Source organism: Vigna unguiculata, chromosome 3, assembly GCF_004118075.2.
Source record: "Vigna unguiculata cultivar IT97K-499-35 chromosome 3, ASM411807v1, whole genome shotgun sequence".
NCBI classification, from domain to species: Eukaryota; Viridiplantae; Streptophyta; class Magnoliopsida; order Fabales; family Fabaceae; genus Vigna; species Vigna unguiculata.
The window spans coordinates 40,491,605-40,743,239 of NC_040281.1; the positions used below are offsets into that span (position 1 = coordinate 40,491,605).

The 251,635-nt window shown below is 31.2% G+C and overlaps 20 protein-coding genes and 1 long non-coding RNA gene across 39 annotated transcripts; 11 read left to right on the forward strand and 10 right to left on the reverse strand.

Annotated features, from left to right (window-relative positions):
* The first annotated feature begins 10,044 nt into the window (after positions 1–10,044).
* On the forward strand, positions 10,045–12,068 carry LOC114178638. Its single transcript, XM_028064653.1, has 2 exons — positions 10,045–10,251; positions 10,366–12,068. Exons 1-2 carry the CDS (start codon positions 10,146–10,148, stop codon positions 11,907–11,909), a joined length of 1,650 nt encoding a protein of 549 aa, XP_027920454.1. The 5' UTR covers positions 10,045–10,145; the 3' UTR covers positions 11,910–12,068.
* A 29-nt stretch (positions 12,069–12,097) lies between these two features.
* LOC114178639 (60S ribosomal protein L13-1-like) lies at positions 12,098–14,179 on the reverse strand. Its single transcript, XM_028064655.1, has 5 exons — positions 14,054–14,179; positions 13,614–13,729; positions 13,320–13,453; positions 12,738–12,896; positions 12,098–12,604 (listed from the first exon to the last, which is right to left on the reverse strand). Exons 2-5 carry the CDS (start codon positions 13,720–13,722, stop codon positions 12,383–12,385), a joined length of 624 nt encoding a protein of 207 aa, XP_027920456.1. The 5' UTR covers positions 13,723–13,729; positions 14,054–14,179; the 3' UTR covers positions 12,098–12,382.
* Positions 14,180–22,424: 8,245 nt separating this feature from the next.
* LOC114176449 (probable polyamine transporter At1g31830) lies at positions 22,425–24,391 on the forward strand. Its single transcript, XM_028061495.1, has one exon. The coding sequence runs from the start codon at positions 22,724–22,726 to the stop codon at positions 24,152–24,154; it is 1,431 nt and encodes a 476-aa protein (XP_027917296.1). The 5' UTR covers positions 22,425–22,723; the 3' UTR covers positions 24,155–24,391.
* A 2,571-nt stretch (positions 24,392–26,962) lies between these two features.
* On the forward strand, positions 26,963–28,873 carry LOC114176294 (inactive protein RESTRICTED TEV MOVEMENT 2-like). The gene is made up of 2 exons (XM_028061280.1): positions 26,963–27,168; positions 27,505–28,873. Exons 1-2 carry the CDS (start codon positions 27,039–27,041, stop codon positions 28,752–28,754), a joined length of 1,380 nt encoding a protein of 459 aa, XP_027917081.1. The 5' UTR covers positions 26,963–27,038; the 3' UTR covers positions 28,755–28,873.
* A 2,206-nt stretch (positions 28,874–31,079) lies between these two features.
* Positions 31,080–39,475, reverse strand: LOC114177100 (FAD-linked sulfhydryl oxidase ERV1). 5 transcript variants are annotated; one of them, XM_028062344.1, is made up of 7 exons: positions 39,412–39,475; positions 38,464–38,675; positions 34,421–34,498; positions 33,897–33,944; positions 33,033–33,097; positions 32,122–32,199; positions 31,080–31,388 (listed from the first exon to the last, which is right to left on the reverse strand). In XM_028062344.1, exons 2-7 carry the CDS (start codon positions 38,668–38,670, stop codon positions 31,271–31,273), a joined length of 594 nt encoding a protein of 197 aa, XP_027918145.1. In that variant the 5' UTR covers positions 38,671–38,675; positions 39,412–39,475; the 3' UTR covers positions 31,080–31,270. The 5 variants fall into 5 exon arrangements, with proteins under 5 accessions (XP_027918145.1, XP_027918144.1, XP_027918146.1 ...); XM_028062343.1 differs by having other exon boundaries at positions 39,374–39,459; XM_028062345.1 differs by lacking the exon at positions 39,412–39,475 and adding an exon at positions 39,287–39,375.
* On the reverse strand, positions 35,222–37,871 carry LOC114177099. The gene is made up of 2 exons (XM_028062339.1): positions 36,350–37,871; positions 35,222–36,065 (listed from the first exon to the last, which is right to left on the reverse strand). Exons 1-2 carry the CDS (start codon positions 36,993–36,995, stop codon positions 36,028–36,030), a joined length of 684 nt encoding a protein of 227 aa, XP_027918140.1. The 5' UTR covers positions 36,996–37,871; the 3' UTR covers positions 35,222–36,027.
* Positions 39,476–42,604: 3,129 nt separating the features above from the next.
* LOC114179178 (protein RBL-like) lies at positions 42,605–46,261 on the reverse strand. Its single transcript, XM_028065417.1, has 5 exons — positions 46,075–46,261; positions 45,747–45,845; positions 43,706–44,796; positions 43,365–43,626; positions 42,605–42,891 (listed from the first exon to the last, which is right to left on the reverse strand). The coding sequence occupies exons 1-5, from the start codon at positions 46,091–46,093 to the stop codon at positions 42,710–42,712; spliced, it is 1,653 nt and encodes a 550-aa protein (XP_027921218.1). The 5' UTR covers positions 46,094–46,261; the 3' UTR covers positions 42,605–42,709.
* A 3,410-nt stretch (positions 46,262–49,671) lies between these two features.
* On the reverse strand, positions 49,672–52,674 carry LOC114177215 (cyclic dof factor 1-like). Its single transcript, XM_028062481.1, has 2 exons — positions 52,378–52,674; positions 49,672–51,309 (listed from the first exon to the last, which is right to left on the reverse strand). Exons 1-2 carry the CDS (start codon positions 52,519–52,521, stop codon positions 50,098–50,100), a joined length of 1,356 nt encoding a protein of 451 aa, XP_027918282.1. The 5' UTR covers positions 52,522–52,674; the 3' UTR covers positions 49,672–50,097.
* Positions 52,675–53,345: 671 nt separating this feature from the next.
* Positions 53,346–54,983, forward strand: LOC114176379. The gene is made up of 3 exons (XR_003602995.1): positions 53,346–53,447; positions 53,566–53,636; positions 54,773–54,983. It is a non-coding gene; the product is annotated as an uncharacterized LOC114176379 (long non-coding RNA).
* Positions 54,984–62,531: 7,548 nt separating this feature from the next.
* On the reverse strand, positions 62,532–68,524 carry LOC114176888 (phospholipid-transporting ATPase 1-like). Its single transcript, XM_028062077.1, has 7 exons — positions 66,301–68,524; positions 65,887–66,193; positions 64,898–65,603; positions 64,691–64,814; positions 64,307–64,526; positions 63,692–64,150; positions 62,532–62,996 (listed from the first exon to the last, which is right to left on the reverse strand). The coding sequence occupies exons 1-7, from the start codon at positions 67,814–67,816 to the stop codon at positions 62,777–62,779; spliced, it is 3,552 nt and encodes a 1,183-aa protein (XP_027917878.1). The 5' UTR covers positions 67,817–68,524; the 3' UTR covers positions 62,532–62,776.
* A 15,839-nt stretch (positions 68,525–84,363) lies between these two features.
* On the forward strand, positions 84,364–109,946 carry LOC114178204 (dual specificity protein kinase YAK1 homolog). Its single transcript, XM_028063970.1, has 18 exons — positions 84,364–85,089; positions 89,962–90,161; positions 90,316–90,469; positions 90,571–90,680; positions 90,872–90,941; positions 91,031–91,113; positions 91,460–91,541; positions 91,632–91,672; positions 92,332–92,454; positions 98,010–98,160; positions 98,308–98,422; positions 98,552–98,634; positions 98,750–98,824; positions 100,917–100,991; positions 106,610–107,406; positions 108,476–108,628; positions 109,040–109,329; positions 109,484–109,946. Exons 1-18 carry the CDS (start codon positions 84,928–84,930, stop codon positions 109,558–109,560), a joined length of 2,841 nt encoding a protein of 946 aa, XP_027919771.1. The 5' UTR covers positions 84,364–84,927; the 3' UTR covers positions 109,561–109,946.
* A 5,689-nt stretch (positions 109,947–115,635) lies between these two features.
* On the forward strand, positions 115,636–121,388 carry LOC114178206 (ycf3-interacting protein 1, chloroplastic). The gene is made up of 6 exons (XM_028063974.1): positions 115,636–116,029; positions 116,114–116,158; positions 116,674–116,787; positions 117,641–117,721; positions 119,763–119,930; positions 121,179–121,388. Exons 1-6 carry the CDS (start codon positions 115,763–115,765, stop codon positions 121,266–121,268), a joined length of 765 nt encoding a protein of 254 aa, XP_027919775.1. The 5' UTR covers positions 115,636–115,762; the 3' UTR covers positions 121,269–121,388.
* Positions 121,389–121,524: 136 nt separating this feature from the next.
* LOC114178205 lies at positions 121,525–123,105 on the forward strand. Its single transcript, XM_028063971.1, has one exon. The coding sequence runs from the start codon at positions 121,828–121,830 to the stop codon at positions 122,683–122,685; it is 858 nt and encodes a 285-aa protein (XP_027919772.1). The 5' UTR covers positions 121,525–121,827; the 3' UTR covers positions 122,686–123,105.
* A 4,058-nt stretch (positions 123,106–127,163) lies between these two features.
* Positions 127,164–129,590, reverse strand: LOC114178719 (galactan beta-1,4-galactosyltransferase GALS2-like). The gene is made up of 2 exons (XM_028064776.1): positions 128,437–129,590; positions 127,164–127,827 (listed from the first exon to the last, which is right to left on the reverse strand). Exons 1-2 carry the CDS (start codon positions 129,588–129,590, stop codon positions 127,479–127,481), a joined length of 1,503 nt encoding a protein of 500 aa, XP_027920577.1. The 3' UTR covers positions 127,164–127,478.
* A 2,527-nt stretch (positions 129,591–132,117) lies between these two features.
* Positions 132,118–151,278, reverse strand: LOC114176495 (protein RRC1). 11 transcript variants are annotated; one of them, XM_028061550.1, is made up of 19 exons: positions 151,141–151,278; positions 150,895–150,957; positions 150,311–150,397; positions 150,084–150,219; positions 149,855–149,900; positions 139,862–139,922; positions 139,619–139,771; positions 139,417–139,536; positions 139,163–139,328; positions 138,932–139,044; positions 137,981–138,052; positions 136,918–137,139; positions 136,677–136,735; positions 136,425–136,509; positions 136,188–136,325; positions 135,051–135,275; positions 134,162–134,964; positions 133,739–133,905; positions 132,118–132,812 (listed from the first exon to the last, which is right to left on the reverse strand). In XM_028061550.1, exons 3-19 carry the CDS (start codon positions 150,383–150,385, stop codon positions 132,532–132,534), a joined length of 2,922 nt encoding a protein of 973 aa, XP_027917351.1. In that variant the 5' UTR covers positions 150,386–150,397; positions 150,895–150,957; positions 151,141–151,278; the 3' UTR covers positions 132,118–132,531. The 11 variants fall into 11 exon arrangements, with proteins under 11 accessions (XP_027917351.1, XP_027917354.1, XP_027917355.1 ...); XM_028061553.1 differs by having other exon boundaries at positions 139,417–139,533; positions 150,852–150,957; XM_028061554.1 differs by having other exon boundaries at positions 133,745–133,905; positions 150,852–150,957.
* A 12,529-nt stretch (positions 151,279–163,807) lies between these two features.
* On the reverse strand, positions 163,808–167,127 carry LOC114179570 (probable calcium-binding protein CML21). Of its 3 annotated transcripts, none has more exons than XM_028065961.1 (5): positions 166,851–167,127; positions 165,887–166,113; positions 165,270–165,472; positions 164,701–164,875; positions 163,808–164,140 (listed from the first exon to the last, which is right to left on the reverse strand). In XM_028065961.1, the coding sequence occupies exons 2-5, from the start codon at positions 166,083–166,085 to the stop codon at positions 164,037–164,039; spliced, it is 681 nt and encodes a 226-aa protein (XP_027921762.1). In that variant the 5' UTR covers positions 166,086–166,113; positions 166,851–167,127; the 3' UTR covers positions 163,808–164,036. The 3 variants fall into 3 exon arrangements, with proteins under 3 accessions (XP_027921762.1, XP_027921761.1, XP_027921760.1); XM_028065960.1 differs by having other exon boundaries at positions 165,887–166,120; positions 166,827–167,126; XM_028065959.1 differs by having other exon boundaries at positions 165,887–166,120; positions 166,851–167,125.
* Positions 167,128–172,915: 5,788 nt separating this feature from the next.
* LOC114174932 (actin-related protein 8-like) lies at positions 172,916–179,889 on the forward strand. The gene is made up of 12 exons (XM_028059665.1): positions 172,916–173,365; positions 173,455–173,543; positions 173,650–173,720; positions 173,826–173,893; positions 174,362–174,423; positions 175,139–175,236; positions 176,655–176,736; positions 176,962–177,104; positions 178,131–178,276; positions 178,930–179,063; positions 179,187–179,305; positions 179,518–179,889. Exons 1-12 carry the CDS (start codon positions 173,052–173,054, stop codon positions 179,593–179,595), a joined length of 1,404 nt encoding a protein of 467 aa, XP_027915466.1. The 5' UTR covers positions 172,916–173,051; the 3' UTR covers positions 179,596–179,889.
* Positions 179,890–184,598: 4,709 nt separating this feature from the next.
* Positions 184,599–195,241, forward strand: LOC114175475 (phototropin-2). Of its 3 annotated transcripts, none has more exons than XM_028060230.1 (23): positions 184,599–184,775; positions 185,270–185,989; positions 186,180–186,362; positions 187,270–187,361; positions 187,436–187,706; positions 187,894–188,110; positions 188,301–188,371; positions 188,847–188,953; positions 189,151–189,200; positions 189,327–189,431; positions 189,595–189,654; positions 189,825–189,914; positions 190,438–190,514; positions 190,741–190,825; positions 191,219–191,299; positions 191,505–191,608; positions 191,788–191,837; positions 192,556–192,662; positions 193,031–193,153; positions 193,323–193,374; positions 193,551–193,663; positions 193,979–194,119; positions 194,837–195,241. In XM_028060230.1, exons 2-23 carry the CDS (start codon positions 185,331–185,333, stop codon positions 194,951–194,953), a joined length of 2,955 nt encoding a protein of 984 aa, XP_027916031.1. In that variant the 5' UTR covers positions 184,599–184,775; positions 185,270–185,330; the 3' UTR covers positions 194,954–195,241. The 3 variants fall into 3 exon arrangements, with proteins under 3 accessions (XP_027916031.1, XP_027916029.1, XP_027916030.1); XM_028060228.1 differs by lacking the exon at positions 184,599–184,775 and adding an exon at positions 184,906–185,174; XM_028060229.1 differs by lacking the exon at positions 184,599–184,775 and adding an exon at positions 184,918–185,029.
* Positions 195,242–199,983: 4,742 nt separating this feature from the next.
* On the forward strand, positions 199,984–200,933 carry LOC114175453. The gene is made up of 4 exons (XM_028060211.1): positions 199,984–200,142; positions 200,274–200,425; positions 200,609–200,662; positions 200,804–200,933. The coding sequence occupies exons 1-4, from the start codon at positions 199,984–199,986 to the stop codon at positions 200,931–200,933; spliced, it is 495 nt and encodes a 164-aa protein (XP_027916012.1).
* Positions 200,934–202,857: 1,924 nt separating this feature from the next.
* LOC114175454 lies at positions 202,858–211,659 on the forward strand. The gene is made up of 13 exons (XM_028060212.1): positions 202,858–202,932; positions 203,559–203,672; positions 203,996–204,122; positions 205,863–205,991; positions 206,189–206,263; positions 206,365–206,436; positions 206,872–206,967; positions 207,062–207,115; positions 207,198–207,636; positions 207,707–208,200; positions 208,318–208,635; positions 208,712–209,929; positions 209,999–211,659. Exons 1-13 carry the CDS (start codon positions 202,858–202,860, stop codon positions 211,657–211,659), a joined length of 4,872 nt encoding a protein of 1,623 aa, XP_027916013.1.
* A 4,760-nt stretch (positions 211,660–216,419) lies between these two features.
* On the reverse strand, positions 216,420–221,675 carry LOC114175002 (CTP synthase-like). Its single transcript, XM_028059753.1, has 21 exons — positions 221,315–221,675; positions 220,829–220,908; positions 220,550–220,636; positions 220,411–220,461; positions 220,148–220,265; positions 219,983–220,039; positions 219,816–219,880; positions 219,636–219,719; positions 219,282–219,332; positions 219,111–219,173; positions 218,975–219,021; positions 218,797–218,866; positions 218,654–218,716; positions 218,193–218,282; positions 218,058–218,096; positions 217,747–217,974; positions 217,562–217,647; positions 217,345–217,393; positions 217,188–217,268; positions 217,017–217,110; positions 216,420–216,935 (listed from the first exon to the last, which is right to left on the reverse strand). Exons 1-21 carry the CDS (start codon positions 221,430–221,432, stop codon positions 216,745–216,747), a joined length of 1,812 nt encoding a protein of 603 aa, XP_027915554.1. The 5' UTR covers positions 221,433–221,675; the 3' UTR covers positions 216,420–216,744.
* Between the last annotated feature and the right edge of the window lie 29,960 nt (positions 221,676–251,635).

Consider the following 251,635-nt stretch of genomic DNA (forward strand, 5'->3'; position numbering starts at 1 on the left):
TGTTGTGATGTCTATAGCTAATGTTTATGTTGTTATATTAATTTATGCTTTAATATTGTCTATTCTTACCATTGATAAAGATGTTCTATATCATGTATATATTTTAAGTGTTTGTATGAAAATAATTATAAAATAATTTGTGTTACTAAAACTACTATTGTGTTATGGAAAACACTTGAACTAAACTTTGCATTTGCAAAGAGAAAAAAAAAAGTAGCTTGATATTTATATGAAAAAAAAAAAGTGACTGATAATGAATATAATCTTTATCAAATTTATGAATTCAAAATTATTGTTTATGACATGAAATTAAAATGAATTGTTTTAATTGATATCATGTTTAAGATCATGTAAATGCTGATAAAAGAAGAAATCTTCATATCAAAAATTGAAGGGATAGTCAAGTAAAAAATAAACTTGTCTTCTAGATTTCTTTAAAGAGTTTTTCATGTTTCTGAATTTAGAAACTTTCTTGTGCTCAACAAGGTTATGAAGTGGTTTCCAAGTGCAATAAGATTATTATTTCTAGACATGTGTTTTGGTTGGTAAATGATATATTTGTGATGATTTGTTTGAATTAAGTACATTTATAATAAAATATTTAGTAGTTATTCTTTGATTATCACATATGTTGAAAGTATTGATATATCACATGCTATTATTATAATTGTTGAGAAGTTCGGTTAGAGACCATTCAAATTATAAAATTTTGACGTGCAAAATTAATTAATTAGAGAAAGAAAAAAAATGATTTTGTTTGATATGGTAAATGTTATGCTTCAAGTTCTAGCTTACCTAACATCATATAAGGTGAAACTTTATATTCAGCTTACCATATTTTGAACACAAAAGATTATGATAAAACTTGTTATGAGTTATGAAAGAAAAAAGAACCACATTTAAAATATTTCAAAGCGTGGGGGTGTCTTGTAAAGGTTAATATACCTTTTAATAAAAAAAAATTGGTTATTTATATTTATAAATATCTAGAGATGTTTCCTTCAAATGATAAATTATCTAAATTTGTTTGTGATACCTCGGGAACTATTTTTGCCATCTAGTGTAATATTATTTGTGTTTCTTCTAGTTATGGCAATATGCCCAATTTCTTGAGATGATTGAAGGTTAATGTAATTTTGGATATTGATTTTTGTGACACAAAATCACCTATTGGCTATGGTTATGTTTTAACCTTGGATGAAGGTGTCCTATCATGGAAATATGTTAAAAAGTTGTTGTTATGTCATGATCTACTGTGCAAGCATAAATTATTCTTTTTTCCAATGCATCCTGACAATCAAATTATTATATTTAAAGTTTTTAGTAAAAATGTCAACGAAATTGAAAAATTGACATATGAGAATGAGAGACAAATATATTAGAAACTTAATTACTCATGATATTATCTCTCTTGACTTTGTCAGGTTAGAACAAAATGTTGCATATCTGCTTATCAAAGGGTTGATGCATCAACAATAAGAATTTAAGTCGTCGAGGGGAATGAGACTCTAGCCCATAAATTAGTTGCAACAATTGACACTCATCTCCACATGAATGGCGATCCCATGGAATGGAGTTTAATGGGTAACAACGAAGTTGTTGTTGACTAAAGTACACCAAATAATTTGATTAAATTTTATATCGCATTCCTATAGTGAGGTGTATTATAAATTGTGGCAATAATTAGGTTGAGGTATGTGCATTATTATGCTTATTTTATAAAATACCTCTTAATAAACCTAATGGTTGAGGTATGTGCATTATTTTATAAAATACCTCTTAATAAACTCAGTGACAATTATTGTAGGGGTGTGAGTCACAAATCACCATTTGAGGGTTTACCTAGTGAGTGTGATAGTGGGGCCGCCATTGTGAGACATGGGCAAGTCTCTAAGTGACACTCATGAAACAAGATACATGCCACAAGGTCGTAACGTGCACCCACTGATTAGAACCTATAATGAACACCGATATTGTATGTGTTATTTACTAAAACCTGGTCATAGGGGATGTAGTTCAAGACAATCAAGTCTCTGCATTTTCTCGGGTGGAAGTTTATAAGCACTAGGTGTAAGGGTCAGACGCGGAAGGTTCCTTACACTGAACTACAATATTTTGTTTAAAAAGATAATATATTTTTTGTTTTATTTTATTTTATTTTTTAAATTATGTGGGGATTGTTAGAAATATTTTAATATAATTTAAAAAATAAATAATAAAAATAAAAATTCTACTGTTACTGAAGTTTTTATAAACCTTTAATTTATGGGTTAATGGTTTTTATGGCTAACGGCTATATTCTTATTACTATTTACTTTTTTGTCTTCTTTTTCTACCTATAAATACCACCTAGGTGCATTGGGAAAGATAGAACAACAGAAACAATAAACATTATAGTTCTCTAAAAAGTGTTCTTCTTTTCTATATTATCTTTAAGACAGTGGTGTGTTCATAAGGTTCGGAGATCTTTCGCTGCACTCGATCAATCTGACGGGGTTGTTGTATCTTGGGAGAGAAACGCATATGATAAGAAACATATATGATTGTGTATTGATATATTTGTTTAGTCCTGTGCAGTAGGGACATTTTCTCTCTAAGGATAACGGTATGCATGTCTCAACCTAGGATATTTCTACTTCTTACATTTTATCTATTATTTATTATTGTTAAAATAATTGTTGATCTCTGATTAATATTCATTGTTTTATATATTGTCTTAGTATTATTATTGATGTAATAATTATTATTATATCATTTTATATTTGTTATTATTATTAGTATTATTTGAGTAATCATTTTCTAACAAAAACTCCATTCATCTTAAAGGGTTTATGAGGAAGAGAAAACGAGAAATAGAGTGTAAAAAACCAGTGAGAAAATCTAGCAAAAACCCTTCAAACGCAAAAATAATTTCCAACTTCAATTATTTACTTTCATCTCCTATATTTTTGGATGTGAAAACTACCATTTGTGAACTACACAAAAAATAAGGAGATATACTAGAGCTTATCTAAGATATAGTGACAGATGGAAACAATTCAACTCCATTATTGGAAGACCTAACAATAGCTCAAATCAAAGTCATAATCATAAAGTGGCCAAAGAAGGCAAAAACACTTGTTAATATACCAAAAAAAAATTGTACTTATCAAGATTTTGATTCTAAAAACTACAAAAGATGCATGCATGTGATAAGATATAGAAGGACATCCAAGAAAAAAAAAAGAACAGGTTTTGAACTTGAAAATTGAGTTTAAAGATATAAACTGAAAAAAATGAATCAGCCAAATATTTTTGAAACACAGTCTATGGTGGTTACAGAAATTAAATTTCTTGGTGAACAATTTATAGTCCAATGAGTTGTAGAGATCATTTTTGTGTATCTTCCAGGTTTGACTAAAAAATTCCTTTGTAGAAGATTTTTTTTTTTCTAAAATATCATTGTAGGATTTGTTAATGCGTTACAAGGTTCTGAATGGATAGTGTCTCAAGAAATGAAAAAAAGAAATATATATATATATATATATATATATATATATATATATATATATATATATATATATATATATATATATATATATATATCGAATCAATATTACATTACTTGATTCAATGAGGTCTTAATCATTTTATTGGGAGTTTTTTTTCTTATTCTATAGAATGTTCTCAATATTTGTGAATTTTTTTGAATTAATTAGGTGTAAATGAACCATAACTATGTAGTCCTATTCCTAAAAGATTTATCCCTAAATAACATATCCAAATTATAAGAAAGTCCATGGAGGCCACTATTGAAGAATTTCTATATTCCATTTTTTTATTTTTTCTAGTATGTAAATATATATATATATATATATATATATATATCTCGAAGGGGCTCTTATGACACAAAACAAATGGAAAATTCAATGCTGGAACAATTCTTGAAAATAGCATTTGGAAGGAAAACTGGGTAATAAAGCAAAGGAGGAAGAAGATGCCAAAATAAGTTTCCACGGTTGTAATTAGGTAATGTATCAGTAATTACATTGCTATTTTAGTAAGAAAATTATTAAGCCCATCAATTAATTTAGGTTTAATTACTCGTAAGGTACCCAGTTTGGGTCAAGGGTGTCAATTTGGTACCCGGCGAAAAAAAGGTTTCAATTTAGTACCCAAGTTATTTTAAGTGCATCAATCAGGTACATCCCGTTAGATTGTCAGGAACGGCGTTAAAATCTTGGTGACGTGGCAATGGATAACGGATACGTGTCATTGAGAGGTGAAGACGTGTAAAAAAATAATTGTACAGTGTGCAGTGGTGGTTTAATGAAAGGTGAAGTCTAAATTTGCCCTAACTCTTAAATGTACCATATCATCTTCTTCTTCCTCTCCATTCAGTTGCAGGTTCAGAGTTGAAAAGGTGGCTTCTCGATTTGTGTCTTCTTCTTCCAATCAATTCGTCAATTCTCATCTTCTTCTTCCTCTCCATTCGGTTGTGTGTGTTCGTGGGCATCACAAAAAGGTGGGTTCGTGTTGTGTGTCTTCTTCTTCCAATCAATTGTTCAATGTCTCGCAGTGAGGGTTGTGCGTGTTCGTGGGCATCACAAAAAAATAGTGTCTCCTCCCCTACTGTTTCATATAGGAGTGCGGGTGGAACCCAAATGTGCTACTGTGGGGAGGTTGCAACATTGAGAGTTGCTAAAACAGTTAAGAATTTTGGAAAACAATTTCTTGGGTGCCCTAACTACAAGGTATGAATTATTGTTTAAATTTTTGCTTTCCATAATGTGACCAGCGAAGTGGTGGTAAGCATTTTTTTGGGTTTGATTTCATGTGACCAGCGAAGTGGTGCTAATGAAGAATCTAAAGGATGCAATTTTTTCAAGTGGTTCAACGAAGACAATGGGGATGAAAGAGATGCAACCATAGGAAGACAAAGGAGAAAAATATATGCTCTTGAAAAATCAGTTATGGTGTTCGAAAAAAGGATTAAGTTTTTAACATGGGTGATATGTTTTCTGGGGCTGGTTAACGTAATTTTGGTTTGTAAATTGAGCCAATTTTTTTGATTTTTTTGTAACCTGGATGGAGTACAGTAGGTGTGGATGTAGTTTTATGGGTTGGAATGTTTGTATTTACGTCATGTTATTGTAATGAATTATGATTATGGAATGAAATTAGCTTTGAAGTAAATTATCCTGTCACTTTATTTGAACTATATTTGATTATTGAGTGAAAGCACACAAACTGGAGCATCATATTCATCCAACAATCATATATAGCCTTGTAATAGTAAGCCACAACCTGTGCATAATAAGCCAAAAACATTGCCATCTAGTAATAAGCCATTGTGTGCATAATAACCCAATATCACATTCATTGAAACCAAAATAGAAACCAAAATACATAGCCACTGTGTTCAACATACATAATGCTTTTCAAAATAGAAACCAAAATACAGCACCACATTACAAAAGTTTCTTCCAATTTCATGTTCCAAAACACAACAGCAAATAAAATTTAAATTGGGCCCCTCCTGAAGGACAATTTTTCTCTGTAGGCTGCTATTGTAGTAGACTGCATCTGATGGACTGCAGTAGTCTGACTTGCTTGTGTTGGTAGAGTTTGACTTGCTTGTGTTGGAAGAGTATGATTCTGTGGCTGTGAGACTTCTGTAGTCTGACTTGGTTGAGTACACTGAGTTGGTGGAATAGGCTGACTTGGTTGAGTATGGTCAGTTTGTGGAGTGCTCTGGCTTGGTTGAGTAGGGTCTGCAGGTGTGTTTTGTTGTGTTCCAGATGGACCAGTTTCTGCTGGTGCAGGAGGAGCATGTGGGCAGCTTGTTCTTTTGTGGCCAATTTGTCTACACAACCCACATTTTTTACGGGTACCACCTTGTCTCAATTGAGTGTCATCTTTCCTCAATTCCCAAGCCTCCAATCTTCTTTTCTTTTTCGGTCTTCCTGGAAGGACCCTCTTTGTTGGAGGCAAAACATCATTTGCAGCAGTGATCTCCCACAGATGAGGCCCGTTGACAGGGTATATGAGTGACAAATAAGTCTCTTCATACGTAGATGCAAGAAACCAATGTGGAAGGAAGTCTTCAGCATTCAGATTTAAAAATCTAATAGCAGTCAGCGCATGGCAGCATGGGATTGCTGTTATGGTCCACTTTCTACAGCTGCATTCATGTTTGTCAATGTCAACCACAAATTGTTCTCCAATCATTGACCTATGACTGACCTCAAATAATCTTTGTCCTGACCAGCTGTTATGAATGCAAAAAGATAAAGTGAATTGACATTTGAAAATGAATTGTAACTTTATCAGAATAATGAATGAGTATTACCTTGGGAGCCAATATTTAGTCTTTTTTGCCTCCTCTTCCATCCTCTTCTTAATTCGTGGGCAGATTGTACCTTCAAATGTACTAATCCTCTTTCTATTGCTTGCCCATCTCTTCATGAGATAAATCCGAATTTCTTCCATCATACTTATAATTGGTTTGCTCCTTGCGTCCACAATTGTACTGTTGAACCCCTCAGACATATTATTCACCAGTGTATCACATGCAGGTGTGGCTGTAAATCTGGACCTAGACCAAAACCTAGGTTGCAAAAAAAAAAAACCTATCACATGCAGTTCACACTATATACAATACAGTGCAGGAATTATTTGAACATACCTTGGGGGATGGCTAACAAGTGTTTGAATGCGTCCAGATTAACTTCTTTAATTTTCCTCATGACTGCCTCCCATGCTTGAGGATGTGTGCAGTAGGCTGCTTTCCATAACAACAACTTCAGATTTTTCCCAGGAAATTTCTTCCTGAAATTAGAGTAGATGTGCCTCACGCAAAACCTTTGGTCCACACCAGGTAACAATTCTTGCAATGCTGGGAGCAGTCCCTGTCAAAGTAATGTGAAGTAATGCATTATTAAAAGAATAGCAGTTGAATGAGAATCTGAAAAGTGACTAAAAAAGGTTAAGAAACTTACTTTTTGTTGATCTGAAATAAATGTATAAGTGCAGCAAAGTTCAGGCCCACCAAGGTCTCCAATCAATAAATCCAAAAACCAATTCCATGTCTCCTTATTTTCAACCTCAACTACTGCGTATGCCAAAGGGAGCATCTGGTCATTTCCATCTCTTCCTACAGCTGTCAACAACTCACCACCATATTTGCCCTTCAAAAAACAGCCATCTACACCAATTATGGGCCTACAAGACACAAAACTGTCTTTGCAGGCCTTCAGACAAACATAAAGTCTTTTGAATATTGGGTTCCCCTCATTCTCTTCAACAGGAACTTTTACAGTTGACCCCGGATTTGACCTTAAAAGTTCATTTGCATAATCATAAATGCGTTTATATTGTTCCCTAAATGAGCCATCTATGTTTGTGTATGCCATTGTCCTTGCCCTGAAGGTCATAGACCTAGAAACACCTATATTCCATTTCCTTCCAATCTTATTTTTCAAGGCAGTTAATTTAACACCTGGATTCTCTCTTAATGTCTTCTCCAACCGTCCACTCAACCATTTAGAAGTCATTAGCCTCACATTGAATTCACGGCTACAAGTGTGCTTGTTTATTATTTTCCTCAATTGCCAAGTGCTTTGGGCAGCCTTGAAAGCACAGTAGGCATACCACTTGCACTTACCCTTCGCACCTAAACACTTAACACAAATTCTTCTTTTGTCATTTCTAAATATTTTCAGCTTCCTCCCACTGTGCACCCCATAAGTTCTAATTGCATCAGTGAAGTGTTCCTTTTCAGTGAAGTAAGTCCCAACCTCCCAGTTATAATCCTCCATATTTTTTGGTTGACAAAATATACTAAAACTCCCATATCTATCTCTATCTTCATCACTTGTATCACTATCTAATGTTTCAGATTCCCATTCTGTATCAGAGAATCCTCTTTGGTCCGCATGTTTAGGGGTGGGCTTTTGGGATGATGACCCTCTCACTCCACCAACATTACCTTCTTTAATTCTAACTTCAAAAAGTTCATCTTCAGATGCATCATCTCCTCCAACAGGTACATCAAACAGACCATCATCTCCCTCAGCAGCAGATAATTCCTCCTCAGATTCATTCCAACTATGAACTTCAAAATCTTCATCGCTCTCACTACTACCCTCAGATGATTCCTCCTCAGACACCTCTGCACCACCATCCAACCCAACTTCTCCAGCAGAATTATCCTCACCTTCTACCTCAACCTCTGCACCACCATCCAACCCAACTTCTACACCAGAATTATCCTCACCTTCTACCTCAACCTCTGCACCACCATCCAACCCAACTTCTACAGCAGAATTATCCTCACCTTCAACATCAACCTCTGCACCACCATCCAACCCAACTTCTACTGGAGCAGATCCAATCCCAACACCACCATCTACCTCTGCAGAAGGTACAACTCCAACAACTTCTCCTACCTCTGCAGCAGCTCCAACTCCACAATCTCCTACCACTGCAGCACCTCCAATTCCACAGTCTTCTCCTACCTCAACAGCATCTTCCACAGCAACTCCTTCATCAGCTGCAACCTCATTACCACCATACTCCAACATATGAACTATCTGAGGTTCAGATACCATGTGTACAACAAAAAGATGCACTTGGCCATTGAGTATGGCAATATTAACCATATGGCATGCCCCTTTATCATCACTTAGCAACTCTAACCTTCCATCCAACACCGAACCTCCGCCCACTGAATACCACATCTCTTTGACGTTCACATACCCCATTTCCTTCAGAATGGACATTATTTCGAAGTAACTCCACCTATCCGGGTCACATGTCAGGGTATTGCTCTCACCCACGTATTTTAGTGACCCATCATTTATAAACTTTTCCCCATGGTGGAAGACAACTTCAAAGTGATTGTCCATTTGTAATCTATAAAATTGCCCAAACAATAATACCAAATTTACATTCAATACCACATACACACCGACATAAAATTTAAAATGGGGGACCACATTACTGAAACACCGACAAACACCGTCACTTTCACACAAACGGTGGACCACAAAATGGAATAAACAAATACACACCCAACCGCATTACTGAAAAAGCACATTCAACCGACAAAAGCGTATAAAAACAACACACTAAAGCATACCAACACACCAATTTCAAAGCAAACACAATCGCATAAAAAACCCTAAATCCATGCCCTCATGAGAACGAAGAACAGGGGTCTCAAAAAAGCGTACCTTTGATCGCCTGCTCCGAACGATTTCAGCTTCTCCGAAGATTTCACCTTCTCCGATCAATTCGCCCTTCGATTTTGCAAAAACCCTGATCGCTTCTTCCTCCACTGCTTCTCACTTCTCACTCACATTTTCGTCTTTCCAAACGTAAATTCATTTATTAATGCTTTTCTTTTTTTAATTCAAACGTAAATTCATTTATTACTTTTTTTGAAAATACCACGTCAGAAATAAAAGTCATACCACGTGTCAAATATTTGTGTCAACAGACCCTGTTCACTCGTCAACGTTAATGACTCTAACGGCGTCAATGAAAATGTACTTGATTGATGCACTTAAAATAACTTGAGTACTAAATTGAAACTTTTTTTCGCCGGGTACCAAATTGACACCCTTGACCCAAACTGGGTACCTTACGAGTAATTAAACCATTAATTTAATTAGAAAACTGTTTGGCAGTTATAACTCGATTAACCATTTTTATATAAATTCAATATATCTTCATTTTTTTCCAGAATTATTGGACAAGTTTTGGTTACTTTACTAACTGTTACTTTAATCAAAATAACTATACACTTATATATCCATGACAAACACAGTACTCTGTTTTGCACAAGTTCCTCCCATCATAAATGATCACATCATTCACAAATGCAAATTGACATTGCCATTACGAAAAGGGATGTAAAGGTAAACAATAGAAGCAAGTCACTTGTTTAATGAACAACTTGGTGTGTAAGTGACGTTGAACAATGTTTAGACGGTTGTCTATGTAGCAATGTTATCTTCCTTGTACGACACATCCTACATAGTATTTTGCTATATATGAAAACCTCTACCTTCAAAATTATCCTCCAAGGAATATACCAACACCACTTGCTAAAATCGCTAGCTATATCATATAGTAGCCATATTCTCACTCATTCTTCGACAATGGATAATTGTTGTGCAGGGAATTTCTTCAAGAAAAAACAATCTCTTCCCATTGATACGACATTCAAGCTTCCTGTACCTGTTTCAAATTCTTCTTGGCCTCCAGGTATCCATTATGTGATTCACTGATTGGTCATTACTTAATATGTTATCTCCTTGTTGGATATATAGTCTAGTAAATGCATGTTGATCGTTGCAAGTGGGAAATTGTGACATGTAGGTGGTGATTTTGCCACTGGAATAATTGACCTGGGTGGACTACAAGTGTCTCAAATATCAGCATTCAACAAAGTTTGGACCACACATGACGGTGGACCTGACAATCAAGGTTTCACCGTGTTTGAACCATCAATACCACAAGGTTTCTTCATGTTGGGTTGCTACAGCCAACCCAACAACAAGCCACTTTTTGGATGGGTTCTTGTTGCAAAAGATGTGTGCTGCGAAAATACAAGGAACCCCGCTCTAAAACAACCAGTTGATTTCACACTTGTATGGAACAATGCATCTATGAAGATTAGCCAAGATGATCCTGTGTATGTTTGGCTTCCAACACCACCTGATGGGTATAAAGCTCTAGGCCATGTTGTCACCACCACACCAGAGAAGCCTTCCCTTGACAAAATCAGGTGTGTCAGATCAGACCTCACTGACCAATGTGAGACAAATTCATTGATTTGGGAATCAGGCAGCTTCAGTATTTATGATGTTAGACCAAGCAATAGGGGAATTGAAGCTCCTGGTGTTAGAGTAGGCACCTTTGTTGTTCAAAATGGGAGTGCCAACCCTCCATCTATTTCTTGTTTGAAAAACACCAACACCCTCCCAAAATACATGCCTAATCTACAACAAATCAATGCATTACTCAAAGTTTATTCTCCAAATATGTACTTGCATCCTAGTGAAGAATACATGCCGTCTTCAGTGGATTGGTTTTTCTCCAATGGAGCTCTACTATATAAGAAAGGGCAAGAGTCAAATCCTGTTCCAATAGCACCAAACGGCACAAACCTGCCTCAGGATCATAACAATGATGGTGCCTATTGGCTGGACCTGCCTGCTGGTGCAGCCAACAAAGAGAGGGTCAAGAAAGGAAACTTGCAAAGTGCCAAAAGTTATGTACATGTGAAACCAATGCTTGGAGGAACCTTCTCTGACATTGCAATATGGGTCTTCTACCCATTCAATGGCCCTTCAAGAGCAAAAGTTAAGTTAATTTCTTTTCAATTGGGGAAAATCGGTGAACATGTTGGGGACTGGGAGCATGTGACACTAAGGGTAAGCAATTTTAGTGGTGAACTATGGCAGGTCTATTTCTCACAACACAGCAAAGGTACATGGGTTGATTCCTCTCAGATTGAGTTCCAAAGTGGTGGCAACAAACCACTATTCTACTCTTCCTTGCATGGTCATGCATCATACCCACATGCTGGACTTAGTCTTCAAGGGGAAGATAACATAGGCTTAAGGAATGATACTGATAAAAGTAACAATGTTATGGATATGGGGGCATTTGAATTAGTTTCTGCTGAATATTTAGGTTCTGCAGTCATACAGCCTCCTTGGCTTAACTATTTCAGGGAATGGGGTCCTAAAATTGATTATAATATAGATGTTGAGCTGAAGAAGATTGAGAAATTCTTGCCTAAGAATCTAAAATCTGCACTGGAAAAGATTTTGAAGAGTTTGCCAAATGAGGTGCTTGGAGAGGAAGGACCGACAGGTCCAATGGTCAAGAATAATTGGAACGGAGATGAAGTTTGAAGATTGTAACCTTTAAATACGATTCTTACGATAATAGTGTGTATGCATAGTTAGATATTGGATTGTGTAATTGTAACCAGTTAGGAGTTGTTGCTCTGTTACAATTTAACTGTAATAGCTTTCGGTCACAATAATTTAAATAGGATTTTATTACTATTACCAAAAAATTTAAACAAAAAATAAAACCATGATCAAATTAAAATTTATAAAGGGTTAATATAGAGGGCACAAACACTATGCCATCCACAATGGATCAGGAATAATTGAATAATTGTAGCCTGCTGCAGAAAGACAAAATCAAATAAATAAACATAACAAACCAGAGTGTTAATTCGATTAACAAACTTGAGTTTACCAGAAAAAACTGACTGACGTTTTTAAAACTAACGATCTTCCAAAACCAAGCGTGCAGAATCTCAAACAAAAATTTCTCAAAACTATAATACGGATAACAAACTGGCTTCTCAAGGACCCTATTTTTTGTCTTCCTTTTCTGCTTCAGCAGCTTTCTTTAAACGGGCACCATGGTGACGTTGGTTGGTGCGTTCAAGACGAAGCTTATAGTAAGCTTTGAATGACTTCATTTCATCTGTTACCTTAACAAGTTCAACAGTAGGCTTCTCCCTTACAATGGGCAAGAATGGACCCTGAACTTGGGTAGCATTAGCTAGTTCCTCGGCACTAGAATCACCGGTCTGCAAAATATAAGGGTCGTAAGAATCCCAAACTTCTGGTAAGTTTCCTACTTCCATGGGAATGATGATGACCATAAAAACAAATAAAGAGTTCACATAATTACCAAATTAATCAAAGAATATTTAGTATTACCTTGACCTTTCGTGCCCGTCTTGGGAACACAACCAACTTGGCCTTGTATGTTTTGAGTCTCTGCACATTAGCCTGCAGACCCTCCAAAGAACGGTTCTTGCGCCGATGATCAACAGCAATCCCAATAGTTGGAGCAAGTTTTTTGGGAATTCCAGCACTCTAAGATATATAAATGAATATTGCTCTGTTAGAAAGAAAGAAAAGAGGCAGAATTTCTAATGCTCCACACAGTTTTTACGTAATTACATGCTTCCATTTTCTTTTCGTCCTTTCAACACTAATCATATAAACTTGAATGGAAACAGGGATAATTAAAAATTTTCCAAGGAATTAAAATTTCATACTTGCTGACTATCAATTAGCATGTTCAGTGGGATAGGTAGACCTTCTCCATTAAAAGAAGGGACAAAAGAAATAATGCATAGGGCTCCCTCTCTGTTACCTTTGGATACAGACAGCTCAAACAGCCATCAGTATTTGATAACATTAATACCACCCCACCAATCAAGGATCTATTGCAAGTCATAAATTACTCATAAAAAGGTGCTTTTGGGAGGATGGAGGAAGAATAATTCATTTTACCTTCAATTCCTCAAGAGAAAATCCTCTCCCAGCTCTGACTTTCATGTTGTACTTCAAAGTCTGACCATGAACAACAGGCCTGAGAGGTCCAGCAGTTGGCCTGGGGAAAATTTTGACAGCCTTCTTCTGACGAGCTGAAAAATTGCGTCACACACATGTCAAAATTAAAAGACAAACACGGCAATCATCATACTCAAACTAATTCTTGTTTATTGAATAATAAGTATTAAGCCAAACTGATTAATTAGGACAACAGTGTTCGAAAGAGCAAGTAAGAAATTAGGTAAAAATTACCTAATCGTCTTCTGGTCTTCCTCGCTGGTTGATTAAACCAAGTCTTCACATAGTTTTGCCAATGTTTCCGAAAGTGTCCACTTGGGATGACGTTGTTATGCTTAACCATTGCTTACCTTCAAACAACAAAGAAATAAAAGAACAACGAAAACAACAGGGTCAACAAAAAAGATCATATAAACATGGAAAATCAGCTCCAAACTGCAATCAACATACTATGCCATTACAACTAAAATGATTCACATTTGATATTCTTCATATGCATACCATGCTACAGTGATACCAAATAAAAATACCTAATTCTCTATTTCCCTGAAAAATGTAATCTCATAAACTCGTGTAGGTGGTATACACAACTACGAATCTCCGACACTCACATATTTCGAAACCAAAAGAAATTGAAAAGAGAGAGTGGAACACAGATATGAACATGTAAAAACCTGGTCTTCCGTTGAAACGCCGAAGGAGATTGTTGTGTGTAGCTGCGGCTGCACCTGTGGAGAGACGCTAGGCAAAGAGTAGAAGGATTAGTGTTATGTTTTAGAAGGGTTTCTCAGATGGGCCAGCCCAGCCCAATCCATTTAATAACGGACCCGATCAATTTGCTTCGCATTCAAATAGAGACATCATAAATCATGCAGTAACTGATCATTGTGTACTATTTTATAAATGATAAAGTAAAAAAATATCCACTTATTTTGAGATAAAATTTAAGAATTATCTTCTGAGAATTCTTAATTGTATATTTTAATCAGATTTAAATTTTTGTCTTATGTGATGAATACCGATTTTTAACACTAGTGTGTATCATGTGATTATTAAAGGGAAAGCTTCGTTTTAATTTTAAGCATATTTTACATAAATTTTTATTTTATATTTTTCAAAATGTGAAGCTTTTAATCAAATTAAAAAATGTATCCCTCCTTTTTCTTTAACTTTTAACTTTTCACAATTCCTTATACAGAAGTAAATATATATATATATATATATATATATATATACACGTTTTAATATTTTATTGGTTGAGAAATATTAAACTGATTGGTGTACAATTAAAGTGATACTTTTATTTAAAGATGTCAAAATGGATTAAAATTCGTGAACTAATTCGGCTCACATCACAGGTTCAAGTCGGGTTGAGTTGAAAAAAAATCAGTTTTTTTTTTTTAAAAGTGAGTTGAACTGAACCTAATTCACTTACCTCAAAGATTAAACGAGTTTGAGTCGGATTGAAGGTGGGTTGACCCACTTAACCCACCCACATTTTTTTACAATTTTTTTTATTTTATTTTTTTGTTTTGATTATTTTCTACTATATAGGTTCACCTAATTTCATATTGCTCAATACTATTTGAATAGTTTTTATGTTTAATTAATTTGTTTGTCAAGTAATATAAGTTGATACTTTATTCTTTAACTGTTATCTTTATAATAATATTTTGAGAATTAGGTGAACACTTTGATTCAATAATATTTGAATAGTTTATATGTTTAGTTAATTTGTTTGTCAAAATTATATAAGTTGATACTTTATTCTTTAATTGTTATCTTTATAATAATATTTCGATAATTAGGTGAACACTTTGATTCCTCTACTAACCCACCAACTCGATCAGGTTACAAAATTTTTTGTCCACAAATTAAACTGATAATTTTTTAGCTTAATTTGTGATGAGCCAACCTGTGAGTCGGTTTTGACTCACTTCTACCACGCTTATTTATTCTATACAAATATTTTATGCCTTACGACTAATGTGATTCACATTTAACAGTTGTCGTGACAAAACATGTTATAATGGTACTAAAAGAAAATACTTAAATCTCCATTGGTTTCAAAATCTAGACATTCAAATCAATTAGGGATGGCAAAGAGCACGAGACAGGTTTCATTACTTAATTTTGAGAAAAAATATATCAACATCCCCATACTCAAATGTAATACTCATTTTATTAAATCATTTTTAATAAAAAAAAATATTTGTATAACATTCATACAAATAATGAATTTGGTAAAAAATCAGAGAGAGATGATATTGTTCTATTTTGAAAGAAACAGTAATAATTAACAAAACATGAGTTAATAATATACAATAATGTAATATGTTAAAAAGTCATTTTTAATAAAAAAAAATATTAGTATAACATTTATATAAATAATAAATTTGGTCTAAAATTAAATAAAGACAATATTAATCTTTTAAAAAAGAAATTTTGGGTGACTATATTATTTTATTAGTATAGCATTTTTTTTATCACTATACTTAATTAGTTTTAATCTTATAAAAAACAGAGTAAAAAATATATATTTCAATTATTAAAAAAAATGGAACAAAATTAAATCAAAGAGAATAAGAAGAGATTACATTAAATCAAAGATATATATATAAATAAATAAATATATATATATATATATATATATATATATATATATATATATATATATATCACATGACATTGTTTTATCATATGATAGTGACGGTATCACATATGATATTAAGGACCACATATTAACACTTTGTTAACCACGTTAATATTTTTTTTTAAATGACCTAATTAAGATATTTTTTCACAAATTTAAATGTGAAACTTTTTCAAAGATGAGAACCAAATTGACAGACTTATGCCAAAATGGGAACTATCGAATAATTAAACCTAATATATAATATATATTTATATAATTCAATTACAAGAGTAAATGACAAAACGCATAATAACATTATAAAAATATTAGCAAACTATTTAAAAGAATAATGCATAATCCGATCATTAATAATAATAATTATATTATAATAATAGAATACAATAAAATTATTTAGAATGTGACAATGTTTATGTCAAACTCATTGAACAAATAAATTAGGTTACATATAGAGATGACAAATAAACTCGTCCCCATGAGTATTGTCTGAACCCGTCCCTATTTTGACGAGGAATCCCCGCATTGACTGGGTATGAATATGGGTATGGGGAATCCCCGACTTTTTCAGTTGGGTATGGGGATGAGTATGGGGATGTACATATCCCCGCCATAATACTCGTCCCCGCCATATCTCTTTAAATTATTAAAATATTCACAATTAATTAAGTAACCCTATATATATATATATATATATATATATATATATATATATATATATATATATATATATATAAAATTCTTTTTTCTATTTTTTATTTCTTTTAATTATTGGTTTGTCATGAAACTCATTCGCATCTCCAATATATTTTTTATCTTATCATAACCTTTATGTAATTATGTTAAAATGATGTATGTTAATTAAAAAAAAAATTATGTCTCACATTTGAATATTTTTATTATTTTTAATATTTTTATTTATTATATATTTTCCTTTCACATGAGAATGTTTATACTCTCAATTTAAGGTAATATAAAAAAATTCTTTACTTATTATTATTATTATTATTAAATTTTGTTTAATTTGAAGAACTCTTTTGTTTCATTAAAATAAGTTTCGCTATTTTTCAACCATTGAGTATATATGTTGATATTTGAAAAGTTTTCTTAGTTCTCTATTTTTCATCTTATCATACCTTAATTAGACATTTGATTTCCTTTGTGTGATTTCTTTCGATAGTCTCTCAAATTATTTCTAAAACACACATTTGTTAGTTTTTTAATATTTTTATTTATTATTTTTATTTTCATCATGTAGAATAATATTTCGATATATTTCATCTAATTATTTTTTATTTTATAACTCATTATTAATCATACTGTAATTTTTTCACTTTAAATTATGTTTGAAGTGGTTAAAATTATATATATATATATATATATATATATATATATAATGATATTTAGGAATAGTATATGATAATTCACTACAAGAAAAACATGAAATAGTGACTCATTTAGTCAATAACTCATATCAGTCACTATTTTTCGTCATTGGTGGTAATAGTTGATTTATTGTCTGAATCAATGATTAAATTAGTGATCGATTAAATGATCAAATCGGTACTTGATTTAGTAACCAATTTAATTACTAATTTATTGGTAATTTAATGACAAATTTTGTGGTCACTAATGATATTTCTATTTAATTTTAACCACTTCAAACATAATTTAATAATCAATTCTCTAAGGTATTTCTCATCCTATCATACATTAATTATACATTTGATTTCCTTTGTGCGATTTCTTCCAATAGTCTCTCAAATTATTTCTAAAACACACATTTAATTTTTTAATATTTTTATTTATTGTTTATTTTCATCATGTAGAATAATATTTCGATATATTCTATCTAATTATTTGTTATTTTATAACTCATTATTAATCATACTGTAATTTTTTTTTACTTTAATTGTATAAATAACTTTTATTTACTTCAATATAAAAATTTAATGTAATTGCTATGAATGTTTTTTTGTTACTATCCAACATATATTGAAGTTCAAAAGATACAAAATCTATATCAAAATTTTATTATTATGTTTATTATTTGTTCTTTGTGTCATTTTGATCAAGTGATGTATTATAACTTTTATTAGTGTATAAAAAAGAGATTCATTAGAATTTAAAAAATTGAAGTAAACAAACATTTAAAATATATTTTAATTTGAATATTTGTTTTCCTTTTATATTTTTTTGAAATATTTTTTAATTTTATCAACTAAGTTCATCAATGTTGTAGTTTGCAAATTTAATAAATGTTTTGGTTCTAATGAAATTTTATTTAGTATTCTAATCTAAAATGTAGATAATTATAATTTATTTCAAAGTATTTGATATGGAAGAAACCATCATCCTCCTAATATTGAATATTTGATAATATTATGTTTTTTTTACCGTAATTTTTTTTATTTTATAAAAATTAATATTGAAGTAGTTAGAACACGGGTACGGGTATAGGTACGAGATTATACCCGTTACCCGGTGGGGATGGGGATGAGACAAAAGTTTGATACCCGTTGGGTTTGAGTATGGGGATGATGATGAATTTTTTATGCGGGAATGAGTATGGGATAGCGAAACTCGTCCCCGCCCCACCCCGTTGCCATCCCTGGTTACACATCTGATCTGTCAAATTTATTATAGAAATAATTTCACATCTATTATATTGATAACAAGGGAATAGTTCTGTTAAATATAAACGAATCATATTCTTAAACTTGTTATATGGGCCTATAATTCAAAGGGTTAACCCAAACAAGCAAACTTATACTTTTACGTATTATTTTCTATATAATGGGATTTCCAACATAAAATATGCAAAATGGCGAGACTGACCTCATCATTCATTATACTAGTTGAACCAAATTTTCATATAAAATACACCACTTTAATTCATTGACATAAAGATTAACAATTAGATGTACGGATACTTCAACTTAGATTATGTATCTGTGTCTGACACGTATCCGTGTTCGATACTTTAGGATACTTTATCAATACTTATCAATGAAGTATATGATTTATAAGGTCGTAGTATAGTAAACAAAATATTTGAATAATGATTAATTTTAGAGACAAAAAATAATCAGTCATTATATAGTGACCAATTAAAGACCAATTTAAAAATTAAAATTTATTGGCAACTAAAACAATTACAAAACATTATAATTAGTCTCTAAATTGATAATTAAAATAATTTTTTTTATTAATTGGTTTCTAAATTGGTCACTAACATTAGTTACTAAGGTTTTGGTTACCAAAATAATTGGTCTCTAACATATTTTTTGTTACTAAAATTGGTCATTATTTGGGAGTTTTCTTATAATAAAATTTTACTATAATAATAATTTATATTTTTTTATGTTGATAACTTTAGTACATATATTATATATTTATTATATTTTTAAGAATTATTGTACACTTCTCAATATTCATATATCGTGTATCTATCACGTATCGTATCTTATTATTTTCAAAATAAACGTATCAACGTGTTGAATATGTATCGTATCTGATACACGTATCGTATTTATGCATCACAGCAAATACTAATGGATTATAAAATTGACATTTCAATACTACACATCCTTGTAAAATGTTATCTCATATAATCTATCCAAAGAGAATATACCCTTTTGTAACTTCATTTTAATGTAATAAAAATGTAAATACACATGCCTTTTTGCTAATAATTAATTATAGAGATTGGTATTGCTGATAATAAAAATAAGGCTTAAATACCTTTTTCGTCCTCATTTTCGTAGTGTTTGTTGCAGATGGTCCTCATTTTGACAAAATGTTTAAAATGGTCATCATTTTGACAGAATGTTTAAAATGGTTCTCATTTTCGCAATTCATGTTTTATTTGATCCTTTTCTGTGACACCGTTTAAATTAGTAACAGAGCATTGTACAAGTGTCACTGTTTGTATTATGTTACGTTGGGGTGTGTTACGTGTACTGTACATGTGTGGTAATTTAGAAACCATGCAGAACATCACAACAATCCAAGCACAAACAAACCCAAAATAGAATTATGAAAACCCTAACCCATTAGTAAACACAATCCAGAAAACCCTAAACTCACTTACCTCGTTGATGATGATTAATTGGAAAATTGAAATGAAGAGCGTGACTGCAATCCAACGATGAAATGACAAATATTAGCTGCTTCCTTTGCAAATCCGAGTTCAAGAAAGACGAAGATGAAGAAATTGCCTCCAACGATGAAGAGCGCAACTGCAATCCAACTCAAGCTCTAATTGCGAGATTTCCCCCAAATTGAAAAGTTAACATTAATTAGTCATTTGTATAGTACAATAACACACCCCGATGCGACGTAATACAAACAGTGCCACTTGTACAATACTCTGTTACTGATTTAAACGGCGTCACAGATAAGGACCAAATAAAACACGAATTACGAAAATGAGAATCATTTTAAACATTTGGTAAAAATGAGGATCATTCTAAACATTTTGTCAAAATGAAGACCATTCACAACATACACTATGAAAATGAGGACGAAAAAGTTAAGCCTAAAAATAAAATAAAATAAAGACTGGTTGTCATAATTGTTTCTGTGTATATTTTATCTCTTTTACCCTTCGACTTAAATTTGTTAATTAATTTTTTTTGTTTTCACGATAAAAAAAAAAACATAATAAAGAAGAGATGTGATGAAAAATTGAATATATACAAATTAAACAAATGTATAAGTATTTGTTATACACATTTTAATATAAAATTACTTATTATATTTTGATAATTAATTTTCATAACAATAATAATTATATAAAAAATTTACTATATTCACTATTTTTCATTATCATCAAAGAAATATGGACATATAAACATAATAACGTTTATGTTTCCTCTAACACACAATTATGAATATCATTTACTCGCATCTTTCAAACCCAAAAAAAGAAATAAAAGAAAAAAGTATGAAATTTTAAAAGCATAGTATCTAGATTAAATGTCAAAGGAACTTGCATGTGATTTTGATTGTAATTACGCTTGATAAAGAGAAAAAACAATTAAAGTTAAATTTTACAAGAGTTTCCAAAGTGAATTAACATAATCTAGTACATTTAAAGTTTAATACTCACTTTGTAATTAATGTTAATTACAATAATTTTTTTAAAGGAGAATCAGACGTAATTCAAGAATTATTGTTACCACCAAAAGTCAGATTAAAATCCAGAACAGAGAATTGTACAAAGCGAATTGGGAAAAAGAGCTAATGTAGATGGATAGATAATATAGAATAAGCACAAAGTTAGAAACAAATAAACATTGTCTTGTGCATGATGCAGGACAAATATTAAGTTGCATCACTAAAAAAAATCATTAAATTACAACATTTTTTTGAAAGAATATGGGGATTCATTAAGGTTTTTTGTGTTTCAGTGTAATATAAGCAATTGATTTTTTGGATTTCTCAAATTTTGAAGGGAGTGGTTGGACCTCAACTCAAGGTTGATGTTGTTCAATTCTTCATTTGAGAAGATAGGAATTGATTCAAATTCTTCTTCATCTGAAAATACTTTTAAGGAAAAAACAATTTCTTCATTCGCAAAACTCATTCTTTTAAAGTGCCACTCATTCGTCAACAAAATTCTTCAATCACTTTATACAAATCAATGTCTTTCATTAGTCTGCTATCTAACCAAGCTCAAAACTTCATGAGTCTTCTTCTTCTTCAAGGTGAATGAAGTTTTTGTTAGTGATGTAATCATGCTCATGTTTGAAAATAAGAATGGTGATTGATGTAAAAGTAAATATCTTCCTTTGAAAGATATTATAAGGACCAGTAAAACAAAATGAGTTTTTGAAATTTGAGCATTTTCAAGAACATAAAAATATTTTATTAGGTTTCTCTAAGAAAAAGTCTTTTGAAAAGTTCCCTAAAGGATAAGGATGAGAGTTGACAAGGAGCAATCAAGGATAATACTAATTTCATGAATTGAAATTCTCTCTTACCTATTTTTCATATCATTTATGTAATCTTTATTTCTCTTGCAAATCTCTTATTTTTATAATAAAAGGGAAATGTCATGTGATGGGTCTCATGCTATGTATGTAACATTTTAATTTTTAATTAGTAAAATTTCAAACAAACTTATTAGAAAAGTAAGATTAATTTTTTGAATGAACTTCAACAGAAAATAAGATAAATATAAAAATAATACTTTCTTTGTTTAATTAAGGAAGATGAAGGGGCAGACGGAAATAAATAAATAAATATAAAAAAAAGCTAAAATAAAAAATGATACAACACAAAGAATGAAAGAAAACTTTGATTTCGTCCGTTTCCGCATGCATTATCATGAACACAACCTTTATATTCTACGTTGTTTTACTTGGTAAGTTTATCTAGCTTCATCGTTGGATTCCAAATTCCCCAACGACAACTACGTCATCATCACAGTTTGCACCGTCTAAGGATTTAGATTCTTTCGTCTTTTCCTCTTTCATTCTCATCTTCTCATTTATTGCTTGGTATTATCTCTTTTGCTCTCTCTTACTTTATCTGCTGATTTTCTTTGACACCTATGCGTAGCAATACAAAATGACTAACTGATTCAAGTTTTCCCTTCACTTTCCGATTTTGTGAATGGAAACTTTGCTGGTAAATTTCTCCAAGCTATTGTGTTTTCTGGTTTTTTATTTGATTGCCTTCAAAGTTTATGACACATTCGAGTTTAATGGGGTGGTTCAATGGTGTTGAGTATTCGCGTATTGAGGAGTTATCTTCCCCAAGGGAAAATCACACAAGGAAAGTCTCTGTTCTTCCTCTAGTATTTCTCATCTTCTATGAGGTTTCTGGGGGACCCTTTGGGGTTGAGGACACTGTGCATGCTGCAGGTCCTCTATTAGCCCTTTTGGGGTTCTTGGTTTTTGCAGTCATATGGAGTGTTCCCGAGGCTCTAATCACTGCAGAGATGGGTACAATGTTCCCTGAGAACAGTGGTTATGTGGTTTGGGTCTCTTCTGCGCTGGGTCCCTTTTGGGGTTTTCAACAAGGTTGGATGAAATGGCTAAGTGGGGTGATTGATAATGCTCTGTACCCAGTTTTATTTCTTGACTATTTGAAATCTGGAATCCCTGCATTGGGTGGTGGGGTTCCCAGAACTATTTCAACTTGGGCCTTAACTGTGGTTCTCACTTGCTTGAACTATAGGGGTTTAACCATTGTGGGAAATGTTGCTGTTTTTTTAGGTGTTTTCTCACTCCTTCCTTTTGTGGTCATGGGATTCTTGTCAATTCCAGACTTGAAACCTTCAAGATGGTGTGTGGCAAATCTTGCTGATACTGATTGGAATCTGTATTTGAATACTTTGTTTTGGAATCTCAATTATTGGGACTCTATTAGTACTCTTGCTGGAGAAGTGGAAAATCCAAGGAGAACTCTTCCCAGGGCTTTATTTTATGCTTTGATCCTTGTAGTTGTGGGCTATTTCTTCCCTCTTTTGATTGGCACTGGTGCTGTTCCCCTCAACAGGGAGTTGTGGAGTGATGGGTACTTCTCAGAAATTGCTGAGATTGTTGGAGGAGTGTGGTTGAGGTGGTGGCTTCAGGCTGCTGCTGCAATGTCAAACATGGGAATGTTTGTTGCTGAAATGAGTAGTGACTCTTTCCAGCTTCTAGGAATGGCTGAGAGGGGCATGTTACCTGAGTTCTTTGGCAAGAGGTCTCGTTACGGAACTCCTATAGTAGGAATACTGTTTTCTGCGTCTGGTGTGATTTTACTCTCATGGCTGAGTTTTCAAGAGATTGTGGCTGCTGAAAATTTCTTGTACTGTTTTGGGATGATTTTGGAGTTTGTGGCATTCATATTGTTGAGGATGAAGCACCCCAATGCATCTAGACCTTACAAAATTCCTGGGGGAATTGGTGTAGCAGTTGCTATCTGCATTCCTCCCACAATTTTGATTTGTGTTGTGCTGGCTTTATCCACCAACAAAGTTCTGGTTATAAGCCTCATTGCAGTAGTGATTGGCCTTGTGATGCAACCTTGTCTCAAGATTCTGGAGGAAAGGGAATGGCTTAAATTCTCAGTTAGGTATGAACTCCAGGATCTTCACAATCAAGACAGCATGCCCTCCTTTGTAGGTTAGAGTTGTTCTGTTTAAAGAGAGTTGAGAAAAGAAAATTACACTTGATGAACAGAATCTGAACTTGAAATGCTTTTTGTATGGCTACATCCTAAGATGTTTATCAGTTTGTGAGTTTGGTGATAAATAGGATATATTTTAGTCATTACTCATTAGTCTTAGAATGTTCTATGAAGAATATTTATTTGCCTTCTATGTATCTATTTTCCTTAATAATATCATGCAGTGTTTTGAATAGAAGCTGTTCTGTCCTGTTCATGTTCCAAGACTTTTCTGGTTCTTGCTTACATCAATATAAGACTTTGCATTGGAGCTTATGTTTAAGTACACAAAGGTACTTTTGTCCATTTACACCTTTAATTAAGATTAAAGTTTAAAATAAGAATTTTAAAAATAAACTAGAAGTTGTTTGATGATTTTATTTTAAGTTTTTAGCTTTAAAGTTTTTTTTTAAACTAAAAGTTGTTTGGTAAAAGTTATTATTTATTTTAGAATAATTGCTTGGGAAATATTATATTGATATAATTAAACTTGTTTTGTTCAAAAATAATTTAAGTAACATAAAGTTATTTTAATAATGATGAAAATTTATAAAAATATTAAAATATACACATCTAAATATTTTAGTTTTGAGGATGTCAAAGTTAATTAAACATTTTTATTAAAATAAAAATTATTCAGAAATATTTTATTATATATAGCATTAACTAAATAAGAAATAATTACAACAAAAATAAAATATCTAAAAATTCAATAACGAAATGTTGTAATTGCGAATTTAAAAGCTAAGAAAAAAATTCAAAATTTAAAAAATGAAAAATTTACTTAATTGTATTATTTACTTGTTTAAGTAACATTTTTTTATTTCGGTAGTGAAAATTAAAAACTACTTAAAAAAATAAATTGACTACACAGGCAATAAAATAATTTAATATAAAATAAAGTACTATGAACTATTTCATCACAATAAAAAGTTTCATAATTACTTAATAGTAAATCCATTGATAGAATTCATTGATAGGATATGACAGTTAATTTCATCGATCATTTTCATTGAAAGTTTATAATTTTTATTATGGATGTATTCTTCGATTGATAAATTCATCAGTCAAATAAACAATAAGTTTATCGTCAAGTTTGATATAATTTTTTATAAAAAAGAGTAAGAAGAAGAGAAAAATTAAAGAACAAAAAAAAAAGAGAAGGAAGATGAGGAGAAACTGATGACAACAACACTACTGCAAAAAAAAAAAATTAAAATGGCCTCATATACCTCGTTTCATAAAAAAACGAAGTGTTTTAGAACGTGGTGACATATATAAAATTTTTCGTACAGGTCTCGGTATATATATATATATATATATATATATTCTTCGATTATTTAAAGAATCGAGACCTATAATTATGTAAAATATTTCAAAAATGTCACCGTTTTCGGTACTTTTTTTTACAATTATAAATCTTGATTATTAGTCTATTATTGTTAAAGTTTTACATTTCTACCAAAGCTTTTTTATTTGTGTCGCTTCATTGCAACTACACTTTTTCCACCATCCTCCCTTCCTCGTCGATGCCACTCCTCCACTCTCCTTCCTTCTCCTCCCTTCCTCCTCAGTAAAGTGAACTATTTCGTCATGTTGCCACTGTAATCTTCCTTTTCCTTCCTACTTCAAAAATTGTGAGAGGTTTGTCTCTTCTCTTGTGTTTTTTTTTTTTCTATTTCATAATTATTTCTTACTAATGCAAGTATTTTTTTTTTATTGTCTTTTATTCAATGTTGGTGGTTTTGCAGTGGTGCTGGGAAGTGGAGTGGTGTTGAAACAAGATTTAAAAATAAATAAATAAATAGGAATAAGCTTCGATTCAAAAAGAGCATAAGCATAAAATGAATAAAAGACCTCAGTTCTGAACCAACACATAAAGTCCTACCCTTTTTATCTCGTGTGAATATACTTTGATTAAAGAATCAAATTAGAATCCCTAATATAATCGGTGTCAAAGCTCTTACCTGCACTAGTGCGGAGGTGTGATGACAACAACAATGATGACCGAAGTTGGAAGAGGAAGTCAAAGAAGAAAAAGAAGAAGAGAGAGGAGAAAGAAGAAAAAGAAAATGAAAATGAAAATGAAAAGAAAGAATAAGACACAATCCCAATGTTTACTAACTACCCAAATCTATTAGTACATATGGATATTTCTAATAGATTTGCAACATCAGTAATTATTGACAAATTTACCAATCTAATTACAATCATTTTATTAAAAAATTTTGGATTGTCAGTGATTCGTCAAAATCACGATACAGATAAATTTTTACTATTATCGACAAATTTTATCTATCAATAATTACATATTTCATGTTTAAAATAATTAATGTTTTATGTAATGTTGTTATTATATAATTTAATTAAAAAATTCACTTAATATTAAATGATTATTTATCTAGGTGTGTATGTGATTGACACCAAAACTAAAGTCAATCCATCGCCATCAAAACCTATTGAAATGAAAATATAGGATAAGTAGAGAAACAAAATTGTGATTTGCCTATGCCTCTATTTCACATTACAATGACCCGTGAATAATATTGCATGGCCAGTACGTAGCATGGTAAGGTAAAGTGTGAGGGCAAAACAAAGAACAATTACATAAAGAAGTTATACCTTTTATATTATTCAAGTTCAGCAGAGCCAAAGGCAATACCCAACCCATTTACGTCAACAAACCAAACACATGCCCACATACAAACAAGGAATTGTTTCTTTGACAAGAAAACACTATCCACAAACACCTTGTATATAAACATGGATATACAACGAAAGTTTAAACAAAAAACATATACAATTCAAAGCATTTTGTGACAGAATTTGACTAACATTGTGCAGCTATGGCTTCCAGACAGAGAACAACATCTTTCCGTCCACAACTTTCTGTTCGACGCGTCTACGAGACTTTGCAGCCTCAATCAGAGACTAAAGAACTCCCAGAAGCTTATCTTCTTCGTGTTTATCTTCCTGGTTTGTTCATTTACTTTCTCTTAATCCATGCTTTTCTTTCGATACTTCTATGATACAGATTGAGTTTCGTTATAATTGTTTAATCGCTTCTGAATTTTCATATCTTCATCTTATCCAAACACACTATATGCACATCTCTATTTTAAATTTGTAACTTTAATAATCAGAAATATTCAATTAATACGAATACAGTTCACGTTTAAATCAACTTTACCTGAGTCTAAGCCAAAAGAAGCTTTATCTTAAACAGAGAAATCGAGTTTAGTTTAGTCTTTCAATTTGTTCTCTTCTGTCTTGACTCTTGAGTGTAACTATTTTTTTCACCTAATTTTACAGGTTTTCCGAGGGAAAGTGTAAAGATAACCTATGTAGCCTCTTCACGAACGGTGAGGATATCCGGAGAAAGACAAGTTCGAGGGACAATATGGCACCGAATTGACCAATCATATCCCATTCCTGATCACTGTGATGCAGAGGCACTTCAGGGTAAGTATGAAGCTCCAGTTCTCACCCTTACAATACCAAAGAAGTCCACGACCACCGAATCACAACCTGCTCCTAAACAACAAGAAGTGGGAACATCCCAAGACAAAGGTGCAGTGTCTGAATCAAAGCCTGATGAAAAGGTTCAGGATGCTACTCCGCCACAACCTACGACTACAACAACTAAAGTGGAAGAAGAACCACTAGAAGACAAGAAAAGTGTTTCACCACCAAGCCCTGACTTTGAGGCACAAAAAAGGGAAGACACACCATCTCAATCCCCTTCAGAACCAATTAGGGACCAAAAGGGTCAAGTGGAAGCTGTAGAAAGAGTTGGTTCTATTGGTGAGCCTCCAATGAGTGAAAAGGAGTTGGAACAAAAACCAGCACCACCAAGGTCAGCCACAATGCAAAGAGATGAAAAGCCACAAAAGGGTCAAGAGGAATTTGGACCAAGACCAACAACAACAACGTTAACCAAAGTCAAAACAGCTGAAAGGTACCAGCAGGGTCAAGAGGAATTTGAACCAAGAGCAACACCACCAATGCTAACCAAAGTAAAAACAGCTGAAAAAAGTCAAAAGGGTCAGGAGGAAATTGAACCTAAATCAACACCAACAATGGAACAGAAAATCAAAACAGATGAGCAACTTCCAGAGGTTCAAGAGGAAGGTGAGCCAAGATCTGCAATAACAACTATTTCCAGAAAGGCAACAGTTAAAGAGCAATTGGAGGAAAAGAGGATAGAAGAAACAAGTGCTGATGCTGCTAAGAAGGAAAGTGACTCAAAGAATGAAGTTAAAGAGGAAGCTTATGAGTCAAGACACGCGAAAGATGAGGATCAAGCTGATTTTAAAGAGAAAGAAAAATTTGTAGCCAAGGAAGCAGAAACTTGTGCTCCAAAAGTTCAGAAGAAAAAGGAGAAAAAAGGGAAGAGTGAAGAGAATGCAGTGGAAAGGGTTGGCGGTGTCTCCCATGTTTTTTCAAAAGTGGCTGAAGGGATATTGAATGAGGAAGAGAAAAAAATAGCAACAAATATTGGTGCTGCAGTTCTGGTCATTGCTGCATTGGGATATTATTTATCTTACAGGTTTACCTCTTGAGTTGAACTTAAAACATGTTCTAATCAATGTATGCTTTCTCACACTTGTACATGAATGATGAACTGTAACAAAAATCATTTGAATAAAGAGTGAATGCAATCTATGATTCTTCGTATTTCATGTTCTATACGAACGCAAAACCAAGTGTTAACTGTAATCGTATCAAATTTTATATAAATAAATTTGTATTGTATGGCTCATCGGCAAATCAGCCAAGTAGACCAAGGTCAAGCGGCCGCAGGCCGCCCGCTACGAGCAAACCTTACATTGGACGCTGAGGCGACCGGTCCATCGGAATCTCAGCACTGAACACACCAAATCGGCTACCCGTCGGTCAGACGGACTAAACACTCCCTCCGCCTTCATTTTCAATTGCACTTTGTCTCCACCTTCATGGAGACCCTCACCTATAAAGACACTCGTCAAACAGAACGACCCTCGGTCGGTCGGCCTAAACCAAGCCAGTAAAGCAAGTCAGTAATCAAAATTAAAAAGTAATTGGGCCATGATTAAGGAACCCTAATCATAGGTCCACACCGGAAACTATAAATAGGGGCCCAAAGTAGGTTGGTGAGGATCTTTAATTCGTATTTATTATAGCAGTTATAATTATCTACCGATCGGCTTGAACTGACTTAAGCATCGGAGCCTTCTACACAGGTGCACCGATCGCCCACCCGATCGATGAAGGAAGATTGCGTTTAACGGAGAATACGACAAGTTACTTGAGAAGAACACATAAAAAGGATAGAAGAGTAACTTAAGTGTTGATTGTAGGTATTTGGTCTCTACACCCGAAACTAAACTCTATATATATATATATATATATATATATATATATATATATATAATATTGAAGAAGAAAGGGTGGGACCACAGCCAACGTGATAATAATGCGAGACAAAATAATAATTTCTTATTTATTGCACTTACAAATCATACGAACTTCTAATTTAAATTAAAAATTTAAATGAAAATAATTTTAATCATATATTAACTTCTTAATATTTATACTACAATTATAGTTTCAGTTTGCTATTTTTGTAGTATGTTTTTTTTAATAATACTTTTATATTATATTATAACAGTGGTATTTTTAATCAATTTTGTAGTTATTTATATAATATTTATCTTTTACTTTGAAATAGAACTTATATTATAATATAAAGTTCAGGTTACTTTTGTTTTTGTTTTTTTTTTTTTTTTGACTATTTTATGTTACAATACATATGATCTTTTCTTTATTGAGCCTATTGTCATCGACGACTCTGCTTCATCATTCATCTTGGAATCTCATCGCTATTCAACTTCAAAAAAGTCTTCCTTCAATTTACTCTTTTCTTTGTTCTCATTCTGTCTTATTTTGTTCTTGTAATTCCACCATTTCCATGTCTTCCATTTGTGTGGTGTTCTTTTACACTCTTTGAAGAACACTTTCACACTTACATAACCCTCCACGGGTAAAACTTGTGTCCTGTGACAATCTTCATCGAGTTCCACCACTACATTGAATGCACCAATAATAAAAAAGAAATACTGAAATACAAGCATGTGTTTGGCAATGTCAACTCATATTCGTATGACTTGTATTTGATGTACAATCCTCGATAAATATTGTTGTAACATATGCTTTAATAGAAAAAGATTCAAATGCTAACACTGATGATTAACGGATTAGCGTTAATCGAAGATTTTAGAAGTTTTAATGTTGACGTAATGATATCATCTAATCACATCAGTTAATAACATGTTGGTTATAAAATTTTTAGTTTTTAGATGAAATTTTAAATTCTTTCTCATAAATTTCTAGAATTTATATTTTCAGAATGTCTTACTTAAATATCGTATTTTACCATAAAATATTTTATTTTCGATAAAAATAATTTATCCTCTAAATTTTTTTATCCAAACAAACTGTAACTGAGATCTTAGGCTTAATGCGAGTTGGATATGCTATAGCTATACAGGCACATGGCAGGGAACTGTTACGTACGCATGAATTAGGACTTCACGAATCTGAATTGAAGGAGACATCCCCATTGATATGAAGGAAGTTCATGGCTCTTCAGTAAGAACAAATGGAGCTTAAAAATAAATTGTAAAAGCTACGTACGAGGCTCATTGGTCAAAGTTAAAAGGTGTAGATGCTATATTGTGCCCACAACTATTTCGTTTGTTATACGATAATAGATGATTGAAGAACAATAAGAAAAAAGAACAGCAATGTATTTAAATTGTCGGTGTAGTTCAATTAAACTCTTAATTGGTAATTCAAGTAAAGTCACAGACATTGCACACTAAAAAAAATCAATAGTCAGGCTTAAATTTCAGTTATCAAATTAAATTGAACTGAGTTATGAACAAGACTCTTTAAATATGAACAAATCAGACTCTTGAATTACGAAAAATCAACCTATAAATGCCGTATAAAAAAATATTCATTGACAAACATGCTCCCAAAAGGCCAAATTTAGTACATACCTCGTATATATAAGTTATAATTTTCAAATAGATTCCTATTGTATCTTCCCAAAAAATGATGTACTTCCAATAATTTCACAGGCTTTCTGTTCGCATTCTAGTTTGCCCCACCTTGCATCAACTCGTTCACAGGGGAATACTGGTTTGCCAAGGCTGTTAAAAAGAACATAAAGTGTCATGCAAATCAGAAGTTATGGCACTTACACATGAAAGTCCTCTGTGCATAAATTTCATCATAAGACACTTAATTTATGTACAAATTAATTTAGATGAGAAACGTATTTCATTCAACTTCTTCAAAAGCTAATTTACATAAACCAATTTTAACTTGTACACAGTTTACTTCAATTTATTTTCTTTACTATAAATGTCTACAGAAAAGTTTATCCAATCATGACCTTAGCTTTGCGAAGGTTAAACACAGCCCTTTTGGGCTTAATGCATGGACAATGAACGAATCTATTTTTACCATGTCAATATTGAACTCTATATACAAGGTGCGGCAAGGATCAAACAACTTAAGCAGAACAGAAAATGAAGTCAAAATTGACTAAGCCTATCAGTTTTTTTAGCTATACTTAAAAGGGATTCTTTTTTTCCAGGTATGAACATAGCAAGGTCTTCTTAACTAAATAGCAAACTGTACTACATAAATTTTAAAGGAATAAAAATTTAGATAATCTCTTAACTCTAGACTTCCCACTTTTAAAGCATATTTGTCAACACAGCAGAAAATCAGGCCGAAAGTTTTAACAGGACATACCCATTAACATACCAATAGAGGCGTACACTGACAAAATCTATGAGACAAAAGATGGTTTGAGCCATTTGTTAAATGATATAGTGGCAATAATTACATCTTATAACCATAACGAACAGAACTCACCTTCTATTAACAACATTGTGAACATGACACAACCACTGAGAAAATTCAGCATGTGACCCAGTCTGTACAGGATTTGCTCTGCCAAACATGTGAATAAGCACTTAAGTAAAAGGTTAACTAAAATAGAACTTTTAGAATAATAACATGCTGATGCAATTAAGCAACATGTGAAAATTCGAGCAAATCAAATAATTCATCAACATGAATCTTTGATACAGGATATGAACATCCATAAGAGCAACGTTGGAGTGTTGAAGATGATTAAGATCAAAGCATAGTAGTAGAAAAGTTTGACCTTTATGTTGTCAGGTCAAATCATAGTAGGATAGTTAAAAAAAAAAATACTCTATAAGGATGCAGATAGAGACAACATTTGCGAATTTCAGATGAATGGGTATTATGGGCTGTACTTTTGCAGCAAATACGGCATGAGTTTGCGTATGCTAAATGAAAGTAACATTATATACTTAGTTTTGCTGCAAAAGAACCTTGTTAGAAAACACAAAATGTAATGACTAAATAGCTGTTTTGGAAAAAAAAATATGGAAAAGTAAGGATGAAATAAGAATAACTTTATGGCCTATGTAGTTCAATTTAAAAGGTAAAACACAGACTTGAAGTCTGCATTCATCATTGAGAGGCAAAAATGGCATTATACTTAAGAAAACCCTTTGATTAATGCCAATGGTCAAACTCTGGTAGATTATTTGGTATCCATCATGAATTTACAATTTTAACTAAATTCATTACTTTGTCGATCCATATCCATAATAAAAGGAAGTTATAAAAAGTACAACTATCTGAATAGAAAATAAAATTTAAATGAATAAAAGGGGGAGAGAGAAAAATTAAAATAAACAATTATAATCACATGTGATCAATTGTAGGATAAAGAGTGAGGATTGATGTACCTAAGAATTTCTTTAAAATGATCTGCACATTCTCTGCATGGATACATTCGAGATAAGATATGTACCTGTGCAATAATTACATCCGTTTACAAAATTTTATAGTTTAATAGCATAACTAAATTTTCCTACTAACATACAAAAGGAAATTTTGATGAAGTACATTGTTTGCCTTAAGGTTAATCCCTGGTTAGAATATGTGTTGGATCATAAGGTTAGAACAAGACTCCAACTTACTTTAAGGATAGGGAGAAAACACACAAACATTCCTCCCACACACTTATTCTCAGTATAATATACTGTCATATTCACATGATAAATCAAACGCTATGGTTTATGTAACACAATATTGTTAAAGATCCTACATCAACTAGAGAGATAAAATGAATTTATAGTATATAAATAGATGCAAACTTCACCTTACAAGTCTGTTTTGTAAGGTTGAGTTAGGTTTAAAGTTCACTTTTTAAGATGATATCAGAGTTATCCGAAGTATATCCTAACGAGATTTATTGTTTGTTTGGTCTATCATGCCATTGCTATCGAACCACCTATTAATGTTAGACACATACTCGAATTGTATATGAACTCGACGTGAGAAAGTATCTTGGAGATCCCACATTGACTAGAGACGATGCAAATTTACATTATATAATTGGTGGAAACTTCAGCTTACATATTAAAGATATGTAAGGTTATGTCAAACTTAAAATCTACTTCTTAAGACCACACGATAAATTTGGCTGCAAGAATTCCTTCTAACAATTACAGCAAAGGCTCAAATAGAACCACATCATGTTCTAACTACTGACTTCGGGATGAAAGTCTATCATTTATATCTACAAACAAAGGAAGCAAGGAAAATACCAATTCTTTTACATCCTTCTTTTGCTGTCTTGTAGGCTTATCTGGATACTGAAAAGAGAACAAAGTCATTCATTGGAAAAGATCAAAGTTATGCATTTTGTTTTTTCAGTTGGGTTGATAAGACAACAAAACTAAATCTGTTTACCGCATGTATAAGAAAATATTCATTATCTTTTTCTTTTTTAACATCCTCGGATACAAAAAATGTGAAACTATAAAACTAATGTTGTGCTGTGTGATTCAACTTAGTTATGAAAACGTTAACAGAAAACAATAAATTTGTTTGTAGATGAAAATAACAGCATTTGAAGAAGTGTTGAGAAGTTCAAAAGTAGCAACACATGAAACAGACTTTCAGAATGCAAAGAAACAAAAGGTTGAAGATAACCAAATTGAAATTTTAGTATGGCAGGTAGAACACCATGATAATGATAGAAATGGAACAGGGAACAACAATTCAATGCATAATACACGAGATAACTAGATAATATTAATAGTATCAGTACAAATTGCAGTGACAAAACCTGAGCTGCTAGAGTGTGAAGTAAAGTCCAAGTAGCCCTTCCAAGCTCTTCCTTAGGCGCTGGGGTTGTAGATTTTACCTATAGAAACAAAATGATGATTAAAAGTAAAGCAATTCACAAAATTTCATATACATAAAGATACCCGCTGAACATATGAATCCTTGATGAATATAGTATTCAACTCAATCAACGATCTAACAAGGTTACAAATAATTACGATGTTTAAATACATACATACATATATATATATATATATATATATATATATATATATATATATATATATATGTCACAATATCACGGTATATGAAAACATACTTCAATCCAATACTCAAAAGTGTATTTTAGATTGACTTGCTTTTATTCTGCAGCACCCTTCTCTTAAATAGGCACTGTAGAATATTTTTACATTAATATTCAATAAAGGAGGAGGGATTATAGGAGATTTACTATTTACATAAAGTAATTGAGAATCCCTAACAGTTAGGTATTACGTGTATAGAATAATCTATTAAAGACAGAATAAATTATATTTATACACACTAATAATATATATACACACATTTCAAGATGACGATTTTACCATTCACATTGCTGTTAGATCAGTCTTTCCCAGTTTGCGAAAGGAGATGACCAGATCTATTGCATATTGTACAGTCATCATATGACGATTATTCTAATTAAAAAAGTATACGACGATAATAACAAAAAAGCAAAGTGTAAACTTTAACGCAGTAAATCAAAGCATGAATTAAAGAAAAAAAAAACATTTTAAGAAAATAAAGTAAAAAGTATTCAAATTCAACTAGAACATAGAGAGAACAGCAGATCCAATTCAAAGTACGGAGATTAAAGTAAGAAGGAGAATACCCAAACAACTTATAGAAAGGAGAAACATTATGGAGAGTAGGAGAAGGTAACCGATTTATTAAATGAACAGCAGTGGAGAGAACTTCACACCAAAAACGAAGAGGAACAGAGGATTCTAGAAAAAGAGTGCGAACATCAAGAAGATGACGGTTCTTTCTCTCAGCAACACCATTTTGTTGTGGTGTGGAAGGACAAGAACGCTGAGATAGAATTCCCTCATTTTGAAGAAAATTTTGAAATGCGTTAAACATATATTCACCTCCAAAATCTGATCTTAAAATTTTTATGTGAGCAGAGAATTGAGTCTTAAGGAACGAAACAAAACGTTGAAAAACAGAGAAAACTTCTGCTTTAGACCGAAGAAAATATACCCAAGTAAATCGGCTGTAGTCATCTATGAACGTGACAAAATACTTATAACCTGCATGAGATACAATAGGAGAAATCCCCAAACATCACTATGAATAATGTCAAAACAATGATTTGCCCGAGATGCATTATGAGAAAATGGTAAAGTTTTACTTTTACCAAGTTTGCAGGTAGTACAATCAAATGAAACAGGGGAGTTTTTATTGCCCAAAGAACCATATTTAAACAAGGTACTAAGTACATGAGAATTTGGATGGCCTAAACGATTATGTCACATTTTATTTAGTTGTCTATCATCAACACAAACTAGAGAAAAAACAGGACAATATGTGGAAGGTGAGATGCATAGCGGAAAGAGTCGTCCTACTTTAGGTCCCTTCAAAATGATCTTCCCTGACACTTGATCCTGCACAACACAACCAGAACGAGAAAATTGAACATTATAATCATGATCAACTAATTGGCCAACGGATATGAGATTTGTAGAAAGATTAGGAGACACAAAGACATTAGGCAAAGAAGGAGAAATATCACCAATAGCACTAATAGGTAAGGAGGTTCCATTAGCTGTGTAAATTTGTTGATTGCCATCATAAGGTTTCACATTGGATAGGGACACAGCAGAATTTGTCATATGGTTAGACGCTCCAGAATCAAGATACCAAGGTTGAGAAGAAATAGGAGTATTACCTGAAAGACCAAGGGCAGAAAAGGCTGACACAATCATTTGTTGTACCATTTCTAGAGTAAGAGTGTTGGCAGGAGGTGTAGGAACAGAAGCTGGAGCAGGCAAAGCAGTAGAACTCAAAGTACCAACAGAGACATGATAAGCAGTGTCTTGTTTCTTTGCAGGGCGAATAGGACAAGCGGAGATAATATGCCCCCTTTTCTTGCAATAGTTACAAAATTTTTGTGAACAATCCTTTGCAAGATGACCAAATCCCTTACAACTGTAGCATTGGACAGAACGCATATCTCTAGGCTTATTCTTTCCTTGGGCAGCATAGGCCACACTAACTGGAGCAGAAGAATTCATATTTTGTTCCATAACTGTGTGCGTTTTGATTCGTTGTTCTTCTCGGAGAAGCTCACTCAAGCAAGCATCCAACGTAGGCACAGGGTCACGATTCATCAGATTGGATCGAGTAGCATCAAAATCAGATCGTAGCTTCATCAAAAATTGATCTCGCTTACTAGTCTCGTGCACCGTTTGGACAGCTGATAGGGCTTCACTAGAAATACCCGCGTAAATAATATTTGAGTATTCAGCCCAAAGATTTTGAAAACCAAAATAATATTCCTCAATCGATAGACTTCCTTGTGTGAAATTAGCCATCTCATACTCCAATTGAAACCTTCAAGCTGCATTGGCTTGATGATAAACCTTTTTCAAATAATCCCACGTATCTTTAACAGTGTTGTAAGGCCGAAGATTCAGGATAAAATGAGGCTCAACAGAGCTAAGAATCTAGGTCATGATTTGGGCATCTTTCGTTTCCCACTTCGCCAAATCTGCTTCAGTCGTTGGTGCAGGAATTTTGCCATCAATATGACCCCATAATTCTTTGCCTTTGACAAAGAGCTTAAATTGGAACTCCCAAGCAGCATAATTCTTTCCATTAAATCTAACCAGAAAAGTGTCGACTTTATCTGAGGCCATGATGAACAAGGATGCAGAGAATGGGTTTTCGAAATCAAAACCAGAGAAGATAGGGGTGTGACGAACGTCAAACCAGAATGAATCGAAGAGCGTAAGCGAGCAATAGCAAGAACAAACCGTGAATCGAAGCGAACACGATAATCACAGTGATACGAACGAGAACGAGATTCACGAACCACCACCGCCCGCGACCGAAACGACCAAGAAGCTCAAAATCACGAACAAGAATAGATTCACGAACCACCATTGCTCGCGAACCCAAACGACCAAGAAGCGAACAGGTTGAAGAACTCCCACCGATTGCGAACGTCAATCACAAGTTCGAAACCAGCGACTGCGAACAGCGTGCGGAAAATGGATTCCGAACAGCGTGACGAAGATGGAGGCAGCGGAGCTCGATAATAGCGTATCGAAGAAGAAGCGGGATGGAGAACAAGAGTGACCCACGGTTCAGAGCGGGATGGAGAACAAGAGTGACCCACGGTTCAGAGTTGTAGCTCTGATACCATGTCACAATATCACAGTATATAAAAACATACTTCAATCCAATATTCAAGAGTGTATTTTAGAATCACTTGCTTTTATTTTGCAGCACCCTTTTCTTAAATAGGCACTGTAGAATATTTTTACATTAATATTCAATAAAGGAGGAGGGATTATAGGAGATTTACTATTTACATAAAGTAATTGAGAATCCTTAACAATTAGGTATTACGTGTATAGAATAATCTATTAAAGACAGAATAAATTATATTTATACACACTAACAATATATATATACACACACATTCCAAGATGACGATTTTACCATTCACATTGCTGTTAGATCAGTCTTTCCCAGTTTGCGAAAGGAGATGACCAGATCTATTGCATATTGTACGGTCATCATATGACGATTATTCTAATTAAAAAAGTATACGACGATAATAACAAAAAAGCAAAGTGTAAACCTTAACGCAGTAAATCAAAGCATGAATTAAAGAAAAAAAAACATTTTAAGAAAATAAAGTAAAAAGTATTCAAATTCAACTAGAACATAGAGAGAACAGCAGATCCAATTCAAAAAACCACAAAGAGCCAATAACAAAACCACACTCACTGGTAAAATAGTCGCAATAAAGATTAACATTCATGATATCGATACCTTGACAGCGGTATCACCAAGCTGTACAGAAGATGTAGTTTTCGCAAGTGGAGCTTTAGTGGAGGAGGATACAGACAAGAGAAAGCCACTACCAGGGAGCCCTGATGACTGAAGATGAGGACCTATGAAATTAGAGATATGATGCTGAACAAAATTTGAGACTTGCTCAAAGTTTTGAAACAGGGCCAAGAGTGGATTCACAGGCATGTTACCTGAAATAAGAGCAGGAGACAGCATAAGAGAGAAAAAGACAACAATCACACCCAGCAAAGCTCAACATCAAAATAAAACTAAACCACACATATATAGATACATTCGTTAGGGGTGGCAGACACTTTAAAATCACATGGAAATAACAGCAGCTCATACACCTATAAGCTACAAGACTTGAAAACTAATCATGACATATAAAGAGCCGAGTTTGCATTTTCTCAAACATATTGAGTGCATTTAATTAAACTAGCACCCAAATCAGACTAAAGTCTTGATTCACAATGACGGACATCTTACACCATTCATAATTTCACACTCAATCTACTCATACAATTTGAATTGCAAGCAAAGGGTCAACAAATCTCAGGTTAAATGAGACTCTTTTCTTCCCAACAACACTCCATAAAATTCAACCAAGAAGTTAACATTGCCCATGCATAATACACACAAAAGAAAAAAGATAACCGCATCAGTCTCTTACTCACTTACGTGAGGCAAAACCTGTGAAAGAAAAAAAATCACGGCTTTCATGCATAATAGCAAAGCAACACTAGGAAAATCAGCAACAATTTTTATCAAACGAATGGTGAGCAAGCGTGAGAAAGCGCACTAGATAATCATGACAACACGCTTAATGTCACAGTATCATCGGAATGGTTAAATCAGATATTCAGAGAAAAACTCCATCATCACTTACTGCCACTGAATACAAATGAATGAAAGAAAATGAGTTACCGCCACAGAATACTGTCTCAAGAACGTAGTTCAAAGTCTTCTTGGTTTAACCTTGGGTTATGAGGGTCTCTCAAGAACACGGTTAATTTACTGTGTTACATGTAAAATGTAAATATTGTTAAAATATTTACAAATCAAATATTTTAAATAATAGTTATATTAAATAACAACGTTCATAATTTAAAATATAATTTCTGAATTGATCATGTTTTAATAATCTACTAAACATATTAATTTTTATAAAAAAATAGATTTGTTTAAATTTGAAATATCACGTAAAATTAAATATTTTTAATTGAGTTCTTCTTAAATTATTTTTGGGTATTAATTTTTTTTATATTTTTTCAACTAAATTTATCGATTAATTGTTCGTTAAGTGAATAATTTATTATGTTGTTGTCATAATTGTTTGTATACGTGAAAAGAAATGTAAAAAATATAAGATGATATTACACTCATTGTACATGCAGAAGTTATTTTCGTTCCTTTAAAATGTTAAATTATCTTTTTGATCTCCCATTTCGCACTAAAATATCGATTTTGTACTTCAATTTTTTTTTCTTTCAATTTGGTTTTTATTTTGGACAATTTGAAATTTGATGCAATCAAATCATTTTCGTTAATGGTGCAAAACATAGTTATAGGAGATGTAACGTGTTAATTCCTGAATTTTTGAATTTATTTATTGTTTAATATTATTTTTTTAAAAATTTAAAAAATTTGTCACATGTCAAACTGCGTATCACGTGACAGTATCAGTGTGATGTGGCAGTGACCATGCCACGTGTCACTATTATGTCATCTGTCACTCTCTATTCTCAATTTGGTTATGGTATTTTTTATTTTTGTCTCAATTTAGTTCTAATTTTTGTAAAAAGTAAGCAAATTTGTCCCTCTCCATATTAAAATCAAATTTAATTTTTATATAGATGAACATAAATATTTCTATCAAAATTGATATTTCTAGTAAATATTTTTAACAATATTAAGTTTATTTAAATTTATATTTTACATTGAACTTTATTTTAAAATGTTTTAAAGTTGTTAATACAAAATAATGCTAATATAAAAAATATTCATAAATTATATTGATATTTTATTACATCATATTTTAACATTTTTTTATTTGAATATATATTTCAAATAATTGTATATTTTTAAATAGTGTAAGGTTCAATCATTTCTATACAAATGTTTGAGTTGGTGTAAAAATAATAATTATATAAATTTTAAAAATAATTTTAACTAGTTTAAGTAACAATCCAAAACAAATAAATTTAAAATTTAAATTTAAAATTTGAAAACAATTTTAAGTAAAGTTGAATGTGAAACACAATTTTAAATAAACATAATTTTGTTAAAAATATATAATAAAAATATTTGTATAAAATTTATATAAGAATTAATTTTTGTTTTAATTTGGTGAGTGACGAAATTGCACCATTTTTACAAAAATTTGGACTAAATTGAGACATAAATAAAAATATAAGGAACAAATTTAGAATGAGGAAATAACACCTAACATAACAGTAACATGTGGCACTGTCCCACGTGGCACGACGTTAACTTAACATATGGTAATTTTTTAAATTTTAAAAAAAATTAAAATAAAAATTCAAAAATAAAAATTCAAAAAATCCGGAAACGGACACGTGTGTTACTTACTACACTACTAACAGAGAGGACTTGATTGCATCAAAATTTTCAAAATAAAAAACTAAATTGGGATAAAACAGAATAAAGGAATCAAATCAATATTTTGGTACGAAAACATGACCAAAATCATAATTTAACCTGTTAAATAACAAGATTAGTGTGATTTTCATGGCATGTTCACAATGATCTCATCTCACCATTACCATTTAGATGGAAATGATGATCTTTGACATTTCTTTAATGAAAAATAATAAAAATTATTTATTATTTTATATTAATTAAAAAATATTGTATCACCCATAAGTAATACAATTAGATAATAGACACTCAATTAAAAAATATAAAACTTGTATGTATTCAATAAATAAAACAATAGTACAGACATAAATAAAAATACTTAAATTTATAAGTGATTTAAACGCTTAAGCCTAAAAGATATAAATATTTCATTAATATACTACATAATAAATTAATCATATAAAAAGAACTAACATTTAAAAGTGGCCATACTTTTATATTTTATAAAAATATTTTTTCTCAATTATTTCTCAATCAACGGAACTCATACTCTTCATTTGTCTTTATGATTTTGTCTTTATCTTACTTTTAGTACCTTTAGAGAAAATAATCTTTTGAGATCTTCAAACAATCACCTTATAACTTCTCTCGGAACTTTCACATTTGTTGGAGTGTCAATATCATTGCTCTTTGTAGTAACTTGTGTTTTTTTAACCTACATTTTCATCTTTATTTCTAAATTAAATTTTATTCATTTATAGTTGAAATTATTATTATTATTATTAAAAAACAATTTTAGAACACAATAAAAATTATTTGTCATAATTAAAAAACATAATTATATATTTAATTATATTAATTTATTAATAAGAAGGATTAGATTTTGTAACCGTGTTATAATTATATTTTTAATATACACATTTTTTTATCTATTTTACTTTACTCATAAATCATTTTATTATTTTAGTCTTAAAAATTTATAATTATTTTTTGAAATCTAATTATCTTCTAATAATAAAATTGTAAAAGTTATATATTTTATATCTTACTTTTTAAGATAATTATGATAAAAATGATTTTTTTTCATTATAATAAAAAAATGGATATACATGCATCATATACACGAGCTTTTACTAGTTAATTTTAATTACAATACAATATATTTAAAAATATTTATTATGAATTTTAATTAAAAAAATCAGTCTTGACAAATTATATGAAATAAAGAAAAATACTAATTTACACATGATCATTTTAGTTTTTATTTCTTAAATAAACTCATCAATTCTCTAACTTACCATTCTTTTAAAAAATCTAAAAAAGAAAAGGAAAAGTTTTATATCTACTCTTGCCATTTGCCAAGGAATAAATCCATGCAGAACTTGAGAAAGGTTCAGTTCAGTTGGATTCAAAATGCTGCTTTTATAAGGTTTTAATTTTAACCTTCAGATACATCTAATCTAACGGAACATATAAAGTTTCAGTTCTCTCCATATCCTATCTACACTTCTTTTCTAGATGTTCAGCAGAAACAGGTGTCCAGGCATCATTTTTCATATCAAAAGTAAAATACAAGAAATTACAGTAAAATATGCTTTTACATGCATGAATTTGCAATAGGCCACTATTCATCAGAAAACTCATCACCATAAAAACCATTACTACCATCCTCATCAACCACAGGTTTAGTTTTGAATTTTGATGCTTTGCTAGATTTTGAGGGTTTCTTTAATTTTTCAGCCTGCAACTCCAACACCTTCTCTGAAGGTTTCCGCTTTCTTTTAGCTCGTGTTCCCCAAGCATCATCTGCAAAGCAATTTTAAAGACTATGTAACAATTGCACACACAACATAACCTTCTTTAGTAACAGACAATCAGAGTCTATGTGAATGTTTTGAACTAAAAGTTTGCACACAATTAAGGTTGAATTATCTTCATTTTGCAAAAGTAACTCTCATTTTAGTCCATTTCAAACTAACTTTCAATGCAAATTTGAGACAACTCAGTTTACAATAAAATGCAATTGAAAACCAAACAATTTTATAATGTACATTGAAAACCAATTATGCCCTACGTATTAGTTGACAGGTGAGAAACTCAGTAAATTTGCATGAAACACAAGGAAGAAACCAAAACTGAAAGGTTCCTTGATATAATTTTGCTGCATGAGTTACAAATTCGGGGTTCAATAGTTTATTTTCTTCACTTGAAAAACCAGATTTTTTAAGAACCCAACCAAATACTTAACTTCTAGAGTATAGGGTAAGGCTTGACATTACCTTCAAGTGGACTTGAGTTATGATTCGTGGTATGTTCATTTGGTCCAGCCTCTTCCGAAAGTGGGGATCCTGAGTTGTTGCTGTCCACCAACTTGGAAGAACTTTCTATGAACTTGTCCATTTGTTCAGGAACATCACAAGTGGGAGTTGCTGGCAGGAAACATAACTCTTCTTCAGACATATCAGAGTCACTGAAACCAGGATCTTTCTCCACGGTTACAATGTCAACTTCGTCATCTTCATTAACATCTGATTCTTTTACCTGAAAGAATGTGAAATTAAGACTAAAATTTTACAGGGAAGTAAAAAGAAGACCAGCATGACTATCTAACATAACTTACCTTCCCAGTTTCAGGAATCAAATCAAATTCATCTTCTCGCTCCACATACTCCTCATTTTCCTCAAGCTCTTTAAAATCGGGAGCAAAGGCACTCCAGTTCTCTGTATAATCTTTAGCCCAGATATAAACTATGCCATTCAAAGAAACAGATACAACAATAGGACGTACAGGATGCCATGCTAAATCAATAATGGCCTCCTTAGGTCCTTCAAGGATTTTGACAAGACGCCCAACTCTATCCCATATGTAAATCTTGTGCTCTCCTTTACTGGCAGAACCACCAACAACCCACTCACCATCGCCACTGAAGCAAGGTGCTTTCCAGTGAACCTTCGTGATTAAATCTTGAAGCTCGCGGAACAAAGTTAAGCATTTTGACCCTACACCCTTCAACTTCTCAACACCATCTAGATCATTGAGGTTCTCATTCAGATCATCAAGTGCTCTAACTTCATCTTTCAGAGGTAGAAGATTTTCATAGATCCTGATTATTCGATCATTTGAGTTTGTTAAAAGATATTTTCCATTCCTGCTGAACACAATGTTCTTCACTACAGAACCACCAGGAATAGGAACCATGGCACGCACCTCGTTATCTTTATAGTTAATTATAAGAATTTCTCCCTTTGAGTTTCCCACATAAACCAGGTTTCCGTTCTTACTAAAACATGCAGCAGTTGGTGAGAAGGAGGTAATTCCATCAGCACACTTATTACGTGAGGCAGGGGTTGTTCCATTATTAGATACTTCCAAGACAGAAACCTTAAGAGAAGTTGTATTTCCTGTGTTCAAGTCAACAATCATAGGAGCACATGAGAGAGGGCATGCCAGGCAAAGAGATGGTTTAGAAGAACCCGGATGAAGACGAGCATGCAGAGGCGTTTGTTGTAAAACTATTCTTGTTATTCTCTTACCACTCATAACATCCCACAGTAAAAGTGACTTGTCAGCAGCAGATATAAGAATCCGGTTACCACACTTTGACCAACAGACACTGGTTATTGGAGATGAACAATCATTATCTCGGAGCTCTTTAGCAATGCCCCGCGTTTCAAAATCCCAGATAACACAACTTCCATCATTGCACCCAACTGATTTAATTAGTCAAAGCAAGAGTGAGAAAGTTGATAATGTATAATAGCTTCAATTAATAATTCATAAAACTAATCTTTTTAATTAAATTTATATACAAAACATTCAAAATAAAAATTCGCACATGCTATGAGTTTATGCATCAAAACAAGAAACTACTGCATAGATCCGAAAGAGATACTCAGTATGAATGTGGTGATGATCTTATTGTGCAACCTTCCATGGTTCCACCAGACACCATTGGGTACCAATACTTATGAGACGATCTCCCCACACACTCAGCATATATGTACAGTCTAGTCCCAACCAACAACATTCTGCATGCCCACAGACTAAAATTCTTCAGATAATTAGCACTACCAAAAACAATATATCTTCCTTTCTAGACCATAATGGCCGGAGACATATGATAACTGCCACCATAATCCATAAATCATCAACTCACACAAGGCATATCTTTAAGTTTACAACAACACCATCCTGAACCTATTCTGCCTTGTTGTCAAAGGATTGACTGTTTGCACAAAGTAACTTTGCATTATACATGTTTTCCATTAACCAACAAGGCCAAACATTTGGCTTTACACAGGACAAGTTTCAATAACAAATTTGCAAGCCATTTTAGTACATTCACAAGGACTAATCCAACTCATGTGAATATATGATTCAAGATACTGGTTTTCAATAAAAAAAAAAAAACGACTATTCCCCCCACTCAACCAAATCACACACTGCTTAAAGCACATAACAACTTAACACATACGTATATATACAATGATCAAGACATTCTAAAAACAATAAACAAACCAGACCACACCATCCATATCATACCACGTATGGTGGGTGAAGAATATGTCTTAGGGCAAAGAATGATACCACAAAATTGAAATTAAAATTATTAAAACAACTGAAAAAAAAAAATTGTTAAAAGGGAGAGTGAGAGAATTACCAGCAAGAAGTGTACCACGACGATTGAAGGCAATACATTTCATACACCCATGTTCCAAATACTCCTCTATCACTTCAGGAAAATCTCCCTGCAAGGGGTCTTCAATATTGCAAAAAATAAGCACAATGTTAGTTGGTACCCATTAATGGAAGTAAAAAAAGTAACTTCTTTTTCGTTATTTCAGTGAGTATGCCTTTTAAACTCGTCAAAGGTTAACTAATTGAGTGTTACGGACATAAACAAAAAACAAAAGGTTTAAAATGATTATGTTGGGTTGCTGAAAGAAAGGAAAGGGGCGTAAGAGAAAGAAATTGGAAGAAGAAAAAACCTATTATTTGTGCGTTCATCGTTGCGAGAAGCTTCCAGTGCAGACTCAGAGAGAGATAGAGGATGAAGTTAACTGAGGGATGGGAAACAGAAGCAACAGAGCAAGAATCGCGAAAGACGAAAGAGGTAACACTGGCAACGGTCGGGTCGGGTACCGTACTGCTATCTTCTATCCGTCCGTCTAAAAACAAACAAATATCTTTTTATTTGTGGAAAAAAATATTTGTAGTATTTATATAAATATATATATATATATATATATATATTATTTTTTTATTGTTTTTCTCTTGTTTCTTATTAGTTGAGAAAAAAAAAAGATCAAACTAATTCATTCTTTGACTTAAATTTTGTTATATTGGTGACTTTTACTATATTTTTAAGAGTTTTATAAATCCTTTGTCTTTCTTAATTACTATTTTGAATGATGTGTAATTTGATTATGATAATGGATTACGATTAATAATGGATCGTTGAAATTTTACTTCGATATTTTTGAATTAAATTAGTGAATGTTGTATGTACAATAGTTTTGAATCTGAATATTAGACTTTAAATGTTTAAGTTCAGTTGGTAGCTATAATAAACGATTGTGCATTTAATTATAGAATATGTAAGTTTAGTTTTTAAAAATAACTAAATTATATCACTTAAAAATAACAAATACCCCCCAAATATCTAGTTGTCGTGGAAAAAAAAGTAAGATTGTCTGGAAGTTACTTTTTTTGTGGTTGGACCTTAACAATGTTCCTTTTTTTCAGTGTAAAAACTATATTTAGATTGTGTGGAATTAACGGTGTAACCTATAAATATTTGAATTTTGGTAATTGAAAAGCATATTCAACCGACTCGGTTCTCTCTTGAATATCATTTGACTAGCTTCTTCTGCAACCATTGTTTTGTAATGATAATGAGAAAACCGAAATCGTTGCCCTATTTTGGTGAAGTTGCACCAATCATTCTACACTCTCATTATCGAAGACGTTCATCAAGGTTTATGAAATTAGAAACTATTTTGGAAGAGGAAATGCAAGAATCTATTTCATTATGCAGAGCTGCTCATGTTTCTTTCCCTTTGCTTCTTTCTGGGTTGCTCTACATTTTGATGTGCAGAGGAGTGGTTTAATTTGATGTTCATTTGAACAGATGTAAGAGTTTTGCATATAATATCAAATAATAAAGGTCACAAGTACATTCAACAAATTTCCTTTTTAATCTTTTCGCCCATTATAAATTACACAACATCGTAAATATATAAATTCATCTTTAAATAACTGTATTAATCAATAATTACAGAAAAAAATAATAATTTTCGATTTTTTTATAGTTGTAATAGTTGAATTAATTGATACGAAGAAGACGATTAGGAAAAAAAAAAAAGAACCTCCGCTTCTCTGAGACGTTAGCATCAATGTTTTTTTTTTCCTATTACGTGATTTTAATACTGAACTTTTTCACCAAACTTAAATAATTTCAGTTTTATATGTATTATTTAAGCGTGGCTTATATATTATCTTTTATAACTCCTCGTGAAACACCACCTTTTTTATATAGACCATATAGGTAAATAGATAGATTTTTGAAAAACAGAAGAGAAGAAAAATTAAATTATATTTTGTAACTTTTACTGAATATTGTATTATCCATAAAATGTGGATTTCGTAAATTTAAGCTTAGATGATAATTTCACTTCAATATAATAATTTTTGTTAAATTTTGTTGAAATTAAATATTGATATAAGATTATCAAACAATTCATATTTAGTATATTTTATAGAATATATATTACATCGTTTAAATGAGAGATAAAATAATTTTAGATTAATATAAAAGTATATGATATGAATAAAAATAATTTGAAATTTATAATGAGTTTTGAAAAAAAAATCAATTTCAAGATATTAAATAATATTAACTTATTACTTAATTAAGTTTTACCTAATTCATTATATTAAAAATTGTTTGGTTATATATTATATATATATATATATATATATATATATATATATATATTTGAGTAATGTGTTGCTTGATTTTATGGTTTGGGATAATATGAAAATTAGTTGTATATTCATTTTTATCTTTTCAAATTCACGGGTTAATCTGCTCCTAAACCAAGTTAGAGACGGATAAATAAAAATAAGGATCATATTATCTATTTGTCAACAAAGTCATACAGAATTATACCCAAAAAAACTTCCAACATTCAATAAACTAAAAATATTGTGGATACAAATTGATTCATGAATAAACTTTTGAAAGATATTGAGATTAAGGTAGATTAATCTTAGTGCACTTCCTAGATTTCTTCTTACTTTAGGATAAATCATTATCCTAATTCATTTTGTTGTTTATTTATATGATATTGAATATGACAATTATTTTTTACATTTTGATTTTTTTTATTGACAAACGTTAATAGTTAGAATTATGTTAATAGAAAATCTGAACTCACTTGTTTTATCCTACATTCCATTTTTATCACCAAACTAATATTATGACTACAACATGATGTTGAAGTTTTGATATGTTGGATTGAAGGAAAGATTAAGGTTCAAATAAGTTATTTATGGAAGGTTGTTAGTTTTAATTTACATTTCAAACCCATATTATATAAAAGGTTTTGCTAAATGCAACTATTAATTAAAATTTTAAGTAAAATTATAAAGTATTTGATTTATGAGAAACTTACATATATTTCGTCATGAATATATGTGTTAGAAAAAACAGATTATCAATTAAGAATGTTACAACCGCAAAGAATAATTATTATGTATAGACTGCAGGAAAATAATCACTATGTATAAATCTGTATAACACATATTCTTAATCTTTGATCCCAAATACACTCACACTCTCGAGAACAAAAATTTAATTACACTCACACTCTACAACACCCTACTAAACACCACCTCAAAGTGTCTTTGAGCGTAAAAGTCAAACACTACTCAGTGTCTTTGACTTGAGACTCAAATTGTCTTTGACTTAATATAAGGAACATCATAAACTTAGAGTTTATTATATAACCACTAACATACACTTCGTAGTTTATCTGATGTGAAACTTTTAAAAATATATTATTTTCATCGGCCAAACATATATGTTACTAAACAGGAATAATCATTTTCAGAATGCGACGTTAAGAAGATTCGTAATTTCCAGAAAACACAATCCCCACATGAAAACTTGTCTTGAACCAAACATTCTTTTATATTAAACCATTAAGTTATTACAGTAAATGTCGAAAGAAAACCAAAATGTTTTTGAACATAGTCATCATCACAAACAATAAAGATGACAATAGCTACATTATTTATCAACGCAAACATGATGAATAAAAACATACAAATAAATAAACTTCTGTACAAAGACCAAGAATCAGAAGTAAAGTAAAAAATAAAAAGTACTTTGCTATAAAATATGCATTGTGTCTTGAAGCCACTGTCAGAGTTTTACCATGTGTAATCGATTTCATGAATTGCATGATTTTGACTTTATCTATATCTATATTTATATTTATAACATATAGATATAGATAAGCCTGAACATTTTTCTTTTTGGTAAAATCAACTCTGAAGATAGAATACAGGGCCAATCTGTTAGAAATAGGAAAGAAACAGTAAAATAAATTCCTCAAAAGTCTGAAAAACAGTACACAGATATCAATAACACCAAAATTTTCTAACCGAACATTGACTAGACAATGATAAAAAAGATTGTGAATCAATTCACAGAACTAATGTCTGGATTGCATCTATTTTGAAGCCTAAATATCATACCTCAGTCAGGTTTCATGTTCATGACTCGTATTTTGCCATGAAGTAAATGGTGACACAAGCTTGAGACAGACTCTTATTGACTAATTACTGCTGCTGAACACATAGCTTAAACTTTAAGGTTATTGCCATGGCTGTCTTCTTGAACATCAATAAATGGAACCATCCCATGTAGAGAAAAGGAATTTTAGAAACCTTCTATGGCATGGTTGAGCTGATCACCACATACAACTAGAACAAAATACATGACTTCACATGCTTTCCTGAAAAGATTCAGAGCGTGAGAAAGCAGCAGGGTTTGTCCTTCGAATTTGATTATCATCAGCACTTGTCTTGGACTCAAATGATTTAAAAACACTTCCTTTTATAATGATTTTGTTCTGTTCAGATTTTGTTCCTAAAGTTGTCCATATAGAACTGTTTGCAGCCTCTTCTGGACAGTTAATTCTAACAGTCTTAGGCACCCAAAGGTTCTGTTTCATTGCAGCTTCCTTCTGTGTGCTTCCGTCTCTAGAATGTTTTCCCAAAGTTGGAGATCTATTACCAGAACTAGTACTGTTACTGACAGAAGATGAAGACAATGAGATACCACTAAATGCAGATCCAATCATTGAAGACTCTGCCTCTTGGCCACCTAAGTTTGAGATGAAACCTGAATAAGAATAAGGTGCTGCAGGTGACATTACTGTTGGTATTGAGAAGCCAGAAACTGGTATCATGGTTGGAGAACCTGTGTAACTAGTGTTACTGGACCTAAACTCCTTGACATTCCAACATGGATTCCATTGATAAGACCATGAAGGGACATGATGATAATGAAATGAATGCAAGGGAATTAAACCATCAAAGTGTTGTGCCTCCATTTCATTAGATCTCATAGAGGAGCTTGAAGGGTCCTCACCATCATCTTTGACAGTGGAAAGGTCCACATCAAATTTTCTTTGGCCATTGAGACTCAGCACAGTTTCTAAGGATTCACTAAGAGGATTTTCCTCCCTTTCTCTGATAGATCTTGAAGTTACAGAAAGTTCATTAGATGAGAGAATCATATCATCACTAGAAGCACTGGAATGTGTTTGCATCGTAGATGCACCATCAGGAGTCACAGGTTTCTGATAATACTGCAGAGGTGTGTGCTTATTCTTACGCTTACCAGCCCCAACAGGAACATTTCTAATGGCCCCTCCAGCTGTCCAATACCTTTGGCAATTTTTACAGAAATGTCTAGGTTGGTTAACATTGTAATTGTTGAAGTAGCAAAACTTTGTTTCCAAACTATTGCAGCGAGGACATTGCAGGACCTTGTCTGGCTTCTTGAAAACTTTTTCTTGATCAATATTTCTTTTACCATTTTTGTGCTCATTAGTCCTATGAACTACTTTGCCCACCAGTTTCTGTTTGCTAGAAACTTCTTCATTCAAAGGAACATCCACTTCATCATTAGTTGATTCTTCAAGTCCATTCTGCAATTAGGAACATTTTGTGTCAATTAGGAATGCATGAAACAGGCAACTTGCATTAAGAGTTAAGACCAAAGTTGCTGCTACTAACTCTGTTACAGAATGTAAGGGCTGGCACAAAATGTGCATTCCAATACAGAAAATAATACAACAAACTGCCACACATTAATAACATCTCAGTATTTATTTCATGGTTAAGCTCCTGCAATGCGATAAACAGTAGATGAAAAATGGGACATTGGTCTATGAAAATGCCAGCAACCTTCAACTTCTTAAACAACACAAGAATGAGAGTTTCCTTTGCTACAGTTGTTATAACACAACCTACAAAGTTGGCCTCATTTAAACAGTATCATGTTAATTACAGTCCAAATTAAAATTGAATCCAATACAAAATTCAAATCAAATTCCACCGATTACATTTACTGTAGCACCAGAAAACCACAACCTGATTTTCTTTAATTTACCTTGTTGCTCCCTTTAACGAAATTTCAGCCTCATTCACCACTTTTATATAAACATCAAATGTCTTATTCCATTAGGTGGAGTCAGATTCACAGATCCCACAGTATTAGTAGACTCTAAAAAAACCAAAGTCTCAGGAATATTATTCACCATCCATCCCTTTCAGAAATCTCCTTAAGTGTCTCTCTTGGTTTCACTCTACCCTTTTTCACATGGCTAAAAACAATGCAATCCATTAATCTCACTAAATAACTTCTTTTTTAAAAAGAAAGAAAGCAAAAATCTGTCTCACAATATTTTGGGGGGTAATGGGCATGCTCACCACATCCAAATATTCATTATACAAATCTAAGCTTGCATTATGCAGAATACATCTAGGTGCAAGAAAAAGAGTTTTCTACCACTTAAACAAACAAAAACAAGTCATGTACAGCTTTCGTATACCCATTTCAGTAAGGCAAATAAAGCTCCAGCCTTTTTGTGAGTTTAAAAATGCAAACTTTAGCATGAACCTTACTGAAAATTTTCACAAGAAAAGAGCAGCACGTGAGAAGAATCAGGAGATGGAAAATGAAAGAGTATAGAAGAAGGGTTGAATGGCATGACCATGACGATGATGGGTTGAGGCAGAGGCTGAATCTGAGTCAATGAGTGTAAATCTGAGAAGGGTGTGGTTGGCTTAATGGGAGAATGTGTAGTATGAATATCTGCTCCAAAAAGCTTTATTGCAGAATCTCTAACTTGGGACATGCCTCCCTCGTATGGAACCCATTCCCTTAGGACCCAAAAAGTGTCTTAAGATGGCGCAACAAGCCGACAATATAATCCACAACCATAGGAACCAATCCCTTTTACTTGCCAAAACAAGAAAATAAGAACTAAATGGATATTGGAATTTAACCCTTTTAAGATTCTAGCCTATGGTTATGCCTTTATGCCATAGGGTAGTTTTTAAAGACACATCCTAACCTGCCTAAAGAACAAAAAGTGATTTTTTCTTATTCATGCTCAAAAGACACATCCTAACATATTTTCATATAATTCTTTTAAGAAAAAAATTTTCTTTTTTATTTCTTGATTAGAGTTAGTGTGCCCTGTTTTCTTGTGATATAAACTTCATAATTTTCATATTTTATATCAAGTCTTTTAGTAAATAGCACATCATTCATTGAAGTTTGACTATTTTTATAAATTGCTTTTACACCTAAAGGCACTAATAACTATCATTCCTTCGCTGTTTTACATTGGCAGAGCTTTACAAGACGCATATAAACTTCTTTTTTCAATTATAATGTTTACTGAAAAAATTTCCTCAACAAAGGAACAACTTTGCGACTGCCTCAAAAAAATTAACTACTTTCACATGTTTTTCATAAATTTGAGAGCATGATTTACTTTTTATCGATTATGTGCGATTAACTCTATATTTAAATAACAAAAATTTATTTTTTAACTGTAAACCCCTTTTTACAGTTATAATTCATTGGGCATGGCCTTTTCGTAGGCCCAAGGCCAGCCCAACTGTAGGACCCCATACCTTTTCTGCTTCCTCATTCCTCATTTGCCTGGTTTTTCAGAAAGAGAGCTCCCTCCTGTCTCCCTCTACGAAACAAAGCTCTGCTAGGACACGCATCATCTCTCACCTCCAAGCTAGCATAACCCATCTTGTACTCCTGGTAAGTCGAACTCTAGAGCTTTAGTTTATTTCTTCCCCTTTTCTTCGCTGTTGAGCGCATTGGGTATATTAGGGTTCGATCTCCTAACCCCGTTTTGGTCTGGATCTTCATGTTTCAGCTCTACTCTAGTCCTTGTAGCTGCGATACCTCATAGTTGGGGTTAGTTGCTTTTGGTACTCCAAAACAGAGGTAAGGGGAGCTAGGTTTTTTGTCTCTTTTTGCTGCATGTGCTTGTTTCCACTACTGTTATGCATGAAATGACTAGAGGATGCGTGTATTTGTGTGAGATGGAGTTAAAATGATTGATGTGATTTGTTTCTGGGGTTGCATGCGTGGAACAGTGGGGGAGATCTGGTATTCTCGCCCAAGCGAGCTCGTCTCGCCTAGGCGAGAATATCAGAGGCTCGCCTAAGGTTCTGCCTCGAGCACTCGCCTAGGCGGCCAGTTCGTGTTTTGAGCAACGCCCTGTCTCGCTCAGGTGAGAAGGCCTCGCCTGAGCGAGAGTTCGTGAAATCCCCACTGTTGCATGTCTCGCCTGGGCGAGAGCCCGCTGTTTGAGTGAGGCCAGCCCCTCGCCTGAGCGAGTTCGTGAGTGCGTGCACTGTTTTATTTAATGTTTGGATGATTTGTTGTATGTATCGTCTGGATTATTCTTTCTAAATATGATGTACGTGAATATGCTTGAGTATTTGGGTTTTATGAACGAAATCGGTATGTTTGGTATGAGTGATGGCATGGAATTGTACATGATGATTGGGTGAAAGGAGAGTTGGATGTATGAGATGAATGTGCTGGTTGTGGTATGAGAGAAATGAAATTTGTATGTGATAGGCGTAATTCCATGAGTCTCGTGGGGAGACCTCATGGTGGTGTGTAGTGTATATACTAAGATATGGATTCAAGTAAGGATCGCATCCCGAAACTCTAAAGGGTCAGTGAGTCTCAGGTAGAGCAAACTGACCCAAGTGGTGAGAGTAGCGGGAGGCCTTAGTCTTTGGCAGGATAATGGCCTTAGATGCTTGAAGGTTAACCTTGTGCGTGGTAGGGTGAAACCTATTGGCAATGGCTCTGCAGAGGCCACCACAAGTGCAAGCGTCCGATGAATCCGATCTTAGTATACTTATCCGGATAATTGAGTCATAGTGTTCTGCCCGCCTGTGATAACATGATTCTATGTGCTCACTGTGTTGACATGCTTGAACTATTTAAGTACTAGTCTGCTATGCCATGTAAATTTTAAATTACTCTAGCTTACCCTTTCTTTATTGTGTATGTTTTGCCGTGATTCTTTTCCTTTTGCAATGATCACCTTACGGTGGGAGCAGATGGAAAGAGCTCAGGAGGTGGATCTGCTGGTGGTAGCGGTGCTGTGTAGTTTGGACCAGCCATTAATAGCCCTATTAGTAGTTTTTATAGCTTTAATGCCCCTCTTTTATGATTTCCTGCTCTGAAAGTGACCCCTTTTGCAAGACAGTTAACGTTTAGTCTTTGTTTTGTTTTTGGCATGGTGGTATGCCTAAATTCCTTTTAAGTATTCTTATGGATAACTCTAATAGTAAATTCGTACGTGTTCTGTTTCCTCTGATTGTTTCTTATTATCATAATTATGTGATGCTTGTTTAGTAAATTTAATCTATTTAAATGGGATGTCACATTAACAACTAAATTTTGACAACTTTTTCTTATAATTTAAAATTATATTTTTTGATTAAATTTTTTATTTTTTTTTATATTTTAACACTATTTATAAGATAAACACTTTAAATTATAAAAAAAATTATCAAAATTTAACTGTCTAAATATGTTGTCAATAAAAAAAATAAGTAAAACAAGAAAAAATAGTCTCTACATAAATTCATCAAAAGTTTCGCAGTCGTATAGCTTGTGATATTAAATCATAACTTAGTTATAATCGTACACGAAATGAAATTCAAGCTAATAAGACTTTTTCTTCAATAGTTTGTTGCCTAACCTTACACGTGACAATGGCACAAGCTTAAGCTTCAGGTCCAAGCACATCTTCATAGAGAAAATCATCAAAATGAGGAAACACATGAGAAAGAATGGCATTGGACCATCATGGGGAGTTGGCTCAAACCAAAACTAAAAAGTGTAGGCAATGGGAAGGTGTGAAATATACACATTTCTCAACATGTTTGTTCTCAAAGAATATTTACCAAAATCTTAGATATAAGTATGAAAGTAATATAAAAATTTGAGAGTTCTCGCGACAACCTATTAAGTCTCTTGGATAAATTTATCCACAACACTTAAATAAATTTGTTGACAATCTGGTAAAGGTCTCTTTTGGAGTACAAAGAGCTTATGTTGAAATTTTGTTGTAGATGTTATTATATGATATTTTTACTGGTTAAACTTTCTCTAATTATGAGACTTTATCATCCAAATTCAATTTCAAAAAGTCATCAAGAAAAGTAAATGTTTCTTCATTCAACTCTCCCTATATTACAAGAAGAGAACGTCTCGTGTGATCGGGAAACTCTCCAAATTTTTTTTATTCTACTTATACATTCTTATTCTTTTTCGGTGTTTAAAAAATATGATAAGTTGACTGTTATCAGGTAGAATAACCTTTCTTAATTATTTTAAAAATGTATACGGTGTCTTTACGTAACATTTCAATTTTAGCAGCTTAAAACTAATAAAATAAGATATTCCACCTTAGTATTCAAAACAATTAAAAAAATTTATAAAGTATATTAATACAGTCTTACAAATTATCAGACTATATAAATATATCAATTATACATACCAAACCTTTCTAACCATAAACACAAGCTAACCACTTACAACAACTTCTCATTGAGACCTCCTTCAGACCTAAAAGATGGCTCCTCAACCTCCAGAGGTGCCTCTGAAACAACATCCACCACTGCTCCCACCGAATAGGTGATCATCGCAAAAGAAAAACATACAACACAAGACAAAAAACACAGAAAAAGGGTAAGCTAATGACTTTTAAAGAATTTTCGTAAATCATATAATATTGATATATCTAACAACTACAGACAAGCAGATATTCACATACATAAATTTATAAACTACGACTCAACTAATCTGGATACATGCATTGAGGTCGGATCCAGTCAGTTATGCACTTGTAGTGGCATCTCATGCTCTGCAGAGCGACAGATTAAGAGTCAAAACTCTACCACATAGAAGGTCAGTCCGTTAACACCTATGGTCAAGGAAAAACCCCTAGGCTAGGACCTCATGCTCCTCTCACCACATACCTCATTCATCTCTACTTGAGAATTTGAATAGTTATTAGAGCGTCAGGATAACTGCCAAGACAATCCCTACCTCAATGCATACACTACCACAATCACTGTTAATCCTCCTTAGGTTAACATTAATCAATCTCAACTCAGTCTCATATAAACAATCTCATATCATATACTCATCATTCATACAAATTACAAAGCTTCTATGATAACTAAAGTACCACCCAATTTAACTCAAAGATACAAGTTTCAAGTTCTGACTCACTCGCCCAGCTAGTAGCACTCGTCCAGCCAATGGCCCATGCTTGCCCAGCTAGTACCACTCGCCCAGTCACTGGTCCAGGTCTGGAAGTTCCTGACTTGAAAATTAGCCCAGCGAGTAGCACTAGCCCAGCCACTGGCCCATGCTAGTCCAACGAGTATGCGAATCTGCATAATTCTACATATCAGAGTTCTGCATAATTCTGCAGATCAACTTATTCGTCCAGCAAATAGGCTCGTCCAGCGGAAAACCCTAAACAGAATACAAAAAAAATAAAAAAGACATCGAAAAACTTAACTTACACGAACGGAGAAACCAATCGGTCCAAATAGAAGAGCTCACGAGAGGATCAATCCTACGATCTCGGTTCTTCAATCAGACGATCGAAAAAACAGAACTTTTAGAGAGAAGTCAGAGAACTCTAGAAAAGTGATTTCTAGAGAGATGATGTGTTTTAAAATAATGAAACTCGTTTATATCAATTCTATTTATATTAAAACCTTTTTAATATTAAAATAATCGAGTCTCACTATTTTTAAATCACTATCACTTCTAAAATACCATTCTCTAGGATCTTCCACTCTCTATAAAAAAGCTGTTGAAAAAATATAAAATAAAGAGTTTGTGAAATTTTATGAAACTTTTTGAGTTATTAGTATAATTCATTGAGAATTAATTTGAACATACAATTATTTGTAATAATTTAAGGTGAGTTTTATTTAAAAAAACACTACAGCTGCATCATAAATAATGATATTACGTTAAATTGTAATTATTTTAATTTCTTATAAGTGATTTTTAATTTTAGACATGTGAATAAAAAAACCGTAATTTGGATTAATTATCAATTTTTATATGTTTCTTTTATCAGATTGAGTTCTATATCTAACAATTTTATCTGGTATCATAAAAGACAATTTAATTTATTAGGCAAAAATCGTAAGGATTTAAAAAATAGTTGGAGAGTTTAAAGGTAATATTTGATTATTTTATTAAAATAAGTAAAATTATAAATAGAACTTTTATTAATCAAATTTTATTTTACAAAAATCATTATTATTCTAAAATATGTTCTAAATTTTTTTTACCTTCTTTTTAAGTTTTATGACTTAATCATTCATTTGTTCAACAATCATGAATTACAGGTAGAACCATGACTAATGTGAGGCCCAATTATTTGTTTTTGTTTCAGCCCTAATGTCAGTGGGCCGCCCTTGTAGTTGGGCCTAAGGCCGGCCCAACATAAATGCCCTTAGGTCTGCCCTAAACCTAGGGTACCCTACATTTCAGAGACACTTTGCCCTTGCCTTGAACCCAGCAGCCGCCACCCCTTTGCTAGGGTTTCGTTTCTTCCTCTCGAACCAGTCCATCACAAGAGCTCGACTTGTGATTTCTGCTCCACGTAAGTAACTCTAACCTACTGTACTTACCTTATGAGGTTTACATTCGTTTTCCACCGATTAAAGTACGAAAATAATCGTGTCCTCCGCTGTTTTCGCCAGTTTTGCAAGTACGCCTTTCAATTTGTTGTGCTCCGAGGTCCCGCGTCGAGGTTCTGTTAACCTTTTCCAGGTACGGAAAGCTAGGGTTCTAGTTTCGAGTCTTTTTAGAACTGTTTCTGCATTGGTTGTTGATTTCATGGTTGGATCTGTTGTTGTGATGTGTGAAAACAGCTTGCATGTGTTGTTTGGCCGGAAAACATGGCGGTACAGCGAAGAACAGTGGCGAGACCTGTTAATCTCGCCCAAGCGAGTCCATCTCGCCTAGGCGAGATGAAACAGGGAGCTCGCCTAAGGTTTTTGCGCGAAAAGTCGCCCGGGCGGCTCGCTCAATTTTTGAGCGAGCAGGCAACTCGCCCAAGCGAGAGGGATCTCGCTTAAGCGAGATCCCGTGTTGCCCATGCCCTAGTTTTTGGCGCTCTCGCCTAGGCGAGGGGGAGGCTCGCCTGAGCGAGCACGTCTCGCCTGAGCGAGACCCCTCAGCCTGAGCGAGGTGCTGGGCGAGACTGTGCTATGTATTGGATGTTTGATGTTTCCCGAGTGATCTATTTTGGTTGAGTATGATTGTATGATGGGTGATATGTATATAATGGAGCATGAGGTATGTTTGGCATGATGCATGAGTTGAGTATGACGGGTCGAGTATGATATTGGCATGTGAAATGAATGAATGGGTTGGAACCAAAGGAACACGTGATTAATATGAGATGAGACCCCAGACTCATTGGGGTGGTGATGATCAGAGGTATGGATTTGGGATGTGATTGATATGAGGATTAAACTTCAAGGGTTGATAAGGAATTGATAATATTATTTAATATTCTTTTATTGCTGATTTTACGAATGTTGGTCCGTGTCAGCGTGTAATTTCCTTGGGGTCTCTAGGTGAGACCTCCTGGGTTGCGCTTCAGTGGTCGGGACGTAATTCCATGGCCCCTGTTAGTGGGTGTTCATGGTGGTGCCCCATCTGTATAACTAGGTAAGGATTCAAGGTAAGGTTGCATCCTGACGCTCCGAGGAGTCAGTTAGTCTCACTTAGAGCGGACTGACTCTTGTGGTGGGAGTAGCAGGAGGCCTGAAACTCACTAAGGGCTAACCTTGTGGTGGGAGAGATTTGATTCATTATAACACTGGTATTACAAAGCTCAGGGATCGAGCAGCTCAGGTTCGAGCAGAGGTACCCACACAAGTGCAAGCATCCGCTGAATCCGACCAAGTTATACGTATCCGGATGAGTCGAGTCGAGTCGTAGTGTATTGAATGAAGAGTCATAACATGTTTGGTTGCTATGTGGATGAGATGATGGAAATATGCTTGATTGCATGATATATGTTGTTGGCTCTAGCTTACCCATTTTGTTGTATGCTTGTGTTGTATGTGGCCGTTTTTCCTTGCGATGATCATCAACTTGGTTGATGGGAGCAGTTGGGCGAGGTTCTCAGGGTCAACAAGCGAATGGTGATTCCGCTGCTTAGCCATCCGGGCTGGAGTCTTCCTTGTGTTTATTTAGGGCCAAGGCCCATGTATTTCTTTCCGTATTTCTACGCTACATTCTACGTTGTATTCGTATTCAGCTATCCTGTTTTTGTTGGCATCGTGGTGTGCCTAGTTTAGTAGGGGTTGTGTTAGGGACCCCAAGACTACTCTGCAGTACTATTATCGTGTGACGTTTCCTTTAATTTCGTTCAATAATTAAATGGGACGTTACAACTAAGAACTTTAATTGTTTATCTTATCAAAGTTGAAAATAGGATAGCTCACTTTTTCTCTATTTTAGAGTCATTTTAGTGTTTTATGGTGTACGTAGCTTTATGTTCTATCATATGTCTCAAAATAGTGAGTAACTATTTATTTATGATCGTAATGATAGTTTCGTTTGTATAGTTAGAGCATCTGGGAAGAGTAGAGCTTTAGGAGTCCATTTTTAATCCAAGGTTGTCTGCTATAGGTAGGAGAAGCTGGTAGCATTTTATACAATTTATGCTTTATCTATTTATTGACCAATTTAAACATTAAATTATTTGATAATCAAATTTTGATAATTAATGTCAGTGACTAATTTAAAATCTAATTTATAAATTAATTATAAATTTTTATTTATAATAAAAATTATTTTAAATATCAATAATTTTAAATTTATAAATTGATATGTAAATTAGTTATAATAACTAATTATTTTTTATTTTGATTTCTAAAATTAGTTAATATTTAAGATTTTTAATGAACCTCGTTATTAATTAATTATTTCTTTTATATTCAAGTTTAAAAAAAGTTGAAAGAAATACTTATTTTAAAATATTTTCAATAAAAAAGTTTTTATTCTAAAGTAAATTAACTTTTATTTTGATTTGAAAATCAAAATCAACTAAAAGTTTTCACACAAAATAACTCAAACATGATTCAAGCGAATTCCTTCTTGTAGCAGACACTATTTAACATAATAAAATAGATAAATTTATATGATTTACTACACAGTAATCTTATATTATTAGTGCACTGGTTCTTTTAATCTTTTCTATTTAAAAAATAATGAACATCTTCCATATGGTTTTAGTAAAACAAAATCAATCACGCTTTATTTTTAATAAAGAACGTTTATTTTCTGTATATTTTAATATAGGACAGTACACCTCTTTTGTTTTATTTAAAAATAATATATTCACTAAAATTTAAATGGAAATTTATGAGAATTAAAAATTTAAATTTAAATTTATAAATAGTAACATTTTTTATTAATAAAAAGTCAAATTATTTAATTATTTGGAAATTATTTCGTTGTTGAGATCTTTTTAAATGAACTTTAGACATTGTTGTGGCTATAATTCCTGTAACAAAAAAAAATCGTGTTCAACACTCATCAAGTGCAAAACCTTCTTTGACCAACAATAATTATGCTATGACAAGTGAGATTGTTTCATAACCTAGTAACCAGAAAACGAGTTCCAGTAAAAAAAGTGATATTACTCTCTAATTTTTAAAATAAATATTTACCCTCCTTATATTATTAATAGAATAACAATCATACTTTATATTATATTATATTATATTATAAATATATATATATATATATATATATATATATATATATATATATATTAAAATAATATAATAATAAGTTAATAAATTTAATTTTTATAGTTATTTTTTTATTCTTATATTAAAATATTTTTTGAGATAATCTATAGTTTAGTGACATTATAATTGAACCCATGCTTTCAATATAAAATAACTAAATCATTAAATTGCTATTAAAAAATTTTGTAATTTTAAAAATAGAAAAAAATAAAATTCATTTTATTAAAAGAACCTTATGAATTTTTCACTCTCACCTACAACCCATTCTATTAAATTTTATATCCAATAATTTAATTTATATTTTAATTAAATAATTTAGTATAATATATTATTATCATTATTTAGAGTTGTTATATGAATGTAAAACAAGTATGATATCAATACATCTTTTTCTCTTATTATACAGTGGTGTCAATACATCTTTCCTCTTATTAATTACAATACAAGCGGAGTAAAAGAGTCATTTATTCAAAAAGTATAAATATTATTTTATTAAAAATATAAAACAGATAAATATGTATGTTAAAAATATATGGGTGTGATAAATATTAATTAGAAATGAATGAAAGTTTGATCCAATTCCCCACTTTCTAACAATTGGTTATCCAGTTATTATATCTGGACAATGAAGATTGTTTAACTCATAAGAAAACTGGAAAAAGTCTGTTTCAAAAGGTCATTTAAATAACTGATAAGGTCCCCACAAAAAGTAGAAAAAAGACAATGCTTCTTTATGTCTCTATAAGAGAACTCTTTGCCCCATTTATTGGTATAACCATAGATTTGGACCTACTTGTGACTTTGGTTGTGTTTCTTGTTTTTTTCTTTTTTATCTTCTAGGTGGAGGACCAAATGTCAAACTAGTCCTTCTCAACACACATAAAAACAAGATAAGTGTCATAATATCTGTATAATAATTTAAGAGAACATGAAGCCTTGCATAAAAACAAAATTGAACCAAGCAAAAGCTTAAGGGGGAAAACAAACATCATGAAGCAGGAAATGAATAAAACTCTTGATGTATAAATTCAAACTGTAACATTTAATTAACCTTTGTACTTTATCTGCTATAATATTTTTAATTTACAACAAGCTAATATATCAACACAAAGGAATAGCAACAAAAACTCCATCCTTCGGATAGAAACAAGAAATCTGGCAACCAACTGAAACACTGTGACTTAGCCTAAAGAATATGTAACTTTACAAAAGAAAAGATATTATGTAAAGGGAACAAGCTACCATGTGCTATCTTACTGAAACATCTGAAACAGGAAGCATTTCTATTTGTCTTCCTCCATTGTCTCTTGGATTCCCAAACTTCTCAGTTTCTCTTGAAATCTGAATATCACTGGGAAAATAATACTGGTAAACATATTTTACAACTAATCTCGGAAGTAATGCGGCTATTATAATTCCAACCAAACATAACCAGAACAATGCAGTGCCTCCAACATCAAAGATAGCCCTGCACAAGTTTTTCAACACACCTAAATATCAGATTCTATATGTAGACACTCATTAAATAAGAAGACAGACCCACAAAATTTTGAGGTTTCTAATAAGTTCAATTAATGACAATCTGTGTTGCCTCTTAAAACAAACTCCCTTAATTATGAAATAATAGTCTTTCTGTTTAAGTTCCAAAATAGTTGTCATTTTAGTTTTTTAAGCTATTTTCCACAATACCCTTACATATAGATATAGCCAGAAATATAACCCACCCCAATTCCCAAACAGTACTTAAATATGTTCTTACCAAGGTAAAAGTGAAATTACGTTAAGGTACAACCTGTGGATTAAGTTACCTGTGACTTAAAAGTTAAAAAAAAAACTACTACTTGTCTAGAGTCAAACATGTTTTTGTTTCCATTTTTCATTCCACTCTGCAGTCATACAATAGTTTGGTTCTAAGATGGACTATAAGTCATGAAAAATGGAGATACAGTACAGAAACACCGAAGAAAAGCAAGTGACACCACAAATGAAAACAAAAAAAAAAACTAATAATGTATACAAAAGAATAAACACATTTTATTGAACATCTGACATTAGTAAATCTGTCTATCCTTTCCATGCATGTTGTGAAAATATGATGCTTCTTCAAAGGTTTATTTGTATAAAAATTCAAAGGGAGAGAGATCAGGAAAAGATAGCACATACCAGAAACCAGGAAAGGCTGGTATAGCGTCAATAACCATGACACTTATGAAAGTTGCAACAATAGAGCCCCAAATGGCTGCATGAATAATCCAATTCCACCTGATGACATCCATGGCCAGATGCAGATTAACCAAAATAACTACTGCGAGAGTCCAAAGATCACCTATGCTTGCTACATCTACAGTGGTTCCCCAATATGCGACAAGGGGAGCAAAGAAGACAGCAATGCTTTGCCACAAAGTATCGACCATTGTCAACCAAAACAGCTTTTTGTTGTAGGCCTCATTTCTCAGCCCGGCGCCATAAAGCTGAGGATTCTTTAGGAGAGTCCCTTTACCAAGATCCTTGTCGAGAACACCAACAACAATAGTTGGCAATGCAGTGTAGATTATTGAGTACAGCATGCTGCTCCATTCATTTATAGCAGTTGTCAATGTGAAGGCAGTAAAGAGCACATACCTGGAAAACGGACACAGCAAAATTAAGATGCCAAAATACTAAGAAATCATTTTATAGAGAGAAAAAAAATGGAAGTGACTGGTGGCATACACAAATATAAAGTTATTTGATGAAATCAAGTAATTAATTATATTCATTTTCTGTATTTTAACTTACCAAAATAGGACAAGAACAAAGATAGCGTTTCTGTAAAAGTTGTATATTATCATGTAACCCAGTCGCTGGTAATTCCAATGTCCATGTACCAACAAGAGAGGAACTAAAAACCTAAACTGCCCCATTGCAAAATCTGAAGCCATTACAGCTTGCCGACCTTCCTGTCCACTGATTCCAACTCCAATATCAGCCATTTGGATCATCGATACATCATTAGCACCTACAACAAATTCACATCATTTTACACAAACATGAAAAACACCCCAAGCAAAATTAATCTCCATTTCCAAAGTGTGTCTTTTCTTTTTCTTGGTTATCCTATTTAATTTTCTTTCTTTTGAAGGGAAATGACAATTTGAAACAAGTATATGGTAGATTTCATACCATCTCCAATGGCTAGCGTCATGTCATCTGTCCTCTTTTTCACAAGGGCAACAATCCCAGCTTTCTGTAGAGGAGCCACTCGACAACAGAGAACAACAGAACATCTAATTGCAAGTTGAAAGAACTGGAGTCAAGAGCATTGAGCTAAGTCAGCACCTATAAGCAAGGAATACATTCTAAACACATTACAAACTTAATGGCACTTACCTCTTCTTCAAGCTCACTGTCAAGAATATAAACAAGGCTGGTACCATCAATAATCAAGGCTAGAGTTAAAACAGATCCTGCACTTCCTCCTGAATTGTGAGTAACCCCAGGCACAGTCATGTGTTGTCTAGACATGACAAGGGCATCTTGTAAACGTCTTCTACATGACTCCTTACTGTTGCTATTAATTATAATTTGAATCATGTTGCTCGTTAGAAGCTTAGAGGAGTATCCAATAGATATGGCAGTTTCCTGTTTGTCCCCAGTCAAAACCCATACTTTAATACCTGCAGTTCTTAGAGACTCAATAGATTCCGGCACACCTTGCTGCAGTTTATCTTCAATGGCAGTTGCACCCAATATGCAGAGATTCTTCTCTATATTGATAGCAACCCTGCGAAGCAAAGCTGCCCTACCCATCAAAGCAGTACTTGCAACCTCAAAGGCAGTGTGCCATTGCTCAAATTCTGAAGCATCTAAGTCCCGCATCCCAATAACAAGTGTCCTCAAACCCACAGAGGAATAAGAACGAAGATGGTTTTCAGTTGCTTCTAGGATGTCTGTGTTCAATGATTTGTCAATCAATCTAAGCATGGATGTATCTGCCCCTTTAACAAAAAGTTTCACAGAATTGTCACTGTACCCCAGTATAACTGACATCCTTTTTCGATCACTATCAAATTCATGCAAACCTAAGACATTGAACCTGCATGACCAATAATAGAAATATTCACTAAAAGTAGATAGCTATGGAACCTAATTAAGGAAAACATCGTACACTAAATCACTACATATCCAGGGAGGAAGGAACACTAAGAAGACATGAAAGAAGACAACTATATAGATGATGACATAGTGACATACATAAGAGACTCCAATAATAGAAATGTTTCCAAATTATTTCAGATTGTCAATGTAAAACATGTTTGCCTGCAGAAGAGAAAGAATCAGATAGTAATTATTATAAAAGAAAAAGCAATTAAATCTACCTTTTCCTTTCCCCACGAATATCAAGGACTATGTGACCTGAGGTTCGTTCAATTAGCATAAAACCATACGCAGCGGCAGCATAAGTCAATGCCTGCTCATCTGGTGATTCCCCTTGGTAATCTACCAGCTTGACCATAGGATCAGATGTGTCAACAACAAGAGGCACAATGGTATTGCAGGCTGCCAATGCTAGAAAGAAATCATAAATCTGTTTCCCCTCTTCATTTGTAAATCCACTCTTTGATAATTGCAAAAGCTCTTGATTAACTTTCACCATCATCTTTGGCTTAAAGACGGTCCCATCCGCTGGAGTAAAAATGACATAAAATATCCTTTAAATTATTTAAAGAAAAATAAATGCACTAATGTATTATTGTACTTGAACAGACAAACATTTGAAGATGGAAATGCACCTTGAACAGAGAATTCAACTTGCTCATTCTCAAGACTGGCGGCCGTTGAACTGTAATCAAACCCCAAGATGCTTGCGCATTGAAACTCCATCTTGTTCTCAGTCAGTGTGCCAGTTTTATCAGAAAAGACATATTTTATTTGGCCTAAATCTTCGTTAATATTCAAAGCTCTGCACTGAAATCCTGACTCTGTTGCCTTATCATACATTTTTGAATCTCCGATCATGAAGTAGGCCTGACCAACACGGACAAGCTCCATCGAAATGTACAATGAAATGGGGATCATAACCTGGTACACTATGACTGACATGAGGAAAGTGAAAACAATTTCCAATCCCCATCCATAATATTTATAGTTGTCCTCTCCCCCCTTTGAAAAATCCAGCTTCCTATAATAGGGTGAGAGATTCAACTCATCCTTGTGGCGGTTTAACCAAACACCAGCACAAACTGAGGTCACCGTACACAAAGCTATAAGAAAGAAAGAAAGCATAATGATCTCAGAGTTCATGCGAGTCTCAAGAAGACTCCTTTTAGATGGAGCTCCTGAGCTGTTGAGCATGGCTTTGGTCTCAGGGCCGCAATACACGGCAACTCCCAGTGCCCATTTGGTATTCTTGAGCTCACAGCCTCTAAGGACAATGTTAGAGGATCCAAGAGACAACCTCTTTCCATCAACTTCTATATTACCCTGAAACCCATATATATTCCTATTGGGTTTCTCACACTTAATCAACAGATTTAACTTCTCCTTTTCTGGTAACTTAGATTGAGTCTCTTGCTTTGCATACCTAGTCTTCAAATTAGACTCTCCATCCAGATTAAGAGTCTGCACATAAGCAACCCCAGTGGGGTCACTAGTCGAGAGCAGCACAACATCACAAGGAAGGGTTTCATTTGCTCTGATTTTAATAACTTCCCCAACCCTAATATGCTTCCACTTCTTCTTCACAAACTGATCTTTAACCAAAACCAATCCAAACCTGTTGTTCTCAATTTTGTCTGACTTGTGCCTCCTCCAGTCCTCAAATGCATCCTTCACAGCAGTAACCAGAAGCACAATGGCCAATGGCATAATGGAAACACCCCTCCCAAAAACAGCTAATTGAGGGAGCTGATTAAGAACGGCAATTGCAAGGAAGTAAATATAAGCCACTCTATGAAACTGTTCAAACAAATTCCTTGGAAGAAAGGTGAGGATGGAGTACTTTCCGGTAAGAATCGAATTCCCTGCAAATTCAAGCTTTTCATTTGTCTTCTCAGGATCATCAACATAAACCACCCTTGCATCCTCATCACTTATTTCCTTCTGAGACATACTGAGAGACTCGGAATCAGCACCCTTTGACCCATATCTCGATGGCTTGGATCCCGAGTGGCCAAAACTCACTTCCCTGGTGGAGTTGTTAACACCAGAACTCCTGGACTGAATGGACACGGTACTTCTATGTGATGATGAATTGTACATTAAAGAGTCAAAATTGGAAGAACTCTCTAATGGGGTTCCCGGTTCCATCACAGTGCTTCTTGAAAGATAACACTTTCAACTCATTTAGATCTTGGGAAATTCCAAACTTCCAGAAACTCTAGTGTAAAGGGTTGGTATTGAAAAAGGGATCAGAAGGTGACAAACCTCAAAAACCCATGATCCAAAAACCACCGAGAAGAAGAAAACATGAGACCCAACAACACAATTCCCAAGACCTCGTGTAGTTGTTGACTCACGCATAAGAGATTAGTCCTTAGTCCTTACAACGTGACGAAAACACGGTTGAAATCTCCTGATCACATTTTACGTATGTCTGAGATTTCCCAGAACAGAATTGTCAGAGAACAAGAACCCCAAGAACCCCAACGAAAAAGGACCGCACGAGTTTGGAACAGAATATAAAGCGTTGTGAAAAAAAGGTGCCCAGAAAGATGGGAATGACGAGAAGTGTCTAGAGATGGTGGGAAATGTGAAGAGATAAGTGAAGGTGGTGGCAATTGATAGGTGAGTGGCGGTGTTTTTTTTGAGTTGGGTGGAAAAGGGTGTCAGGAGAAAAGGGTAACGTGGCGAAGGTGCAATTTTTGTGACGGTGGTTGTGGCTACAGAGGAAGAAGCGTGTTGGTGAGAGAAAGGGTGCGATATGGCAAAAGGTCAAAGGCATTGTAGAGAGAGAAAGGACGGCAAATTCAAGGAACAAAGAATGAACATGTCAGCCATGGTTGCCTCCAACACCTGCCTAATTAAATGTATTACGAACAATTTAACTTAGTACAAAACATTCAATCTTTTTTACTTCATCTTACAAATCTCTCATATAAATATCATGCTTTTTTTAGAGTTTAATATATATAGAAAATATAACCAATCCCATAATTCTAATTTTGATCATGTTACTTTAAATATAAAATTAAATATTCTATATAATGTTATTATATTACTTTATAATCTAATAAACAGGGAAAATTTGCGAAAAAAATAACTATTAATTTCCTTTATTCAACATAATTATTTACTTTTTCAAGTATATCAATATGGATGTAATTTTGTTTTTTTAATTCATATTTGTTTTGGTATTTAGAAAATCCGTGGAATTATGACTCATCCGTCTCAAATCAATGGTATTAAATTGTAGTTTTTTTTTCCGAGTCTGTCACAATATGCGAATGTGTCTTTTTCATGGTAAAATTTCATATTTAGTTACAGTTTTCAACCGTGACGAATCCAAATTCACTTACTTTTAAAACTTGTAGGATTAACTTTATACATTTAAAAAGTATAAAAATTAAAATCATGTTTGACTAAAATAATACAAATTTTTGGTTACCTTGAAGAACATAACATTTTGTGTTTTGTGTAAGGAGAGAAAATTCTTTTCCTTTTTTAACCAAGAAAGGTGAAGAATATAAGGAAAAAGATTTTTTTATTGATTGTGAAAATGGAATCAAATTTGAATGGGGCAATGCATTATTACAAGTGACAATCCCGCGTACTCTTCGATTTTGTATTTTAAATCTGATTCTTTTGCACCAATTATTGATGGACCCTTCTGCTCATTGATTTGTTTTATGTTCCTACCTTCTAATTTCATTTTATAATTATGTTAGACATATGATAATTTTAATTTAATAGATTCGAATAAACACATAAAAAGAGAAAGAAAAAATAAAAATCAACACCTATAACTATTCAAAAACCATAAATCTCGAGAAAAAAAAAATCATCCTTGCATAATAACGAAGATTTGCATATAACATAATATGCCTTTGTATATAATGTTCTTAATATAAATATTTTTTTTGTTAATTACATTATGTCTTCAACATACATTATTAATTTTTTTATTTTTTCTTTATTATGATAATAAATCATTAATACAATCTTACTAAGATAGAAGTGAAAAACAGTTTTTTTTTCAATCACATTTAGTATAAATTTTTATTGAAATCTTTTCATTTTTCTTTAATTTAAATGATTTAATTTTTTATTCCTTTTCTCTTTCTTTCTTCAGCCTAGTTCAAATAAAATAACTTATTTAGTGGAATAATTACAGATATATTATACGAATGCTAGCTTCATATTTTTGGTATTTTTTAATCTTTTATTGATTATAATTAATCGAAAGTTACCATTTTTTGTGAGTTTCTTTTCTAGATAAATAGAAACGCGTAAAACTAGTTAAGATGTACTTTTACGGAATAAAATATCTAATAAAGCATTAACAACTAGAACAAAATTAGAAAGCTGAAAATTGGGAGTGAATTTAAATAATTAAAAAAGCAATATAAATTTGTTTAAAAAATGCAGTAAAATAAAATAATGTTTAAAAAATTGAAAGCGTGACAAGTGGAGAATATTTATGCAGGTTTTGGGGCCTTCAATTATTATTGTTAGAATAATGACAGTTGCTTGATGTTGTTTGTTTTCTTGAACTCCGTACTTACTGTTTGGTCATCCATACCAAGTCCCACTACATTTATCTAACCTACCTTTATGTCTCTTTTCACTAAAAATAAAAATATTAAATTTATAAAATATATGATGTCATTAGAAGAAAAAAAAAATATATATATATATATATGACTAATATTTCTTCATGCTTTTCGAAAACTATTATTTCATAAAGTGGAAGTGAAAAGTGGAAGAATTAAAAAAGTCGATGTTCTTTGAATTTAGGAAAAAATAAAATAAAAGTAAAAAAATTGTGTTTGCCGTGATTAATTTAAAAAATTAAAACATAAACGGTAATCTTGATTATCAAAGTACCTTTGTTTCAAAAGTTAAAAAAGATTGAATATAAAAGAGAAAAATATATGGGATATTGAAATTGTTATTTGGTGTAAAAAAATATAATGGATTATGAATTCATTATGTCTTCCAAAAAATAGTAATGTGGTTGATTTTGATTTATATCATCTCTTATAGATTTCTATGAATTTGGATTCTTTCATCAATTTTTTTACTGTTTTTTTACTGTTTAACAAAAAATAACATCAAAAAATTAATAAAGAATTTGAACTCGAATTTATATATAATAATTTATATAATGTAATTAATAATTTAGTAATGAAAATGATGAATAAGATTTTTTTTAACGTCGGTTTATTTTTTCACACTCCTCTTTGCAAATATTCTCACTTAATAAAGGTGTAAATTAACTGATTTCTTCACATAAGAATAAAACAATAAAACATGTGAAAGTACATGCGTTTTTATTACCAGTTTTAGAAGAGATAAATTTGAATAATAAATTATTAAAATTTTAGTTATGTAAATTAGAATTTTAACTAATTAATCACTTACTTTTAAAAGTTACTATTCATCCAAAATATATTTTTTTAATTTCTTTTTTCTAAATATTTGAAGGAGATTTTATTCCTTCTTATGAAATTATTAAGTCTATATCATTTTCAACTCATATTTAATTTGGAGTAAGCTACTTTTACAAAACTTTTCAAAAGCCTTATACTTTTAGTCTGTGTTTTCGATTATCATTGTTTGCATGTGTTTTAGAGTTTGTAGGTTTAATCAACAAAGAAAGTTGTTATATCAATTAGTCAAAGTTCTTATTAGGGTTTTGGTTTGTTTGGTGGGGTTTTCTAGGTCTCTCTAAATGTTTTGGTGTTATTTCATCTATTTTTATATCTTGGATTATATTGCTAATTGAGCAAGTAACATGTAAGTGAAGCTTATTCTTTTAATTTTCAAAATTACAATATCTTAGTCTTAGTTTATTGAATTTGGACAATTTTCCTATTGAGAATGTGGTCTCATTATGATTTGTTCGATCTTAGTTAAGAAACTGTGTTATTTTGCATGTTTTTAAGTGTTGAAGGTGCATATTTTGAATAAGTAATAAGTATGCATAATTATTTGTTGTTTTTTCTTGGTTGCTCTAGTGATGTTTAAAGTATTGCATTTATCGTAGAACAAACATTATTGTATTTAATTGATTTCTCATGATAGGGATCATTCTTCTAATCTCTCTATGAAACTCTCATCCCTCAAGCAATAAGTAAAAATAACAATTTTATTTAATTTATTATATATTAACCTTGTCTAAGTTTGAATCATCTTATTTATTTTAATTTATTTAATTTTTGCAAACTAGTTTAATAATGTAGAGAGAAAAAAACACTAGTAATGATAATAGAAAAAAAAAATCGAGTGACACATAAATATACACGAAAATGAAGAAATAACACCATACTTTCCATAAATTTAAACCTCGTACCTCTATAATATATTGTCCTCGTCTATCCATTATTCTTTAAAATTATTAAAACACTCATCATTTTTTAAGCAACCTAACAAACTTATATAATTCTATATTTTTCTTAATTTTATTTGATTTCATTTGGAAAACCTTTATTTATTTTTGTCATACATTTTTTTTTCTCTCTTAACTATTGTTGTTCGACTTGTTCAACATTTATAAAGTTTAATAAAATCTCTAAGATAATTTTCATTTATTATAGTTTTAATTATGTATTTTTTTTTCTTTGCGTAATTTTATTTAAATGATGCATGCTATTAAATAAATACACACCTCATTTTCATTAAATAAAATAAATAAATAAAAACATTTAAATATTGATCGAAGAGATTAATTCAAATCGCTTGTCTCTTAACTTAGCGTGATAGTTATTCATGATATGTCAAAATGTTTTCATGGTATATTTGTCTATGCCTATGTCGTCTAAATTCACAATGTGGTGAGAACATTAATGTAAATTAATTTTCAACAATTGCATTAAATTTTATTCTAAAAACCTTATAACTTATTATTAGGTCCATGTATGATAACAGATTCTGGATTTTCTGCTAGTTTTTTTCTATATTACTTCTTTATATTCTTTATATTGTGTCTCTATAATACATTAATTATCATTAATTTTAACATTTTAAAATATATTAAAAAAGTATTTAAAAATATTAATACAGTGTATTTTTAATGCTCAGCAAAAAATAATATAAAGAAAACAATAAAAAATCTAGACTGATGAGAACAAAATATTATAATACGTCGTTCTAGATAAATACAAGTCAAATATGAAACTACAAAAGACAAACGCAAAAAAATATATATATATATATATATATATATATATATATATATATATATATATATATATATATATATATATATATATATATATATATATATATATATATATATATATATATATATATATATATATATAACACAAAGGTTTGGTTCGGCATTTGATCCAAAACTAATTTAGCTTAAATTTTCAGTTATGCCAACAAATTGCAAAAGCTCATATTAATTGATAGTGTGATTTGTTGTCACTATTTTAAGAGAATGATATCTCAAATATTATATAAAATTGAAAAAAGAAAATATAAATTGGTACTTGAAAATGATAATGGTGTTGCTTGATAGATGATTTAAAACAAGTTATTATCCTTAAATCATGACTGATACATTAATTTTTTTCTTTATGGAGAAACCGGTAGTTGTAGTTTTCAAACAGTTCAGTCTAACCTAACATTCAAAAATTTTATATAACATCAGCTCCACTTTTTTTTTTTTTAATTGTGCTGTAATTTCTTGACTTATTCCACCAATAGGTTATTTTAGTTCACATTAAAAAGATTAAACAAAAAAAAATGTGTGTATATATATATATATATTTAAAATTTCAGTATTTTAATTTTAATTTTAAGTATAATTATTTTATATATAAACAAATATAAATCATAATATATATTTAAAAACAATAATACTATTTTAAAAAAATATAATTATTATTTTATAAAAAATATCTTTTCGAAATTAACTAATCAATTAAATCTAAATTCATTTAAGTCACATGATAAACATATCAGCCAAAACTAGTTTGATTTAATTTAAGACATGATTTTTTATTGAATCTAATCCGAAATATTTTGAATAACTTGTTTGAATAAGTCTATTTTAAATTTTAACAACCCTAACAGTAGTATGTGTTAAATTATGATAACGTGGACGGCAACATGCTGGAACAAAGCATATTGTACACACACAAACAACCAAACATTAGTCAAAGTAAAATTCAACCACCAACTAAAGTATATCTGAAAAAACAAGGTTTTAGAAGATAGTGAAATTCGAAGCTACCGAAATCACTGCACGAAATCAGAAATAATAAAACCACAACAAAATTAGGTAAGTGGCCAAGATTTTCCACATTCAGAATATTCATAATTTATGCCCACAATTCTTTAAATATGATAAATTATAAGTCATCCGAAACAAGCATCAGTCTAAATTTAAAAAGTAGCTTTTATTTTACTTTTTAAAGTAAATTTACCTAAACAAATAAAACTGGGTATTGAGTGATTATTTTATTTAAGAATTTTTTTTCTTAAAAAAGGTTTAAATAAAATACCAATGTTAACTTAAAGGAGGCTAATAATTAAGCTTTACTAATCACTGTCAATTAAGAATGGACTGACACTATGAGATATCCGCCTAAGCGTGGATTTACAACACGTAAAGAAATTTTTAAATTATTTATTTATTTCATGCCATTAATTTAAAAATATTTAAAGCATGAATTCAACCATTTGTGATTCCTACATTCAAGGACTTCATATACCAGCCAAACTCAAATAAATACACCAACAAAACACCAAAAGCTTCACATTGTGTTTGGACGGATTTCGATCATTTAAAAAAATTGAAATATTTTGTAATTATTATTTTTTAAATAAATAATTTAATGAAGTAATCGAAATATTTTAAATTTTAATTTTTTTAGTCTAACTTAATTCAACTTTATTTTTGAGTCTAACTTAATTTACCTTCACCTTCAATTCATTACGTTGTCTTAACTTTTGGTTTGAATTGACCTTCGGTCGAGATCGACCTTTAACCCGAGTCAGTCCAACTCAATTATCGGTTCGGGTTGACCCGACTCAACCTTCGGTTCGGATAGACCCAACTTGACCTACGATCCAGCCTGATCCGACATAACCCAAATCAACTTTCGGCTCGACACGGGACAACTTGACTCAACCTTTGACCTGAGTCGACTCGGCTTGAGCTTCTTCCCGACTCGACTAGTGTTTTTGGACATGTAGACTTTTTTGTCCTCAACAACAAACAATTCTACAACTTGAGGAATTTCAATTTCCTTTTTTGTTTGAGTGACTTCTAAATTCTACTTTTTCTATATATTTGAAATATCCTCCTAAAATTTCTCAATTTCAAAATTTTTTTATCTTTTCAAAAAATTTTATCTCCTCATCCATTTTTTTTTAATTTCAAATTCTTCAAATAAATGAATTACTCTTTTAAATTACCTCATCCAAACATATTATGAAGGTTAAATTATACTTTTAGTCTCCATTTTCGTAGCAAAATTTGAATTTGGTCACTCAATTGTTTTTTATCTCAATCTGGTCCCTATTTTGGGAAATTTGATCCAATCAAATCCTTTTCGTTAGTGGTGTAGTAACGATGTTAAATAGGGTGCCACATGTCAGCTTCTGGATTTTTTGAATTTTTTTTTATTTTTGAATTATTTTTTTAAAATTTTTTTAAAAATTAAAATTTTGCCACATGTTAAGCTGACATCGTGCCACGTGTCACTATTATGGGATGTGTCATTTTCTCATTCTCAATTTAGTCCCTGTATTTTAATTTTTTTTTCAATATAGTCAAAATTTTTGTAAAAATTGTGCAATTTTGTCCCTCTCCAAATTGAAACCAAATTTAATTTTTATATAAATATGCACAAATATTTTTATCAAAATTGATATTTCAAGTAAATATTTTTAACAATATTGAATTTATTTTAATTTATATTTTACATTAAACTTTATTTAAAATTGTTTTAAAGTTGTTAATAGAAAATAATGCTAATAAAAAAATTCATAAATTATATTGATATTTTATTACATTATACGTTAATATTATTTTTTATTTGAATTTATATTTTAAATAATTACATATTTTTAAAATGTGTAAAATTCAATAATTTCTATACAAATGTTTTAGTTGGTATAAAAATAACAATTATATAATTTAAGAAAAATTAACTAGTTTATGTAACAATAAAAATCAAAAAAATTTGAAATTTGAAAACAATTTTAAGTAAAATTGAATGTGAAACAAATTTAAATAAACTTAGTTTTATTGAAAATATATAATAAAAATATCAATATGAATAAAAAAATCAAATTTAATAAAAATATTTGTATAACATTTTATAATTTTTGTTTCAATTTGGAGGGGAATGAAATTGTATAATTTTTACAAAAATTGGGACTAAATTAAGACAAAAATTAAAATACAGGGACCAAAATGAGAATGAGAAAATGACACCTCTCATAACAGTGACATGTGACACTGTCCTTGCCACGTGGCACGATGTCAACTTGACACATGGCAAATTTTTAATTTTTTTAAAAAAATTCAAAAAATATAAAAAAAAAATTCAAAAATAAAAAATTTCAAAAAATCCAGAAGCTGACACATGGCATCCCATTTAACACCGTTACTATACCACTAACGGAAAGGACTTGATTGGATCAAATTTCATCAAATTTCCCAAAATAGGGATCAGATTGAGATAAAAAATAATTGAGGAACCAAATTTAAATTTTGTTATGGAAATGGGGACTAAAAGTATAATTTAACCTATTATGAAATATCACATTCAAATGCAAATGAAAAAGCTTTTTTAATGATTCTTCTACGAAGATTTGGAAGCCATTGATGGTGGAAATGTTGTTTGCTTTGAACCGTTGCTAAATGTAAAAGATGTATATATATATATATATATATATATATATATATATATATATATATAATGACAACTGTAATTTAACCATTATCTATATGTAGACACACTTCTGACCATAATCTTTGTAAGTATATGGTTACATTTCTGACCATATTGATTGTAATATTTGTTATTTTATGTTAATATTGGTTATATTTTATGCTGTTTATCTCAATTAAATCAAATTGCATTATAATCAAAATTCAATTAACCATAGTAAAAAACATTCATCACTAAAACTGACACAATGTTATAAAATATATAAAAAAAAATCTTTTAAATAAGTATTTCCTTGGTGAAACTACTGTAAAACCTAAAAAAATTATACTAAAAAATAAAATTAATAATTATGATGTTTAATAACTGTTCAATTACCTTAACGTGTTATAAAATTTAATAGACAGACATGTTGTTCATGATGATATGCAGTTAAATATTTTAAAATTAAGTGATTGTCTATTTATAAGACATTATAAGATATAATAACTTTTTATTAGTTCATAATTTAGAAAACACTTATTTATTAAAAAATTGGTGAAAGATAATAATTTGGTCTCAACCTCTTTTAAATTTGAGCCGTACAATAGTCATTTATACTGTATAACAGTCACACTTATATATTTTTTTAATTACATTACAATTCAATAACTTACTTAACATATTTAATTCACAAACACACAATCAAAATTAACAAAAATTTATCTATTTAGTCTGGATCTCATAATAACTCATACAGGCAAATGGAAAAAAAAGGAGAAAACTAAAAATCTAAAGAAAAGATAACTTACTTTAAAATCAAGTCTGATCAATTTGACATATCTTGAACTCTAATGTCTTCTACATGACAAAAAAAGAAAAAGAAAAAAAGGTTTTTTGATACCATTTGAGAACTTATATAAAGGTAAAATAGTTTTAATAAAAATTAAATTTTATATTTTTAGAAAAAAGAGAAAGTAAATAGTCATGAGGAATAATATCAAATGATGATAAAAAAATGGTGTCAAAATACCTGTGTAAAAAAAAAAAACTTTTTCTTTCGAAAACTACTACTATATTGAAGGGAGTACAAATAATATTCTCTTAATTAACACTACTTTAAATTATCTGAATTCAACTAATCTACTTATCAGGTTATTAATTTAGAATTGATCTGCATCAAATTAGAAAGTCTTATTGAATTCTTTAAGATGAAATTCAGTTATAACGTTGAGCCCATATGATATGCATTTAATGCACCATGTGCATCACTTGCTTCTTGCATTGCCCACTTTGGATTTGCCAAAACTTTTGGAGTTGATTTGTGGGTGACTTGTTTTGGCTTTAGTGCATGTAATGAGATTTTGTGGTCCTAGGATGGTCAGAAATGGGAGACATGTGGGAGGGGAATATTTCTTTCTCTCCTTTCAATGATGTGATCAACAAATTCAAATTTGCAAATCCCTTTCTTCTTCAATCCATAATATTTCCTATTTCTTCTTACGTGGCCCTATACAAACTACTATTCTCGCTCTCTTTCTCTTCTTCTTCTCTAATTTGAAATGGAGTGTGAAAAGGTGACCGACGATGACAACACAGAGTGGAAGTTCTGGAATTGAGAGGTTGACAAGTTTGATCCATGGTTCTTCTAGCTAACGCTGTGTTTGGAGAAAAGAATATTGAAGGGCTTGATGAGGTTCTTCTCAGGATTATACAGAAACACGTTTTTTTTTTCTTCTTCATATCACTTTTCAATTGGGATTAAGTGGAATTCACATGCATATTCTTTTGATCCCCTAAGTGATATTATTTATGATTAATCACCATGCATTTGAGGTATTATCTGTTTTGGAGTGGGATTCTGTCATGATTGCTTTGTAGTGAGATTCTATCACGATTTTGTCTTTAAAAAACGTTTCTGAGATTAAAAGGAGGAAGAAATATTTAAATTGTCTTGAGTCTTGACTTCTAAACTATGTGAACCTATTGAGTTTCCAAATATTCTTGTTGAGTTTTCAAATCATTTACAATATAAGATGGAAAAAAAGATTGGAGGAAGAGTTGAAGTTTAAAGTTGGACCGGGAATTCATGTTACCGATTGAGTGTTGATGTTGGTTGTTGATGATTAATGTATTTTATTTGGAACAAGAGATTATAGAGCTTATAAGGGTGTTTATTTATAATCACTCAGTTATGGAGTGCACTGCTTTGTTTGACTGAGTTTTGATTCACCACGTTTATATAGAAATTTCTTGAAAATTTTAATGCTACTTTGGAGAAATCTCGTATGTGATTTTCCCAGGTAATCATAGTCTTTTGAATAAAAAATTTGTAAATGTATGAGAAAAAAAATGGTATGATTGCCTATACTTGAGTTGAAGTGGACACGACATTTGACCCAAAACTACATAATTTGAAAGCAAAGGAACAATTAGTTTTTATTCATGCGTACATGCCTGAGTCTAAACATGAATTTTTTTTATGCGAAATATATTATGACTATATCTTCTACTGCATGGTATAATTGTTAAGTCTAATTAGATTGAAACATGGGTGCCTTAGATTTAAATTTGGCACAGTTGGATAATGTGAGTTCATATGCAATGGTCATTGCTTTACTTCAAACAAGTGATTCACGTTTTTAAGGAACTTTTATATTGCTTTTTATGGTTTTATGTCACTTTTTATGTTTATACCTCTTCTTACTATTTCACATCCGCATCTTTCTACATACATCAAATCACATTTGTTAAGAGGTTATTTAAGTATAAGACTTATTTGATAACTTTTTTTTCTTAAATAAAATTTGATTATTATGTTAAGTATCGGATTTATTTGATAATTAAATATTTTATTTTTAATAAAATTTGATTATCGTGTTAAGTTTTGGACTTACTTGATAATTAAATATTTTCTTCTTAAATAAAATTAATTAAAATTAATTATCATGTTAAGTCTCAGACTTATTTGATAATTGTAACATTCCATATAATAGAGTAGATATACTAAAAAAAATATCACATATTTAATACTTCAAGCAGATAACCATACCTTAGGAGTTCCTATTACAGTTATCCAAGACATAAACACAAAATTTAAAATTGGTATACTGTCACAATCTAAAACTCTAGCAAAAAAAAAAAAAAAAGAGAGCAAAATATGAACCTTACAAGAGTTTTTCAAATATACAACTTAACAATGAAAGCAAAACTAAACAACTAAATAATTGCACTGTCATCACCGTTGCCACGAGAGCCAACATCTAAGTTCTCATCTGCTCACACAAAATATTGGTGATCATTGCAAAAGAAGAACAACAACACAAGCACACACACAAGAGATGGTAAGCTAATATAAGAACAAAAGTTCTATTAATCATAAATAAACTCATATTAGGGAGCTAAGTAATTCACACTATTACAAGCAATAAGGCACATCGTAAAAGACTCATTAGACTCAGTTATCCAGATACAAACATTGAGGTAGGTTTTGGCACTTGTGATGGATAACCTCCACCCACGAGGTTAATCCTATACAAGTTCCTAAAACTATAAATGGTTCTTCCAACCAGGACCTCCTGTTACTCTTAACTCCCAATTCATTCTCCTTTACATGAGTGTGAATTATTAGTACAATGACAGGATAAACTTTCAAATTCTGAGTTCCTACATCAATATGCACACCAAAGCACACATACTTTAAAAGGATTTTTCCATGAAAATCCATTTGTCATTCTCAATTAACATGTTGATACGTCATTGTATTTCAAAAGTTTACATAATCCCAAGTAATTTACACAATAACTTAATATCACATATGCAAATTGGTTGGCAGTTTCAAAAAATAAAACCGAAACATATAAAAAGCTCCAAAAATTATGTTCTAACATTCAAATGAAAGATAATTGAATCAATAACTCAATGAGAAAATAATCAATTCAATTGGGTACCTATAGAAAAATTTATACATTAAACAAGTGACAAAGGTCAAAGTTGTCAACAACCTAATCTACAGGAGCCTTACAACAAAAATTTCTCTCGTTATACACTTTCAAACAAAGATCACACCAGTCAAAACAAAGCATCATGTGTCTAGGATCTACTGTAAAAATTTCAGTTCCATTCGACAACTAACAAAGCGAGAATTCAAAATGTTTCAAGATGATTCAGAGTTGGAAAGCCCAACTCGTCCAACGAGTCTGTATAACACAAAAACTTGATTTCAACAATTTGACAGCGTTAAATGAACCTAAAACACATTTTAAGCCTCATATAAGTCAGAAACATTTCCAATTCCACGTTACAACCTCAATTTCCATTAAATTTATCTTAAATCACATGTATTCAACAAAACCCCAAACTTTTTCTAACTCATACACACCCAAACATGAAATTAGGGGTTTTTCATCTCACACCAAACAAAGAACAATATCAATAGATCAATTTGAGCTACCAAACACAACATAAACACACAACCAGACATTCAAGCAAAATCATCATGCAAAAGTAAGGTTTAGCTTCTTTCACCTTCGAAGATAAATTCGAACTCTAAGAACCCCCAAGGCACTTTCGACCTCGTGAAAGTTCAACCTCGATCCAAAAGAGGATTTCGTTCGGTGAGATTCAAAGAGGGCTTCGCGATGATAGCAATCCCGACCTTAGATCACAAAAATTATGGAATATGAGTGAGAAGCTTGATGAATAAGATGGAAGTTGTGGAGGGAATGCGTTTTATAAGAGATGCGAAGGTTATGTATTTGAAATTTTTGGAGTAACTAAGTTTGAGTTTTCTTTTTAATAAAAACATATTGAAAATTTTAGAATAATTAAATATTTCCCTTAAATAAATCTTGGTTTTCATGTTAAGTCTAAAATTTACTTGATAATTAAAAATATATAATTATCATGTCTAATTTTGAATTTGTTTGATGGTAATTTTTTATCACGTTGAATATCATGTTCTTTTGAGAAATAAAATATATATCAAAATTTCAAATTAAAAAAAAATCAAATCAAGGTTTTTCTAAATAGTTTGGGTTTAAAAAAACTACATAATAATGGTTTCTCATATTGAATAAGAATACGTAAGAGCAAGATCAAACACCTTGTCAGACCAATTAAAAAAAATTTAAAAATGTTTTCTTTATTGATATTTGCTTGTTTTATTTTATTTTTTTTTTTGGAAAAACAAACATTTGAAAATTGCATTAGTTATGCACACCTTTATTAAATGGAACCGTGGCAGGACGAACGTGTGAGGTGCTAATATCTTCCCCACACGTAACTTATTCCTGAACTCAAATTGATTTCACATACCATTTATTTTGTAGGCTTTCCATAGGTCTCCTTAATAAACTATTAACATATTCCTGAACTCAAACTGATCTCGCACACCATTCATTCTGTAGGCTTTCCATAGGTCTCCTTAATAAATTATGGTAGCGACCCATTATTTTAAAATTTATATATTTTTAAATGATTTTTGGTCGCCGACCATTTGCGATTTCGTAGTCGTGACAATCCTTATCTCAAACTTTAATCATATTATGTCCCATACTTACGAAATGCATTGATGCAGTCTTTCTCGCTCAACGACCTTAACTATTTTTTAATGTGACAAACAACAAATCATGTTGGATGCAGTCCACAAATTTTCCTCCTGTCAACATCTTAAAAGGTCAGCATATTCACAATTTGTCATGCCAAAAAGTAGTTAACACCTTTGACGATGAGAACTGAATACATGCATTTATTAAGTATAAAGACCTTATGTGATCCAAGTTTGAAATTTAGGCACAAAAAACATATATAAATTTTACTCTCTCTCTCTCTCTATATATATATATATATTAATTTTACCCTTATCAATATAAATGATTCAATAATACAAAATTTAAAACAATGACAAGTTATAATGTGATAGTAAATTGGACTTACTATGTCAAATATCCCTATGTTTTTTATACCAAGTTAGCTTATTATGTTAGGTCTAACAAAGCATGTCATAATAAGTCAGGTCTTTCGTGGTATCATAAAAAACGCACAGTTTTATATCACGATAACCGTCATAATAAGTTTTGTAAATCTGACGTAAAAGGTCTCTTATATATTAATGATTTTATTAATTATTTAACTCTATATTTTATAACTATTTTTTATAATTATCTTTTAAAAATATATTTTTTATAAAGTTAATAACATGTTTTATATTAATAGTAAGTACAATAACTAATTTTTCTTTTTAGTGGACACTCATGTACATATGATTACTTTTGTTAATTGCTTGATAAGTACAATAACTAATTTTTATTACTAAATTATATTTTAAAATTTGTAAATATGATTTATAATTTTTTTGGTAATTTATTTATTTTTTATAAATTTAACGATATATTTTTATTTTAATAATAATTAGAAGTATTAATTTTTATTTTTTATTATCATAGGTAAAAGTGGGTACACGTGTGCATAGATCACTTTTGAGAACTACTTGATAACTCTGTCTTAGGTATATATATTTAACTGTCGCTTTTATCCTTATCACTATAAATTATTTTACCTTTTATATTCTATAACTGTTTTTTCATAAATATTTTTAAGAATATATTTTTTACAAATTTAAATTTAATAATAATAAGAGTTAAATATATTTTTAGTTTATAAATTATGTGAAATTGAAATTTATTTTTATTTAAAATTTTCATATATTTTTGTTTTTAAATTTTAAAAATAAATAAATATAATATTTTAAATATATTACATTAAATTTTTTTACATGTTACCACGTTTTAGATTAGCAATTAAGTTGTCACATTTTAGATTAGTAATCAAGTTGGATTTACATCATATCATGCATTCCCAATTAAATATTACTTAAAATATATTTTATTTTAATTAATAATTAAATTGTTTATCTCATTTCACATGTCTCATTTTAATTATAGTTAAAAGTTCGACACATTAGAAAATAATTTAACTTGAATTAAAAGGTATGAATTAATTTTTATTTATTATCATAATGTTAAAATTGACAAACTTATTCGTAAGAAACGTGTTTCTACTATTATAAAGACTATTATTTTTAATAACTCTTTTTTAAGATTATACATTTTAATGTCCAATTTATCTTTATCGATATAAATTATTTTACTTTTCAGATTTTATAATGATTTTTAAAAAGAAATATACTTTTATAAATTTAATAATATTTTCTACTTTAATAATTATTTTTTATTTTTTCAATATTATAAAGTAAAAGTGGACACCTAGGTCTATATTTTCATTAATATTTATAATTATAATATATGTGATGTATTTTTATGCAGTCAACTGATTAAAATATATTTAATATATATATATATATATATATATATATATTTAAATCAACTACTATGGAATTAACAATTTTATTACACAAAAAAATTCAAATTAAATAACTATACACACACTTTACATTGTCAATATTTCACACACTTTACATTGTCAATATTTCTTAATTTATTCATTGCAATACTCCAATATTTTAAAATTTTCAAACCTCATATTTTTTCTGACCATACCTTTTACGATTATTAAAGTTTATAATTCCGAAAAATATTAACATTTAAACCCTAACAATTAGTAAAAAATCTCGGGAATATTTTAAACAGCATACTGAACACTACAGGTATAGTAATTAATTTACAATAATTAAAAGGTTAAAAAGCAAAGGAAGGCAGTGTTGGATGACCAAGTGGTGTGATTGATTGTGTCGCAGTGAACAAACAAACATTAAAAAGAGGATTTTTGTTCCAAAAAAAAAAAAAAAAGAAAAGAAAGAAAGAAAGAAAGAAGCAACACCAAATAATTCCTCATCACTGCTTCGACCGAACCAAGACGGCGTGTTGTGCCCTGCCCGCCCTGCCTCTCTCGGAGACCAACGAAACGCCCATTTCATTGCATCGCTCTGTTTCTTTCTTTCTCTTTCTTTCTCTCTCTCTTCGTGAAGCACGAAACTAAATTATAACCCAATCCCCTCTCAACGAAACAAAACCCCACTTCGATCGATCTGTTTTCTCCCTTCTCTGAATAATTTTCCCCTTTTGATTTATTGCCATTTGCCCCAATCGGATTCAATTCGAAGCAGAAGGGAAAATCCGGCAATCGATGGATCTCGGGTTCGATGTGATTGTAGGACGGTTCTGGAGGTTGGGCCCGTGATGGGATTGAAATCCGTTGGATTGGAGGGTAGCAAGCACTTGCGCAGTGGATAGAGGGTAATGAGAAGAAGGGAAGGGATACAATGGAAGTGAAATTGGGGAAACTGAATCTTTCTCTGACTTGAATTTGGGTCCTCTATTTCTCTTTTTCTATAAACTTTCTGTGTGGGTCATGGATGGGGTCGCACGTGCGGACAAGGCTCCGTCCACGGACTTGGCCTCGGAGTGGCGTCCCCGCGGCTCTGCGTTCGTCCCTTGTGTGCCAAAGGCTGGAGAAGAAGCTGCTGCTGCTGCTGAGAAGCCGCAACCGTCTCGCGTGGTTGTGAGGAAGCCCGTGAGTTTCTTGTGTTCTTTTGTGTGGTTTTGTGTGAAAACGAGTATGGGTTGAACTTGTTTGTGTATTTTTGTGATCAGAGCTGTGCAGTAAGAGTTTTGGACTGAAAAGTAGTATGGGGTGTTGGGATTTAGGGATGCCAGAGGCGGAAACTTTGGAAATAGTCAAGTTAAACCAAACCTCGATTGACATACTCGGTAGTTGTAGTTAGTCCACATTGTCGGTGGTATGTTAAGTATGATTTCTGGGTATTGTGGACTTTTTCCATAGGTATACTTTTGTTTTGTTCTGTGTAGATTGTCACCCTCTTAGTCTTCACCACTATTGATCGCAGCAACAGTTGAAAACATGAAAGGGAAGAAAGGGTTTTAGATTATCACTCGTATAGTGAATTGAATGATGGCATACCATGCTATCCATTTGTACCGGATCCATGGCGTACCATAGAGGTTCTTAGCTCCTTAAGTAACTATGCTATCCGCAATTTTGATGGTGTTGAAATTATATTTTTCTTGGAACTACGTGTTATTATTTTGTAAATGACAGCAAAATTCCTGAGTGGTACTAGGAACTAGATCTTGTTGATTATATTTAATTGTCTTCGGTTTTGGATTAATGATTTTGATTCCTTGTCTCATTTAGACTGTTTTTATCCAAATTCCTTTTCCAATTGATGACTTTTGTTGAATTGAGCTACTGATATATGTTCCAGGTCTGTGGTTACTTTTGTCTAATATGCATGTTATGTTATTTTATGTATGGTGAATGTTCAGAATCTGCTCATCATCTGTTCCTACCTCTTGCTACTGATTCTTAATTGAATATACCTGTTCGATTGATGCTTATTGTGCCATATATCCTTGGAATAATATCTATTGACTATCTTTACTGGTTTGGTATATGGAGGATAAATTCCTATTTGCATTGGTTTAAGGCTTTTAACATAGAAAATTTGTATGACAAAGTACAACTTATTCTACTATTGGTAGTGCATTTGGTTGGAGCCTATAGTTCCATTCAGCTTGGAAGTTGATTTCTGATACGATTAAGTGATTGCGTTCTATTTAATGTAAAGCATGGCCTTCATAAGGGCTGTCAAGAGGAAAAAAAATGACTTAACTAAATGTATGTGTCTATGTAGACAGCTAATGTATTATTGTACAACAGGGGTAATAATGATGGAGGAAATAATTGCCTAATTGGCATAACTATGTAAATCCTAGAATTTCCCTATTACCACAGTTAAGGATATCTATAATATCAAACACTCCCCCTCATGTTGAAGCATAAAAATCATGTGCACCAAGCTTGTTTCAAATATAATCACTTTTGGATTCCTTAAAGATGTAGTGAAGACATTTGCAAATTGTTTGTTAGAATTAACAGAACTAGTGATGATGTCATCCTACAAGATATTCTCCTTGAGGAAATGGTAATCTACCTCAATGTTATTGGTTTGAAGCAATGTGCAAGGTAACTTGATAATCATCAATGAGTTTCATCTAAGCAACAACCCAGACTTCATTCTTTGAGCAACTGCAAAAGTCCAATTACAAGTCATTGAAGCCTTGGCTCAATACTTCGCTTCTGCACTGGACTTGCTTTTTAATTTTCTAGGAAATTAAGTTACCGCCAATGAGAAGCAATATCTTGAGGTGAATCTTCTAAAAGTGGGAGAATCATACAAATACCCCACAATGTGAGTGTGATCTTTGTCTTCATGCAGAAGATCTTTTCCTGGAGCTCATTTGACGTATTTCAGATTATGAATGACAACATCTTGGTGTCATTCATGATGAGAGTTAAGAAATTGAATCACTATACCATTTGCAAAGGAAATATCTAGTTGGATGACAAAGTGACATATCAGCTTGCCAACCAATCTTTTCTACCCTTTTGGATCTGAAAGGGGACCCTAATCTGGTAGATTTTGTAATTTGAGATTCATAGGTGTGTCAAGAAGCATAGCATGTCCAGATTTGTTTGCTTGAAAATGTATATTGCATACTTCCTTTGCAAAATGACAATATCACTATATCACTCATAGCTTGTGCTTGCTTTATCCCCAATAAATCATGTAGTTTATGAAGATCTTGTGTTTGAAAATGGTGGCACAGGTGTTGCTATAATTGGGTGATGCCATGTTCATCACGTAATAACAAAGTTTTTAACATAAACAACCTAGTTGACACATCTTGCACTAGAATGGTGATGGAAGGCTTTTAGACAATGCAGTTGGATGTAATCCAACCCCTTAAAACTAGTCTGTGAGGTGAGGGTTGTTCCCCTCTTATATATTCTAGATTTTCAAAGAAACATGATGATGAGTTGCAAACCGACTATAATTCCTGTAGATCCTTGTAGAAAACTTCGAAGTGAATAGACACAACATGGTAAACATTAGTGGGATAATTGATTCATTTACCTCAAACCTGACCAGGCATAGCCGTTGTGGAAATTTAGTTAGCCAATTCATGCACTTAGCACCTAAAGAACAAGTTAAGGCAATGTTCAGGATTTTGAGGTATTTAAAAAGTGCTTTGGCAGAGGACTATTTGTTAGGAAAACTGAGCCAAAAGGCATGGAAGTGCTTACAATGTGGATTGGATTGGATCTATTATTGACAGGAAGTTAACATCTAGCTACTGTACTCGGAGAAGTAAAAAAGAATGTTATCTAGTAGTATATTAGATAAAATATAGGGCAATGATAAAAGGAATTTGTGGAATTCTATGATTTAAAAGAGTTCTTGAAAAGTTACATTACAACTTCCTCTGGCTCACTCCATGAAGTTCTACTGTAAAAACACAAATGTAATTAATATTTTACAGAATGCAGTTCTATGACTGCATGAAGCATGTAGAAATTAGTAGGCATAGTGAATGTGAATGGGACCTTATTTGTATGCCATTTATTCTGACATCACGGCACGTGACATTCTTATGAAAGGATTGTTTAAACCCAAATTGCGACTTCTTCCTATAGTTATAAACTAATTAAATAAGTAAATAAATTAAAATATAAAACAATAATAAATTCTCAGAGATCATGATACTAAGAATATTCTCGTATAGTAACCTCAGATATTTTTCATTTGTGACACTCCCCTCAAGTTGAAGATTACTAAGATTTATCCTGTTAAGAGAAAATAATCACTTCCTTGCAAGTAAAAATTAAAAAAATAAAATAAAATTTGAAGTACACTAAAGATAATAGTTGGAATAGCGACTCAGTGATACTGGAGAGAAAAATAGCTTAGCTAGATGATTGGAATGGTCATGAACACAGAAAATTCATAACAAGCAAAGCAGGTCCGTCCTTCTCAAAATCACATTTGAAAGATTTAAACTAATATTATTGGAGGCCCACAAATTTTTAAACTTGAAACTAGGTTTGATAATGGCTTTTGGGATTTAGAGATAAGGTCAGTACATATAGGGTGAAGACGACGCCAAATTAGTGCATCTAGGATATCAATGAGGCTAGTGCATCTAAAAGTTGCCAAACATAGGATTTGGTGGATGGTGAAGTTGGCGATGATGAATGATAACCATGAATCAGAGTGGAATACAAGTTAAGACATTGTGGAAAAGTGACACTCATAGATAACTGAATAGGTGACTGATTGTTCCACTTTTTGTTTTTGTTTTGGGGTACTTAGCTGCAAAATAGTGTCAAAATAGGTTATGAAGGATGGTACTGCTTTGATACCATGATGGGAAAGAGAGAAAGATAGATGAAAGAGATTCTAAAATTGTGCAACAGACAAAGTAGTCCATTTATATAAACTGATTACAATAAATACAAACAATTATAGGGTTTGTTGAAACTATTGACGATAAATACACTGTGTTCTTGAGATGAAACTAGATCTCCAACTGGAGTGAGAGCATTGACTTAAGCTTTGACTTAAAGAAGAAATATGGATATGGTTTTGTTGTCAAGGACTTTCTAGTGCGACTTAGTTCACATTTGATGAGTTTTAGCATGAGTCTGCTTATGGATTTAGTCATGGATCTTGTCCCAAACATGATATGTATGCACACTGCTAGGAACTCAAGGAAGATGATTGGAGCCAATATCGAAGCATTTGATCTTACTGATTGTAGACGGTAATAAGGATTGACTTTCCCTGCATCTCAGTCTGATTCAGTCAAGAATCAAAGTGGAGCTCTTGAACAAACAATGAAATGTTGAAGACAATGTGTCTTGATGATAGCTTTAACATGTTTGTGCTAGAGGAGGGAGTTCTTGTCATCTAATTTCTCATAATCAAGAGCCTGAAGGTGATGGGGGAAGAAGATGAGGGAAGCACACTAGTAGTTTTTTCCATTGTGGTGAAGTTATATGTATATGAGTTGGAAAACCTCATCTTAAAATTTAGTTTGTAGAGTTAAGGTAGGCTTAAAGTCTACTTTGTGAGACTCTTGATATCAGGCTAATGGTTAGAGATAATTATGGAGAAGAAAATATCAGATGTTATTGCTTAATGATCAAAGGATTACACTGAGGTATTTATAGGTACAGTTATTATGGTGACAACTAGCTAACTGCCTATAGTACTGTGTAACTGACTTAACCATTTGCAAACAACTAACTAACCAACAGACAATTGAGTAAATGCTCTTGTACAATACTCACCCATCTGCCTATATAATTCTCCCCTATAGATGTATCTATCTATTGTTGTCTGGGAATTGTTTTATAGGCTATTTCTTTTCTCTCTTATTCATTTCTAATTGCATATACTGCAGTAGCAGAAATTTATATAAGATGGAAATTTTGTACATTATTTTCTTGTCGTTTATATCTGGCTGTTTGGAGCTTGTGATACCTAAAATATTGAACTGATGCTCACCTTCAAATTTACAGTTGGTGGCTAGGTTGACCAAGGAAATAGTTCAAACATACCAAATATGCAATCCACAGTTTAAATATTCTGAAGATCTTAATCCAAAAAGATTTTTGACCAGCCCGTCAGTGGGAGTGCTTAATGATGGCTATGATAATGTTAACTCAGATCTTATTTTGACAGTGAATTTTGTCTTGAACCATTTAGACAAAAGTAAAAGGTTTGTCATCCATATATCCTTTGTTTTTATGTTGTCATTATATATAATACTTTGGAAATACCGAAAGCTAAATGTTGATTTTCGGTTGATGCCACCTTACTCTTCTCGCAACCTTGGGATGTCTTTATAATCTTTGCATTTTGATGTGGTACAGATATATTGTCAAAGATCTCCTTGGCCATGGAACATTTGGACAAGTGGCTAAATGCTGGGATTCAGATAGCAACAGTTTTGTTGCCGTGAAGATCATTAAAAACCAACCTGCATACTATCAACAAGCACTGGTTGAAGTAACTATCTTATCAACGGTAACCTCCTGATGTGACTTGTTATTATCAAGGTACTCGTTAATTTCTTGGAAGTCCATGAAAAATTACTAATGTGTGCTCTTTTTTTTTTTTTAATGCAGTTAAATAAGAAGTATGATCCTGAGGATAAGCATCACATTGTTCGTATATATGATTATTTTGTACATCAACGACATTTGTGCATTTGCTTCGAATTGTTGGACACGAACTTGTAAGTTCCAGACTTTTGTTTTCTTTTTTTTCTTTCAGAATTTATAATCATTGAGAATGAGGAGTGGATTTAAAGCTTGAAGGGTGTTCACATTCTACTTCACGATTCATATTTGATTGGTTTTGCATGGCTATCCTAGATTTTTTTTTCCTCCCGTATTTTTTTTAGTGTTGACATTGTGTAGTGTACAGGTATGAGCTTATCAAGATGAATCATTTTAGGGGATTATCCCTTGGTATTGTTCAGCTATTCTCTAAGCAGGTACTACAATTTGATGTATAGCCTTTCTACTTGGTCCTTTTTCCAGTTTTGATATTTCATAATCAATTTTCTTAATTTTTTGTTTTAAGATTTTATGTGGACTTGCTCTGCTAAAAGAGGCTGGAGTTATTCATTGTGATCTGAAGCCAGAAAACATTCTTTTATGTACGAGGTTGGTTTCTTGCATCAAGGTGCTCATAAACAACTGTATGCTGCAGCTATTTTGTTAAGGATTTAACACCTATAAAAGGACGGATGTGTTTGAGCGAGTAAAATGAAGAGTTATAACTATTGACTAAAAAATTACTAGTTGAGTTTTAAACAACTGAATTTATTATATAAACGAGCATTCTTTTAATCGCAATCTGAGGGTTACTTTTGTAGTCATTGGTTATAACTCTTCACTTTACTCTCTAAAACGAGTCTGTCAGTTCATAGGAATAAATCCTTTCCTTAGATTTTGTGTATGCTGCAGCTATTTTATTGTGATATTTTATGAATTAATGTTTCATATGTAGCACTGTGAAGCCAGCAGAAATAAAAATTATTGACTTTGGATCAGCATGCATGGAAAACCGCACTGTTTACTCTTATATTCAGGTTTATATTTATTGTAGAAAGTAGGACTCTATGATTCCTATTGTAATTATATTTGTTCTGGTACCTACCCTTGTCCTCTTGTTATTGCAGAGTCGATACTATAGATCTCCTGAGGTTCTTCTTGGATATCAGTATCCTAACTGATGGAATCAGTAGCTGATGCCTTTCTTTTCATGCATTTTTACTTTTGGGTTTTCTCTTTTGTTGTTTTATTGATTTACCTTTCTATTACTTCACCATCTTTCTACATTGCAATAATTGAGGAAATAGCTTGGTATTCTTAATTACTTTTAATGTAAAAATGTGCTGCAGCAGGTGGAGCTGTAGTTTGAGTTGCCTTATGGCTTTAGACTCTGAAGGAATTAATGTTTTTAAAAAGCTTATGGCTTCTACATTTACTTGTTACTTGTTTATTTTACTTGTATGGCTTATTTGGGGAACATTAATGAAGAAAGTTTAAATTATAGATCAACTGGAACTATTATCCATAAATCCGTGCCATACTTTCCTTTAATATTTTGGGATGTGGGGCAATGAATGATTCTATGATGCGTTGTCTTTCTTTAGTACTTCTTTTAATACATCAATCTTGTAAAAAATTTACGACCTGTTATGCTATTTTGAACGTGGTTTTCATCATCCTCATGCTTTCAAATATACTTAAGGACACTAAAGATCTTTTGGGGTGTCTCACATTTTATTGTATACTCTTCAGAAATTTCTTTTTCTTTAATTTTTTCAGGTTATTTTGTTGTACTTCTAGCTTCATTTTTGTCCTTAACTCTATCAGATACACAACAGCTATTGATATGTGGTCCTTTGGATGCATAGTGGCGGAATTATTTCTTGGATTACCATTATTCCCTGGAGCTTCAGAATTTGATCTTTTGAAACGAATGATTGAAATACTTGGGTATGTCACTTTCTCTCAAGGGAACATTTTAATTAAATAGCTATACAAATTGTATAACAAAGGGGGGCAGAGGGGGGGCACTTTCAAGGGTAAAATGCAGTTATAACAGTTGATTAAAAAACCTACAATTGAGATTTTAATAACTTCATATTTTGTTACCATTTATCCTCCAACTAAGCATATTTCTTCCTTCCTCTAAAATCATGACATGTTATCTGTTTAACAAAGAAATTCTTGTAAAACATCAATGGGTTAAACACCAGATTGGCTGAATAAATAACCATTCCTTTAAATGTTGACTTGAGATGAAGTACACTTCAAAATTGTAGCATTCTGTTACAAAGACGCCAGAACTCAACAAAGACATAGCACTGCCTGGGGGGAGAAACTGGTGCAGGTCATTAGGGCAGACCCAATTCTTAATAACAAATTTAAGAAACTTATTCTGAAGAAAATTTAGTGGAATCCAATGCATAATAAGATTTGTTAAAATGTGAGAAAAAACAAAGATATTGTGCTGAAACTGTATTTTAATACACAACAGTTGTTGGTTTGTATAGGCTTATTTCACTACTTATACCTAAATACAGGATATAAATATGCACCTAGCTTGATACCAATCTAACCAATTCATGGGCTTAAAAGACTCAGTGAAGACATGTATCAACTAATCACTAGATTTGGCAAAGCTCGTAGTAATGTTGCCAGAGTCATGTTTGGTAGCTAGCCTCTACATGTTTGGTCTTCTCATAGAAGATCGGATTAGATGCAATATGCAAAGCCACTTGGTTATTACAAATGAGCTTCATTTTGTAGATTGTTTGAGTCCATTTCAACTAGGTCTTCACATGTTATTAAATCCATGACCCTGTATCTCGTTTCAACATTTGATCTTGTACAATACGTGTATCTCACTTTTCCAGGGTATAAAGTTTCCTCTTATTATTATAGAAATATAGAAATAAGGAACTGATCTAGTATAATCAAGAATATTTAGATTATATATATAAAATCTCCTCTATTTATTTTATTAATTCCTTTTTCTCAATATGAATAAAGCACTATATTGTCTCAGAAACACAGTTTAAGCTCAATGTTTCTCTCGTTCCTAGAGTTTAACTTGGTATCTATGCTTTTTTCAAAACCATGTTGACTTGGTAGACCCACTATCTCTAAATGATTTTTCTTTTGTGAACCTTTCTCCCAAGTTTGCTTTCCCTGTTCTAGTGTCACCATTGGTGAGCTTCTTGACATAGTTTTTGGTGACCTCCCTTTTCTCCAGGGAACATAGGGTGGTGTCAACTGTTGACATGAGCCACCCATCCTTTTTTGGTTGTTTGATATGCTTTTCGCTCTCCTTAGGTTATTTTATTATTTTTTTTTTCTAGCTTTTTGGAAATAAAATTCCTTCCAACACCACCCCAACCACTAGAACAAATTTTCCCATCTTTTCTAGCCATATTGTTAGTATTGAGAACATGGGCATCTCTAACTATTCAGTTGGGAATCCAAAATCTGGTTATGATTAAGTGGTTTGGGCTACAAATCCTATCTCACTACCACAGTTGAATTTGTTCCTACAAAAAATCGAGAACAATTGATAAAGATTGATGCTTAACTTTGTAGTGTTATTAAATCCACTATTCACACCTCACTCAACTATTTTCCATCCCCATGAGAGATGTGCATCAATTTGGAGTGGGGCTTGTGCCCTTTATACTAATGACACAAAATGTGTACATGGCATGTGCTAATATCTCTTGATGCTTCTTGCTCCATAACATTGTGAGTGTTCTGTGTCTCTTGGCAGCTTCATGTTGCCTTACATGATTTTAAACTCCTTCCATCATCTGTAGATGTGAACAAGGAACTTGAGAATAAAAATAAGTTCTTTGTGGCCTTGGGCTTGTATGGCTTGCAACAAAAGTAAATAAGTTAGTACAAACCTCACTTTACAAGTTGGTTTTGTGAGATTAAGTTAAATTTAAAGTCAATTTTCTAAGATGTTAGCAAGGTTTGTTAGGCCTATTGTGCTACTTGCTATTATTTGAACTACCCACAAATATCTCATTTCATGCTCAAGGTGTTTAAGTCTTGAGTGATGAATGTGTTGAATGTCAAATAAAGATATGATCAAACTATAGTATATTAGTGGGTGTAATAGACCAATTTATTTTATGATGTCAAGAGCATATTTCTTATGAGATATTATAATCTTTGGATTGTTATCTTTCCTTGGATTTAAAAAAAGAATCTTTGGATTGAGCAACTCTTATACCTTGAAATTCTAAAGATTTCCTAGGTCTTTGATGAAGAATGCCCTTCTATTCCATATTTTATTGAAACCAATTAGATGAATATTCTCATGAATTATTTCATGATAGAGCTTCTCAATGAAGTAAAACATTTTGGACTTGTTTTCAATAAAAGAGTATAGTAGAATTGGGTTTAATATGTTTTTTGTCCCCAAACTATTATAAAAAGTTGCATTCTTCCATAAATTAGACTATGTACCTATTTTGTCATGCACTTTATAAACAACATGTGGAGGTTATGTTTTAGTCCACTGGGGAACTTTGTTTATCACATGAAAAATACTCCATGTGCCGATTGTTTAAGAGGATGTCGTACATGACTTTCATAAAGTGTAGGGATGAAATAAGGACGTAATACAACTTTTTAGAATGGTTTGAGGATGCTCATTTGTTGTAATATAGGCTTCTCAGTTTGATTGGGCCTTAGTTGAGCCCAATTATTGTAACTATATAGTCTCTACTACTTAAACGTAGGCAATCCTAAGCTCGTTGTTATAAATTTATTTGAAACAAATAGACTCTTCTTTCCTAGGTGCAAGAGTTCTGACATAATTTTGTTATCAATTACCCATTATCACGTACAACATAAAATAATCATTGAAAGACTTGATGAAATATTTAAAACAAGAAAGATGACAATACTTGATGATTCTAGGTAGAGTAGACAACTAGAGAAACTTGGAATCAACTTCTAAAGCTTCAACAAACTAGGATGTCACAATTGAGCAAGTATCATCAATGGAGAAATTGTGCTGGAGAAGTTGCGACTGGGCAGAGATATAGGATAGGTCATGAGACTTGGATTTAATGTCGATCATATGTTCCTTCAAGGTAAACAAGTCTTTAGTGAACATAATGACGAAGTGATGGGATTAGGTGAGATGATAGCCAAGAAGTTAAAAGGACAATTTTGTACGTATAGAATCGATTGATGGTGAAAGAAGAAAGGGGATGTTGGAGTCAGTACCTTGCAATTGTGTTTGAGGACCATTGATAGAAGTAATAATGGGTAAACAACTACATGTAGAATGGGAAGAAAAAAACGTATTGTTGGAAGTCCTACATCGACTACAGATAAGACTAATTTACAATATATATGTGAGTGCAAACCTCACCTTACAAGCCAGTTTTGTAGGGTTGAAATAAGCTTAAAATTCACTTCTTATCACGATATTAGAGCTATGAGTTTGAGCCTATCTTGACGAGATTTGTTGTTTGTTGGACCTATCGTGCCATCGACTATCGGACCACCCATTGTCTAGTTCCACGCTCGAGATGTATATGCCTCAGCGTGAGGGGGTGTTGCAAATCCCACATCGACTAGAGAAATGGCGAGTTTATAGTATATAAGTGGGTGCAAACCTCACCTTACAAGCTAATTTTGTAAGGTTGAGTTAGGGTTGAAATCCATCTCTTAACATGGTATTAGAATTATGGGGTAGAGTCTATCCTAACAAAATTTAGTGTTTGTTGGGTCTATTGTTCCGCCTGCTATCTTAGCCTAGTATTGGAGTCAAGGGTTAATGTTTAGCCCTACGCTTGAGATGTATATGTCCTGACATGATGAGGGTTTCTAAGAAGTTTCGCATCGATTAGAGATAATACCAATTTACTATATATATGTGGGTGTAAACCTCATCTTACAAGTTGTTTTTGTTGGTTGAGTTAGGCTTAAAATTCACCTTTAACAAGTACAAATACTGGATGTATGGTCAAAGTCAAGTTCTCTAACCTAGTGAAGTAGATTGAGAAGTGCCCGTAATAGATTTATTGGTATCTGCACCCAAATAAAAAGGCCAAGGGTTTGGCAATTCTTACAATTGCACAAAATAATTAGTAGCGATAGTGTTTCAGGTATAATCTGTAGAGGGGTTTTTGTTACATGTGTGTGGGTCACATTTTCATCTTGAGCGAGTTTGCCATGAAGCTTGGTATGACCATGAGAATGAAGGTGGCACAAATATGTTGCAATTAAAGGTGGGTTAGGAGTGATTGCAAATAAGGTGACATTCCAGCCCTGAATAACAAGTGACACAATCATTAAAAAAGCTTATTCATAGGGGCTGAACAGTGGATTTGATGATGTTGCAGAGATGGACATGATTTCATTGGGTATAAGAGTGCTCTACAGCAGCCACAGTCAACTTTGGCAGTGAGGTGAGCACTGTAATCCTACCAGGTAAGCCATAACTTAATATTTGAGGCCCGAATATCACAGTTGTTATTATCCAACTTGTCAATTGACTTAGCTTCTCATTAGAACCATTAGAAGGGGGATTTCCAGCCATGGTTCATAAATACAAGGATTTTTATTTACCATAATTAATAAAATTAAACTATGTATGATGTTCCTTATTATCTGACTAGTTATTTGTGTATTCTCTTGAAACATACATACAAGTTAACACTTCTTACCTAAATCTATCAAATACGGTTGACCAAAGGTGTAGTGAAGTCATTTCACTCTTGGAATCAGAACTAGGCTTTGAAATTGACAGTCTTGCAGTGAGGAATACAAGGAATGGAACAGTTCCTTTGTGTATTCCATATTCTCATCATACTTAACGATCTACCCTTGCTGGCTGGTCCCCACCCCAAGCCCATCCTTATCCCAGCTTGTTTTATGGTTGGAATTTAGATTTCAAGTCCAGTCAATGAAGGCGATTCTCATTTTTACTGCAGCAGTGTTTTCTTTAATGTTTATGGTGTTGATCTTAGAATCTTTTAGATTTGTCTGTCATCATTAGGGTGGGCAGATTTGTCCCTGATTAAGATTTTTAGTATTTGTTCACTAAAAAGTACAAGTTTCACTGGCTTTGCAAATATTTGGCAGAGTCAAACCTGTCAGTGCTGGTTCTTGTGCACATATGCATTATGTTGCTTGGATTAGTTGGTTTGACTGGTTTTCCAGTCTACCAGTTGAGCTGCCTGGTCTGAGGTGAGTTTCAGACCCACTGTTTCTGTGCTGAAAATATCTCGAATTAGTCACTGCAAAACTATTTTGAACCGATGAATTGGACCATCAATAACATCACATGTTTTTCTCGCATTCTACACCCTAGAAGTTTTTAACACCGTAAATTCTTCTGTCTCACACTTCTGAACAAATGAAGACTTGCTTTTAGATTTTTAATATGAAATAATTATGTTAGATTTAGTTTGTGTCTGCACATTAGTTGGTTTCTTCTATTTTCTTTCACTATTTTTGATTAACATTATCATGTTGCAAATATATTGTAGAGGACAACCACCCGATTATGTACTTAGGGATGCCAAAAACTCAAGTAAATTCTTCAAGTGTGTTGGGAGTCTCCAGAACATAGAGAGCAGTGACAGTTCCAAAAATGGAAGAAGTCTTTATCAAGCATTGACAGTGGAAGAATATGAAACTGTAAGTCTTGTATGTTACTGTTTTTGCTGTTGGGTCTTTGTCCAAAATGAACAATTTGGCATCTCTTCAATTTATTTTTTTCTCTTTTTGATTCCTTTTTTGAATATTACATGACTATCAACCATCATGTTTCTGGTTCCTCTTCAGAGAGAATTGAAGAAGCCAGCAATTGGAAAAGAGTATTTTAATCATATGAATCTAGAGGCAATTGTTACAAACTATCCCTACCGAAAAAATCTAGCTAAAGAAGATATTGTCAAAGGTTAGGTTCCGAAGAAGGCATCAACTTGATTTTTTTTCTACGATCTGTGCATGTTTTATGTGCATGTTTTATTTCCCTTATTCAGCTTGATTGAACTAATGAATGCTGTATATACTCAACTTGTAATAGAAAGTCAAATACGACTGGCTCTTATTGATTTTTTGAAAGGGCTTGTTGAATTGGATCCTTCAAAGCGCTGGTCACCTGTTCAGGTAATAATTGAATGTATTATTTTCTACATTAACCAATCTTTGAAACTATATTTGTCCTGGGTTAATGCAAAATTTAAGTTGTAGTTACTTAAAATGGTAGTTTGATTTCTTACAGGCTTCAAAACACCCTTTTGTAACTGGAGAACCTTTTACACATCCTTACAAGCCTCCCCCTGAGACTCCTCAAATGGTAAGTAAATCTCCATTTTAAGCATCCATATTTTTATGTTTAGCTTTAATGTTTATTAGTACTGACTATCCTTTAAATCATTCTTTGAACGTTGTTACTTGAGCAGATAGTATTTGGGTACCCTGTTTTAGATGTTTAACTGATGAATTTTGTGACAGATGTATCTGGATGACTAAACTAAGTATTTGGGTACCCTGTTTTTGATTTATTAAGGATGCACTGCAATGGCTGTCTATTAAGATATACATTCCTATAGTGATATATGCAGTTTGAAAATTAAAATTGTGAACAAAGGATTCCTGTAGATCTTAGTGAGTTCCCATAGTCCATCTTTTTTCTTCCAGTAAACCGTGTGTTGATTTCAATTATTTTGAACTGGCTACAAACATTGAAATATCTTGAAATGGACTATTTTAGTCAAATTTCCAAATTTATCCGGGCAGAACGGGCTTCCCTTTTGGCTGGGATAAGTGGGGCGGCCACAGGTAGAGTGAAGTTCAAGAAGAGCTTGTTGCTTCGGGGTGATAACAGCATTTTACTGCTTTTGGTCTGATTCTGCAATTTTTATTTCACTATTTCTGAGTATCTTTTTTGTCCCCATTAATCCTTCTTCAGTGGAATATAGGAATAGACTATCAGCTACTTTTACTATTGAATCAAACAAGCCGTTTCTTTTCACTGACCCTACTACTGGCAGCTTTGCGGCTTCTTGTGTTCATCAGTTTCATGAAGATTCAGTTGAAGCTAAACTCCCTACACCATCCTCTAATTCAAAAAATAAAAGCTTCACAGCTAGTTCTAAGATTGTTCCTTTTGGGGAATATGCCAGAGCTGGTCCTGTTCTTGTTTCTGTTCACGAAGGTCCATGTATATAAAACTCCAATTCATTTTATGGAATCTATTTCTCTTCTTTTCTCCAAATCATTTCTTTGTTTTTCCTTTGACCAAAAAAGAAGATATTAGAATGACAATAGTGGAATCATATCTCTATCACTATTGGAAAAATTCAAGTCTAATGTTTAACAGAGATAGAGTCTGAAAAGATGGTGAGGGGCAATCCGCACCCCACAAGCATGTTTTTTGGGGTTGAATTAGGTCTACAATGAATTAGTGCTTATTCTAGATCCAATGCAAAGATCACTTGCCTAGCCCAATGGTATCGGCAGAAAGGATGAGTTGGGAAAGAGTTATTGAAGTAATTTCCCTATATTTTGCTTTAGGACTATAGAATTAATAGCTACATTTTGTTTCTTGCTCTTACAAGAAATAATATTACCTCTAATGAATACTCAATATATAGTGGTTGAACACCTATATAAAGGGGTTTCCTACCTTGTCAGCATTGCAATACCCAAAATTTTTATACTTCCTTTATCTTCATACAGCAGTCCCTGTCCTGTATGTAGCCTTTTTGAGGTATCTTAAAATATTACCTCCAATGAATATTCAATATCTAGTGGTTGAACACCTATCTAAAGGGGATTCCTGCCTTTTCAGCATTGCAATACCCACAATTTTTTATACTTCCTTTATCTTCATACAGCAGTCCCTGTCCTGTATGTAGTCTTTTTGAGGTATCTTAAAATATGAATCGCATCATTTCAATGAACAACATGAGGAGATTGCATGATTTGACCAACCACTAAAACTGCAAAGATTGCTGGTGTAGTAATTGTGAGAGTAATGATCATGCTGTTGATTTGTGGTCTGTCAGTGATCTTGCCCAGTGCCCAATCTGCAGTTGAATAATGTTGGTATCTCGTGTTAGAATTGTGTATTAATGTGTTAGGCTCAATTTTGTCATGTAAGTATAGTTTGGAGAAAAATTGTATCCACATTCTTTGAAAATATCCAGTTTGTTAAAGACATATTATGCATATGCTATTCTTCTCTATCTTAACACCTATTTTCTTTCAAATGGTATATGATTAATGTTTTGGATAGTTCATTTATTGGTATATTCCCATCATTTAATCAGTCTTTTATTTGGATTTTGCTGTAATATCTTGTAGTTAGTTATTTAATCAGATCATTACATAAATTCCAAAATCTTCATCATTTAAAGTTCATCTTATTTATGGTTACTTTACAGCCAGTAGTTCAGAATATCAAGGTGGATAATCATCCAGGAGGAGGACACTGGTTTGCTGCTGGTCTATCACCCAATGTGAGTATGCTACTGCACTAAACATTGCTGTCTTTATGTTCTCATGTATAGTTGGATACATTTAACTGTTGACAGTGGATGCACTTTTATTTTAAATTTAAATACCAAAGTAAAGTTCTACAAGATTTAGGTTGTTAGTTGAGAAATGAAATAGACTATATTTGAGAGAGTTTGAGATCTTGAACACTCTCATGTTCTCATATTTATATTGATAGAGTTTTGATACAATGAGTGTCGGGAAAGGCAAATATTAACCTAGATTCTTAAGTACAAAGGTAAGTACAACTCATAGGTACAACATATGACAATTTTCCAATACAAATACTTCTAACCTATATTTAATACCTATTCTAATACTCTCTCCTTCAAGATGGAGCATATAAATTGAACGTATCAAGTTTGGAACAAATAAATTCTATTCAAGGCCCCCTTAAGGTTTTGTTAGCATACTGTAAGTTGATCATTAGATCCAACCAACTCAATACATCTTTCCTTAGACATCAACTTTTCTCGAATAAAGTGACAATCAATCTTTATGTGTTTAATCTTTTTATGAAACATTAGACAGGAAGCAATGTGAAGAGTAGCCCAATTATCACAAAAATAATTAATTTCTTGAATCTCACAAAAGTTAAGTTCTTGAAGGAATTGTTTCACTAAGTAAGAGACGTCATTGCCCTGTATTGAACTTCAATTGTTGATTGAGTAACTACAATTTTTTTTCTAAATTTTCCAAGAAATAGTGTTTCCTCCAAGGAAAACACAATATAATGTTGTGGGGTGTCGTGAATAGGGGATCCTGCCCGATCAACATCACAATCCCATAGTGTTCTTGAATTTCGGCCATGGTGGTGCCATGGCGGAAACCGGTAGCGGTTTCCCAGCCTGCCGTGAATAGGAGGCGAATCGGATTTCCTGTGACGGTCCATGGCGGCCGCTTTAGGCACGGCGGGTGGTGGTGGGAAAACGGTCATGGCGGAAAAATAGGGCTGAAAAAAAAAGAAAAAGCCAGGAGCTTGAACAAAAGAGAAGAATTGGTAGATGGAAGCATTGCATTTGGGTTCTGAGACTTTAAAAAATGGGTCTGGCCCACTAAAACTTTGTTTAATTAACCTTACCTATTCTTCCACTCTTGTTCTCTTTTTTTACCCAAAATTTTTTACCCTAAGTTATTGCAGCGGTGAAATTCTTTTAACTTAAAACATATTCTTTTACCCTAAGTTACTACAGAAGTAAATTTCTTTTAACCTTTGTAACATCAAGTATAAACTCTTGTAACTACCAGCCACCATTTCTAGTCGCTGCCGCCACTAGACGTCGCCAGCAACTACCTCCACCTGCCACCGCCAATTATTATTCTTTTTTCAATATTTTTTTTCTATTTCTCTATTTTTACTATAATTATTTTGCCAAAGTAAATACCAATTTTCCAACAAAAATAATGGCCAATTTTGCCAAAAAAAATACCAATTTTCCAACAACAATATCATTATTTTTGCATTAACAATATATGTGGGGTATTATATCTTCTTTACCGCAATATTTCCGCCATAATTCGTTATGATTTCCGTTGTAACTTTATAAAGGTTTTTGGGGTCGCCAATATATTTTGTTATCCCATATCAATAACATTGGAATCCCATAGATGTTGATATTTTTCGAGATGCATGCATTAATTGACTAACAACACCGGTCAGATCAAGACTAGTAAAAGTAAGATATATAAGTTTTCTAACCAGTCTTCTATATGTTTCCAGATCAGAGGTAGATTCACCTTGTTCTATAATTAACTTTGATCTAGGTCCATAGGACTATCCAGTGAACTACAAGCAATCATACCTGTCTCTTTTAGGATATGAAGGAACATATTTCCTTTGACTTATTACAATACCTTTTGAATGAACTACTTTAATACACAAGAAGTAGTTGAGGCTTCCAAGACCTTCGCTTTGTAAAATGTTTGCACAAATGTTGCTTTAGTTGAGATGATTATATCAACATACATTGAATGACTTGCTTCATTACATTTTAGTCCAAAGGTCTAAATTTTTCAAACCAAGCACATAGTGATTGTTTGAGGCCATAGAGAAAGGCATAACTCAAACCAAATAAGACTCCCCTAAAGCAAAAAACTCAGGAAATTTCTTCATGTTGACTTCCTCTTCTAGATCTCATTGGAGAAAATAATATTTAGTGTCCAGTTGGTGAAGTGCCCATTGACAAATAATTGCCATGTCAAAGAAAGGATGAACAATAGCTATTTTGGCAATAGGAGAAAATGTATCGCTATAATCAAGACTATAGATCTAAGTGCGTCCTTTGACAATTAACCAAATGCTTCGTTCACATTTTTGCGAGTAGTAATAGAAGATACAAATAATATAAAAAAAATAATAGCAAGGAGACAACCTGTGATAGCCTATGATGCACAGGTACGCTGATACATATTTGGTACATCAATATGTTTATTTTGAAAATAACAGGAGATACGATACATGATAGATACGTGATATATGAATATTGAAAAATATACAATAATTCTTAAAAAATAATAAATATATGATTGTTATTGTGTGAATATAAATTAAAACCATTTGTACTAAAGTCTTCAACATAAAAAATACAAATTATTGTCGTCATAAAAGTACCACTACAAGAAAACTCTTAAATAATGACTAATTTTAGTAACCAAAAATATGTTAGAAACCAATTTAGAGACCATTTTCCTAATTAGAGGCCAATTATTTTGGTAACCAAAACCTTGGTAGCTAATGTTAGTGACCAATTTATAAACCAATTTACAATAAAAACTATTTTAGTTATCAATTTAATGACCAATTATAATTTTTTGAACTATTTTAGTTGCCAATAATGTTTAGTTTATAAATTGGTACCTAAATTGAACACCATAGTGACTAATTATTTTTTGTCAGCAAAATTAGTCATTATTCAAATATTTTCTTGTAGTCTAGTATGACTTTATAAATTAGATACTTCATTGATAAATATCGATAAAGTATCCTAAAGTATCAGACACATATACGTGTCGTACAAAGATATGTGACCCAAATTGAAGTATAGTTATGAAAATTATAAATTTGATATGGATTATGAGTAGAATGAGTACCTTTTTGGAGGCAATGGGCGAAACTGAATCATCCCTACTAGGAGTTATGGTGTTGAGTGACAATTGAGAAGAACTTGATGAAGAGGATTACCTTGGAGAATGGCACTAGTCATTTGGGTTCTATGTCAATAGTTAATAAGAAGAGGTCAAGAGGAGTTTGAACAAAATTTGGATTGTCATGAACACAAGGAACACTAGTCTCAACTAATTGTATAGGAGGACCTGCTGGATGGAAGGAATATCTTGGACAGACGAAGAAAAGAAATGAGTTTGTTCAAAGAAGGTAACATTAGGTAATATGTAATACTTCTTGGTTTCGTGAGAGTAACAATGATACCCTTTATGATGTCAAAATGTTAGATATTATTCAAACCCTATTTTCTTTATTCTCAACATCAACAATACTCAAGAAGGCACATTTAACAACACGGGCATAGAGTTTATCCAATCTTGGAGGCAATTCATGAACAAAACATACACAACCAAACATGGTGGACATGAAGAAAAGGTAGTTGATTGCTTAATCTTTGATATAAGGCTTCCTGTGGAAGGTTTCTATGGAGTAGAAGGAAAATGGGAGAGGAAGCTCCTCCCAAGAGGTTCGACTAGCAGAATGTGGTATCTCTAACACACATCCTTGTTTTGAGAACTTGACATCTCAAATGTGAAGCGTGCAAAATTAGAAATCTGTGAGCATCAATTTGCAGATCTGTTCACAAAAGGTCTTCCCACTAAGTGGTTTCTTGATCTAGCATGCAAGTTGGGAATGATAGGTATCTATTCACTAGCTTGAGGGGGTGTGTTTTTAGTAAGAGATTAAATGTTCCACTAGAAGTTGTTAGAAGGTGTAAGAGGGTTCTAGACTTTTTGTAATTTTTATTTAGCGTTAGAGTTCTCTATATTTAGATGTTGATGTATTTCAAATGAATCAATTTGAATAAATATCTTCTTTATTTCATATTAATCATTTCAAGTATAACATTATTTTAATCAATGGTGATGTAATTAATTAAAATTTAACAAGAACTTGATTATAACAAGACCACAAATTTCTTGACTATTTTTCTTGTTTCACATGATGATCTTGTACTTTTCATCATACATACACCTCAGTTTTTATTGGAAATTTCCATTGAACTTACACCAAAATCATATATATTCATTATATTAATTTTTCTTAACTAAATATTTTCACTGATAATTATTGTCAGTAGATCTAACAAAAACTTAAGGAACGACGAGTGTCACACTAATGTCCTTAAGTTGAAAAGTTTGCATCCTTATGGTAATTTTTGGTCTAGTGCTATGTGCTCAATGCAACAAGTGTTATTAAGCAAGGACCATGAATTTAATTTGCAAAGAGGTATGGATTGTTGATGTGTACTTGAAGGGGCATAGTTTATTGTATGTATGCCGTTGCCAACTTTTAGGATTTTTCTTTTCTTGAAAAAAGGTCATGGTAAGTATTACTATGTACCTTGATATATCAACTATGTTGACATCCCAAGATACGTCTATCATTTGCCATCATGGGTGAACCAAACCAAAAACTCTCAAAAACCAATATTTGATAGCATACTTGGCCTGATTGCATTATAAAGACTTTGTGGAAATTGTTGAACATAATAAAATCAAAGTTCCACAAGACGAGTGTCTCAATAATCATTAAATGCTCCCTAATGTCAGGCAGCAGCTTTCTAGAGTAGAATTAAATGTTCTATTTTTTACATAAAAATGCTCATCATACATACATCTTATGACAACCTTGTTGGAAGTGCAAATCTTAAATTTCTTGCTACTTGCTAGTATTAATTTTATTGAGTGACTGACTTGACCTCGGAAGTATTATTGGATATAGAATCCTAATGGGCATATTGTGGCATAATATCAGATAAGAGTATAGAGGTACTCATACCAAACGTTTATTTCAATTTGTTGATGATACCACGTCAACTAGAGAGACAAGCCAATTTTGTGGGATAGAGTTAAGCCTACATTTACTTTTTAAGATGGTATTATAGTTATCCTAGCAATGTTTTGTTGGATCTATTGTACTACCTGTTACATGACCCCTCATTATCTGGTCTATCCTTGACATGAAGAGGTGTGTTGGAGATCACACATTGACTAGATACATGACCAAACTATAGTGGGTGGAAATTTCACCTTGCAAGTTGGTTTTGTAGGGTTGAGTTTTGCCTAAATAAATACACTTTGTAAGACAATCTTTATGTTTAAAATCCACAAACTAATATGTTTCGTAATGTATCAATATATACATTTTCCTGGGTGAATTATTCAACCCAGAATTATCCCCTTAATTTTCCAATTCCTAATACCTAATTCATCTTTCTGAGCAATGCCCATCCTTCAAATCTGAAATTTGTAATTTGAAACCTAACCTTCTTTCCATCCTGATATAGCTTGTGATATTCTATTCTGAAATAATTATATCAAATTTGTCCTAGCTGACTATATTTTGTTCTGACAGGTTCAGGGCAAAAGCAGAGCTTCCCTCTATAGTAGTCCACACTTTCAAATGGTTCAACATCAGCCCACTAATAGTTATGGGAGTGTAGGAAGCCATGGGAGCTATAATGATAGTATTGGGCTTGGAAGCAGCTACGGAAGTTATGGAGAAAGCACTAACATGTTTGCTTACTATTCACCTATTGGTCCATCTGGTATGAACATGCACAATCAGGGAAGTATATCAATGCTTGGGAATAGTCCTGATGCTAGGAGAAGAGTTAAATACCAACCTGGGAATGGGTTGGGCATAAGTCCATCAGCTGGAAATTTTGCTCCCCTGCCCCTTGGTGCCAGCCCATCTCAATTTACTCCACCTAGTTCCTACAGTCAGGTTTCAGTTGTTTCTCCAGGACACTTTGGACCAACATCTCCTGCAAGAGGAACATCTCACGGATCACCTTTAGGCAAGACAGCTGCAGTTAGCCAGTTTAATAGAAGAAAAAATTGGGGACATTCTGGAAGTCCTCAAGCTCAGGAAACAGCATTTTCTTCACATTGGCAAAGTCAATATCCTGACAGCACAAGCCATACTGAGGGAACATCACAACCTCTTGGCAATTCGCCATCATATCTACAGTCAAATTGTATTCCTGTAAACCGGAAACAGCGAGGAAGTGGAGGATTATCTGCTAACCAGAACATTTCGTGTTTGATTAAGCCCGGTGCTAATTTGAACTCACAAACAGAATTGGTTCATGACAATGCCGAGACAGGCATTTCATTGCCGGATCCTGGCGATTGGGACCCTAATTACAGGTACACTATTGACTCCCAAACAGCTTAATTGTCATTCATTAGTTTTTTAATTAAAATTTATATGTTGGATTCTTCTTGTGTATCTCATGCAATATTAGTTTTTCTACATATGACTATCATGCCTACGTGTTGAATTTTTTTTACAACATGCAAAAAATTCAAGAGTTGAGGGTCAGCAAGGATCATTTAACAAAGGCGGTATATGAATAGTTAATGATAGAGGAGACACAATAAAAGAGGAATCTGGATTAGGGGAGGGGCAAGAAAAATTCAACTATAACTTCACAAACCTTTCACCATAATAGATGTTTTGAAAATCGTGATAGAATATTTACATTTAGTGTATGGAGGTTTCTAGGCAACAAAATCTCTTATTTAGTGGATACAGAATATCTAATGATTTGTAATAATACAAGAAGCCTATCTATACCCACATTTGTTGTGCCTTTTGACACTTTTTACACCCTATTATTCCTCTAATTACGTGATCTCTTTTGTCTTGTTTAACGTGGTATCCAAGCATGTAAATTTGACTTTTAAACTTGTAAAAAGTTTGCTCAATGTAAACATAATACTAAGATACCTATAATATACTCAAATATATTCCCAAACCTAAATATTGTGTTGAAAACATTATGAAGGAGATGCTTGAAGTCTACATCGTACATCACATGTTTGGTTTAAGACCAAAGTTGTGGCCGTGAACCGGTATCCTAATTGATTTTGGACGAGACAGAAAAATTTAACAAAAATTTGAAAGTTCTCATTTACTTTTCACAGTGTCTCTCCATGTGGCACAAATACAAACATTAATAAAAATAATAAATCATTTTGCTCTAAGAATATGTTCTAAAACAGATCTCTAAACATCAGAGTGAATCGAGTGAAATTGAAAATTACTCTTTTTACCATATATGGGATAAGGTGCACGATGATGCTGATGATGCTTTGACAGTTATGGGATTCAATCATCTAGTAGTTATTCCCTGAAGTTAATTTGTAACAGCAGGACATTTGATGATAATTGATGATATTTATGTTCGCATCACTAAATTTAATTTCATTCCAGTGATGAATTACTTCTTCAAGAGGATGGTTCAGATGAAAGCTGTTTGGCAAATGAGTTTGGCAGAAGTATGAATCTTGGATCTACTGAAACATGGGCTGGATTTGGAAGGTTTAACCATGTGTCCAGCTCTAACACTCCAATAATCATGCAAAGGTGGTTTGCTTGCTGTCAATTTGTTATCATTTTGCTTTACGTTTTCCATGGTTGAAGTGCTTTTATATTTTGTGCTTTCCTTAGCTGCAGCTTGGGTTGATTTATTTTCTCATTAGATTAAGATGGACCGATGTAACTCCCTATGACTTTTAGAATAGGGGGGAATCTATTTCCCTTTATCCACATAACAAAGAATGTAAAATATATGATTTTGAGCAAAAAATTATGTTGGTACACTCATATGGCTGTAAAAATTGAGGGAATATTGACAGTAGTGCAATTTATGTACTTTTTCTTCGTTTAACATAACGAGGAATTAAAATCCGTGGAATATTTTTGTTCCCTTAAAATTTGAATATCCTTGTTTTACTATTATTGATCCTTTTTCACTGTCATTAACTTGTGCTTCAGATTAAATGGACCAAATCAATCTTTTACTAACGTGGAGATGGGTAGCCTTCCAACGCATGATCTTCAAGCAGCATATGTGCCCTCTCTGTCTAAGCAGTTTCATCTCATGCCTCATATTTTACATAATTCTCCAAGCCGTTTTGGACACCAATCTGTTCAAAGATATACACATGGTAGACCCCCCCAGGGTGCTGATTGGAATCAAATTAAAATTCAGGCTCCTTCCGGTTTCGGCAGTGTGGGTCCTCGTTCTCCGAGGAGTAACTCATTCACCAACAGTATGACATGGGGTATGTAATCTTTGCCTAATTTTACCATCTTTCTCTCTTTTTCATGTTATTAGGATTATTAATTTCTTTTAAAAGTTCGTCATCCAATTAACCATTAACCAAAAAAAAAACATTATCATGCATGTCAATTTAACTTGACTGGTATACATTGTAGGGCGCAGAATGGATCCTCCAGTATCAAGCATGCCTCCGACTTCCCGCACAAGAAAAGATTATGCAAGGATAGACTAGCAGTCCTTATTATTGGTTCAGCTTGTTTTTAATTTTTTTATCTGGGGAGAGGGAGGTGGGGGGTCGTGGGTCATGACAAGGGTAGTCTGTGTAGAAGCACGGGAAGAAAAGGGGAGGGGAGTGAAGGGGCTAAAGTGAGAAAAAAAGAAAAGAAAAATAGGCCAGTACCCAATGGTTCGTTGGCAAACCCTTCTATGTTTGATCAGTTATTGTGCTTGCGCTTAAAATTAATTTGTGTTATAGTTTGCATGCCATTGATCATTTATTGGGGTATTAGTATTCGGTAATTCAAAGGTACTATATATGCGCTGATTTACCTTCTGGAAAGGTTGTGCTTGATGAAATTTGAGTTCGTAGCGTGTGAAAAAAGTTAATATTTAGTCTCTCTTATTCCTCTCTTAGTTTGAAGTTTGAACTATTTTTGAAAATTCCATTTCGTTGCACATAGGTTTTGCTGGTTGTCTTATAATTGGACTTGATTCTAATATGAAGTGGTGCAAAAGGCTAGAATTAGTAATGTTTTTAAGCCTTGGATGATTGACCAGGTAGCATGCTGGTTCAATGGATCACTGATTCACTTATTTAGTTGAGTCATTTGAATTTGTGAATAAATAAAATTTTTGCACCTATAATATCAGAAGCCTGAATGGGGTAGCGGATTGGTAAATTGTTGGAACCTGTCGCGTGAGTTCAATTTTTGCAAATTCAATTTTATTATTTTAGTGGGTGCATGTGGAGAACCTGTATTGTGAGAGAGATGGTATGGTGGACATCATGGAGCAAACAACAAAAAAAAAAGGTGGTGTGGACTCAACTTCTGATACCTGTTTGTATCCGATGTACCGGATACATTTCAAATATTTACTATGATAATAATTTATTTTTTTATTTTAATATTTAATTAATGTGATTTTATTTTGGACTTATTTAATTGTAATTATACATTTATCATATTTTAAGAACTTTTATACATTTTTCAATAGGTATGTGTCATATGTTGTTCCTTGTAATTTGTCAAAATAAGCGTATCTTCTTGTATAGTGAGTATCCAAGGATTATAGCAATTAACAGATGTTTGAAGTTGGAGTTTCGTTATCCTCTCCATGCTCCGAATTAATTTATATCAATATGATTTCACTTTAAAGTAGTTTGATATGAATCTGATCCCAAAGTTGTTTGATATATCAATTTCATAAGAAAGCACTTAAACCTTTCTTCATCAAGCAATTTCGCTTTCCACATGTGAAACAAGTATTTGAGATAATTTTATCTAAGTAATAAATGTGTCTTCTTGCTTCATAAACCTTTGAAGTCAGCTAAAGCAAACCATCGAAGCATGCGAGAAAAGTGAAGTGTAACATGGTGAGAAGAAACAATTACAACTAATTGAATATTAACATGGTGAGAAGAAACAACCTGGTTTGTCATAATGTCTTGAATCTCTTGGGCCTTTTTTAATATTATCTTCACAAACACTATATGGACATAACTTGATGTTTTTTAAATTTTTTGTTTTTCACTTCTCACAATTTTTTGGAATTTTTGCACTATTCAAAATATCCTTTCTCCTCCCTCACCCGCACCTTTGTCCAACTTGTGTGAAGGATTGTAAAGTATAATTTCATGATGAAAAATAGTTTTTGTTGTTATTGTCTGTATTTTGTGGAAACCAGTTTTTGTAATGTATATTAAATTAAATGTGATGCATACCCGAGTCATCGATGGACGAAGAAAAAGTCTTTAACTAAGTTTTGTGCCAAAAAAATGGTTAAGCTAATAATATATTATTGACACTCAAAATAACAAGAGAATAATAGATACTACGCCAAGGAAGAACCATTGGTTATTTTCATGTTTAGAACGGCATTTTTTGTGTGATGTGTGATTGAATGTTTAAGGATAATTCCTTGACGTAGAGATATTTCTTAATTCTCTTTTGAAAATTTAATTGTTCATCTAACCATATAAATTATTGTGTTTAATGTGATGAAGAAATGTATATAAAAGATTAATGGTAAAAACAATTTGGAGAAAAAGAAAGGTAGGACTATGAAGAATGGTGCAAGTGTTGAGAATAATTCAAGTATGAGTCAAAGTCTCACATTGGGTAAAAAGACAAAGTTGAATACTATATAAGATGAAAGACCCATGAATTCATTGCCTTGAGATTTTGGGTTAAAAGTGGTGTCAAATCACTTATGTGTGTAAGACTAATGTTATATATATATATATATATATATATATATATATATATATATAATCACAGTATCTCAATGACCAATCAATATGAGAAAAATATAAACTCATCAGTGGTATCAGAGCTTTCGAGGTAACTAACGTCATAACCACAACAAAAAGGGTCATCATACATCTGGTGAGAAATATACCATATGAAAGAAAGGGGACTCACTCTTGAAGGCAGATTGCTAGGAATAATTCATGTGTGAGTCAAAGTCTCACATTGGGTAGAACAGACAAAGTTAAACACTATATAAAATGAGAGACTCATTGTTTTAAGATTTTGGGTTAAAAGTAGGGTCAAATACTTTAATTGTGTAAGACTAATGTCATTTACATAACCATAACCTCTCAATAACAACCCATATGAGAAAAATAAGCCATCAACGACTGTATCTACAACCTTATAATTTAGTTTACGTTAACATGTGTTAGTACAAAATGCTTGAACTACATGTTGCTATCTCTTACATGATATTGTTTTAATTGATAGTACAAAAGATGATTCCTCTGCTTTGGCATCTCAACGTGATGACTGCAATCGCACTCGTAAGCCAGGCAAAGGGTGTCCTAATTGTGGCAAGTTAGGCCAAAAATTTGACAAGTATTATGCTTTACATGGTCGTCCTCCTTGACCTGTTATTGTTGCTTAAACTGAGCCTCCCATAAAATCATCTGCTATGGATCCCCCATCTGCTCCTATAAAAAAATAGCTCTCTTCAGAGAATTTCTCAAATGGTGTGAGGATTGTAAGTCCTCTAGTTCCACTTCTTGCATTGTACACACAAGTGATTACCACTAGATGTGAGTCTCGTGATATTTATCATTTCTGCCCTTCTACCCAGCTTAGCATAGTTATAGAGTCTCCCTCCCTCCTTCACGCTCAGCTAGGTCATCCTAGTTTGGCCAAATTACAACAACTTCTTCCCAGCTTATCCAAGTTGTCTATTTTGATGTGTGAGTTGTGTCAATTAGGGAAACATAGTCGTAGTTCCTTTTCTAGTAATGTCTCACAACGTGCTTCATCCCTTTTTGTCTTAGTTCATTCCGACATTTGGGAACCAAGTCGTATTAGGTATAATTTAGGTTTTATTACTTTTATTAACGATTATTCTATATATAGTTAGTTATTTTTAATGAAAAATCGTTCTAATTTATTTTACTTCTTTCAAACCTTTTATAATGAAATTAAAAATCGATTCGGTGTTTTTATTCAAATTTTGCGAAGTGATAATGATCAAGAATATCTTTTAAATTCTTTTAAACAATTTGTTCATGGCATTATCAATCAAAATTAATGTGCTTATACACCTAAACAAAATGCGGGTGACTGAGCATAATAATAGATACCTTATTGAAACAACTTGTACTCTTTTAATTCATGGTGGAGTTCCTCAACACTTGTAGGGTGATATTATGCTCAACATAGACAACATTTTATCCTCCTCTCTTTTTTTTCTCTCTCTAGAAAATCTCCCCAAACCAAAAGCCCCTCACATTCCATCTCATCCTTCCACCAATACCATTTTAAAGAACACAATATGATATTTTACCCACATGAAAAACAGAGAGAGGAGTAATAACACAATGTCTACCTAGAGAAGAACGAGTTTCATAAACTCCCAAACCCTTGCGAGCCTACGATGCCACCGCTAGACCCTCGTCATACCCTCCACAAGCCGCCACGCGCATGCTCACCGCATTTGGAATCCTTTCTGGTGTCGAAGCTTGCACCTCCCGTTGTTGGACAACTAAGGTGCCCTTATCCAGCAACCTCGATTGGACTCGTTCATTAGTGCAAACAAACCTTAAACCTTAAAATGGACAAAGTATAGCATCAACAAGTGCAATTGCACTACAATTGTAGAAACTTTGACAACTACACGTTAGACTTTGCCATATCACCACTATCTTAATGTCATTTCTAGACATCTAACGGAAAGGAGTTGATTGAAGTGTTTTAACAAATTTTGGGAATTAATTGAAACAAAAACCTAAGTGAAGACTAGGGATGACAAATAAACCTGTCTCCGTGAGTATTGTCCGAACTCGTCCCCATTTTGACGGGAAATTTTCGCATTGACTAAGTATGATTATGGATACGAGGAATCCCCTTTTTCGACTGGATATGTTCCTGTCACATACCTGCCATAATACTCGTCAAAATCAACTAAGTAAACTTTATATATATATATATATATATATATATATATATATATATATATATATATATATATATATATATATATATATATATATATATATGCATATATTATTATACACTTACTATTTTTTGTCGCACATTTGAATATTTTTACTCTTTTTTAATATTTTAATTTATTGCATATTTTTCTCTCACATGAGAATGCTTAACACTCCCAATTTAAGTATTCAATAACATAAATCTTTCATCTATGAGGTAATATAAAAAAATTATCTTCTTTACTTTATTATTATTAATTTTTGTTTCATTTGAAGAACTTTTTTTTTTACTAAAACAATTTTCATTATTTCTCAACCATTGATTATGTCGATATTTGAAAAGTTCTTAGATCTCTAAAGTATTTTTCATTTTGTCATACCCTTAATTATACATTTATTTTCCTTTGTCCGATTTTATTTAATAGTCTATCAAATTGTTTCTAAGAAATACATTTGATAATATTTTAATATTTTTATTTGTTGTTTATATGTAAAATACTATTTTTATATAATTATTTTTATTTTCTAACTCATTATCATATTGTAATTTTGTCACTATAATTGTGTAAATAAATTTTATTTACTATAATATAAAAATTTAATGTAATTGTCATTTCTTTTTAAACCATCCAACATATTTTGATGTTCAAGAGATACAAGATCTATATTATAAAATGTTCTTTGTGTGATTTTGATCAAGTGATGTATTATAACTTTTATTAGTATATAAATAAAAGATTCATTAGAATTTAAAAAATTAAAAGAGAACAAACTTTTAAAATATATTTTAATTTGAATATTTGTTTTCCTTTTGTATTTTTTAAAAAATATTTTTAAATTTTATCAACTAGGTTTCATTAATATTTGTAAATTTAATAAATATTTTAATTCTCATGAAATTTTATTTTGTATTCTAATGTGAAATGTATATCATTATAATTTCTTTCTAAATATTTGATATCGAAGAAACAATCATCCTCTTAATATCGAATATTTGATAATATTATGTCTTTTACCATAGTTTTTTTGATTTTATAAAAATTAATTAATTAATATTGAAAAGTAAGAAAGCGGGTACGACTGTAGTACAAGTATATACCTGGTACTCGGTAGGAATGATATGAGACATAAGTTTGATACCCGTTAGGTTTGGATATATGGATTGAGATAAATTTTTTCAATAAAGATAAATTCAATAGAAATGGATATGGAATTACGAAACTTGTCCTTATCCCGTCTGTTGCCATCCGTAACGGAGACCTACTTAAAACTTTCCGACCAAAAGACCAAATAAATAATTATTGTTAGCTATTTTTAACCATGTTAACTTTTTCTTTTGAGAAATGGTTAATATTAATTCATGAACCATCTTTTTATTCAATAAAATGTTATAATATCTCTTTAATAAAATAAACACCAACTTTCATCTTTATTTTTAAATTAAAATTTAATTTTTTCAAATATTATCAATAATTAAAAATATTCTCACGTCGAAATGTAAACGATTTACCATAAATATAATATTTAAATATAAAAAAAATACTAAATGCTACATCCTTTAATTACATAATATAAGTATTATTTATCCCATATAACACTACAAGCATATTATCAGAAGTAAGAGTTTAGAAAGTGTAGTAATATTTTAATACGTCTGATCTGATCAAAGGTTTATTTGAAAGGAATTTGCTAGCAGCGTCACCACAGCCAGAAAAACAAAATCGAAGGGAACAAACAACAGAACACTACACATGATAGGATAATGGCATGGTCACTCACACTGCCACCACCTCCTTCCCTTCCCACCTTCCACCACCACACCACCCACTTTCTCTTTTCCCATGGAGTATCCTTCACCACCCTCCGCCACCGCCCAATCCTTTCCCTTGTTCCCTCTGTAGGGAACAAAGACACCGACCTCCGTGTCTCTTCTCTTCAGGATCAGCAACGCGATGACGACGACGACAACGAAGACAACGAAGAAGAACCAATCCCTCAGGACCTTCAATACATTGCCCAAATCAAAAGGGTATCTCTATTTTTCGTAATTTTTCTATGTTCGTTTATTTGTTTTTTATCCGGTTTCTTATTGTATCTTCCTGCTCACCTCAAGGTTTTGGAGCTTCTCAAGAAAAACCGGGACATGCTCTTCGGTGAGGTACCTTTTTTTTATTAATTTCATTTTGCTTTACTAATCAATACTGTGTTTTATGATAAGAGTAATCATGGTGTCTTATGATAAGATATCGATTCTTGTGATATAGAGGACATACTGGTAGTGTACAGGGAGAGAGATAATTGTGAAGTGTAAAATGTTGGAGTGGAAATAACACTTAGTGTTTGTTAAGGCAGGTACTGAGGATTTCCTTATCCTTAAATTTTTATTTAAGCTTCATCTTAAAGGGATATTGAAAAGTGAAAGGTGGTGATTTAAAATTGTTGTGCGACTATTTCTGTCCCTAGATTTCAGATGTGATGGAGGAGCAGAAATATGAAGTGTGTGCGTTTCTTTGGTGGGTGGCAGAATGGCCAGAAATTATCCAAAGATTTCAAAAATGAACTTATTTCTTTTGCTTTTTATACCCTATTTTTGCTTGCTATGCCATTGCGTTTCCCTATGACATAGTCTTTTCCTATGAAGATCCAGTGAGTCTTTTTCTATCGTGTTTCCAGGTCAAATTAACCGTAATGATTGAGGACCCCAGAGAAGTTGAGAGAAGAAGATTACTTGGTATTGAATATTCTGAAGGCCCAACAAGAGAGGATCTAGTTGAGGCTTTGGAAGAAGTGAGTTTTTCTTCTATAATCTTGATTTTTAGAACTGTGCTTGAAATGCTGAAAGCTATAGAAATTCTTCAAATCTTGTTTGGACTGAACGTCTAGTTTTTTATAGGGTACTGATATCTGGCTTTTCAAAACTTACTAGGGTCCAACCTGTTTAGAATTAAGTATAATGTACTATATATGGGATACACCGAGGGTACTACATTATATGGTATATCTACTAGCCTTATTTAATAAATGTAAATACTATAACTATCTAAAGAAATATTCCCTCATTTGCCCCCTATTTCTTTACCTTTTCAGCATGTAGGCACACACACAAATAAACCCTTGCAAACACATGACCTAGGAAATGCACTTATTTGATTTGGTCATTTTAGTTATTTTCTGGTTTGTGGAGTGGTCTGTGTGTGGTTTTCATGGATTATTAATTATATTACAGTGACATGTCTGGACGTTTCTGCCAACAATTATAGTTAGTCCGTTCATTTCATATCTGTGAAGTTCTAATGGAATGCAGTGCTGTACATTTTAAAGTATTTGAAAGGAACCCCGTGTCATGGGATTCTTTTTGAAGACAATCAGCACAACAACACTGATAAGTAATATTCTAATGCAGACTGGGCTGAGTGTCATGTAAATTGATAATCAACCTTTTACTATTATGTATTAAAATAAAGTACTGCCAGAGTCATTAACTGTTCTTGTCTTTTGCTAATTTTTAGCAGCCTGTTATATGTTTCTAAACCCAAAATGTTAAGAATGAGAGAGTAATATTTTCTGCGATGATATCTTGTGTAACTGTCTAAGTGAATAACTGATTTCAGGAAAAAAATAACGTCTTTGCATTTACTAGGTGAATGAAGGAAAGATTCCAAAGAATAGAGCTGCTCTCCAGATGCTTGCTGAGGAATTGACTTCATGGCCTAATGTAGAGGTACGATTGAACCTGATCATTTGATAATCTTTGGTTCATCTTGCATATGTCTTGAATATGATTGGATTTGAATTTGAATATTTGATTGCTTTTTGTTTATACATTATAGAGTTTGATCTTTACGTGTCCATTTCCTTGTGTTGTTTGTTTCATGGGTTTTTTTTATATTTTTTTATTGACAGGTGGAATGGATTAAAAAAGTTGTTGGATTTTAAGATATATTTGAACTCTAATCTAATGGGAAAAGGTTCTTCATATACAACCTTTGGTTCTATATTGCTTCATATCAATTTTAGTATTTACCTTACTTGAGAGTCTTGGTTTTTTAGGGAAATTTTGTCACTCCTCCTTCTTGGTAATTCACAGATCACATAGGTATTAAGAAATGGGAAATTCAAGATGCAAATAAAGAATTTAGAAATTGAGAGTTACAAACTAAGTGGAGTCAATGAGGGTATATACTTGGAGGTTTGTCTGAAACCCTAACGTCACATTTGAAACTGTACTATTTTTCATACTTCTGCCTGGCATCTATAATTGAGCCTGCAGTTAGGAGCTAACAAATAAAGAGAAGTGGTAAGGGGGCAAATAATGGAAAATAGGTGGCAAGTGATGATTGAAGCGAGAGATGGAAAGAGTTCTACATAGAGGGAAGGTGGGTTTCTAGTGGAAAAATAAAGGAATTTGTTACAAGGGAATATTTGGTGAAACTGAGTGAAGAAGTTGGTTCATCCATAGAAAAGGGTTTTATCATTTCTGTTATTTTTTTGTTGTCTATTGTCCATTTTGCAACAAAGGTTTTCAGCTTTTATATATTTTTAGTTTGGTATCCTCAATATTATTTTCTTTTTAGCATTTCTATTCTGGTTCTTATCAACCACATGAATGAGAACGTATTATTTTTTCCTTAATGGGTGCTAATTTTTCTATGGAATGGGGTTGATTTTTTATTGTGTCTTGTAGACCACTCATCCACCATGATATATGCATCGTTACAACACTTAGTTTATGCTTTGTTCTTAACTCTGAATATTCAGTAACTTTTAATATTGTGGGTTTCGTGACTCAGGAGTGAAATTTTCCTTAATATCAAGACATTTTTCTTTACGTTTGTAATTCTTGAAACATTTTTCCATTTCTTTCACTTAGCTTGAATTCTGTGATTTAGATCCTCTATTTCCCTATCACTATACTTTTAAAGTTGAATACATTGTTTATGAATTATTGTCCTGTGTCTTTTTTATCTTCTTCTTTTCTGACATGAATTTTATCATTGGTAGTGATACAACCTTTCCTTTTCATTTGTTGCAGTTCTATTTTGTCTTGAACCACAAATTCCTCTTGTGAATAAAATGAAAGCAGAGAATTAAATGTATTTATCTCCATGTTAATGTTACTAACTACTGTTTGTAAGCAGTCCATTCTTTATGAAGTTTTAATTTGTATGCTTGCACTATCCTTTGCAAAGGGTCAGCGTGTTTGTGATTTCTTCTTATTACTCTTTTCCTGTCCTAGTGTTGAATATTGACGCATGCTTGAACAATCCTTTGCAAAGGTTGAGAGTGTTTGTAATTTCGTTTTACTCTGTTCCTGGCCTAGTGTTGAATATCAATGCATGCTTGCACTATCCTTTGCTAAGGGAATGGTGAGAGTGTCTGTGATCTTTTTTGGACTATGTTCTTCGTGTAATGGCGAATGGCAAGTACATGTTAATTGCCATGAAATTCTCATAAATTAATTAATATAGTAAACCAATGCTTTCTGGCTACCTTGCTACTTCTCTTATATATGTTTGATATATTTGATTTTTGAGGTTGAATTACTTAGGGTTCATACACTTATATAATGCCTAATTGAAACTTCTAAGTTTGTCAGTTTTTACTGAATTAATTGTTCAGTACCATGTATTCTTCTCCTCTGATAAAATGTACTATATTCAAACCATCAGATATATGCATTTTCTGATTGTGATGAACTATTTCATTGAAGCTGATCAATTTTACAATTACTTCTATTTTTATTTTATTTTTGAAATTTATAGGATGAAGCACCAAAGAAAAAGCGTGGCAAATCTCTCTATGCCAAAGCCACTGACACTGGAATTGATCCTGAAGTGGCCGCAAAGAAACTGAACCTTGATTGGGATTCAGCTGCTGCTGAAATTGAAGAGATAAATGTTGACGATGACACAGAAGTGCCTCCAGTAGTGGTCAGTTCCTAACCCGCCTTAGAGATTCTCTTATTTTTCTTGTTTGGTTTGGTTAAGCCAGCATGCCTCTTTCTCTTTCAATTGTGTGGTGCCAATAATAATAATAATGATTTATAATTAAGGAATTTGGGCCAACCATATGCTTATAGTCAACCGTGTATGTACAAAAAATATAAAAAATATAAAGAGTATCTTCACTGTCATCCAATACAAATATAAGAAACAAACGAGTCCATATTTTGGTCTTAGTAACAAAAAACATGAACTGAGTTTAGTAAATATTAATTATCAATTCTCTTTTACACTTAATTTGTTGTGTAATTTATTAATGAGATGCACACTCATTTTCTTTTGCAAGTGATGCATTTATTGACCTATTAACGATACTTAGTGGTGGAATTTTTTTTTTTAATTATGTGCAGTGTCATTACATATTGCCACAACTTAAAAATTTTAATGTTATTGGTATTTTTGGAATAAAATTTAAATTTTGACATTGCTATTGAAGTTAACTGGCTTACCTACTTTTGTTGGTTTTGATGAATTAGTTTTTTGTTTCTTCTATAAGGCACCGAAGTTTTGCAAATATGTTATGCTTTGTAATAAGTATCTTAAAAATGATACCTAGTATGGTTTCTGATTGGTTGACAACTTAAATTTAGTTAGACTAGATTAAAATTGTAATCTAAACTTATATGAATGTGTTTATTTTTTAAGGTTGTTTACGGTTCCGCTAACCCATGAACTGAATAAACATGCCTTGTGTTTTCGTTCGGTGACACACGAGTTATTCATTTGCTACGTGTTTGGAACAAACCAAGGAGTTCTTATAAATAATGGCTAAGATAGTTTTTGCTCCTTTTTCTTTTAGTATATATAAACTTGTTTTGGTTAGGATTATACCAGTTCGCTGATACAATAACCTCATAGAGCCTTCTCAAATCTCTAATCTAAACATAATAACACCAAAATCTTGCTTTGGTATTCTCACATCACCATTACGAAATGAATAAAAAATTAAACTGATAAAACTCATTTTTTATATAGAAACATGCTATTGTTTACGTTTCAAGTAATTTAATAAAAACATTGTGACAATTAAAAGCGTATCTCTATTTAAATTAATTATTTTAACCTACAATTACTCTTTAAGTACTTTTTCCCTTATTTTTTTAGATATTTATTACTGTTGTATTATTGATGGTTAACCCTTGGAGCTTTCAATTGAAAATGTTCTTCTTCCTGCAGGGTTATGGAGCATTATATTTGGTTTCGGCTTTCCCTATTATTATAGGTATTTCAGTAGTTCTGATTTTGTTTTACAATTCCCTCCAGTAGAATCTGTCATTCCACTCAAATTCAGTGTATAATGTTACATTGTAATGAAATGAGCAACTATATCTCAATGTTCACTGTTTGTTAGCATAATTATATTCAAAAGCCAATTTACCATTGATAGTTTACTTATCCTACTTAGTAAATGCATGTCGATATTAATTATTCCCTGTGGTTGACCTAGGTTCTTTTGTGTGCATGACTCACCCATGGTTTCTTTCTTTCGATTTTGAGAGAGGCCACCACGTTCAGATTCTGATTTACTGGGATGTCTGACTCATGTTTCTTTATTAAATACATAATTAATGTTGATTAGAGAGAGAACATGATCATCACCACTAAGACATGGATGGACATGTTGCACACTCTTCACGTCTTTTTTTAATTCAAATACTGAATTCCGCTACGTTCTCCCATTCCACAAGACCATGACAATCCTAGTTCTTGATCCTGATACAAATATACCTAATATCAGAACGCGAGGCTTCCAAAAGTACATGAATTTAACATGAAGCAGACACTGCACTGATATCTGAAGGTGATTGATTTCCCAGTCACAAAGATGATGAAAGCCAAAACCTCAAACACTGAAACATCCCATAAAGAAAAAATTGTGGTGGATGCAGGGTATGCAGCCACTGATTTGCACCGTCTATCTTTACAACCCCCGAAGCCAAAATTCCCGAGCCTTAGTCTTCCAAATTCAACCAACTCAACACCTTCAACTCTGATGAAGAAGAAACTGAAACAAAGGATCATAGAATCACCATGTCAAGGTGGAACACTCATGCATCAGCATAACCAGTTACAAGAAATGCACTTGAGGAGGAGCAGGTCATGTGGCGAGGGAAGAACTCGTGCACCCTCAGATGAATTTGATCTCTGGTGGGCCATACCAAATGCAGTGGAATGTGATAACATGCATCAGAACAGCTTCTCCAAAACTGAAGCCACCAGAGATAATCTTGTGAGTTGCAAGGATGTGGAAGCATATGAAGAGGAGGGGTTTAAGTGCAGTGCTCTTTGCCTGTTTCTTCCAGGCTTTGGGAAAGGAAAACCTGTTAAAATGAGAAAAGAAGGATCTGTGATGGAAGGTGCTGTAATATCTAGAACGGTTTCTTTGGAAAAGTTTGAGTGTGGTTCTTGGGCTTCTTCTGCGCTGTTCCATGAGATTGAAGGAGACCCCATGAATTCCTCCTACTTTGATCTGCCATTGGAGTTGATGAAATGCAGTGCTAGTGATGTGCATGCCCCAGTTGCCTCAGCTTTTGTCTTTGAGAAGGACTTTAAGGGGCTTCCTAAGACTGGATCTTCTACAAAATCACCTCAACATGTTCGGTTTTCAACATCATCTTCTACTCCTCGTTTAAGCAAAGCCAGAGAGGATTTTACAGCCTTCTTAGAAGCACAAGGTGCATGAAGATGAAGGAGTCTCTACTGTGGAAAGTGGTGCTAACAAAACTTCTCATTCTATTTCAAGTTGGTTCTGTCACTTTTATCACAACCTTTTAGCGTCTGTGGAATATTGATGGGTGATTTTCACTGGAAATTTTTCACAAAATCTTCTCTTCATGCGAAATGTATATTCTAATATGTGTCACTTGAGGCATATAATCTCATGAAAATGAGTGTTTCGATGTGGTTTTGCTTCACATTCGCATCAAAACAACAGTATGATGCAAAAACGAGCTCACAGGGTTTTAGATCACACGGAAAACGGAATCTGCACTCAAACATGCTCATATTTGGGCTGAATAACCAAGATATGTTAACAAGGAAAAGTATGTTTTGGTCCTGTACTTTTTTCAAACTTGTTTTTGTGGTCATTAATCTTTCAAATTGATGAACTCAGTTATCTCGATTTTGAAAATATTCGATTTTTGTCCTTCATGTTTCTGGTAACATATTTTACTATGACGGTTAATAAAATCACTAGGTTTACATATTATTTGATTTTAGTTATTCTTTATATTTAAATTGAGTATTTAGTGATCTTTTTCTTATTATCACAAAGTTTATAAAAGGATCGCGTACTTTTAAATTTAGATAATTAATAAATCAATTCTTAGAGTAAAGGAACTAAAACTAAGTTTGATAATAAGTACATATACCAAAATCATATTTAATATAAAAAAATAAGTTAATTTTTTCTAATTTGAATAAGTACATTATCATTTTTTTCTAAAACATAACTCATGCAATGGAAACTATTTAGTTTCAAGTAAAAGGGTTCATTTTAAATAATAGGTTTGGTCTAATTTTACTTGGATGCTACCTTTGAGTGCTCATAATCTTCAAGTTACATTATCAAAAGATATTTCCTATTGGAGACCAGATGATTTTGGAATTTTGACTCAAAAAAAAAAAAGAAATTTCTCTCTATGGATGACAAATAAACTCATTCTATGGATATTGTCTGAATTCGTTGCCGTTTTGACAAAAAATTCTCACATTTACCGATTACATGTATATGTATAAGTAATACCTGATTTTTTTCAATTGAATATGAGAATGAAGATGAGTATCTATCTATATATTCACTCATCATGTCTCCATCTCTACCCAAATATTTGTCACATCCTTATCCTTGTTCTCATTTGAATTACTAAAATATTCATGGTCTATCATGTAACCTAATTGTTAGGCTTGCCACGAAATTCATTCATATCTCCAAGATATTTTCTCTTTTATCATAATGTTTGTGCAGTTATGCTCAAAATATGTTATCTCAATTAAATATTTTTTATACCTCATATTTGAATATTTCTATTTTTTTTAATATTTTTCTTTATTGTTTTTTTTTTCATGATAATTTTTAACTCTCGATTTAAGTGTTCAATAGGATAAATCATTTATCTATCGTGTAATATAAACAAATGTATTTTTTTTTATTCTCTCATTCTTAATTTTTGTTCAATTTGAAGAACTTTCTTTATTTTGCTAAAACAATTTTCAATATTTCTTAACAATTTGACTAATTTGATATTTGAAAAATATTCTTATATGTCTAAGACAATTTTTATCTTATTATAGTCTTAATTATACATTTATTTCGCTCATGGTCTATCAAATTGTTTCTAAGAGACACATTTAATCATTTTTTACTTATTTTTAATTTTTTTTTCATTTTTATAATGTAGAATATTGTTTTAATGATTTTTAATAAAATTTTATTTTTTATTTTCTAACACATCATCATAAGTGTAATTTATCACCATCAACATACATGTAAATTCAAGAGATGAAAGGCCTCTGTTAACTTTTAATTATTATAAGGTTAATATTTATTCTTTGTGCCATTTTGTTCAAGTTCAAGTGGTGTATTAAATATTTAAAAAATAAATAAACTTTGAAGAGATTTTTTTATAGTTTTTTAAAATTATTTTTTAATTTTATTGACTTTTTTTTATTCTCATGAAATGTTATTTGGTATTCTATTTTTAAATATATACAATTATAATTTTTTTCTAAATATTTGATATTGGAAAAAATGAAAATACGTTATTTTGATATTGAATATTATATAATATCATATTTCTTTTTTCATGATCTTTTATGTTTTTTTATAGAATTAATTAATTGAGATTGAAGTAATAAGAGAGTGAATACAAGTATATCTGTTATCCGGTAGGAATAAGCATAAGACAAGAATAGTATTGTTAGGATCAAACGTTTACTATTAGATCAAAAGTTATAGTCCATTAGATATATTTTTGGCCAACAATAAATAAAAATAACCAGAAGTGCATTTGTGACCACAAGTCTATATTACTCTTCTTTGTTAATTGAGTAAAAATGAGCTTCATTATATTGAGTTTATATAATGGTTAATTCATCTCAAATTTTGATAATGATGTCAGAAATAAAGAAAGTTAGGATCATCTTGGGAGTAAATCTAGTTACATGCAGTTACACGTTTTTGATCTTATAAATACCATTGCAAATGTTGAGTAATCAATCTAAAAAGAACCCTAGGGTTTATTCTAATACAAAAAATTTGGTAAGAGAACAAAAATGTGAGCTCATTATTTTAATCGAATATAATCTTGGAAACAGATGAACTTAATAACTCTTCTAATTTCTAATCAACTTGACTCTTATAGATACACTATGGAGTTAATGTAAATTCATACAACCGAACACGAAATATAAAACATAAGAAAAAGTAAAAGAAAAAGAAAAAGACGAACAAGAAAAACATAAAAAAAATTAACAATAAGAGTAACATAAAAGAAAATAAAACATTTTAACACCGTCAAAACGACCAGCATGTGTCGGTCATCAAAACAACTGGTATATGATGGTCCACGCAAGAAAAAAAAAACATTTAAAAACTCTTCCTAGAGCATTAAAACCTCGACACATAAATTATATATTTTACTTCACATTTATAGACGACAAAAAATCAAAAATAAAATTAATAAGAAAAAGTAAGACAGTTGATTTATCGAATCAAATTTGGTTTATTTAATATAATTAAGCCACAAATTTAATTTTTTAATGACAAATAATTCAGGTTTATCCTATAGAGAATGTGATTGAAAAAAAGAAATTAGATTGAAAATACTCACATATTAAAAACAAGACGAACTTCAAAATTTAAAGAACATTTATACAAATACTAACATATTAGCTATCAACAACCTCTTCACATACACAACAAAAATGAAACTCTGGTATTTTTATTCTTTAGCAGCTAAACTGATTAGACATTATTTTCTAACGAAAATTGTTCATTAATAAAATGAGTAAATATTTCGTACTGATATAAAAAATATTAACTTTTGATGTTGAGTTGTTATCATATACTTAAATAAGTGTTTGTTACACCTATTTAATTTTTTAAAAGAAATATTTTAACAAGTTAAACCTTTTAAATATATTTAATCGACCCCAAAGCCATAGTTTATTATGATAGATGCTCTTGGTACACGATTAAATAATTAGATAATTAGAGATTCTCTTAGTACATTGTTTTTTAGTTATGAAATAGTAAGAACATGGATCGTGTAAAACAAAACCAGTTTTCAAACTAATGATTCGGCATGTCCTTGGGACCACATCTCTTTGATGTCTATATAAATTAAGAGGACTCATCTCATCGACATCCACCCACACCCACTCCTCCTTTTTGTCTTTCTTTCATCAATCATATGTAATAGGTGAAAATTTGTTTGTTACGACCATATTACACTTTTATGTTTATATAAAAAAAATTTCAATATATATATATATATAACTAGTAAAAATTACAATTAGTCTTTTTTTTTATTTTGATAAATTTAGTTATCTAATTTTATAAACGCATGAATTTAATTTTTTTTAACCAAATTTTGTTAAGTTTATTTGACATTTTAAATACGTTTCGTAATAACATATGAGTTGTTTACATTGGTTGATACATTTCCGTTTCAAAATTAGTTGATAAATGTGTTTGAAACGTCAAATAAACTTAATTAAATTTAATTAAAAATATTATATCCACGCATATCTAAATATAAGAGACTAAATTGGTTCACTATTTTGAAAAAAGACCGATTCCAATTGTTAATGAAAGAGACTAATTCTAATTGTTAATAAAAGTTAAAAGACAAAAATATAATTAATTCTATAAAAAATTACACTATTTTTAATTTAAAATTTTAGAATGAGATTAAACGGTGTTTAACTTTTTCACATTTCCCATTAAGATACTTGAACTAAAACCTATATTCCCAACTATACATCTTCAAAAGAAGATCATAAAATTTCCCATTTTCCCAGAAATAAAAGGAATTGTTTGAACGAAATTTACTGAGAGGAATAAGGATTGAAGAAGAAGCAAAGTCGAAAATAATGATGAAGAATAAAAGGGAAAGATGCAGTATGAGAAAGCAACACAACACATTGGTCACACTTCATATGATGGCGCCTAAGTTGGGGGATGCTCTGGTCCCCTCACCGACACCATTATTAAATCATTCATCTTTTTTATTCATTATTTTTTACAAAATACAGCATATAACAAAAACTCAAATGACCAAACCAAGGACCCAATAATTTTAATATGCAACAAGATCGTATACCCGTGTACCAAATAATTAAAAAAATTATATTTATAATACAGATATTAGAAAAAGAAATGGGTGAATCTTCTATCCTGCCACAAGTTAAATCACATATTTCTTTATGAAAGCCCCACGAAGAGAAAAGAAAAAAAAGATTTGAAGTGTGTCATTGCGTTGTCTTGTTCTGCAACCTTGATCCAATCATCTTGAGCTCAAATTTCTTGATTACCCCAGCAATGTCCCTCAATGTGGTGTCCAACACATAAGGGATTTTTTCGTTGGTGACTTGTGTCGTGTTTACCAGTATTTTACATGATTCTCTTCTTTCTGATATGGTTCCATGATAGTGGAAGTACATGATTTTACCTTCAGTTTTGTGAGTGGTTTTTCCTGATAGATCCTGTGACATGTGCACCCCTGTTGCATACAAGCTCCGTGGTTGCACTGCATATTTTCGATCTCTACGAATGCCTGTGATTGAATCTCTATACACAAGCTTCTCAAAACCCCATTTCCTGTTAAGTTCAATAATCAATGATTGTTCATTATCTTCTTGAAGCAGTATCAGGAATAAGTCTTTTGTGTAGTTGGTTATTTATTTCTAAACATGGTTGTGTTGTGTGAGTAAATTAGAATGAAATCATACTCTAGAACAAGGTTCCTACAAGCCCCACTAATTCCACCTGTCCTGTTACACTAGAACAACAGAATCAATGCTAAAGGGATGGGCAAATGTTTCCAAACGCATCTACGCCACAATAATGCAAATCCTATCTTCCCTCCACATAAGAAATTAACACTATCCAACCACTCAATATCCTCTATCATTTCGAGAATCAAAACAAAAGAAGAAAGGACAATGACATCAAATCGATGCCTCAGGTGAACAGCAAAAGTCAAATTCATACTTAGCAAAACCTGTTAATCCACCCAATTGTTCGACCCATATCAGTAAAGGAACCAGCTACTTTAGATGAAAAATACGCAAAGATTCACTAAATGATTGAACTTTTATAAAAGTTAAGTTGATTTTGACTTACTGGAGACAAAGTTGAGCAGAAGTTTATGAAGCAAAAGTGAAGTGTTCAAGTTAACTGAAGCAAAAGGAAGAAAGAAAAGTGTACCTGTGAGTTTTGCCATAATCCTGAGAGAGGCAAATCTTGCTGCTCATGGGCATCTGTTCAATGGTGAATTGGTCGTATTCTGAGAGCGAGTTGAGGACTGTCTTGATAGTACTCTTAGGAGGAACATAAATGTACTCATCCACATCGAAAAAGAACATCCATTTGGCCATGAATTTGTACCTATGCAAGCAATCATTCACCACCATGAACTGGTTATGATAGTACCCATCAAACCTCTCTTGGTCCCTAATATCCTGCACCGTCACATACCCCAGTTCCATCCATGGCTTCAGCACCTCCAGCACATCCTCGTGCACCCCACCAGCATCATGAATAACAAAATGCGACCTTGGCCCAAAAAACTTCACGTGGTAAGCAATCCACTCCCTCACCCTCTGAGGGTTCAGGTTCCCGTAGAGAGAAGAGCCACAGTAGAAGTAGTCATACTTAGGCTTCGACAAAAAGAGTGAGGCATTAAAACTCCCTGCTGCTTCTTCCAGAACCTCTATTCTGTCAGTGACGTTGAAGTTGGTGTCTCCGGCTCCCGAGGTGGAAGCATGGAGCACCAACCTGCCACCGGTGTTGGCGGCATTGATGGTGGTGCCGTTGAAGGTGCAGTTGACAACCACAACGGTGTAGACATGGCCGTAGCCCCAGTCGGGGAGGTACTTTAAGCCCTTTGTGGTGATGGGTTTTGGAGAAGAGGTGGTGTTTTGTAGAGGGATCCACTGGCACTCGTAGGTGGGTTTTCCGTAAACATGAAGTGGCTTGGAAGAGAGGCCAACGATGGCAAAGGTGTTGAGTCCTCCTCGGTATCCTCCCATGGTGATGAAGTTGTAGGCTGCGGAGCCGTAAGTGTTGAAGACACGCTTAATGGTGGCGTTGGGAAGGAGAGCGGCGGAAGAGGGTGGTGGAGGGGGTGTGGCTAGTGGTGGTGGTGTAGAGAGTGGTGGAGATTGTAGGGAGACCCTTGAGATGCAGAGGCGGAGATCGGAGGAAGAGATGGTGAAACGTGAAGGGAGGAACTGAAGGAGAGTGGCGACGCCGCAAAGGAGAAGGACGGTTGTGAGAAGAAGCTTCAGTTCTGCAGCGTAGTTCACCAGTGACCCAACAAAGAAGAGTTTTTTCTCTCTCTCTTTGCTTGCCATTGCCATTGCTGTGTTATGTTATGCACGTGCTCTCTCTCTCTCTCTCTCTCTCTCTCTCTCTCTCTTGAATCTTGAACAAGAAGAGAGAGAAGAGAAGATGGGAAGAAAGTTTTGTGTTGGATGCAGAGGAGAGCGTGTGTTGTCTTATACAATGAGAGTATTGTTTGGTTGCAAGATTTAGGTGCAGAGAGTTGGGAAGTTAGAATTGAAGTTGAATCTGATTTGTTTTAGAAAATAAAATGATGTGATTGGTGATGATTGAAGGTTGTATGGGAACTGAAACTACGCCCTTCATCTAACTTGATTTATGCTCAAGAACAGAAAGATGGGGTGGAGATTTCCTTAACTAGGAATGAATTTGACGTTATAAAATGCAGAGGAAAAGGAAATTAAGCTTTAATAATATCATCATAATAAAACTAGAGTTATAAAAATGGGATAAAATTCACGAGCTAACTTGTCCCCACACAAATAATTTATATTTTTGTGATTTTGCTTTATTTTTGGATGGTATTAAATTTTATTTAGATTTTAATTAAAATTATAATTTAGTTTTAACTGAAAAAAAAATAAAAAAATTGTATCTTTTTTAATTGAGTCCGTGAACTAATCCGTTTAATTCATCAACCTGTGGTAGGTCGGGTCGAATTCGAATTTTTTTAGATCGTTAATAAGTGAACTGGGTTAGATTAGTTTACTAAATGATCTATCCATAATGAATTAAATCGGACCGGACCGGTTTATCCATTTTGACAATTCTAGATAAAACTTAGTTTAGAAATTACACAAATTTTAACTTTTAACTTTTTTTTTACAAAATAATCTTTTTACAACTGATCTCTTTCAAAGAATTGTATTCATTGGTTGTTGGTTGATCATACTATACAATCATTATTGCACTAGGACAGAATGAAACAAGTTAAGAAAAATAACACTAACAAAAAAAATATATTAAGTTGTGAGTAACCTGGTTACATCAAACCTCACGCATGTTACATTAGTAGGCGTTCAACCTATTTTACCCTAAAAACGGTACTTTTGTAGTAATACAAGGTGAGGAAGAAAAAAACAATTCATTTATTGAAACAGGGTCAAACTTATTCATGAAGTTATAAAATGGGTTTAAATATAATATTTGAAAGGGTCTACGGTGAAGAACAAAATTCTGATATAATTTCAAGTTTCAAAAAGAATATAATATATTGTATATGATTTTGGCTTGATATTACGTCAACAAACTTGAAATTAAAATATTAATGATTGATCAATGTTATTTCATTGGATTTGAAATGAGGACATTAATATTCTTTGTGGAGATGAAAATGAGATTTCTAAGAAAAACCCACCTTCTACAAAGAAAATGTTTGTGGCAATAAGAATAATTCCAATTAAATGTTATTGCCAATATCATATGATTAGAAGTTTTTTTTTTATGCTCATCGTATCCCAATAAAAAAGTATCAAACTAATACAAGCATTAATCATAGGAAAAAAACAATATAATTGAGCAAATTATAAATTCAAAATTATGTACATGAATTTGAATTTAATTACATCAAATTATAACAAAAACGAAAATCAAATACCAGTGTTCTCACTAGAGAATAATTTCTTATAATTGAAAGTTTATTTGTGATAAATGCTTAAAAAGATGTTTTACACTTTCAACAATTACTACATTTATTAAGATAAAAAAAAAAAGTAAACAATAGAAGTAAAAAAAGCTTAGTACATACGTTCAATAATCATTTTCACAAATATGATTATCATGCTGTGGTTCTCCCAAGCTATATATATCAAGTAAGTTTGAGAAGAACTAACAACAAAACCAATCTTTAAACAAACTTAAAAAACAAAAATTCATGCTCTTTCTAGTATTCAAATATCTATACTGGAGAATATTTAATGTTTGTTTGTTCACAAGTGTGAAGATAGTCTAGGGATAATATTTATAAAAGAATATTTAAACTATAACTTCAAGATTCCATTGTAAGAATACAAATAGGTTGAACCAATGGTAGCCCTTAAAACATAGTTGTCTTCAAGTAAATTAGTTAAAGTTAGTTCTTTGTTAAAAATTGCTCGCGAGTTTATATTCTTTTTTTCAGTTTTATATTTCTATTCTATTCAAGTAATTAATTTTAATAGATTAAGAAAATTGATATAGTTTAAAATATAAAAAAAAATGTATAAATAAATATTCTGAGAGCTCAACAAAATAACAGTACCAAAAGAAAGAATCCAAATTTACACAAATCTACATAAAACTTTTCTATCTCACATTTTACTATTTCGTTTTAAAAGTGTTTTTCCAGTACAATATTCTCCTACATGATATTTGTCAAAAGTTTTAAAAGCACAGTCCCACTCCCTTTTTATAGGTTTTTACACTAAGAAAAAGTAGCTGAATAAAAGCTACAAACTTGGGTACCTGGACGAAAACAAAAATAAATTAGCAATAGAAAAGTTATACAATCGTCAAAAACATTCATTGTGTAAACTAAATTATTGATTTTATCAAATAACAAGTGTGGGAATTCAAATTTCGTCCACGTTACTAACATGTGGCATTACGCAATAATGTTTAAAACTACAACTTACCCAACACGCAGTACAAACACATAACCAGCCGAATCTCCCAGTTAACTCTCAATTAGACAGAACCCTCTTGATCTAATTCATGGGCAAAATTAAAGATTTGAAATCTTAAATTACATGTTAAAAATATGGGGGTATCAAGAGCCAGTTACCATTTGGCACTTCAAAAGATTGTCTACAGTAACAATTTCCTGGCAGACGTTTCATCCCTATCTTCTTGCAGGTACTAATCACATTGCCAGTATATCCCCCTAACATCACAAAAAGCCAACTGTCCTCCAGACTTTTACAAAACAATATGCAAATCAGTAAGGTAACAGATATTTGTGTTGAAACACCTGAAATGTTCTTATTTGGTCCGTCTTCTTCTGTCTCTGTCCCTATCCCTGCTTCTATCCTTATCATGATCATCCCTCTCTCTGCTTCCACTCTTTTCCCGGTGTCGGTCTTTTCCTCTTTCAATATCAAAATCATAACTTTTGTCCCTTTGTCTGTCTCGATCCCTTTCTAAATCATGTTCTCTGTCCTTGTCTTTTCCAGATAATTTTGGTTGTGGACTATCACTTGGACTTCGGCTTCGGTGCCGTTTCCTTGAGACGTCATGCCTATCCCTCCTCTCTGTAGTTCTTCCTGCGATTTAAATTTTTACATCATTTGAAAGCTTGATGCAGAATAACAAGGAGAATAACACAAAGATATGGTTTTACCATTTTAATGACATTTTTTTTAAAGAAATTAGTAGAATGCATGGAAAAGGTGAAAGGGTTAGAGGAAGGAATTAAAAAAAGAAGCGAATGAAAGCATGCATATGACAACGGTTATGACTAGATACATTATGCACTTCACTCCAAGCATCTGATTCCTTCATTTTTTTTTTTATACAACAAAAAATTCTAGATATCTGCTTAACAATTTTGTTTTCTCTTTCTTTCATAGAGTGGAGATCAGGAATAGGGAGCTGAGCCTATGATGCCAGGTAGCACCGAAGACATTAAATGTAATAAAAACAGATCAGGTCGATCGTCCTCATTCAAAATGCAAATAAACTTCATTGTATAATTTACTATCCTGCTTTCTTATTAATTAACACCTTCTGGAAACGTAACATGGAAATTTTATTCAATGGCCCAGAAAAAAATGAATATGATGGACACCATAAATTGAATAATTGTTATCACATCATACTCTAAGTACAAATCCCTCATAAAGCCACTCAAAAAGTACCATCTCAAATAGGCAATAGGATCACATCACATGCAACTACAGTTAAGTTAACATCACTGAGGTTCAGTAGGCAATAAATAAAAATCCAAACTTAAAATGATCACGTTTCTTCAGTCTTTAGCGTGATTGCAGAATGTGATTCATACTTGAGCATATGAATGTCAAATTATTGAATTTTCTAGACAATTGTTGAATAATTACAATGCAATAACACATCTAAACCAATGTGCAAGTCATTCAAATTTTCATAATGTCATTAGAATGTCAGTAAATGAAAAATCAATTCCTTCTGTACAACTTTCAAAAGAAAAAGACAAATAGAAAGAACTTACTATTACTTTTACCATCTTCACCAGAATCTGATAATCCATATTCTGCTTGCAGCCGTTTTCGATGTGACTCCACTTTCTTGTCAATTTCCTCCAAATTTTTAATTCCCCTTTCTTCAAGAGATTCACGGTATTCAATTAAAGCAACCTCCAAGCGTCTAAGCTTTTGCCTGTCCATAGTAAGCCCCATAAGAAGACATATAATATAAACCTTTTACTGGTTGTACCATCCCCATCCCCAAAAACGATAATGATTTTGAATAGTTTTTGGGGATAGAAAATTATAACCACGATTAAATATAAAAGAAAACACAGATAGAACAGTCAAATGTCAGTAAATGCAAGCTGAACAAGAAAGGCTTCAGTTCCATAGGCAATCTAACTGAAAGAATGAAAGTGAGAAATTAAGGCAAAATATATTACAACCTCTGCTCTTCATTCATTCCACTGTCAGTGTGAGCTGGAAAACTTGTACCAGCTGCAGACTCTGATTCATCAGCTTTAATAAGACCATCATCCACATTATCACTACCAGAAGATGAGTAACTTAAGCCGAGATTTTTTCCACCTCTCCTTTGTTCATCGTCACTTTCATCATCCTCCCGAGCCCATTTAGAGGCTGGCAGAACTGGATCGCTCTTTTCCTTTTTTGTGAAGGCCTTAAGTTCAGGCTGTGGAATAGGAAGTGTAGAGGCTATAGATACGGAACTTCTGCTCTGTGACGGCAAATCTTCATCCCCATAGTGGTTCCATGCAGAAAGTCCTACTGGTTCAGGCTCTGCACTTGTTTCTTGCCGATTACCTGAATACTTGCCAGAACTCACTTGGTTGTGGGCATATTTCAGTTCATCATCTAGTTCATAACCTCTCTGCTTTTCTGCCTCTTCAAGACTTAACAACCGTGCAACCATCATTTCTCTACCACCAACAAGTGACAATCCATTGTGTCGGCATCGTCTTTCCAGCTCAGCAATAGGAAGACTCATTAGCTCCTTCATTGCAGCCCCTCGACCCATTGCCAATGCAGCATCTTGGTTGGTCTTGCCACCAACAACTATATCTTCAGAAGTGGTCTTCTGTTCAATCTCAGGTGCATCCCCGCATATAGAATGGAATGGACTTACACCAGAGTTCCCAGGTCGAAGAAAAGTAGCTCTTAAGCCATTCACATAAGAATCTGAAAATAGAAACCAGTCCGCCCAAACTTGCAAAACTTTCAGCACACGTTCCTGGAACATTTCAGACAGAGATCACCTACCAGAATAAGAAAGAAAACTAATATTATATCGTGGCTATCTACTATTGTTCAGTCTACCTTTAGGGCTTCAGCAGTAATACGCCCCATTATGCTACGGTACAAGTCGTTAAAACTCTCCATTATGTCCGGTAATGTTGCTTCAAACTTGGTGCGATATGCTGACGCATTTCTTACAGGAGCGCTACTATTATGAAGAATATCAGAGACAAGCATAAGCCTTGCAATTTTAGTAGGAATGGGGGTTTCTTTAAGTGTCAAGGATTCAGTCAAGACTTCAACTATCTGCAGTTAAGATTTAAAAATCATCAAGGAAGCATTATCCAAATTATATAAAATGAAGGATAATTGAATAGTAAGTGATAGTAAGAGAGTGATTACAAAAGACAATTCTGCATCTTTTTTCTGTCTATGAAATCGGATAATTTGTTTTACTCATCAGATTAACTTAATTTTTATGGTAGACAGTACATACATTATATGTTTTACTAACTGAAAGGGCCACGTGTGTTTATTGTAGCATAGGCTGAGCACATTTTAGCAAAATACTGTATTCGTATAGCTTTTCAGGAATTCTAGGGCCAGACCCATGTCAACTATGGGTGTTTAGCTTAGCCTGAGCTCAAATCGTATACAGGAGAAAAACTAGAAGGATAAGGGGGGGCTAACACATGCTAGCATCATACTTTTGAATTTGGACTAATGGTCAACCTCAACTTGCAAAGTTGCAGTATTTTCCAATTCATTCGTGGCAAGTCATCAGTAATTTTCTGTTTGAAACTTTGGGTCTTTCTGTTTTAGAACAGCTTAGTAATAAGATTATACTAGTGGGTTTTTATTTTGGTAACAGTGCTTGATTACTTACTAACGAATACTTTCCTGATAAAAAATGAGCAGAGATCAATACAAGATAAATTAGTATCTTTTGTTATGGTACAAAGTTGTGTGAATGGATTGATTATTTAAGGATGAGATAGCCCAGGTCAAAGACCCCTCTCCATCAGGTTGTCTAAGCCCAGTGCTAAGATTTGAGCAAGAGTTAAATTTACTAAAATGGAATAATAAATGCCATAACTGGATTGAGTAAGCAAGTGGGCTAAAATGGATTATCTGAAGATAATTTTACTGACTTTAAACCAGCAATTTCAATTATACTGAAGGTATTTCAATAGCCAATGAGCAGAAAAACAGTTCTACCTCCCCAGCTGCATCAGCATTATCTAAAGAAAACCCCATAGCCTCTTTTATCTGGCTCCTCTCTAGAGTTAAAGCACGAAGCATATCCTCAAATTCATCCCTCTGTGCATCAGTCAGTGTTCTTTCTGGCTCAACACGCTACAAAATTCAATCAAAACACAGAATGTTACATAATCAGAAGAGAGTGTTGTTGAGAAATTACATTCAACCTAATATAAAATACAAAAATGAAAGTACCCTGCTTCTTCCTCCAGCATGTGTGGAACCAGATTCCTTTTCATGTTCTGGACTTTTTGATGTTGGTAATGAGGGAGGAATCCATCTGAAAAAATAAAATTATCTTTGTCGAGGTTACACTTTATTACTAATGACCCATGCAATCCATTCACAACATCGGCAAACAAAACAACCACCAGTATTCTTCTTTCTTTTCTAATTTTTAACAATAATCAAAAACATAACACAAGGGAAAAATAATAATTAGAGTACCTTCCACTACCCGTTATCATGATAAAAGGTTCAGTCCTCCATCTTTGAAGGGTATCACCCTGCATTACACGCAAAGAACACATGTCACCCTCCAAAACCTCTTATATAACTATTATGTCAAAGAAACTTTTTTGCCTTTATGGATTCTTCAATGCTAATATACCGATAGTACTTAAGCATTTTGTTTAGTCAAAACATTCTCAAAAATAAAATTGCATCCTCAGAAAGGAAATTGTTGTACCTGGGCAAATGAGTAGAGTCTCCAAACGTAGTAGGTATGTTCCTTTGAGCCAAGGACAAACAAGAAGTTGAAAAGAGGATTGCCACGACCCCTCTCCATGATAGCTTGTTCGAAAGCACATCCTCCATCCAGGACATACAAAGCCATTGTATCAATTACATGCCTTAAATGTTCATCCTCAGGAGGTGTAACCATTATATCAGGAACATTAGGAGTCAGAACCTACAATAAATTATAGCAGGAATATTAGGATCAAGAACCATTACATCAAAAACATTAGGAATGTGAACCAATAAGTAACTCTACACCTAGTGTGTTTGTATCTCTTTTATATATATTACTACCATCTGTCTTTAGAGACAAGAAATAGGATTATTTCAAAAGATGCAAAAGTTGAGGAAAAAAAAATACTAGCGGAGAAAAACACAATAAAGAAAAAAAGGATAAAAGACAGCAAAATAAAGATCAAAAACCATGCAACACAGTAAGTCAGTCACATTAAAGATGTAACAAAAAACGCTCCCATAAATTGGTCAGGACACTAAAAAAAACTAAAAGGACTAAAATGCTACTCTATCCCAAATGAACTCAAAGACTACCGGTCAGAGAAATTTTTAGTATTTCTATCCAACCATATAAACTAAAGTACCCAAGACTGAGCAACATCAAAGCTTTTTGGTGGTCCAGGTCTTGGAAACTTGGTTCCTGCTACATGGTACTAAGAATATTTATCCATAGAGACACACAAAAAACAAATGATACTTTATATGATAAATAGAAAGATATACATCCATGTTTCTGTTAAGTTTGTAGACAGAACTAAAGAAAATGAACTTTATTGTAAGTGATCAATTGAATAACAGCAAATAAGTGTTTCACCCGGTAGTCAGAGAACTGCTATCTTACAATACTCAGTTTCCAAAAACGTAGATGCATTGGAGATGCATCAAATTAGTGTTTCACATTCAATTACAATTTCGATAATATTTCTCCTTGTATCAATGACAGTACAATATGTGACAAATATAAAAGAATTTAAGACAATCTAAAACTGAGAACCTACCAGCTCAGAATTCTGATTAGGCACGGATGTTAACGGTGGACCAGAAGGACCAGACAAAATCACAGTACTACCCTGCAAACAAAAACAAGTAAAACATGTTGTATATCTATGAGAAGGGCGGCCTGGACAGCAATAGACAACTTGATTTCACAAGATAATCTTCACATTTTAATAAATTATAAGTCGAAATAAATCATCAAGATATTTATCTTTCATCATCTCACATAGGGGCTAGAAAACACAGCAAATAGCATGGCAAGTTCCTTTGGCTTGAGATTTTTAATTTTATTTGAGTGAGAAGGACACGACACACAGGTGAAGGGGGAATGATCTAGATTAGGAATTATTTGACAATTGGAGTGGTAATGATGACAAAAAAAAAATAAAAACTTGGAAGTGGTTACTTATTTTAAATTAAATAATATTGAATGTACAGAGAAGAGATAGACACAAGAAGAGGAACCTATATTATTGCATTACTAAGTATTGAAGATTAGAATGATGCTAAGCTTTCATTGTTCAAGAAGTATAAATAAACATCCTCATAGAATGATACCATGAGGTGACAGCCGTGTCAATTTATAACAGCCTAACAGACAGCTATCAAAACAGAAAAAACTAATGAAGTTGACATTTGTTTATATTCTCGTTACAAATAACCACTTGAAAATCGTAATTGTTCTAAGAAATTCTTTATAGTAGGGTTTTTGTGGAGTCTTTAGTTTTTAAAAACTGCACTATAAAATAATTTTCATAAACTACTTCATATGAAGGAGTAGGGGGAGATGTCACAACGCTGAGAAGATAGCAAATAATAGAAAATAGAAAACTTCCAAAACTGTTTCAGAAACTATTCTCATAAAACTATTTTTTATTAGATTTTGAAAACAGTTTTCAAATATAGAAAACAGACCCTAACTCTTTTGTTTTTCAACAAGTTAACAGTAATACCTCCTTACTCCTAATGGCCATATGCCCTGGTGGAGGTGCAGGTAGTGCTTGCGATGGTAGGGCAACAGTCCTTCCCCATCCAATTTTCAATTCATATTCATAAACCACAACTCCTGCACAAACATTCATACTACGTCATTGCATTAACATATTTTCTGAAGCATAAACTCAATAAAAATACACGCTATGCTACAAGAGTTTGAGTTCTGATTTCCGACAAATGAACCAGACCTTGCATTTCATCTTTTGCTGCCTGTCCATCAGCTCTGTTCATGAAAGCTACAAAGCCACAGTTTCTTTGCCTCCTTCGCTCCTCCTCTGTCCTTGGCCACATAATCTTCACACTAGCAATAGGTCCAAATCTTCCAAAAGTACGGAGAAGAAAATTTTCATCGACCTACAATCATTAAACTGCCAATATAAGACTAACAGGTACTTAATTCTCGAAGAAAAACAAAGGCCAGTTATTGAGGGGACCCTCAAACCTTGGGTGAGAGATTTCCAACATAAAGATTTGTAGTCTGAGGATCACCATCATCAAATGATCCCGGAAGTTTACCACTAGGGTCAAAGTCATCAGGCAGCTCATCAAAGCGGCTGGACTGCTTTAAGGGGAAAAACTATAAGTACAACGGCTAAAAATTTGTCAGAAAACTATGAGTACAACGGCTTAACAGCATCACTTACAGCAGAATGTTCTGCATGACGACCGTCACGCCAATGCTCACGTTCTTGATTCCGCCTCTCCCTCATCTCTTGCTCATGCTTTAGCTCCTCCATAAAATGATCAATATTTCTTGACTTCCCTTTCTCTTTCTCCTTTGGCTTTTCTTCCTCTTTCTACAAAAATCAGCAAACAAGCATTATATCTGGATACATCAGAACTGGAAAGCAAAAGGATGAGATCAAAGCTTCAATTGAGATACAGACTTTCCTTTCAGATTCTTTCCCCTTGGTTGCAATTGGAGGTGGAATAAAAGATGGTACATACCTGCAAATAAAAATAAATGATAAACTTCCATCTTAATTGACTAAGCACACATTTGAACTAAATAAAATATTTAGAATTATCTGATTCATCATTTTCAAAACAGTCAATAGGGGTAATATCACCTAATCAAACTTCAGGGATAACCACTGGATAATCCAGCAAAAATCTTTCATAACACTCTAAGTGTCAACAAAATCTAAACTGTAAACTTGAATTACTGACATTGAATAAACATTTAAATCGCAACAAAAAAACTTTTGGGGAAGTATAACACCGTACACAGAACCTACAAGAAAGGAACCATGGGAAATGCCCTTAAATCCACAAAGGATAAATTTCCCTCAACACCCATCAAACAACTAGGGGAAATGATTGCCAATTATGAGGTAGCAAGGCAAGAAATTCCAAGTTTTTCTTAACTAACTGATTGCTTTCACGAAACCTGATATCACTAAAATTACAATGGAATACATATTTTCTAATGTCTTTAGGTTTAATAAATTGAGTTCTCAGAACAACTCTTTAGTTATTCTGGAATGGAGTGTGTTGAAAAGGTTAGTAGCAAAACAAGTCATGTAAGTTGGTACCGCTTAGATACCATGTTGATAAAAGAGAAACCTAGAAGGAATAAAATGAATTTCGTGTGTCATATACGCGCATGAGTATTCTTATTTATAATGAAGAAATACAAAAACTATCAAAATCAATATTTAATTATGGGAAATATTTAGCAAGATATTTCCCTATCATACTAATATTCCCCTCAAGTTAGAGCAAATGTATCATATGAGACAAGCTTTTTACAAGTCATCAAATCAAGACCCCTTGAGAGACTTGGTAACCATGTCAATCAGTTGGCTGTTAAAGCTAACAAAGTAAATAATGATAAAACTAGTAGACATTTCCTGGACATGACATTCTCTTTCTCAAAGTGACAACCATTGAAAAGAGTAAAGACGAAATAAGTCTCGGAGGATGGCATTGCTCTAGTACCTTATTGAAGCAATATAATGAATTTTGTGTTGGGTGCACATGAGTTCTTATTTATAATGAAGACATACAATAATAACGAACAAAATCAGTATCTAATAACAGAAAATATCAAATATTTCCCTATGAAAAAATATTATATCTATCTATTTAATTTAATCAAATCATATCTCTAACATAATCAACTCATACCTCTAATACTCCTCCTCAAACTGAAGCATATGTATCATACGAGACCAGCTTGATACATATGACCTCAACTCAAGACCTCTTGAGAGACTTAGTAAACATGCCAACCAATTGGTTGTCGAAGCTGACAAAGTAAATAATGACAAAGCTAGCGGATCTTTTCCAAACATGACTTTCTCTCTATCAAAGTGACAATCAATCTTAATTATGTTTAGTCCTTCAAATCATATCTTCAACACTCCCCCTAAGGTTGGAACACATGAATCACATATAGTCAAGCTTGTTGAAAAAGGTCAAAAGATAATGACAATTGCCAAAGAGTTTAAGAATCCAGGTGAATCTCAACCTCACATTAAGTATAAATAAGAAAGTTGAACAACATATAAGGATTTTGGATTGGAGGTAGTGTCAGTTTGGCTCAAGTCTCATCATTATTGATTCTTCCTTGCGAATCCCCCCTCAAAAGACCTAACACATTTGGAAAGCAAAATACGTTGAAAGGACACAGCAGCTGCGAAAGAGCAATAAGTGCTTAGAGAGAATCATCGTTGTAGGGAAGCATAAGTGCTTAAAGGGCACAACGGCTGTTGGAGAACACACATAATTATCCCACAACAAGGTGCAAATGATGGTTTTTGGCCAGAAAAATCTCTTTGAAAGAAAATAAAATAAAATCACCCAAAAACATCAGCAATGAAAAATCTCAGCTGAAAAAGGCTCGACAAAAAAAAAAAGAAATCCATAAGAAAAACATTGGTGGAAAACTATATCCGTAGGAAAACATCAATCATAAGGAGTACTTGTTGAAAAAACGCTGGCAATAAACAGTAACATTCTGGAAAAGGCTCGTCAAAAAGTCACCACAAGGTGAACAAAGACATGAGGTGAATCGTGACTACAAACAGAAAAAATAAAAATCAGAAAAATATTTACTTCTGTGAGCAGTGGGCCCACATGGAAAACACAAATTTAAGTTCCATTCTCATTAGGCTCTAATACCATGTTACAAGGATTAGAGACAAAATAGGTCGAGGTTGGTATCAATCTGGTTCCATGCTTAGAAGAGAGAAACCGAGATTGAAAATAATGAATTTCATGTGTTGAGTACACAAATGAGTATTCTTATTTATAAACAAAAAGAGATAAAATAATAGAGAAGAAAATCAATATCTAATAATGGGAAATAGATATTTCACTAATATCATAGCATATCTCCTTATATGATGTAATCAAATCATATCTCTAACATAATCAACTCATATCTCTAACAATAGTCGATCTTCAATATGCTACGGCCTTTCAACTCATATCTTTAACAAGCACGATAAGGTGGATAATATGTATCACGTGAGACAAGCTCGTTAAAAAAGTTGCAGGACACAAAAATGTCAGTGGTAAACAGCATTCGCATGAAAAACATGGACAGTAAATAGTACTCAGCCGAAAAAATGTCAGTGGTAAACTGTACTTGCCAGTAAAATGTTCGTAGACAGTATTTACCAGATAAACATTGGCAGTAAACCGTACACACTGGGAAAATGTTGGTCGTAAGTAGTACTTCCCGAAGAATAATTGGAGGTAAATAGTATGTACCAAAAATATATTCACAGAAAAGAGTATTCTCCAAAGAAAGCCAGCGGTAAAAAGGACTTGCCAGAAAATTTCAGTGATGGTGCACAGTGATGCAGGTGATAAACTATGATAATAACGGTAAACAATGACAGATGCGATAAACTATGACAGCAACAGGGAACAGTGTATTGGCATGCACATGACATCAGGGGAAAAGGTTGAAATTGGAAAAGCATACATGATGTCCAAAAAATTTACTCTATTGAGTAGTGGGCACAATAGGAAAGCATGAATTTGACCTCCCTTCTCATTAGGGTTTTGACACCATGTTGAAAGGATAAATGACAAAAAGGGTCATGGAGGATGATACCACGTTGAGAAGAGAGAATTAAAAAAGGATTATAATGAATTTTGTATGTAGTGTACAAACGAGTACTCCTATTTATAATCAAGAAGAAGTATATTAAAAAATAACAAATTCAATATCTGATAATGGGAAAAATTGTTAAGATATTTCCCTATCAAATCATATCATATTCCTAAATGTAATGAAATCAGATCTCTAACATAATCAAATTCTATCTCTAACAGTGTGTACTGAGTTGCCACTTAAACACCCCACCACTCAAATACTAATTATAAAAGTCTCATCAAGCATCGTATACATCTAAAAGGGTTTTCAACTAAAACAAAAATTCTTGATACAAATGTACTTGTATTCAGTTTTTGGTAAAAGAATAAACCCATTAAGACGAAGAGGAAATGGACATAGGAATCATGAGGAAGAGAATTCTCATTAACATAACTGAAGAAACAAAACAACAAAGATAAACAGAAAAATAAATGGAGCAAAACTGCCGAAATGGTATGTCAGGAACCATAAAAAAGCAGTAGCTTGTACTGAAACAAAGAAAAGTGCATAATCCTATCCCAAATAAAATGTGTCGTGTAGATCTAACACATGAAAAATCTGCACTTCATCCAATCAGGGTAGTCAAAATCAATAATATTACTCATAAAATCATAGAATTTTACAATTTCTGCCACCATCACGAACAATATTGATCTTGATGTGTATCTCATTTTAGTGGAATCACAAGATCACAGGGTCTGACCTGTAGGATTGGCTGGATTTACCAATCACCTCGTGCAGCTAATAACCCACTTTAAAAAGTATTGAAGAGAAACAACAACTATTTTCTGCAGATCCATTCCACATCAACAATAGAGCCCCACTTATTCATGTTCACTTGTGCCCTGTTTCTTTCCCTGCTCTTGTAATCTGTGTCTTCTGCATTCAAGTTTCCTAGTTCAAATTATTTGCTTATTTTAGAGTTCAAAATGGTTTATTTTCTTCTCATTTGGCGGTGTGCTTGTTCAAGTGCTACTGCCATGCTGTGTTTCTCCACTTCTCACTCTTTTATTATTTTGGTATGTGATGCTCTCACCGTTCTGGATTTCTCCAACATATTTGGTTCTATATGTTGTTAAATAGTGTGTGTCTTCTAATTTGGAATTGTTAACTTGTTACTTTATCTTTGTGATTGTGTTAATAGTTACTTTAAGGTAATTTGCAAGATTAATGTTATTTTCTATGCATAGGCATATATTTAAATACAATTTTGTAGTTTAGGTAGGGTCTCAATTGCATTTTATGATTATTCAATTCATACGTTCCCTAACCTTCACACTCAATTTTAACTAGCTTGGCTCCAACTAAAGGCATCAACAACTAGCATTAGTTGCACATCACCACACAAAAAAAATTGTATCGTGACTTCTACCAAAGACATCATTCGCTTGTGATCAAAAAGTGGTAGGAAGTACATTTATAAAAAAGGACAAATAAGGAACTCCATAGATAAAGCATGCAGCAAAAAATATTGAACTTCTTAGACACCATAGGTATCCTAATAACCTGCAAAATATTTCATTGGTAATGATTATATAAAGCCACAGTCCAAATAAATGATGTGAGGTAGGGAGCTTCAGACTCCATAAGGGATTTATCATTAAATAAGCCTTATTCAAGGAATGAGTAAGAATGGGAAAAAATAATTTGCATGAAAATATCCCAGAAGGGTAACGGACTAGGAGAACGAGGTTCCAAAAGAAAATGTCATACCCATTTACCCACCAGAGCATTGATCTTATACACCAAATTACAAAAGACACACCCTACGTTCTTGCAACAACCATATAACTCCCAACTCACCCTTAGAGCTTGTCTTACATCTGAAATATGAGCCAATATGGAATAGAGATTATCCCTTAAATCCTTTGTTCTCTCTTTTTCAGAAGCATCCGTCAGAAACACTTTTGGATATTGATTACAAGGCTGCAAGCCTTCCCTACACCACGAAATGAGTATTGGAAACATGGTTTTCTACTACAAGGGATGACACTAAAATAATCTTTATATTTACATGTTATATCAAATTCACTGTTATATTAAACACGCTGGTGGGAAGTCATGTTATTCCAAAGATACAGAACTAACTGCACCTTGAAATTAGCACTTACTTTTTATCATGCGCAACACTGGTCGTGGAGCTTCTCTTTGTTTAGATTATGTACCTACTAGATAAGTGAAGCAGGACAAAAAAAGCTGAAAATGTGTACTCTTTCAGTAGTTTGTGCAAAAATGTTGGAGGAAGCAATGATATCAAGGTTCTTAGTCTGACTAATTTAGTAAGGGGCTCCATAGAAATGACACCAGGATGAGAATATCCAGAGCATATTTGCTCTGGAAATGACAATGTTAGAGGTGGATTGAGCAATATCAATGCCTAAAACATATCTGAGTGTATCCAAATCTTTCATCTGAAACTGAATGTGAACGTAAGCATTGAGTCGTCTGTCAAGTTCATCACAGTAATGACAACGTCATCACTATGCACCACCAAATAAATACACAAGCCAAACTGAGAGTAAGGGAAAAAAACAAAGTGATCATCCTCGAATGACTCATACCAAACTAGAGTAAGGTAGAGCTAAAGCACCAAACTAAGGGCAGGGAGATTGCTTCAAGCAACAGAAAGAGAATGAAAGTCAAAATACAAGGTGACAGCCATCAGAAATGATACAATCAAGAAGATGCTCCATATAAACCTCTTCATGCAAGAAGGCATCTTATATCCAATTGGTGAAGTAGCCAATGGCAATTCCAACAACAGCAAGACATAGATGTACAAAAGTAATCTTAGACACACGGAAAAAGGTGTACCCATAGTCAAGGTCAAAAGGATATCCTGAGCAACCCAAGTGATTTGAATCAATCAATATTTCCATCTAATACACCCTTCATTGTGTAAACCCAACAACAGTCGACAGTAGTCTTTGCAAGAGGGGACAAGACGAGCTACAAAGTGCCACTAACTTGTAAAGCAGCCATTTTCTCCGATGTCGCCTACTATCAGCAAGGATCAAACATGGCTTCACTTGTAGACCTAGAATAGGCATGGAATCCAAAAAGGAGATGAAGGATAATAACGAACAGTATAGATAATGGGTTAGGACTGTAAGGGAACCAAATATTTTTGTTTAGGGCAAAGGAGAGCTCATGTGTAGAAGATGTCATTGAAGAGGCATCTTGAGCTCAACAAGTGGAACCATCCAGGGAAGCGACAATCATCATTTATAGGAAATTAGTGATAGAAAGCAACAATAACACAACCAAAGTAGGAATCAACATGGGAAACATCCAAATGGACATCAAAACCCATTGTTATACAATTTAGATGGGTTTGAATTATTACAATTACATAAGCACATACAAAATAGTGCCATTTTATAATATGAGAAACAAATTATTATTAAAAAAATCAAATAATTATGTTATCATAATATATCACAAAAATATTAAAATAATAATTACCAATCACCATTCATATATTTTTAATTCATAAAAAATAAAAAATTAAGAATTATACATGCATGCATACATGTGTGTGTGTGTACTATCACTCCTTGTCTACTATGTATAGCAACTTGTATTACATGCTAAAGAGTAGAGATGTTGCCTTTCGACAAAAATTGGATTACAAACTATAGAGCACAAGGAACTGAGAAAGATAAAAATATCAAATTAAAGGCAGTAACCAAAATAAATAAATACTTTAAGCGTAGTATTTTGTAACACAGGAATCAAACTTGGGTTAATAAAAGGCTCAATATAATTAATCAAATCAATAAAAATATATCATTGTATATCATAATATTAAACTAATAATTACTAATCACCCTTAATATACTTTTAATTCATAAAAAATAAGAATAACAATCATATATTATCACTCCTTGTTTGCGATACATAGCTACATGCTAAGATATGGTCACTTTTGAAGACAGGTGGATTACAAACTATAGAGCACAAGGAACAGAAAAAGATAAAACAAAATCAATATGAAGACCATAACCAAAATAAATAAACATGTTAAGTTTAGTGTTGTGAAATACAGAAATCATAGTTGGGTTATGTAAAAAGTACCAGTGCAAGTTATTGTAGATAAGCTATTGCATACAACTTTTTGAAATAAGCTCAAAACATCTTATAGATATTCAAAAGATAATATTCCAAGTTTTGCCCAACATTCTTACTTATAATAGAAAATATCTCTAGATAATTTGTTTATAAACTCTTCAACTCAGGGTCAGTAGTGAAAGCCATCATATTGTTATAATCAACAATCAAATGATTGAGCTAACTACTGTGTATCCATATTCTCAAGCTTTCTAGATAGATTAGAAGTCACAATGCTACAAACAAGGGAAATCATTGGAGTAGACTTTTTGGGCTTTTCCCCAAACCTATAACAGTCAGAGAGGTTGAAGGTTAGGAGCAAGAGATAACCTATGAATGTTGCACAAAGAGGCAACATCATTGTACCAGCTAGCTCGATCCTTGAAAAGAAGATTCATAGCCTAAGTGATCGACTCAGCCTTGACCTTGGAACTATAGTTGGACAATGATTGTACAGTATTGTAATTGGTAGATCTAATATAATTGAATTTTCTCATGGGATTAGAGAGATGTTTGTCAATGTCATAGTTGAAGCAAACTCCAAAGGGGTTCTGGATGAGGCCATGAGAAAACAAGGGCTTGGCGGGTTCGCTAGAGACAAACAAGGATCACAGAAGGGTGTCAACAAGTGTCATCAAAAAAGCTTCTCACATTGAAAAAGAGTGTGTGTGAACTCAATGTACTAGAAAAGGGTCGCCACATAAGGGTGATGATGATAGTGACACATGCAACAATGTTTGGCAACACACTTGACAATGTGGAGATTACTAGAGAAACACATGGTGATAGAGTATTGCTCACACTATTCATCGCAAATCCTAAACCCTTAAAGTTCTATAGCATTTTGATAAGAATTCAAGCACTCGGTAACCTTCTCTTATAAGCTATCCATGAAGGGGGAGAACCAAGCTCTTAAATACACTCTGTAAGACACAATACATGTGGAGAAAATAGAAGAATATTTCGTTCTCTAAGATGGTGTAGAAAATATAATTTCTACCACTCTAGCTCAAAGACATGTCCCTGACTCTTAGAAAGTAAACTTTAAACCTAACTCAACCCTACAAAATTTGCTTGTAAGATGAGATTTGCACCCACTTCTCTACTATAATTTAGCTTTATCTCTAGTCAATGTGGAATCTCCAACATACAAACATTGCCTCACGTTGAAGACTAGACATCTCAAGTATAGGATACATATTTGTGGGTGGTCTAATAGCGGCTAAATAGTAGGTGGCCCAAATAGACCAACAAATCTCACTAGGATAGGCTTCTATACCATCTTAGAAGGTGAACTTTAACCCTAACTCAATACTACAAAATCAACATGTAAGGTGAGTTTTGTCTCACTTATATACTATAATTTGACCTTATCTCTAGTCAATGTAGAATCTTCAACACTAATAACACAATCACCACAATCAATTGGAGGTCCACTTAGTCATGTAAGCAAAAAATATTCCTGGTTGACTATATTCTTAAAAAGTTTCATGATGTGTATACACAACCACACACTTATCTCTCTGATTTTCCCACATTATGACCAGCCAGGAAAGACCAATATATTTTCAGCATAATGTTAATAATTAAACTCTAATACAAATAGATATTGCAGAAAAAAAAAATCTCATAATGTTATTTTGCTCCATTAATCGCCAATAGCAACTAGGTTTTGAAGTGTCCTCAATTTTATCAATAAGGAGCTAAAGGCACACCCCACCAAAACCAGAAAGGTGCATCCAAGGCACCAAAGGAATAAACCAAACTAAAGGGCAGTGTCAACCAGTAACATACGGAGTACCCTTCAAGTATCTCACCCCAACAACTTTACACATTAATGTACAAATACAAAATCATAAGTAGCATATGTTTTAGCTATTAAAAAAGACTACAAAACAACTCATAATTGCAAGGAAAATGAAACAAAACTGCAAATAAGATCAACCATTTAACTATGTGACTAAGTATTCATAACTCAAAAGTTCCTTAAATTACAAGAAAGTTACTTGTATAGTTTTCATGGATAATGATCTATATACTACAATATTATTTCCAAGTTTCATCAGATGTCCATGAAGGATGCAATGCAAGAATACTGATTTATTATAACTGGACAGGTTTCTTAGGCAGGTTTGCCTTAAACAATTAAAAATACATTCACCAAAATTACCCAGAATTTAATTGGGTAATTAAAGATGTCTCTATAAGCACACAATAGCTATATCATATACTTCTCAGTTTGTACAGACAACTTCTAATTTTTATATTATCAGATTGAGAATTAACTTTTTGTTTTAGATTTATAAAACAAGATGACATTCAAAGCATAAGAATCAAGGATCTTGAGTTATGTATCCAAACAAGTGCTTCTGCTATGCAAACAGAACAAGCCAAAATTAGGTGAGTTGGAAATACTATAGGTCATCCTGAAATACCAGAATTATTCAAACAAACCCCTCCCCCCAAATGTTAATCATGTGATCAAATCATTAAATGTCACAAAAAACATGCATCATAAAAACTAAATTACAATATTCAATTCGTTATGGCTATAAGTACAACCTACATAAAGCTATACCTTAATAACATGTATTTTCCCTACTTTTTGATGCCTAATTAAAGAGCACAGAAACTTGGTCAATCAAAAGCATTTATTTACCTACTTCCCTTCTTTGGAACAGATACCCCATCTTTGGACTTTTCACCTGTCATCCGCGAAGGAATAAAAAAGGTCCATACTTTTATTAACATTATTATACAAAATAATAGCAAAAACTGTGTATATCCATAACATAAAAAGCATACAGGAACATGACTTCTAAGAGCTGAGGCAAAAGGAATATAAACAAAGAGGGGCAAGAAATACAGAATTCATGAGTCATACTAACCCTCAGAATCATCTTTAAATCTATCATTGGGATTAATTGTTCCTCCTCGAACAAAAGTTTTTGACCCCGGAGTAGTGTCTCCTTGAAATGACTCTACAAACTCAGCGTACAATCGAGCAGTCTCATCCTCCGCTCTCTGCATGAAACAAATCCCAACATGATAATAAATAGGAATGGCTTTGCCCAATTCAAACAAGAACTAACTAACTTGGACATATCAACCCTACCTTCTTCTTTGCCTCCTCTTCTTCTCTATGCTTCTGGAATGGTGTCTTTTTCCTTGTGATGGAGAATGAACTCATGCTTGCATCAGACTGCAATAAAACAATAAAAATACTTCATATCCTCAAGTCAGGCATTCACCCAGAAATTACACATCTTGAAACGATCCTAAATTCTTTACTCCACCATTTATCATTCTCAAAACCAATCTCAAGTTGTTTCAATTACAACTTCACATCCAGTCCGCCAACAAAAGTCACAGAACGCGCAGAAAACATATCAAATACAAATCCCCGTCAAACTGTACTCTAACCTATCCAATTCACTCAATCCTCAAAACCCAAGAAACTTCATAGTCACAAATGGAAAATAATTGGAAAATGCAGAGCCCAACTTCTCAACTCAACCACCAAAATTGACAGTAATAACCCAATAGACTCTCAGTCTAATCTAACATAACCTAACAACAACATTACCATACTAAACTCTGGCACACAAATTTTGAAATAACACGAAACATCAAAGTGTAGAGGAAATCGAAGCTACCTCCCCAAAAAGAGAGTGAGGAGAGCTGAAAGAGGAAATTCACCGTCAGATAATGCGAGTCCCTCTCCCCAATCCCAATTGAGTAGAATCAGAAACGGTGACTTCACTGAAGGGCAAATACATCACCTCATAGTATCAAATAATTATGATTATGAACACGGAAAAAGAAGAATAAAAAACAAACAAGGTAATCCAATTGGAAACCCGCTTTTGGGGCTTGATTACGAGAGAAGCATAAAATAGAGAAATAGTGAGGGGAGAAAAAAAGCGGAACCTGAACTCAACTTACCTGGCTTTGGTGTTCACTCTTTCCTCGGAGTCTCGCTAGTAGAAACGAAACGAGGCGCAGTAACAGTGATACAAGGGCACGCGACAGGGAAGGGTATTGGTGTATTGTTTTCTTTTCCGATTAACTCACCCAAATAACAAAACTAAGGGATTGCATTATTGTATTTTTACAATTATTCTGTGTTTTTTAATTTAAATGAAAGTCACTATCTTTTATCAAAATAAATTCAATATATTTGTAGATTAGAGTAACCATACTCTAGGTGGGTTTAGTCTAGGGTATGTTAAAAACAATATTTTGAAGATTTTAAATTGCCTATTTTTTATAATTTTTTTAATTTTTTTATATAGAGACTATTTGACACATCTCACAATTAGTGTCTAATTTTCTTAATTAATTGAAAATTTATTGAGTTCTTATTAATAATATTTGGTACAATTAATTATTTACCATTTATATGTTAATATTTTATATTTCTTACCATTATCATGGTATTTCTCATTTATATGATAATATACATGATAAATTAAGACCTTGAAACATTAGAAATTATCATAAGTTAAAAATTACAGAAATTAATCAGAAAGAATAGAGTTGTAAGCGATATAATATAGAAAGTATTAAGGTAAAATAAGCAATATATTAATGAATGTTTCAACAAAACACTAGTGATCTCTAAATGACATGATTCATTGCACATAATCTTTATAAAACATAAAACACGTTTTATAAATAAATGAAGAGCCAAATTAATTGTTATTTATTTTATTTGAACTTATAAGGAGAAATTTATAATTAATTTAATTTATATTGATTAGTTTTCTTTCTCTTACTCTATGTTTCAACTTTTAAAACCATTATGAAAAAAAAAACAAAATATGATATTTGAAAGAAAAAGATAAAATATTTGAAGTTCTTTATAATTTTACCGTCATTTCTTCTCTTCTCCTACCATAAAATAGTTGATTCAATTATTGTTAGAACATTATTGGTTCGATATAAATTTTTTGATTATATTAACTTTTTTTAGTTATCTTCTATTCTCTCCCTCAATCTTCTTTTATTTTAAATATAAAAATATATAATACCTTCATTTAATGCTTTATGTGATACTAGATAAAAAGGAGTGCACAAACTATTTAAGTTATATGTCACATTTTTATTTTGTTGAATAATGGACCCGGTAAATATAAATGTGACATTGTAATGGGATTTTATAATTAGGCTACATATTATTTTGTGTGAATACAGAAGATTCTAAAGAATGAAAATGAGAATGTTATGTATTATGCATGGCTTTTTACCTCTTACCCTGATTGAGAAAATAAGAAACATATACAAAAGATGGAAAATAAAAGGAAAGGTGAGGGATGCAAATTACAACTAATTTCAAATGTTCATTCATATTCTTCTTATGTTGAGCTACGCACAAATAATTAGTTGACAAACTAGACAAATGTTTTTGAGATATCTAGTCCTTTAAAGTTTAACAAATGAAAACATAGCCTAATTAGTTATTTGTAATTTAAAGTGTGAAAGTCTATTTAACATTTTAATTATAATATAAATTTTTAATTAAAATATTTATTTATTATAAATTTTAATTTATAAAAATAAACATTTATATTTAATGTATGTTTAATGGGATTTTTCTTGGCAATTTACTTTTATAAAGTATATTTTATAATACTTAGAGTAATCACCTGGTGTAGTGTAATGTGTAACACTCAATATTTGAAATTAATATTAAGACTAAATATTTTTTTTTCTTTTATAAAATTATAATTAGTTTTTATAAAAAAAAATTGAATCAATTTAGTTCATATATCTTAGAAATGCGTGAAAATGTATTAAACCGTGTAAATAACTCAAATGTTATCATGAAATGTGTTTGAAACATTAAATAAACTTGATAAAATTTGGTAAAAAATATTAAATTCACACATTTATAAAGTCAGGGGATTAAATTTAAAGTTTTAAAGAGATAATTTCAAATTTCACTCAGAATGAAAGTTAAGAAACCAAAATCATATTTAACCCTTTAATTAATTAAATTATTTAGGATTTTGTCTTAATTTTAAAATATGGGATTTTGTTACTATTTAAAATTTGGGATTATATTTCATAATAGTTTGCAATATATTATTACTAAAAATATTCAAAATATTAGCCACACATGCATTATTTTTAGGGTTAATTATGTTTTTAGTCTCTAAACTTTGACAAAAAATTAAAGTTTGTCCCTATCCGAAATTTTGACACAGGTCCCAAAACTTTCAGAATGAATTAATATAGTTCTTCTAACCCAATTACGTAAACTTTTTTTTCAGGTGTCGAATGCATTTTTCAACAAATATTGAACAAACAAATGTGTCAAATAGTGTAAACAACTCTAATACTAACATGAAATATGTTCAACACGTCAAAAGAAAAAAAATTAACATAATTGGATTAAAATGACTATATTCATTCATTTTTCAAGTTTATAAACAAAAATTTATCAAAGTTTCGGATAAGGATAAATTTTAATTTTGAGTCAAATTTCAAAGACTAAAAACATACTTAACCATTATTTTTATCTTATTCTTTAAATATTATTTGTATTATTTATCCATACTTCTATACTATTGTATAAAAAGATTTTATCTTTTAGCGTACATATCTTATTTTCAATTTTAGCCTTTGAGTATTGTTTTTTTTTTTAATTAAAAAATTTATTTTACCCCTTTAAGTATTTTTTTAATTTAACCATTCTTTATTTGACCGTTTTTATTTAAAAACTTATGTATTATTTTAAACTTAAATAACTATTTATAATAAAAAATTATCTAAACAAAATAAAACTTATTTACAATAAAATCATAAACATTATTTAAATTTACATTTATAATTATAATAATTTTATTATTTTTGTTATCATAAAGAAAGTAATGTACATATATGTATAATACATGTGTTTTTACTAGTAATAATAAGGCTTAATTAGTTATTTAGTCCTCTAATCGATTAGTTTGGTTATTTTTGTTTCTTTATTGTTTTTTAGGTTCAATTTAGTCTTTCAATTTTTAAAAAGGTTTAATTTAGTCACTCAATTATTTAAAAAGGTTTAATTTTTCTAATAATTAAAATTTAGCCCCTTTATATAAAATTTTGATTCAATTTAGTCCATCTATTTTTTTAAATGATTGAATTTTGTCATCTTTAATTTGAGATCAAATTAATAGTTAAGTTTAATTATAACTCATATATACATGTTAATATTTTTTTTAGAATCTATACATCAAACCACTTCAACTAAATGTAAACGTGAATATTTAGGTAGAATGTAAAAAATAGAATAAGCTGAGTATTTAAGTGGAGTGGTTTGTTGTATAAATTATAAAAATTTATTTTAATATGTATATATAACTTATAATTAAACTTAATTAATAATTTGATCTCAAACTGAAGATGACAAATTTGAATCATTTTAAAAATTAAGAAAACTAAATTGAATTAAAATTTTAAATAAAGGGATTAAAGAGATTTTTTTTTAAATTGAATATTTTTAAACAATTAAAGGACTAAATTGAATAATTTTAAAAAAATTAAAAAACTAAATTGAAAAAAAAAATAACAAGAAAAGAAAAATAAACTAAAAATTAACAAATTAAAAGACTAAATTACTAATTAAGTCTAATAATAATAAAGACTATTGACTTTTGAAAGGGAATCCAATTAAAATGATGACAAACGATCTGCTCTCCGTTTCGGCAAAATTATGAAATATTTATGAATATCATAATACTTTTTTTAGACATTATCCTTCTGTAGGTTAGGAGGGTATCATTCTCATATCTACTACCTATAATTAAGGAAAGACATGTTATTTATAAATAGTTATCTAAATCTTTTGAGAAATATTAATTATGATTTGTGGTTGATAATTTTTCATATAATTCACATTTCAGTAAATAATTAATAAATATGTAGAATTGCATGTTTAGAGACAACATAATTCGACTCACTTGTTAAATATTATATTCACACAATTTGATCATTATATTTTGTTCCTTTTATTGTTATTAGTGATAAAATGCATAGTTTGAGCATTATGCTCATTTCTATTTTCCTATATATATATTTGTACCCTTTCTTTCTTTATACACACAATTGTAATACTTTTCGTATGCAAGCTTTCTCTTTCTGCATTTATTGCAAAGTGTTATTCTCTCTCCTCATTAACTCTTTCTGTTTCAACGTAAGCATCATCTCTCTCTCAGTTCACTCCCTCTTACCATGCACATGCATATCACATAACATGGTATCAAAGCTCTTCATATTCGTATGAAGAGCTCTACTACACACTCACTTTTTCTTTTGCAGCATGTCTGAGCAAAACTTTGTCATCCAAAATCAACCCCAAACCATGCAAGAACAGTCCATGCACAACTTTCTTTACCTTCATCTGAACAAAAATCCAGCAATGGCCTTAGTCTCTCATGTTCTTGATCCTACAAATTATCACTCATGGAGTAGATCCATGATCACAGCCTTAAGCGCAAAAAATAAAGTTGAGATCATCTATGGAAGTGTTCCTCAACCTGCTAAAATTGATACCTCTTACTCCTCTTGGAAAAGATGCAATAACATGGTAGTGTCTTGGATTATTCATTCTGTTTTTGTGCCCATTTGCCAAAGCATCATTTGGATGGACGTTGCTGCAGACATTTGGAAAGATTTAAAAACAAGATTTGGCCAAGGTGATCTTTTGCGCATATCAGATTTGCAACTTGAAGCCTATTCTCTTTGCCAAGGTGAATTAACAGTGACCGAATATTTTATGAAACTTCGATTTTATGGGATGAGTTAGATAATTTTAGGCCAGACCCCATTTGTTCTTGCCCAACTAGGTATTCTTGCAAGGTTTCTTCTATCATCATTCAGCGAAAGCAAGAAGACCAAGCTATGCAGTTTCTTCGTGGTTTGAACACCCAATATGCCAATGTCAAATCTCATGTGCTTCTCATGGAACCTTTACCTTCCATCACGAAATTTTTTTCTTTCATTGCTCAACAAGAGCGTCAGTTAAGTAATAGCAATTTTGTTGCTAGTATAAAAAGCACCAACGTCAATCATGGAAAAGAAGGTACATCTTCTATCACTTGTAGTTTTTGTAGTCGCCCGGACATAGTGAAAATACGTGTTATCGCAAGAATGGTTTTCCCACCAACCAAGAAAACAAAAACTATAGGTTCACCAAGAAAACTTGTGCCCATTATGCCAAGATTGGTCATACCATTGATGTTTGTTATCAGAAGCATGGGTATCCTCCCAGTCACAAGCTTTATAACTCCAAGAATGCCAATAGTATCACTATGCAAGGAGATAGTGCTGATAGAACAAAAAAACTCAGAACATGCAAACATTCGTTTAACTTCTCAGCAATATCATACTTTGCTCAATCTTTTACAACAACATGATTCGAGTCAAAACTCCAATGCTCCTGCCATTCAACTCAACCAAGTAGGTTCTCTTACTGTCACCACTCCAAATCTTTCATCATCAGGTAAACTCGATACAAAATTCCTTTGGATTTTCGATTCTAATGCAACGGATCACGTGTGTGTATCTTTAAATGATTTCTCCTCATATCAAACCATTAAACCTATTTCAGTAGAATTGCCAAATGGGGAATGTGTTTTTGCTACTCACAAGGGCATTGTACCTTTTACAGAAAAGTTTATTTTAAAAGACGTTTTACACATTCCTGATTTTCATTTTAATCTTATATTTATTTCTAAGTTAACTTCTGATCTTCAATATAAACTGATATTTTCTTCCCAAAACTGCATTATACAGGATCTTCAAACCAGCGAGAAGATTGGTATAGTTAGCATGCTCAATGGTTTCTACGTGCTTGATAAGAGAATCATTTCTTCATTCATTAACGATGTCTCTATTGATGTAAAACAAAAAACCATGATACTTGGCACTTTCAAATGGGCCACCCCTCTATTAAGCGTTTGTATACATTGCAAAAGATGTATCCATATATCAAGTTTGACAAAACTTTCATCTGTAATACATGTCATGAGTCTAAACAAAAGAAACCTTTTTTTCCTATTAGTAAATCACGTGCAAATCAACCATTTGAACTTTTGCATATCGACATTTGGGGGCCCTGCTCACTGTTTCTTTGCATGGTCATAAGTTTTTTGTTACCATAGTAGGTGATTATACTCGGTTTTGTTGGAATTTTTCTACGGGTTCTAAAGTTGAAACTCGTGACATCATAAAAAACTTAATTTCCTATATTGAACGTTAGTTTAATCATACTTTAAAAATAATCCGGATTGATAATGGTGCTGAGTTTAATATGGAGACTTAATTTTTATCCAAAGGCATTGCCCATCAAAAGACTTGTGTTGAAACACCGGAACAAAATGGGATCGTAGAACGTAAGCATCAACACCTTCTTAACGTTACTCGAGCCTTATTGTTTCACTCTGATTTACCTTTAAGCTTTTGGAATTATGCTCTCTTGCATGTAGTTTACTTGATTAATTGTACCCCAACACCTTTACTTGATAATTGTTCACCTTATGAAAAGTTACATGGAAAATTTTGTGATATATCTATGCTTCGCATATTTGGATGTCTTTGCTATGCCACTACTCTTAGTTCCCACCGCAAAAAACTTGACAGTTGTGCTACTCCTGGAGTCTTCATTTGCTTTCAACCAAACACGAAAGGTTACATGTATCCTAACCTTAAAACCCATAAGATTGAAGTGTCTTATCATGTTAATTTTCATGAAAATTGCTCCCCTTTTTCGAAAAAATTAGGTACCGTTACATATGACATTTGCATGCCTTTTCCTGATATCTATGAATCTAATGATACTGCCTACTTTGATACCCGTCTTGTTCATAATAATAACATCCATGATGATCAAACTTTTGATGTCACCAATAATGTCGAAAATAATTTCGACAATGAAAATACAAATATAGACGTTCGTAAATCCACTCGTGTTCAAAAAATGCCTTCTTATCTTCAAGATTATAACATTTCTAATTCTTCCATCTTCTCTAACAATATGATTACCAAATATTCAATAGAAAAGTTTGTTTCTTATGCTTCTTTATCTAGTGATTTCAAGAAAGTTATTTGATCTATATTTTCTCATCATGAACCACGTTCTTACGAAGAAGCTTTTAAGCATTCATGTTGGAATAAAGCCATGCAAGAAGAGATTGCAGCTCTTGAAACCAACAATACATGGGTTCTAACTGACCTTCCTTCCAATGCCAAAGTTATCGGATGCAGGTGGATATATAAGATCAAACATAAGGCTGACGACACCATTAATCGATATAAAGCTAGATTAGTCGCCAAGGGCTACTCGCAACGTGAAGACATTGACTTTGTTGACACTTTTTCTCCTATGGCCAAATTAACTACTTTACGTATTCTTCTTGCAATGGCAGCATGCAAAATTGGGAGTTACGACAAATAGACGTAAACAACGCTTTTTTACATGGCGATTTGCACGAGGATATCTATATGCAATTGCCTCCTGGCTTCAAACAAGTTCATCCTCAACAAGTTTGTAAGTTGCAACGTTCTTTATATGGGCTTCGCCAAGCAAGTAGACAATGGTACTTCAAGCTCTCTCAATTTCTTATCAGTCATGGCTATCATTACTCTCAGTCTGATCACTCTTTGTTTATTAAATCTTCTGGAGACCGTATTACTGTCTTGCTAATTTATGTTGACGATGTTGTTCTTGCTGGAGATAATGTCCAAGAAATTTTAAACATTATTGACCAACTACACAAGCATTTTCGCATCAAAATCCTCGAAAATCTTACATACTTTCTTGGGCTTGAGGTTGCCCGTAGCCAACATGGAATTCACCTTTCTCAACGCAAATATGTCTTAAATATTTTCCAAGAAGCAGATATGTTAAACTGTGCTCCTGTTCCTACCCCTTATGACACACTCATCTCGCGAAAATGCATATTCTACTTCCTTACTAGGTGATAGCGAAGCTTCATCCTTCAGACGTCTCATTGGTCGTCTTCTCTATCTCACAAACACTCGCCCAAATATTGTGTTTGTCGTTCATCATCTCAGCCAATTTGTTTCCTTCCCCACTAATGACCATCGACGTGTTGCTCTCAAAATCCTTTTCTACCTGAAAAACAATCCTGGACGTGGCATTTTCATCAGCAACAAAGGTCATTGTCAGATACGCGCCTATAGTGATGCGGATTGGGCTGCCTGCCCTAAAACAAGAAAATCTATAATTGATCTTTTGGTTTACATTGGAGATTCTATTGTTTCATGGAAAACAAAAAATCAAATCACCATCTCTTGTAGTTCTTGTGAAGCAGAATACAGGGCATTGGCTGCCACTGTCTGTGAGGTGCAATGGATTTCTTACGTTCTAAATGACCTTCGTTTTTCTCATACCAAACTTGTGCCTATTTTTTGTGACAACCAATCAGCCATCTACATTGCTAATAATCAAGTTTATCACGAAAGAACAAAACATATTGAGATAGACTGTCATCTCACTCGTGAGAAAATTCAATCAGGTTTCATCAAACTTCTACTTGTGTCTTCGTCTCTTCAACTTGTCGACATCCTTACCAAACCGCTGCAACCTAATATTTTTTCCTCTTTATGCTCCAAGCTGGGTGTCCTCGACATTTATAATCCCAACTTGAAGGGGGCATGATAAAATGCATAGTTCGAGCATTCAACTCGTTTCTGTTTTCCTATACCCTTTCCTTCTTTATACACACAATTGTAATACTTTTCGTATGCAAGCTTTCTCTTTCCTCATTTATTGCAAAGTGCTCTTCTCTCTCCTCATTAACTCTCTGTCTCAACGTAAGCATCATCTCTCTCAATTCACTTTCCCTTACCATGCACATGTATAACACATAACAATTAGAGAGAACAATCATATCATAAAGAACAATTATATTATGACTCTAAGTTTTTGACTCTCGTCCTTTACTACCTGACGTGACTTATTGTGAATAATTGATTAATGTACCATTATCTTTTTCTTTGAAAGAATCGATCAATAATTCACATTATGCCACGTTAAGGAATAAAGGATGAAATTCAAAAAATGAGAGTAAAAGTATAATTTTCCTATAATAAGTATCAAAAATTCATATAACTTTAAAATGTAAGGTTCAAGAAAAGTATGAAAATTTCATCTAATACCCTCACCTAGCATAATTAGTTTTGCTATGCTTGAGTTATGAAATCATATATATATATATATATATATATATATATATATATATATATATATATATATATATATATATATATATATATATATTATAATTACCAAATCACAACATCAAGAACAAGGTTATCCTTGAAGATCGGATAATGAGAGGAAGTAATGTTACTAACTCAAGACTTCACTAATCTCATAGAACATTACCATTTATTCTGTGAAAAATATATTTTTGAAAGTCCATTTTAGACTGAACAAGAAGTGATCCAATATATTAATGGAGGACATTTGCTTGCTATAGTTTTTTTATGTCTCCACCTATTTTTCGAACAATACAATCTAAAACATATTAAAAGGAAGTTGAAATCAACATTTTAAAATTATTCAGAAAAGATATATTTGAAAATGTAAATTATGAAATAGTTTAAACATGTATATTATAATTAATTTTAGTTATTTTAAATTATTCATGTGTTATAATTTTAATTATTCCAAAAAGTATAAAAAATCTCATTGTCTAATTCGGTCCTTTTAAATAGTTTATAGAGCAACCCATTTTATATACCTTCAAAGTGGGTGAGGAGGTTTATAAGTCTTGTAGGTTGGTTTCTAAGAAAAAAAAAATGTCATTTAAAGCAAGATTATTAGCAAAATGTGTTTGCCTAAGTTACTGGTATTTTCTTCATTTGAGTATTTTTAGCTTTAACATTTATCAATAAATTAGTTAGTTGTTTTTTAATAGTTATGATGAGTAAATGTGTGTACATTAAATATAAAAAGGTGGGTGTCTTATTATATGCTTATATGTAGGGGTGGCAAAACGGGCTGGGCCCAACGGGCCAGTCCGTCAGCCCGTGCTAAAAGGAACGGGCTGGGTTAAAGATTTCAATCCGTCAGCCCGTCAACTTGACGGACCAAAGTACGGGCTGGCCCGTCCTGGCCCGTTGGCCCGTTTTAAAAAAATAAAATAAAATAAAAATAATTAAAAAGATTAACTTTTTAGATTATATATTTTAAATGTAGAAATATATAATAGTATCGTAATTTAAATCATCAACACCTACAAATTAAGTTTGAATTATTAGTTATAATTGAATAATTTAATATGTAAATTTAATAATTATTTTTTATCTAATTAAAAACATTAACTAATCAATTAAAATTTAAAATAATATTTTATTTGATTAAATATGACTTTAATAATAATTTATATGTATATATAAACAAATTTAAAAAATAAAACAAATTAAAAAATTTGAAAACTAATTTAAAAAATTAAAAAAATCTAAAAAAAAAACTAGACGGGTCAGCCCGACCCGGCCCGTTAGCCCGTCCTATACAGGACAGGTTGTGATTATTGGCCCGTTTCTATTTGACGGGCTGACCCGTCCCGGCCCGTTTTTTGACGGGCCACATACGGGCCGGGCCAAAACGGGCCGGGCTGGCCCGTTTGCCACCCCTACTTATATGTTGGGAATTCACTAAACATCTCCTTATAATCCTAACTCTAAATTAAAACGAAGAAGAAAAAAGGAAAATCAGCTTCTCAATCTTAGTATGTCTAAATTATTGAAATTTTATTGCGAACTTATTTAAAGCAAACATCGTTATATGCAGGAGGAAAATTGCTTATGATTAGAAAGTTATTCACCACTACACACTTCTCTCTCTATCCGATTAAAGCTTTTGTTTTAATTATTTTTTTACATCTAACACATGTAGTAAATAACCAACAAATCACGAATAAAAAAAATACTTCCTAAGGCGTGTAAAATTACTGTCCTTCAAGACTTATCCGTAGTGTGTTGTGCAAGTTCTTCAAAATACAACAGAAACTTTTTGAATCTTTCAAGGATCTGAGACTCTTATTTGTTGTATTTGTGCATCAAAGATAATAGGTAAACTAATTAGGTGCTTTCAACGTTTCGATCAAGATCATTTGAAGACTTGTTAGACTCATGAATGTGGGTTGTATTATAGATAAATTTGATTTCTCAATGTAGTACAAAGGTACAATGATGTTAATTTGAGCACTGATTTATATGAGAAAAAATTAAAAAAATAGTTGTACTTAGGGGTGGTACACTTACATTGATGTTAGTCAATCAAACAATTCTTCAAGATCAAATATGACATTAAATCAATTGCTCTTGACATGATTGAAAGCGAAGGTCCAAAAACTTTTTGACAAACATTCCATTGAGAATTAAACTAACCATATAATGTTATTGCATTATGACGAAAAGAAAAAATAAAAAAAACCATACAATTGACATATAGTTTCATAAAGCAATTACTAAAGAGTAGAATATTTTTCATTGATTATGTTAAATTAGAACAAAATTTCAAAATTTAACATATCCTTTACAAAATTCCTAAACATAATTTTGGAAACATCAAAGGAAACAAGAGTCAAATCAATTGAAAACAAACAAGTGATAAAAATCCAACTTTAGGATTAGATATCCAATAAATAAAGTTCATAAATATAAAAATAAATCACTTATCCATTTTTCAAGTACTAAAATTGATTTAAATCAATTATATCTCATCACATGGTGCGTCAAAAAATGTTACATGTTTTATCACTAAAAAGATAAACTTTGTAATTGAATTTCATGTGATACGAAAAATTTTAACTTCTAACAAAGTTTTATTGATGTTCATGCATATATTTATAAATCATATGTGATTTGCAATATAGACTTGATGAAATTATCTACATATTTGTGTCAAGCGAGACTTCTTGTATAAGATATTGACAAGATGTCTGTCTAGAGTAAGTGTGAATATTGAATAAGCACATAACCTACTGATAATAACACAATAATAACAAAAGAATTATGAAAATTTATTGTGATTGATTAACCCCTAATATCTTGTCCTTAGCATTTTTTCATTCATTATAATATTGAATTTTCCATTATAGAATAAACTTTCTAAAACAATTTAGTACATATTTTGGAATGTTATTTCAAGAACTTTTAAAATTAAGACTTTGGGTTAATATCCTGTTACTAGGAAAAGATTGGTCACTGTCACTATTGCAAATCCTGTGTCTGCTTGTGCTTTTTCCCGTCTCAATGGGTTGTCCTTCTATAGGGACCAACCATGGTTGAGTCACAAACTAGATAAACCAAACATCGCCATGTGGTAACACGTAATCTTACACTATCAATCAATTAATTAACTAGAAACTGAAAAGGCGACAGAGAGAATATCTATTTACCTGGTAGTGGAGTACGAGGAATTGAATAACTAACTACAAGTAGATGCGTCAATCTTTGATTTTCATCTTTTCAATATGTTAAAATATTGTTAAATAATTCACTTTATCTTTTACTGTTTCAATTTTACTACTACCAAAGGATGCTCAAAGTAGAATACTAAGCCCAAATGAGGAATGCGCGAGAAAGAGAAAGCAGCAGCAACAAATACAATCACTATGGTAACATTTAACATGTAAATTTGAATATTCTTCAATACTCACCTAGTTCTACACTTACTATTTACATAGTGAAGGTTCACGAATGGAAGTTTCAACAAAATTCAACATGTAGCAACTAGGCCTTTATTGCAAGGGAAAACTGGAAAAGCCCTTTTGCTTGTTTGGGCTGAGAGGCAGTAGATATTTAGATGACATGATTTAGGCCTCTTCATTTTCCTCGTCCTCAATTCCAACCCAACTTGTAAAAGCAAAAAGAAACTCCTTGAAGTTTACCATTCCATTTTTATCCCAATCCATTTCTTCTGCACATTTTGCAGAGAAAACAAAAATACTTATTAGTAGATAAAATACTACTTTAGGAAGAAACAAAACAGACAACATTGCTTTTGGGTTGTTACTATATAGATTGTCTTCAGAGCAATGATAGGTTTTTCATTTTTCAGCATGTAAAGTAAAAACTGAGATACCAAGACATTCATACTGACATTTTGAAATATAGTTCTATATTTCATGCAATACTAACGATTAGAAACAGAATGATGTAACAGATAAATAGACAAACTCTCTGCAACAGAAACAATTCATGGTACCTATCATGACCTGTGAGTTCCTTAAATGTTTCCATCTGCTAATGTTTTAAGTGTGTTATGATCTAGCTTGAAAACTAAATGCAATGGTGTTCTTCCGTTTGTGATCATTGAAGAGGCATTGACTTTTAAGAATGTTACATTATATTTCAAAATAAAAATACATCATGCGCCCTGATAGTATGAGTATGTCTGTGTTTAAGCATGCTTGAATACCCTTTTTGAGTTTGTATGCACGTTATTTACACACAAAGGCAGAGGGAGAGACAACTGACCAAATCTTTTCATGGCTATTCTTCCGGAAGAACGTTCCCCTGTTGTAGTTTCATTTATAGCTTGGACCATCTCATTTTTGCTGACATAGCCATCCTTATTCTTGTCTAAGAATACAAATGTATCAACCAAAGTCTCGAATGTTGCCTCCAGATTTGGAATCCCAATTTGTGATTTCTAGGGAAGTCATGGTAAACAATTTAAAGAGGCAGCAAAACATGGAACTTCAAGGCTTAATGTTATCAAACCAACCATGAAGACCGGCATGAAGAAATGCATGAAAGAGAAAAGCAAGACCATAACATAAAAAATGATTAAACATACAGAACCGGATTGTTCATTGAGTGTAAAACATCAGGGGCACAAGCTGCAAAAGACAAAAATCCAGATTCAATTCTCAGTAGATAAACATGTAATACCCCAATTAATTCAAATATCAATCAGCATATAAGAGCAGGTTACTAGTTGTTTGTCATTCAAAATTGAATTCTTTAAGAATTTCTAACTACATTAATAAATAGACTCATGCTAATGAAATTAATATAGCACAAGATAATTTGTGTTAGGATACAGCGTGAAGAGCTGCTGGGTCATCCTTGAGAAGGTATACAAGGCAAAGAAGTACAATAAACTCATTGAACTTCATTCCCATATCCTCGTTAATATCACATGCTTCAAAAAGATCATTTATCTCCTCCTCAGTAAAAGAAATTTCCAGCTTACTGAAACTCTTTTTCAACTCCTCTTGATCTATTGTCCCATTAGAATCCTCATCTACAAGAAAAGGTATAAACACACAGCTGTTAAGAGTTATAACAGATATAAATGCCAATAATTCAATTTGAGTGGCCATTAGTGCTGACAAAAACAATGTGTTAGAAAATTTTGCTCCACAGCTAAAGCCTATGAATGTGCTCAATAGATAACAGGTCAGACCACAAAAATAAGCAAACTTTTTCAGTTTTAGTGCATACAATCTAATTGAATTCTAATCACTATTGAACTGTTTAAACATAGGATTAGATGAAGTTTATCATGACAGAGGCACAATAAAAATGATTCCAAGACATTTACCGCTTACTCTTGCTCTGAAGTGAAATTTATGGTACCTGCTTTCAAGCCAAATATATTATTGTTGAATAAAAACACAATTTCAAAAACTGTAAATTGGAAGTGGAGAAAGCCTACCAAACTGCTCAAATATGGCTTTGCATTTTCTAAGACTCTCGTCAATCTTTGGGAATTTCAAAATTATAGTGTTGAATGATTTCACAGAACATCCATGAGACTCCCTCCGCTGCATTGCTTCGACCATTTTAGCTTCTAGCTTGGTTTCTGGCATCCAACCCTTTTTTGGCGAGTCACTCTTTCCCAGTGTAGCTCCCATTGACAATCAATAAACCAGAAATGCGCCTCTGGTAACTGACATGTAAGAAGGAAAAATTTAGAACAAAAGTAAAAAAAAAAAAATGAGTTCTCTTCTCACTCACGGTCCCTATGCATATGATGTCTTAGAGTGATCATGAATCACACATAAGTTATTTCACAAATCAGAATCAAGGTTAGACCTTTTTCTCGATCCTTTGACCCAAAAAGAAAACTTTTCTTGAAATCAACACTTCTCTTGAAGTACATCACCTTTAGTATCTTTCTTCACAGCCAATTTTAAAGCGTCCCAAATTGTAATGAAACGAGTTTTTAGCCCTCCCCACACCTTTTTATTGAGCAAGTTTCGAAGCCTCTCATACCCTAATATTAACTATCTTTGATCAGCATGCAAGATACTACTATTCTAACAAATGAAATAAAATAAATCTTTTTTCTTTTAACAAGAGAGATAGAATCAGTTTTGGACATGTTATCAGATTCGATTCTTTCAAGCACAAATACTATAGTATACTGAAAACCCTGACAAATTAATAGATTTTTAACCTATCAACACCAGACTTACACGCCAATAAAGAATTGAAGACATAATCTCGTAATACAGTAAAATATTTCAAGGCCCTAAATATTGGGATGCTTGACACAAAGGAATATTCGATGTTGCGACACCACAAATTCTAAAAGGAACAACAATAACTATGAACGAAATAAGCACATAGATAAATAAAGAAGGAATAATTACTTGAAATGGAAGCAGAAAGTGTACCCTAAGACGCGGGAGAAGAAGGAGCAGGAATTCTCGAGCTCCAGGGATTGAAAGTGAAGACGATGAGGAGAAGCAAGGGAGATCCAATAACTGAAACTGAAAAAATCAGAAGATGAAAAAATGAAAGAGCTTTGTGGGTGTTGCAGAAAAGTGAAATGCACGAAGACAGAGACACAAAGACAGAAAGAGAGAAAGAAAAAAAGGAAAAGAGACAAGACAAGAAAATTTAACATAGAATTGTGGGTCTTCATGTGTCTTAGCCTAGGTTTGTGCTTCTCCCACCACGTATTCTCCTCCCTCTTACTCTTCGCGCACCATTTTCTACATTTCACTGCATTATACTCATTTTTTTATCCAATTCAAATTTTGGTTTCTTCTCCATTTTTTTCTTATTTTTCTTTACAAAATTAAAAATCAGAATATTATTTTTACATATATGGTATTGGTCAACTAGTCGTCTATCTATTATCATATTTTATTATTTATTATCATGATTATGATTATGATGATTATTATTATTATTGTTATATTACTGAAAAACGACGTGCTGACACTTATACTTTGAACACGACATGTTTTTCTCTTTTTCAAAGGTCGTGTCTCGCATAATAATTATTATATTTCACTAGCTTTAATTTTTTATTACACTATTTTATTTTAATGAGTTGCTGTTCAATATTTACGTTTGCATCTATTTATCGATAAAAAGATGGGTTTGTTGAAAGTAATTTTGAAGAGGGAATATATGTTTGAATATATTATAAAAGAAAATTGTTAAAATTTAATTGTTAACAAAATATTTTTTTTAATTTCAATTACAATATTGAGTATAATAAGAAATAAAATAATTTATTATAATTTTAAAATTAATTGAAATTTGATTTAGTTTTACTTGGTTATAGTTAAATCTAAAAATACACGTGGTGGAAAACTGAAAGTTAAATTGCTGGTAACATGTCCCAATCTTCAAAGGAAAAGTCACTTACTTTTGTATGAACCAAAGGTTTTATTAAGATATTATTAATTATGAGTGGCAAATAACAACTTTCTTTGTGTTTGAAAGTAATAATTGAAAATGATGTAGAAAGAATATGCCGAACGATAAATTTCATAAATTATATCACAATAAAAAATCCTTATTGGAAACCTATTTCAAATCATTAATTTCACTCTTTATGACAGTTGAATTGTGGAAGCAACTAGTCAACCACCACTATCGATTAGAATATTCTTTTTTATGCCATACGATACTTATCCCAATGAATTTCAGTTTTTCCATTTTCAGTAGTTTGATCTATTTATTTTATTTATTTTTAACTTACCATTCTAATTATTATTTAATTATTTATTTTTAATTTTTTTAATAGTGTGATGTGATGATTTAAAAGTAATTATAATAGTGAGTAAAAAAAAGTCAAAATATTTTTTTTAAGAACATGAAAATGGAGTACAAGTTTATTTTTGGAAAAATAAGTAAAATACGTAGGTCATGTTTGGTTTTAAGGAGAGAAATAGATACAAATTAAGTTAGAAAAATTAAAGCAGATGAAAAATAAAATAAAATGTTTGTTTTGTAATACAAAATAAACGACAAATATTTTTTTTAAAATGTTTGTAATTTGGTTGATGTAAATGAATGAAAATAAATGAGAAATATAACTATATGTCTAGTTTTTTTTTTAATCTCCTTTCAATATTAATTCTCTCTTTCTTTATTCTTCTTGATCCACTTTATCAAATATCGCACCTGTATGTATATTTTTTAAATATGCGTGATATTATATTAGTAGGTGATAATATTATAATGTTATTAAGTTAATATATATATATATATATATATTAAAATTATATTTATTAAAAATAAAGTGAAATATATCAGAACAGATAAAAGAATAACCATTGATAAATAAAGAAGAAGAGAATAAGCAAAGACATCTGATTTTATAAAAAAAAAAATTGTAAAAGTAACGGTCAATTTTTAAAAATTTAATAAATTATTATATTTAAAGGGTAAAATCGATGTTTTGAAAAGTGAATCCAAAAAGGGAATTCCCTTTATATATTACAAGCGTAAACACAGCACTGTTGCGTCTGTGTGTATGCATTTTTTGAATTATATTAATAATTAATGATATTGTAATGTTATTAAGTTAATGAACAAAATAAAAGTATATTTATAAAAATTAAAGTGAAATGTATGGAAAAAATATGAGAAAAATAATTGTTGATGAATAGTAGGAGAAAAAAGAAGAAGGAGATAAGTAAATAGTTTTATAAAAACTTGTAAAAGTAACCGTTAATTTTTAAAAATTTAATAAATAATTAAATTATAAAGGGTAAAGTTAGAATTATGAAATGTGGACAAAAGAGGAAATTCCTTTATGTATAGTTATAGATTATAGATTATAAATGTTATAGATAATGGATAGGAGGAGTAATATTTAGTTATTATTAACCGTCAAAGATTCATAACTTAAATTTATGCAATGATTCTGAGGAAATTTGTAAAGGAACTTCTTCCTTTGAGATTATAGTATAAAAATAAGAAGAAAAAGTAAAGTTAACTTCCTCCGAAGTTAACAATAGTTTATATTTGAGTTAATTTGAAGACGGTTTTTTAATTTTGAACTTAATAACATAAAAGTTAATTTTAATTTACAGAAAAACTTATTTAATTTTTTTATTTCTCTCTCCTAGAAGTGTTTATAAAAAAAACTCGCACAAATAAAATTTAATAACAAAAAACTATATTTGTTAACTATACGTTTCTTTTAATAGTAAGTTCTGTTTTTTTTTTTTTTTAAAAAAAAGCAGGCAATAGGATATCTTTTCAATTTAGGGAAAATACTTTTCATATACTTATGGAAATAATACACATTAATTAAATTATGTTAATGTTTTTTAAACATACCAAACCTTGATAATATATTTTTTCTAACTAGAGTCGTTATTATAAAAGTGATCTAATTCATGTTATAGATATCAAATATATTTTCAAAAATATAATAGATGTATTTGAGTTATAATTGGAAATACAGTTTGATGGTAGCCAAAGTATTAGATACTATAATTAGACTTATGTTGTAATCAAAGACTCTAGTTAGCCTTTATTTCTTCGGTGAATTTAAACCTTATGAATGTAAAATGTGCTTTCTTAAATGGTTGTGTAGAAAAAGGCCTAAACAATGATATAAAATATTTAATATCTTTTTACTTTATAAGAATTCCGAGAAAAAACATTTTTAAAAGATTAAATTTATAGAAAGTTTTTACCCAAACTTATTCTAATTCAAGTATACCATTGAGGATATAATTTTTGAGACAATTAATAACTCTATAAGAACAACTATTAAACCTATGTTGAGAGAGTTTGAAATATGTATATTAGGTCTGTAAATAAAATAACTTAAGGATTAAGGATGACGTACTTATGAACTAATGAAACTATCATCATGGAATGTTAAAGAAGTTTGACGTTAAAAATGTAAAAAAATAAAATAAAATTAGTCACTTCAATATATATATATATATATATATATATATATATAATAAGAATTAAATTGAGAAAAAATAAATAAAAGATCACATTAAATAAATTTTTCAAAATTTGAGAAAATAACCTATTAAATATATATATATATATATATATATATATATATATATATATATATATATATAAAGAAGATTATTTTTTTTAATCCATATTTTGTAATTCCTTTATTTCATTTTGTTTTGTGATGGATCTTCAATCAAAATTTTGCTTGAATTATTTTTTTATCCATTTTTTGTATAAAAATGTGAAGTTACTTATCTAGTTTTTTTTAAGTCTCAATTTGGTCCAAATTTTTTAAAAATTAATGTATTTTGATCCTTTTTGTTAAATTTTTTGAAGTGGAAGAAATATTTTTTATAAAAATTGACACTAGGATTATGTCAATAACACCAACAAATTAAATCATCATTCTTATTCACAATTTCAATCTTGATGAAAAATTCGATTCAAGAAATTTAACGAAAATGACAAAATTGCATTATTTTTTAAAAAAATTGAAACTAAATTGAGAAAAAAAATAAAAATAGAAGATCAACTTGATATTTTTGAACAAAAATAAGAACCAAAAGAGTAATCTCAAAATTTTTACATAAACTAGTAAAAATATTATATTTATTTTTTTCATGATAATAAAAAGTAATAAAGTTATAATAATAATTTTTATAATTATACTATAATTAATTTTCATTTATAATACTTAAGTTTTAAAAAATAATCAAATAAAATAATAGTTAAATTATACAAATAATCATTTAAAAGATAATATTAATAAAATAATTAGTTTTATTTAAAAAAATTTAAAATATAGAATTGAAAAATAAATGTGGACAATCCGATTTTTTTCCTTATATATAAATATATATGTATACCAATTTATTAGAATATCAGATATATCAATATATTACAAATATTAATTTTTTGAGAAGTATATTAAAATTACATATTAACATATATAAATATTAAAAAAAAATTGGGGGGCATGGTTTTCCTTAGTCATTGTGAAGGTCCGTCACTGATTTTGTTTAAGTTAGTTGTCATAAATTTTTTTGTTAAATTAATCAATAATAGAAACGGTGATAAAAAATATTCATGTTTTACCAAAAAATAAAAAAAAAAATCATATTGCATAGATTCTTATGTATACAAATGAGTTATCTAATATTCAATCTTCCTTTTTTTTCTTAAAAAATATATTTAACATGATTCTTTTTACTATATTGATGATAACACTGTGGCTAAGATGATTACTTTTCATTACTCGATTTTTTTTTTCTTTTTTTCCTTATTCTTAAGCTTCCACTGTCGGTATTTTTCTATTTTCCACGGCAACAATCTCTTTAGCACCCTCTTTTGTTATGAAAAATGTCTTGATACCTTTTATTATAATTATTCTCGTATAAATAATGTTAAAAATATTTATAATAATTATTATTTATAATTATAAAATATCTTATAATTTAAAATTAGGAAGAAAAAATTAATTTATGATTGTCTAACTTATTCTTAAGAAATCATATTAAAATATTAAGAGATATAAATTCTTAATTGATATCTCTGCCTCTCTGATGAATGGGAGAAAGAAAGGGAAAACAAATAGTGAAAAGTGGATGATGGAGAAGAGAAGAAGAAATGATAAAATGGTGGTAGAAGATGAAGAAAAAAACTAAAGGGAAGCACAAACAAACTAAGTTGGTAACATGTGGTAACCTTCTAAACCAACAAAACACGTTGAATTATTCTAAAGAAAATAGGAATTGGAATGAAGATAAAAAAAATAAAAATTGAAAGGATCATATTTTGATAAATTTCACACAACTATTGTAACTTAAAGAAACAACTCATATTATATAATCTATACTTATATCATATTGTTAATACCAATGTCGTAATCTTCTAGTTTAAGATAAAAGTACATACTATATTTATCATTTAAAAGTTCAAGTATCATGTTACCAACAATTTGGTAAATGCCTCATTCGTATAGTTAGATAAAGTGAGTTTCAAGAAATTACTCAATCTCTAAATAGTGCAAAAATTTATTGAATTGAATAATGAGATACATTGTGACCCTTTGAAAGTCTTTCATACCAACCTATGATAAACTAATACTTTATTATATGTGATAAAATGACCCACTCCCTAATATTTTCCTCTATTCTCTTCATACCTAAGAGAACATAAGTTTATAATCAATTTAGTTATTTAAAGATTAAGAAAATGTTATAGTTTAATTTATTTTCATCCAAACTATCTGAAAGAGAACTATTAGAAATTCATAAAACTATTTCAAGTCTTATAAATTCATTTAAAATGCAGTGAATTCTTATGATTAAAATTTCAAACCTCAAAAATCTTGATGGAAAAATGAATTTTTAACTTTTTTTTTTACAATTCATTATCTTATTATAAAATCTTTTAATTTTTTTTAAGTTTTTTAAATATCAAAACAAATTTTAAAATTCGAATATAATAAGAATGATTTTAGTCTACGATAAGAAAGAACCCAACAATACCATGGAGCAGTGTAAGTAAAGCAGAAGAAGCGCTCCCATAAAAAAAAAAAAATCAATAGAGAAGACCCGACAAATTACGGTTTTCAGTTTTCTACCCGCAACTACGAACGAGATCCGTGGCGCGTTATCGTCGTCATGGCTACACTGCTGAGAAAACTGTGCGAATCCGCGTCGCTGAAGCGACCGGGTTCCAATCCGAACCCGAATCCGAACCCATCATCGGAACGCGTGCCATCTCCTCTGGGCGCCTTCGACACTCTCCCCGCCGACATACTCATGCAAATCGTGCGACTCTTGGGCCCCAAACACGCCGCCAGACTCAGCCTCCTCAGCAAGTCGTGGCGATCCATTGTCTCCGACAACGACCTCTGGGTGCACTTCCTCCACACACACCACCCTCACTCGGCGCTCTTCGCCGAAACCGCTCTCAGCTCCGGCTACCCTCTTCCGTAAGTTACTTAACTAACCACTCTTTTCCAACTTTCCACCATTCCACCACCACTTGCTTCTTCGATTCTGCCCTAATTCAAAATTGCAGGACCTTATCTGCTCCGAGCTCGCCACGTGGCTCGCTCCAGCATGTTTACGCCCTCCGTGAACGCCTCCCTCCGTCCGTTGTCATCGACGGTTCGTTTTTTCGAGTTTTTTTTTTTTTTTTTGTTTATTCGTCGTTATCTCTGGAGACTCTTTTTTCTGTTTTTGTGTTTAGTCCTTTTTTTGTCTTCGTCTTCAGGGGGTTCTGGCTATTGCAAATTCGGTTGGAGTAAAGGCTCTTCTCCTTCTGGGCGATTCGCGACCTTTCTGGTGACGTGCTTCGTGTCTTGATTTTCTTTTTGGGGCCAAAGTTTGGAATTGAACTGTTTCGTGTGTTGATTGAGGGCTTTTTTTTTGTTTTTTTTTTTTGTGCAGGAATTTGGCAACGTTGAAACGCCCATGTACACTAGACTTCGACATTTTTTCGGGACTATCTATAACAGGTGTGTGTTGTTGTGCGTTTTGCTTCTTGATGGTGGAAGAGTTCACTACCTCTGATATGTCCTTTATGCTCTGTTTGTTGGAGAAGAGAGAATCGGTTCAATGGAAATGAGTTGTGGAATGAAAATAAATAAGAAATAAAGTGGAACTTGAAGGGGGTTTGTTGAAGATAAATAGAGGAGAGACTAGGAGAGAGATAGAGATAAGAGGAGAAACAGGTGACAAAAAGTACAAAGAGTCCTATTAATTTTAACTTCTCCTCTTTTCTCCCACGCCAAACTACTTATATTAATTCCATCTTCACCCATCCCCTCAATTCCTACTCCAATTACAATGGCTTACGCCAAGTGTGTGCAGATAGATGTTTCGTCATGAAACATGAGCAATCTAGTTGTGGAAGATGCAGTAGTATTTATTGATTGTTTGCTTAGTTCCGTTGGTGATAATATGTTGGGTTACTTGCTCTGTAGGATGCAGGTGAAACCAAGTTCTCAACCAGCTGTTGTTTCTATACCAATTTGTCACTATGATGGTCAGTTAAGTTAAATTTTATGATTTTACTGCTGTTGTTAAAATGTGGATCAATATTGAGTAAAGCCTTAAATTGGTCTTGTGAAGATTAGTGCCACAATGCTTTAGCCATTTGAATATTTGTCACCAAATTAGTCTTTCAAAGATACAAACTAGCTATTAAGTTTGTACTTTTGTGTGAACAACCTCAGTCTTCCACAAGGACAAATGTGGTGATAAAGTTTTTTATGCACTCTTGGTTAAATTAAAAAAAAAATGTTGCTTTGATCCCTATAGAAGAATACTTACATACAGGTCCATGTTGTTTGCTGGAGTAATAATGGTATTAGATTTTGCTGAGTTAGCTAATGTTTTGTTGTGGTAAAATCTAACAGCATCGTAACTAAAGCAAATAGTACAGACTGAGCTGAAATACTTTTTCAAATGGGGGCCAAAATGTAGAGTTTTTGGTCGGGACCAAAATGCGAAAATTTTCAAATAGAAGGGTCAAGTTGTTAATTAGATCTACACACATAGGATGTGTCTACTATTTGGTGAGAGGCAAGTAAATTTTGACTATAACCATGCATGGATGATCAAAATTGTTTTGCTTGAATTTGATCTTTCTTAACCATCTATTTTAGTTATGTGGTGAAGATTATAGTCACTTATTCTCTTACCTGATACATATATGATATTCTAGCTGTATAATGTTCTGTGTCATTTCATACTTGCAGATACTGAATCAGCCAAGGCATCAAGACAGCAGCTTAAAGAAGCAATCTATGCTGCCCTGTTTGACATGAATGTTCCTGCTGTTTGTGCTCTCAATCAGGTAACTTTTTCATTAGAAAGGGGATTTTAAGTTTGACTTTATCTCTAATCAATGTGAGATTTTCAAAACACTCCCTTACATTGAGGATCGAATAAGTGTGGGACGAAATATTTGTGAGTGGTTCGAAACAGGCCGATAGCAGATAATATGATAAATCCAACAAATCATGCTAGGATAAACTTCAATATTATTTTAGATAGTGAACTTTAAGCTTAACCCAACCTTTCAAATTCAACTTGTAAGGTAAAATTTACACCCACTTATTTTCTATAATTTGGCTTGTTTTCTAATTGATATGAGATCTTCAACTATTTTAACAAGAATGAAGAACAATCCGTTCCAATTTCTATTTTTCCTATTCTAAATAAGTGTATTCTAGTTATCACTTCAATTTGTTTTAATCTCTCTCTCTCTCTCTCTCTTCCTTTAAATAAAGACAACAAGTGCCCTTGCACTTCATCTCTTTTAGAAAATAATAGACAGCTTACCCGTGTTTGTCACGTCAGTTGAACTTATAATGATGAATCAGGTTCATGAAGGTAATATTTGGCATTTAGAATGTAAAAATAAATAGATCATTGAACTCTAGTTCCCTGCTTTATATCTTTTTAACAGGAATCAAAATATACCGGCATTCCTCATGTCTCTTGTGTTCTGCTCTGTTTGTAAGATGCTCACAAATCATTTAACATGTTTTATTCCGATGTAACACATCTGCCAAATGGCACTCTAAATTCTAGATGTTTGTCCTTCTCATAATGTTGATGGTATCATCATAATAATGTGGTTTGTATTATCCTTTTCTAATTCCAACTTGGTGTGGTGCATAGTTGGTATACTGGGTAGCAGCTTACAGTGGCTGACCTGAAAAATGCTTTAGCTGGGCATAGTGCATATTAAATGGTAACAAAGGATGTCATGTTCTTAAGCCACTAAAAGTTTATGGGTCTTTGCTTTGATCTAACATACAAGAAAATTGTATTATGCTATGTTCTAAATTGAGTTCCTATCTTTTATGAATTCTATTATATGAAATTTTAGCTTACTCTCAATTTAATTTTAGATTTACATTGATGTCCATATATTTGACTTTTAGAAATTCATATCCATATCTGGTACTGGGTAAGCAGTATACTTCCCATGTCTTGCTAGGTCAGATGTGAAAATTCCGGAAAACTGAGGGATTAAGTGGAATATAGTTGTAGTTCTATTTTACCTTAAGAGCCTTGGTGCAAAGGAACTGGTTTTCAATTAACCTAACAGTGTAAAATGAACTGCAATTAGTCAAGGGTAGATTTTTATGTTTTCCCATGTAACTGTCTACCCGTTTTGTTCAGTCATGTCTGGGTGTTTATTTCAAATGCATTATTTTATCTGCACCATTATTATTTATTTCTTTTTCTACTTTATAAATCCAGGGGACTTTAGCTCTGTATGCTGCAAAACAAACTTCTGGGATTGCTGTTAATATAGGCTTTCAAGTGACATCCATTGTTCCAAGTATGCTCTACAGTTTATTTCTCTGATGTTTCTTAATTTACACAACGATAAATTCCTGGAAATGCCTTAGTCTGCTTTCTTTGTTGGGTTCAGAGGTAGTTATGACTTAACGTTACCTTTTCTGTTTTAATTCATTCGTCGTTCTTTGTCTAAAGAAACTGAGTTCATGGACAGTATCTTTTTTCTCCTTCCCATTATGAGTGCATGTGCACTATTGTTTTGCAGTTTTAAATGGTAAAGTGATGCGAAAAGTGGGTGTGGAAGTTGTGGGGCTGGGAGCACTAAAGCTTACTGGATTTCTTAGAAAACAAATGCAAGAGAACAACATAAGTTTTGAATCTTTATACACTGTCCGCACTCTGAAAGAGGTATTATTGTTGTCTTTTCTGCTTGAAATAGTTATTTTAATTTGAGATTTTTACTTAAATTTGATGTTTCACCGCAGTTGAGAAGATAAAAGTGGATCCCCAATAGTGATTATTAACTTTATAATACATGATTTTTAATCTAGTCAGAATACTTTTTCTTCTAAGTTCTCATTAAGTTTAATTTGATTTTAAATTTTCACTTCACACCTTTTTAATCCTAATTCACCCGAAGGAACAGATGAATTTCAAATTCTCTTTCCTCTCCTCTCAATGCAAGAAAATATGTTCTTCAGGGAAAACATATCCTATGCAGCAGTAAGAATGGACCCAAAAGTCCAGGTATCACACCTTAATAGTGTGTAATTATTACTAAAGAAATCCCATTTAGCTGACCATGCAGTTTCAAATTCAAACGGTTGAAACAGGCTCAATACTTTTAGAAAGAGATAAATGAAGTTACAATTGTTTGTGTCAAATGAGAGAATACGGAGTGATAATTACGCTGAAACATGCGTGTAAATGATATTCAGTTTGATCGAATCCTTCTAGAGTTTATGCACGTTGAAGGAGAGAATACAGATAGATATTCAGTTTCCTCTAAATCATATATGAAATCATTAGTTATATACAGTGATGCAAATGACTTTTTTCGTGACAAGGATTCAACAAAGGGAGCTCCAAGAGATATATTCCATGAACTTTTCAGAATTTGATGATGAGATTTGATCAAACCTTTGTGTTCTCTTTATATATATATATATATATATATATATATATATATGTATATGTATATATGTATGTATGTATGTATGTGAATATGTATGTATGTATGTGAATATGTATGTATGTATGTGAATATGTATGTATGTGAATATGTATGTATGTATATATTGTTTGTCTCCTTTCCTTTTTCTGGTTCTCCATTTAAGTTTGGTGAGAGTGATTGGGACCATACTTACATGTTTCTTTTTGTTCAAAGTCATCTGAATTAAGTTGTCTGATATTTCATTAGTTGCATGGCAACAGAAGCTATGTTATGTTGCTGCTGACTATGAAGCTGAGCTATTGAAAGATACAAAAGCATCTTTTGAAGCTGTAGAAGGGTTGTTTACACTCTCAAAAGAGCGGTTTCAAACAGGGGAGATCTTATTCCAACCACGACTTGCTGGGGTGTAAGTTTTTGTACTTTTTTGCAGTATGGTTAGATTCAGTATACCACTATATCTATTGGTTCAGAGGTTTTGCTCATATCTACAGTGACTGGGTGCGATCCAATAAATTAGCATCTTATTATCACCGTAGTTGAATGACAGATTAAAATAAGTGCTTACCAATTGCAATTTTCTCTTGATCTTTTGTTCTAATAAACTTGATTTGGTATTTCAGCTTGCTATCAGAAAAGAGTGATGACATTTTGTTGGATAGACTGACAATTTAGCTTGATAATTGACTAGACATTTTTCATTTTAGTTTTGTTTTTCCCAACTTTTAAATTTTTTCAATGATTTAAGGTGTGTTACTCTTTTTTAGATTTAGATGGAGGCTTGATGAATTATTATTGTATTGGGAGATTTATGTCTTATCCTAATTCTACTTTTCTTTTTCAATCTGGTAATAAAAAGAACTAGTGTATTTTACAAATGGAAAAATGAACGAGCCCACTCCAACTACAAATTGTAGGTAACTTGAGATTAAAAAAGAGTGGGAGGTATACACAACACGTGTTAGGAGTTTGTGAACGTGTAACATGAGCCCTAACACTGGGCTTTAGTTGCTTATATTTTTCAGAATTGAATCTTGATGTATTTTTTATTTCTTGGTCTAGGCGAGCAATGGGTTTGCATCAGGCCATCGCACTTTGTATGGATCACTGCTATTCTGCAGAATTAGCAGTTAACAACGATTGGTACAAGACTGTTGTCTTATCAGGGGGAACTGCCTGTTTACCTGGTTTAGCAGGTCTCTCTCTCTTTATATATATATATATATATATGGGCCATTTACATCTTTGCAACAAAGCAGAATGATGAAATGGAACAACTTAAGATTTTTAATTAAACTTTTGGGATTGTTCCGTTTCAGAAAGGTTAGAAAAGGAGCTTCATTCGGCACTTCCTCCTTATATATCCAATGGAATTAAAGTCATACCTCCTCCCTTCGGCGTGGATACTGCATGGTTTGGTGGAACGATTATTGGCAGTGTGAGTTATCCACTTAGTCTGATTAATGTTCAATTTTTGTCTGCTGCAGAGGATGCCAACTTTATGTCAATTACTAAGTATTGAAACCATCTATAAAACTGCATTGACTTTCGGATAAATTGATTTTTTTTCTTAATAATCTTGTGCCAACTTGATTGTCGGTTACACACGAGTACGTTTCTCTGAGGGTAATTGTTTTCTCTGATGTACAGTTGAGCAGCTTTCCTGGTCCATGGTGTACCACAAAAAAGCAATTCCGTCAGAAGTCTAAACTTAACCGCATTTGGTGATTACTTGAATCTAGATTTTCTTTTCTAAATGGTGTAAATTGTATAACATGCTGTTTCCTTATTTTACAACACGGGGCAGCAACACGAAAGAATTGAATTTACTGTTAAATTAACTTGTATTTTAGTGACAATACTTGTATACATATGTTTGGCGATAGAAAACCCTTATAGCAGAAAGTTTGGAAAAAAAAGCTTCCCAGCTTTCGGTATGTGTTGTATTGTACCACCGTGTGAAGAAATTGTTAATGTAGTTTAAATTTCAATGCACATGCTGGGGGGTTTTATTTATCAAAATAGTTCTGAATTTATAATGCATTCTGAGGTTTATTTTTCTTAATACTTGGTCATTGTTCATATTAGATTTGAACTTAGTTTCATGAAACTTGGAGGAAAGCTCTCAAAGTCTTCTATACTTGCATCATATATTTTAGTCGATTTAAGATGTCGTAACTTGAGAGTTGACGTCCTTGTGACTACATTCTACAAAATTTCAGTCAATCTTGTGATTACCCTTTCAACCAGTAGCTTCTTTTGGGACATTGACTATCAATTCTAGAAGGTTGAAATTTATTGAGGTAGAAAGCATGTAATTGGGGCAGCTTGCAAATGCAGCTCATCGTGGGCAATAGGCTTTTTTGGTTGGATGGTACATTGTTGGCTATAGGGATTTGGGAATATTGATTTGGTTGTTGACCCACTTGGTTATTTATGTGCTGGTTTCTATACTGCATTTGAACGCTATTATTTGCTAATATTTATTTTTATTTGAATAATTGACATTGAATTTGAGAAACGTTGGCAGAGAAAATGGTCTTTGTAATGAAACAATGTTACAAGTCAATAATTTGGGCAAGAAGAATGTTACGTGTCCCGTTACCATTGTAAGTAAAAATATTGGTGACATTATGTATTTGGAAAATATATTTGTTTCTTTTTTACTGTTTTTCAAGTTTCAAATGGATTTATATTTTGTAATGACAACAAATAAGAGTTGAGTTCAATCACTTTGTAAAAATAACTTTATCTCAAGTGTCCAGTGACACATGGTCACATGATTATTTTTAGAGTAAAATAAAAAGAAGACAATTTATATATATATATATATATATATATATATATATATATATATATTTTTTTTTTTGTTTAGGTATCAACCTATGTCATTTTGTTATTTCCAAGTCTTTGATCAAAGTACATATTTCAAATTGTTTTAATTGGTTCTATCTGATATAATGGAACCAATTCATACTTTACGAAGATTATAAATTGTAAATTTTTAAAAGCTTCAACCTGCTTCATTAGTTTTGTTGCTGAGGAGAACAATACTGAAAGGTTCACTTATACGACTAGAATAGGAGTTTGTGGAATGAGAGTGTAGATTTGGGTGCGGGTGACTGGTTGGAGGGAGGATTATATTTTTTTTACGTTACTTAAGGATCAAGGTTACGAAAAATCATATTTTTTCTATTTTTTTTTTAAATGTGAGTACAAAAACAAACGTTTTTCATATCACATCCTTAATAATACTTTGATGATATTCTTTTGTTCCATTTACTTTCTCTTCTTATAAAGGGGATAGAGTCTCTATGCAAATATTTGAAGATGTTTATCTTGGTTTAATGGAACGCAAAGATTATTTGTGCGGATATATTTTGTTAACAAAAAGGATAAATTGCTTATATATTTACACTTTTTGTAAAGAAAATTGATGTGACTTCGAAAATTAATGTGACTTCGAAACATTTGGATCAATGGAAATTCCACTTAATAAAATAAAGTTTCATGAATTTGCTTTTTTTGGAAGACATGTGAAGGGTTTTGGTCGTTGAAATTTGCATTGTGAATGAATATTCTTTTGTTAAGGATGTAGATGATGACGTCCTAGTGGAATTTGATTTCTTGATTGATATGTCTTTCATGGAGGATGTTACTCTAATTGTTAATAGTTTGCAGGATTTACGATAATTAAATTAAACTCCTTCAGAGGAGGTAGGGATGGCAACAGGACGGGGACGAATTTTGCTATCCCATACCCATCCCCATAGAAAAAATTCATTCCCATATCCAAACTCAACGGATATCAAACTTTTGTCCCATTCCCATCTCCACCGGGTAACGGGTATAATCTCGTACCCGTACCCGTTTTCATACTACTTCAATATTAATTTTAATTAATTTTTATAAAATAATAAAAATTACAGGTAAGGAAACATAATATTATCAAATATTCAATATTAGGAGGATGATTGTTTCTTCGATATCAAATACTTTGAAATAAATTATAATTGTTTAAATTTTAGATTAGAATACCAAATAAAATTTTATGAGAATCAAAACATTTATTAAATTTGCAAATATTAACGAAACTTAGTTGATAAATTTTAAAAATATTAACAAAAATATAAAAGGAAAACAAATATTCAAATTAAAATATATTTTAAATGTTTGTTTATTTCAATTTTTTAAATTCTAATGAATATCTTTTTTATACACTAACAAAAGTTATAATACATCATTTGATCAAAATGACGCAAAGAATAAATAATAAACATAATAATAAAATTTTGACATAGATCTTGTATCTTTTGAACTCCAATATATGTTGGATGGTAATAAAAAAATATTCATGGCAATTACATTAAAATTTTATATTGTAGTAAATAAAAGTTATTTATACAATTATAGCGAAAAAATTATAGTATGATTGATAATAAGTTAGAAAATAAAAAATAATTAGATAAAATATATCGAAATATTATTCTGCATGATGAAAATAAACAACAAATAAAAATATTAAAAAATTAACAAATGTGTGTCTTAGAAATAATTTGAGAGACTATTGAAATAAATCGTACAAAGAAAAATAAATATGTATAATTAAGAGTATGATAAGATGAAAAATACCTTAGAAATCTAAGAAAACTTTTCAAATATCAATATATATACTCAATGGTTGAGAAATAACGAAAATCGTTTTAGTGAAACAAAAAAGTTCTTCAAATGAAACACAAATGAATAATAATAAGTAAATATTTTTTTTATATTACCTAATAAATGAAAGGTTTATGTTATTAAACACTTAAATTGAAAGTACTAAACATTCTTATGTGAAAAGAAAATATATAATAAATAAAAATATTAAAAATAATAAATATTCAAATGTGAGACATAAAATTTTTTAATTGACATACATCATTTTAACATAATTACATAAATGTCATGATAAGATGAAAAAAATATTGGAGATGCGAATGAGTTTCATGATAAATCAAATAATTAAAAGAAATAAAAATTGAAAGTATATATATATATATATATATATATATATATATATATATATTATATGGGTTATTTAATTAATTGTGAATATTTTAATAATTTAAATAGAGATGGAGATATGGTGGGGATTCCCCATACTCATACCTATACCCAGTCAATGCGGGGATTCCCCGTCAAAACGGAGACGGGTTCGGGCAATACCCACGGAAACGAATTTATTTGCCATCTTTAAGAGGAGGTTCTTAATCCTTTGACATATAAGGAAGCTTGTTTTATGGAGGAATTGCAAATAACTACTAAATAGACTAATAAGATTGATAAGAGATAATTTTCTAATACTGAAGAGGATGATGAGTAAGTTCAAACAATAAGAAAATCTGATATGAGTAGCCAAAGAAAGTTAATATTAAAATTTCCAAAGTAAAAAATTCTAAAAATTAAAGACCTTTTTGGAATGTGAAAGAAATGACTAATGATAATTTTTTTTAATATGACGAGGAATTTGTGTTTTTTTAGTATATATAGTTCAAAATACATAATGATTTTCATGAAAAAATCATGTGTTTTTTTTTCATAATATATATTTTTTGACTATTTATGTGATATAGTTTTGTTGTAATTACTAAAATTTTCTTTTCTTTTCCTTTTTCTTTTTTTAATAAAATTTTCATCTAACGAGAACGTTACCTAAATTTTAAAATAACTTAAAAAAAAATCTAAATTATAATTTAAGTTTGTTATAAATTATAAACCATTCACTTGTAATTTAAGGTTATTTATTTATTTTATTGAGGAAAAAGAATTCAGAGTACAATAATTAAATTCATTCAATTATTACTATCATAATAGTTTTTTAATTCATTATTAAATTTATTTTAAGTTTACAGAAATGATTTATTTTTACATACTGAAATGGAATACTCAATTATTTAATTTCATAATATATAAAATTATTAGTTGTTACTCTATTTAAATTTAAACTCTTTATTTTAATTAATTATATAAATAACTTAAATACAATTTTCCAAAAAAAATATTATGATTTTAATTTACAAAATAAAATAATTATGTTAAATTCTAATTGCATTTGTATAAACTTAAATATATATTATTTTTTTAAAAATCCATGACAGGGTATTGTTAGTACTAGCACAAAAGCATTTGTAAATTGTAAGTAAATAAAAATAATAAGTTTTCACCATCGTTACATTAGCAAAAACTTAGAAGGAATCAAACACAACTCAGTAAAAGGTACACCTGAGTGGATCTAATGTTACCTTGTGTCCCGAATGTTGTCGATCAATTGTTGTCGAAACGTGTTTGGGTTTTAAGGCAAAGCTTAATCACTCCCACGTGCTATCTGTATCACACGATAATGCGCCTATGCATGGCTGACAGAGTTACTTAGCGTTCTTATGTCTGCTGTCGTGGAAGTTTCTACCACCACATCGCAATGCCACATATCACCTTCCCCTCTATTATTCCCACTTGTCATCTTTCTAAAGGGAACCCAAATATTAAATTTTGATAGTGAAATTTATCTCCAATAATGTGCCACGCCAAATACTTTCTGGCCTCACAATTTTTTCCGACCCCACCTTCCCAATTCATTATTTTTACTTCTTCAGGGATGATCACAACTTTTACCACTTCGAGGATGAATCTGGTTTATCCTTAACTGTGTAAAACAAATATAAATTGTTGTCTCAATCTTACATGTCTGATTCATGGTTAAATGTCACAGTTTTACGTTGTTGTGCTCTTTTTTAGAACTGATATCTGTTTACAGTTTTAAGATCAAAATTTACTGGAGAAGATTCAAGGGAAAACCACTGAACATGAAGAGAGTAGAATCCGATGAAGTCTACGTCAATAGTAGTGAATTTCGAACGTTAAAAAATGTGATATTCCAGCTTTTGTTTTTTTTTTGTTCTTTTACTTATTTCCAACCGAGAAGGTGGACAAAATAAATGGTGTATGAAATGGATATTACACGTTTGCTCTTGCCTCAAGAATATTTTTGTGTTTTTTTTTTTAAAGAGAAATATTGAGCAAGTGTTGGGGCGTATTTATTGTGTTTATGTGAACCTCGAACGTTATCTTTTCTATTTGAGGTCCAACATGAAGTGAAAGCGGAAAGACATTAGAGAGAAAGGTTAATTGTGCAACCGAATCACAAGACCATTTTCATGTTTTCGTTACAAAGTTTTCACGTTTCAATGTTTCTTTCCCAAAGAGACTGTGTGTGATTACTTTTACCAGAGGAAACTCTGTCCCTCTCTCTCTTTCTGCACAATTTGGTGAATTTTGGGCTAGTTTTGTTGTGCTTTTCATGTGTTATTTATTGCATGTACGTTATGTACTTAGACTCATTAATTCTTTCTCATTCCAACAGAACCTTAGGTGTTGGTGGTGGTGCCTGGTCTGTAGTAATCATCAACAGAGATAACTCATAAATGGAGAAACAGAAAGTGTCTACAAAGCATGATTCTGATGGCAGCAGTGATCAAGCAGATTCATTTCCAATATTTGAATTGCGCGAGAGTCAAAATGTTGGACAGCAGAGGATCAGAAGAGAGGAAGATGATACAAAAGCTGTGAGATTCGATGGAGCTTCTGCAATTTCTTCCTCTAATTCTGCAAACAAGTGGATGGCATTTGCTAGGGACCCTGGTGCTGCAGTTGATAGCAACTCAGCAACAAATGATAAAAGAACAAGTGAAGAAAATTACTTGGGGAATCATCTGAAGGACAAGTCTTCTTCTGATCAACAAGTTTTAACTGAAGCAAACATAGCTGAAAGAACTGCTGAATGGGGTCTTGTGGTGAACTCTGGGAACTTCAAAACCAGTGCCTCTTTTGATGGTGACAGAGCCAGAAACTTATCAGATAGATTTGCTGAATCAACAAGGACTTCTGGGGATTCAAATTTTGGATCTGAGTCATCATCAGGGGTGTTAAGGGTGTCACAAGAGTTGAGGGATGCATTGGCGACGCTGCAACAGACATTTGTTGTCTCTGATGCAACTAAACCAGACTGTCCAATCATGTATGCCAGTAGTGGTTTTTTCACCATGACTGGCTATTCTTCTAAGGAGATTATTGGAAGGAATTGGTGAGCATTTTCTGCCTTCACAGTAGCAATATATGTTGTTTCAAATTTCAATCACCCTTATAGCTACCCATTTTCACCAAAAGTAGTTAGCTGAGGAAAACATACTGTGCACATGGGAAATTTATGTTAATTAAGATGTTTAACTAAAGAATGCATAGTTATTAATGAAGCATCCAATTTCTGGTTTCAGTCGATTTCTTCAGGGGCCTGATACAGACAAGAATGAAGTGGCGAAAATTCGGGATGCAACTAGAAATGGAAGAAGTTATTGTGGCAGACTATTAAACTACAAGAAAAATGGAACTCCATTCTGGAATCTTCTCACTGTCACCCCCATCAAAGATAACCAAGGCAATACTATCAAATTCATCGGGTCAGTTCTGCCTTTCCTATCTGGTTTTTCCTGGTTTTCCTGATTTACTTGATCAGGGAAGTCCTATTGGGCTAACTACAACTGTGGTTAGCTTTTATGTTAACCAATCCAAAGGTTTGAAACAAAACGCTGGGTTTAGAAACAATATAAAGTGATGAGGATGCATACTAGGGTTCTCATTTTTTTCATTATGAAGTAGAAGTTCAGAACAAGGTTTTTGTTCATTATTTATGCATCAAGTATGGTAGAATTTGAGGAGTTTATTACTGTCTCATAGGCTAACTTCTGATGGGTTTTTGTTACATTTATTGCCTTTCTAAATTAAAATAATCTGTTTCTCATTAGATTTCGATGAACACTTCCTTTAGATTTACAGAAGCAGCTCTTTAGTTTCATTTTCTATGATGTGAGTCTGTGATTCTGAAGCATTATTGTTAACACTTTATCATGGTATCAAAGTTTAAAGTTTTTTTGAGGGACTGTGAGAGAAAAAAGAGAAGCTGAAAAAGCTAATGAGAAAAACCACACGCAAAAATCCTTCGAAACAAAAATGGCTTCCAATAATTCTTTACCTTCACCGCCCATTTTTTCTAGTGAGAACTTTCATCTTTGGGCTGCAAAGATGAGGTCTTACCTGAGAGCTCAAAGGATGTGGAATGCAGGTGAAGATGGTAGTATTGAAACTCTATTAGTACATTTGAGTGAAAATTGAAAAAGAAAGAAAAGAAAAGCTATGCATTTAAGAGAATAGTTATGATCCTTCTACAAATTTTAGCATTAACAAATCAAGTAGTGTGCTTTCAGGGAAAATGGTGTTATCTGGAATGTGAATTCTAAGTATCTAACAGTTTTTGTTAGTAACATCCGAAATAAATATGCTTACTGCTTAATACAGTTATTACTACAGAATGCAGGTTGAGGTGAGCAAGTACACTGAAGGAGTGAATGAAAAGGCGTTACGACCAAATGGATTACCCAAGTCATTAATTCGATATGATGGTAATATATTGAGCCATTTTTAGTAATGTCTGATGTTCTGTGTTTATATGTAATGATTTAATTTCATTTACCAGCTCGTCAAAAGGAAAAAGCTTTGGGTTCCATCACCGAGGTTGTGCAAACTGTTAAGGACCCAAAATCTATTATTAGTAATAGGAGTGATGATACTGCCTCCATGCAAGAAGTGGAACAGAAAATGAACCTTGATTTTGTTTTGCCGAAGTCTGCTGTTGCTGGGAATACAAGCACACCTGGTAGACAACCTTCTCCACTTAACATCCCACGAATAAGTTCTAATCAGGAAAAGATCAGAACATCACGATCAGGACGGATTTCTCTCAAGGGGTATTAATTTCTTTATAGCTTAGCCAAAAATCAATTCTTTATAGGATCAGAACACCTGCTAAAAAATAAATTTTTAAAGCTTTTCTGTTTTGCTTACATTCGATTCACTAGCTATCTCCTATTGGGTTATTCTGAATGTTCTTGAAATTCATTGTGTGTTCTTGAAATTCTTTTCCTTTCATTGCAGTCTTAAAGGGAAATCTCAGAGTTATGGTGGGAGAGATGAGGAGAAGTACGTTGTTGAACCTGAGGTTTTGATGACCAAAGAAATAGAGTGGTCGAACAATTTGGAGAACTCACTGAGAGAAAGGGACATGAGGCAAGGAATTGATCTAGCAACCACATTGGAGCGGATAGAAAAGAACTTCGTGATTTCTGATCCTAGACTGCCAGATAACCCAATTGTAAGACAGTTTTTTTTCTCTTAAGGTGCCTCAACCCTCTAAATTCACTTGGTTGCTTGATCTATATACTATTCATTGAAGACATAGAAGCAGTTATGGATGATCACATGTAGCATGTGTATGCAGAATATATACTTGTTGTGTTTGTTGAAAATATAGCTTTTAAGTAATACTATTGCTTTCTGCGCAGATATTTGCATCTGATAGCTTTCTTGAGCTTACAGAATATACACGAGAAGAAATTCTGGGACGAAATTGTCGGTATAAACTTTTCTATATCTTTGTATACAAAAAGAGTTTCATTTTTCTTCAGTGCTGTCTTCTCTCTCGGAAACACTCTTCTGATGGATTTCTGTCTACTTTTAATAAATTAGTTTCCATTTCAGTATCACACTGTTTCTTACCAACTAGAGAAGTTGGTCAATGTTTTTCCTGATTGTGTAGTACTCTGTCGTTTGAATGTATTTTCTTCAATCATTTAGAAGTTCACGTCAATAGAAGAATGCATGGCATACAATTTCATAAACCAGGGTAGTGATAAGTAAGAAATGTGTCAATCACCTTTGTCTTTTGAGTAATCCTGAACTTTTGTCTTTCAAAGAAGAATACATCATCAATTTAGTTAGAGAAATTTATTCATTAAGATATCATGTCCTGTTTCTGACATTTTTAGACTGATAAACTTAATGCAAGCTTTTGATTGCAATGTTAGTAATATGACAGTTCACTTGTATAGGTTTCTTCAAGGACCAGAAACAGATCAGGCAACTGTTTCTAAGATAAGGGATGCTATCAGAGAACAGAGGGAAATCACTGTTCAGTTGATCAACTATACTAAGAGTGGTAAATAACCGGTCAAATTACATCCATACTTCTGATGACTTTCTCTCTTCAGTCATACACTTTCTTTATTCATTTTTTTTTCTATTTAAAGTTGGGTGGCAATTGATTTAGATAATGTGTTTTCATTTTTCAAATCTAGCATTATTTTTGTTTATTTATTGTTTACCTGTTCAAATTTTCTAATTTCTATCATGTAGGAAAGAAGTTTTGGAATTTGTTTCACTTGCAACCTATGCGTGACCAAAAGGTGATTGTGATATTGTTATGCAAGAAAACAAATAATTTGAGTCTCGAGCATTCAGTATCTATGAAACAATACATTGTCTTCCCCTCATTTTAGTTTTTTATGTCATTTTGAACGATTTGTGTTTAGGGCGAACTTCAATACTTCATTGGCGTTCAACTAGATGGAAGTGATCATGTAGAACCCTTAAAAAACCGCTTGTCTGAGACAACTGAGCTACAGAGTGCTAAGTTGGTGAGTATTGTCTTTTCAGTCTTAGCTTTTCACTTACTGGTTCGAGTATTCTAATGTCAATATAAAAGGTTGTTTGTAGAATTCCAGTATAAAGTTGAGTTCCTCATGTAAATTTCTTTGCATACTTTATTTGATTATCTTCATCATTTACCTCTCATATTAGGTGAAAGCCACTGCAGAAAATGTGGATGAAGCTGTCCGAGAACTTCCCGATGCCAACTTGGTAAGGTATTTCCATTTGGGTTAGCAACACCCTACCTGTGTATATATTTTTTTGGATTTCCTATAATGCATTATTTTATATTCGTAATAGTTGTGTCATTTGAAGAAGAGTGATATGGTATTTTTTGTCAGTCATATTTGCTGATATCAAATGAATCTGTTATGTTGCAGAGGCCAGAAGATTTGTGGGCAGTTCATTCCCAACCTGTCTATCCACGACCTCACAGAAAGGATAATCCTTCTTGGATAGCAATACAAAAGGTACATACCTGTTCATGCATTTCACTTCCTTTGTATGACTTTGTCGAGTCATGTCATATTAGAACCTAAATCAATATGGGCTAGGCCAAACCAAGGTCAGTTAGGGCTAGGTCAGGCCAAGCCTATGTTAGGTTGTGTCAGGTCAAGCCCATGTCATGTTCAGTTGAGTCAGGCCCATATGATGTCGAGTTAGACTAGACTCGTGTCAAACTGAGTTGGGTTGGACTTAGGTCAAGTTGGATCCAAGTTAGAAAAAGTTGAGTTGGGATGGGTTTAAGTCCTGCATTCTCAGACCAAGTAAGAAATTATTTTTACTGGTTAGTTAATGTATAAATCAGTTTTAGTCAAGGGAAGGTTAGTTATAAGGAGTTTTTCTAAATAAATCCTTTAATGAGGTGCTTATGAGGTGTGGTTGTAACACTTTTAAAATTAATTAATATGATGTGTGTTTAAAGCTAGCCTGTGTTGGTCTGTGGTAGAAATATGCCTTATTTTCGTTAATTTGTTTCTTTGACTCTTTCAGGTTACTGCAAGAGGCGAAAAAATTGGTCTGCAACATTTTGTGCCCATAAGGCCACTAGGTTGTGGAGATACTGGCAGGTAGATTTCAGTTTTTTCCACAAACATTTTCTTACATCTACCACAATTAGCCTATAAAAGATCTCTTGGACAATGCAAAGGCATCATAATACAATAACAATGATGTGATTATCAAGTAATCAATTTCTAAGGTCACCTCAAGAATTTGTGGTCCCAAAATTTTCAGGATCATAGAATAAAAGTTCTCTGCTAATTAATCAAGACATCACTGTGTTTTTTGCTGCAGTGTTCATTTGGTGGAACTCAAAGGCACTGGTGAACTATATGCAATGAAAGCAATGGAAAAGTCTGTCATGCTAAATCGTAATAAGGTCTGGATATGTAAGAGTCACTAGTTTCTTCTTGAAGATTCTATGATTTTACTTTGAAAATACATGCCTTTTGTTATTATTACTACTTCTTATTTTCAACTTGAAAGGAAAAAATCACAAATGCATAGCACAATAATGAATGTTGAGACTTGAGAATTGAACTAAGGGTTCTCAAAAAGTCATGGCTCTTATGTATTCTTGGTTGTCAGCATCTGAAAAGAAAAACACTTAACCTTGCACCCTAGTCTTTCAAATATAAGTAAAACATATTAATTTAGGCTTGTGTGTTGAAGTTTCTTCACAATCTGATACCCCTTTTTCCGTTCATGAAAGTTATAGTTTCTTCACAATCTCACTCAACATATTTCTATGATTAACTGATTACTATTACAGGTTCACCGGTCATGCATTGAGAGAGAGATTATATCATTATTGGATCACCCTTTTCTTCCAACACTATACACCTCATTTCAGGTAAATATAAACCACTAACAAACTGCTATTTACAACAGTAAAAACTGAAAAATAAGATTATTGGTAATGAGAAGGGTAAGCACAAAGTGACTACCAATCCTTTTAAATATGCTTATAAACTAATCACTAATTACATCTCTAATAACTTGGGCTCCCAACTGAGTTGGTTCTTGCCAATTGTTCTAACAGTTCTTTGTCTTAACAGACTTCTACACATGTATGTTTGATTTCTGACTTCTGCCACGGAGGAGAATTATTTGCATTGCTTGACAGACAACCAATGAAGATTTTCAGAGAAGAATCAGCAAGGTACTTTTAGTTTCCTAATAACACAAACTAGACTAATAACTATTCTATAACAAATGAGATTGAATACTCACTACATTCATCAACCTGGACATATTATACCTTGAACTATTAAAAACGATGAATATATTTATAATGCAGACCGTTATCTTTTTTGTTAATTTTATCAATCATGTATCCAGATTCTATGCGGCAGAGGTTGTCATTGGTTTGGAATATCTCCACTTTCTAGGTAAGCTGCTCAGTGTATCTTCTTCATTTTGAATAGTTCATATACATTCTTAAGCACTTTTGTATTCAATATATCTTTGATCTCTAAGCTGGCATAGGTAACGTTCATATGATTTTCTATGCTACTTTTGGTGTTCACTGTTAAGTTAGAATTCATTCCTTCAGCATTGCCAGTTGACAGCTTAGCAAAAACTCCAACCATTAAAAAATCTGAGGTTATAATTTAGAAGACAGTGTTTATGTAAAGCAAATCAGGCAAAAAGAAGCTTCACTTGAACTAAAAGTAACTATTAGTGTAGGTTAGGTTCAACACATTTTGAAGATATTGTACTCACTTTTGCTAGCTATGTCCAATGAGACACTGTGCTGAAGCGCAATAATCCCATCAATCATATGAGAGAGTGCCTCTGTCTTTGGTAAAAAAGACAGATCATCAAAAAACTTTGCAGGTTTAGCAGTGTTCAAGGTTTTCCTTCCTTACAATTTTTCCATGTATTTTAGCAGTGTTCAAGGTTTTCTTGTCTTATCTTGTGTTTGATCATACCGTTACTATATCTTTTTTATATTTTTGTATGCTATGCCAACATAGTCCATGTGATTGTTTCGGAAGCAACATGTCCTGATAGAATATTTTTTATTATGCACAACAATGAGAGGAAAAGGTAGATACTGAATCTTAGGTTATCTGAATATTGTTTTCTTTTATTGAACCTGTCTAGGTATAATTTATCGTGACTTAAAGCCTGAAAATATCTTACTTCAGAAGGATGGTCATGTTGTATTAACTGACTTTGATCTATCATCTATGACATCGTGTAAACCCCAGGTGCGTATCCTTATTCCTGCATAAGCATGGTCAATTTTTTTTATAAGTTATTGGAAATTCTTGACCAATACATGATATTAATTGGTGTATCACACTTCTCCAATGATCTAGTTGTGGTAGAAAAAAGTGTTACCCCAGGCTTTAAATATCAGTAGATATAATGCATTTTATCTACTGATATTTGAAAAAAACAATTTTGTTATTGTTGTCCTGTTTTAGAGTCACCAGGTATCTAGTAGTAATGACACTTTTCTTAACAATCATTACATAAAAACTATGTCTTGTCCTTATCTGTAGTTGCATCTTTAGGTTAGTAAAGGAACTGATATACTAAGGTTAGATGCTTAAATTAAAGTTAATTTTTACAGGTTGTGAAGCAAGCATTACCTGGTAAAAGAAGAAAATCACGAAGTGAACCACCACCAATACTTGTTGCAGAGCCAATTACACAATCAAACTCATTTGTTGGAACTGAAGAATATATTGCCCCTGTATGGTGATTTCAATTCTGCTTCATACACAATCAAACTTGAGGACGTTTATTATAGTCTATTCAAATCATAACAACGTTATTTTGTTATTCATTTGTTGTTATATGTCATTAATATATCATTGTCATTATCATCTTTTAAGCTTTTTAAGGTGCTTGATTGATTTCAGGAAATTATAACTGGAGCTGGGCATACTAGCGCTATAGATTGGTGGACCCTTGGTAATCACTTTCATCCTTATGCTTGAATACCAACTATGAAGCTTTATTTTGTTACTAATCATTGATAAAATGAATTAGGCTGAAATGGTTCTTAATAAAGACACAAGGATTCAAAAGGGTAGGTTTTTTCTTTTTCTTTATTTTTGACATTAACAATTCTGTTTCTCTCTGTTTAGGTATCTTATTGTATGAGATGCTGTATGGTCGTACACCATTTAGAGGAAAGAACAGACAGAGGACATTTTCCAACATCTTACACAAGGATCTTACCTTTCCAAGCAGCATCCCGGTACACAAAAAAATAGTGCTTCATTTTTTTAATTACTTCAACTTACAACTTTCTGCATAAATTACATGTAATTCCCAACTTCAAATAATGGGTAGTGAAACTGATGTAGAAAATCGTAAGTTCACAGCCACTCAAATACATAGGATCTTGATTTCAAATTTCTCTATAGATGTGAAAAATAATACATTGTTTGACAGAGGAAGTGGTCTTTTGAGATCCATAGATACATCTCACAAAAAATGTGCAAATTATCACAATTCACTATGCTACTGTTTTTGATCTTACATGAACTGATACAGTTCTGAAAATTTTCAGGCTAGTCTTGCAGCCAGACAGTTGATTAATGCACTACTGCAGAGAGATCCAACAAGTCGTCTAGGTTCAACCACTGGTGCAAATGAAATCAAACAACACCCTTTTTTCCGTGGAATCAATTGGCCTCTAATCCGCAACATGGTAAAATCCTTGTTATTACTTTTCAAGTCAGTGATTAGAAAAATACCGATTACCTCAAATATCCCTAAAAATGCATTTAATTGGTCAATTTTGAATTTATAATCCAAACTAGTCCATAAGGTCCTGATGTGGGGACTACATTTGCTGACAAAAGCTGCATTCAAGGACCTCAAGAACATTCAATCTCTATCATCATCGTGCCACATATCTCTGTATAAGCCAATTTAGGGTTGGTCAAAGTAGTGGAATTGAATGGGACAACTACTTGATGGGTGTATCAAGGGAGGAGGTTCACCGGCACTAACGGATCTAAGAACTTAAGTCAGTAAAAACAAGTCAAGTAGTGTAGTTGTACACTTTAAATTACACATAAGCCTATTATAAAACAGCGACCAACGAGTTCAAATATATAAAATTAAGGAGGCAAAATAATTTTTTTTCAAATACATGGTACGGTAATAATTTTAAGAAAATCAGAGGTACTTACACATCCTAATATACACGTAGGTCTGTCACTATTTATTGGAGAGAAACAATAAGATTTACTCGACGTGAGACTTAAACTCGTATTTGAATACCCAACGGTACTACCCTCTACACTTTTTTAACCAGAAAAAGAAAAAAAGACAACAGCCACTCTAATCATGTTTTTAGAACTTGTTGAAGTTGTTAACTGCTTATTACTGCAGTGATGAATGAGTTATCTTTTTGATGCAGACTCCACCTCCATTAGATGTTCCTCTAAAACTGATAGGAAAAGATCCAGTGGCGAAGGATATAAAATGGGAAGATGATGGAGTGCTAGCTAGCTCCATTGATATGGATATTTTTTGACGGCTCAGTGTTTACTTTACTCATGATGTTATGTCAGCATTTTATCTGATAGACCATGCTGCAACAATCACGGAGTGATGTTAAAGTGTAATAGAGTATCTGTTGATTTGGTAATGGTTCAATACCATTATGTGATCTGCAAATAGACACATTCAAACAAAATCTAAGTTATGTAGGATTAGCAGAAAATTAGAATGTACAATGTACAATGAACAAGCATCCTAGTTATGCATGTCCAGAATACATCAATAATATACTTCTGTAGATGCCTTCAAAATATCAATGTCACTGCTTATTTTTATTATCTATATATAAACTGATTTATTTATTGCCATTTGTAGGAATGTGAGAAAGAGAAAATGGAAAAGAACAAAAAATCAGAATACCATGTAGTGAAGCATAAATTCAAAAACGAAAAAAAAAAAATCATAATGAATGAAAATTGAAATGATTCTTCAACATTATTATATCACTTGGTTATATATGGGAAGATGCTTTTACATTACATAATATAGACTTTTGACAGAAGATTATGTAAAAAGTATCACAAGTGGACCTAGTTTTGAAAAAAAAATCTAAATAAAATTCTAAAATAGATAAAGATTTAATTTATCGTTTTAATAGTTACTAATATATTTACGATGTAATTTCATGAAAATTATAATTGATTTGAAATTTTCGAAAATTTTAAAAGTGAAGCTATTAACTTTATTTTTTAGTTAGAGGGATGTTATTTAACATTTATTATTAAGTCCAGAAGTGAAACTTTTTCAGGTTATTAAGTATATCGTTTTAATGAATACAGACAGGAATAAAATATCAACTCAGCAGAGTGAATCCATTCATTTTTAGAAAAAAGTTACGTGGTACAATATGACTATTAGACTTAAAAAAAAAATAATAATAATTTGATGTCATTGTGAGTTTTCTAAAGCTTAATAAACCTTTTATCGTTAAGGAATTTTGCTAATTTCGTTATTTAAATAAAATGTCTAAATTATTTACATAACATATACATGTATTTTAAATGAAAGAACAACAATAAAAATTTTCAACCGGGTTGAATTTATTATTTGTGTATCAAATACGATAAGAAGGATAAAAATGACAATTTAAACCCATAGTGAATTCATTAACTTTGGAAATAATTTCCGGTGAAATAAAATTTATAAATGACTTTGTTTGTTAGGCTCTTTTTTCCTAAATTAAAATAAACTAATTGTTCAGGGTATTTTGATGTTTTTCCAAAGCATTATAAACTTTGAGTCGTTAGTTCAGGTTATTTTTATGATTTTCTTATTTAAATTGTGGTAATAAAGTTTCTAATCTTAAAATTATAAATTTACCACTTTATCAATAATAGTAAAAAATAGTTTTTGATAATGTTATATATGTTTAAGATAAAAGGAAAGAGAAAGATATTTTTTATTAAAAAATTAATTTATTATCATCTTGAATATTTTAATAAGAGTAACATTACATCTTTTATGTTTGTTTTAGTTTAACTCATGAAGATTGAAAGTTAGATTATTATCTTCTTTATCAAACGTTTCCATGAGAGATTTGACTAAAAGTAATTTCTATAAAATCTTAACTTTTAACTTTTTAAAAGTACTATATTTTGTAAACTGAACCGAAGCTTCTCAACAAACTTACGATAAATAGTGTGTGAGATAGTAATTTGAGCAAACCTAGATGTTAATATATGCACTACAATCACTATTTGCATTCTTCTATATGATAACTTCTCTTTCTATGATGATGAGCTTGTAAAGTATGTATTTCTCTATTTTAGTGATTCTGGGATTGAAAAATATATTGATATCCTCCATTTTTTTTCAATAATAAATCTATTTATAATACAATTCAAAGAATCACAAAAAGCAAAAAATTACACGTGTCATTTTCTCTGAATTTGTTCAATTTCAAAATTTTTTATTTTTTTACCTCTTAAGGTAATTTGGACACGTGTCATCTTCTTAGCCCGTCTCAGCCATCTTTCTCGCTTTTCACCACACTCACGTTAATCCTCTCTCTTGACTTTCTCTCTCTCTTCATTTTCTCTCTCTGTTTACGCACTCTTCACTTCTCTCCTTCCTCAAACCCTTCACTTCCTCTCTCTCTCTTCACTTTCTCTCTCAAACCTTTACGCACTCTCCACTTCTCTCCTTCCTCAAACCCTAGCCACACCTCTGCCTCCGCCTCCAGCTCTCTGCCTCCTCCTCCACCTCAGTCGCTCTGATTCGCTCTTCCTCCACAAACGCGACACCAAATAACGTTCTCCACCTCTCTTCACTTTCCCTCTGTCGAACCCTAACCTGTTTTACGCATTCTCCACTTCTACGCCATCGACCTCCCTTCCTTCTCAACTTCATTCGACCTTTTTGCCGCGTCCAACCATCTCCACGATTCTCTCGATTCGTACTGTTTTAGGGTTAACATCAATTTTTTTTGCTTCTAACTAATTTTTTTGGTTTGTTTTGTTTGTGTAGATGGTTTTTTTGCTTCAGACGCTCTTCCTGCACAAACGCGATCCACCTCTGTTCTTTCTGAACTTCATTCGACATTTTTGTTGTGTCCACGATTCTCTTTACTGAAACCATCTCCACTTTTGTGCCGCATGAAACGCTCTCCATTGGAATCGCACTCTCCCCCTTTCTGCCTCATCAAACCCTAGCCAGCTCTCTGACGCCGCCTGAAATGCGATCCTCAAACCCTAATTTTTTGTTCTTAGACTCAGTGAATCCAACTTCGTTAACATCAATTTTTTTGTCTTCTAACTCATTTTTTGGTTTGTTTTGTTTCTGTAGATTGTTTTTGTTCTTCTGTGCGCCCATCTCTCTGACGCCGCGTCAAACGCTCTCCATCGCTCTTTGGTAATAACTTTTATCTCTTCACTTTTAATTTGAAACCCTAATTTTTCATTTCTTACTCATTTTTTTCTTTGTGTAGATTTTTTTTGTGGTCCTGTACCTTTTGAAAACCTCTCGATTTCTCTGTTGAATCAGACTCAAACCCTACCATTTCAATCTGATATGTTGCCTATTGCATGTTTTATTGGTTTCTATTAACTGAGAAAGTTGCTTCACTTCTTAATCTTTTTTATTGTTAATGTTTGCTCAAATTTGATGCGATTATACATCAACTTTCAAGAAATCCCACCATTTCAGGTTTGCTTAATTCGAACCCCAAAATTTGAGGTTTATTTCATTTTTATGTTAATTTTATATTTTATCTTACTTCATCAATGTGATATGTTGTTGTAACTCATTTTTTTGTTTTTTTTGTTTATGTAGATTGTTTTTGGGTTCATTCCTTCATTAACTCTAATAAGATAACTTCATCCTGACGTGCACTACGTATTCTAGTTGCTGATCAAATTTATTTTTCTCCACTGCTGATGAGAATATGTTTTAATCAAATTAATTCCTTTAATATGTTGTATTGTTTAATTCATGTGTTTTGATTAAACATGTCTTTCTTTGTTATTGATTTTCTGATGTTTGATGAAGAAGTTTGAGCTTCATCTTATTGTCCCTCAACTTTAAATGCAGAATTTCATAAGATAATTTGTTCTTCATTCTTTATGAATTATTTATGAATTTGTTGTATTGATTTTTTTTGTTGTTGGATCGTTCATTCAATGATCTTCCATATTACAGTTTTAAAAATCTAATTTTATCGCCTATTGCATGTTTTATTGGTTTCTATTAATTGAGAAAGTTGCTTCACTTCTTAATCTTTTTTATTGTTAATGTTTGCTCAAATTTGATGCGATTATACATCAACTTTCAAGAAATCCCACCATTTCAGGTTTGCTTAATTCGAACCCCAAAATTTGATGTTTATTTATTTTTTATGTTAATTTTATATTTTATCTTACTTCATCAATTTGATATGTTGTTGTAACTCATTTTTTTTTTTGTTTTTTTTGTTTATGTAGATTGTTTTTGGGTTCATTCCTTCATTAACTCTGATAAGATAACTTCATCCTGACGTCCATTACGTATTCCAGTTGCTGATCAAATTTCTTTTTCTCCACTACTGAGGAGAATATGTTTTAATCAAAGGAATTCCTTTAATATGTTGTATTGTTTAATTGTTTAATTCATGTGTTTTGATTAAACATGTCTTTCTTTGTTATTGATTTTCTGATGTCTGATGAAGAAGTTTGAGCTTGATCTTATTGTCCCTCAACTTTAAATGCAGAATCTGTTGCCATTTTATTTCATAAGATAATTTGTTGTTGATTCTTTATGAATTATTTATGAATTTGTTTTATTGATTTCTTTTGTTGTTGTATCGTTCATTCAAAGATATTCCATATTACAGTTTTAAAAATCTATTTTTGTCGCCTATTTCATGTTTTATTGGTTTCTATTAACTGAGAAACATGTCTTTCTTTGTTATTGATTTTGTGATGTCTGATGTTCTTTGTTTGATTCTTAATTGTTGTATCTTTGATTCAAAGATCTTCAATACTATAGTTTTAAAAATATATTTTTGTGGCCTATTGCATGTTGTTGATTAGTTATGAATATTTCATTCCCTTACTTTTTTCATTAGTGGTATATTGAAATCAGATCTTTATTTCCTATTTTTGTTGATTTGTCAACCTTTTCCAACATTTAAAGTTACTTTTTGTTTTCTTTTTGTACTGCTTTCTGCCATATTTTCTTTTATTGCACAACATTGAGCCATGTGAAAAACAACTTTTGTTCTTTTTTGTGATCTTCGTATTTTTGTCAGTCACTTTTCCCAATTTTTACTCCATTTGTTTAACCTAAACCACACTTTGCGTGTTGTTTCAGTAAATATCTTTTTTCATATCAAAATCTGCTTTTGCTTTTGCAGATTGTTTCTAAATTTGTGAAATGAAAACCAGAGCATGCGTATGGTGTTGTTTTGTATTTATGATCTTCCAATCTATTCTTTTTATGTTTTTATGTTTTGTACAAATACATTTCTGCAGACCTTTCTTCATTCCTTACTCTACTCTGATTTCCCTCATTTTCCTCATTCCTTCAACCATGTCTGTTATCCAAAAACACACTCACTCTTTACAAGAACTAAACCCTGAGAAGGAGAGTTGGAATATCCTTGCAAGAGTTGTAAGGTTATGGTTTGTTGAAGATTACACAAAAGGAAAAACTCCATTTTCCATGGAAATTGTTCTTCAAGACCAAGAGGTATCTTCCTTGAACTATAAACGGCTTTTATTTTTTGACTTTTCCTAAATTTTTTTTACCCAAAAGTTTAGATATGTTTTTGTAAGTTTAAATGTGCTTCTATTTTTTCATTTATGAATCTTTTTTTTCAGGGTGTACTAATCCATGCATCTGTTAGACGCACATTGATATACAAATTCCAGTCTGAAATCAAAGAGGACAATCTTTCAGTATTTCATGTAATGGTGGTTCTTATAGAACCACAAAACATGCCTATAAGATCAACTTCCAATTTGGAACCAAGGTCAATATGGTGCAAAGTACCTTAGTTCCGAAAACTACAACTTCATACACCCCTTTTTCAACCATCATAGCTGATGGTTTTGACATAGATTACTTAGTTAGTAAGTATGTTTTGCTTATTTTTCTTCATTTTTTTGTATAACTTTTTGTTAATTTTTTTTCTTTATTTTTCCTCTTTCTGTAGATGTGATTGGGATGTTTACTGGTGTTGGAACAGAGAGGGAGCTAGAGAAAGCTGGTAAGAAAACCAAAATGAATGTCATCCTTATTGAAGCTGATGGGTAAGCAGATTTCATTTGTTTTTGTTCTTTATTGTTTTTTATTTTTCTTCATGTATTTCATCTGCTTCTCTTTTTATGTTATTTTTAACATTCAATAGTTTGCAACTGGAATGTACTTTATTTGGTCAATATGTTGATATGTTAAATGCATTTCTGGCCTCTGGAGAGGATCAACATGTTGTCATTGCTTTGCATTATTGCAAAGTGAAGACCTTCCAAGGTAACTAACATAAACCACATTATTACAGTTGTATTAATGAATAAAAATCTTTTTGACATTTTCTCTTTTGTAGATAAAGTTTCTCTTCAAAACTGTATGAACTGTACCAAGATTATCTTTAACTATGATGGTGAAGATGCAACCAAGTTGAAAAAAATGTAAGTCTATATACATAACATATATCTTTGTTTATACATAGATATATGTATATCTTTGTAGTATAAATTATTTTTTTAATGTAGGATGTGGGATAATACTGAATCTCCTTCTCAAGCTCTTACCCAACTTTGTGCTTCTTCTAAAGTTAGCTTAGAAGATGATTTCATTAAGCTGCATCCTAGGAGTTCAATTGAAGGTCTAAAAGATTTTAAGCAGGTTCAAATATTTGTCTCTATGTTCCACATAAATTTTTTTATTTAATGACTATTTTTTTTCATAATTTTATATTCTAAATTTTACAGGAAAGTACTTTTGTAGTAAAAGCTACTATCAAACATGTGCTAGATCATGATGATTGGTGGTATACAGCATGTATCTGCAACAAAGCAGTTTATCCTGATTCCAAAATGTTTTTTTGTGAAAAGTGTAACAAGCATGTCATTAAGGTTACACCTAGGTAATATTTTCAATATTCACAACATGATTTTATTAATATAATATTAAGAAAACTTAATAATGTTCATAATGTCTCTATTGTCTTTTTTAGGTTTAAACTGAAACTTCGTGTAATTGATGCTACGGATTCTACAACTTTTGTTGTATTTGATCGTGATGCAAGTGCAATGTTGAAGAAATCATGCTCTGACATTCTTGACTTGCAAGACAAGGTGAAGTTTTTAATCTAATCATTTCTGCTTATATTGTTGACATTTAACTTAAATGTTTTGTATAATTTTCAAATGAATTCACAATCAATTATTTACTATTCTATATTGGGTACTTCGTTTCCACTTATTTTACTCATTATTGTTGTACAGTAATCGTTTTACATTAATTTACATCATTTATATTAATTTACTCATTATTGTTGTACAGTAATCGTTTTAAATAGATTTCTTTAAATTTATATACGTTTTGTTGTATATGCTTATTTTTAAAATTTAGTATATATTGCTAGCCTAATGTCGAAGTTTTGATATTATTTTTAATGTCAACTACATTATGATGCTAGCTACATCAAATTCATTAAGTTTTTATCTATGTATATTTTTCAACTACATTATTGTTTTCGTAACATAAAAAAATTATTTCATGTTTTCAAAACCATGATTCCTTTATCAAACAGATTGATTAACAAATCAAAAAACATTTGTAACTTTTCATTTAAAGGATAAAAGTTGATTTTTATTTTTCTTAATCATTAAGTTTTCTTCTTTTATTAATTAGTTATCTTTTATTTTAATATTTTATTATATTATTTTTATGTGCTATTACTCTGTCAACTTCTTATTTGTTTTTATTTATTAAAAAAATGTTCATTTCTTCGTAATTTGTTTAAATTTATTTATACTTTCTCAAAATTAATTTTAAAATTTTATTAAGTAGCATTGAATTTTGAAAAACCCTTCTTTAATTTCTCTTTAATTACAAGTCTTTTCATATCTATTTATTAACTTTTAATATTATCTTTTATTCTTTTATTAATTAGTTTTTTTTTTCTGAATTCTTTATTATATTAATTTTATATGTTATTACTCTTTCAAATTCTTATTCTTTTTTATTTAAAAAATGTATATTATTTTTAAAGTTATTTTTACTTTCTCAAAATTAAATTAAAAATATTATTAAATATGATTCAATTTTCAAAAAGCTTTCTCTTTAATTACAAGTCTTTTCATATCTATATAACCGTCTGTTTTCCTATTTACTATCAAGTTTTATATTTTTACAAAATCACTGAAAAAGAAAGGTCACTCCCCTACACTTGCTTCCATGGATTCCTTTTTGAGTGTCACTGCCAGAAAAACTTTAGGAAGGTTCACCACGTATCATTTTGTTCATAATCAGGTACGTCTACTTCACAAAAACTTAAAAAAAAATATTTGCTTTGATGTTTTTTTTAAGTTTAGACCGTACCACATTGTTTCGTCATCCATCCTAATCGTTCAAAAACATGTTTTTATGTTTTCACTTTTTACACAATATTACTTATTCTCGATTTTCTTTATAAAAATTCAAACTTTCTGCAATAATCCTTCAAAGGTCGTTTTTTTCTATTTGTTTCCATGCTTCATGTATGTTAAACTATATTTTCCTTCATCATCTATTCTCCAAATCTTACTTCATTTTATTTTTTGTTATGAAAATGTCATCTTTCTTCAATAATCGTTGAAATCAGTTAAAACTATTGTTTTTTATGCATTTCTCATCTATGTCCACCTCTTTTGTCTTTCATAAGACAACTTATATTTTTACTTTGTTTGAACTCTGACTTACTATTGGTTTCTTCTAAAGATGTCATCTTTTTCCATTAACCATTCAAATTCACTACTTTTCTGTTCTTTGTTTTTATCAGTTTTACATCACCCATGCATGTTTTTATTCCTGTATTTTAATATTTATGCTTTCATCATCAGTTTCATATTTGTCTTATTCATCTTTTTGACCTTTGTATCTGTTTTTTGTCTCATTAGGAGTTTGGACATGTTGATCCAATATTTTTCGCTATTTTTGGTGAGGAATTAGGACCCGTTTGGCACTTGGAAGATATTGAAGGGCATCAACATCAGTTAAGCTTTAATATGGATGTGAATCATCCCGTTCTCACGGATGGTTGGTATAGCCTACGAGTTTTTTATAAACTGCAACATATCCATCAAATTGTATTTAGATATGTTGGCAATTCTACCTTCCACATCACTGTATTCCCCAACATGTCTACAATATCGACTGGTGCCAAATTTCTTTCAAACCTAATTCGGTTGCGAAAAAAACATCTGTTTAGAGTCAAATTGTCAAAATCTCAATGCAAAGGAAGCCATCTGGTGAACTTATAATTTTATTATTTTGGTTTTATATTTTGTTTTCTTTATATATTTGTATTTGTGGTCTTATTTTGTTCTTTTTTCAGGACCTACAATCTGACTTTGCAGATTACGTTCGTAAACGTAGATTGAGGAGGTTGGAATTGCAGGGACGTAACAACACCTTCATTGTTCAATGTAAACTTCTGCTCCGTAATACACCAAAGAAGTCAAGTAAGATTGGGAAGGGATGGAAGGACTTCTGCACATTCAATCGTTTGGAAGAAGGAGATATTCTTGTGTTTCTAGCGGACAAAAAAATGAAAAAGAAGAAGATCAAAGTATACATCCACAAAGAATGCAATTTCTAATATTGCACTTTTCTTTTAGTTTACTATTTATATTATGTATGTTTTTTTGAAGAACTTTGAAAGTAGTTTGGTTTTATTTTGTTTGTAATAGTTTTAGCATCCTTTTTTTGTTGCTTCTAATAATTAGAAGCCATATCTAAAAGTATTTAACCGAATTTAATTATCGTCACGTTTTATATTTTAATTATTTTCGTAATAAAAATTTTATTTAAGTAATGATTTTCTAAAATAAATTTTCATTTCCGATACTATAAATAATTTGAAATGATTATGATAAGAATTCAAATATGTTAAAATATTTGATTGTTTTCCTTTAAAAAAAGTTTAGAAGTAATAATAAAGAAGCCAACTTGATATTCTACAGTACTAATAATTGGACATACTAACTGAATATAATTTTCAAAAGATTTTATTAATTTCTTTACAAAAATTATTTTAATATTTGTTGCAAAATTTATTGAAATTGTTTTTTATTAATATAGTAACCATGAAAACTTTAAAACCCATTTCATTTTGAACTCTCTTACAAGTTTTTTAATTAAAATTTTATTTCTTCGAATTTTTTTTTCATTTCTAAACTTGAAAACAATAAAATTATTTTCTTTTGGCCTTTCTTTAGTAGTTGCATGTTACACTCAATGTAGAAACAAATGTTTACTTTAATGGTTGACTATTACAAAGCAGAGTACTTTTGTGCTTGGCAAAAAAGGACATATATCACAGATCCACATTCTGAAATGAGGCTTTGCATTGTCTGCAAATCATCAATTTGGACTTTGCAGATCAAATCTTTTTCAAAAGGTACGCTTTTCCAAATTTAGAGTTATTTGTTCAGTTCTGATATTTCCATATCAATGAAATGTTTGTTCTTTTTTGTCCAAACTTTGTACTGACAGTACTTGAATCATCAGGAAGAATGTTGGTTGAATACTAAAAATGTGCCTACATATACTAATAGGTTTTTTCTTCCTCTCTGCTTTACTTTCTTCACAGTGCATTGTTAATTGCTTTTGTTATTAGTTTTCTATTTGTAATTTTAAATCTTCCTCCAACATGTAATGAATTTGTAAAACACCATAATACCACAATACAATGCATAACTTCTGCACACTTTGAACATTATCACAACAAAATGGATTCAACAAATGGAAGAAGAAAAAGGAAGAACATTATCCCACAAAATTTATCCAATACCTTGATGAAGTCCACAGGTTCAATATTTTTATGTTTCTCACATTGCATTTTTAAGTTTCTTCATTTTTTGGACCTCATTTCATTCGTTTCTCATCCAATTAAATCTACATCTATGTTATTTTTTTTTTGTTATTTTGATTTCATTAACAAATGAGGACAAATCCAGTCCAACTGAAGCATTTCCTTTTCCAAATACTACACCTCTTTCTCATATAAGATATTGTGGTAATAATTTTTTCATTCACTATACATTTCATCCAACAAATTTATTACTGCATTCATTGTTATCAAACCATTTTTCATTTCATTCACAAATCTGAATCCATTGATTGCACTAACACAAATCTTTATTAATGCATTCGTTTGACATCTATTCTTTTCTCATTGGACTTTTTAACTATTCTACTAGTATCCAAAGAAAATGTTACGCCAGATTCAACTAGCAAAACCTACTTATCTCTCAATGAAGATACAGATGTGCAGAATAAAAGAATTCAATCTACTATTAGAAAGCCACTTTCCGAGTTGACATATTGTGGTAAGTTTGTTTTTTAATTTAGTTTTAATCCAAAATTCAATACAAATGCTAGCACTGCATACTTATTAGTCTCATTATTCATCTTTAATGCATATTATACAATTAACACACATTGATATTAGATGACATCATTTCATAATTAATTGGTTTCATCTTTAAATTCATTTCATAATCCTTTTTTTAACTGCATTTTGCAGAACTTGAACAAAATAATGGGAAAGCTGCACGAAGAAGAAGAAAACTTATTATAAATCACAAGTTGGCAGATAAAAGTAATTTCTTTCATATCTAATTCTTTATATATCTATTATTATGAAATCTTCAATTGAATTTCTTTCATACTAAATTTTTCTATTACTACCTCTCTTATCAGAATTTCATGGTTCTACATCAATTGGATCTACCAATGCTCCAATTTTGCAAAACAACAACAGTAACAACACAGGTACAAATGAAAAATATATTAATTTTTTTAATGCTTTTCTCTTAATATATTAGTGCTTTAATATATTTTACTATTTTTTGTTTTAAAATTGAGTTGTGCATACTGAAATTGAAGTTATTTTAGTTATTCAAATGTATACCACTAATATATTTTACTATTTACAATTATATTTGAATGATAAATTAAATTAATAACAGAATTACAAAATCATATATATAAATAATACAGAATTGTTACCTAAAGAAATTGTGGGTAGCAGCTTCAGTCATGCTTCACTAAATTCTTCTGCTTTTTCTGGAGTTGTTAATCTTTTTTATGTTCAACAACACCAAAGTCATGGTAATTTATAATATAAACAAAATTCATTTCATTACTTTAATTTCTTTAATTGTTAAAAATTCAGCTTCCTAATATTAATTTCAATCTTTGTTAAAGGTTTACAATTCTGTCAGCCTTCTCGGGAGCAGGCTATTAGATCTATTTCGAAGATATTGGATTTTGACAATAATTCTGAAGAAGATGAAAATGATGGTAATCAATAATGGTTCATTTTAAATAATAAATACTTTGTGTTTGTTTATGTAAAATTGTTTTTTAAATAATAAATACTTTCTTCTTCTTTCAGATAACATAATTGGACATTTCAAATCTGATTTGTATTCAAAAGCTGAAATTCAAGGTGAAACAATACTTTTTAGTGTTTTTATATTTAAGTATAAATGTTATTTAATTACTGACATATATGTTTTTTATTTACTTAGGAAATGTTGATGTTGGGGAGTGTTCACTTGAGTGTCCCTATTGTCAAGCTCAACTGTGGTACGAAGAAAGATCTGATAAATGCAAAAGATTAAAACAAGTTGATTTCTCTCTTTGTTGTCAAAAGGGAAAAGTACAACTTCCATTGTTGAAGAAACCTCCACAATTGCTTCAAAAGTTGTTAAAAGGAGAAGACAGTACAAGCCAGAATTTCTTACATTACATAAGAAGTTACAACAACATGTTCTCATTTACATCCATTGGTGCTAAGATCCATTCCTCAATCAACGATGGATCAGGTCCTCCTCAATTTATTCTTAGTGGTCAAAATTACCATCGCATTGGAAGTTTATTGCCCGAAAAAGGATCAAATCCCAAATTTGCACAACTATATATTTATGACACAGAAAATGAAACAAGCAACAGAGTTAGTCACTTTGGGTATGTTTAAATAGTTTCTTTATGTTTTAGCCATCATTGGCATATAATTGACTAATTTTTACTTTTTCAGGTCTGATAGTCAACAATCCATATTTGATAAATCATTGATCGAAGAATTGAAGAAAATGATTGACAAACACAATGTACTTGCTCAAACATTCAGAAGAGTAAGAGATTTTATACATGATCATGAACAATCAGATTTTGGATTGAGGTTATTTAGACATCGCTTTAAGGATCCTAGAGTATATAATACACCAATAGCAGATGAAGTGGCAACATTGATTGTTGGTGATTTGAGCACCTTAGATGTAGGAAGGGACATCATTGTCAAGAAAGTTTCTGGTCAATTAACAAGACTACATGAAACACACACATGTTTCATTCCTCTTCAATATCCTTTGATTTTCCCATATGGAGAGGATGGTTATCAAGAGGATATTCCAATTAGAGATTGTCAAAAATATGGACAAAGTAGAAAGAGAATTCGCATTTCTTTACGAGAATTCATTGCTTTCAGAATACAAGAGAGAAAGTTTGAATTTGGTAATGTTGTAAATTCACGTAGATTGTTTCAACAGTTTTTAGTGGATACATACACCATGATTGAAGCCCAAAGGTTGTCTTTTATACGAAATAATCAAAAACTCATTCGTTCAGATATTCTGAATGGGTTACAAGAAGCTGTTAACAAAGGTGAAACTGATCCTTCTTCCATTGGTAAGCGTATTGTTCTTCCAGCTTCATTTACAGGTGGTATGAGATACATGTTCAATAATTGCCAAGATGCTATGGCAGTTTGTAAGAGGTATGGCTATCCAGATTTGTTTATAACAATCACATGTAATGTAAATTGGCCTGAAATTGTTGATTTTGTCAAATCAAGAGGATTAACTGCTTCAGATAGGCCAGACATAGTTTGCAGAGTTTTTAAAATGAAATTAGACCAAATGATGACAGATTTCAAGAAGAATAATTTCTTTGGCAAAGTCAATGCAGGTATACAATTTTAATTTTCTTAATTTATTTTTCTTACTGCCTATTGTTTTCTCTAATAATTATTTTACAAATTTAGGTATGTATATTGTTGAATTTCAGAAGAGAGGTCTGCCACATGCTCATATATTACTATGGTTGAGTGACTCTAACAAGTTAGAAAATGCAAAGCATATAGATCTAGTTATCTCTGCTGAACTTCCTCATCCATATCTCTATCCTAAACTTTCAAAGGCTGTTCAAACATATATGATACATGGTCCTTGCGGAGCTGCTAGATTCAACTCGTCATGTATGAAAGAAGGTCGATGTTCTAAATTTTTTCCTAAAAAATTTAGACATTCAACTACAATTGATGAAGATGGATATCCTGTATATAGACGTAGAGATGATGATTTATTTGTGTTGAAAAATGGACATAAATTAGGTAATGCAAATGTGGTGCCGTATAGTCCTCTTTTGTTAATGCGTTATCAAGCTCATGTTAATACAGAATATTGCAACAAATCCAACTCAATCAAGTATTTGTTCAAATATGTAAACAAAGGTCCTGATATAGCAACAATTAAAATTACAGACAAGGAGAATGAATCTACAGAGATACGTATTATTGATGAGATAAAAAGATACTATGATTGTAGATATTTATCTGCATGTGAAGCAGTTTGGCGAATTTTTGGTTTTGATATCCATCATCGGTGGCCAGCTGCTCAACGATTAACTTTTCACTTACAAGATCAACAACCAGTTTTGTTTAAAGATGATGATCGAATTGATGATGTATTGCATAGGAATGAGAATATGAACACCATGTTCCTAGCTTGGTTTGAAGCTAACAAAAAATTTGAGGAAGGTAGAAACTTGACCTATGCTGAATTTCCAACAAAGTTTGTTTGGATGTCTCAACAAAAACAATGGAAACCAAGAAAGCAAGGTTATAGTATTGGTCGACTAACATATGTTCCTCCAGGATCAGGTGAATGCTACTACATGAGAATCTTACTAACAAAACAAAAAGGTTGTATTGATCATGATAGTATAAAGACAATTAATGGTAAAACATTCTCCACATACCAAGAGGCTTGCCAAGAATTAGGATTATTGGCAGATGACAAAGAATTCATTGATGTCATTAAAGAGGCTAGCCATCTTGCATCTGGAAATCAACTTAGAAGGTTATTTGTTGCTTTGTTAATCATGAATACAATGTCTAAGCCAAATGTTGTTTGGGATGCAACTTGGACTTTACCTGCAGATGGTATCCTATATCAAAAAAGAAAAGACTTGAACATACCATGTACTAAATTGAATTATTCTACACTGTTTTTTCCATAATTAGGTATTAATTACATATTCTATTTTGTAGATTTTCAAATTGAAAAGCATGATTTACACAATCTTTGCTTACTAGAAGTACAAGAACTTCTAAATTCAAATGGGCGAGCTTTATCAGATTATAGTTGCCTTCCTCAACCTGATCTTTCAAATTCATTCAAATTTCAGAACAGGTTCATTGTTGATGAAATGAATTATGATAAAGAACAAATGGAGAAGCTACATCAATCTTTATTGCAGTCTGTCACTAATGAGCAACTACATGTTTATAACAGAATTATGACAGCAGTGAACTCAGAGGTAGGGGATTTCTTTTTCTTATATGGTTATGGTGGTACTAGAAAAACATATCTCTGGAAACTTTTGTCAGCTGCTATTAGAGCAAAGGGAATGATTGCCCTTAATGTAGCTTCAAGTGGCATTGCATCTTTATTGCTTCCTGGAGGTAAAACTGCTCATTCTACTTTTTGCATACCATTAGCAATCAATGATGAATCAACATGTAACATCAATCAAGGAAGTCTTCGTGCTAAACTATTGATGGAAGCAAAACTTATAATATGGGATGAAGCTCCTATGATGAATAAGCTATGCTTTCAAGCTTTTGATAGAACATTGAGAGACATTATGAGAGCTACGAATCAACATAATGCTGACAAACCATTTGGTGGAAAGGTGGTGGTCTTGGGCGGTGATTTTAGACAAATCTTGCCAGTAGTAAGAAAGGGATCAAGGTATGATATTGTGAACTCATCAATTAACTATTCTGATTTGTGGCAATATTGCACAGTTCTTAAGCTATCACAAAACATGAGGTTAAAGACTGCTACTTCAAATGAAAGTGCAAAAGATATAAAAGAATTTGCTGATTGGATTCTTAAAATTGGAGATGGAAATATGAATTTGAATGAAAGTGGTGAAGCCAACCTTTCAATACCAACAGATCTTCTAATTCAGGAAAGTGAAACACCTTTACTTTCTTTAGTCAAATTTGTTTATGGTGGTCTAATTGAAAATATCATGACTCCTGGATTCTTTGATGATGGTGCAATACTTTGCCCTACAATTGATAGTGTTGAACAAGTAAATGACTTCATTTTATCTTTGATTCCTGGTGAAGAACAAGTTTATTTAAGTTCAGACACTCCTTGCCAATCTGATGATGATCAAGAAATTCAAGGTGAGTGGTTTACTCAAGAGTTTCTAAATGATATTAAATGTTCAGGAATTCCAAATCATAAGATTAAATTGAAAGTTGGCGTACCAATTATGCTTTTAAGAAACATTGATCAAGCAAATGGTCTGTGCAATGGTACAAGGTTGCAAGTTAATGATTTGGGAAAGAATGTTATCTCTGCTACAGTAATAACTGGCAAAAATGTTGGTGACAAAATATTCATACCAAGAATGAACTTGACACCTTCTGATTCCAGCATCCCGTTCAAATTTCAAAGGAGGCAATTTCCAATATCCTTATGCTTTGCGATGACAATAAACAAAAGCCAAGGTCAAACTCTTTCTAAAGTTGGACTTTATCTTCCTCGCCCAGTTTTTACTCATGGACAATTGTACGTAGCAGTTTCTAGAGTCACATCAAAGAAAGGACTAAAAATCTTAATTCTGGATGAAGATGGAAAAGTAACCACTACAACTACAAATGTGGTTTACAAAGAAATCTTTGAAAATCTTTGATAAAGGTATACAAATTACTTTTATATAATTCTTACAAATTTTCAATTATTTCACATTTAACTGTATTTAATTTTTACCTTGCAGATTACAATTGGTGCAGATTACTTTATTTTTTAGGTCTATATACAAATTTTGGTGCAGATTACAGTTCATGCAGATTAGAACTGTATAATATATAGTGATTGATAAATGTTTTCATACTTTCATTGTTTATAATTTTTTTTTCCAGGAGCTACTTCTTTGCATTCCAGTAATGCTTCTTATATATTAATACACTATTGTTTCTTCTATTAGTTATATATATATATATATATATATATATATATATATATATATATATATATATATATATATATATATATATATATATATATATATATATATATATGTTGGTTTTCAATTGTTATTTGTTGCTTTACTCTATTTTCAACAATAAATATCTACATACATGTGCTTGGGTGTTACTGAATCCGAATTGACATAATTGCATTTCATTTGTTTAATTTTCTAAATGTTAAAGAATCTGAATTATATATTTTTGTTGTTACTTTACCTGTAACTTCTATACTTTATTTTATCTGTTACTTTACTGACAGTGAACAATAACAATTTTAAATTTGTTGTCACTGTTTGCACGTGACAATGTTCTCTATTCTGACTTAAAGTTTGTCATTCCTTCACAACTTTCACTTTACCATTTCATACACATCCTTCACTCAACACTACATTTCAACCTTCATTTCTCTGCAATTACAAAATTGGAAATGGACCAAACCCAACACAGAGAACAATACTTTGGAAGTTCAACACCATCTACATATTCTCTAAGGTATGTCTTCAATTTTAACACAATTACAAATCTAGATCTATTACCCTGCATTGAGATTTTCTGTTCTATGTGGTTCGCAGTATTCTGTATTCATAACGTATGTACTACACCTCTCACTTGAGTTTCTTTATTATTTCAATGTTCAGAATTTTTTCAATTTTTTTTCTTTCTATTTATTTTTTAAAATAATTATTAATTCTAAATTCAATTTTTATCAACGTCTGTTATAAATAAATATATTTTTTGTTGATATATAAGTTTGTTGACAACTTATATATGTTTTGTTTTTCATTCTGTTATTGCAGAAAAAATATTCATAATGTCTTTATTGTTTGAAAATAATTTAGTATCCTCATTATTTTGTAGCCATTTTTGTTTGTTGATCGACACTTTGCTGTTGGTTATGCACACGAATTAGGCCCACAGTGGCACTTGGTAGATGTAAATGGTATGACCACAACAGTTACCTATAACATGGATTCAGATAACCCAAGGATCACTGAAGGTTGGTTTAATATGAGAAATTTGTATCAAATTCAAAGTGATTCTCACATCCAGTTTCAATATTTGGGAAATTGTTTATTTCACCTAACAGTGTTTAAAGGTGGATGTACACGAACAAGTTGGACAACATTTATGAACCGTATTACTCATCAAAATACAAGATCTATATATTCAGTGAAATTGTCAAAGTATCAAAGCAAAGCAAGTCACTTGGTATATTCCTTCTTATTTATTATTATGCTTATTACTATAATTAAATTCAAATAATTATGCTAACAATAAACGTTTTAATGATGTAGGATTTGCCATCAAAGTTTGCCAACTTTATTCGGGAGGTCAAGGTAGAAGACGTCTTTCTTATAGGGCCTAAAACTATAGTGAATTGCAAAATACTAATATCCAACAAACAACGAAGTTCAACAAAGATTGGTCAAGGTTGGAGGCTATTTTGTTCTGAAAATGAATTAAAAGAAGGAGATATTGTTGTCTTTCAAGTAGACAATGATTTCATCGAATCAAATGTTGAAGTATTCGTGAATGGTTGTTGTTGTGATTAGATTAACGATAATTTTTTAATGTTGATGAATTATGGTCATTCAACTTTGTTATATGAAAATATAGTTTTGTACTTCATCTATTATGAATATTGAACTTTGTTATATTACAATATAATTGTTTATAATAAATGGTTTTTGAAATTTTGTTTACAATATATAATTCATGATAATTATTATAAATAATCCCGTGCATTGCACGGGTCAAAAAACTAGTAAATATAATAAAACACTTTGTACTCTACTCCTATTGGTCTCCACATAAGATATGCATAGAACCCACAATCAGAAATAACTATAAATAAGGAAAACGATTGTTTGACAAAGTAAATGTTACAAAGTTTTTTACAAACTGATGTGACGTATATTAAATGAATTTTTTAGTTAAAAAATATTGGACTGCACGTGTGAGAGAGAAATTGAAGAAAAGGGAGGTGGTTCAAAAAATGAGGTTCTCTTTCACAGAATATGCTCCCGCGCTGGAGTTCTTTATCACCTGCTCTTAAGTTTTTCTTCCCCACGGTGAGAGAGAACCATCATGCAAAAAAGCATTTCGGCGCCTGATTAAAATTTTCGCTGCATTTACCCAAACCCCATTATCGTTGCACATCAAATCCCACCTACACGAAAGCAGTTTGTCCCGACGGTGGTAGACGAAATTACAATGGAACGTTCCCGACGGTGGTTGACGGAAAGCATTGAAGTTGCAGGTTAGTTTTTTCGATTGTAAATCAATTTGGGGTTTAGGGTTTTGATTGGAAACCATAGCTTTTTGGAGTCGAATGCATTTTTGGGGTTTAGGGTTTTGATATGAAATTGGCGTGGTCCTTGTGATATGTGTCACGGCATCGTGCCATTGTCGGAGCTAGGTCGAAAATTGAAGTGTGGTGTTTACGGAGCTCGCTGAGACCGGCCTTGGGCCGACGACGGTGTCGTCCCATAAGTGGTCGAGGAGGCTCACTTATTTGCAAGTTATTTCAATTTTGTTCTTGTGAGTGTCATTTGAAACTAGCCTCCTTTATTTTGAGTTTTGTTCTTTACGATTTAATTTGTGAATTTCCTATTTGTTTTGAAATGGTTTGTTGTGTTGTGGTGTTTGATGAAAGTATGATTGGACGGCTTCATCAAACCCTAAACCCCAAAAATGCATTCGAATCCAAGAAGCTATGGTTTCCAATCAAAACCCTAAACCCCAAATTGATTTACAATCGAAAAACCTAACCTGCATTCAATGCTTTCCGTCAACCACCATCGGAAACGTTCCACTGTAATTTCGTCTACCACCGTCGGGACAAACTGCTTTCGTGTAGGTGGGATTTGATGGGCAATGATAATGGGGTTTGGGTAAATGTAGCGGAAATTTTAATCAGGCGCCACAATGTTTTTTTTTTGCAGAATGGTTCTCTCTCACCGTGGGGAAGAAAAGCTTAAAAGCAGGTGATAAAGAACTCCAGCACAGGAGCAGATTCTGTGAAAGAGAACCCCATTTTTTGAACCACCTCCCTTTTCTTCAATTTCTCTCTCACACGGGCAGTCCAGTATTTTTTAACTCAAAATTCATTTAATATACGTCACATCAGTTTGTCAAAAACTTTATAACATTTACTTTGTCAAACAATCGTTTTCCTATAAATAAAGACTTTCCAATTAGACAAGAACAAGGAGTCATCGGTTCCATATTCTTTGTATAATAACATTATAAGAAATAAGAAATTTATTATATATTTTTTCGTGAGAATTAATGTTTAGGTTTTAATTTTGATTATCTGCAACTAGCATATAATATTTAGAATTTTGAGTTTTACAAATGTTGATTGTAGTGGAATTTTTAAAAGTTTGTCAAAAAAGAACTGATTTTTTTTTTTTCAAAAAATTAGGATAAGTCAATATAAATATCACTCTTCCTTTCAATAGTATAAATAGATAGTTATTAAACAACATAGTGTTTAGGTGAAAAAGTATTGTACGCACAAAACATGATAATATTGCATGAAATTCCAAATATAAAATAAAGAATGAAATACATATGTAACGTAATCTGTAACGCAATTTATATTTTGTATGGTACAATTTAAAATATAATTCTGCGTTACAGATTGCACAATCTAAAATACATATGAATTATGAAATCTAAAACTTGCATTTTACATTTTTTATTGTTGATTTTCATCTTCTTCCTTACCCTTTATATTATTATAATATTTTCATTTGTTTTAATGAGCACTTTGAATGTTTTTGAGAATGAAGGTGAAAGATGATGAGGGTGGAGATGGAAGAAGAAGATGGGAAGGAGAGGAAAGAAAATGATAACAAATTTGACATTTTAACTTGTTTATAGACTACGGTAAGAGAAGATGGAGTGCAGGAAGAAATTTCCTGTAAAGAAATTCCTGGTCTCACCCTTATGAAAAATCATTTATCATGTAATGAGTCAATGTCCATGCCAGTGGTAATGATTTCTGGTATCCCAAATCTATTTACAATATTTTCTTCAATAAATTTACCATCTATTTGTTCCAAATTTTTAAAAGGAATGGTCCCAACCCATTGCTATTATTAAATACTTATGTCCTTTCAAAAAAGGAGGATGGATTTGTCCAATCAAATTTATTGTTCATCCTCAAAAGGGTTAAGACTTGATTATCATATGTAATTCTCTTCCAGGTACTTGTATAGGCATGGCTTTTAAATTTCTCGTAAGATTTTGCATACTGAATACAATCGTTTCAAATTCTTAGTCCATTTTATCATGTTCCAGTAATCACCCATCTATGCTGGATTAACACCGCAAAATACCTTCATTTTGCAGTTCTTTGGTCTGGCCATAGTAGACAACCATGGAAATTGAAGTGATCAAGAAGAAATAATTGAGATTTCATTCACTAAACAACATTGCTCCAAGAAAATTGACATTACAATAAATATAAGAAGATAGTTGAATTGAAGCTCACAAGAATTTCTCTATAGTCTGCTTAAGATCTTTACAAAACCAAGAGTTTTCATAGTTCCCCAATCAAACCATTATAAACTTACATGAGCTGGTCCCATTAAAAAGACCGGGAGTAAGCTCTTCTCTGTATCCTCTGAAAACTCTATACCTACCAAGGTTCAATAGACTCACTGTACAAACAATCTCTCCTACAAACCTCAAAGCCCTCAACACATTTAACCAATTAACTTCAAAACTCTAAAAGACATTTAGAAATGCAACCCGTTGCAACTCCCATATATAAACTCAGTTCTATAAGCTGTCTTTGTTGCAGTTATATTTTTGTATGCTTTGTTCACTGCAGAGATGTCACTGCCTACTCCTTTTGAGAGACTATTATCAACAATTGAAGAGCTCTGTAAGACAGCATCAAATTGTCCACATGCTGCTCCAATGAACCCTGAATTTCACATCATCAACAACCAATTTAGAAGTTAAATTTCAAAATGTGAAATAATGCGGACATGTATCAGAGAATTACCCAAGAACAAAGGAGAAGGTTTTCCTGGTCTTGATTTAAATTCAGGATGAAATTGAGCTCCGATGAAATATGGGTGGTTAGGTAGCTCAACAATCTGTAGCATAACAAAGCAAATAAGCACAGGATATGCACATAACAGTAATTCAAAAAGTGATATGAGACTGTTCATACCTCCATGCGTTGACCTGTTTCATCCTTCCCAGTAAAAGAAAGACCTGCATTTTCCAAACGAGATACCAATTCTGGGTTCACCTGCATTTGAAAAGATCATTTTCTGTTCTACTCAAATTTACAAGATAGTTTTATGCAACACTAATAGTAATAATACCTCATATCTATGCCGATGTCTCTCATCAATGAAGCTTTTGCAGCCATATCTAAGAAGGGTCAAAGGGTTAAAAACCTAATAAATCTCACGTTGGAGCCAAATAATGTAGCAAGTCATTTGTAGTGCAGTTCATACCATACACAAATTACTCTGATTCGTATTTCCTAGTGTAAGCACAGAAAATGTCTTAAAAATTGAATGCAGTGATAATGCTTACAGTTTTGCAGATTTGCATTCCTTGGTCTGGAAATATGTCCTCCTTGATCCAAGGCGCATGGTACCTCCCATTTGTGTTTTTGATCCCTGCAGAAAACAGTCCAAACAAAAATAAAAAATAAGAAACAGGACAGTTTCTTTAACCAATCTTCTGATCATTAGAGTGAGATAAACAAATGTAGACACCTCAGGCATAAATATGATGTATGGGCTTTTGGTATGGGGATCAAATTCAGTACTGTTAGCATCTTGAACACCAAGAACAGATCTTGCAAACTCTATGACAGCAATTTGCATTCCAAGACAAATGCCAAGGAATGGAATCCTGTTTTCGCGGGCATATCTGGCTGCAATAATCTTTCCTTGCACTCCTCTATCCCCAAACCCTCCTGGAACCAGCACACCATCTGCACCCTGAAGACAAAGATTAGTTAGATAATTAAAAATGAAGAAATTGACAATATAAGACTGGTTAATTTCATGACTGTGAGGGAAACCTTCAATAACTTCCACGCTGCCTTATATGCATCAGGATTCTGCAAAATTGAACAATAACACATAGTTGAAATTTCTAGTATGAACAATAATAAACAAAACATGCTTGTGATATAATGATTCATATTTGGTGTTACCTCTTTTGCAGTTGCACTTTCAAGGTTGGTTGCTGGAATCCAGTCTACAACAAGTTTCTTTTTACAATCAACAGAAGCATGCAGTAAGGCCTGAAGTCAATAATTAAAGGTACATCAATAACCTTATAAAAAATATATAAGTTTTATCAATCCAACAGTTGAGTTATAACTTTATATTATCTTAATTGTTTTAAGTATTAAGATAATCAAATTATTCACATTTTAATATATTTTAAAAACTATATATCAAATCAACTTTGATCAGTATGAATAAAGTATCAAATAACATGAGTGTGTGTGAAATGAGGATGGTTAACAAAAAGGGCATAAAATGGACATCATAAAGAAGACAGATAGGTACAATTATGCAGGGTGGGATGTTAAAAGAAACTAATGTCTTTTACTCTTTGAAAGATGTTGAAACTATAATACAGTAACACAACCATGAAGTTGAACTCCACCTTTAGCACGGAGAGGTAGGAATCTGAGAGGCATGTATATTTCCCCACTAAGGCTATACGAACCTGCCAATTAAAAGAAATAAATTTATAGCTATTGCCAAAAATCAAGGATAATATAGATCAGCTTTGGAATAGAAACCCACTGGTTCATGAAGCAAATCACTAGATTCAGCTCTGCAAGTCCATTCTTCTAAATTAGGCTCTTTAGTTACACTGTATATATTCAAAAAACTGCCACTTAGCTTTCTAGAAGAATAATAAAGGACTGAAATTTGAAACTTCTTTGCATCCATAAAAGCACTTTGAGTTTGTGAGACTAACCCATGAATGTTCAGCACTTTAAACATTGCTTCATGAGCCTTCTGATCCTATATAGGCCAGAAGAATATAATGTATAAGAAATGGTACCTACTGATGTAAGATGATTTGAGTTCAGTAGTTTTAGAGGAAAACTTACTCTTAAAAGCAAAGGGATGTGCCAGATGTTGGGAACATCATAAAGGGTAATAATGTTTTCCGCCTGTAAGTAAACATGAAGCTTCAGCAGAGAAAACTCTTGCAAAGCAGACACAATGATTTGAAGTCAAACATATTCATCAAAATACTTATTATCCTTTAAAACTCATACCGGAATTAGACAAAATTGAGAGAGTTTTCCCCTTGCATTTTCATCCAGTACCTGAAACAAGTGACTGTTATACCTTACAAAATTTTACAGTTAAGAACAGTTTGGATGTTCCTTATGTGCATCATAGTATGTGTCTGTCCCTACATTCAGATTTTCATGCAATCAAGCGGTTGGTGAACTGGAACTGTCGGATAAAAATCAGACGGCTCACATCTCATCTCAGTAAATTGAAGCATTACAGATGTGAGTCATCCGATCTTCATCTAACTTATTCCTGTTATCTGACTACATGAATTCGTCTGCACCAAATCCTATTTCATGTTCTTTGTTGCAGAGAGAGAGAGAGAGATTAACCATTGTACTGCGGCATGCTAAAATATGTGGAGTCAGCCCTTGGCCTCTCAGTGCACGAACACTGTGTTGGGTTGGTTTTGTTTTCTGAACAAAATAATAATAGTAATAAAGTAATTTCCCATGTTAGATGAAACTAAATCATTTTCTACACGGATCTAAAAGATGTGAGACATTACAAACCTGTTCACCAACAACATTTAAAACAGGAACAAGGCTGACATGAACTAAGCAAAAGTTTCCAGCACCTGCAAAATATATAGAATATTATTCATATATTTATATACACCTCACATTAATTATTTAACAAAAACAGAATCTGTGAACAAAAATGAAGTATCCTCACTCACCAACTCTGTATGAGAATTGTCCTAGTGCCTGAATAAATGGCATGGACTCGATATCTCCTGCATCCATCAACGTTATTATAAATGGAATGAATTAATTATTCACATAAAAGATGGAAACAATTATCCAACTGTGAAGAAGACTGAAGAATGTTTTCAGCACTGTACCTATGGTTCCACCCAATTCTATGACACATACATCAGCTGGACCGGTTTTTCCATCTACCGGTATGTGGGCCACCCTTTCAATCCAATCTTGAATGGCATCAGTGATATGAGGAACAACCTAAAGATGAAAACACCATCATCATCATCATCATCATCGTCGTCGTCATCATGGTGTTAATAACATAAGGACCAACATGAAAACCTTTGTTTATAAATAAATTATCATCACAGTAAAAACACAGTACAAATTGGTTAAACCAGACCTGAACAGTTTTTCCCAAATAGTCTCCTCTTCTCTCTCTGTTAATGACAGACTGTCATGAAAACCGGAAAAGAAAAGTAAAGTTAGGAAAAAAATTTGCAATGATCTTCAAAATCTGCGTCATAATCTAAGGAACCTGCCTGGTAAATCTTCCCAGTAGTTATGTTATTATCACGGGTCAACTTGATGTCCATAAAACGCTCATAGTTTCCAAGATCCAGGTCCACCTTACAACAGAAAGAGGGTAAAGTTTCATTATTTTCCAAGACACTACTTTTGAAAATTGTGAGGTTGGCACTGTTATTTTTGTCTTAGTTTTCCTTGAATTTACTTTCTTTTTTACGTTTTTGGGTTTACTTTCTGGGTTGTCCTTAACATGAAAACAATGGTGAATTAGTGAATCAGAGAAAGTTGTGTACCTCACCACCATCATCCAACACAAACACTTCTCCATGCTCAAAGGGGGACATTGTTCCCGCATCTGTGTTTAAGTAAGGATCTGAATGGCAGAGAAAAAAGTGAGACCAGAATTAGAATGCAACACCCCTTCAAAGTGGAAAACAAAGAGGGTTAACAGTCCATGCTTTAGATGAAAAACTTTTAAATAACCATCCATGAACACTGTTTCAACCACAATTACGGTTACATTTGTCTATAATCTTTTCTGCAATATCAACTGTCACTGCCGTAAATTTGAAACCTTACATGATTTGGGTCGTGTTTACACTCGGAAAAGAAAAAAAAAAAAAAAAAAAAAAAGGAACCTGAGAAGAAGACACCAAATTTTTGACAAGAAAACTGGGAGAGACTATTTAAAGTTTGGTGGATAAAAAAGCATGCATGCTTTATCCACTTTGCTTTTCCACAAAAAAACAAAAAACGAAGAAAATGAAGAAAAAGTTTACCAATTTTAATGGCAGTGACTCTAAGTCCACAAGCTTTGAGAAGCAAACCGATACTACTGGCAGTAACACCTTTGCCAAGACCACTAACAACTCCACCAGTCACCAGCACGTACTTCATTTTCTGAATTGTGGGGTCTCTTTTTCCTTCCTGTTCCTCACTCTCTTCAATGAGAAACCAACCAAGCACTGAAAAAATGGTTTTTGCTTTTACACTGTGTGTAGCAGAAGCAGCCCAAGCAACACAGAATCTGTGTGTTGCAACGAAAATATGCAGAGTGAAAAAAGAAACAGAGTTTGAAGAAAGAGGAGGGAAAGTAGCAGGGAATGGTAACCAATGCTAATATTGGGTGCTTTATATACAAAAAAAGTATCTGCTTCTGATTCCAAGGATGAGACATGAAAGAGATGAGAGAGAGAAAATATAACGGAAAAACTTGACTCCAAAAATATAAATAAATAAATAAATTGCTGTTTTCAGTTTTTTTAATGAAAAGATTTATGTTTTTAAGTTTGTTGCATAGGCGTGAAATATTAAGGTAATCATTCTACCCATAATTAATCCACATATAAATAAATTGTCTTTCTACTAATTAAATAAACTTAATAATAGTAATTTTTAAAATGTACATTTAACATAATTTTTATTTGATTGATAATATTGCTTGAAACTTCAACTGTATAAGAAATATATTTTTGAGGGAATTGACCTCAGGTCAAGTTTTAACCCCACAAAGTTATTTTGTTCCTTTACGTATTATTATTTTTTTTTTCTGACAGATAATATATTAAGGAATAAAATTATGTGGAATTTAGGACAACATATCATATAATATACTTGAAATAATTTATCTATTTTAGTACCATACACCTTAAAAAAACAATATTTACATAATATTTATTAAGAAAGAAATATAGGTGAAATTTGAGGACCTGAAATAATTTGGGGACAACCTATGTATTGCTTCAATATGTGACGTGTGTTTCTGTGTATATAATATGAACAGCTTTTCCCGTTACAATAAATTGTTGAAGCAACAAAACTGTAGTAGAACAAAGGAAAAGAAAATGGAAATTCCAAACTTTTTAATTAATCTTAAGAATCTAAATTTTAGAATATAAGCACTTTTGATAATTTCAAGCTCACTTTTAATAATTTTACAAAATTACGGCTAACGATATAAGGAATTAATGTCGAAGGTTTGCTTTGATTTAGGACTGAAAATAAATTTAATATAAGCAACAATTTAAAAGAAATCTTAGTTTTTGTTGACATAATATTTCATTTTCAATTCTTTACAAATTGTTCGTATCGATAGTCTTAAAGTTAGGAGAGTTTCACATCTAATCTGAGAGTGATCTTCAGAACAAGCATAAGCTAAATTTTAACATGGCACGTATCATAAACTTATTTAATAGTTCTTAAGAGGACGATTATCAAAATGAGGAAATTTAAGGTGTTTATACGAAAATAGGTGAATTTTAAAAGTTTTGTTGTAGAATAAGTTATGAAAAAAAAATAAAGAAATTGTATTCATATAGATAATTTTGATTGAATTTTTTTATATTCACAATTTTTAATTTTTTTAATGAATTTTAGTTATTTATTCTTTAATGAAATCGTATTTTTTATTTATGACTTTACATTTTTAAATAGATATTGTAGGTGTGATGACTTTTATTTTTATTTCAGTGAAGACTATCTATATTATTTAAATTAAATAATAATTTGTATTTATTTTAATTTTTGTTGAATATTATTTCCTTAATTTTTTAAAATGAAAAAATATATATAATCTAATAACAAAAGTCATATTGTGTGAAAAATTAAATTATTCTCAAAAGAAAATAATATTGTGTAAAAGTTTTAAAAAACTTTGCCATAGACAAAAATCATAACATAAAAAAAATATAAGTCATCACGCCACACCTAATAATACAATCAAAAAAGTTAAAAATTGTACTTCAGTGTACTACTTCTATTTAAAAAAAAAGTTGCGTAAGAAACTAAAATATATATTATAAAAATTAATGAAAACAATATATATTTATTTATGGATTAAGTACTTTTTTTTACATGTAAAACACATTTTTCAACCAATATTAAAATGAGAATATATCAAATGATATAAATAATTCAGATATTTGCATGAAACATGTTTATACTTTTTGTAAATTTAACAAATTTTATGTAATTGGATTAAATGGATTACATTCACTTATTTTTAAAGTTTAAGGACCAAAATTTATCAAAATTTCGATTTCGAATTTCGGACAGACACACATTCTAATTTTACATCAAAGTTCAAAGACTAAAATCATACTTAACTTCTTTACGATGATAAAAAATAATAAAATTATTATTATTATTATTATTATTATTATAGTTATGAGAATAAAAAATGTTATGTGTATGTTATTTTTTAATGATAATATAAAATAATAAAATTATTATTATAATGAAATTAAATATAGAAATTTTTCATAATAGTTTTTATTGATTTTATAGATAATTTTATAATTAAAGAAATGTTCAACTTAAAAAAATAAAACTAATAAGATAAATGTAGCAAATAAATACAGACAAAACAAAGAAGGTTAAAGTATAATTTTAATGAACGAAATAGTGGATGAAAGTATATTTTTAAAAATTATCAACATTAAAGTTTTATATTAATTACATAATTTTATATTTTTCGATATGTAAAGATAAGTAATAATTAAGTACTAACGAGAATATTACATAAAAAATACAAAATTTTAATATTTAATAAACTAGAAAATTTAAAGAGATTTAATTAAAATTATGTCTTGAAATGTTTTAAAGCACAAAAAGTGTTTCAAAGATGGGGTTGAAGTGAGTGACGAAACAAGTTGATAATATATATTTGATTAAAATAGAATTATTTAATTAAAATAAAAATAGGTCACATCATCGTGTCAGCTCCAAGTCATTGAAGAAATTAGGAGGAAGAAAAAGAAAGGTAAGAATCCTGGGACACACTCGCTAACACGGTTGGCGTGGGGGCGGCACCAAGCATGAACCCGGTTGGTAGGCCAAACATTTTTCCAACATTTTTCTTTTTATCATTCTAATAAATTCAATTATTAAATCTTATTAAATTATTTTTTCAAAAAAAAGGAAAACAGAATTTTGAAGACATACCTTTTTACATGCTTATATTTATGAATAAATTTATGGGTATTTCACACGTTTTTTAAATAGGCACATTTATTTAAGGGTGTTGTTTCTTCTTAATTCATATTAACCGAGGTAAAACGCATACCATGTTTAAGATTTAACGTGGTGTATCAATTATTATGTGATCTAGATTATGTAAATCAAATTACAAATCGAATCCAATCATGATATTTAAATTATTATAAAATAAAAAAAATATTGTGTCTTAATTATAATTTTTTGGTTTAATGATGAATGATGAATTCAATAAATAAATGGGGAGTCTCAAATCTAATTTTTTGTCTGATCATAGCCACGCCATCTATTATCCATACAATTAATACTAATAATTATTTTCTCTTTCTAATCTGTTGTAAGAGAAAATATCAATTAAAAATTATAATTTTGTTTCACTTTATATAATTTCATTGTTTTTTTTTATTTTTGTATAGGATAACGTTTGTTTAAATTAATTTTTTGGAATTAAATTAATTTTTTTTATCAGCAAAAATTAAATTAGTAAACCATGTTTAAATTTATGCTTTCGACTACTATTTATTATTTTTATTGAAATTAAGATAATTTTATTTTTATTTGTATAAATACCCATAAATAATACTAATCCGTAAATAACTATCATAGGGGTTTTTTTACGGGTAGGCGAAAATAAATTTGTTTACATGAAGAACAGATAACGGCAATTCCCATTTTCACCCCTACTTTAGGTAATAGTATTATTTTAAAAATTTTATTTTTCTTTTAGATTCTAATATTGCGTGTTGGTGACACTAAAAAGACCAATGATGGAGATTAATTAAAGTTGCCGACACCAAAACGGCTAATTTTTTTTTAATGCAAATTTCAAATTTTAATATTTTTAATTAATATCGTGAATTATTGGATAAGTTATTATTTGTAATGAAGAGACTATGATCAAATTTCGTGTTGAAGAATGCAAGCTGTCATTATACTATATTGGAATACACGTAACATTTTGTATTTGTTTTTGGAACAATGACTAAATTGCCTTTTTATCTTCTTTAATTCCTTATTTGAGATTTTAATCTCTTGTTTATTTTAGATTTTAGTTTTTAAATTTTCAACATATCTAATTTTGTATATATATTTTTAACTTTGTAAAATAACAGTTTATATATTTTTAATTTTATAAAATATGTTAGTACATATATACTAAATATTAACATATATTCACGTAATTTTATATTCACATTATTTATATTATTTTAATTTAAAAGTATACAAAAATATCTTCACTAAAATTACAAAAACATATATTAGAACATTTATCATGAGGACATTTCATTTTTAAGTTTGATCCTACATAAAATATTTTCAATAAATTTAATTATTCTAATAAACTTAATTACAAAAAAAAAAGTCAATAGATATAATCTGAATCATGACTTTTGTAGAGTGTATTTTATAAGGTAAGGGGAGCTAAATTCCTTTCAGATTTTAAAGTCATAATGTTGGATTGATGAGTTGTTTGAAACATAACCATTGAAGTGTTATTTCTTTGTGCTAGGATTGTGATGTAAGACTATCCTGTCTCTGCTGGTATCAAACTTACATAGGGATGATAACTAGGTGGTGAGAGTCAAAGGAGATTTCACAAAATGAACGAAGATCATATTTAAGAAGTTAGTGAAGTTAACCTGTTTGTACTCGATGAGACATATGATATGTACCACACTTGAGTTATTGTTGGATAAAAGGAGGAGAGAGGGTCAAAATAACATGTGCAAAGTCTCACGAGTCCATTCAATATACTAGTTCTCCGAAAGCAAGAGTTTTAAGAAAAGAAATTTCTATGTAGGATGATTCTTGGACTTTAATTAACTGCCTTTAATTAATGTTTTGGATGAAAATTATGATATCTTTCAATAATAAATTATTTTTGTAATATTTAGCTCACTCTTGCATCTTTGTATATTTTGTTTCTCTTATCCTTTCGATGATGGTATATTATGTATATACGAGAGCAGATTTAAGAGCGAATGAAGATAGTAACAATAGAGCTGGGACTATCCGGAAAAGTAGTATATGAATGAGTTAGATGATATGTGTTTGTTTTGTTTTTATTTTTATTTTTTAAAATGTATTAAGCTTTTAGTTCTATTTTGAAGTACATGAGCTATGTTCCCATACTTTGAAATACTATGTTATTGAGTTAAGAATTAAATTGTAACTTGGTTATTAATGAGTTATAATCTTAATTATAATTATCAAAAGAATGAATAAGAAAATAGGATTGTTACACTTTGCATTTGATTTAGTTTCATTTGAAGGAACGATTTTTTATTTTAAATTTGATTCAAATCAAATATTAATTTCGATAATCACATGTGTTTCAGTTTTAAAGAAGTTTTACACATTGAATTATAGTAATGATAATTGCTGAATTAAAATTACAAACAGTGAAATCCTTATTCAAAAAGAAGTTTTATTTTTTTAAATAAGTTTATTTTGCAAAACAAAAATTAAATTACATATATATACAATATGATTCTTATAACAAAATTATGTTTTGTAAATTTCAATAATGATAAAATTATCCTCACATATGGATAATTGTGTAATTTGTGCACTCTAATTATTATATTCAACTAAAGCTTCTCAAATGATTTCAAGATTTCAACTAACAAAGATATTGGAATAAAAAAAAGTATATTCAATATTCTCACACGATTTAGGGAGTTAAAAGGGGGTTTAAATATACATTTTCCTATATATAATTACAACAATACAAAATTACATAAAAGAATAAGAAAAATATAAGCTACCAAAAGTTTAACTAAAATTAATATATATATATATATATATATATATATATATGTCAAACATAATTTCAAAAGAGTTTATTCATATCGAATATGTGATTTTTTTAAAATATTATTATTAATAATGTTAGATAAATGAGGAGATAAAACAATCTCATAAGTTACTAGTCGTACTCTCTCTGCAAGATCTAATAAGGTCCAACAAATTTAGGAGAAAACCTTTTAGACCGGATTTGTCTTTCCACACCAGTGGTTGGAGCTACCCTTAGGAAAACATGATCCCCAACTTCAAACTCAAACGATCATCTCCTTTGATCTGCATATGACTTTTGGCTACTATGTGAGGCTCTCATTCTATCATCTTAACCTTCTATGTTGTTTGCCTTCAAACCTTTGAATCAACCAACACAGCCTCCCCATCTTGATACCAACAAAATGGTGTTCTAAATCTCCTTCCATATAATTGATAATGTTAATTTTTATCATTATCTTAGTCATATTTTATTAACAGAATAAACTCTTATTTAGCTTTTAACCTTGTTATTATTCAATTTTATCTTGCTTTTGTAAATAATTATATTTTGGGTTACACTTACTAATTATACCACTAATCCCCATTTTTGTGTCTAATTTAATGACAACAAACTTTTCTTCCAACCCAAGACATGCATGCGTTGTGTGCCAGCGACAGCGTCAGACACCAATTTACAAGTTCGGGCACTAGCAGGTCAGAGAGTCCAGTCCATTCCAAGGTTAGCCAATGTCGAGAGCCAGTTACAAGTGTTGAGCGCCACTTATGCTGACATAGCAAATTTGCACTCTTTCTACATAGTTGCTCGGAGGAAAGGCATCTCGGTGGTTGGAGACACGAAAACACTCTTTGGAAAAGCTTGAAGGTCTACTAGGTCTTGTGGGAACCATACCTTCTTCCTCTTTGTATCTCCTTCTTCTTTAATTTCTCCATTTGTAAGCTTGGGTTCTCCATGACAATGGAGAGCTAAATCCATTTTGTTGGATGTAGATGTAACCACTAAACTCTCTTGTATTTTGCAAATGCTTTGAATATGTATATATATATATATATATATATATATATATATATATATATATATATATGCCTCTTCCATTAAATGCTAATATTCTTGTTTCTTTGCTTAATGCTTTCTTGGTTCGATCACCCATATCTTGATACTTGAAACCAGATACCTAATGGATCTTATGTCTAGGAATGAAGTTTAACCCAATTGTTGTCTAGAACCTTAGTTCATAAAGCGAGTTTGTTTATTAAGTATTCAAAGGATTGACTCTTAATAAGGAAATCTAGCCTCATTCTTCTAAGGGATTAGGGTTCAAGTAGACTTGTGGGTTAACATTAGTATATTAATGGAAAGGGTGTGAGTTTTTATATGTATGAGAGTGAAATCGATGAAGTCTAAGCTCAACAATACCATTCCATATCATTTCTTGTCTTTCCCACCGTCCAAGCGTTTTAATTATTAAAGTTCTTCTTTACTTGTTTATGACAAATTTACTTTATTGAACATAATCCCTTGGAAAACGATATTTAGATCTTATCGGTTATTACTTGCACGGTTTGGTACGCTTGCCAAAGTGTTAATAGTAATGCCTCCTATGACGCCATTCAACACATACACACACATACGCACAAACACACATACCCACATACACTCACACGCATAAACACATACACACACACACACACTCACATTGTACATATAACTTAGTTCACTTTTCATCACATAGATTTCACCCAGTTAATATATATCTCAACCATTTATATCTAACAACCCATTTGGTTTATTCTCATGTTAACAACCATCAACATTTCATTAAAATAGACAATTGACACTAATTTTGAAAGATTGTTGTATATTGAATTAAACTCAAAGTTTTGCATCTATCATATGATTTATCATTCCACCTAGTCACATATCAAGAATTAAGTCCTCCTCATATGACATGATAAACTTGTTCACTGCATCAAGACTACTATGGTGAACTTTGAAATTTAAAAAGATGAGTAGGTTTGTTAGAATATTAGAGAAAATATAAAAAAGATAAAGGAATAGTTTTTAGAAAAATGTTATTTTTTATAAACTTTGTATTTTATAGTGAGATATCCAAACTCAACTTATAGAATATCACTTTTACTCTTAACTATTTTCTAGGTGTTATATATAACATTCAATATTTTGTAATTATAATAAAATTCAAATTTAATTCAAAATATTTTTCCTCATACAATTATTTATTTTTGAAATAATAGAAAAAAAAAGGGGGAAATCCCGTCAATCTTGCAAAAGAAACAACACTAAATCAATTAAATCATACTCATCAAAAGATTAACAAGGTTAAAGGATAACAATTTTCAACTGAGAAAATTTATGAAACTTGAAAACACTCACATACAAAGCCAAAACAAATTAAAAGAAAAAAAAATTGTAGTTTAAATCAAAATATGATAACTTAAAAATATTCTATAATTAGTCACCTTCTAGTTAGTGGAATTTATTTGCGAAAAAGGATTAAAAATCATTCTAAAAAATTAGAAAGAGAAGAAAGGTAAAAGATGAGTAAACATAATAAAATGAAAAAGGAGAAAGAATAAAAGAAAAAAAAAAAAAACCTATGGCCTTTGCCATAACTATCCCACGAGGTACTTACACTATCAAACGCTATTAAAATACCTATATAGTTGTTAGCACCGACTCGGAAATTCCATCTCACGAACCAAACAATTCTTGTTATGAAATATATCCTTCACTGCATTATTGAAGATACAACTGAAAAAAATAAAACAACTTCCACGTTAAACATTTTTTTAATGAAAGTTTTTAAATAATTCATCATTTTGATTAATTGTTCCTTAAGATTTAACCATGATATAGATTGCCTTTTTATCTCTCCTACCAATGTTTCAAACTTTTTGTAACTTATTATAAGTTTTTGTGTATATTTGAAAAGAGATTGTGAGCTCATATATACAGTTATATATATAAAGTGGCTATATTATACTTAATTAATTATCCCTACATATAGTCAAATATTTTGTTCCCAAAAAATTGTAGATAACTTTTAATGCATAAGTATTTTCTTGTGAAATAATCAATTATAATAGAAAAATTATTTTCAGAAATTCTTAGAATAACAAAATGTGATTAATTATTACTTAAGTGTAAGGTTTTTCTAAAAAAGTAATCTTTCAAACAAATATATATATGAGAGTCAAATATCAATGTGGTATCGCGATGAACCAAATTTATAGACAAACAAACACAATAATAAATGTTCTAACTTGGAAAGCAGACAGACGTTATAAACTGTTGTGTGAATTTTATAATATTGCATAGAAGTTTTAATTACTCAAATGTTTAATCCCTTAAAAGTTTGATTTGAAATTATATGCAAGATGACCCACTTAATATTAAAATATTAGTACCAAAATTTGACAAAAATCAAATAACTTTTAAATTTTGGATTAAATATATTTTTAGTCTTTAAAGTTGGACTTAAAATTAAAATTCATCATTGTCTAAAATTTTTATATATTTTTGTTTCAAGACTTTAAAAATTAATGAATATAATATTTTTATACACTAAAAATGTATTTAATCCTTAAATTTTTAAATAATAACATTAGTCTTATACTTTAATCCATAAATAAATAAATTAATTAATTAATAAACATATATTATCGAATAGTTGAAAACGATTCTAATATCTTTAAACTATGATCAAAATAATTCAATGAAAGCAATGAAGATATATTTTAACTCCAACACATGATTAATAACTAAAACTAAATATAATAACAAGTCGAAATTCAAGATAAAAGAATATAGTAATGTGTAAGTCATAACTATAGAGCTACAATCTATTATGATCAATCTATAGAGCGAAGATTTGGAAGGAAGAATGAATAATGGTTCTTCGTTCATCATAAGAGATTTACGGGGAAAGATACGTATTTTACGTACAATATTGGGTTGTGATATAAGCTTATAAGTATATATTAAAATTGCATTACTCGAAATTTAGGTTAAGTTTGATTTACTTATTGATTTAAGTTAAAAAAATTGTAATCGCAAGTAAAAACTTTTTAAATGAAGCTTGAGACATTTTTTAATCCCTCCTTCAAAGTTCTCTTGATCTTAATGTTGTTTATCTTTAACTTAAAAAAATGATTTATTTACTATTTCAAAAAAATTATATTTTAAGATTTGCCCATCCTTTTGAAATACGAGCTCATTATATGATTAGTGAAGTTAACATATCTTCCTTGCAATATACTCTAGGTGAAAAATAACTCTCTCACTCGTGGATCAAAGAAAGTGTACGACATTTCAAAGCTTATTCTATTTTTTATTTATGGACTTTTATGTCTTGCCTTTTTATATATATGTGAAAAAAAAAACTCCTATTATAAACAATATATGTTTTATTCCCACTAATAAAAGATCTATTTTAATTTATTCATTCATTCTTATAAAATAAGATAATTTGTCCCATTGTTTAAAAAGTTACTCATCTCATATTTGATGAACCACATTAGGTAATAATTTATTCTATCTTATTTTCAAAGGCAATATACTACCTAATCCACACTTTATAGATGAGTATTAGTCAAACATAACTTTCATATATTAAAATTTTCTAGAAAGGTATAAAATAGTTAATCTATTTGAAACCATCTTATAGAAGAACACAAGAAATAATATTTTTTGAAGTGATGAACAAAAGAAATAATTTAGAAAAAAAATTGAAAAAAAGAAAGAAAAGAGATTTAGAGAAAGATAAGATAAGGTTTTTTATGAAGAAAAAAAATGTGTGAAGAATTGAATTGAATGAAAAGGAAGTGTGGATGGTTAGAGTATCTGGGAAGTTTGGTGTGGAAGAAAAGGATATTCTTCGGTGTGGCTAATGGGATTCACAAAAAGAGGAGTAATTGATTTGGCTTCTTTTCCGAAAGTTCTTGAAAGCAATTAAAAAATAGAGAAAAGAAAAGGATAATAAAAAAAAAAAGTAATTGGGGAAATGAATCGTGAAAATTTGGTCAAACCTTTGAACAGAAAAGGACCTCAGATATCGATAAGTCAAGCAACCCACGAAACAAAGAATCCTTCAACCGAAAGCAAACCACCTAACGACCAACCAACTGACTACATATAAAATGCGTCACATAATCATGTCTTTTTTTTATGTTTTTTTTTTTACAAAAATAAATTTCTCTCCAAAAATATATTAATTAATAAAACTTAATTAAATAATCTGTTCATTTCGTTGTAAAAAAAAATTGTTGAAATTTTTTAGCAAAATTAACCTCGACTTACTTTTTACTACAAAGTACAATTTTTATACACTTATCTTTTGCACTATTCTTTTATTTGCTTAGAAAGACAAACTCAAAAAGTATAGACTTCGAGAGATCGCTGGAAAGGAAAATTACAAAAAAAAAAAAAAAATTAGCAGAAAGATTGTCTTTAGTTTTAATTTTTGTTTTCTAAATTTAAATTTGTTTAAACTCTAAAACTAAAAAAAAAAAAGATAAATAAACACTAAATTTGATAGATAAAATCAATGTAAAATCTATTCTTAAATCTTAAATTCCAAACCTTAAAAAACTCATTTTTCTTCCTCAAATTTAATAGTCGGTGACTAAAATCACATTTTTTCAAACAATTTTGAAAGGACTAAAACAAATTAAATTTGGGGGTTGTGGGTGGGCTAAGTCAGTATCGTCCCGAATTTTAGGAACTAATAACTAAACCATTATTGTCTCTTACCTAAAATAGAAAAAAAAAGCATATTACACTATTTATCTCTAACTTTGTGTACTTATGCAAAATGTCCATCACAATTTTAATTGTGAACATTACCAATTTTTTTTTTTTAATTTATGAACATTTTACTTTTCCGAAAAGTGACTTTTTATTTTGTAACGGTGTGATCAAATGGAGACAATGAGGTTGTTGTTATAGTCCAAGCTAGAATATGCATTTTATTTAAAATAATAATAAATAGATTTAAAAAAAAAGTTAAAAACGTGGTGTGTTAAAAAAGAGCATAGATATTATGTTAAAAGGTTGTTTTTTTCTTCTTTCCTATGGGTGGAAATATTGTCCTTTGACCTTGATATATGTCACCATAAAAAAGATGTTGTAAATTTCTTGTTCTTCCTATTTAAGATTGTTAAGTGGAAGGAGAAGAGAATGAAGGAAAATTTAATGTTATTGTGGGGTTTATCTCTTATTGTTCAGAAGATAAGTGCATCAAATAATCATCACTTCAAATATTAGCCTCAAAACAAAAGAAAAAACTCTTTCAATAAACAAATATTCTAAAAATTCTTTCATTTCTTTTTACAAGAAGCAAGATGACCATATACAATCATACATATGCCAAAATTAAATTAAAATACAAAAGTAAAATTTCAAAATTGAAGTTTAAATTTTGGATCTAGAAAGATTCTAGTTGGTCATAAATTTTAGGAATGTGTCTATCCATTTTAGAATAGAAGTCAACTTCACATTTGGAAAGACTTGTAAAAGAAGAACAAAATTAATATGTTATAACAAGATCAAATATCAATGTTTTTTTTTTTTTTTACTTTGAATGTCATAAAATAAAAATTCATAGAAAAAATTATTTATAACAAAAATAAATATTTACGGTTCCTTTTCAAATTTTCTTAAAATAGAAATAATCTCATGTTTAAAAGTAAGAGTATTTCAAAAACATTTCTTAATTTTTATAAAAATTTGTTAAAGGTATTATTCTTAATTTAAAATGTTTCATATAGTTTGTTCGATACTTCAAAAAGTTAGAATTTAGAGGTTCTAATGTTTCATGAGATACTTTGATATCTTTATTTAAATATTTATTATTTTTCTCAATCATACAGAGATAATTTTTCAAACCTAAAGGAACAATAAGGAAAGACAAATCAAGATCATGATGAATTAAAGAATGCAAACATTGTCTTAGCAATAACTCTTTTTTATGATGTGAAAACTTCTTCAACCTTTAAAAACAAATTTTCTTTTTAGATTCTATACCCTTTTCTTTGTAATTTTTTTCTATTTTTTTATTTTCATTTTCGTATGGTCTTTATGTACTTCTTTTCTTGAGAGAAAAATTTCAACGTGTATTTTTCTTTCATGTTTATAAAATAAATTATTAATAAGAATATCATTAAACATGACTCTTAAGCTTTGTTTGAATTTGAGGGAGTAAAAGATGATAGATTTAAAGAAAAAGAGAATGAAGACTGAGGTTGTTTTTATTAAGAAAAAAATAATTTGAATCATAGTCATTCCATGTATAAAAACAGTATTTCTTTGAAAACAAACACAACAATAGTGTTTAATAAAAACGTAGTGATGGAAAGTGAAAAAATAATAGTGAAAAAAATGTATTTAGTTTATTTTTGTAATTATAGTAATACCTTTAAATTAATATATATAATAGAAAATAACTTAATGCTCTAATTATAACCGCACGGTTACAAATAAAGAGAACACTAACTCTAATATAGAAATGTAAATTTATATAAAGGACACTTAAATAATTTTAGTCATGCTACCTTGTCTTTCTACACTTCACATGGTTGAAAGGTGCATGACACATGTGAACTACAATAATAAGACTTACATTTTAATTTCTTTAGAGAAAAGCAACATTTATGTCTATAATCCATCATCTTCATTCCATACCCTCCTAAGGGTGCACCATACTAGCAAATACAAGCTTAAAAAAATAGAATAAGTTACAAGCTACCGTAATATTATCTTTTTCCTCGGTTAAAACGGTACATTGAACTAAGTTCAAAATATTATGAGACAATTTTATCCATATTCGAAGTAGACATTATAATATTGAAAGAACATTTCCTTAGTATTAGAGAACCGAGAAGGACGCACATCTAATGTATCAGTTATGGTATCCATGCTAAATGTTGGTAGCTATGTTGAAAGTCTCATATTGATTAGAGATAATACGATTTCATAACATATATGTGAGTACAAATTTCATCTTACAAGTCGATTTTGTGAAATTGAATTAGACTCCACTTCTTAATATGATATCAGAGTCATGATTAGAATCTAAGTAAATTTAATATATGTTGAATCTATTGTTTCACCTATTGTATATTAGATCTTCGATATATGAGTAGAGATGTCCTATCTTATAAATCTACATCAACTAAATTATAATACAAAGAGATGGAGTTTAGTTTACCGAACGGAACTGATTCGATTGATTTAGATTTAAAGAATTAATAAGTTGAATTGGATTAAAATGGTTTTCACTTACTACTTTTTTTATAAAAAAATCAATTAATTAATTTTAAAGTTTGATGTGTTAGTTTAAGCAAATAAAGACCAATCAAGTTAGTGCCCCGCCGTTGTCGGGTAGGTAATTTGCATTCAAGCTGCAAGGAAACATAGAGTCGGCATAAATGCTGACTCTAAAGCATGTTAGTTGAAGCCTTTGGAACACAGAATTTAGAAAACAAAATCTTATTTATTAAATTTCCCTAATAATTTTATAATTCTTAATCAGTTTAAAACAATAATAATTTTGATTTAAAATGTGTTGTTTGCTTCCCAGGCGTAGACATTACTATAAAATTTGTCCCATATTTTTAGCAGCAGCAGTTGAAGGAACTGTGATCATAGTGAAAAGCAGACCTAACTTGCATGTTCAACAAAAATATAAAATTAGAGACCTCAAATCTATGAATTGGTGATATGTCAATCATCCACATGGTTCAATCTTTAAATAATAACACAATCAGAATCAACATTTAAGAAATATATATTATTTGCAAAACTTTTTTTTATTTATATTTGTCACGGGTATCACTCACCCATTAGGTCAAATAGATTACCTTATTTTATGTACATAATGAGAATTGAATTTGGATATTTTTTTATAAAATTAGTTATCCTCACAACATATAGCTTAATTAAGATTTAGAGATTAATTAATATCTCACTCAAAGCCAGAATGACGACTGAAAATATGCTCACCTTAACATGTAACACACTAGTAATTTAGAAGATGATTAGTTATATATGTGACAAATATAAGTCCCACATACATTAAAAACAAAAATAGTTAAATATTATAGTTTAGGGTCCTTTAAATGTAAAGATACTTCTTGATCGAATACCGGTTGGAATCTAAGTACGAGTCTAAGTTACACATTGAGTAAAAATGAAAAAGTTGAGCATCATATAAGGACGAAGACACATAAACCTATTGTCTTAAGGTTTTGGATTAAGAGTAATATCAATTTCTTATGTGTGGGTTAGACTTGTGTCTCATTGGAATTGTATTTCCTAGATGAACTTCTCTCGAAAAATCCAATAGTAATATCAGAATCTAGTTCGTATAGTGACCGACTTAAATAATGTTCTGTACCGATTGATAAATGTATAATATAAGAAAGATTTTATAAAAAATAATATTAATTATTATTTTATTGTATGATAATTATATTGAAGTGACCTCTTAAAAGTGATCTATGCCCTTATGTTTGTATTAAACTAAGTGTAACACTTAACAACAATAGAACATGTCTTGATTCGTATAACATGGTGGACCATTAGGTCTAAGTCATGTCCTTATTAAAAGCAAAGGCAGAATTACAATATTTTTGTGAGGCATGCCCCTTTTTGACTTCTTTGGCTTAAGAATATATTCTTTTAACTCATAATTTCGGAATAATTTTTCTGTCATATGATTCTCCCTTAGAATAATTTTCATGGCTCACATCACATATCAATTTAGTATGTATTTGGTATCAAGTCTCTTTTGAATATCATTTTTACATCGACTAAGCACAAGAAATTGTGCTGTGGCTTCCAAATTAAGTGCATCATATGCTATCAAATACACATTCAAATATATTATTAAGGTATTTAAAAACTAATTATTTCTTACTAAATTGGCTCAAGATTCTAATTGTTTGAGCAAATTAGTCAAAGACAGTGGCGCAATTATCTGCGGAACCAAACTTACGTAGATGCTTAATATACATTTTTATACTATGATACTAAATAAACGTGCAAAAATTTATAAAAATGCTCACATATTTAATCTAGTTTCTCTACTAAAATCTATTTGATCTATTTTGGGGTAGTGTTGGTTATTAAAGGAAAATATTGTTTGGGACCACCCTTGCTGACATAATGATTATAGTTTTGTCATAGATATAAAGTACTTCAAATCTTGGGGAGAAGTTTTACAAATAATCAAGATTTTCAGATTCACTATAAAATATAAGTAATATATATATATATATATATATATATATATATATATATATATATATATAATTAATGGGACCTGTATATAATATTATATAATACCATTTTTTCTTTTTCTAAATTTGTAATTTGATTTTATTAGGATAAAGTACAGTAGACATTTGTTTAAGTCTGTATCCCGCCTAAATTCATATTTGGAAAGAAAAAATTATTAGATCACTAATTTTGTGATTTTATTTTTAAAAAAATCATTTAAAGTTATTTGACCACTATTTTTGATTCGTTCACATGTGATTGTTGTAAAATGTGACAAATGGTGAAAAACTATGGATGACAAATAAACTCGTCCCGTGGGTATTGCTCGAAATTGTCTTCGTTTTGACGAAAAATCCCCATAATGACTGGGTATGGGTATGGGTATGGGTATGGGGAATCCTTGACCTTTTCAATTGGGTATGAGGATGTGTATGTGGTCTTGGAAGTCCCATATCAACTAGAGATAAGATATTTCATACTATATAAGTTGGGTGCAAACCTCACCTTAAAAGTCAATTTTATGGGGTTGAATTAGGCTTAAAGTTCATTTCTAACATGGGATTGTACATATCTGTCGCGTCCTCGTCCCCATATCAGTGATAATACCTATCTTTGCCATATTTTTGTCCCCGTTTAAATTATTAAAATATTCATAGTCAATTAAGTAAACTTTTATATAATATATACATATATATTACTACAGACTTTCTACTTTATATTTCTTCTAATTGTTTGGTTTGTCATAAAATTCATTCACATCTCCAATATACTTTTCATCTTATCACGACCTTTATGCAATTATGTTTATGTTCAAATGATGTATGTAAATTAAATATTTTTCATATTTCACATTTCAATATTTCTATTCCTTTTTAATATTTTTGTTTATTGTATATTGTCCTCTCACATGAGAATGTTTAAAAATTTCAATTCAAGTGTTCAATAGTATAATAAACCTTTCATATATTAGGTAATATAAAAAATTTATTTCCTTTACTCTATTATTATTAATTTATGTTTTATTTGAAGAACAATTTTGTTTCCAGCTAAAACAACTTTTGTTATTTCTCAACCTATGTTGATCTTTGAAAAGTTTTCTTAAATCTCTAAGGTATTTTTCATATTATCTATCCTTAATTATACATTTGTTTTCCTTTGTGTGATTTCATTCAATAGTCTCTCAAATTGTTTCTAAGACACACATTTGATAATTTTTTTTAATATTTTTATTTGTTGATTATTTTTATCATGTAAAATACTATTTTGATATATTTTATATAATTTTTTTCTAATTCATTATCACACTGTAATTTTATCACTATAATTGTATAAATAAATTTTATTTACTATAATATAAAATTTAATGTAATTACCATGAATTTCTTTTTATCACTATCTAACATATATTAAAGTTCTAAAGATACAAGATCTGTGTTAAAATTTTATTATTATTAGTTTAATCTTTGTTCTATTGCGTGATTTTGATTAAGTAATATATTATAACTTTTGTTAGTGTGTAGAAAAAGAGTTTCATTAGAATTTTAAAAAAATGAAGTAAACATACCTTTAAAATATATTTTAATTTGAATATTTATTTTTCTTTTATATTTTTTTCAAAATATTTTTAAATTTTATCAAATAGATTTTATTCATATTTGCAAATTTAATAAATGTTTTGATTCTCATGAGATTTTATTTGGTATTCTAATTTGAAATGTATACAATTATAATTTTTTTCTAAATATTTGATATCGAAGAAACAACCCCCTCTTAATATTGAATATTTGAAAATAGTATGTTTCCTGTACTATATTCTTTTTATTTTATAAAAATTAATTAATTAATATTGAAACATTAATAAAGCGGGTACAGGTATGAGTACAAGTATATATCTGTTACCCGATGAGTATGGAGATGAGACAAAAGTTTAATACTCGTTGGGTATGGGGATGAAGATGAATTTTTTCGATTGGGATTGGTATAAGATAGTGAAACTCGTCCTCGTTCTGTCCCGTTGTCATCCCTATATGAAGAACGCACTTTGAGCTTGATGTTTGATTTAACTAACTTGATGAGAAAAAAAAGGAATAATTCAACTTACTCATATTGGCATCAAGGTTAGTAAAAATTTCTAATGATTTGAAGATAACATCGTGTTAGTCAACTTAAACTTAGTTCAGATTAGTTTCAACTTCACTATCATCGAATTCAGTAGCAAGATCCTATAAGTCGACCTCATTTATGGTTTGTTCGATCTCTTACAGGGTTTATTATATGACTAATTGTTGAGAATATTTACTTAATGTCTTTTATATTTAAATTAGTTTAAAAAAAATATTTATATTTTTAAAAATATATTTCAATTTTAGAAATTAGTTATTGTTTTAGAGTTAAGAAATCAAGATTTACATAATATTTTATACTATGTTAAATTTTATTATATAATATATCTATATATATAGTAAATGACAAAATAAAATAATAAATTCCTTCATATAACATATCTCTTATATTTATCACATATTTCATATCTAATATTTTCATAACTCCTAAAAATTCCCAACACCCATAATATTTCATACTAAAATTATATGACTCTTAAAATCCCGTAAGTCTGCATCAAAGTCCTCATATCAATATGGAGACTTAAGCAAATGTAAACTATAGTTACTAAACTGTAGTTACTATTCCATTCTTTTCGCTTCCAATTTGTCAATTAAACCTATATTTTCTATTCTCAATCTTTTTTAACTCTCTCTAGATAAGGTTAGACATCATGAACTGACATTCATTTATGCTAACACCCCAAAGTTCATCATTCATTTGTCATCACATAAAATTTATTAAACAAATAAAATAAAATAAAAGAACACAAAGCATGGGAGGATCACACCAACCCATGATAAAAATTACACTTTATGAAACATAGATAGATTATACTTATTATGAAAAAAAAAAATGCAAATAAATCATGGAGGTAAAACATTAAACCACATGTATGGTTCTCTATAAATTAAAACTAAATTAGCTAAGTTATCGATACAATGATTTTTTTTATGAAAAATATGAGAAACTTGAACTACATATGCTTACAAAAATACAAGCACCGACGTCATCTCACTAAGATTACAAGGAATCACTTATTGATAAAACCATGATACACTAAAAAATATTCACTTTCCAACCAAAGCCTTTGAAAGTCCTCCTCCAAGCATGTTCCAATGCATAAATAACCTCGAAAATTTAGCATAAATATAAGTTTGTACCTGTACAAAATTTAAAAAACTACTGACGTATTCACGCTAACTTCCTCTAAAAAATACCAACACATAAAACTAAATTAGAACATTCACTAAGTACACCATGGATATTCACCTTAAGCCAGTTTTCATTTATCCATCAATTTGTTATTAAAAGAAAAATAAATGAATTAAATTGTGAGTCAGAAACTAAAATAATTAAAAGAGAAGAGTTGATTGGTGAGATAGAAAGAAATATGAATTATAAAAATTAAATAATAAAATATTTAGATAAAATTAAAAAGATATTATAAAAATTTAATAAAATAATTTTTTTAATAAATACATAACTAAAATCCAAATTCAGTTGAATAAAATTTCTTTTATATATTTTAGGTTTTTTAACTTTCAGTGAAAATTAAAATTACTCCTTCATTGAAATTGTGACCCAATTTAATCATCCAACCCAACTTTAGAAATGCATGATTTAATCATTTTATTTTAGTTTTGTTAGGTTTATTTGATATTTTAAGCGTGTTTCATGATAATATTTGAGTTGTTTATCCCGTTTGACACATTTTCACTTCAATATTAGTTGAGAAACACGTTTAAAACGTCAAATAAACTTAATAAAATTTTATTAAAATGACAGAATTCAATGCATGTCTAAAGTTGAGAAACCAGATTAGATAGTGTTTTGAGGTGAGACTAATTTCAATTTTCATTTAAGGTTAAGAGACAAAAACATATTTAACTCTTTAAAAAAGTATGCTCTAAGTGTTGTGATTTTATTTACATGTAAAATATATAACTTTTAAATTTTTCTCCAACTTTTTTATTTAATTTAATTTCTTAAAATTTCCTTTAGTATAATTATTTCACAGAAACCTATAACTCTTCAGTGTGGTGCAATCACCTTATTTAACTTTTATCGTTCAATATCTTTTACATTAAGTAAATTGACAAAATAATTTAAAATATATTATAAAAACCTACAATTTTATAAATTTGATTATATTATTTATTAATTACTCAAATTCTTTTTAAAAATTTCAGAAAATTATAAATATAAATGTGAAAATGCGTATGTTTTTGTGATATATATATATATATATATATATATATATATATATATATATATATATATATATATATATATATATATATAATGAATTAGTTTTTTAGATAGAATAAATTTAAATTCTATTTATAAACAGTATTAATGGATATATTAGTAATTAACTTTAATTCTATCATCATTTTATATAATAAAAAATCTTATTTTTTATTAAGTGAGATTACCACTTAATTTTAAAACACTATTAATTATGCTAACTACAATTCCTACATGTAGGACTCCTGATGCAAGAATGAAGTGTGACATCCAATCAATATTAGTGTTTCTTTGGTAAGTTATGTGTTTATTCTTTTTATATGTTTCATAACTTTATAGTCTAATCAAATTGTGTATAAACCAGTAAAATGAAATAACTCTCTCAAACCTAATTATTCGTAAACGATAACATATCAGATTATCATTTCAAGAACTCACACAAAAATATTATTATCAAACACTTCATGGGTATCATAAAATGTGACTACCATTGACATCATGGAGAGTTATATCTTAACTATTATTGCGCTAAGCTACTTTAAGATTGAGTATTATGAATAATTATAAATCAAACATTTTTTTTTAATTATTTCATTCTCCACATAGAAACCAGTTCAAACACATTGTCCACTTGCATAAACTACTTGGATTTTGAATTTGACGAGTTTGTATACCTACCTATTGAGTGCATAAATAGAGAAAAAGAACAAGAATAATAAGGAAAATTCCAAGAGCAATAAAAAAGGAAAGTGATAGAAGAAATCGTTTTAACTCATAAATATAGTTTTCTAATTTCTTTATTTTCTATTTTTTGGACTAATAAATTGTAAGATTTATTGTAGTTCTAGTTGCAAATAGTAATTGTAGTTTAGGTTGTAATTAATAAGCTTTAGTTAAATATCCAATCGAATTCAAATGAGATCATCAAAGTTCAATCAAAGATATAAAAATAAATAAAACAAGTGCGACATAAACATGAAATGTGTAATATAAGTGTGCAAAACATGAGATTAATCTTGATCATTGAACTAGATCTATGTATTTTTTTTTTCTTCATTTTTTTTTTCTTTTTGATCCATAGCAAGCATAGGAGGCTTGTGAATAGCCAACACCTCTCGTATAAAATTACTTGACATGTATGAAGATTTGAAAGAGTTTGAAACACTTTTGTGAAAGTGATGTTCTTCTTAGTCTTATCTTAGTTTCTTAGAAGTCAAAGTGGTGTTTTTTCATTACACATATTTTGGAGAAAGTTTCGCAACATCAATAGACTTGTCCACTTTCATATATATATATATATATATATATAGAGAGAGAGAGAGAGAGAGAGAGAGATTGATGAAACGTTAAGAAGACAGAAACCCTAGAATTTGCAAAAGTGAATGTAGAGAAGTATGGAAAATGGGGAAATGAGAAATTGATAAAACAAGAAAGATTTGGTTTTGTCCTGAAAGATATGCTACCATGTGTGTGTTCTGAAGATAACTGCCATCACGTGAAGAACAGAACAATCTGATCTGACTAAAGCTTCTTCCATTACCGTATACTAATATTCTTTTTTTTTTGGTCTCAAGTTTTTTTTACTTTCATTGTGGTGGACATTAATTAAAATGGATGCAATGAAAGACCAACATTACGGAACAGAAAAGAGGCATTATAGTTGCTGTTACTAAATATAATTTATTACTCTCAGTTTGACCACGACAGTGTTCCCCCACCATGAGTGCAGACAAAAGTGGCATTTATTAGGGCTTTGTTTGGTGTATCATCATCTGCATCTGCATGTGCTCCAGACAAACTATCCACAATAAACCATAGCCCATAGGCATTAGTAGGTAGCTACTCATGAATAAAATCAACAACAAAACAACAAACTTATTCTAGTGAAAATCAATTCCTCACTCTTCCCATTCTACCACTTCATCATTTAGCTTTAGGGTTAAACTAATTTTACAGGTAATTAACAAATCAAATGCTACATTTATGCTTTAGAAAATCTCGTTCAATTAGAAATAATATCAATTCATAATATATAAATAAGTTCAAATTTTATCTTACAAGTCGGTTGAATTTTGTTTAAACTTTACCTTTTAACATGATATCAAAATCATGAGTTAGAATATATTGGAGTGAAGTTTGTTGTCGAATTAGAGTCTATCATAGTAAAATTCATTGTTTGTTAAGTTTATTGTTCTATTCGTTATCGGATCACTATGAGATCATTTATTCATGTCTAGTTTCACACACATAATATTATGAGAAGTGTGTTAAAAGTCTCACATTGACTATATAAATAAATACAAATCTTATATTATAAATTAATTTTGTAAGATTGAGTTAGACTTATATTTTATATATTAACTAACATGACGTGTAAGCCATTTTAAACAGTTGAACGGAAGAAAAGGCAGGAAGAAGAGAGAAATTTAGTGGTGGTTGAAATTGAGTTAATAAAGAATGCGGTTTGGAGTACAAGAATTCCTTAAATGAGTTGCAATTACGATGATGTTGTAAATAAGATTTTAGAAAGAGAAAAAAATGTGTGAGCTTACGTGTGGATGAGAAGGAAGAAGAGAAAGCATGAGGTGAGAGGGACCACATAGCACAAACCCACATGGTGTGCCATGGAGTACAAGAGAGAGAGAGAGTGTGCATAAAATCTTGAACTGTGAAATAAGGGTTAGGTATGGTAGTTAGAAAGTCCAATATCACGCTCTTCTTCCCCAATGGGACCATTATGCAATGCAACAACTTTCTTCTCTCCTTTCTTTCCCCTTTTAAACATTCATCAAATCCAATAATTATCAAAACAACCCCTTCTAACCCTAAGTTATTCACACCATCAAAACTTTTTCTTCTTTTTCATGTTCCCAAGGTAATAGTGTTCAACAAATGAGGCTAAACAATTCTGTAATAGGGTGAAATGATTATGGTAGATCAGATATCGAAAGATGGCGAAAGGTAACTGAATTTTCTGAATTTATACACGCACAACGCACATACCCAAACAGTGTGTGTGAGAAAATACTTTTCTTTTTTTACATTTTTAAGAGAATTTGGGAGATTTTAATTGGGTTTCCGGCATGCTAACGTGGCATGCAGGCATGAATTAAATGGGAAAAGAAAAAACGTGAAAAGGGGGCTTTCATAGGATTGAAAAATGGAGAACAAACACGTGGCGCTACGTGGGAATGAAAGCTACAACTAATGTGCTGTGTTGTATCTGACAAGGAAAACCACCCATTCAACTCCTTGTCTTGTTAATTCTATACAATAATATTTTTTTAGGAAAAATTATTATATTATTATTTATCATAAAAACATTCAAAATTTTATTAATTTTGTTCCCATCTGAGCCAAATCCGTCTCATAGTATAATTAAGAATAACAACCACGTTTTCAAAATTATTATATGCTTTGGAGTGTGAAATTTTGTCATGATTTTATCTTAAAAGACATCTCGAAATGTAAAAATAAAAAAAATAATATTTACAATATGTTTAACTTGACTCTTAAACAATATAAAACTTATTGAATTTAAAGAAATAAATTTTATATTATATCCCAAAATCTTACAAGATTTTTGAGTGTTCAAATCCAGAACATGTGTGTGGTGCATACATGTGTTCGTTGGTCAAATCTTTTACCCAAAATTATTGACTTTATAAGTAGCCACTTGACATCAACTTTATTTCAAGAAATTTGTCCTTGTGGAGTTTTTCTATGTGATCCTGTATTAAATAAGGTTATCCAATGTCATGAATACATGTAACAGCCACACTTGTCAGTTGAGTTGTTTTTTTATTTAAGAAAAAAAAATGAAAAGTTATTAAAAACCCATATGCTAACAAAAACTGAACTAATGGTACACAGTTTTTTATTTAAAATATATATAATAATATTTATGGAGTGAAATTTTGTAGACTTATGTTACCGTTACCGTTGATTGTTGTGTGCGTGTTACACCTTTATTGTTCCATTGTTTAATGAATTATTTTGGCATGTTTGGGTTATTTGGATTGTGGACCACTCGATTAGTGTTTGTGCTGTGGGCTTTTCAAACTCAATCCAGAACAAAATTCATAAAAATATGTTAATCTTTGATTTAGGTGAAAAGCTAATTTATCCTTTTAATTCCTCTAAATATTAAAATGCTACTCTCTATCTTCATTGCAATTTTATATGATATTTTAAGTTTCAAACGCTATTCAAAGCCACGTAATTTAGTTCTCAATACAAAACTATTTACTCTTAATATGTTACCAAATCACAATGTCATTGTTAGTTTAACAAATTTTGACTCCCGTAAATTGTGTTGCATTAACATCAATCAAAAGTAAACTATAAAATTTTTGCATGGACACATTCTTTTAGGGGATTTTAACAAAAAAAGACGTATTTAAACAGATAAAAATAAAAAATATTATAGAATAATTACAATAATAGAAAATAACATGTTTATAAAAACACATACAAAACTTCATGATGATATCAGATATGATATTAACGATATCATGTAATGTTAATGTTTTGAACATAGTAAAAATAAAAATTAAAAAGACGAAAACATTTATTTTTAAAAGTACTTTGATATCTTTGATAAACTTTTTTTTAACAAACTTTTTTTGAGCCATAGTAAATTTTTTTTTAAGTCACATCAATTTTTTTCATCTAAGGTGTTACCATGTCGATATTATTAAAAGTTAAAAAAATTTATTAGAAATATATATTTTTTCTTTTTAAATTTCAATACAATCACGTATACTAAAAAAATTAGACAACGGTTTTTACCACTCGTGAAATAAGGAATACCAAGGCAAGTAATATAATTTCCTTCTGTCCATCTAATACACTAGTTTATCAATAATTAAGTGTTTTAAATATTTACTTAAATGTATTTTGCTGAATCTGTAACTATTACTCCGTCTCTGTTTCCTAGATATTAACCTTTCTAGAATTACTAAATATAATATATTAAAATCATTTAAAAATAATGTTAAATAATTGATTTATAAATGATTTTCACCATGAAATGATAAGTATATTTTTTATTTATGTAAAAAAGTTAAAGTTGAAATATGTGTTATTATTAAAGTAATTAAAAAAAAATGCGGAGTGATGGATGATGAGAGCACAGAAATGCGGTGGTGACACCTGAAAAAGTGGAGGTCCCAAAGCAAAGGAGGAAGCAACACGGAACTCGAGGCAAGGACAAGGTCACGGTTATTGTCGGTTATGGCAGTTTGCCACGTAACACCCACATGCTCCTCTTATTACCCGTGGGCCCAACCCACCCCAGGCCCACTAGCCCCACCGACAAATCTCTTTTCTTTTTCTTTAGTCAAATGTAACGTTACGTCTCTTCTCCCAGGCCCCACTTTTCCACTTATTCTATACCTAAATACTCTCTCATTCTCTCATTGCATTGCATGCATAAATATCTCTCTCTCATCTCATATATATATAACCATGTTTCAACAATTTTTGCATAAAGGAATACATTTATATTTGCTTTCTACAAATTTTTAATAAGCTTTTCATTTTTATACATCAAATAAATTTATTTTATCGCTTTTTTTTCCTTCAAGAAAATTCATGATCCATGGTTTATGCTTTTCTAAGTTTCATACAAAATTGTAAGACTTTTGTCTTGTTTTTGTTTCTTCTTTTTACTCATGTAAATATGGTGAGTGAACTTATACTTTCTCTAATTTAGGTTTAGACATTTACTAATGTGATTATTAATTTTAAGTTTATAATAATGTCAGATAGATCTTTTAGGTTGAGCTTAGTGAACCAAAATGTTTTAGTTGGAGAAATAATATGTTTCGATATATCACTTTACTAATTAATATATATATATATATATATATATATATATATAATTAATAAGTAGATGGTTGTCACCAATGAATTTCCTAAACTAATAAATTTCATAAAATTTTAAGATAAATATTATTAAAGTTCATGAAATTTATTATATATAACAGCTTGCGATTAAATGATTTTGAAAAAAAAAAAACTCCCCATCAAGAAATTATAATTTATTTTAAATATGGTTTAAAAATGATGATAAAAATAAATAATTACTTTTTATACTCATAACTCAATATATCTATTTTTTATTAAATATAAGAGAATAATTTTGATAAATTTATGTAATCATAAAATTACCCATATATTTTAAAATAGTTTTTAATAAAATAAATTAATAAAGGACATTTATTGATATTTATTTATTTTATAAGAAAAAGCACAAGGGAGTGTAAAGTATGCTGGATTTTGTATATAGAACTACTTAATAAAAAATATTTGAACGTAATACTTATGAATTTCACTAATTTAAAACCTTTGGTAAGAATATTAACATAAGAATAAATTTTAGGTTTAACTTAACCCTGTAAAATTTATTTATAAGATAAGGTTTACACTTACTTATATATTATAAAATTATTTTATTTCTAGTTAATGTAGGATCTCCAACACACATCCCCCACCAAGTGGTTAAGTAGCAAATCATGGTGAGGGCTGGGAGGGGTCATGACCTCCCAAATATTTTTTATCTTTTATTTTAAATTATGTATATTTTTGAAATTTTTAAAAAATTTAGAAAATTTTTAAATTATATGTATATGTTTTAGAGATTGATGGAAATTAAATTGTTTGTTTTTCTATTTCTTTTATAAAACACAACAATTAATGTTAATAGATGATAAAACATAAAATTAAATATAATAAAGAATAAAAATATTTAGGTTTAATTAATTTTTGGGTCATTATTTTCGTCCAAAAATGTCAAGTGATCCTCAAGTTTTTTCTAATATCAATTTGGTCCCAACTTTTGAAAAATTGATGCAATTTTCTTTTTCCCTTTTCGTTAAATTTATTGTGGCAAATCAAGGATTTTCATCAAGATTGACACTAGAATTATGTTCATTACACCAACAAATCAAACCATTTTCACTAAGGGTTTCAATTTTGATGGAAAATAATTGATCTGTTTCAAGAAATTTATTGAAAATGGCCAAATATGCATTAATTTTTAAAAATTCAAAATCAAATTGAGACTAAAAAAACTAGAGGATCAACTTAACATTCTTAAACGAAAATAATAACCAAAAAAGTAATTAAACCAAATATTTATTAAAATATTTTTTATTTCCTTTCTCATTGCCTTGTTAGTTTTACACAAATTGAACTCATCTCTCACTCTTGTATATTTTCTTTTTCTTTTTGAAAAAAAAAAGGGAGATAGATATAAACTCATTATTTTTTCTCTCATTTCTCATTTGTCCTATTTCCTTTTTTGAAGAAAAAATGTAACTCTTTTTTATATTACTTGATAATGAAATATTAACTTAATAGTTAACTTTTTTTTTAATCTCAAAAGCCTTTGGTATATTCATTTTTTTGAATATAGAAGAAAACATAATATATTGTGTTTTCTTTTATAACCGATTTTTAATTGTGATTTAACTATAATATATTTTTCTTTTAATAATTACGTCTCTCAATCTTTTATTAGATTATGCTAAGTTATTTTTAATATTATTTTAAAAAATAAGTATATTGACGAAGAATAAAAGAATAGATTCATTGTTTAAAAGTGATAAAAAGGAAGCTATTAGTGAAAATGAAAATAAGATAAATTATATTTGTTCACAACATTATACTAATGATCAAATTGTTTAGTTGGAAGAATAATTTTTTGAAACATTACATTAATGATCCAACAATCTAATGATCAAGGAATTACATTAATTTGGCCCCTCTAAAGTTTTTGGTCAAGATCCATCACTGTTCCTCACCTCGAGATATCTAGACATTAATGAGTGGTCTGGTATAGCGGTTCAATAACGACCAATAGCAGATTGAACAATAAACCTACCAATTTGCTATGATAGGCTATAACTCATATTTGATATCATGTTAAAAAATGAACTTTAAGTCTAGTTCAACCCTATAATATACTATAAAACTGCTTTAATGCTTTAGTCAATGCAGAGATATTTGATCTCCAACATCTTATATTGTATTATATATATATATATATATATATATATATATATATATATATATATATATATATATAATATCTTGAATATTTTTTTTGAAAAATACTTATAAATATTTTTTTTAAATAGATACTCAACATATAATAAAATTATACAACGAAGTAAATACAATTAATAATTTTAAAAATATCATTAATTTCGTAAACTTAAATAAAATAAATAAATTTATATAAAATAAAATTGTGAACCATTTTTTAATTAATACTATTTTTCTCATATATAATAATTTTATTGTAAATAAAAATCACTTACATAGATAATATGTGTACAAGTAGGATAGCGTAGTCTAATTTAAGAATAGTTTGGAATTTCTTTTATAAATAATGTGAATGTTGTATCCAATACATTATCCATTTTGAAGGTGAGTGTTTAAGAGTAAAACTAAGTTCTTTTTGGGTGAATTTAATATTTCAGAGGAATGAAAAGTGACTATATATATAAGAGGGAAGATGGAAATGGATACGGAGGGATGATTAATAGGATTGGTAGTAAATGTCATCTCTCTAATTAAAATAAGATGGGAAGATGACAGATGTTAAATAATTAATTTATTACTTTTATATTTATTTTTTTATACGTCATCTTTATAATATTTATTTATATTTCACCTTTTATATTAAATTTATTTTCATAAAAAAGAAAATTTTTTTAATCCTTTTTATTTCATATTCTCTATTTTCCTCACATCATTCATTTTAAAAGAATACGTCCTAAAATGAAAACAAAAAGAAAAATTGAGAGAAGAGAAGAATATAAAGTGTGATGTGAGAGGAAATAATGTTGCAGTATAATTTGACCAATGACCATTGACGAGGATAGCAGGAATCATGCCGACACCTTCGTGGGTATCGGAAACATCTTTCAACCTTCCTTCCGATAATCATGCCCACCAATTTGAAATAATGTTTTCTTTGTCAGATACATCCACCATTGTTTTTAGCAGAAATCCATGATTGTTTCAAACCCACGTACCATAATTAAATTCTTACTATGTCACACAATACACCTTCTGCCTCTTTCCATTCATCTCAGCTTCCTAATTATATTTTATTCATGTAAAAATTTGGTTCAAATTTATGTGAGTTACTTTTAATTTCATAACATGTTACTTTTAATTTGTTTATGTCATTAATATTGTTGCTTTGTATTCAAGTTAAACATAATGAATCAACTTTATTGAGGTTTAGTATAATTTATTATATTGGATATTCAATTGTAATTTTGATTTACTTTATTTTATTCTTTGCTAAATACTCGTATGAAAAAGATAAAAATAAAATAAAATATAGCATGTGTATATGTGTTGTGATGAGTTTGTTAATTATTGTATGTTAATGTGTTTGTTGTATATGTTTTAAATTGGTGTAAATCAAATTAAATGATTATATTTCATTTAATCTATTATGATTGTGATTCAATTAATTAAATCAATTGGCATAAGTTTTAACATGCATTTCATAAATTATTATCATTAGCTAATGATCAATTATGTGGAACAATTCAAGTTTGAACTGGTTTTCTATTTGAAATCATTGATAATATAATGAATTAAATTGTAGTATGAGTTACTTCCCTGTGTGTTA

Coding starts and splice junctions, on each gene's coding strand:
- LOC114178639 (XM_028064655.1), bottom strand. CDS start 13,722: ATGGTTAAGCATAACAACGTCATCCCAAGTGGACACTTTCGGAAACAT. Junction 13,454..13,613: donor GAAGACCAGAAGACGATTAG/GTAATTTTTACC, acceptor GCAATTTTTCAG/CTCGTCAGAAGAAGGCTGTC. Junction 12,605..12,737: donor GACGGGCACGAAAGGTCAAG/GTAATACTAAAT, acceptor TATATTTTGCAG/ACCGGTGATTCTAGTGCCGA.
- LOC114174932 (XM_028059665.1), top strand. CDS start 173,052: ATGGCTACACTGCTGAGAAAACTGTGCGAATCCGCGTCGCTGAAGCGA. Junction 173,366..173,454: donor AGCTCCGGCTACCCTCTTCC/GTAAGTTACTTA, acceptor TCAAAATTGCAG/GACCTTATCTGCTCCGAGCT. Junction 179,064..179,186: donor CTGTTTACCTGGTTTAGCAG/GTCTCTCTCTCT, acceptor GTTCCGTTTCAG/AAAGGTTAGAAAAGGAGCTT.
- LOC114176495 (XM_028061550.1), bottom strand. CDS start 150,385: ATGAGTTCATTCTCCATCACAAGGAAAAAGACACCATTCCAGAAGCAT. Junction 139,537..139,618: donor GTCATGCAGAACATTCTGCT/GTAAGTGATGCT, acceptor TTCCCCTTAAAG/CAGTCCAGCCGCTTTGATGA. Junction 136,736..136,917: donor GACTCTACTCATTTGCCCAG/GTACAACAATTT, acceptor CGTGTAATGCAG/GGTGATACCCTTCAAAGATG.
- LOC114176294 (XM_028061280.1), top strand. CDS start 27,039: ATGGCTTCCAGACAGAGAACAACATCTTTCCGTCCACAACTTTCTGTT. Junction 27,169..27,504: donor TCTTCGTGTTTATCTTCCTG/GTTTGTTCATTT, acceptor CTAATTTTACAG/GTTTTCCGAGGGAAAGTGTA.
- LOC114178206 (XM_028063974.1), top strand. CDS start 115,763: ATGGCATGGTCACTCACACTGCCACCACCTCCTTCCCTTCCCACCTTC. Junction 116,030..116,113: donor ACATTGCCCAAATCAAAAGG/GTATCTCTATTT, acceptor GCTCACCTCAAG/GTTTTGGAGCTTCTCAAGAA. Junction 116,159..116,673: donor GGGACATGCTCTTCGGTGAG/GTACCTTTTTTT, acceptor TCGTGTTTCCAG/GTCAAATTAACCGTAATGAT.
- LOC114178205 (XM_028063971.1), top strand. CDS start 121,828: ATGATGAAAGCCAAAACCTCAAACACTGAAACATCCCATAAAGAAAAA.
- LOC114178204 (XM_028063970.1), top strand. CDS start 84,928: ATGGATGGGGTCGCACGTGCGGACAAGGCTCCGTCCACGGACTTGGCC. Junction 98,423..98,551: donor TAAAGAAGATATTGTCAAAG/GTTAGGTTCCGA, acceptor AACTTGTAATAG/AAAGTCAAATACGACTGGCT. Junction 107,407..108,475: donor GATTGGGACCCTAATTACAG/GTACACTATTGA, acceptor ATTTCATTCCAG/TGATGAATTACTTCTTCAAG.
- LOC114177099 (XM_028062339.1), bottom strand. CDS start 36,995: ATGGCTAATTTCACACAAGGAAGTCTATCGATTGAGGAATATTATTTT. Junction 36,066..36,349: donor TTCTGCCCTTGGTCTTTCAG/GTAATACTCCTA, acceptor TGTGTTGTGCAG/GATCAAGTGTCAGGGAAGAT.
- LOC114175454 (XM_028060212.1), top strand. CDS start 202,858: ATGGATTCCTTTTTGAGTGTCACTGCCAGAAAAACTTTAGGAAGGTTC. Junction 205,992..206,188: donor TTCCGAGTTGACATATTGTG/GTAAGTTTGTTT, acceptor TGCATTTTGCAG/AACTTGAACAAAATAATGGG. Junction 206,968..207,061: donor TGAAGAAGATGAAAATGATG/GTAATCAATAAT, acceptor TTCTTCTTTCAG/ATAACATAATTGGACATTTC.
- LOC114178638 (XM_028064653.1), top strand. CDS start 10,146: ATGGATAATTGTTGTGCAGGGAATTTCTTCAAGAAAAAACAATCTCTT. Junction 10,252..10,365: donor AAATTCTTCTTGGCCTCCAG/GTATCCATTATG, acceptor TGTGACATGTAG/GTGGTGATTTTGCCACTGGA.
- LOC114176888 (XM_028062077.1), bottom strand. CDS start 67,816: ATGGAACCGGGAACCCCATTAGAGAGTTCTTCCAATTTTGACTCTTTA. Junction 66,194..66,300: donor AGTTGAATTCTCTGTTCAAG/GTGCATTTCCAT, acceptor TTTTTACTCCAG/CGGATGGGACCGTCTTTAAG. Junction 62,997..63,691: donor CCAGCCTTTCCTGGTTTCTG/GTATGTGCTATC, acceptor AAACTTGTGCAG/GGCTATCTTTGATGTTGGAG.
- LOC114178719 (XM_028064776.1), bottom strand. CDS start 129,590: ATGGCAATGGCAAGCAAAGAGAGAGAGAAAAAACTCTTCTTTGTTGGG. Junction 127,828..128,436: donor GATTATGGCAAAACTCACAG/GTACACTTTTCT, acceptor TGAACTTAACAG/GAAATGGGGTTTTGAGAAGC.
- LOC114177100 (XM_028062341.1), bottom strand. CDS start 39,211: ATGCATGAAAGCCGTGATTTTTTTTCTTTCACAGGTTTTGCCTCAC. Junction 32,200..33,032: donor CATTTTAAAGAAATTCTTAG/GTACATCAATCC, acceptor CATGTTTGGCAG/AGCAAATCCTGTACAGACTG. Junction 31,389..32,121: donor CACAATGTTGTTAATAGAAG/GTGAGTTCTGTT, acceptor TCTTTTTAACAG/CCTTGGCAAACCAGTATTCC.
- LOC114175475 (XM_028060230.1), top strand. CDS start 185,331: ATGGAGAAACAGAAAGTGTCTACAAAGCATGATTCTGATGGCAGCAGT. Junction 187,362..187,435: donor GTCATTAATTCGATATGATG/GTAATATATTGA, acceptor TTCATTTACCAG/CTCGTCAAAAGGAAAAAGCT. Junction 193,664..193,978: donor CCTTTCCAAGCAGCATCCCG/GTACACAAAAAA, acceptor GAAAATTTTCAG/GCTAGTCTTGCAGCCAGACA.
- LOC114175002 (XM_028059753.1), bottom strand. CDS start 221,432: ATGAAGTACGTGCTGGTGACTGGTGGAGTTGTTAGTGGTCTTGGCAAA. Junction 220,909..221,314: donor AGTCACTGCCATTAAAATTG/GTAAACTTTTTC, acceptor TCTGCCATTCAG/ATCCTTACTTAAACACAGAT. Junction 219,022..219,110: donor ACATCCCTTTGCTTTTAAGA/GTAAGTTTTCCT, acceptor TGGCCTATATAG/GATCAGAAGGCTCATGAAGC.
- LOC114176449 (XM_028061495.1), top strand. CDS start 22,724: ATGACACATTCGAGTTTAATGGGGTGGTTCAATGGTGTTGAGTATTCG.
- LOC114179570 (XM_028065961.1), bottom strand. CDS start 166,085: ATGGGAGCTACACTGGGAAAGAGTGACTCGCCAAAAAAGGGTTGGATG. Junction 165,473..165,886: donor AGCCATATTTGAGCAGTTTG/GTAGGCTTTCTC, acceptor CTTTTCTTGTAG/ATGAGGATTCTAATGGGACA. Junction 164,141..164,700: donor AATAGCCATGAAAAGATTTG/GTCAGTTGTCTC, acceptor CAAAATGTGCAG/AAGAAATGGATTGGGATAAA.
- LOC114177215 (XM_028062481.1), bottom strand. CDS start 52,521: ATGTCCCAAGTTAGAGATTCTGCAATAAAGCTTTTTGGAGCAGATATT. Junction 51,310..52,377: donor CTCAACCCATCATCGTCATG/GTCATGCCATTC, acceptor TCCTAATTGCAG/AATGGACTTGAAGAATCAAC.
- LOC114175453 (XM_028060211.1), top strand. CDS start 199,984: ATGTCTGTTATCCAAAAACACACTCACTCTTTACAAGAACTAAACCCT. Junction 200,426..200,608: donor ACTTCCAATTTGGAACCAAG/GTCAATATGGTG, acceptor CTCTTTCTGTAG/ATGTGATTGGGATGTTTACT. Junction 200,663..200,803: donor GAGGGAGCTAGAGAAAGCTG/GTAAGAAAACCA, acceptor AACATTCAATAG/TTTGCAACTGGAATGTACTT.
- LOC114179178 (XM_028065417.1), bottom strand. Junction 43,627..43,705: donor TGATTCCTGAAACTGGGAAG/GTAAGTTATGTT, acceptor ACATTCTTTCAG/GTAAAAGAATCAGATGTTAA. Junction 42,892..43,364: donor TAACTCAAGTCCACTTGAAG/GTAATGTCAAGC, acceptor ATTGCTTTGCAG/ATGATGCTTGGGGAACACGA.